This window comes from Anabrus simplex, chromosome 3 (assembly GCF_040414725.1).
Source record: "Anabrus simplex isolate iqAnaSimp1 chromosome 3, ASM4041472v1, whole genome shotgun sequence".
NCBI lineage: Eukaryota > Metazoa > Arthropoda > Insecta > Orthoptera > Tettigoniidae > Anabrus > Anabrus simplex.
Window position 1 is genome coordinate 168,863,458 of NC_090267.1, and position 261,464 is coordinate 169,124,921.

The 261,464-nt window shown below is 39.5% G+C and overlaps 1 protein-coding gene across 1 annotated transcript; it reads right to left on the bottom strand.

The window, feature by feature from the left end:
* Window positions 1-19,144: 19,144 nt before the first annotated feature.
* LOC136866715 (nose resistant to fluoxetine protein 6-like) lies at window positions 19,145-229,242 on the bottom strand. Its single transcript, XM_068226819.1, has 13 exons — window positions 228,996-229,242; window positions 183,193-183,431; window positions 181,545-181,750; window positions 178,530-178,603; window positions 157,860-158,053; window positions 154,116-154,276; window positions 106,137-106,305; window positions 84,042-84,235; window positions 57,665-57,797; window positions 53,357-53,546; window positions 31,874-32,016; window positions 26,448-26,553; window positions 19,145-21,271 (listed from the first exon to the last, which is right to left on the bottom strand). The coding sequence occupies exons 1-13, from the start codon at window positions 229,240-229,242 to the stop codon at window positions 21,171-21,173; spliced, it is 2,157 nt and encodes a 718-aa protein (XP_068082920.1). The 3' UTR covers window positions 19,145-21,170.
* Window positions 229,243-261,464: the final 32,222 nt, after the last annotated feature.

A 261,464-nucleotide genomic window follows, 5' to 3' on the forward strand; every position in this document is an offset into this window, starting at 1 on the left:
TTTATGTAAATTAACTGATTAATGTTTATAGCTAAGAACAATGTATTTTAAATCAGTGTGCGAAGTTTCATGATTCTAACTCAAATAGTGTTAGTTACATAACGTTTCCTTTGATATTGTTTTAAAACTCATATTCTTGAAAACTCTAATTTTTAATTTGTAAACAATTTTTAATAATAATAATGTTACTTGCTTTACGTCCCACTAACTACTTTTTAAGGTCTTCGGAGACGCCGAGGTGCCGGAATTTAGTCCCGCAGGAGTTCCTTTTACGTGCCAGTAAATTTACCGACACGGGGCTGTCGTATTTGAGCACCTTCAAATACCACCGAACTGAGCCAGGATCGAACCTGCCAAGTTGGGGTTAGAAGGCCAGCGCCTTAACCGTCTGAGCCACTCAGCCCGGCAAACAATTTTTTAGAGGAACAGAAAAACGAGCGGCGGGAGCGGATGGGGGGAGGGGGAGGTTAAAGATTTTTTTGCCCAGGGCGCTAACTGCTTGAAATCGGGACCTGGGTGCGACGTAAAGCAAATAGCGAAAACAGAAAAACATGGAAGATAACTAACTTAGCTCAGAAAGAAAGTGAATGGGAGCTATTGAAATGTGGCGTTACAGAAGAATGCTGGATGTGATATGGGTCAATCGAATCACGAATCAGTGAATCGAATTGGTGAGAGAAGATCGACTTGGCAAAACTTGACAAGAAAAAGTGATAGAATGATAGGACACAGCTTAAGACACCGGGGACTTGTTCAGTTGGTTTTTGAGGGAAGTTTAGGCGTTAAGAATGGTAGAGGTAGACCAAGGTACGAATATGACAGGCAAGTTAGAGCAGATATAGGATGTAGTAGTTACATAGAAAATAAAAGGTGATCACAGAATGGGGTGGCATGGAAGGTTGCGTCAAACCAATCCACTGGCTAACGACCCAAACAAAAACAACTTTTTTTATCAAGGTAATTTATCCTGAAACGATGTACTTACTCGAGATTATCAATATATATAATAAATTATAAATGATCAGCAGGCAAGAAACTAAATGAAAAATAATGTTATTGGCTTTACGTCCCATTAACTACTTTTACTGTTTTCGGAGACGCCAAGGTGCTGGAATTTAGCCCCGCAGGAGTCCTTTTATGTGCCAGTAAATCTACCGATATGAGGCTGACTTATTTGAGAACCATCAAATACCACCAGACTGAGCCAGAATCGAACCTGCCAAGCTGGAGTCAAACGGGCAGCGCCTCACCCATGTGAGCCACTCAGCCGGGCAGACAAGAAACTTAGGCCAAGATAAAGTTTATCACACCACGAAATTAAGCATGGGAAACAGTCGATTAAGGGCCTGTACTACGACTGTCAGGTAAACAGCCAGATACGTAGGCTGAACTTTTGCAAACTAGAAGTTAAATATTTTCTTGCGTACTACCAACGGATTTTCATCATCATCATCATCTGTTTACCCTCCAGGTTCGGCTTTTCCCTCGGACTCAGCGAGGGATCCCACTTCTACCGCCTCAAGGGCAGTGTCCTGGAGCTTCAGACTCTTGGTCGGGGATACAACTGGGGAGTATGACCAGTACCTCGCCCAGGCGGCCACACCTGCTATGGTGAACAGGGGCCTTGTAGGGGGATGGGAAGATTGGAAGGGATAGGCAAGGATGGGGGAAGGAAGCGGCCGTGGCCTTAAGTTAGGTACCATCCCGGCATTCGCCTGGAGGTGAAGTGGGAAACCACGGAAAACTACTTCGAGGATGTCTGAGGTGGGAATCGAACCCACCTCTACTCAGTTGACCTCCCGAGGCTGAGTGGACCCCGTTCCAGCCCTCATACCACTTTTCAAATTTCGTGGCAGAGCCGGGAATCGAACCCGGACCTCCGGGGGTGGCAGCTAATCACGCTAACCACTACACCACAGAGGGAGACCCCAACGGATTTTAACGATGGTATTGTAAATGCGGAAGATGTAGTAACATTTTTATTGGGTTGGTAATAAGGTTACTGAAAGTATAGTGAAATTTAGCGCGGTGGTATACGTGTTCCCTGGTGTTTTCGTTTGTTTAGCTCTATTCCTTTAGAAATTGTATTGCTAGAATCCAGTATCAGACTCTTATTAAGCTCTAATGTGGAAGTTCAGGACAAAAACAGAATTAGAACTTAAATACACACATACGAAGAAATGTTAAAATTAATTAACTGTATAACAAAACTGAAACTGTTATAGAAAATAAAAACACTGAAAATGTAGCCTGGACACAAAAGTTAAGATTCAGGTTATGTATCTTTTTTTCTCTAGTACTATTTACGAGGATGCGCGTTACGCCGAAAGTAAAGTTTATAATCGTGATTAATGCCACTGATCCAGCGTAGGATCATTAATTTTATTATTAATTCAATTTATTGTTTGCTCAGGGGCTGCTGGCCAAGGCGGTAAAGGCGTGCTCGGTTCGCCCGGAGGGAGGTGGGTTCGAATCACCGTCAGGAAATCGTAAAATTTAAGAAAGGAGATTTCCACTTCCGCAGGTGCATATGGCCCTGAAGTTCACTCAGCCTACACCAAAAATGAGTTCCAGGTTAATTCCTGGGGGCACAGGAGGCCGGGCGTAGAGCTAACCACTCTACCCCATCACGTGCTGAGATTAACAATGGTGGAAGCGTTTACCTTCCACTCTTCCAAGGTTTGCTCATTGAATAAGTAGTTAGTTTCTTTCTTTTCAATACAATGTGAGAATAGTAACTGGCAAGCATTTATCTCACTTTAGCGTAAATACTTTTGTAGCAAGTTGTTATGAAGTGAAAGAAATATAACCTCCTTAACATCCTCATTCAACGGACGAATCGCCGTGAACAACGTCGTATACCTTTACTCCATATGTGCGTCGCGGATAGATTTGGAATAGAACCCACGCTTTTGACACGCATGTTAATGATTAGGAAATGTGTACTATCACCTCTAGTACCCCACCGACTATCATTTAGAAGGTAAAAAAAAAATTCCCAGATTGCACATAAACGAAAGTCGTAGTACGCGATTTCAACCGAACTTCCAGATAAATGTCCAAACTGTGAAATAAATTTAATTCGCACTTTTATCTAGCTGTCGTAGTACAGGCTCTAAGAAGAACAAAAGTAGTATAGAAGCAACAGCGTTATTTACAAGGAGACGAGTTTCACACAATATTCGCTGCTCCCCAAGAGCAGCACACTCCGCATCGACATCTTTGCGATCTACCGGGAATACTGTAAACTATCAACAACCACTGGCTTACGGCAGGTCACAGCGGGTGAACTCAAACCTCAAAAGATTTTAGACAGCGGATCACCATTCGGGGCCGTTTTGCAGGCTATTATTTATCACAAAGGATGAACTCATGCTAAGTACTCTTTAATGCGCATTTATTTCTTCTAAAAATAATAATGACGCATTCATTTTCTAATACACGTAAAGACGAACTATAGCACTTCTCTGTCGTCACCATCCCGCTCCGTGATTAAATGGTTAGCATGCTGGCCTTTGGTCACAGGGGTTGCGGGTTCGTTTCCCGGCAGGGTTGGGAATTTTAACCTAAATTGTTTCATTCCGCTGGCACGGGGACTGGGTGTAGTGTCGTCCTCATCATCATTTGATCCTCATCACGATGCGCAGGTCGCCTACTGGAGTCAAATCGACAGATCTCCATTTGAGGAGCCGAACTTGACTTCGGACACTCCCGGCATTAAAATACATACGTCATTTCACTTCATTTTCATTTCATTTCATTTCATTACTATCGCCACTAAGGGGGGTTGGCCCCAACCCCCACCCCCTGCCTTTCCTTACCTACCCTACAGACATGTTTATTGAGGCCATTGATCTGAAATAAATTCGTTTCCAATTTGCTTTATATCGCGTGAACACAGACAGGTCTTACGGTGACGATGGGGCAGAAAGGGCTAGGAGTGTGAGGGAAGCAGCCATGGCATTAATTAAGGGTCAGCCCCAGCATTTGCCTGGTGTGAAAATATATGTGGTGCTATGCCCTTTCTCCATTCACCACCCCTGAATTGTATCTACAATTTGTGGGAAATAAATAAATAATAAAACGGTAATAATCATAATAATGACCACCCCTGTGGTGTAGTGGTTAGTGTGATTAGCTGCCAGACCAGAAGACCCGGGTTCGATTCCCGGCTCTGTCACAAAATTTGAAAAGTGGTAAGATTGCTGGAACAGGGTCCACTCAGCCTCTGGAGGTCAAATAAGTAGAAGGGGGTTCGATTCCCTCCTTAGCTCGTAGTATCCCACTTCTCCTCCACGCAAATGCCGGGATGGTACCTAACGTATGGCCACGGCGCTTCCTTCCCTCTTCCTCGCCTATCCCTCCCAATCTTCCCATCCCTCCCACAAGGTCCCTGTTTAGCTTAGCAGGTGAGGCTGCCTGGGCGAGGTACTTGTCCTCCTTCCTAGTTCTATTCCCCCTACCGAAAATCGCACGCTTCAGGACACTGCCCTTGGGGCTGTAGAGGTTGTATCCTTCGCTGGGTCCGATGGAAAAACCAACCCTGGAGGCTAGACGGATTAAGAAAGAAAGAAAAAAAGTAATAATAATAATCATAATAATAATAATAATAATAATAATAATAATACCGAGCTCGATAGCTGCAGTCACTTATGTGCGGCCAGTATCCAGTATTCGGGAGATAGTGGGTTCGAACCCCACCATCGGCAGCCCTGAAAATAGTTTTCCGTGGTTTCTCATTTTCACACCAGGCAAATTCTGGGGCTGTACCTTAATTAAGGCCACGGCCGCTTCCTTCCCAGTCCTAGCCCTTCCCTGTCCCATCGTCGCCATAAAACCTATCTGTGTCGGTGCGACGTAAAGCCAATAGCAAATAATAATAATAATAATAATAATAATAATAATAATAATAATAATAATAATAATAATAATAGAGAAGGTTCATCTTGTTGAGTTGAAAGTACGTGAGGACTTGTACAGTGACGCCACCAAGGAATTCTGATGAAAAGAACCTCGGGGTCGAGTTCACATACATGTAATTAGGGTGAGTAGGATTGGAATTTACTAAATAGTTTTGTGCTACTGCATGGTTATTAGTTGCATGCCTCCGTGGACAATCCAGGATACGCCACTGGCTACAATGAGGAATTTTAGGACCAGTTGTTCCAAATATCGGAACCCCTTTGGGAATTTCGAGCTGTCCTTGTGTAGCCTTCTTCCAGATAGTAGTGGCTTGAAAACTGATAAATCCAAACCTTTCCAAAAACCGCAAGTATCTATTGATGAAAATCACAAATAACTAGTAGAACGATAGAAAAAATGGTTATAAGTTAGTTATTGAACAACGAAACACTTTACCCTGGTTGTTTTATTATCCGAATACGCTCTCCATCAATTTTCGCTAATCAAATAGGAAAATGTGCATGCCTGTGAACATCTTGAGCGATCTGAAGCCAGTTTTCTTTGGCATGCACCTATCCTTAAATTACTCCAAATCTTGTTGGAAACGTCATGGATAATTAAGCGTAATGTTGATATACCAATCCTGTAGCAAAATTAAAATTAAGTATGAACATTTTGCATGTAAATGAAAATCTATGGCCGGTTTCCAGTCATTCGACCGGGTCAGGAACGGAATGAATGAAACTCCATCTAGCGGCGAGGTTAGGAACTGTGCCGTCTGCCGAAGCCTGTTGCACTCCTCTGGGGCGATGATTAATGACTGACAGATGAATTGAAATGATATTGGAGTGTGTTGCTGGAATGATAGCTGACAGGGAAATCCAGAGTACCTAGGGAAACCGCTGTCCCGTCTCCGCTTTGTCCAGCACAAATCTCACATAGAGTGACCGGGATTTGAACCATGAGACTCGGCGGTGAGAGGCCGGTGCCCTGCCGCTTGAACTACGGAATCTCTGCAAGATACCTGAAATAAAGTATTATAATATACTATCGACATTGCCTAATGTAAATAAGTAAAATGTTTAATTCATCTTCATGGGCATATCTACAAAGAAATTGGAAGAAGTTAAGGCTTGTTTCTGTCTGAGAAATCCAAACAAAAAACGAAGGGTAGAAGTCTGGTTCCAGAAGAGAGCTGAAATCAAAATGTATACGATTTTGACGTGGTATCGTTATTGAAAAGGGGCTGCCTGGCTGAGACGGTAAAGGCGTGCTCGGTTCGCCCGGAAGGACGTGGGTACGAATCCCCGTCAGGAAGTAGTAAAATTTAAGAAACGAGATTTCCACTTCCGGAGGTGCATATGGCCCTGAGGTTCACTCAGCCTACACCAAAAATGAGTACCAGGTTAATTCCTGGGGGCAAAGGCGGCCGGGCGTAGAGCTAACCACTCTACCCCATCACGTGCCGCGGTTAACAGTGGTGGAACCCTTTACCTTCCACTCCTCCAAAGGCCTTCATGGCCTGTACGGAGGTGTCTTTGTCTTTGTTATCGTAATTGAAAGAAACATGTACTAACATTTTGAGAAAGAAGCATATGAAAGTGAAGAGGATACGTCTAGAGATCTGCGATGAACTCTCTCCCGATTAAAAGAAGCAGACCAAATGGAGGGTAATTTTGCTGATAATTCATCATCATCATCATCATCATCATCATCATCATCTGTTTACCCTCCAGGGTGGGCTTTTCCCTCGGACACAGCGAGGGATCCCACCTCTACCGCCTCAAGGCCAGTGTCCTGGAGCTTCAGACTCTTGGTCGGGGATACAACTGGGGATAATGACCAGTACCTCGCCCAGGCGGCCTCACCTGCTATGCTGAACAGGGGCCTTGTGGAGGGATGGGAAGACTGGAAGGGATAGGCAAGGAAGAGGGAAGGGAGCGGCCGTGGCCTTATGTTAGGTACCATCCCGGCATTCGCCTGGAGGTGAAGTGGGAACCACGGAAAACCACTTCCAGGATGGCTGAGGTGGGAATCGAACCCACCTCTACACAGTTGACCTACCAAGGCTGAGTGGACCCCGTTCCAGCCCTCATACCACTTTTCAAATTTCGTAGCAGAGCCGGGAATCGAACCCGAGCCTCCGGGGGTGGCAGCTAATCACGCTAACCACTACACCACAGAGGCGGACTTGCTGATAATTACTAAATATGTTATTGTCACCCATGTATACTCTAGAAATCTCAACAAGCCAGTTTTACATGCATTTCATACAATTATGCTTGTGGTGATACGACCCTTGAACGGGAGAATGGTGATACAGTATATTAAGAGACTTGATAAGCCGTAAATCTGACCTAAGCCTAACTGGCTCCTGCCCGCAATTAGTGGAAGAAAAGAACAAATGTTTCGAAAGAGAACCGCTCAATATGTTGGTAGCTGTCGCAAGAGGAAATCCTTCAGGCCTGCATCGTGTTAACAGATCAATCCGTTCCAATACCTTGGATGTAATAAATTAAATAGTTGCAAAGTCCGTGGATAACCATTCGCGGATGCGGGTGAGGATGAAGGAAGTGCGGATACGTATAATATTTTGTATATCCGCGCAGGGCTGTAGTTATAACCGAGAGTCTTCAGAGAAGAACACTTAAGGAGCAAAGCATACAAGAAGAGCTTGGTGGTAAATGATATTAAGTGTCGTATGGCTTTTAGTGCCGGAAATGTCCGAGGATATGTTCGGCTCGCCAGGTGCAGGTGTTTCGATTTGACTCCCGTAGGCGACCTGCGCGTCGTGATGAGGATGAAATGATGATGAAGACGGCACATACACCCAGCCCCCGTGGCAGCGAAATTAACTAATGATGGTTAAAATTCCCGACCCCACCGAGAATCGAACCCGGGACTGCTGTGACCAAAGGCCAGCACGCTAGCCATTTAGCCATGGAGCCGGGTAGCTTGGTGGTGTCGAAGACAGACATTTTCTACTCTCCCTCTTATCCTTGGAGAAAAAGTCCAGAAAATATGAAAATGCATATGAGGGCAGCAATTATGAAAGTGGTTATGAATTGTATCTCCCATTCAATTACCCATTCCATGTACCCATCCCTATCAAACTGTGTATCATACTCAACCTGTACCTTCTGATGAATGTTATGCTGTGCTGGCCCTTCACACTCTAAGACACCCTTTCATCCAGTATCCTGCTTCTCACAATTTTTCTGATCCCCTGCTTAGATGCATTTCCTCCACGTCCTACAGCTTAATGTTTGAGAGAAAGATGAAAGTCCATTCCCAGGTTCTTATAAATCTAATGGTTTGGATAGATGATATTAATTTTACTTTATAGAACTACAGCAGTCTGTTAGCCCATTCGTTTCGCATTAACTTATTTAAATTACATTTTATTTTGTTCTAAAGGGCAAGTTAACTCTCGACGAAAATGACCTTTTGGCACGATGGTGTCAAAGACATACAAATTGTATTCAGAAAAATAAATACTGTCCTCCTCTGTGGTGTAGTGGTTAGCGTGATTAGCTACCACCCCCGGAGGCCCGGGTTCGATTCCCGGCTCTGCTACGAAATTTGAAAAGTGGTATGAGGGCTGGAACGGGGTCCACTCAGCCTCGGGAGGTCAACTGAGTAGAGGTTGGTTCGATTCCCACCTCAGCCATCCTGGAAATGGTTTTCCGTGGTTTCCCACTTCTTCTCCAGGCGAATGCCGGGATGGTACCTAACATAAGGCCACGGCCGCTTCCTTCCCTCTTCCTTGCTTATCCCTTCCAATCTCACCATCCCTCCACAAGGCCCCTGTCCATTCTCCCCAGTTGTATCCCTGACCAAGAGTCTGAAGCTCCAGGACACTGCCCTTGAGGCGGTAGAGGTGGGATCCCTCGCTGTGTCCGAGGGAAAAACCGACCCTGGAGGGTAAACAGATGATGATGAAAATAAATACATTATGCATAGAATCTAGATTGGTTTCCCTATCTTAATTGCACTGCTATCCTCTCCACTGTAAAAATATATCTTCTCATGTTAGTGTCTCTCTGATGAAATGAATACATCAAACTGATGCATAATTCATCAAAAGAAGACATGGACATACTGGAATAATTGAAGAATGCGTTCTTAGCTTATGAAACAGAGTGTAAAATTACCCTTTTCCTAATCTAGAACAAATTATAGGATGAACACAAGATCGTCAGTTGCTTTTTAGTTACAATCTGCTTTACGTCGCACCGACACATATAGGTCTTATGGGAAGGAAGCGACTGTGGCCTTTATTAAGGTACAGCCCCAGCGTTATCCTGGTATGAAAATGAGGAAACAACGGAAAACCATCTTCAGGGCTTCCGACAGTGGGGCTCGAACTCACCATCTCCCAAATGCAAGCTCACAACTGTGTGCCCTAACATCACTGCCAACTTGCTCGGTCACCTCTTTTAAATTATATTTACCGATAGGAGGAATAAATTCTTTGGCTCAAACATGACTACACTACACTAATAAATGCCGTCATGTCCGAGAGTTTTCTAGTCTACGTAGGTGGTGGCTGCTCACAAGAGTAAGTCTTTTCAAGTATTTCGGAATAGCTGAGCTGTTCTCACGAGCCGGCTCACGACAGCCACTGTAAATACATACTATGTAATGTAGGGGAAGGAGGGCAGTACTGGCAGTACTGTATGGCTCCGTTCGCTGCCTTAGCCTAGCGGTGATATCGATATATTCGATTCTGTCGAGTCTTGTCGTTGTGGTGATGTTGCGTTCGTTTCTACAGTGCTATACATTCAATCCCGAGTTTTCGTACTAATGTGAGGCTTCATTTATCTCGAAGTAAGTACGAAGCAGCTGATTTGTTTGGGACTGAAGTGGTATGGCCTTGAAGTACAACTAATTGGGTGCTAATTTCAGTTTAGAGAACTTCTATTTTCTGCTTCCATAACCTTCTACATCTTCATTCATTCATTCATCATCTGTTTACCCTCCAGGTTCGGTTTTTCCCTCGGACTCAGCGAGGGATCCCACCTCTACCGCCTCAAGGGCAGTGTCCTGGAGCTTCAGACTCTTGGTCGGGGGATACAACTGGGGAGAATGACCAGTACCTCGCCCAGGTGGCCTCACCTGCTATGCTGATAGGCATAGGCAATGGATAGGCAAGGAAGAGGGAAGGAAGCGGCCGTGGCCTTAAGTTAGGTACCATCCCGGCATTCGCCTGGAGGAGAAGTGGGAAACCACGGAAAACCACTTCGAGGATGGCTGAGGTGGGAATCGAACCCACCTCTACTCAGTTGACCTCCCGAGGCTGAGTGGACCCCGTTCCAGCCCTCGTACCACTTTTCAAATTTCGTGGCAGAGCCGGGAATCGAACCCGGACCTCCGGGGGTGGCAGCTAATCACGCTAACCACTACACCACAGAGGCGGACCTACCTTCTACATCTTAACTTCTCAGCGAAGTAATGGCATCAGCGAGGGTAATTGCATGCGGTCTGAGTCACAATACCCCATATACATATGGAACAATATAAATAATAATATAGGATGTTATTCTTTATAAGCATTGTCTGAGCATACCTACATCCATTACAGATGCCGAGGACTCACATTAGAACTAACGCCAAGGCTTCTAGGACAGATGAATAATTTCAGGCTGCTATAGTTGCAATATATTAAGGGAGGCGGGAAAGTGCGAGTTGTAGACCACCGATTTAATATTCACGATGCTGCATTACGTAAGAGGCTTAAAAAGGGTGTAGGTGGAGGACCACAGATGGGAAGAAAATCTGTCTTCAATAAATTGCAAGAAGAAGAAATTTGTCATTATTTATCATGAAAAAATTAAAATCCACAGCCTGTTTCCAGGCATTCGACCGGGTCAGGAATGTAATGAATGAAGCCCCCATCTGGCGGCAAGGATAGGAATTGTGCCGGCTGCCGAAGCCAGTCGCACTCCTCTGGGGCGATGATTAAATTATTTATTTAATGAGAGTCTATACAGAGTTTCGTCCCTTATTGGACCCTGTGTTATGTTCATATCTAAACAAGCTCTTCAGCTCTACTTACTGAACAAATACATAAACAAAAAGAAAAGCATTTGTACAAGCCGTATCAGCTAGTTATTTCCTTTATTTTGTTTTTAACAAAATTATTAGCTGAAATAAGCAGAAAATGTCGTTCGTCGCGGCTAAGAGATTTGAATAGCGCCACAGCTGTCACTTTGCATGTGCTGTGAGGAAGTGTAAAAGGGGTATATTTTTTTGCCAAGGTCATTGACACTGGAGGTATGATTCACCCGCTTGCCGCGCGCATCCGTCAGTCTGGCAGTCACCTTAGTTTTTGCTAGTTTCTTATTATGTAGTCAAATACTAAATGACTTTTAAATGTATAACCACGCCGTACTTCTAAAAAAAAATTGAAAATTTTCTCAGCGGAAAAGAGTGATTTCTTGCTGAAATCCCGAACAATCAAGTTCATGGGAAGGAGAATAACGAGAGTAAAGGCAGTAGGAAAGAAATCTAAGATGAATGAATGCCAGATAGGGAATACGAAACTGGAACAGGTGGATCGTTTCAAGTTCTTACGACCGAGCTCCATAGCTACAGTCGCTTAAGTGCGGTCAGTATCCAGTATTCGGGAGATAGTAGGTTCGAACCCCACTGTCGGCAGCCCTGAAAATGGTTTTCCGTGGTTTCCCATTTTCACACCAGGCAAATGCTGGGGCTGTACATTAATTAAGACCACGGCCGCTTCCTTCCCACTCCTAGCCCTTTCCTGTCCCATCGTCGCCGTAAGACCTATCTGTGTCGGTGCGACGTAAAACAACTAGCAAAAAAAAAGTTCTTACGATGTGTATTCTCCAGGACGGTAGTGTACTAAGTGAAATTGAATGAAGGTGCTGCAAACCAAATGCAGTGAGCTCACAGTGTCAATCAACGGTATTTCCTTCTCGGACGAAACTGTCTTTACATCGCTCTTCTTATCATTCCATCTTTGTTTTATAAGAGTGAACGTTGTTTAAATATAAGACATACAAGTTGCGAACAGGATTGTTGGTGCAAAGAGATGGAAACAATGACCGGAGGAAAACTATAAGTTAAGAATAAGTTCTGTGGATGAAGCTGTACTTATACAGAGGATTTGGTGGTGGGGTCATGGGAGGCGAATGGAGGAAGATAGGTTATCTGGGTAAATATTAGATTCGGGTATGAAGGATACGAGAAGTAGAGGGAGACAAAAGGGACGATGGTTACACTAGGTTTATAATGACAAAATTAGGAGAGTTTTGGCTCTAAACGGGGTTACATAGCTAATTGCAAATACGGGATCGTGGAGACTTTAGTTAAATCACAGAGGGTTGCAAACTGAAGTGCATGTGTTACGATATGCAGTATTTATATATCCCGGTTTATGCGTACAGCTTCATCCATCGAGTTCATTCCTAAATTAGCCTTTATCTCCTCATTTCGAGTACCCTCCTGCCATTGTTCCCACGTGTTTGTACCAGCAATCAATCTTGCTACTTTCATGTCTGTTACTTCTAATTTATGAATATGATATCCTGAGTCCACCCAGCTTTCGCTCCCGTAAAGCAAAGTTGGTCTGAAAACAGACCGATGTAAAGATAGTTTCGTCTGGGAGCTGACCTCCTTCTTACTGAATACTGTTGATCGCAACTGCGAGCTCACTGCATTAGCTTTACGACACCTTGATTCAATCTCACTTACCATATTACCATCCTGGGAGAACACACAACCTAAACACTTGAAATTATCTACCTGTTCTAGCTTTGTATCACCAATCTGACATTGAATTTCTTACCTACTGACATCAATTTAGTCTTCGAGAGGCTAATTTTCATACCATACTCATTGTACCTATTCTCAAGTTCCAAGATATTAGACTGCAGGCTTTCGGCAAAATCTGCCATTAAGACCAAGTCGTCAGCATAGGCCAGACTGCTTACTACATTTCCACCTAACTGAATCCCTCCCTGCCATTTTATACCTTTCAGCAGATGATCCAGGTAAACTACGAACAGCAAAGGTGAAAGATTACAGCCTTGTCTAACCCCTGTAAGTACCCTGAACCAAGAACTCATTCTACCATCGATTCTCACGGAAGCACAATTGTCAACATAAATGCCTTTCATTGATTTTAATAATCTACCTTTAATTCTATAGTCCCCCAGTATAGCGAACATATTTTCCCTTGGTACCCTGTCATATGCTTTCTCCAGATCTACAAAACATAAAAACAACTTCCTATTCCTCTCGTATCATTTTTCAATTACCTGGTGCATACGGAAAACCTGATCCTGACAGCCTCTCTGTGGTCTGAAACCACACTGGGTTTCATCCAACTTCCTCTCAACGACTGATCACACCCTCCCTTCCAAGACGCCAGTGAATATTTTGCCTGGTATACTAATCAATGAGATACCTCGATAGTTGTTGCAATCCTTCCTGTTCCCTTGCTTATAGATGGGTGCAATTACTGCTTTTGTCCAATCTGAAGGTACCTTACAACACTACATGCTAATTATACTACTCTATGAAGCCATTTCATCCCTGCCTTCCCACTATACTTCACCATTTCAGGTCTAATTTCATCTATTCCTGCTGCCTTATGACAATGGAGTTTATTTACCATCCTTTCCACTTCCTCAAGCATAATTTCACCAACATCATTTTCCTCCTCCCCATGAGCTTGGCTGTTCGCAACGCCACCAGGATGATTTCCTTTAACATTGAGAAGATGTTATATTCCCTCCACCTTTCCAGTGATTCTCTGGGATCTATTATGTGTTCATCTGAATTACCCAAGACACTGTTCATTTCTTTTTCCCTCCCTAACATTTATTACTGTCCAGAAAGCTTTCCCTGCTGCTTGACTTAGCCTTTTCAGGTTGTTACCAAAATCTTCCCTTGGCTTCTTTTTGAATTCAACAACTATTTGTTTCGCTCCGTTTCTTTCATCTACGTACAAATCCCTGTCTGCCTCTGCCCTTGTTTGGAGCCATTTCTGATAAGCCTTTTTTTACGTTTACAAGCTGCTCTCACTTCATCATTCCACCATGATGTTCGCCTTTTCCCATCTTTACACACAGTTGTTCCTAGGCATTCCCTTGCTGTTTCTACTATGCCACCCATTAACTTTCTATATCCTGAACCAGCTTACTGTCTACTGTTTGAAACTTCTCACTAATCATATCCATGTACTTCTGTTTAATTTCCTCGTCCTGGAGATTTTCTACGCTTACTCGTTTGCAGACAGATTTCACTTTCTCTACCCTAGGCCTAGAGATACTTAGTTCACTACAGATCAAATAGTGGTCTGTATCATCGAAAAATCCGCGGAAAACTCGTACATTCCTAACAGATTTCCTGAATTCGAAGTCTGTTAAGATATAGTCTATTATGGATCTGGTGCCCCTAGCCTCCCATGTGTAGCGGTGAATAGCCTTATGCTTGAAGAATGTATTCGTAACAGCTAAACCCATACTAGCACAGAAGTCCAGCAAACGCTTCCCATTCCCATTAGCTTCCATATCCTCCCCACATTTACCAATCACCCTTTCGTATCCTTCAGTTCTATTCCCAACTCTCGCATTGAAATCGCCCATTAGCACTATTCTATCCTTGCTGTTGACCCTGACCACGATGTCACTCAATGCTTCATAAAACTTGTCAACTTCATCCTCATCTGCACCCTCACATGGTGAATACACGGGCACAATTCTAGTCCTAATTCCTCCGACTGCCAAATCTACCCACATCATTCGCTCATTGACGTACCTAACAGAAACTATGTTGCGTGCAATGGTATTCCTGATAAAGAGCCCTGCCCCAGACTCTGCCCTGACCTTTCTAATACCCGTCAAGTACACTTTATAATCTCCTATCTCTTCCTCATTATCTCCCCTTACCCGAATATCACTTACTCCTTGCACATACAGATGCATCCTCTTTGCTGACTCTGCCAGTTCTACTTTCTTTCTTCCATAAGCCCCATTAATATTGATAGCTCCCCATCGAATTCCATTTAGTTCGCCGAGTTGTTTCCAAGGAGTCCCTCGTCTGTCAAATGGGAGTGGGACTCCGTTACTCCCATAGGTCCGAGGCTTGCGTAAAATTTTTATCTTTTCTTTTTTCTTCTCCTAATTAGGTAAATCACTGACGGTTTGAAATGAAATTGAAATAACGGTTACCTTGTTGAAGAATGGTTTTTTGAACTACTTGCCAGAGCTACTACCTCCTAAAATGGGTAAGTGGTATCGAAGAGGTGTCTCAAAAAGTTAGTGGGAAATAAAATTATTATTATGAAGAATATGATAATTACTTTGGATGTAAAACAAACATTTTTTAAAGCAAAACATTTTAGGCTAACACGTAAAGAAATTAAGTGAAAAATTAAAACCACAAAAAATCCTTTATTTATATAAAGTTGTAGGGAGTCCGCTGTCTGTAATTTCGTTTGTTTTGAATATTTGTATATATTTATTCGTTTTAGGTCAAATCTAGACCGAATCGGTGGTTTTTATTTTTCGTGTGTGTTGTTTGTTTCACCATCACGGCGAAAAGGCTGAATAGATCTCGACCAAACGTCATTTAGAGTATGCTTATCCCCGGAAAGATTTTGATATGCATATGGTATAAACATAATTGAATAGACGAGAGTTTTATAGGAAAACCAACATGGTTTCCCTCTATTTTCTCTTATACTATTGATTTTCTGTAAAATCCGTGGACTGTAAATGTCAAATGTCCCTTCATTATACACAACTTTTTTTAAATTTTCATAATTTAGCTTACTCTTCAAATGACCGAGAAAATTACTGTCTTCTGCGGGTACCATGTTCTCATTGAGTGACCAACGGACCTACAACGAATCTACAGGTTTCCATGGCAACGTCTCTGACTGCTTGCCAGCAGGGAACTATCGTATTGCAATTTTCGTCATCATTCCTGTAAAATCGTGGTTGTTCCTTGGGTAGAAAGCAAGAGAGACGTCAATCGGCCATTTTGCGGGATATTGGTGGAATATCGTTGGAGGTTATAACCGTCCTCGAATAGCTTAATTAATAACACCATAATTCACCTTCTTATCTGTTTACCTAAGAATTCCTGAGCCTAAATTTCTCCCCTGTTTCCACTTTCTTATATCCGAAACTCCTACCATCATAATTTATTGAGGGATATTTGGTTTTTCAATACATCCACTTGGTATTTACATAATCTTCTTATAAATAAATTTGTAGGGGGTCCGCTGTCTGTAATTACTTTTGTTTTGCCAAATTTTCAAATATTTATCCGTTTTAGGTCAACTCAAGTCCGAATCGGTGGTTTTTACTTTTCGTGTCTGTTTGTCTGTTTGCCTGTTTGTCTGTTTGTTTGTCTGTTTGTATGTTCCACCATCACGTCGAAACGGCTGGATAGATCTCAACCAAACTTCATATTTAGAGTATACTCATCCCGGGGAAGGTTTCGATATGCGTATCATTTTAAAATCTTTGAAAAGAAGGGGGTTTTATAGGAAAACCACAACGGTTTTCCTCCATTTTCTCTTATATACTATTGATTTTCTCTAAGCTCTGTGGACCGTATGTGAAAGGTCTCTTCATTATAAACAACTTTTGTTATGTTCATAATTTACCTTACTTGTCAAATGACCGAGAAATTTACTACTTTCTGTCGATACCATGCTGTGCATTGAGTGACCGACAGACCAACAACGAATATATGGGTGACCATGACAACGTCTCTGACTGCTTGCCAGCAGGGAAGTAACGTATTGCCATTTTCCTCATCATTCCTTTAAATTCGTAGTTGTTCCTTGGGTAGAAAGCAAGAGAGTCGTCAATCGGCCATTCTGCGCGATATTGGCGGAATATAATTGGAGGTTATAACCGTCCTCGAATAGCTTAAGTAATAACACAAATATTCACCTTCTTATCTGATTACCTAAGAATCCCTACGCCTAAATTTCTCTCCGATTACCGGTTTCTTATATCCATAACTCACACCGGCATAATTTATTGAGGAGCATTTGATTTTCCAATACATTCACTTGGTATTTACATATTTGTCGTCATCCGGATGTCCTCAGTTATAATCCATTTTCTATTAATTTCAACTTACTAAACTGTATTATTTTCTTCCTTAACTACCACGTATGTATGGGAGTGCTAATCTCGAATGCTGGACACTCTTTTCTTCGAGGAAATACTCTAAGCTATGCAAATGTATAACTTTAGGCTCAGGAAAGTTCCGAAATATGGATGCAATTATTTTAACGACGGTGCAGACCTTCGTTTCGGGGTAATATTTCGTTTGCTTTGCCAATTTTTCAGATATTTAGCCGTTTTAGGTCAACTCAAGTTCGAATCGATGGTTTTTATTTTTCGTGTCTGTTTGTTCCACCATCATGGCGGAACGGCTGAATAGATCTCGACCAAACGTCGTATCTTTACTATATTCATCCCGGGGAAGGTTTTGATATCCATATGATTTAAAAATATTTGAATAGACGGGGTTTTATAAGAAAACCACAACGGTTTTCCTCTATTTTCTCTTATACTATTGATTTTCAGTAAAAACCGTGGACTGTATGTGAAACCTCTCTTCATTAAAAACAGCTTTTGTTATGTTCATAATTTAGCTTACTCTTCAAATGAAGGAAAAATATTATTTTCTGCGGGTAAGATGCTTTGCATTGAGTGACCAACAGATCGACAACGAACCTACAGGTTTCCATGGCAACGTCTCTGACTACTTGCCAGCAGGGAAGTAAGGTATTGCCATTTTCGCCATCATTCCTGTAAACTCGTGATTGTTCCTTGGGTAGAAAGCAAGAGAAACGTCAATCAGCCATTCTGCGGGATATTGGAGGAATATCGTTGGAGGTTATAACCGTACTCGAATAGCTTAAGTAATAACACCTTAAGTCATCTTCTTATCTGTTTACCCAAGAATCTCTGCGCGTAAATTTCTTCTCTGTTACAGCTTTCTTATATCCGTAACTCATACCATCATAATTTATTGACGGACATTTGATTTTCCAATACATCCATTTGGTATTTACATATTTGTCCTATCCGACTGTCCTCTGTTATAATCCCATTTTCTTTTAATTTCAACTTTCTTAACGTACCACTTTCTTCCTTAATTTTTCTCCGCATGAATGCCAGTGCCAATCCCAATACCTGGACACTCTTTTCTTTGAGGAAAAATTCCACGCTGTTCAAATGTATAACTCATGGTCCCGGAAAATATCGAAATATGAATGCATTTTAATGACGGTGCGGACCTTCGTTTTGGGATAATTGGTGGCTAAACGGTAAGTCGATCACAAAACAATAGCACAATCGCCGTTCCATTGTTGATACGATTGTTGATACGTTAGATAGCGCTGCAATTCTCCATTAAAATCAAATCTTTCGAACTGGATTTTGACTTGCATTAATGAAATGAATGTAATGATAAATCTCCATCTCTATTGTAAATGGCAGGTGCCAAGTGAGCCTGCCGTTATAGCAGGAATTGCCGAACTCGATTGTGATTTTCAGTAGGAAATTTGGCCTGCCATTATCCTCAAAATTTCCCCAGTGCGTACCTTATTTATTTACTTATTTATTTATCAATGTCTTTCTGTACATGGCGGGGCTCAGGCTATGAAGCCTGCTATTATGCCAAACCATATAATTGTACACCTCTGTAAACAGAACATTATAACTACTTAAAATTAAAAATAAGTTTAATATAATTTAAAATTAACGTGAAATGTAATTTAAGTGAAAATGTAAAGTATCATAATTTGTTTTTAACATTTTAAAATGAATTTATAGTATTTTCTATTATTAAAACTATACCTCGAAAATTGTCAATGTTAGTAATCTTACATTTATATTTTATTCATTTGACTTAATCTAACATTTGAGGGTACTTCTTGGAGTAAATTATTCTGATTGTAGATAAACGTTCCAGCACATTCTTTTGAATACCTTTAAGTTGCTTACATCGGAAACAAGCAATTTAATATGATCTTACTCATTGTCTTTGGTAATTTACGGAGAAATCCGTATACAATGTAGAATACCGTAGAGAAGCACGGGTATATTTGCTAGTTGATAATATAATACATATACGTTCAAAATCTTTTGATGATTAAAACTGCGTTATCGTAATATGACCGTCTTTGTGTTATACTAAATATAAAATAAATAAACATCAGTGTTATAAAGTATTTTATTTATTTAAAAAAGTACAGAAGACATGAAAGGGTGTACGACAAGAAAATAGTCAATACAATACTAGGTATTTACTGATTGTACCCATTTTTTAACACTGTGATAAAAACTAAATCAATACATATATTTGCTGTTAAGTTTCGTATAGGCCTACATAGACGTAATAAAAATTGAACCAATTTTAACATATAATTTTCAGTCTTTTTCGAATAACTGCGCACTACTATTTACAATATTAGTTTATTTTATTACAGAATAACACATATCGTTCCTGAATAATAACAAAAGTAAAATAGTTATAGGTTATTACAATCATGATGATGTTCATGGTAACAATGCACTATTATCTTACAAGCAGGTAACCTGTTATGAAGGGCTGAGTGGATCAGACGATTGAGGGGCTGGCCTTCTGACCCTAACTTGTCAGGTTGTATCCTAACTCAGTCCGTTTGTATTTGAAGATGTTCAAGTACGTCAGCCTTGTGTCTGTAGATTTGTATGTATGTTCAGTGTTCAGCCCTAAGGCTGGTTGGATCCTCAACAGCTCTGCCATCAGCTGTCAAAGATGGCCTAGGCACCACTGAAGAGGCGTACTAAGGAAATGAGGAGTGAGGTAGTTTCCCGTTGCTTTCCTCACTGAGCCATCTTTGCTATTACATATCAGTCTGCCAAGCCCACTGAAATGCATACATCAACCGACCCTATGAGCAACATTTTCACACCATTCAGAGCAGAGACTGGCTGCATAAGGAATGGCATTACTAACATCGCTCATACCTCAGTCATTGTCATATTGTCAAAGCCAAGGATAAGACAGAGACATATCAATGAAAGTAACAAAATTGCTCTAGCCTATACCAGAAGACATAGTTAACTGTAAACACTAGGTCCTACCAGCAAAGGCATAAAAGAAACAATAGCATTATTATTCATCATAACTCCTCTCCTTGACACCTGCAATACACAGTGTAAACCTAAAACTATTCTTAGAAATTCTGAGCATGTTCATAACAACTTAATATTAAGCATTTGTTATTTATTCAGTATGAAGTACCGTATGAATATTTTTTAACTTATTATCATCAAAATAAATTATATTACATAGATCAAGGTAGAAGCTTTGGTAAATGACACCTCACCAGTAGTTGACACATCGTGCCTTATTTGCCTTAAATAAGCTCTCTTATAGGAAACAGATAAAGTTCTACCAGAGCCCTCTTTTACTAGAATCCACATTTTTTAAACATATTATCCATCAATTTGAGCTTGTATTCGGATGATGTGGAGAGAGCCATTTTGTGTGAAGGATTGCATCCTATCCTATTATTGATATTCTTAATTCTTCATAAATACATTTGTGGAGTTGTTATATTCATTTTGATTATTTATTAATTCTTTTAAATGTATGTCTTTAATGTTCTACCATTGCCACAGACGTTATAAGTGACAACGAGAAATATTTTGCCTCGACATTTTTCTTTAACTCTACCGACATGGTTTTTTCATTTTAGGGAATCTTAAAAGACATGTGACAGGGCCAGCATTCTATCCCGTAATTCTAAGAATAGAAGCCTCCGTGGCTCAGGGGGCAGTGCGCCGGCCCCTCACCGCTGAATAACGTCGTTCAAATCCCGGTCAGTCCATGTAAGATTTGTGTTGGACAAAGCGGAGGCAGGGCAGGCTTTCCTCCGTGTACTCGGTTTTCCCTGTCATATTTCATTCCAGCAACACTCTCCATTAACACTTCATCTATCAGTCATTTATAATTGCCCCAGAGAAGAAGAACACCAAATAAATTAACATTTCTCCTTATGGTCAATAAGGCTCTCCCCTATAGATATATGAAAAAAAACCGATTCAATAACAAAGCTGAGGATTTTTTGGAATACGTTGAATAAGGTTTACTTTCAGCTTTTAGCTCTTTGTTCGCAGCATAAAGAATTACAGTAAAATAAAAATTAACTGAACTGCTCTAATTTGATTGTGATGCGTGTTTTCTAAACTTTATGTGTTCCACCTTTCCTTAACTTAACCTCTTCGACGACGTCTTGCAGATGGTGACATCTCTGACAACATATTCGCAGGAACTTGCGATGAAAGAGTATGAACAGGCGCTTTATAAACTTCACCTGAAACACAATCAAAGCAATATGTTGATTAATTGTGGTGGCTATAGACACTTTTATCGAGGACAAATTCAACACAGTAAAGGCGTGGACTATAGACATAGGAAGGCTTAGGAAATTTAGGAGATAAATCTATCAATAATCCTCATCTACCAGTAGCTTTCTACGAACATCTGTCGTACAGTTTTGGATTTATTTGTATCTTCTTCTTCTTTATCGGTTTACCCTCCAGGATCGGTTTTTCCCTCGGACTCAGCGAGGGATCCCACCTCTACCGCCTTAAGGGCAGTGTCCTGGAGCTTCAGGCTCTGGGTCGGGAAATACAACTGGGGAAGTTGACCAGTACCTCGCCCAGGCAGCCTCATATGCTATGCTGAACATGGAACCTTGCGGGGGATAGACGAGGAAGAGGGAAGGAAACGGCCGTGGCCTTAAGTTAGGTACCACCCCGGCATTTGCCTGGAGGAGAAGTTTGAAACCACGGAAAACTACTTCCAAGATGGCTGAGGTGGAAATCGAACCCATCTCTACTCAGTTGACCACCCGAGGCTGAGTGGACCCCGTTCCAGCCCTCGTACCACTTTTCAAATTTCGTGGCAGAGCCAAGAATCGAACCCGGGCCTCCGGGAGTGCGGAATTATTTGATCACTTCATAAAATTAATATCCGTTCTGGCTCATTGCTTGAAACTGATACGCATGAAACAAATACCTCTTGCCATTGCTTGCCGGTGACTGCTTCAAGACTATGGAACCTGTGTAACTTATTCCAGAGTAGGCCTACATACAGTTGACATGAATGAATCTATGTTTGTGAATGACGCGTGAATGCAATCAATAACTATTATACATTACAAAGTCGGCTTCATGGCTAAATGGTTAGCGTGCTGGCCTTTGGTCACAGAGGTCCCGGGTTCGATTCCCGGCAGGATCGGGAATTTTAACCATCATTGGTTAATTTCTCTGGCACGGGGACTGGGTATATGTGTTGTCTTCAACATCATTTCATCCTCATCACGACGCGCAGGTCACCTACGGGAGTCAAATCGAAAGACCTGTACCTGGCGAGCCGAACATGTCTTCGGACACTTCAGGCACTAAAAGCCATACGCCATTTCATTTCAAACATTACAAAGACTTAGAATTAATGCTTGCATTTTTTTCATGCACTTTGTGTTTCTTCCATTTATCACTACGTTAGCTAAAATTTTGTCACGTATTCAATACAATAGACAGATATAAAATTTCAATTTATTTTTATGACTCATATTCTATTAAGACATTAATTTTCAATATTTGTTTACAATTTGTTTTACGTCGCACCAACACAGATAGCTCTTACGGCAACGGTGCGATAGAAAAGGCCTGTGAGTGGGAAGGAATCAGCTGTGGCCTTAATTAAGGTAGAGCCCCCGTATTTGCCTGAAGTAAAAGTGGGAAACCACGGAAAACCATCTTCAGGGCTGCTGATGTGGGGTTCGAGCCCACTATCGCCCTGATGCAAGCTCACAGCTGCGACTCCCACTCATCACTAGTTAATTTATACACTAAGCTATCTAATGCTCTATCTAATGTAGAGCAATATTATTTCATTATTCTCAAAATATTTTTAGAATTATGTAGTATTTACGGTACTTTATTTTTGTTAACAATATTTTCTTAATGTAGGCCTGTATATACCTTTACGTCTTTTAGTTCATTATTTACCTATTTAAATTTGCCCTATACCGTAACGAATGTTGAAAATAATAATAATAATAATAATAATAATAATCATCATCATCATCATCATCATCATACAGTCTCAGTCATCAGGTTTCGGCTTTCTGACATGGTGCCATCTAGGTGGCCTGGCTACCAGTTTCGGAATTGTGATTGTGCTGCTGTCTAGCAGTGAGAGAGAAATTCTGCTGAATGGTTCGTAGAACTGAGTTAATATAATTTTGACAGCTAATATATACTGCGTCACCGGAGATCTTTAACATATCAACAACAATGACATGGAGCGCCAATATTTTGACCTCAGCCGAGATCAAACCAGTGAACTTGAGGATCACGAATCCGACAGTCCGAAGCTTGTAGCTTCTACTTCTGCTCAGCCATTTTTACTGTAATATACTGGATGGAGTAATGCATAAGTTACAGGATTATCAGCGGCTGTACAAATAACTCGACTAAGTTGTGAGATGGGCAGCAAATAAGTTCCCTGGATTTTAAAGTTCAGTTACTTTTTGACTCAACTAGTATTTCTGACAGACTGTTTTCTATATTCTTTCCTTCTCAACCTCTCTTGATAAAAGTGTATTCTCGTCTAACGCACTACAGTATTGAATTTGTAAGTCCTAGGGGGTCTATCATGTTCCCGTCAACCTGAGTTAGGAATTTAAAGACAATTCACAAGATGGTTTGTCACAAAGTTACGCACTTTGTAACTTGGAAACATGTTCAATCACAAAAAGATTTTGAGAATGCATTTAGCCTCCAATTCACTGATAAGATTGTTCCTAATTATTCATCGACTGAAACTACAAATACCGACCAATCAGGACTTAATTATTAAATTATCAGGGACCGCACACTATCTAGCATCGGTGAAAGTGACACGACTATCGGAGTGAAATCAGCGTCTGGAATATCACATTCGTACACAAATCAGCCCATTGTATTCCATGGAAGGTAAACCTCTCTCCACTTCTTATTGTCTTACGTGAACCAAACAACACCGACAGTGCTTAATATGTTGTGCGAGACGGCAAATTGATCATTTTTCAAACGGCAAATCATGCCCGAAAATGCATGGATTGTGCGTGGTGGGGCATTGGTTTTTTCCCAATGCCTCGGATATGGGAAGGATGTGTGACATTGTGCGTTCCACATATTGTTAACAAACTTCCACCAACCTAACAAGAGCACCATCAGTCAGGCACGTCGAGAATATTTTCGTGTGTCCCAAATGACTTCCAAGCAGGTAGAAGGATGCTTCAGTGCACTATCAAACCTGAAAGAACATAATGATGTAAATCTGTTGTGGGTTCCGCATCACAGAAGAAACGAGGGAAATGAATAAACTGACGAACTTGCCCGTTAAGGATTAGCGTCATGCTTACCAGAACCAGTTCTTTGAATATATAAGTTTTCCATGAGAGAAGAGATCAGTAGCTGGTCCAAACGTTTACGGTGTGGATGATAGCCTATAGCGAGCCCTGCACGGATGCGGATATAACAAAATCAATGCTAATCTCACTTCATAGGAAATTGTCTGAGCAACAGCTCGCAATCCTCCCAAGCCTTCAAAGCTATAAATAAAGACAAAAATCTTTAAGCCTTAATAGTTTGCCTACTCCTTTTGGATTGCAGTCTAATGTCATTATTGACTATAAAGCCGATTTATCCGCGGATATCCGACAAGTTAGTGTCTTGGCGGGTACAAACTGTATGGTAGTGCGGATAATTTTGCTGACACTTTCAAAATAACGACGTTTATTGACATTCACTCAAGTATACTTTTATTTGTTCTCGGAGGTTAGGCGACCCTTGACAGTGGTATGGGAGAATGGTGATATATAAACAGCCTTGAGACCATAAAGACCATAAGCCTAAGTGGCTCCTGCCCGCAATTAGTAAAAGGAAGGAACAAAGGTAAATATGTCGGTAGCTGTAGCAAGAGAAAATCCCTCACGAACCTGTGACTGTAGGTGTTCTGGTACTAGGTGTCAGGCCTATTGTATTATGTTAACAGATCTATCCGTTTCAATAGCTTGGGTGTAATATACTGTAGTTAATATTTGCAGTATCCTCGGATGACCATTCGCGGATACGGATATTATTTTTTATATCCGCGCAGGACTCTACATATAGCCCCAGGAATAAGGGAATGGTCTGTCTGTCTGTCTGTCTGTCTGTCTGTCTGTCTGTCTGTCTGTCTGTCTGTCTGTCTGTCTGTCTGTCTTGTCATCAGCCTGAAGGCTGGTAGGATCCTCAAATGGCATCACCAAAGGCTAGGTGGTTGTAGAAGAAACAACAAAAACCGATAGCGGCGCCAAAATGAGGTAAGCTAAGCACAATGAAGAGTGAGGTAGTTTGCTATTATTTTCCTTATTGAACGAGCAAATGCTATTGCAGCACTTTTCATCTACTTATACTCTGAATATGATTACTCGGCACCACCCATACATCAGCAATGTTCATACCGTCACAGGTGCAAGTGACACTGAGGCTTCGGTTTATCCTCCTCCGCTACTTCACATGGTGAATACACTTAGACAATTTCTCGTCCTAATATCTACGACAGCAAGATCTATCCACATCATTCGTTTATTTACATTTCTAACATAAACCATGTAATGAACTATGGTGTTCTTGATGAACAGTCCTATACCACACTGCATCCTACACCTTTTAATACATATTAATAACATCTTATAACTTCCTATTTCCTCGTCATATCCCTTTAGTTGAAGATCATTCAGACGCATTCCCTTCGCTGATTCACCCAATTCTATCACAAACCCCGTCAATATCGATCCCATTACGTTCATTGACTTGTCTCCAAGGATTCTCTAGTCTTACAAACGGGAATGAGACTCCGTCCCTAAAGCAGGGTGCTTCTAGGGACCATCCTTATTATTAGTATTAGTATTAGTATTATTGTTTCGGTTTTCAGTTATTCTTGTAAGGGAAGTGATTAGGACTGGGAACGTAAAAGTCATGATCTTAATTAAGGTTCAGCTTCGGCATTTGTTCTTATAGCTAATTGGCACATACCGGATAGTTAATTCACTCGGTAGGAATAAATTGTACGGAGGCATATCTAAAGAAAATGATTTATATAAAATAGCTGTCAGCTTGTTTTTAGCAAGAAATATCTAGAGTGTGTCAGGTCGTGATCGTCATACGATAAGAGCCATTCTCGAGATCTAAGGAATCAAGCATAGTTATCATGTTCATGGACAATTGGACATTCATTATTACAACGAAAACCCATTATGGAATTCACTCTAGGAAACAAGTCTAACCTAATTGTTTCAGAAATTTGGGATCAATTCTGGAAGTTCTTCGACGAAGGCTAAAGAAATGTTCAATAGCTGTCCACGGTGTAGTTCCTTGGGAAAATTAGCTACATTCCCAATGTCCTTAGGCAATGGTTTTCTATATGTCAGGAACAACTTCAGCATAACCTACCATTCTCATTCCAAAGAATCTTCCGCAGGCGCTGAGCGGGCAGGTCTACAAGCAGGGTGAGCACTATCGCCGACACCACAATGCAGAAGATCTCTCCAAGACTGAACTGGAAAGGAATAAATGTGGTATTAAACATTCTAATAAACATACATAATATTCAATATGAATTATAAGTGCGTAATGAAATTCAAAAATCTATAGAGAAGCTCAGCTAGAGAGATAAGTTCATCTTTAGCAATCACTGCTACTGAGAAGCAATAGCAACAGACACAAAATAAGATGAACGCTCAAAATTTTAACCACCTAAAACTTTCATAAGTATACGTTGTCTGATAGGCAACCCAAATATCTGGAATGTGTAGGCTGAATAAGTCCTAAATATATATAAAACGGAAATGTCAAATGAGAAATCACTAGAGAACAATTGTCAGATAGGAAATACTAAATTAGAGTAGGTGAACTATCCTAACAACTTAATCTGCGTGTTCCCAATTTAGCGCGTTCGATCCACGCTTAGTGCGTTAGTATTTAAAGGTGCTGAAATACGACACCCTCGTCCCGGTATATTTACTAACACGTGAATATACAATCGAGTGCAAGGAATCTTGCCGATTAAAAACAGTGGTTTATAGCTGTATGGCATGTTACAACGCCTCTGAACCATCCAGGAGTATCATTTTACCTTGTTTTAGCAATTCCATTGTGCTGAATTGCAGCCTACCCTTATCTGTTTAACAAGCCTAACAAGATCAAGATAGCTATGCGATCAAGTTGCAATTTGATAGGCTGAAAACCTCAACCAATATTCAGAATTAATCATGTACGTTCATTTAATTATATGACAAGTGGTTGGGTAAAAAAATTTGTTGAAAATGAATGTATCAATCCCTTCTATGTGGTGAAAAATACTGTACTTGGTTTTCACGAAACCGCTTAAACATTAGGCTATAGAATTAAACATATCATTTGCAATAGTTCAAAAGCGGAAACAGACTCACTCACTGAATGATCATTGTATCACCGATATCGCTTAATATAGGAAGTTCAAATTTTGCGCCGCGGTTGCCGTTATGTGTTAAGTGTTCACTAAAGAAAATTTGAAAAACATCTACCGGCAAGGGGATGAAACTGTTAAACCACGAAAACCAAAATAATTATTCCTCCGAAACCATTCGGTGCACAAATTTGACATCACACACAATGGATATTCAGTTATGTCATAGACGTTAAGAAAGAGAAAGTAAGAATTAACATCACCCCCAGGAGATTTAATGGATTTTAAGCCCCAAAAACATAAACATCCATTGCTCCAAAACAATTCATCATTCGGAGGAAACCTCCAGCATGCGACTTACGTCGAGTTAGACTGCTTTGATGATGTCTCATTCCGTGCTAGCCTATGATGCAATTATTGCAATCTTCATTTACTCATACTAGGTAATTCGTTACCGGTACTGCAAATCACATAACTCTCTCTAAAAATACGACCTAAGCTTTTCATATCTGAACATGTACCTATCAAACGACCCTCCCATTTCATCTTCAACTTCATTAACACCTCATTTGAAAACTCTCCCATAACCGCTTTATTTCGCTGTCAGGTAATATCCACTACAGCACGCTCCATACAAATGTATTCAGAAACGTATTTTAATCCGTATATCGGTGAGCGAAATGGACTCATTTCCCTTCTTCTAAAAATACTTCCATACTTGGGGCAATTTATCGCAATTAGTGGTTACTTTGCTACCTAAGTAGCAATATCCATCTACTTCCTTAAGATTTATTTTTGTAATCTCATATTTCTCGCAACACGTGTTTTCAGTCTATTCCATTATTATTGTTTAACACGTATTTATTTATTTATTTTATTTATTTATTTATTTATTTATTTATCCATAACCCGTTAGAGGAGAGATCCTCACTTGGACTATGTGCAAGTAGGGCAGCATCCTGCTTCATGAATCGACCGAGCTCAGAACATTTTAAGCAAGCCTCGGACCTATGGAAGTAACGGAGTCCCACTCCCATTTGACAGGCGAGGGACTCCTTGGAAACAACTTGGCGAACGAAATGGAATTCGATGGGGAGCTATCAATATTAATGGGGCTTATGGAAGAAAGAAAGTAGAACTGGCTGAGTCAGCAAAGAGGATGAATCTGGATGTGCTAGGAGTAAGTGATATTCGGGTAAGGGGAGATAACGAGGAAGAGATAGGAGATTATAAAGTGTACTTGACGGGTGTTAGAAAGGGAAGGGCAGAGTCTGGGGTAGGGCTCTTTATCAGGAATACCATTGCACGCAACATAGTTTCCGTTAGGCACGTAAATGAGCGAATGATGTGGGTAGATTTGTCAGTTGGAGGAACTAGGACTAGAATTGTGTCCGTGTATTCACCATGTGAGGGTGCAGATGAGGATGAAGTTGACAAGTTTTATGAAGCATTGAGTGACATCGTAGTCAGGGTAAACAGCAAGGATAGAATAGTGTTAATGGGCGATTTCAATGCGAGAGTTGGGAATAGAACTGAAGGATACGAAAGGGTGATTGGTAAATGTGGGGAAGATATGGAAGCTAATGGGAATGGGAAGCGTTTGCTGGACTTCTGTGCTAGTATGGGTTTAGCTGTTACGAATACATTCTTCAAGCATAAGGCTATTCACCGCTACACATGGGAGGCTAGGGGTACCAGATCCATAATAGACTATATCTTAACAGACTTCGAATTCAGGAAATCTGTTAGGAATGTACGAGTTTTCCGGGGATTTTTCGATGATACAGACCACTATCTGATCTGTAGTGAACTAAGTATCTCCAGGCCTAAGGTAGAGAAAGTGAAATCTGTCTGCAAACGAATAAGGGTAGAAAATCTCCAGGACGAGGAAATTAGACGGAAGTACATGGATATGATTAGTGAGAAGTTTCGAACAGTAGACATTAAGCAGGTTCAGGATATAGAAAGTTAATGGGTGGCATAGTAGAAACAGCAAGGGAATGCCTAGGAACAACTGTGTGTAAAGATGGGAAAAGGCGAACATCATGGTGGAATGATGAAGTGAGAGCAGCTTGTAAACGTAAAAAGAAGGCTTATAAGAAATGGCTCCAAACAAGGGCCGAGTCAGATAGGGAGTTGTATGTAGATGAAAGAAACAGAGCGAAACAAATAATTGTTGAATCCCAAAAGAAGTCATGGGAAGATTTTGGTAACAACCTGGAAAGGCTAGGTCAAGCAGCAGGGAAACCTTTCTGGACAGTAATAAAGAATCTTAGGAAGGGAGGGAAAAAGGAAATGAACAGTGTTTTGAGTAATTCAGGTGAACTCATAATAGATCCCAGGAAATCACTGGAGAGGTGGAGGGAATATTTTGAACATCTTCTCAATGTAAAAGGAAATCATCCTGGTGGTGTTGTGAACAGCGAAGCTCCAGGGGAGGAGGAAAATGATGTTGGTGAAATTATGCTTGAGGAAGTGGAAAGGATGGTAAATAAACTCCATTGTCATAAGGCAGCAGGAATAGATGAAATTAGACCTGAAATGGTGAAGTATAGTGAGAAGGCAGGGATGAAATGGCTTCATAGAGTAGTATAATTAGCGTGGAGTGTTGGTAAGGTACCTTCAGATTGGACAAAAGCAGTAATTGCCCCTATCTATAAGCAAGGGAACAGGAAGGATTGCAACAACTATCGAGGTATCTCACTGATTAGTATACCAGGCAAAGTATTCGCTGGCATCTTGGAAGGGAGGGTGCGATCAGTCGTTGAGAGGAAGTTGGCTGAAAACCAGTGTGGTTTCAGACCACAGAGAGGCTGTCAGGATCAGATTTTCAGTATGCGCCAGGTAATTGAAAAATGCTACGAGAGGAATAGGCAGTTGTGTTTATGTTTCGTAGATCTAGAGAAAGCATATGACAGGGTACAGAGGGAAAAGATGTTCGCCATACTGGGGGACTATGGAATTAAAGGCAGATTATTAAAAGCAATCAAAGGCATTTATGTTGACAATTGGGCTTCAGTGAGAATTGACGGCAGAATGAGTTCTTGGTTCAGGGTACTTACAGGGGTTAGACAAGGCTGTAATCTTTCACCTTTGCTGTTTGTAGTTTACATGGATCATCTGCTGAAAGGTATAAAATGGCAGGGAGGGATTCAATTAGGTGGAAATGTAGTAAGTAGTCTGGCCTATGCTGACGACCTGGTCTTAATGGCAGATTGTGCCGAAAGCCTACAGTCTAATATCGTGGAACTTGAAAATAGGTGCAATGAGTATGGTATGAAAATTAGCCTCTCGAAGACTAAACTGATGTCAGTAAGTAAGAAATTCAACAGAATTGAATGTCAGATTGGTGATACAAAGCTAGAACAGGTCAATAATTTCAAGTATTTAGGTTGTGTGTTCTCCCAGGATGGTAATATAGTAAGTGAGATTGAATCAAGATGCCGTAAAGCTAATGCAGTGAGCTCGCAGCTGCGATCGACTGTATTCTGTAAGAAGGAAGTCAGCTCCCAGACGAAACTATCTTTACACAGGTCTGTTTTCAGACCAACTTTGCTTTACGGGAGCGAAAGCTGGGTGGACTCAGGATATCTTATTCATAAGTTAGAAGTAACAGACATGAAAGTAGCAAGAATGATTGCTGGTACAAACAGATGGGAACAATGGCAGGAGGGTACTCGGAATGAGGAGATAAAGGCTAATTTAGGAATGAACTCGATGGATGAAGCTGTACGCATAAACCGGCTTCGGTGGTGGGGTCATGTGAGGCGAATGGAGGAGGATAGGTTACCTAGGAGAATAATGGACTCTGCTATGGAGGGTAAGAGAAGTAGAGGTAGACCAAGACGACGATGGTTAGACTCGGTTTCTAACGATTTAAAGATAAGAGGTATAGAACTAAATGAGGCCACAACACTAGTTGCAAATCGAGGATTGTGGCGACGTTTAGTAAATTCACAGAGGCTTGCAGACTGAACGCTGAAAGGCATAACAGTCTATAATGATAATGTATGTATGTTATTTATTTATTTATTTATTTATTTATTTATTTATTTATTTATTTATTTATTTATTTATTTATTTATTTATTTATTTCAACTCACATTTCTTCTTCTAGACCATATCAGAGATGTTCAGCCACTTCTTCTGATCCTCTGCTACGAAACATTGGTAATATAATCGGACTGTATAGCAGTCAGTTTGCAGTCGGAGGATGGTTGACTGTGTTGAAGATGAATTTCTGAGCATACTCTTCTCCCACTGAGTAAATGCCAGGATTCTACAATGATCAAAGTCTCGTCCGATACCTTCTCATTTTAACCCTTTCCTCTCCCAGAGTTACCGAAATCTTATCTGTGTTAGTGCTACGTTTAACAATATGGAAAAGGAAATTACTCACTGAATATAAAAACACGTTTTTGTCTAAACTTACCAGCATGCTTGTAGTATAATATCCTGCGTGGCGAGTAACTCCCACGTTGTACAGGAAGACAGGGTACTGTGTGAGGTAAAGAGCATAGGCCAGTCGAGTGAAGATGACGAATCCTCGCCAGCACACTATGTCCCCCAGAAAACCTACAAAAAGGAATTACTTCAAATACACATACGTGCATAACCTGCTCTATTCAATCAACAAGGCTCTGTGAATAAACAGAACACCTCTATAAACATCTGCTTACTGCTAACAATGAGATCCCTTCTCCTTTTATGCCTCTTACTGTAGCTTGAAATAATCAAACATAATCAAAATAACCGAATAAGTAAAAGAATATTCTTATCACAGTCTCATATCTTCCATGGACGATTCCATTATTCTTCTAGCTGACGTATCACCTGTCATTCATTACAACTTCTTCGCAATACCACAGGCGTTTCATGTTTCCTGCCATTGTCCACAATTACTTCTTCTGGAAATCATTTTACTTGCTTATATACCAAGATTATGAATGTGATGTCGCGCGTCTACTCAGTTTTCATTACCATACAGCAAAGTTGGTCACAAAATGAAAGTGATGTAAGGAGAGTTTCGTATGAGAAATCCTATTATTTATATTCATTGTACTGAATTAGTTGCATATTTATTTTTATTGTTTATTCTCTGCTCTTTTAATCGCACGCACTATAGAATCGATATTGGTATCTCCTTCTAATAAGTTATCTCCATTCCTTTACAAGATTATTAAACTAATGACTTTGGTGAAGTTATTCTATCTTTCATACTTTGTACATGTGTAAGAATCGATAAGATGCAATACTGACATCAAATACTCTACCGATTCCCTCATCTCTCAATAGTTCTAATATGTTATAATTATTACCGACAGGCTTCACTACGCAGTAGTCTACTGGTCAAGATAGTGGATTCGAACCCTACTACATGTAACCCTAAATGTAGAATCTCCACGGTTTCCTATTTTGCACTCCTGACAAATGCCGAAGTTGTCCCTTAATTAAGGCTGCGGCTGCTATGCTCGTGTCCTTGCCGTTTTCCATCCCACCGATGCCGAAAAATCAAGCTCCTTTTCTAGTTATTCTAAGATTAGAATTGCCACACTTTCCGTTTTTATGGAGACAATTTCAGAAATTACTTCAAAAAAATAGATGGTCCGTAAAACATCAGAATCTTTTATATTTTTGGATTATTATTATTATTATTATTATTATTATTATTATTATTATTATTATTATTATTATTATTGTTGTTGTTGTTGTTTTCTGGCGGGTCCTAGTGTTTACAGTGCACTATGCCTTCTGGTATAGGCAAGAGCAAGTTTGTTACTTTCGTAGACCTGTTTCTGTCTTATCCCTGGCTTTGACGATATGAAACTGAATGAGGTATGAGCGATGCTAGTAATGCCATTCCTTATGCAGCCAGTCCCTACTATGAATGGTGTGAAAATGTTGCTCATAGGGTCGGTTGATGCAGTTTAGTGAAGTCGTTAATATGTTTATGTTCAGATTTAACAAGGTCTACTATGAGAAGTAGATTTTAACGGGTATTGAAACACCACAAGGAAGGAGACAGTGGCTGTGGAAAAGAAAGAATAGTCTACCTCCCAACGAACATAACAAAATTGGGTAATTGTGACAATTTTCTACTTTGAATGAATTTATCTCCGTAAGATCTAAAGCAAATGTCTTTATTTGTCATACAAGCCTATCGTTAATTTATCCATAATTTTCTGTGTTAATCGGTTAGAGAAGGCCTTCTCTGCTGAAGTTGACGAGATCGATCCCAACTCAGTAGAGTGGCATATGAAAATGCACAAATACCAGTTATTGTTACCTACAACCAACTAGAGAGGCTAATATTAGATTTATACAAAATGGTCCCCCCACAACTTTCCTCCCTAAACGAGGGCCTAATATTTTGTTATAGAATGGTGGCTGCGAGCAAGAAAGCCGATACGTGTAGTTGAACCTTACATTCGCTAGATAGTGCAGGCTGGTCCTTGCAGAAGTAAACAACTTACTTCCTCTCGTTGTTCCTCTTTCACAGCAGTCAGCTCTGTTGACGAGTGCGTGAACTAACTCTAGTTAGCATACCAAATGTGTTCTGATTTTCAACTGCAGATGGCACTGCATGCTAGAATTTCGATCTTGAAACAGGCAACCTATCCGAAGACAAAGTACAGTCCTTTCGTCAGAAACTGATTGACAGAAGAACATGGGTTTGCGTAGCGTTCTTGAAGCACTTCACCATATGAATCTTATTTTAATGAGTTCTTACCGTTAGAAATGTTTATAATAATAATTGTATTGGTTTTTAAGTCCAACTACCTGCTCTTACGGTTGAGAAGCCGAGGTGCCGGAATTTAGTTCAGCAGGAGTTGTTTTACGGGCTAGTAAATCTACCGCCATTCAAATACCGCCAGACTGAACCAGGATCGAACCTGCCAAGTTATGGTCAGAAAGCCAGTGCCTCAACAGTCTGAGCTACTCAGCCCGGCATACAAATTTTTGAATTGAGTTATTTCAGAACAGATTGATAGGCATCAATGCATTAGATGTCAAACTTCTTCTATGAATCCTTACGGCTTCTTACGCCGAGCGGAGTAACTTCGGCTAACAGTGGCCACGGAATGGCCTCTGCATTCGGGAGGCGGTGGACTGGTACCATCGTCAACTGTCCTGAGAAAGGTTTTTCCGTATTTTCCGTTCTCCTCCCTAGGGCGAGTGCCAGTACAGTTTCTTTTATATGCTACGACCATTCCACTAATACCCTTCTCCACACCTCAAATCACGGTAACAAATCTGCCCTGAAAGGGTCTGTCACCCTCAAGGAGGCCCGCCGTACCCCGTCAGGGTAAGGAATGAGAGTAGGAATACGGCATCTTATCCCATATTAATCCATCATAGGATTCTTGTTTGAAATCCCTGCTTCGTATGGAAATGTATATGAAGGAAAACCGCAAGTTTTCTGGAGAACATTGGTATTCACCTCATTCATGCAAAATATCCGCTGTTATAAATTGTAGTACTTCTACTGCACTATTAGAACCAGAAGAAGAAGAAAAGGGATTTCGCTATTTGTGATTTCAGCACTAACTGGAATAGAGTGGTTAGCACTATCGTGCCCGCCTTTGCCATCAGGAATTAACCTGGTAATCTTTATTGGGTCCGCCTCTGTGGTGTAGTGGTTAGCGTGATTAGCTGCCACCCCCGGAAGCCCGGGTTCGATTCCCGGCTCTGCCACGAAATTTGAAAAGTGGTACGAGGGCTGGAACGGGGTCCACTCAGCCTCGGGAGGTCATCTGAGTAGAGGTGGGTTCGATTCCCACCTCAGCCATCCTGGAAGTGGTTTTCCGTGGTTTCCCACTTCTCCTCCAGGCGAATGCCGGGATGGTACCTTACATAAGGCCACGGCCGCTTCCTTCCCTCTTCCTTGCCTATCCCTTCCAATCTTCCCATCCCTCCACAAGGCCCCTGTTCAGCATAGCAGGTGAGGCCGCCTGGGCGAGGTACTGGTCATTCTCCCCTGTTGTATCCCCGACCAAGTGTCTGAAGCTCCAGGACACTGCCCTTGAGGCGGTAGAGGTGGGATCCCTCGCTGTGTCCGCGGGAAAAGCCGACCCTGGAGGGTAAACAGATGATGATGATGATGATGAATCTTTATTGGACCAGGCTGATTACACCTCAGGATCATTTGGCCCTCTTAAAGGCAAAGTCCCATTTCTACATTTTTCGAATTCTTGGAGGGGAATTGAACCCAGTACCCACACCCATCCGTTTAAACCGAGGTCATCTATAAACGTTCCACCTAGGCAACATGTAATAATAATAATAATAATAATAATAATAATAATAATAATAATAATAATAATAATAATAATAATGGCAATTCTTAATCTTATTCTTCTTCGTATTATTATTATTATTATTATTATTATTATTATTATTATTATTATTATTATTATTATTATTATTATTATTATTATTATTATTATTATTATTATCCAGCTCCGTAGTTGAAAGGCCAGCGTCGCAATCTTCGGTTCAGGGAGTCCCACGTTTGATCCCCACCAAGGTAATGAAATTTAGCTAGGTCTGGTTAATTTCCCAGGTTCAGGGACCCTGTGGGTGGGGGTATATTTTAAAACAATTTGTGAAATTATCTCCATAAAAACGGATAGTGTGGCAATTCTAATCTTAGGCGATAATTTCACTGCACGTCAAACACCCCCCTCCCCCGAAGGTTCACCAGAATATCTAGAAAAAGGAGCTTCATTTTTCGGCATCGGTGGGATGGAAAACGGCAAGGACACTGGACATCGCAGTCACAGCCTTAATTAAGGGACAACTTCGGTATTAGAATAACACCTAAGGCTTCCCCTGCTGTTCGTGAGAGGTGACTAAAAGGGGCCCCATGGACTCTTTAACTTGGGAGCGTGAATTGGTAACCACGGGGCCCTTAGGTGAGTCTATCATTGCTTCCACTTACTTATGCCAGTCTTCTTACCTTCATCTATCCTGTCTGACCTCCCTTGGTTAACTCTTGTTCTTTTCCAACCCCGATGGTATCACGTATAGAGGCCTAGGGAGTTTTCATGTTCACGTCCTTCGTGGCCCTTTTCTTCCATTGCCCGTTACCTTTATTTTTCGAAGTATTGAATCCTTTGCCTTTTTTTCCTCTGATGCTGATTAGTGTTAATAAAGGATAGTTGCCCAAATGTACTTCCTCTTAAAACAGTAATCATCATCACCTCCATCAGGGACTGGACGTTCATGTTTCAGTACACGCCTCTTCATATACACACAACACAATACAATACACTACCAGCCACCACAGAAACAGGCAATGGTAAATGCATCCTTCTACATGGGCGTCAGGGAGAACATCAGAACGAAAAACCGGGCTTAGTCCAGATGTATGACACAGTTCGCACACGCGACGCAATCGAGGTGTGGAAAAAGTGATGGAGGTAGAAGAAGAAGAGTCTTAACAATGAATATACCATCCTGTTATCTGGTACTGAAGCACTCCCCAGATACAAAATGATTGTGAGAGGTATCCATCCCGCAAGATTAAACCACAAAATCAGTCGTGAACCTCTTAAGTAATAATCACTGCACCAGCAACAGTAAAATGATTTTAAGAATTTTACCTTCAATTCATGGCCTGTCCATTAGGTGTTAGTCTGTGCATCTCCTTACAACGTGTCCGTACAAAGAGACGATCATTATAAACTATTTTAAAAGCGATTGAACAGTTTCGGATTTTCATCTTCCAGTTGTATGTGCTTCTCAGCTAACGTATTTCCTTTACATGGCTCCTCTACATCCCTAGACTCCACAGAAGACCATTTTCCACTTCTCCATTCAGATAAAATGGGCATACGTGATATAAGCACTAACAACATACGTGTTTAGCAGTAGTTGTAGAATGATTTCTTTCCTATAGATTGAGAACCCTACTGTGATTGGTGAGCATTACAGAAACATGAAAGTTGTAAAATTGAAATAAAGTCCAGACAACACTTGTAATGGCAGAGGAAGGAGATCCATGTACCTAGTAACAGAAGTTTGACCTCAGTATACTTTTTTTACGTCGCACCGGCACAGATAGGTGTTACGGCAACGATGGACCAGGAAAGGGCTGGGAGTGGGAAAGATGCGACCGCGCAGGCCCAGCATTTGCCTGGTGTGAAAATGGGAAACCACAGGAAACCACCTTTAGGGCTGTCAATAGTGGCGTTCGAACCCACTATCTCCCGCATGCAAGCTGACAACTACGTGACCTAAATCACGCAGCCACTCATGACCTCAGTGTGGTGGTGGTGGTGATTATTGTTTTAAGAGGAAGTACGATTAGGTAACCATCCTATATTAACACTAATCAGAGGGAAAAAGTCCCGCTCCTTACGGGAATGGTCTGTGTAGTCGCCTTCGATTCAGAGAGCTCCGGGTTCGATTCCCGGCCAGGATGGAGATGTTAACCTTAAATGGTTATTTACCCTAGCTCGGGGTCAGGGCGTTTATACTGTCCCCAGCATTCCTGCGATTCACACACCACACAACACTGTCTTCCACTGAAGAACACGCAGTTCCCATACCGATCACCCACGTTGGAGGGTCTACCTTACAAGGACTGAACGAAGGGAGCCGAACCTGTCCTTAGACATTCCCGGGACTAAAATAAATAAACAGATAAATAGAGGGGAAAGTCGAAGGTATCCAACACTTCGAAAAATGAAGGTACCGTATCTGCCAAAGAAAGGCAAGGGCTACAAAGAGCGTGAAAATGAAAACTCCCTGGGCCTCGAGTGCTCTGATGACCAAGGGAGCTCGGACAGGAAAGATGAGTGTGGAGCTTGGCACAAGTGGAAGCAATGCCAGGACTCAGCTAAGGGCCTTGTGGTCGCCAACTACGTTCCCAAGTTTTGAACCCCTGGGACTTCTGCATGGTGTCAGTGGGGATGACGTGTTAGTGTCGCCATCTTGAAGTACTAAACTCTCTGTGTCACGCTTCTAGCAGTTAGTGTAGCTCTGGATTCTGGAGTGAAAGCATGTCGTGCTTGTATTTTTCTTAGTGAGCTCTACAAGTATGCCGGGGAAAAATCACACAGTGAACATTCAAGAAAGTTGTGGTGAAAAATGTGCTAAAACTTAACTTCCTTCGTAAAAGGTCGCGACATGTGAACTAGAAATTGTTTAAACGTAATCGAAAATGAATTCCAGAGTACAAAGTGGCTTTTCAGAATTACAAAAAGGCCAAAATAAATGTCGAGCGTCAAAGGGCTTGCCAGGATCGTCTCGGCAGCCGAGCGCCGCTTGAGGCGAGTTTCGCGCCGCCGCGCGCCGCAGACTCTGACGAGCACATCCACTGCCCCAGTGGTGGAAAATGATTTGGAACTCATGAATGTAGTAGTGTTCACCCTGCTCTGACCGTCTTTACCTTGAAAACCTTTGCGTTTGTTTAGAATTAAGAATTGAAATATCAGCAAAAAAAATTTGTCAAACCCATACTGACTAGACAAGTCTTCTATCACGTGGTACGTATTTTACGTGAAGACGTGCGGTAGTGACCGCGACACAACCCCGGAACAGGAACAATATAACATTGGGACAGTGATTCATAATGTAAGATCTCTCTGCTGTAAATCTATTTGCAACTCGGTGAGTTTATTAGTAGGAAGCTGGTGTGAGAGCAGCTAGTTTCTTTTAAAGCATGAACTCTATTCTTAACGCTCAAGTCAATAAACTGTGATCTTACACAGTGCTTAAGTGTCAGTATATTGTTCTTAGAAGCAGACAGCTTTGATTATATTTTCTCAGTGGACTAGAATATACGTTTACCCAGTAGCATACACTTACAGAAACGAAGGCCTGAAATCAAAATAAGTAGGCCTATGTTTATTTCCTTAAGTAGGGAAATAGAGATCAAAGAGCTCAAGGCCCAAGTTTCAATTCTAAGTTATAGACTGTTGCACTGAATTAATATCATGAACTGTATAAGCTGACAGTCGCCGTACGGATACATGCAGCGAACGATCTACTGACAAAATGACTGTATCGTCAGTGCGACTACTGTAGCGGTTCAAATCCCGTTACAAATATGTATCTATATTATTATTATTATCATTATTACTGTTGGATGATGTTATTCTGTATAGAGTAATAAATAAGTTAAAAGATTGTGAGCAACTGCAACGTGACCTCGATAATGTTGTGAGATGGACAGCAGGCAATGGTATGTTGATAAACGGGGTTAAAAGTCAGGTTGTGATTTTCACAAATAGGAAAAGTTCTCTCAGTTTTAATAACTGCGTTGACGGGGTGAAAGTTCCTTTTGGGGATCATTGTAAGTATCTAGGTGTTAATATAAGGAAATATCTTCGTTGGGGTAATCACATAAATGGGATTATAAATAAAGGGTACAGATCTCTGCACACGGTTATGAGGGTGTTTAGGGGTTGTAGTAAGGATGTAAAGGAGAGGGCATATATATCTCTGGTAAGACCCCAACTAGAGTATGGTTCCAGTGTATGGATCCTTCACCAGGATTACCTGATTCAAGAACTGGAAAAAAAATCCAAAGAAAAGCAGCTCGATTTGTTCTGGGTGATTTCCGACAAAAGAGTAGCGTTACAAAAATGTTGCAAAGTTTGGGCTGGGGAGAATTGGGAGAAAGAAGACGAGCTGCTCGACTAAGTGGTACGTTCCGAGCTGTCAGCGGACAGATGGCGTGGAATGACATTAGTAGACGAATTAGTCTGAGTGGCGTCTTTAAAAGTACGAAAGATCACAATATGAAGATAAAGTTGAAATTCAAGAGGACAAACTGGGGCAAATATTCATTTATAGGAAGGGGAGTTAGGGATTGGAATAACTTACCAAGGGAGATGTTCAATAAATTTCCAGTTTCTTTGCAATCATTTAAGAAATGGCTAGGAAAACAACAGATAGGGAATCTACCACCTGGACGACTGCCCTAAATGCAGATCAGTAGGCTATTGATTGATTGATATTATTATTTTTTTATTCAATTCTGTAATCTGATTTTGTTATGTATTAATTAATTATCGCTTGCTTTATTGTATTTAATTTATTATGTATATATTTTGTGTAGAGTGAGAGTTGCTGCCTAATATCAGATGTGGATATATTTTGTGAAATAACTTTAAAGCATTGCAACACATGGTGTAATACTGTTACAGTAACTGTCGAGTCATCGCTCTGTCATTTTATGCATTTCGATATGAGATAAATCAGGGAGTTCCTACCTTTCCTGAGGCTATTTCAACACAACCTGTAATAGTTTGGAGCTAGGTGGGAGTGACATCATGTACTCTTTTAACTTTGACGTGGGTGTTATACGATGTGACAGATAGTGTCTATATAAGCAGCAGTATCCTATAGCGGTTAGCAGTTGATTGGAGAGTTTTGCCATGGAGTGTTGTAGTCAGATGGAAGTGAACTCTCAGTGAGTCGGTCAGTGAGACGGATGGTGAACAGTGAGTTGGATACAGTACCTTGCCATCAGGAGTACTACTGAGACGTGGATATGTAGTCGTCAGTGTCCAAATGGATTATATGTTCGGAGTGTGTTTCGTGCATCTGTTCGGTCGAGTTCTTGTATCAGTTCGGTGACAGTTGAATATTGCGTCATCGTAATGCAGACTAACAGTTATCAGTGAATTACCTGCAAAGTTTATTGTGAAGTGTGAATATAATTTCAAGCCATGCTATATCTCGATGGTGAAACTAAAATGATACTTCACCAAATTAGGTTTGAGATACCTACAGCTGATACCAATTCAAAGGAATACGTCATAATAACACTCAAAGTGTTTAAGGTACTGTCAAGTGAAGTAGTTAGGGATAAATTTCTTGTACAACTTTTAAATGTCCGGTCAAGAAGATTTCAGATTTAATGCCTAGAGTTTCTTCCATTTGTAATGTAAGAATTTTGTATTATCATCTGAAATAACGCAGCAAACCTTACCATTCCAATTATAAATTTTTAGAATATATTTTGCTTAGTATCAAATACAATTAATTGTTTTATACCAATGGTAGATGAGATAACCTCTAATTTTGATGATGGATGATGCTTGTTGTTTAAAGGGGCCTAACATCTAAGGTCACCGGCCCCTCCTGAAATTTTAGTAGGGAAACCAAACTTCATTGTCGTTTTCCCAGAACCTATATGTTATGCTGTTAAAGTAAGTTTATGACCTCACACCTTAGAGATTTTCAAGATTCTCATTTTATCAGACTATCGTTACATTTATTTGTAGCTGGCACCCATCACCAATTGTATGTGTAAGTAATTACGTAAGTACTAAGTGCGAGAACATAGTCCGACGATTGCATATTTTATTTCATGAATATTTTAATTCTGTTTCATTTTAAAATTAGTTATAAACCACACTACACCAGTTATGGCAAGCTCAAATGCATCAGAATGCTAAGCGCGTAGAGGCAAAGTATAGTTGGATTCCCTTACAACTGTTTGTATTCTATAAAAGTAATTATAGGATAACGAGATAAAGGACAGAAGCAAGACGCATCCTTTTTGCTGACTCAGCCAGCTCTACTTTCCTTCTTACGTAAGTCATAATAATAACATAATTAGTAGCTCCCATTCGAATTCCATTTCATTCGCCAAGTTGTTTCTAAGGAGTCAAGTGGAAGTGGGACTCCGTTACTCTCATAGGTCCGAGGCTTGCCTAACATATTCTTAGCTCGGTAAATTCTGTGAAGCTGAATATTGCCTTACACATAGTGACAGAATCTCTCCTCTAATGGGTTACAGACCACCGTCTGAGCACAAGGAGGGCCGTGACACAGAATTTATCCAAGATGTCTACTGCTATTCCATAGCAGGACTCTCAGTATCCTCTCATATTGACGATCAGACCAAAGCAGCAGTAATTAACAGAATATCCTCAAAAACAAGACATGATGGCGAGCAGTTCTACTTTTCTCATGTGACCCCCAGTGACGTTAGGGAAGTCTTCAGTGAAATAAAGTCAGGGTCCACTGGCCATGATGGAATCAACCTGTCTCTTTTAAAAAGAATCATTGACATCATACTTCCAACGGTCACACATATCATTAATAACTCACTCATGACTGGAGTATTTCCTTCGAATTGGAAACATGCAATAATCCGACCTTTCCCTAAATACAACAACCCCAACAGTCCCGAAGATTACCGTCCTGTAAGTATCCTTCCTATATTAGGAAAATTGTTGGAGAAAATAGTACATAAACAAATGACTGAATATCTTATCCAGTACAACTTACTTGACAAATATCAATCGGGATTCAGACAAAACCACAGTACTGCCACTGCATTAGTTAAAGTGACAAATGACATGCAACTAGCGATAGATAAAGGACAAATGACTATACTTGTTCTCTTGGACTTAAGCAAAGCCTTCGATTGTGTAGATAGAGACATATTACTCGCTAAAATTAAGGCGCTGAAATTTTCTTACAGCACTTTAACCTGAGTACACTCCTATCTTGTGATCGCCAGCAGCGCGTTTCAGTGGGAAACGATACATCTTCGTGGCAAACCACTAAGATGGGCGTGGCTCAGGGAGGAGTATTGTCACCACTTTTGTTCTCACTGTACATGAACGACTTATCTGAGACGCTGACCAATTGTAAATATCACCTGTATGCAGATGATATACAGTTATATATTCACACAAAGCCTAATGACTTCAACAATTCAATCATCATCATCATCTGTTTACCCTCCAGGTTCGGTTTTCCCTCGGACTTAGCGAGGGATCCCACCTCTACCGCCTCAAGGGCAGTGTCCTGGAGCTTCAGACTATTGGTCGGGGGATACAACTGGGGAGTATGACCAGTACCTCGCCCAGGCGGCCTCACCTGCTATGCTGAACAGGGGCCTTGTGGAAGGATGGGAAGATTGGAAGGGATAGGCAAGGAAGAGGGAAGGAAGCGGCCGTGGCCTTAAGTTAGGTACCATCCCGGCATTCGCCTGGAGGAGAAGTGGGAAACCATGGAAAACCACTTCCAGGATGGCTGAGGTGGGAATCGAACCCACCTCTACTCAGTTGACCTCCCGAGGCTGAGTGGACCCCGTTCCAGCCCTCGTACCACTTTTCAAATTTCGTGGCAGAGCCGGGAATCGAACCCGGGCCTCCGGCGGTGGCAGCTAATCACGCTAACCACTACACCACAGAGGCGGACAACAATTCAATCACTAAGTTAAACCAAGACCTAGCAAATGTTAATGACTGGACTAGCAGACATGGCCTGAAAGTGAACCCATCAAAATCACAGGCCATTATAATTGGCACGTATAAATCTCATGCTAAAATACAAAACACGTCTATACCCAGTGTTATGCTCAGTGGAATACCAGTAACATTTAGCGATCATGTAAAGAATCTAGGAGTAGTATTCGATAAATATTTAAGTTGGTCGGAACACATCACAAAAATTTGTCAAAGAGTATTCTACTCATTACATTCTGCAAAAAGGATGAGGGACTTCCTTCCAAGAAACACAAGGAAATTATTAGTACAGAGTCTAATATTTCCAATATTTGACTACGGAGATGTAGTTTATAATAGTATGAGTAAAACACTTTCATGTCGACTACAGCGAGCCTACAATGCTTGTGCTCGATTCGTATTAAATATCCCAATCCAAACTCATATTAGCCCTTTCCTCTCTCAGCTGTCGTGGCTAAGATTGACTGAACGACGTAAATACCACGCTGTTTCCCTTCTCCACAGTATTCTGCAAACAAACAAACCAGACTATCTTAGAACAGACTTTAAATACCTCTCCCCTTCAGATAGAGCTCCCTCAAGGTCATCCACACGTTCCCTCTTGTCCATTCCCATTCACCACAGTAACTCGTACAACAACTCATTCATACCTGCTACCACACGTTCCTGGAACTCAATCCCAGCTGAAATTAGAGGCATAGGCAATCCGAAGTTATTTAAAAGGAAATGTTTAATGTGGTACACAAATATGTAAAAAGTAGATTTTACTAACGTAAGAATTTAATAATTAGCTCTTAATTATCAATAAGGATGCAATATTATAGAGGTTAAGTAAATTAATTTTAGTGATTTTTAGAAATATATGTAAAAATGATTTTATGTACATTATTCTGTAAATTGTATAAAGCTGTTGTATAATATGGTTTGGCATAATAGCAGGCTTCATAGCCTGAGCCCCGCTATATAAGAAAGGCAATAAACTAAACTAAACTAAGTCGTTGCCCACGGTTCACGAACTTGGACGTCACTACAGTATTATTATTATTATTATTATTATTATTATTATTATTATTATTATTATTAGTTGCTAGTTGCTTTACGTCGCACCGACACAGATAGGTCTTATGGCGACGATGGGACAGGAAATGGCTATGAGTGGGAAGGAAGCGGCCGTGGCCTTAAGTAAGGTACTGGTGGCCTGGTGTGAAAATGGGAAACCACGGAAAACCATTTTCAGGGCTGCCGATAGTGGGATTCGAACCTACTATCTCCCGAATACTGGATACTGGCCGCACTTAAGCGACTACAGCTATCGAGCTCGGTGAATTATTATTATTATTATTATTATTATTATTATTATTATTATTATTATTATTAGATTATTATTATTATTATTATTATTATTATTATTATTATTATTATTATTATTATTATTATTATTATTATTATTATACCTACTTTATGTTTTATTTCATAATGCCTTTGTCCGAAACCATGTCGAGAAATAAATCATCCCACAGAGAATAAAAACTTTTACGTAGAGTAGAAAAACCCGTCTGATTCATCCACATGTTATGACGCAGCCATTACTCACGTAGTGTCAACCTTCACACACAGCTACTACTACTAAATGTTTAAATGTTTTCATTCCTCCCTGAAAGGGGAGGCGGGCCTCCTAAACGGTGAAGCCGTCTCTAAGGCCAGGAGATTTGTATTGGAGAAGGAGGTGTGCGGAGAAGGTAATAATAATGTTATTTATTTTACGACCCACTAACTACTTTTACGGTTTTCGGTGACGCCGAGGAGCAGGAATTTAGTCCCGCAGGAGCTCTTTTACGTTCCAGTAAATCTATATACACAAGGCTGACGTATTTGAGAACCTTCAGATACCACCGGACTGAGCCAGGATTGAACTTGCCAAGATGGGGTCAGTAGGCCAGCGCTTCGAACGTCTGAGCCATTCAGCCCGGCGTGTAGAAGGTAAGAGGTTTGGCGGCCGTAGCATATACTAGGAAATATCCCGGCATTCGCCATGGTGCAGGAAAATGGAAAACCACGGAAAATCATTCTCAGGACAGCCGACGGTGGGGACCAGCCCCTCTCCGTCACCCGAGTACAGAGGCGTAGAGCCACGTTAAGCCGTGGCCACTCCTCTTCTGCTCGATTGGCCGGTCGGAGTGCAGCGGTGTCGGACCACGAACCAGCCGTGGCCACTTGCCAGCTGTTATTCGTGGCTTTCTAGACCAAGGCGCTATATCAACGCCAAATAACTCCTTAAATGCAATCACATAGACTGGGTGAACCTCGAATCAGACCCCAGATAAGGGTAACAATCCCTCACCTTGCCGGGAATCGAACTCATGGCCTTCAGGTAAGGCACAAGCACATTAACCCTACACCACGGGATGAAGTATCTGAAAAGATCTTCATCTATCTATTTATCTATCTATCTACCTATCTACCTACTGCATTTCTTTTCCTTCTCGTCAACACAATCGCAATAATATTTAACTTTGTGGCAGAAAACTCTCTCGGCATTATAAAAGTAGCGGTGGGCAGGTTTGACCCGAGCGATTAAAGACCGAAACTCGTCCTGTGGTTGCTCGTCCTAGTGAGAATACTGCCTTGAACTGCGACCAAACCACGTCTAACTGAACTGAGATTGACGATTTACTTGCATCGCTCTGAAACATTATAACTCTGCGATTATACTCGATAGTGAAGAAGTAATTGATTATTAATAGCCATTTAGTTGAAGGGGTATTGTTTTAATTATTTTGCAATCAAGTTTATGTATGTACGTCCAGTCTTTGGATAAATGATCAGCGCAGCAGTGTTCGATTCAGAGGATCCCAGGTGCAATTCCGGGTCGCGTTGGTGATTTCAGACCCATCTGGTCGATTCCTTTGGCACTCGGACTTGTCATTTGTGCTGGACTTAATATATATCTCTTCACACACACACACACACACACACACACACACACACTACACTATTAACCACCAACAATGGACTTGGCTCAGCCTGATGATATTTGAAGGAGCTCAAATATGCCAGTCTCGTGTTACTGGAACCTAAAAGAACCCCTGTGGGACAAAATTCAGGCACCTCGGTGTTCCGAAATCCGAAAATGTAGTTGTACGGTTGGTAGCTCCAGTACCATTTTAATGAAGAGCTGCCAGTTCCATCACCGCCGAAATAGTTTACTAGTGAAGAGGAAGTAGAGAGGAATTCAAGTGACGACAGTGATATATGTTTATAGGTAGCTCAAACAGAAGTCTCAAAGCTGTCTTTATGCACAATGGGAACAGTTTCCTTCCATACGAGTAGCTCATTCTGCACAACTAATAATAATAATAATAATCGTATGGCCTCAGCTACCGTGTGCAGACATTTCAATTTGACGCCATCTGGCTGTCTGCTCGTCAATTTCAACGTTCCATTTTACTCTAGGCCCACTAGATGGCAGACCCTAGTAAACTGAAACTCTCTTGGGCGTCTATGGATGAGATTTAATTAATTTTGTCGGGTAAACGCCAAAGGTGTCACCAGAGATATTTTACATGCCGACATCGCACGACATGGAGTGTCGAATGGACATTTCTCCGCCCTTCAAAAATCCGACTACCTCTGCCGGGTTTGAACCCGCTATCTTGGGGTCCGGAGGCGGACACTCTACCACTGATCCACAGCAGCTTCATCTGCACAACTTAAAGACACTTAAAGACACAAGCTGCTCTTGGAACAACTAAAATATGAATGTTTATGGTGATTTTAAAGTGCTGGAATTTCTTCTGGGGCTTCAAATTGGCTACACCAAATATTCTTACTTCACCTGCCTGTGGGATAGCAGAAGTGAGAATTATATGCAACTGATAGAGCATGTGATACAGAGTTACCATTTACTTGGATGTAGAATGTCTATCAATCACCTAAACTAACCTTACCCCATGGCACTACAGCCCCAAAGGAACTTGGCCTACCAAGCGACCGCTGCTAAGCCCGAAGGCCTGCAGATTAAGAGGTGTCATGTGGTCAGCACGACAAATCTCCTCGGCCGTTATTCTTGGCTTTCTTGACCGAGGTCCATATCTCACCGTCAGATAGCTCCTCAATCGTAATCACGAAGGCTGAGTGGATCTCGAACCAGCCCTCAAATCCAGAGGAAAATCCCTGATCTGGCCAGGAATTGAACCCGGGGCCTTCGCGTAAGAGGCAGACACGCTACCCCTTCACCATAAGGCAGGCAATCAATCACCACTGATATGCATGAAAGGCCGTAGCCCTGGTAACAGATTCCCTATCTGTTGATTACCTAGACTTTTCTTAAATAATTGCAAACCATTGGTAAATTGTTCAGATTACTAACTTTCTTTCTATAAACGAATATTTGCCCCAATTTGTTCCCTTGAATACCAAATGTATGTTCATTTTGTGATCTTTCCTGATTTTAAAAACACCACTCAAAACTTCGTCTACTAAAGTCATTCCACGCCATCTCTCAACGCACAACTCGGAAGATACCATTTAGTCGAGCAGCTCGCTTCCTTTCCCTCAAGGCTTCCAAGCCCAAACTTTGCGAACTTTTCGCAACGATACTCTTTTGTCGGAAATTACCCAGAACAAATCGAGATGCTTTTCTTTGGATTATTTCTCTAACTCTCGAATCAAATAATCCTGGTGAGGGTCCAATGCGCTGAAACCATGAATATTAGGTCTTACCAGAGACTTATATGCCCTTTCCTTTACATCATTACTACAACCCCTAAATGCCCTTGTAATCATGTGCGGAGACCTGTACCCTTTATTTACAATACTTTGTATGTGATTACCTCAATGAAGATCTTTCCTTATAGTGATCCCCATAAGGAACTTTCACCCCATCAACGCAGTAAATAAAACCGAGAAGACTTCTCCTATTAGTGAAACTCACAACCTGACTTTTAATCCCATTTATCATCATACCATTGCCCGCTGTCCATCTCACAACATCGTCGAGGTCTTCTTGCAGTCTTGCAACTTATTTATTACTGTAGACAATGTAACGTAATCCGCAAAAATCCTTATCTCTGATTCCAGTTCTTTACTGATATAATATACTAGCAAATGTACCCGTGCTTCGCTACGGTGTTCTACATTGTATACGGATATCGAAGTAAATAACTGTACATGAAGTTAATAAGAATTTTTAAATTGCATGTCTCTTGGCGTCAACCGATGAAAAGCATAGGGAGGTCCACAGACGTTGTTTCCAATGTAAAGTGTGAGTTGCGGAGTTGTGATGATAACGTCAGGTCCACTTGTCTACCGCAATTCACTATGCGTAACGTCAGTCACATTTTCATGGGTAAATTTGTTTACAATCGGGGGCACCCTTGCAAGAGGGCACCTATACCTAATGATAAATAGAATCAGGTAAAAGAGTTTTGAAAAAGTGCACGCTCCCTTGCCTTCTGCTAGTCAAATCGAGAAGGGAATTATTCATTACTATGGTACACAGGCATTGGAGGAGGGCCCTATTCCTACTGCCAGTTAAAGAGTATTGAACAGAACAGCAGACGCCCTCCTGTTGACAGTCACTATTGATTTGTAAAGTATTAATTACAATGTCTAGATTGCTACAAATCGGCTTAAATTAATAAATGTAGATCGACATACGGAAGTATATGAATGTTCATCTTCATTTACAGAATAACTGCTGCTAAACGGTGCATCATATCGAAAAACGGTTTGTACGAAAAGACGCCTCTGGCCTCATTTAGCGAACTAAATGGCTAACCCTATGATATTTCCTCGTATCTCATCTATTTAAAGGTAAGATAGTTTTAGAAACGTTGAATAGGTGAAATTTGTGTAAGGTTTTCACACAGTGAATTACTTTTCAGATATTTATGTGACAGGTTCAAACATAGAATTTAGCTGACATATGGCTACTGGGTGGGCCAATATTCGTGTAGAATTTGATTATCCCATCTTTCCTATAAGTGAATCAAACCATCAATTATACGTGTACAAAGTGCAACATTTAGGTAAATCCAGAAATGTAGCCAAAATTTCACGTATAAGGGATAGAGATACGACAAAAGGTCATAGGACCAAAGTTGTAGATCATTCCAAATTGAACTGAGATTGTGCCATCTGTTTGTGATACGACTTACCGTTTAGCTACAAAATACCTCGAAAGGAAAGTCTGCACCGTCATTAAAATTGCCTCCATATTTCGATATTTTTCGGGGGTAAAAAATAAAATGTTTAAACATCTCGTAAATTTTCCGTCGGTTACAGGCTAAAAGCTATAATTTTTCCAAATTTCAATTTTCTAACTCGTCTGGGAGATTGTGCTGCCATCTTGATATGAGGAGGGGGTTAAAAATTAGGACTTTCAGGAAACTCTTAAGCCCATGAATGGGTTATAGTTCTGGATAAATATCACCGACTGTGTTGTTATGCATATTTGAAACTCCCAGCATGTCCCCCCTCAGAGAAATTTGAGAAATTATGGTTTTTCTAGGGATCCTGAAGGCATCAGCTTGTCTGGTACCAAGTTTTAAGTTTCTAAGATGCATAGAATGGTCTCATTAATTCACGCCTGTTTTCATTTTTATGCCATATATATATACAGTACAGTATATATAGATCGCTACGTACTGACTTACATTTGTTAATATGGATTACATTTCACCCCCTTCCTAGTGGTTCTAGGGGCGTCTTACTCCCACAGTGTATTCTCCAGGTAGTAAGTCATACTTGTAAGTCATACTGGAACATACACACGTCCACTATCTCGGTCAATTTGGTCAATTTATTTTTTTATTTTTCATCCTTTCTCAGCCCCTATGCCAAAGGGGGCTGAACTCGGACTTTAAAAAATCCGGAATGTTACTATTCATCTCACCGACTCCGAAAACTATGGATTGGACACTATTTTCGTTTATTTTTAAATCTCAATTCCCCCTCGCCCCCCACCAAAAGGGCCGGTGAACTTGGACCTATTAAATACGGTATCCGGACTGTCACTATTCATTTCAGCGACCCCGACAACTATGGATTCGACACTATTTTCGATTATTTTTATATATCACTCTCCCATCATCCCCACCATGAAGGGGGCTGAACTTGGACTTTAAAAAATTCCGGAGTGTCACTCTTCATCTCAGCCACCCCGAAAGTATGGTTCGACACTAATTTCGATTATTTTTATATCTCAGCCCCCTCGCCCCCCTGCCCCTAAGGGTTTCCAGGGTGTATTACCCCCACGTGGTTTGTCTCCTGATACTAAAAATCCGGAATGTCACTATTCATATCAGCGACCCCGAAAACTATGCACCGAGCTCGATAGCTGCAGTCGCTTAAGTGCAGCCAGTATCCAGTATTCGGGAGATAGTGGGTTCGAACCCCACTGTCGGCAGCCCTGAAGATGGTTTTCCGTGGTTTCCCATTTTCACACCAGGCAAATGCTTGGGCTGTACCTGAATTAAGGCCACGGCCGCTTCCTTCCCAGTCCTAGCTCTTTCCTGTCCCATCGTCGCCATAAGACATATCTGTGTCGGTTCGACGTAAAGCCAATAGCAAAAAAAAAAAACTATGTATTCGACACTATTTTGCATTATTTCTTTATATCACTCTCCCATCGCCCCCCATCACGAAGAGGGCTGAAAATGGACATTAAAAAATTCCGGAGTATTGCTATTCATTTCAGCGAGCCCGAAAAGTATGGATTCGACACTACTTTCGATGATATTTATATCTCACCCACTCGCCCCCGCCGCCCCTAAGCGTACCTGGGGTGCCCTGTCCCCACGTGGTTTGTCTCCTGATACTAAAAATCCGACGTGTACAATTCACCTCGGCGACCCCGAAAACTATGTATTCGACACTATTTTCGATTATTTTTATATATCACTCTCAAATCGCCCCCCTCCACGAAGGGGGCTGAACTTGGGCTTTAAAAAATTTCGCAGTGTCACTATTCATTTCAGCGACCCCGAAAGTATGGATTCGACACTACTTTCGATGATTTTTATATCTCAGTCCCCTCGCCCCCCTTCCTCTAAGGGTTTCCAGGGTGTATTACCCCCACGTAGTTTGTCTCCTTATACTAAATATACGGAGTATCACTATTCATTTCAGCGACCCCGAAAACTATGGATTCGACACTATTTTCTATTATTTTATATATTACTCCCCCATCGCCCCACCCCCCACCCCGAATGGGGCTGAATTTGGACATTAAAAATTCCGGAGTGCCACTATTCATTTCAGCGAGCCCGAAAAGTATGGATTCGACACTATTTTCGTTAATTTGTATACCTGACCCCCTCGCCCCCGCCCCTAAGGTTTGCTGGGCTGTCTTACTCCCACGTGGTTTGTCTCCTGTTACTAAAAATCCAGAGTGTACAATTAGCCTCGGCGACCCCGGAAGCTACATATTCGACACTATTTTCGTTTAATTTTATATACCATTCCCCCCTCGCCCCTCACCCAGAAGGGGAATGAACTTGGACTTTAAAAAATATCCGGAGTGTCACTACTCATCTCAGCGACACCGAAAAGTATGGATTCCACACTATTTTCGATAATTTGTATATCTGACCCCCGTTGCCCCCCCCCCCGCCCCTAAGATTTCCTGGGCTGTCTTACACCCACGTGGTTTGTCTCCTGATGCTAAAAATTCGGATGGTACTCTTCAACTCGGCTACCCCGAAAACTACGTATTCGACACTATTTTCGTTTAATTTTATATATCACTCCCCCCTCGTCCCCCAGCCTAAAGGGGGCTGAACTTGGATTTTAAAAATATCCGTAGTGTCACTATTCATTTCAGCGACCTCGAAAAGTATGGATTCGACACTATTTCGTTTATTTTTATATCTGACCCCCGCCCCCCACCCCTATGGGTGTTCGGGGTGTCTTACCCCCACGCGGTTTGTCTCCTGATACTAAGTCATAAGTGAACCAAGTTTGGTTGAAATTGATCCCTTAGTTTAGGAGGAGATGTGTCATTTACACACACACATACATCCATTTTTATATAGAGTAAGATAAGATATTGTCAGTGAAAACGCACTGTTTGTTTTCCCACATTGATTTCTTTTGGCTAAATTGAGGAGCTGTAAGTGAGGAAAATGGTGAACGCTTTCACCAAGACATTCACTGCATGAAAAGAATGTATCAGGGTCGTTGGTAATGTGCTGTAATGGGAGACTACAGTATGTATGTGATATAGTACGGTACATGCACAGGGGTTTGTAAAACATAAAAGGAAAAAGCCATTCTAATGTACATATTTTTAATGACACCGTTGTTGTGTAAGTTTCAGTGTCAATTTTGCACTTATCCCTTCCAATTCATGAAGTTTGTTACACTTCCTCTGTAGAACTGTAGTTGTATTATGTAAACATGTATTGTTAGTAGCTTTTAATAAAACTGAAAAATTCATTATCACATTCAAAATATTGGTACTTAAGGAAACTTGCATAATCATAATCAACATCACTAAATTAATCAATAAACACACACAAAAATGAGATAAACAAAAACTTTGTCAATCTTTGTTAAATGGTGTTATTAACCTATACTGTATAACGTTGGCATCACAAAGGGCGTCGTGACACAAAACTGAGCCAAACCCAAATGTAATGCCGACCGTGAGTACTTTGGAAGAGAAGAAGAAGAATCACGTTTGATGTACACACCTGCCCTGCCGATGTTGGCTGTAAAAATTACCCAGCTGATGAAGATGCCCCAAAGTACCGGAGAGAAAGCATTATAGACTGCAGCATGCATTGGGCTGTACCGATATTCCATTAGGACCATCTTGTAGGGCCCAAACATTGCCACCATTCCGCAGAGTATAGCTGCACTCCAGCCAGTAAGCATCTGTAACTGAATACAAGACTTCATTTACCAAAAATTCTTTGTTAAATAATTAAAATATATACTGACTTATATTATTCCTAAAATTAATGATCGTTTCTCTCCTTCTGCATGAGGCCTCAGCTTCAACCATATCAGTTCGTTGTACTGCTTTATGTTTCTTGAAAATATATTTCGTGATATAAAATATGTTTACTAAAATGACACCATATTCTGTTCTATCTTTTATTGATTATTAACAATATTATTTCAGTTTATATTCTGCCGTTATTCTTGAATCTTCTTACCACGTCGTAGCTTCCTCCTTTTCTGAGACACTTTATTTTCATGTGTTTTGAGTATATCTTAATCCTGGCCCTAGCTCCATTTGGTACTCTGCCACACGCCTTCCTTAGATCTACTAAACATAAAAATTTATTGTAGGCCTGTCCAACGCGGCGCCCGCGGGCGCTATGGCACCCCTGGTATACTTCTTTAGCGCACTACAAACGCTGATTTAATTGTACCAAGATTATCCGTAGCTGAACGTTTTGGATTATGTTTAAACATACAAATAATTATTAGTTTTTCCTTGGCATTCCCGCCATTCTAACTGACCTCTTTCTCTTCTTAGTTTAAGCAGTATTCATTCTACAGACCATACCTCCGTCATTTCAGAAGATATTCTCAGGTGCTGTGTGATTTTGAAGTACACAGGGTATTGAAACAACTCTGTACATTATAATCCCTGCTTTTTGTTGTGTGCTAGGCGTTTTGGAAGAAGGCTGGGGGATGAAGTGAATATGTTGGCACTTGGCGTTTCCCAGTTAGAACACCTTTCAGGAAACGATCGCATTGTGAATGTTTCTTAAATTTCTCCTTCCCAAAATTCTTTCAAACCATCTGCTGTTCACGGCCGTGGAACAGTTTCACGGAATCCTCAGTTGAATTTAAATTGTATCATGACAAGAATCTGTGTGATATTTAACTATAAGTGTATTTCATTTCTTATTTTCTTTGACTTAGGTTTAAACTTTAGTTATATTCAATGAAGAACGGAATTTTCATAACCTCAATTTTTATTTATATTGACTGCGAAAAGTATACATCAGTTATTAATTCTCATTATTATTTTATACAGTGATTAGAATCATGACTAAATGGTTACAAACCTACAGTTTAATAGTGAATGTGAGGAGAAATCCTGTTTCTTAACGTGAGCGAACATGCGATGACAGATTTCGGGCTAAATACGTAAGTACGATGTGTTTAGAAATGTTAGTCTATATAGTCTATATAGTCTATATTAGCCTACAATTTTCTGTATTATTGTTATTATTATCGAACGGCGCCCATACCTCCATAACAAGGAGTCACGTATGCCCCAGTACATGAAAAGGTTCGACAGCCCTGATCTATTGTTCTATTGGAATTTTTCGACTATTTGTCGCAAAACGAAAATCTGGTCCTCACAGCCTCGCTATGGTCTGACACTTCACTTGGTTCCAGTCAATTTACTCTACACCACTGGTCGCATCCTCTAATCTACAGTGCTTGTGAACACTTTGTCTTGTAATGATAAAAGAAATACCTCGGAAGTTCTTGCAGTCGTTTCTATTCCTTTTAATACAGTTTGATGTATTTACTGCTTTCGTCCAATCGGTAGATCAGAAGGTACCTTACTCATATACAAGTTTGTGAATGGTTAAGTTCCTTGCACATATTGTGTCCCGCATTTGTCTAAGGAAATATAATTAGTTTACCATTTTGTTGTAGGCGTGTGGGTCGGGCAGCCCAAATCTAAGTCCATAAGTTTACGATACCTAGATGTTCTTCTCCTTTCAGAGCCTTCTCCTCACAGAAGGTTGAAACCCATCATGCCCCTCCTGTACCAACCGTATTAGGATTGTCGTACCATGAATATTGAACCACTGTCGGAGTGTATGCACCCAAGATTATTTGATAATCTTCTAATACAGTCCCTAATCTCACCAACTGCAGCACAGTGCTTACGGACATATCCCAAGACAGTAATAAGATGCTCGAACAGAGTTTAAACACCTGCAGGGGAATCTCGTCTTAAAGATCACACGAGCCCATGAACACCCTGGCAATCCCAAATCTCTTGAGATTTACACGATATTGTTTGATGAGAATCAGATTTGTGTACGTTGAGAACGTATTTACGAAGTTGTAAGTGCCGATTCACTTTCCGTTTCACCAAACTTTAATTATCTCTCCTCCTACAACCACGGTACACGATCTCGGTCCTCTTGAATTATACCTCTCAGTTTTTTTTCTATTTGCTTTACGTCGCACCGACACAGATAGGTCTTATGGCGACGATTGGATGCGAAAGGCCTAGGAGTGGGAAGGAAGCGGCCGTGGCCTTATTTAAGGTACAGCCCCAGCATTCGCCTGGTGTGAAAATGGGAAACCACGGAAAACCATTTTCAGGGCTGCCGACAGTGGGGTTCGAACCCACTATCTCCCGATTACTGGATAATGGCCACACTTACCGACTGCAGCTATCGAGCTCGGTTATCTCTCAGTTATTCCAGGGCTTACAACTTGTTCCTTCGTAGTCACTCCCGCTAAGCTGTGGAATACCCTCCCTGCCGCCGTTAGAGGTTTGCATTCTCGTAGGAAATTTAACATGGGTTGCCGAAATCAGTTGCTGATTGCATTCAGCTGGATTTGAACGATGAGTGAAGTGTGAATGAGGGCGTGAATGAGAATGTTTTCTTGAAGTTTAATAATGTTACTTGCTTTACGTCCCACTAACTACTTTTTAAGGTCTTCGGAGACGCCGAGGTGCCGGAATTTAGTCCCGCAGGAGTTCTTTTTACGTGCCAGTAAATCTACCGACACGGGGCTGTCGTATTTGAGCACCTTCAAATACCACCGGACTGAGCCAGGATCGAACCTGCCAAGTTGGGGTTAGAAGGCCAGCGCCTTAACCGTCTGAGCCACTCAGCCCGGCTTCTTGAAGTTTAGAAATGTATTTGCTAGTTATAGTATTTTACGACATTTTCTTCTTCTTTTCGTTATTATATAATAATGATAATAATAATAATAATAATAATAATAATAATAATAATAATAATAAATTATTACAATTATTATTATTTTAATGTCATGTTGTACATTCGATAATATTTCTATTATTCCTCCCATATTTACTATTAGTACTACAATGTTATTTAATATTAAGCGGATTGTTGGAATTTTTACTATTTCTCTTACATAATATAATTTTATTGTTGTGGTTAAGTGAAAGAGAGGATAGTGAGCTCTAACTTCGCCACGAATAAAGACGAATTACTTACTTACTTACTTACTTCTCCATCCATGTCCTCGCTGTTCATCCCTATTAGCGGGTGAACTGACCATGCGGTTAAGGGTGCGCAGCTGCACCCGGGAGATAATGGGTTCGAACCCCACTGTCGGCAGTCCTGATGATGGTTTTCCGTGGTTTCCCATTTTTACACCAGGCAAATGATGGGGCTGTACATTAAGTAAGGCCACGGCCGCTTCCTCCCCATTCCTAGGCCTTTCGTATTCCATCATCGCCACAAAAGCTATCTGTGTCGGTGCGACGTAAAGCAATTAGCAAAAAATTAATCATTTCATCTCATTAACTCTACTGATGATGTTGACGTCAGGAAGGGCGTCCGGTCACAAAAACCCGTCACAACAGATTCATCTCACCTCATACCCAACCCTGTAAAGAGACGGGACAAGGGCTGGACATAAAGAACAATTAATAATAACTCCTGCCTTCTATAGTCAGTTGTATCAGGCTGTATTTGACATTTCGGAACTTGTGACCGAAATACGTTGTGTCTCTTTAGACCATCGATTAAAACTGATAGAGTTCTCTTCTCCAGGTAGTGCTCCTCGTAATAATTCGATTAAATTTATTTAGATAAATTAGACAACCAGATTTTTTTGAAAAATGAACACCTGTGATATTTGTCAGAATATTTTACATGCCGACGTGAACGACATGGTGTGCTATGGATTCTACTTGTCCTTAAGAATCCACTGATATCAAACAGGCTCGCCATTATACAGGCATATTGATGCTATGAACTTCAGTCATTTGCATCTAATTTGAGAAATATTTGATTGGTTCCTTAACTCACCTTGGTGATTGAGATATGAGAGCGCTGGACACGTTTGAGATAGTAACCCATCGCCATCCCCATCAAGTAGACAGTTGCACGATGAGGCGCGAGAGTGTAGGTAAGGTTGAATGATCGGAACAACTGCGACAGTCTGAAAATAAACCATGAGACTAATGAAATAAGCCAACAGCTTTCTTAAAATGTAAGTAGCATGCTGCATTCGTCGTAACAAGAATGTATATGTTTGAGACACCTGGGAGTGGTGGATTTGCTCTAAAGATCAATTCGTGCAGAGAAAAATTTCATTCCAACACTATATGGCACGCAGTTAACTTCTTGAGTCTGTAAGTGCATATATGCTTACCTATTAATTTAATTTTACCATCCTAAGATGATTTTGCTGCTCCTAGTACTCTTATATTCCGATATATAAGGGCGATAACCTCCAAAGTTCAAATTTCTGGTGTTGTAATCCGTATCATACGGACACTGTGCATGATATTCCTTTTCCTTTCTTAATCCATTTATCGTCCAGGGTTGGTTTTTCCCTCGGACTCAGCGAGGGATCCCACCTCCACTGCCTCAAGGATCATGAGAATGGATCGGGATACAACTGGGAAGGGGGGCCATTACATTGCCCAGGTGGCCTCACCTACTATGCTGAACAGGGTCCTTGCGAGGGATGGAAAGTTCTGAAGGGATAGACAAGGAAGAAGGAAGGAAACGGCCGTGGCCTTAAGTTAGGTACCATCCCGGTATTTGCCTGGAGGAGAAGTGGGAAACCACGGAAAACTACTTCCAGGCTGGCTGAGGTGGGAATTGATTCTTCCTCTTTTTTTTTTTTGCTATGGGCTTTACGTCGCACCGACACAGATAGGTCTTATGGCGACGATGGGATAGGAAAGGCCTAGGAGTTGGAAGGAAGCGGCCGTGGCCTTAATTAAGGTACAGCCCCAGCATTTGCCTGGTGTGAAAATGGGAAACCACGGAAAACCATTTTCAGGGCTGCCGATAGTGGGATTCGAACCTACTATCTCCCGGATGCAAGCTCACAGCCGCGTGCCTCTACGCGCACGGCCAACTCGCCCGGTGATTCTTCCTCTACTCAGTTGACCTCCTGAGGTTGAGTGTACCCCGTTCCAGCCATCGTACCACTTTTCAGATTTCGTGATGATGATGATGATGATGATGATGATGATGATGCTTGTTGTTTTAAGGGGCCTAATATCGAAGGTCATCGGCTCTTCAAATTTCGTGGCAGAGCCGGGAATCGAACCCGTGCTTCGGGAGGGGGGGCAGCTAATAACACTAACCACTAAACCACAGACGCGGACTGTGCATGCTATAACTACTGAAAATGTGTTCAATAATTAGGATGCTACAAAATTGAACGAGCAACCATATAATGTTCTGTATGCATTAATTATTGAGGGACCGAGCTCGATAGCTGCAATCGCTTAAGTGCGGCCAGTGTCCAGTATTCGGAAGATAGTGGGTTCGAATCCCACCGTCGGCAGCCCTGAAGATGGTTTTCCGTGGTTTCCCATTTTCACACCAGGCAAATGCTGGGGCTGTACCTTAATTAAGGCCATGGCCGCTTCCTGTCCCATCGTCGCCATAAGACCTATCTGTGTCAGTGCGACGTAAAGCAACTTGCAAAAAAATAAAAAAAATATTGAGGGCATGGTTTCAGACAGGAAAAGGAATAACAATAAATTGTATTAAGGTAGGTAACTTTTCAGTGGACGAAAGCAGTAAGTGCATCTCTATAACGAAAGGAATAGGAAAGGCTGCAGTAGCTAAGAAAATATTTCTTTGATCAGTATAACAGGCAAGGTATTCAAGGGCATTTTCCGAAAAGAGATTGTGTTGAATGGTGTATAATAATAACTTGGATGAAAATCAGAGTGATTTCAGACCACAGAAGTGCTTTCAGGATCAGATTGTCAGTATGCGTCAAGTAATTGAATAGGCCTATACCATGAGGAAAATAAACAGTTATGATTATCTTACGTTCATCTAGAGAGGGTATGTGAACATACTGAGGGATTACGGGAGTGGGGTTAGTTATTTTAAGTCATCAAAGGCAATTATATTGAAAATCGCGTCACATTGAGAACTGATGGTAAAATGAGGTCTTGGTTCAAGATAATTACAAGGTTTAAATAAGGCTGTAATCCTTCACCCTTAACGTTCACAATTCAAATGCTTCATTATTACTATCTATATAAATAAAGTTGTAGGGGGTCCGCTGTCTGTAATTTCTTTTGTTTCGCAAATTCTTCTGATATTTATGCGTTTTAGGTCAACTCAAGACCGAATCGGTGGTTTTTACTTTTCGTGTCTGTCTGTCTGTCTGTCTGTCTGTCTGTCTGTCTGTCTGTCTGTCTGTCTGTCTGTCTGTCTGTCTGTCTGTCTGTCTGTTCCACCACCACGTCGAAACGGCTGGATAGATCTCAACCAAACTTCATATTTAGAGTATACTCATCCCGGGGAAGGTTTTGATATGCATATCATTTTAAAATCTTTGAACAGACGAAGGGTTTATAGGAAAACCAGAACGGTTTTCCTCCATTTTCGCTTATACTATTGATTTTCTGTAAACTCCGTGGACCGTACGTGAAACGCTTCTTCATTATAAACAACTTTCGTTATGTTCATAATTTACATTACCCTTAACTTGACGGAGAAATTTACTATTTTCTGCGGGTATCATGCTCTGCATTGAGTGACCGACAGATCGACAACGAACCTACAGGTTACCATGGCAACGTCTCTGACTGCTTGCCAGCAGGGAAGTAACATATTGCCATTTTCCTCATCATGCTTTTAAATTTGTGGTTGTTCCTTGGGTAGAAGGCAAGAGTGGCGTCAATCGGCCTATCTGGCGGATATTGGCGGAATATCATTGGAGGTTATAACCACCCTCGAATAGATTAAGTAATAACACCATTAGTCATCTTCTTATCTGTTTACTTAAGAATCACTGCGCCTAAATGTCTCCTCTTTTACCGCTTTATTATATCCATAACTCACACCAGCACAATTTATTGAAGGGCATTTGATTTTCCAATACATTCACTTGGCATTTACATATTTGTTGTTATCCGGCTGTCCTCAGTTATAATCCATTTTGAATTAATTTCATTTTTCTTAACTGTATTATTTTCTTCCTTAATTATTCCGTTTGTACGCGAGTACTAGAATCTACTGGATATATTTCCACTAAACTTCATATTTAGAATCCACCTGTCCTTGGGTTGGTTTTAGGGTAAATAATGTTTTTAAATCCCTGAACTGGTTGGGGGTTTATACGAAACCGAAACCGCGATTTTGCACTCCCACAATATATACACAACCAAACTTAATGGAAATCTACCTGCCTTAATGGAAATTAATTTCTAAACCGTTTTTCTCATGTGCATCATTTCGATACGAGTGTTATAAATCGTAACTACTGAATTATAAGAGGACTTCACCGTCGTGTTCACAATATCACGTTTTATTATTATCAACAATACACACACATCACAGAGTAAAGAAGGCAACTATACATATACAAATAATACATAGATATTTCGATGTTGACGTAACCAATGTCAATCCGCGACATCCTCCCCACCCTGGTCTATCTCCAAAGGGATGACCAGCTGCACTGGCCGAGTAATGAGCGTGTTGTCAGGCTGCCGCAGAACGACCGTCTTGCATGTCCGTCTCTTCCTGGGCGCATCTCTTCTATCCTCGCTTTCTTCCACATGTGGCGAGGTCTGACGTCTTCTTGGAGGAGTACGATGTCTCCGATATTGGGCAAATGTGTATTGGTCTTTTGATTTTTGACCTCATGGTGACTTCTCAGTTGAAGCAGATACTCCTTTTTCCAGCGCCGTGAAAAGTCCCCCAAGACCTTTTGTTGTAATCTGTATTCCTTTACGAGATTTTTCCTCGTGCTCGGTTCTGGCCCTTCTGGGATGGACGTTAGTTTTCTTCCAACTAAAAAATGGGATGGTGTCAGGAGATCTCCCGTGTCTGTGGCCTGGGTGATTGGCCTGCTATTGAGGGTGGCTTCAACACTTGTCAATACTGTATTGAGACTTTCTTCGTTCAGCTGGGAATGGCCGAGTACCTTTCTTAGACATCTTTTTACAGAGCCAACCATTCTCTCCCAAAAGCCTCCCCACCAAGCCGCCCTTGGTGCGATAAACTTCCAACGAATACCATTGTGAGCACAGTGGTGGTGCACCTTGGTGTCTGTCATAATCTTATTGAGTTCTATAAGTTCGTTATGAGCAGTGAGGAAGGTCTGAGCGTTGTCAGAATATATGGTGTGCGGCACACCTCGTCTGCTGACAAACCTCTGCATGGCCATCAAGAATCTATCCGTAGACATGTCCGTAGATAGCTCGAGATGGATAGCACGGGTGGTGGCACAAGTGAAAAGAATGATGTACGATTTGTTAACATTGCTGCCACATCTAACGTACAGGGGTCCAGCGAAGTCGATCCCAATCACAGAGAAGGGTTGTGTCAACTGTAGGCGGTCTACTGGTAATGGCGCCTCAATCACCACTGGTCTGCTGTTGAGCGCTAATTTGCACGGTAGACAAGAATGCAGAATCTTCTTAGTTATTTGTCGAGCTCGCAGAATCCAGAATTCTTCACGTAGTTCTGCCAGTACTATGCGTACTCCAAGATGGTGAAGTTTGATGTGGGTCTCTTGAATGATTAACTCGGTGAACCTGTGACGGCCGTCCAGAATTGTTGGGTGTTTCTCAGTTTGAGACAAATTTGAGAATTGTAGTCTGCCACCAAGTCGGATGATACCTTCATGTAGAAATGGGTTAAATCTAGCAATCTGTGAAGTGCCTGGTAATTGTTCACCATTTAGCAATGCAGCTAGTTCAATAGTGAACCGTTCCTCTTGAACCCTTTTGATCCAGTATGTGCGTGACGCATGTAGCTCTTCAGCCGTTAGTGCATTGGGGTGTTTTGTGTTCTTGCTCAACATACTGACGAAACGAAGTACCCAAGCTGTGACATGTAGCAATTTCCAGTATGAGCTATACCTCGAGATATCCAGTAGGGGTTCCGCTATAGTGATCGTGAGAACTTGTTGCGTCTTCCTGACTTCTGGCAACTGCGCGCAGGTGGGTGTTGGGTCACGTGGCCATGCGCCTCTGTCTTTGATGAGCCAGCGAGTACCATGCCACCATGTTGCTAAGGAGGCTAGCTGGTCTGTGTATACTCCTCGAGTGAGGTGATCTGCAGGGTTCTGATCTCCAGGACAGTGTCTCCATTGACTGGGGTTTACGTGATTATGTATTTCTGTCACGCGGTTGCAGACAAAGGTCTTCCACTTATTCGGATCGTTGCGAATCCATCCAAGTGCAACAGTAGAATCGCTCCACAGCTGAGTATTCTTGATGTCACAGCCAGTCTCTTGACAGAAGTAGTGAAGAAGGCGTGTACCAGCAAGTGCGGCTAGCAGCTCTAGTCTTGGTAGAGTTAACTTCTTCACGGGTGCTAGTCTGTTTTTGCTGCAGACAAGTTTTGTGACCGGAGTGTCGTTAAGCGTTGACTTCGTGTAGACGACAGCTCCGTATGCTCTCTCCGAAGCACCACAGAAGATGTGAAGCTCTGGTTCATGTCCTGGTCCCGTAATGCCCACCTTTCGAGGTAATGATACAACTCTCCGTCCATGTTCGGTGCGGTAAGAGTCGTGAAACTCTTGAAAAATAGTGTTATCTTTAATGGATAATTTTCGCTCTTGGTTATCCACAATTTCAATAGTTTCTAAGTCCCAGAACCGTCGCACGCTTTCATCAGTTATCTGATCCGTTGTGAGTGAGACATGATGGACCATTATTTGGTTGATCGTAGTGCCAGATCTACTTCCGCTGAGAATGTAACCGAAGATAGTAGGAAGAAGAACCAGTGATGTTGTTACTCTGATAGGTTCCTTCATTGTTACTATCTTCCAGTATGAATCCGCACCTATAAGTACCTCGATCGGAAGATCTTTGTCAAGGTCGTCACTCGGATCAGCCAGCTTCATCTTCTTTAGCGATGCTAGCGCTGTTATGTCTTGGGGTGCAGTTGGTTGAAAAGTGTAGGAGCTGTGACTTTCAAAGGCGATAATCGATACTTGAGCTCTGGTTGAGTAGCCCATAATGTCGAAACAAACCTTCCGTCTAATATCATACATAGTGGACGGCGATTCGAACGTGCTTATCTCAAGAGTCTTGCGATCAGTAACCTTAAGCTGCAGTGAATCAATCAGAGAATTGTGGATGAAGCTCGATTGACTCCCTGCATCCAGGATACAACGAGTTAGCTTGTTTCGGCCTGTCGGCCCCTTGATCCACACACGGGCCGTTTGCAGGTGTGTGAAATCGGACGTGATGACCCCTATCTTGCAAACGGAAGTGTGTTGACTGCTGCCCTCGGTACAAATGGATACATGGTGTGACCTTCGACATTTGTTGCAGGATGCCTTCCCCTTCTTAAAACAGTGTGTCTTGTTGTGCCCACGGCGTAGGCAAAGTAAGCACCGGTTTGTGGCTTTCAGTCTCTCGACTCTCACCTGGGGATCCTTCATCTGTTGACAATCCTGACCCCAGTGACCTCGGTTTTCGCAGTACACACAGAATGGGTCTGGTTGAGGTGTCTGCTTCCCCTTTTGTTCGTTTGGTTTTGTGTTTACGTGAAGAGTGGCTGCTGTGGGTAATGAAGAGGTCGTTAATGGGGCGTCACCCCGTATCTTTTGAGCGTTAAGAGCTCCTTCCACTTCTTCGTTAAGGAACGCCATTAGTCGGGTAGTGTCCCCTTCTTGTATGCCTAGTATTTTAGCGTGGACGAGCCAACGGCGACAGATGTCCTCTGGAAAGGCTCGTAATAGTTTGGGTGCTAAAATTCGACCATATGCGTAGACGTCTTCCCCTAGTGCTCTCAATGATTGTATCCGGCGATGGCATTCAATGTAGGTCGTGTTTAATACTTCAGGGGCCTCCGAAACTGCAACTTCGAGATTTTCCAAGTAATCGAGGTGAGACTGAATAATCCTGTTCTTATCACCATATCGTGCTATCAGAATTTGTTTTGTTCGTATGTGTCTGCCGTTATAGATATACCGTCTACAAGACGCCTTGGTTCTCCCTCTAAGTACCCACGGAGAAATACGTGTTTGTTTACGACGGACACCGACAAATGTTTGTCAATGGAGGACTCGAACTGCTCCCAGAATCCCGGCCATTCTTCCACGTTTCCTGAGAATGACTGCAGTTTAATGGTAGGAAGCTTTATCTCCGCTGTAGTCGTGGGTTGAACAAGGACACTCGGATACGTAGTGGTAGAGTCGGCCTCATTCCTCGCGCTTTTCTGTTTTATGAGGCCCGTGGCCTTTCTAATCGCCCGTTTGGAGTTGTCCAGATATTCTTCACAGGCTACCACGTCGTCTTCGTACTCCGCGTCATCGAGTAAATCTTGGATACTGTCATTTAACGCATTTAAGGACGCTAACGTTTCCTGTAGACGCTCGCGGATATGCTCTATTTCATCTAAGTCCGTGGATTGATTGAACGAATGAATCTGATTAATAAAACGCGTAGTGTTCGAACGTTGAGTTACTCGTCTACGTTTCAATTTCGTGAGCTGATTCGCTATACTGCCTTCCATAATGTCTCCTACTAGTAAATTAATTCTTCACTGATCTGAAAAGTATTACTCCTTGAAATATTCAGACAAAAAAATAAACATGTGAAATGATTGCGGCTCAACGTTACGTCATACACTATTGTCAATGAATGGTTGCCAGAGATGTCTTATTAAAAGTTAAAGATCATAGCTTAGTTACTCCCTTTTTACAACAGACGGCGCTAGTGTTCTACTCGAGTGTTGCGTGCATAGATCTCTTTGGAATAGAAGCCATTACGGATATTTTGACGTAGGTGGGGTTATATTTCTTGTTACGAGTAATATTGAAATTCCTTCAAACTTCTATGCATTAAATGTTCAGAAAAAATTACCAATCTACGGTCAACACTACGTATACTGTAATTGTGTTTCGTCTTATCTGTTGGTTTGAAGTTGTAGCTAGTTCTGCGTTGGTGATCCTTTCTTCTCCTCAGAGATGCGTAGATATGTCGAGATTTAAGTCGCTCAACATCCGTGTCCGTGATGTGAAAATCCTCTTCTCTCGTGTCGCGTTGAACTCGTAATAACCCGGAGGTTTCGGCCCCAAGATTTTGTGTGTTATAAATCGTAACTACTGAATTATAAGAGGACTTCACCGTCGTGTTCACAATATCACGTTTTATTATTATCAACAATACACACACATCACAGAGTAAAGAAGGCAACTATACATATACAAAGAATACATAGATATTTCGATGTTGACGTAACCAATGTCAATCCGCGACAACGAGGATTAATAAGGAAGATATCATTAACGGACCGTTTTTCGGTACAAGTCCCATCGGACTTAACTCAAGAGCGTGTGTGTGTAAAGCGTATTTCTTACAACTTGAAAACTACTGAAGATATTCGAACCAAACTTTGTATTTAGCATCCACCTGTACAAAGGTAGGTTTTAAAGGTCAATAACATTTCATGATCCCGAAATGGACTGGTGGTTTATACGGAATCGAAATGGTGATTTTACTCTTCCACAATATATACAGTACAAGACCAACCTGACTGGAAATCGACCAAACATGATGGAATTCCATCTCTAAAACTTTGTTTTCATGTGCATTCCTTCGTCAAGAGGATTAATAACTGAGATATCATGAATGATCAGGTTTGCAGGTTAAGTCCAGCGGACATAGCCCAAAAGGTGTTGTACGTGGAGCAGATTCCTTATCTATCCATATAAATAAAATTGTAACGACTGTGTGCCTCTACCTTAACTATTTTGGCGAAATTTTCGCACAGCTACCCGTTTAAGGGGTAATAATGACCATCTGCATATTTGTTTTGGTTCAGTTTCCTGAAAGTCCTAATTGTTACCCTCCTCGCCCCAAATCCAGATTGCGGCATAATCTGCCAGACGAAAAAGAAAATTGAAATTTGACAAAATTATACGTTTTAGCGTGTAACGGACGGAAAACTTCCAAGATCTTTAAATTTTTCCCTTTTTACCCCGAAGAATATCGAAATATGGAGGCAATTTTAATGGTGGTACAGACCTTCGGGAAGTCCTATCACATAACGGATTGCACAATCTCCGTTCAATTTGGAATGATCTACAACCTTGGTCTTATGAATTTTTGTCGTATCTGTATCCCTTTTACGTTTGATTTTTCTCTATTAATCGATGTTAAGTAAATTTGGACTTTTCAAATGCATAATTCATACTTTCAATCACTTATAGGAAATATAGAATCATCAACCTCTTCACGAAAATATGCGAGCCAAATGCTATGTATATAGCTGTCATATAATTATCCGAAAAGTAATGCAATGTGAGATAATCTTACAAAATCTTTACCCTGTTCAACGTTTCTAACTCAGTCTGACCCAAGAATAGATATCATAGGACCAGCCATTTAGGCCACTAAATCCGGCGTCTTATGGTACAATCCTTTGTCGATATGACGCACGTTTAGCAGCAGTTACTCTGTAAATGAAGGTCTGCAATATTGTAAACACGCATATACTTTCGTATGTCGATCTATATATATACACTTTGTAGCGACCGAGAAAGGGTGTGTCTGCTATTGTAATCAGTACTCCCACCACCGACTTTGACTGGCAGTAGGAATGGGGTCCTTCTCCAACTCCTGTGTAACTAGCATTAGTAAGGAAGGCCAACCATTGTAATGAATAGTTCACTTCTCGATTTGACTTGCAGAAGGCAAGGGAGCATGCAATTTTGTTTAAAACTCCCCTACCCGATTGTATTTGGCTGTAGGCCAGGGTGCCCGCGATTATAAACAAATGTACCCATCTAAAATATGACTGGCATCAGACATAGTGGCTTGCTATTTTGATGGAATCTCGCCAACTTGGTGTGAATGGCAGTAAGCTGGCTGGCAGTAGGAAAAGTGGCCTGACATTATAATGATAACTGCACAACTAAATTTAGACTGATAGTAGGGTAGTTGCCTGCTATTATAATAGAAACTGTTATCTGTCTGGAAGTAGGGAAGGGGGCTGCCATTGTAACGAAAACTCCCCAAATCGATTGTGACCGCGCAGTAGGCAATGGGTCCTGCAATTATAATGTAAACTTGCCAACTCGATTGTGAATGGCAGTAGGCAAGTGAGTCTGCCGTTACCATCACAAATACGTAAGAAACACTTTACACTGGAAACAACGTATGGGGACCTCCCCATGCTGTTTCTCGGATAACGCTAAGAGACGTGCAATTTTAAAAGAATCTCGTTTACTGCATGAAGAGTATTTACTTCGATATTCGAATACAATGTAGAATACCGTAGCGAAGCACGGTACATTTGCTAGTAACGTATAAAATGGCTGATTGGGACACAGCTGGCTGGAAATGTACTGGCGGACGACTTGGTCTTCATGGTACACTGTGAAGAATGCATGCAACCTTGGAGCTAGAAAATAGGTGCTGGGAGTATGATATGAAAATTAACATCTTGAAGACTAAATTGATGTCAATTCGGAAGAAACCCAGAGGAACCTCTTTTCACATAGCCAATAAACTGTAACCAGTGGGTCATTTTAACTGTTTAGATGTTTCTTCTGCCAGGAAGGTAGTATAATAAATGAAAACGAATTAAGGTGTAGCAAAGCCAATGCAGTGAGCTCGCAGTTGTGATCACGTTTTTAAAAGCGAGATAGACTGAGGGTTTCTTATTCATAAGTAGAAAGTAACAGACATGAGCGTATACAAACAGATAATGGTTCTGATGATAGTCATTTTTGTTTTCAAACATATTGACTTACAAAGAAGTCAGATGATATGGAGAAGAAGCAGTCACAAGGATGTATCACCAAGTTAGGCGTGACACATCTACAGTAAACACCAAATCAAAGGAATACGTCGTAATTACACTCAAAGTGTTGAAGGTACAGTCAAGTGAATCAGTGAGGGAAATATTTCGTATAAATTGTTAAATGTCCGGTCAAGAAGAATTCAAATTCATGCCTAGTTTCTTTCAGTTGAAATGTCATAATTTCATATTCTCATCTGTTTTATTGCAACAAGACTCACTATTTTTTAATATATTATTTAAAGAATATATTTGTTCTATCAAACGAATTCATAGTTTTATTTCAATGACAGTAAAATATCTTAACCTCAATATTAATGGGGAAACCGAACGCCAATCTCCTTTTCCCAGAACTTATATGGTATGTTGTCAAAAATATCAATCATCAATCAATACTGATCTGCATTTAGGGCAGTCGCCCAGGTGGCAGATTCCCTATCTGTTGCTTTCCTAGCCTTTTCCGAAATGATTTCAAAGAAATTGGAAATTTATTGAACATCTCCCTTGGTAAGTTATTCCAATCCCTAACTCCCCTTCCTATAAATGAATATTTGTCCCAGTTTGTCCTCTTGAATTCCAACTTTATCTTCATATTGTGATCTTTCCTACTTTTATAGACGCCATTCAAACCTATTCGTCTACTAATGTCATTCCACGCCATCTCTCCGCTGACAGCTCGGAACATACCACTTAGTCGAGCAGCTCTTCTTCTTTCTCTCAATTCTTCCCAACCCAAACATTGCAACATTTTTGTAACGCTACTCTTTTGTCGGAAATCACCCAGAACAAATCGAGCTGCTTTTCTTTGGATTTTTTCCAGTTCTTGAATCAGGTAATCCTGGTGAGGGTCCCATACACTGGAACCATACTCTAGTTGGGGTCTTACCAGAGACTTATATGCACTCTCCTTTACATCCTTACTACAACCCCTAAACACCCTCATAACCATGTGCAGAGATCGGTACCCTTTATTTACAATCCCATTTATGTGATTACCCCAGTGAAGATCTTTCCTTGTATTAACACCTAGATACTTACAATGATCCCCAAAAGGAACTTTCACCCCATCAACGCAGTAATTAAAACTGAGAGGACTTTTCCTATTTGTGAAACTCACAACCTGACTTTTAGCCCCGTTTATCAACATACCATCGCCTGCTGTCCATCTCACAACATTTTCGAGGTCACGTTGCAGTTGCTCACAATCTTGTAACTTATTTATCACTCTATAGAGAATAACATCATCCGCTAAAAGCCTTACCTCCGATTCCACTCCTTTACTCATATCATTTATATATATGAAAACATAAAGGTCCGATAACACTGCCCTGAGGAACTCCCCTCTCAACTATTACAGGGTCAGACAAAGCTTCACCTACTCTAACTCTCTGAGATCTATTTTCTAGAAATATAGCAACCCATTCAGTCACTCTTTTGTCTAGTCCAATTGTACTCATTTTTGCCAGTAGTCCCCCATGATCCACCCTATCAAATGCTTTAGACAGGTCAATCGCGATACAGTCCATTTGACCTCCAGAATCTTGCTGGAATCCTACAAGTTGAGCTTCAGTGGAATAACCTTTCCTAAAACCGAATTGCCTTCTATCGAACCAGTTATTAATTTCACAAACATGTCTAATATAATCAGAAAGAATGCCTTCCCAAAGCTTACATACAATGCATGTCAAACTTACTGGCCTGTAATTTTCAGCTTTATGTCTATCACCCTTTCCTTTATACACAGGGGCTACTATAGCAACTCTCCATTCATCTGGTATAGATCCTTCGGCCAAACAATAATCAAATAAGTACTTCAGATATGGTACTATATCCCAACCCATTGTCATTGGTATATCCCCAGAAATCTGATCAATTCCAGCCGCTTTTCTAGTTTTCAACTTTTGTATCTTATTGTAAATGTCATTGTTATCATATGTAAATTTTATTACTTCTTTGGCCTTAGTCTCTTCTTCTATCTCGACATTATCCTTGTAACCAACAATCTTTACATACTGCTGACTGAATACTTCTGCCTTTTGAAGATCCTCACATACACACTCCCCTTGTTCATTAATTATTCCTCGAATGTCCTTCTTGGAACCTGTTTCTGCCTTAAAATACCTATACATACCCTTCCATTTTTCACTAAAATTTGTATGACTGCCAATTATGCTTGCCATCATGTTGTCCTTAGCTGCCTTCTTTGCTAGATTCAATTTTCTGGTAAGTTCCTTCAATTTCTCCTTACTTCCATAGCCATTTCTAACTCTATTTCTTTCCAGTCTGCACCTCCTTCTTAGTCTCTTTATTTCTCTATTATAATAAGGTGGGTTTTTACCATTCCTTACCACCCTTAAAGGTACAAACTTGTTTTCGCATTCCTCAACAATTTCCTTAAACCCATCCCAGAGTCTGTTTACACCTTTATTTACCGTTTTCCACCGATCATAGTTACTTTTTAGAAACTGCCTCATTTCTGCTTTATCAGCCATATGGTACTGCCTAACAGTCTTACTTTTAAGACCTTCCTTTCTATCACATTTATTTTTAACTACCACAAAAACAGCTTCATGATCACTAATACCATCTATTACTTCAGTTTCCCTATAGAGCTCATCTGGTTTTATTAGCACCACATCCAGGATATTTTTCCGTCTGGTTGGTTCCATCGCTTTCTGAATCAGCTGTCCTTCCCATATTAACTTATTTGCCATTTGTTGGTCATGCTTCCTGTCGTTCGCATTTTCTTCCCAATTGACATCTGGCAAATTCAGATCTCCCGCTACAATCACATTTCTTTCCATGTCGTTTCCAACATAGCTGACTATCCTATCAAATAATTCCGAATCCGCATCAGTGCTACCCTTTCCCGATCTGTACACTCCAAATATATCAAGTTGCCTATTATCCTTAGAAATGAGCCTTACACCTAGAATTTCATGTGTCTCATCTTTAACTTTTTCGTAGCTTACAAATTCTTCTTTCACCAGAATGAAAACTCCCCCTCCCACCTTTCCTATCCTATCTCTACGATACACACTCCAGTGCCGTGAGAAAATTTCTGCATCCATTATATCATTTCTCAGCCATGATTCAACTCCTATTACAATATCTGGTAAATATATATCTATTAAATTACCTAATTCTGTTCCTTTCTTTACAATACTTCTACAGTTCAACACTAACAATTTTACGTCATCCCTACTTGATTTCCAGTTCCCTGTTCCCTTATCACCGCTCCCTAGGCCATCCCGTTTCCCTGAATGTACCTCCCTATTACCCTTCCAAACAAATTTCCTAACTTATACGTACCACTGCGGTTTAAATGAAGGCCATCCGAGCGCAGATCCCTATCTCCTAACCACCCATTAGGATCTAGAAATTTCACTTCCAGTTTCCCACATACCCACTCCATAGTCTCATTTAAATCCCCAATCACCCTCCAGTCAGTATCCCTCCTACACAGTATTCCACTAATAACAATCTCCGCTTTCTTAAATTTCACCCGTGCTGCATTTACCAGATCCCACACATCTCCAACTCTGTTGGTACTTATATCAGCTTGCCTTACGTTGTTGGTACCAACGTGAAACACTACCACCTTCTCCTTCCCCTCCTCCCACACCCTAGAGATAGTCAAGAGTCTCATTCTATTATTGCTGCACTGAGTGGTAGCTGGCGCCCTTCAAATAACTTATGTGTAAGTAAGCAGGAAACAAGTAAGTGTGAGTACAAGGTCCGACGAGTGTGTATTTTATTTAATAAATGTTAATTTTCAGATTTTTCATCTTAAATGCAGATATTCAGATTTTACGAGTTAAATACAGTTTTATATGTTTCAAAAGTTAGTCAGCGACTTAGGAAAGTCTCAAAGTGTCGACGCAAAGTGGGACACGAAAAAATTCAGAATTTGTTCTGAATGACAGCATATCATATGTTCATTTTGAGAAGAGTATGCATATTTAAGCCAACGGAAATTATTACCGGTAAATATTAGGAGTGTAAGTTTGTGATATATATTTGTATTTTGGGGATATGTCAAGAGATTTGAAGAGGGAAATTAATTTAAGATCGCGTACTATCACTAGTGAACCAAAGATGGACAAGGAAGACAATAACAAGTCATGTGACGACGAGGTCATTGCTTCTGCCAACATCCAAAGTGAAATTCAGAGTAGGGAGCTGGTGAATACGATGGAAGCTTCTGAGGTAATTCAGGAAAGTGCAGAAATTGAGAAGCACACTGGAACTCAAAAAGAAATCGCGGGGGGAATGAACCAAGATATTCTAAATTTGCTGATGGCCAAATTTACCGAGATCAGTAATGATAATAAGAAAGAGATGAAAGAATTTTTTAGTAGTAGTAGTAGTAGTGAAAATAATAAAGAGATAAAAGAATTAATTAGTACTAATAATGAAAATTGTAATAAACAGATTAACTCTCTAAGTAGTAAAATGGAACAAATAATTAGTAGTAACGAAAATAGTAAGAAAGAGATAAGTAATAAAATAGAAGAAATGATTGGTATTAGTAATGAAAATAATAAGAAACAGATGGAAGAATTAATTGGCAGTAATAAAGAAAATTTTAATGTGATCAATGAGAAAATAGATGGGTTAAGTGAATCACTAAATTCTAAAATAGATACTAAGATAATAGAGGTAACTAATCAGATATCTAATTTAGAAAATAAGGTAAATAAAGAGTGTGTTGACCTTAGAGGTGAAATGGAGTCGAATCGGAGCGATCTTCATACTCAAATTGAGCATGTCAAAGAAACATGTACAGAGAATATCAAAGAGTTAAGTAATAAGGTGTTTAGTAATCGGGAAGAAATCAGTGAGATGGTTGAAAAACGATTGGACAAGATCCATAATGCGGTGGTGCAAGATACGAGGGAATGTGTCAGTAAGGTAGAAACGTTTGAAAAAGAGCTTGGGCAGGTCAGAGAACTAAAGAACAAACAAGAAACTTTGTCGCAGAAGGTTACAGAGAAAGAGGAAAAATTACAGGAAGAATTGAGAATAATGAAAGAGAATGCGGAGAGAGTGGCAAAGAAAAAGTTTTGAATTGCCAGAAGGTACTACGGCAAGAAATGAGAGAAGGTCAGATTACCAGAGAAATAATAGTAACGAGTGGTTTATACAATAGGGACCAAGATTTGCCTAAGTTTACTGGAAAACAATTTAATCCTATGGAATTTGTAACATTAGTTGAGAAAAGGTTTGCAAATAAGTTGAGGGATAATATTATCGAATGGGAATACGTGTTAGAGATCTTGTCTAATTCCTTCATCGGTGAAAGTAAAACCTGGTTTCAAGTGTACCGCAATAATATGTGTAATTTTGAAGAATTTAAAAAGAAGTTCATTAATAAGTTTTGGGATGAGAATGTCCAGGGTCGTGAGAGAGAACGGATTATGTTTGGTAAATATAGACACCAGGAGGGAGTGTCTATGACAGAATACTTTCTGGCACACGTGCTCATCTGGAAAAATCTTAATAGTATTGGTTCAGAAGTTGATATCGTAAGGATTATGTTAAAACATTATTCTGATAGGATTAGGGAAGCTGCGTGCATGCAGGAAGTCAGTACTATCAAAGAAATGGAGGTATTGTTAGATAGTTTTGATTCTCTGAATAGTAGCATAGGTGGTAGTCGACCGCAAAGTAGAACAGTAGAGGGAGTGGGAAACAGGTCAGATAATTGTCAGAGGAGAGGTAACAATTATGATCAGACGAGGGCTAATAGGAATTTCAATAGTGATAGAGGTCAGCAGAGTTACCCGAGACAATCCGACAATGGGAGGCGTGGGGATTTTAGTCATAGAGATGAAAATAGGCCTATCACGAGTGTTATTCAGGATCCATCATTGAGCCGGCGCACTTTAAACTCTCAGCGGACTGCATAAACAGGTCACGTGAACAGTCCGAAGGTAAAAGTTGTCAAAAACAGATAGGTAGTGTAGATAATTGTGTAGTAAAAGTAGATTTAAGAGAACAACGTGATTGTGACCTAAGTAGTGATAAGTCAAATGTTTTAAGTGATGACATAGTCATAGATAATAAAGTAAGAAATAGTAGTATTAATCTAGATATAAGGAGTGATCTATTAAGTGATGTAAGTAGTTATGATACTGAGGATATAAGTAGTGAGGTAGTGACTCCGACGATAGAAATTATTATATGGAGAAGAAAAGTGAAGGGAATTATTAGACTCTGGTAGTGAAAGGTCATGTATTAGCTCCAAGCTTTACGAGGAAATTCTGAAAGAAAGTCAGAATATAACAGAGATTCCTGTGAGGCAAACCTTCATTATAACAGCGGTGGGTAGCAAGTCACAGAGAGTAAATAAAACGATAGCGGTACCAATTACGATTGAAAATGAATGTAACTTTCAACCATGCCTTGTTGTGCCAAATCTGGTGTATTCAGTTATTTTAGGAGCTGACTGGCGTACAAATCATGGGGCTAGATTAGACTTTGATTCGGGTAGTGTGTGTTTGTCCTGGGGGAAAACTAGCAAACAAGTATTTGTGAAGTATGGAGGGTCTGAGGTAAGTGTTGATAACGTGTGTTCTGGTAAAGGTATTAGGGAGGTGAGTGAAGGTGTTCCTAGTGAGAGGAGATGTTTTGACGTGTGTCACTTGTGCATAAGACAGGATCCAAGGGATAGTCTGTATGAGACAGTGGCGAGAAGTAATTTGAGTGAATTACAGGAGGAGCAGTTGTGTTCGATGTTAGGTGAGCATCGAGATGTATTTAGTGATAAGCCAGGAAGAACACATGTATATGAACACAAGTTTGTTGTACATGACCATTCATCATTTGTGGGACCTAAGTACCCCATTCCACTTAAATATGCTAGTGCTGTCGAAGAACAGATAAACGTTATGCTGGATTACGGAATAATTGAACCATCTTGTAGCCATAGTATTAATCCTTTAATTATCGTTGCCAAGAAGGATGGGTCAGTCAGGCTGTGTATTGACGCCAGGCTTATGAATCAGAGGATTGAGGCAGACCAACAGAGGCCTGAAACAGTGGAAGAACTCATTCAGCGTTTTGAAGGGAAAACATGGTTTTCTATCATGGATTTGTCTTCTTCATTTTGGCAAATTCCCCTCAGAAGAGAGGATAGACCTCTCACTGCTTTCGCATATAAGAACTGTTTGTATCAATTTGCAAGAGTCCCTTTTGGTACAAAAACGTCTTCGGCAGCGTTGATTCGTGCTATGTCTAGAGTTTTAGGTCGGGATACAGGGGATTTTGTTACAATGTACATTGATGACGTAGTAATAGCATCTCACACTTTTGAAGAACACATGGAACATTTGAACATAGTCTTACAGAAAGTTAGAGAGGGATGCTTCACATTAAAACTGGATAAGTCAACATTTTGCACACAACAGATTACATTTTTGGGGCACACTGTATCTGCACAGGGGGTAAAACCAGAACAAACGAGATTAGAGAAGATTAAAAACACGAGCACTCCACATAATGGTAAATAGTTAAAATCATTTTTAGGGGTTTGTAATTATTTTAGACGTTTTGTCATCCAATATGCAGCGTTGTTAGAGCCATTCAGAGGCTTATTGAGAGGTGGAGCTAAATGGAAGTGGACAGTTGAACATGATGAGGCATTTCTTAGGCTGAAGGAAGGTTTTAATGATGCCGTTATGTTAAAATACCCTATGCCTGATCGCGAGTTCGTACTCATGACCGATGCATCGGAAAAGGACATTTCCGGATGTTTGTGTCAGAGGGATGACGAAGGAAATTTGGGTATTGTTTCTTTGGCGAGTCGGGGACTCAACTTGACTGAAAAAAGTATACCATCACGGAAATTGAGTTCTTGGCTATTATCTATTCATTAAGCAAATTTAGGATGTATGTATTAGGGAATAAGTTTGAGATATGGACAGATCATCAGGCATTAGTATTTATTAAAACATGTAAGTTAACAAGTAATAGAATAACAAGGTCGATTTTAGCTATCAGTGAATATGACTTCACTATTCGACATATTAAAGGTAAAGATAATGTCTTAGCCGATTTCCTCAGTAGGAATTTATCAGGTAATACTGGGTCAAGGTATGTAGATATAAGAGAAGGAATACTGGTATGTGTGGGTAATGTGACGGACAACATGACAGAACGAGATCGGTTACGTCATCTCATGGTGGAACAGGAGATGGACGATGAGATGAATGCTATACTGACCTGGTTAAGAGATAAGGAGGCAGATGTTGTTGTGAAGAAAGGTAAACATGAGTACAAACTAAGTAGTGGTTTTCTGTCAAGGAAGTGTCATTCTGAGCAATATTAATAATTACTATTCGAGCGACGGGCGATTTGTACATGTTTTAGAGCTAAAATCATATTATCATAATATAACAATATTACTTTCAAATCCACCTTCAAACGCACTACTTTTTCAATGCAAGATCCATTTAATTTTTTTTATTGTAATCCATCTCTTACTTGATCATAAGCTGCACCTTGACCTTAATTAATTTAATACTAACAACCATCTTGAACCAATTCTTACTATTCATACGTTAAAGTTTGTGTACCAAAGTCATTACAGGAAGACATGATTTGGTATTATCACAAAGAACTCGGTCATTTTGGGGCAAACACGGTTCTTTATGCTATTCAAGGGAATTTTGTGTGGAAGAATATGGAAAGGAGTATTAGGAAATTACTTGCGACCTGTGATCTATGTCAACGTAGTAAGCATCCTAACAGGACGTTAGAGGGCCCACGGCAAGCCGTCATTGTAGACAAGCCCGGCCAACTTATATGCGTAGATCTGTTCGGGCAACTAGTAGAATCTCGGTATGGATACCGGTATGTGTTCGTTTTGATTGATGCCTTCAGCAAATATGTCAAAATGTATCCCCTGAGAAAAGCTACGGGAAGGGGTTGCCACTCAGAATATTATTAGATCACGGCAGTCAGTTCAGTTCAAAGGTATGGACTACCAAGTTGAAAGAACTGGGTGTTAAGGCCATATATTCGTCTATTCGATACCCACAAGGTAATATGGTCGAGCGGGTCATCAGAGAGATCGGGAGAATATTCAGAGCATACGTACATGATAAGCACAGTTCGTGGTTTTCACGACTGGGTGATGTAGAACGATAGTGTAACACTACTGTACACGAGTCTACGGGATGTACGCCGTATGAAATTCATTTTGGTAGGAAACCAACCGATCATATTGCAAGTATTCTAGGCTTAGACTTGAGAGAGGGAAGATCTAAGGATTATTATATCCAGCTGGCCAGGGAAAATTTAATCAAAGCAGGCAATAAACGTATTCGCCAGCAGAAAAGGGCAAAATTGGACGAATTCAATTTGGGTGACAAGGTGCTACTCAGAGTTCCATTCCCATCATCTGCAGAGGCGGGAAATATGTCTAAATTCTTTCTTTTGTATCAGGGGTATTTCACTATTCTGAACCGTATCGGGAAGTGTGCATATTCCTTAAAAGATCAGGAAGGGAAGATTGTCGGTACTTACAACATTAAGAATTTAAAGAAGTACTTCACGTGAGATTTGTTGAGATAAGAATAAGATGATTAATTTTTGTAAGAAACTGGCAAAATAAAACTAACATCTGCGATTTGCGTGTGAACCAAGTGTCGTATTGGTGTATTGGAAGAATAAGTGCTACATTGTCATGTGTTGTGTGGCAAAAGGCGGAGAACAAGACATTGAACAGTTATCTGCGATAACAATATGCGTGAAAAGTTCTCATATAAGTGAATTTTCACAAAATATTTTGATATGTTAAAAAAAGGAGAATAATGTTGTATATTGATTGAAAATTATTTGTGTGTGTTAAATTAAGGGCTATGCTCTTGTGTATTGTATGAGAATGGGACACTGGACAGTTATCTGCGATGACAATGTGCGAGAAAATTCTCATACCTTTGATAGTTTATAAAATGTATGGATGTTGAAAAAGAAAATTATTGTTGTATACTCATTTAAAGTGTTTATATGTGTCAGTGTTATATTTATATTATGTTGTTCATAAATCAATCGATTCTTTGTTCTTCGATTTATTTATGACGGAGGCGAATTGTAACGGTTCAAATCCCGTTACAAGGTGATATCTGTATTTTTATTATTGTATGATTTTATCTGTATTTTATTATTATTATTATTATTATTATTGTTATGTCAGTATTATTATTATTTTATCTGTGATATTATTACTATTATTGTAATTATCAGACTTATTCAATTCTATTTTGCAATGCCTGTTGCTTGCAAGATTGTACTTAGATGTATGCATATATACGTATATGTAGATTATCATTAAATACCTGTACAGTGAGAGTTTCGATGTATCAGATGTGGAAGTGACGTTGTTATATTGCTATACCACTGGGGATTCTGCCAAGTCATCGCCACTTCAAGGCTACGTCATCGTATTTATTTAGCAATGCGCTCAGACGGTCGGCCGCCCCGGGCTATTTCACAACTGTATGTAATATTTGCCGCGTTGTGGGAGTATGTCATTGTTATTTCTGGAGATTGCGTAGGTGTGTCAACCAGTGGTTATAAATACGAGGACCAGCGCCTTAGAGCGTCAGTCTACGGGAAGGAGAGGCCTCAGTCGGTCATAAGTCATTAGTTAAACGGAAGCTGAACAGTGAAGTAGTCTACTAGATGAAGAGGCCTCAGTCGGTCAGTCAACGAGTGTGAACGAGAGATGGAGAAGACTCAGTGAGCCATTAATCAATGGTCATTGGGAGAGTGAGGCCAAAGTTGGTCCGTCACTTAGTGGAAGACACGGACGCAAGGAGTCAGAGAGGGCAACCCTGGACCTGCCAAGAGGTAATACCATATTGACTTACAAAGAAGTCAGATGATATGGAGAAGAAGCAGTCACAAGGATGTATCACCAAGTTAGGCGTGACACATCTACAGTAAACACCAAATCAAAGGAATACGTCGTATTTACACTCAAAGTGTTGAAGGTACAGTCAAGTGAATCAGTGAGGGAAATATTTCGTATAAATTGTTAAATGTCCGGTCAAGAAGAATTCAAATTCATGCCTAGTTTCTTTCAGTTGCAATGTCATAATTTCATATTCTCATCTGTTTTATTGCAACAAGACTCACTATTTTTTTATATATTATTTAAAGAATATATTTTGTTCTATCAAACGAATTCATAGTTTTATTTCAATGACAGTAAAATATCTTAACCTCAATATTAATGGGGGAACCGAACGCCAATCTCCTTTTCCCAGAACTTATATGGTAAGTTGTCAAAAGTAAGCTTATTACCCCACACCCTAGAGATAGTCAAGAGTCTCATTCTATTATTGCTGCACTGAGTGGTAGCTGGCGCCCTTCAAATAACGTATGTGTAAGTAAGCAGGTAACAAGTAAGTGTGATCACAAGGTCCGACGAGTGTGTATTTTATTTAATAAATGTTAATTTTCAGATTTTTCATCTTAAATGCAGATATTCAGATTTTACGAGTTAAATGCAGTTTTATATGTTTCAAAAGTTAGTCAGCGACTTAGGAAAGTCTCACTAGTTAACCCTCCTCTCTGAACAACTAGAATGGAAATAAGAAAATGAACGAAAACTATTTATTCAACGAAGGAATTTGATAAAAAATGTTTTTAAAATAATTATTTTACTAAGCCGAAATGGACACAAACACATCAAAGTACGTTCTCTGAGTAACGACACACTTAAAATGTGGGCCTAGGCCTAAATGTGCTTGATTAAATCACCCTCATGAATAAACTGAATGACGAGATCAGACGAGATGCGCTGTAATGAATTCGAGTGTGTCATGTAGGAGAAGTTCCGACTTAGGCAAGAGAGAGTGTTGCATTCGGTGAGGATGTAGGCCACGGTGAATTCGGCACTACAAGGACACACTGAAAAGGGAGGGGACGGATTTCCCTCTGTAGGATGTAAAAATACGTAGATATTTCATGGACTGTTCAAAACTACTGCCTCTCTCCGTGAAGACCGGAAGGAGGACCGCCACACGGCAGTTGTCTTTTTAATTGCTCTCACCTTGTTGGAAATTAGGGTAGCTAACAACTCCGATTCTCAGGACGCCAAGATGGTTTGACGTAGCAGAGAACAAACAGATTTAGGAGTTAAAATGACCGCTTATTTTGCATGGTGATCGGCAAGTTCGTTCCCCGTAATGCCCATGTGACTTCGAAACCAGACAGCATCAGATATGAGGGTATAACATATAGTCGCTGGTACAAACAGATGGTGGTAGTAGTGATGGTGATGCTAGTAATTTTGGTCTTAAAATTGTTAGGTGCACAATCTGGCGAGAACGTCATGAATACGCTGCACCAGTGGGTGTTACGGGATACAGATATCTGTAGATTGAAAGTAACAAGTCGGTACAATGAGAAAGTGGCCTTGTTCGTGATTCAGTGCAAACTGCAAAGCTCTTAAGATGATGAAGAGGTCCGCAGTATACAAGCTACAGTTACTAGAAAATGATAGCCTGGTTGTATCATCATTGGGGATGAATGAGCATCCAACATTTTCTCGTATCTCAGAACCGTCCGCGAAGACATGTCGTGCGTTCGGATACTGGTGAACGCAGTCCTCGAAATGCCTCCGATGAACAGAGGCAGCCGTGTTTTCCTTAGGTTCACGGAGTAGATCTAGCCATACACCCCATCTCGGAATTCACCATGGGGATATCTTGCTAAGGGGTCAGCTGAAAACAACCGTCGACAGTCACATCCAACTCTCGACGCAAGCTATCAATTCGAATCAAACCAATCGTGTGGGACTCGGCCGATTTTCGTATCTCTGCTGGTGCTGGGTATATTAGAGTCATTGGAAGCTTAGATGTAAAGGCATTTCATGAATTTTGGCAGTCTACGTTAGGAGAATCTGCTGCAGGCTTTTTCGTAAAGATGGAACTCCCGATTCAGCGAGTAGGCTGTGAATCAGTGTGGCATTCAGTAAAGATCCTTGAACGTAATATTGATAGTATGCCCTCTCTATTCGAACTTTTAATATGCGGAGCGGCATAAAATTCTCAATAAACATCGTCAGGTTTCCCCGAAATCCCCATTGGTGCAGGATGGAGATAATCCCATAAAACCAAAACCAAAAACCTTGGCGTAACAGCCCCAAAGATCTATGGTCTACCAAGCCTGTAGATAATGGGGTGTCGTGCAGTCGACACGACGAATCCTCTAGGCCGTTTTTCTCTGCTTTGTGGACCGGTACCGCTATCTCACAGTCAGATATCTCCACAATTGTAATCACGTAGGCTGAGTGGACCTCGAACCAGCCCTCAGATACATATAAAAGCCGGGAATCGAACCTCGAGCCTCCGTGTAAGAGGCGAGTACGCTACCCGTACACCACGGGGCCGGCTGAGATAATCCCACACCGCCAGACAGTGTCGTAAGCCTTTTCCAGGCCTAAACTAGAAAACACGGCTATAAGTGCTCCTTCCGAAGAAAAGGCTTCATTTTCACAACAGGCAATTCTGGGGTTGTACCTTAATTAAGACCACGCCCGCTTCCTTCCCATTCAAAAGGCCTTTCCTATCCGCCGTCGCCATAAGACCTATCTGTGTCGGTGCGACGTAAAGCAAATAGCAACGAGTTAGGAGACCTCTCTCTCTGAGATGGTTCGAGGCAGATTGCATGCTGCATAAGCGTAACGATTTTGACACGAACCTAATGATCGCAACACATGTTAAACTTACAGCAAACACAGAGCAGCGTATGACAAGTAAATGATTAGAAAATGATTAGGAAAGGACAAGTATATATTGGTCCTTCCTTGGCCTGCCTGCTCGTCAGACATGTTTTCCTACTGAAAACATACAGAATGTGGTCGGTCGACAACTAGCCCATCGAAGGTCCTATATCAGCCAGTATCAAATGAACTCTGAACTAGCATACAGGCAGTCTGACAGTCATATCCACAGGAAGACATCCGAAGTCATTTTGATTCAGTGCCGCGATGTGTAACAGCTCATGAAGGTTTCACAAAATACTCATATTTTCATAATTTATTATTGTCAATATAATTTAAAATAAATTGATGTCTGTTCTTGCCACTTCTTCGCAGTGCTGGTATTTTTATAAATGTGAGTGTTTAAGTCTCATATTAATATTAGAACCGACTGCAAGGGTGAGATTTACACAATTAAATAAGGTCAAGGGTATTGTGTCTGTGAAATATAATGTGTTATACTTCACTCAAGTGCCACTAGTGACGTGCAAAGTGCGCGCTGACTATGTATAAATAGATCACATTAAACGGGCGCATCGTAAGGAGGCACGCTGCCAGGACAAAGTTGAGGCAGGCTAGAAATGAAGGTAGCATTGTATTATAGATATACTCCGCTTCTTGCAGGAACTAGCATTCACTGCGGTACGGTTAACAACCTGACGACAAGCTATATTTTTGTCACTTTCAAACCAACAGGAATAATCTCGTGCATGAAGTCCAATTCCTTGTCATCATCACTGGCTTCTCACCAAGACGGACACAGTTCGAATCACGTCCAGTGCATGTGAAATTTTAGAAACGAAAAATCACGTCGGTGGTTTGAATTCACTGAAGAGCCTCATAAAACTACAAGCTCGCTACTTTTGATTCTTGTGAGTTTCTACAACTCATGTAGTCAGCACCGTAGTGTACAGGTAACGTGCTTGTCTCTTACCCGGAGACCTCAGATCTATTGACAACGATAATATCGAGCAATATGGGGAAGAAAATCTAAATAAAATAAAAGAACGCTTGTTCCCTGTACTAAGTTGAAAGGATATAGATGAAGAGTTATTCTCTACATTATAACTTGACTGAAGACTAGTTAATTCCAGTACTTTAAAAGGTAAAGTTAATTTTCACGAAGTATTTCCAGAAATGATAGTATGTAACTACCCCGCTGAAATTCTAGAATGGTTATCAGATGGATTATAGAATATATGCAGTTTAGTTTCGTTAATTTCTTTAAAATTTTGATTTGTCAGGAACATGTCTTGTCCTGAAGATAAAATAGCTCGTTGTTCATGACCGAGAAGAAGATTTCTCGGTATTATTACAATCCATTCTACTTTATATTATTATTATTATCATTACTATTATTATTATTTTCTTCCAGTCTACTCTATTCTATTTTATTCTATCCTACACTATTCTAATTCGTACAGCCTATAATGTTCCATGATATTCTCTTCTATTTATTCTACTCAACTCCATTTTGTTCTATTTTATTCTATTCTAATCTATTTCATTTTATTCTACGTATTTGTGAAAATCATCTGCAATGATTAACTTCATGTACAGTTAAAAACTAAAATAAATTATCCTATGGAACGGTCCACCAAAGAGGATTAAGGAATGTCAGGAACAGAACATCATTCATATACGAATCTCACTCACGGTATTCCAGAGTAGATGACAGTAGTGAGCTCCCAGTGATAAGTCACCAAGAACCGTAGCAGAGTTGATGCCAGACCTAGCGCCGCTAACACTGCCATGAACGAACGAGAATTCCTCCAGAGCAAGGTGACGATGAACGGAGAGACGAGAAAGAGCTGCATATCGATGCCCACGTGATGAGTATGGGTCAAACACTGTGGAAAAATATCACTATCGTTATGTAACAGTTTCTCTCTCAATTTTAACAGTTCATACTATACCTAGGAAGATTTTAGGTCACTACAGTACCAGGAATCAAGGGATAGGAAAGAGGAGCAACTATCTAGGGCGTAGTAAGGCCCATCTTTTCAATGTTTACATAGATCAAGTGGTTAACAAAGTCCAAGAAGCCAATTCGAAACGAATGGCAGTTCAAGGAAAGGAAGTCAAAACTCTAAGATTTGCACTTGTTATTGTTAATTGAAATTGCTCAGTGGTTTGAACACAAGTCTTGCAGATAAATTAGAAGTTAAAAATACATTAATCCAAAACAAAACTAAAACCAACATTTCCAGGAAATATTACACTAGGAAATGAAATCTTTATGGAAGTAAATGAATATTGTTACTTAGGTCGTTGAATGTCAAACGCAGATGTAATAAGGCCATAATACGCAGTCTTAAGTCAAACAAGGACGGTATTTCTTAAGAAAACAAATGCGCTCACTTCAAACGTAGTTATGCTTACAAGAAATGTTTTTGAAGACTTTTGTTTTGACTGTGACACAGTAAGAGTGAATCTGAGTAATAACTAGCGTAGAAAATACAGAAGCGTTTGAAATGTGGTGTTACCAAAATTCAGAAGATAATAATAATGTCGTGTGGCCTGCTAAGAGGCCTAGTGCAGGTCTTAACGAGTTAACGCCGTAAAGGCGACTTGCACGTCTATGAGGATGGGGTCCTGCCTATGATGAATTCTAATTATGAAGACGCCACACACATACAGCCCCCGAGCTATCGGAATTGACGAATGAAGGTTAAAATCCCAGACCCGGCTAAGAATCGAACCCTGACCCTCTGGACCAAAGGCCAGCACGCTAACCATTTAGCCATGGAACCGGATATTCAGAAGGTGAGGTGAGAAAATCGGATCACAAATGAAGATATACCGAATGGAATTGGTGGGAGGAGAGATATTTGGAAATCTGGAAAGAAAGAGAAAGAGATTTATAGGACACATCTTGTGGCACCCAGGACTTGTTCTGTTAGGTTTTGAGGGAATTGTAAGGGATAAAAATACTAGAGGTAGACGAAGGCATGAGTTTTATAATCCTATTGAGCGTTTATTTTTTTGCTAGTGGCTTTATGTCGCACCGACACAGATAGGTCTTATGGCGACGATGGGATAGGAAAGGCTTAGGAGTTGGAAGGAAGCAGCTGTGGCCCTACTTAAGGTACAGCCCAAGCATTTGTCTGGCGTGAAAATGGGATACCACGGAAAACCATCTTCAGGGCTACCGACAGTGGGATTCGAACCCACTATCTCCCTGACGTAAGCTCACAGCCGCGGTCCTATTAGTGTACCTGCGGGATGAAGTTGTTACATGTAAATGAATACGATAGCACTGGATAAAGCGGCAAGGCAAGCTATAACAAACCAATCTATGGACCAATGACCCAAACAACATCAACAAGATATTGAAGTATACGCTGACCTCAAGATTTATAAATGTGATATGACATGAGGTGTAGTCTGCAAATCATCCTAAAATGTAAATATGCTACTTTAATCGACTATAGAACGTTTCTAAATTTTACTGATAGGATCAACACGTGTGGTTTCTCAACAAACATACAGTAAATACAAAAACGGTGACGGGATTTAAAAGAGAAAAACCCAGAGAAGTATTAACGGAGATTTGTAATTACACCCAGTCTATACCCAGCGACTATGAAATCTCAACAAATGTAAATTTGAAACAAAGTGAGGAAAAGTAAAACAGGGACAATTCGAAGAAATTTCAGAGATTTTTTATTTCTGATATTAAAAACACACGTGAAATCTCACGATACATAGACATTAAACGTAGTGAAGGAAATTAAAAGAGCAACAATCTGAAGTATTTTAAGAAACTACTTTCGGTGATTTGCTTTAACGTTCAATAGACTTTTATGTATGTATTTTTCTCTGTTACACAATATCAGTTGGTATTAACTGTACTTTGTCTTTTAGGTAACCTCTAAATTGAGGGAGTGCTACCTCGTAATATATATATATATATATATATATATATATATATATTAATTTTAAGAAGAGAAAGTTTCAATACACTAGTGTCAAAAAGTTAAGCATAAGTGACGAGTAAGCAGGGCAACAGGAAACAGACTGCAAATCGCACGACATATGTACCTACCAATCTTACGTGTTCGCTCTGTATAGGAAAGGAGTGTTCCATGCTTTGACTAGCGGCGTAACCGCGAGATAAACACAGCCAGTGCCTGCGCCCCATATTCCCTCAGTAGTGTTTGCCCTGTTATAGTGTGCGGAGTGTAGCCTCGTGGTGAACGTGACAACAAAATGGCACAACGACGCCATTTGGACCCCGTTTTGCAGGGTAGAATACTCGGCCGCCTGGAAGCAGGCCAGACTCAGACCGAAGTCGCCGTATCCTTGAATGTGCCACAAGGTGTCATTTCCAGGCTTTGGAGACGGTTTCGAGACACAGGAGACGTTAGTCGTAGGCCAGTACCAGGTCGACCAAGGGTAACCACCCCACTGCAGGACCGATATCTGGCGTTAACCGCCCGACGAAATCGGAGTGTACCTGCAAGACAATTGTCGGCGGAGCTTGCAGCCGTCTCAGGGGTTGCAACCTGTGTACCGGAGGCCCAGGAACAGCAGGGCTGTTTGCCCGTCGTCCAGCGGTGTGCGTCCCGCTCACTCCAGCACAGAGACCCAAGACCTTCGCACTGCCCTTTCGAAGGAATGGGATCGACTGCCACAAGAGCTCTTGGACCATCTGATAGAGAGCATGCCACGTCGCTGCGAAGCATGTGTGGCCGTTAGGAGTAACCGTACACCCTATTAACAGCATATCTTGTTGTGGAAGACATTGCCAAGTTTTGTTAGTTGTTGTCAGAGGTGTACCTTAGCTATCAGAACCTTTCTGACACTGTTTTTTGGACACGTTGTGTGATATATGGTGTGTGAATCAGCTTCTGTTTGTTCAGGAATCCGTCTGACATTCCTATCAGGCGGTATGGCCTCGTTTAGTGATTATGTTCAACTTTTCGAGACTAGTGTATTATAATTTGAGCTTTTTAGTAGGAATTTAGATAAAAATAATTGGTTCAGCATTTCAAGTGTCTTCACTTCATGATATGTCTAATTGGTGGGTCATCAATTTACGTTTGAAACTATGACTTTAAACATTCTCAGTCCCGCACTAAAATCCGTAGATGAACCTGGAATCGAACCTGAAACTTTCAGATTAGGCGCAGACACACTACTATCACACATATTAAGAAGTCTTAAAAAATTTGTATGTTCCAGAGGGACTTTACATTCAATACAATTTTTGCCGTAATCTATATATATAAAATAACTTGTCCTGACTGACTGACTGACTGACTGACTGATTCATCATCGCCGAGCCAAAACTACTGGACATAAAGAAGTGACATTTTGGGGATTATTCATATTAAGATGTAGGTGCTCGCTAAGAGAGGATTTTTGGATATTCCTTCGCTAAGGGGGTGAAAAGGGGGGTGAAATTTTAAAATGAGTGTATCTATATCTCAAAACTTTAAATGTTTACAGATGTAAAAATTGGTATTTAGAATCTTCTTTAAAAATAAGGAAACACGTATTTTTTGTTTTCAGAAAATCCCAATAGGAGGGGTGAAACAGGGTGAAAATGGGGGAAAATGGGTTGAATGCCTTTAATCAGGATACTGGTACTTATATCTCAGAAACTGAAGATATTACAGACCTGAAAATTGGTACTTTTGATCTCTTTTAAAAATAAAGAAACACGTATTTTTTTTTGTTTTTGGAAAATCCAATTAATGGGAGGGTGAAAAGGGGGTGAATTTTTAAAATGAGTGAATCTATATCTCCAAACTTTTAAAGTCTGCAGATGTAAAAATTGGTATTTAAAATCTTCATTAAAAATAAAGAAACACCTATTTTTTGTTTTCGGAAAATCGCAATAGGAATCGTGAAAAGGGGTGAAAAAGGGGTTGAATGCCTTTAATGAGGCTACTTATATCTCAGAACCTGATGATATTACAGACCTGAAAATTGGTGTTTGGGATCTCTTTTAAAAATAAAGAAACACGTGCTTTTTGTTTTTGGAAAATCCAATTAATGGCTGTTAAACAGGAGTGACAAATTGGGGTGAATTTTTTGAAAGACTATATCTACAGAATATCTTGGAAACGTAAAATGTTACAGACGTAAAAAGTGGGTGTTTGGAATCTCCTGTAAATGTAAGGAAACATAGGTGATTTGTTTTTGGAAACTCCACTTAAGGGGAACTCAAAAGGGGTGAAATTTTAAAATGAGAATTTTTACAGTATATCTAAAAAACTTAACATGTTACAGAAGTGAAAAATGGTATTTTTTTATCTCTATTAAACATAACGAATCGTGTATTTTTAGTTTTCGGCAATACCACTTGGGTGGTGGGGGGTGGGTAAAAGTGACTGAAAATGGTGTTGAATTATTTTAATTAGGCTACTGATATCTCAAAAATGAAGATATTGCAGACGTGAAATTTGATATTTGCAATCTGCTTTAAAAGTAAAGAAAGACGTATTCTCGGAAAATCCAATGAAGGGGGGGGGGGGTGAAAGAATTGAAAATTTAATTGACTTAATTGTATGAGAATGCATACATCTAATAAAAACTAAAGTTGTTACAGACGTGAAAATTCGAATTCGATCTCCTTTAAAAACAAAGAAAAACGCGTTTTGGTGGGGAAACCATCATGGAGGGTGGGAGTGTAAAGGAGTTGAATTCCTTTCATGAGGACACATAAATCAAAAACTGAAGAAGTTAGAGTCGTGAAGATCCTTTACTATTAAAGAAACAAGTATTTTTTTTTTCGGGAAAGTTCACTTGGGAGGGGGGGGGGAGTAGTGTGAAATGAAGTGAAAAAAGTAAATTACTTTTATGGGGATACTTATATCTCAAAACTGAAGGTAATAGACGTGAACATTGGTGTTTGGAATCTCCCTTAAACATAAAGAAACAAGCCTTCTTTTAATTTTTTTGCGGGGGGGGGGGTGGCGGTAAATAAACTTAACGGCGGTGGGGTGTAGAAGGAGGTGAGACCTATTGATTTTACTGTTCTTAATGTACTTATAAGTATCCTCCGTTGCTCAGGCGGCACCGCGCCGGCCTCTCACAGCTGGGTTCCGTGGTTCAAATCCCGGTCACTCCATGTGACATTCGTGCTGGAAAAAACGGAGGCGGGACAGATTTTTCTCCGGATACTTCGGTTTTCCCTGTCATCAGCCATTCCAGCAACACATAATAATAATAATAATGTTCCGGACCGTCGTCAAATGTGTGGACCGCGCTGGAAACGGCTCCTGGACGGGTAATGACCAAGAATGCTGTCCGGCCGCGGGTTCAATGCCGCCAAAGCACCCAATATGACACCACGCCGGACCTTCTGAAGGATTTTATACATATTAAATTGATTATAGGAATAGATGGCAAAGATTTACGGACCCAACTGACCGGGAGGAATACCTGAGACTAGCCCGGGAAGTACGAAATCTATTCCTGGAAAGGAAGATTGAAAAATGGGAGGAAACGTGCCGTAATCTAATAGAAAACGAGTCAGATCGGGAATTTTGGTGGATTCTCGCAGAAAACGATTCAGATCGCGAATTTCGGCGGATTATATATCTAAAACAATAAGCATTCAATTATAAATTTCAGTATAATACCGTAGCGAAGCACGGGTATCTTGCTAGTCTATCTATATATATAAAATAACTTGTCCTGACTGACTGACTGACTGACTGACTGATTCATCATCGCCGAGCCAAAACTACTGGACATAAAGGAATGAAATTTTGTGGATACATTCATATTAAGATGTGGGTGCCCGCTAAGAGAGGATTTTTGGATATTCCGTCGTTAAGGGGGTGAAAAGGGGGGTGAAATTTTAAAATGAGTGTACCTATATCTCAAAACTTTAAAAGTGTACAGATGTAAAAATTGCTATTTAGAATCTTCTTTAAAAATAAGGAAACACGTATTTTTTTGTTTTCAGAAAATCCCAACAGGAGGGGTGAAAAAGGGTGAAAATGGGGAAAAATGGGTTGAATGCCTTTAATCAGGATACCGCTACTTATATCTCAGAAACTGAAGACATTACAGACCTGAAAATTGGTACATTTGATCTCTTTAAAAAATAAAGAAACACGTATATTTTTGTTTTTGGAAAATCCAATTAATCGGAGGGTGAAAAGAGGGTGAATTTTTAAAACGAGTGAATCAATATCTCCAAACTTTTAAAGTGTGCAGATGTAAACATTGGTATTTAGAATCTTCATTAAAAATAAAGAAATACGTATTTTTTTGTTTTCGGAAAATCGCAATAGGGGGAGTGAAAAGGGGTGAAAAAGGGATTGAATGCCTTTAATGAGGCTACTTATATCTCAAAAACTGAAGATATTACAGTCCTGAAAATTGGTGTTTGGGATCTCCTTTAAAAATAGAGAAACACGTATTTTTTTGTTTCTGGAAAATCCAATTAAGAGGGGGTGAAAAGGGGCTGAATTTTTAAAATGAGTGTATCTATATCTCAAAACTTGTAAAGGTTATAGATGTGAAAATTAGTATTTAGAATCTCCTTTAAAAATAAAGAAACATGTATATTTTGTTTTCGGAAAATCATAATAGGAAGGGTGGAAAAGTCTGAAAAAGTTGTCCAACGCCTTTCATGAGTCTACTTATATTTCAGAACCTGAATATATTACAGATCTGAAAATTGGTGTTTGGTATCTCCTTTAAAATAAAGAAACACGTATTTTTTTGTTTTTGGAAAATCCAATTAATGGGGGTTGAAAAGGGGGGTGATTTTTTAAAATGAGTGTATCTTTATCTCAAAACTTTTAAAGTTTATAGATGTAAAAATTGGTATTTAGAATCTCTTTCAAAAATAAAGAAACACGTATTATTTTGTTTTCGGAAAATCCCAATAGGAAGGGTGTAAAAAGGTGAATAATGGGTTGAATGTCTTAAATGAGGCTACTTATATTTCAGAACCTGAAGATATTACAGACCTGAAAATTGGTATTTGGGATCTACTTTAAAAGTAAAGAAACACGTATTTTTTCTTTTTTGAAAATTCCAAATATTGGAGGATGAAAAGGGGGGGGGGGTGAATTTTTTAAAATGAATGTGTCTACATCTTAGAACTTTAAAATATACAGATGTAAAAATTGGTAGTTAGAATCTCCTCTAAAAATAAAGGAACACGTATTTTTTTGTTAGCTGTAAATCGAAAAGGGTGAAAAATGGGTTGAATGACTTTAATGAGGATACATATATCTCAGAAACGAAAGATATTACAGAACTGAAAATTTGTATATGGGATCTCCTTTATAAATAAAGAAACACGTATTTTTTTAGTTTTTGGAAAATCCAATTAATGGCGGTTAAACAGGAGTGACAAATTGGGGTGAATTTTTTGAAAGACTATATCTACAGAATATCTTGGAAACGTAAAATGTTACAGACGTAAAAAGTGGGTGTTTGGAATCTCCTGTAAATGTAAAGAAACATAGGTGATTTGTTTTTGGAAACTCCACTTAAGGGGAACTCAAAATGGGAGAAATTTTAAAATGAGAATTTTTACAGTATATCTAAAAAAACTTAGCATGTTACAGAAGAGAAAAATGGTATCTTTATCTCTATTAAACATAAAGAAACGTGTATTTTTAGTTTTCGGAAATGCCACTTGGGAGGAGGGGGGGTAAATGTGACTGAAAATGATGTTGAATTCTTTTAATTACGCTACTGATATCTCAAAAATGAAGGAATTACAGACGTGAAATTTGATATTTGCATTCTGCTTTAAAAGTAAACAAACACGTATTCTCGGAAAATCCAATGAGGGTGTGTGTGTGTATGTGTGTGTGTGTGTGAAATAATTGAAAATTTAATTGACTTAATTGTATGAGAATACATACATCTAATACAAACTAAAGCTGTTACAGACGTGAAAATTCGTATTTGGATCTCCTTTAAAAACAAAGAAAAACGCGTTTTTGGGAGGAAACCATCTTGGAGGGCGGGAGTGTAAAGGAGTTGAATTCCTTTCATGAGGACACATAAATAAAAACTGAAGAAGTTAGAGTCGTGATAATTGGTATTTAGAAGATCCTTTACTATTAAAGAAACACGTATTTTTTGCGGGAATATTCACTTGTGGGGGTGGGGGGGAGTAGTGTGAAATGAAGTGAAAAAATAAATTATTTTTATGGGATACTTATATCTCAAAACTGAAGGTAATAGACGTGAACATCGGTGTTTGGAATCTCCTTTAAACATAAAGAAACAAGCCTTCTTTTAATTTTTTTGGGAGGGGAGTGGGTGGCGGTAAATAAACTTAACGGTGGTGGGGTGTAGAAGGAGGTGAAACCTATTGATTTTACTGTTCTTAATGTACTTATAAGGATCCTCCGTTGCTCAGGCGGCAGCGCGCCGGCCTCTTACAGCTGGGTTCCGTGGTTCAAATCCCGGTCACTACATGTGTCATTCGTGGTGGACAAAACGGAGGCGGGACAGGTTTTTCTCCGGATACTCCGGTTTTCCCTGTCATCAGCTATTACAGCAACACATAATAATAATAATAATAATAATAATCATAATAATGTTCCGGACCGTCGTCAGATGTGCGGACTGCGCTGGAAACGGCTCCTGGACTGGTAATGACTAAGAATGCAGTCCGGCCGCGGGTTTAGTGCCACCAAGGCACCCAATATGACACCACGCCGGTTCTCCTGAAGGATTTTATCCATATTAAAAATGATTATAGGAAAATATAACAAAGATTTAGGGACCCAACTGACCGGGAGAAATACCTGAGCCTAGCCCGGGAAGTACGAAATCGATTGCTGGAAAGGAAGATTGAAAAATGGGAGGAAACATGCCGAAATTTAATAGAAAACGAGTCAGATCGGGAATTTTGGTGGATTCTCGCCTAAAACGAGTCAGATCGCGAATTTCGGCGGATTATATATCTAAAACAATAAGCATTCAATTATAAATTTCAGTATAATACCGTAACGAAGCACGGGTATCTTGCTAGTCTATATATATAAAACTAGCACGATACCCGTGCTTCGCTACGGTATTATACTGAAATTTATAATTGAATGCTTATTGTTTTAGATACATAATCCGCCGAAATTAGCGATCTGACTCCTTTTCTGCGAGAATCCACCAAAGTTCCCGAACTGACTGGTTTTCTATTATTTTACGGCACGTTTCCTCCCATTTTTTCAATCTTCCTTTCCAGCAATCGATTTCGTATTTCCCGGGCTAGGCTCAGGTATTCCTCCCGGTCAGTTGGGTCCGTAAATCTTTGCCATCTTTTCCTATAGTCATTTTTAATATCGATAAAATCCTTCAGGAGATCCGGCGTGGTGTCATATTGGGTGCCTTGGCGGCACTGAACCCGCGGCCGGACTGCATTCTTAGTCATTACCCGTCCAGGAGCCGTTTCCAGCGCGGTCCGCACATTTGACGATGGTCCGGAATATTATTATTATTATGTGTTGTTGGAATGACTGATGACAGGGAAAACCGGAGTATCAGGAGAAAAAACTGTCCCGCCTCCGTTTTGTCCAGCACGAATGTCACATGGAGTGACCGGGATTTGAACCACGGAACCCAGCTGTGAGAGGCCGGCGCGCTGCCGCCTGAGCAACAGAGGATCCTTATAAGTACATTAATAACAGTAAAATCAATTGGTCTCACCTCCTTCTACACCCCACCGCCGATAAGTTTATTTACGGCCACCCCCCCCCGCACCAAAAAAATTAAAAGAATGCTTGTTTCTTTATGTTTAAGGGAGATTCCAAACACCAATGTTCACGTCTATTACCTTCAGTTTCGAGATATAAGTATCCCCATAAAAAAATTTACTTTTTTCACTTCATTTCACAATAACCCCCCCCCCAAGTGAATTTTCCCGCAAAACATACTTGTTTCTTTAATAGTAAAGGATCTTCTAGATGCCAATTATCACGACTCTAACTTCTTCAGTTTTTGATTTATGTGTCCTCATGAAAGGAAATCAACTCCTTTACACTCCCGCCCTCCAAGATGGTTTCCCCACCAAAACGCGTTTTTCCTTGTTTTTAGGAGATCCAAAAACGAATTTTCACGTCTGTAACAACTTTAGCTTTTATTAGATGTATGTATTCTCATACAATTAAGTCAATTAATTTTTCAATTCTTTCACCTCCCCCCTCCCCCTTCATTGGATTTTCCGAGAATACGTGTTTCTTTACTTTTAAAGCAGATTGCAAATATCAAATTTCACGTTTGTAACATCTTCATTCTTGAGATATCAGTAGCCTAATTAAAAGAAACCAACACCATTTTCAGTCACTTTTACCCCCCCCCCCAGCCCAAGTGGTATTTCCGAAAACTAAAAATACACGTTTCTTTATGTTTAATAGAGATAAAAAATACCATTTTTCACTTCTGTAACATGTTAAGTTTTTTTAGATACACTGTAAAACTTCATTTTAAAATGTCACCCCTTTTGAGTTCCCCTTAAGTGGAGTTTCCAAAAACAAATCACCTATGCTTCTTTACATTTACAGGAGATTCCAAACACCCACTTTTTACGTCTGCAACATTTTACGTTTCTCAGATATTTTGTAGATATAGTCTTTCAAAAAATTCACCCCAAATTGTCACTCCTGTTTAACCGCCATTAATTGGATTTTCCAAAAACTAAAAAATGCGTGTTCCTTTACTTTTAAAGGAGATCCCATATACAAATTTTCAGTTCTGTAATATCTTTCGTTTCTGAGATATATGTATCCTCATTAAAGGCATTCAACCCATTTTTCACCCTTTTACACCCCTCCTATTAGGATTTACAGGAAACTAAAAAATACGTGTTCCTTTATTTTTAGAGGAGATTCTAACTACCACTTTTTACATTTGTAAATTTTAAAGTTTTAAGATGTAGACACACTCATTTTAAAAAATTCACCCCCCTTTTTCACCCCCCAATATTTGGATTTTCCAAAAACGAAAAAATACGTGTTTCTTTACTTTTAAAGTAGATCCAAAATACCAATTTTCAGGTCTGTAATATCTTCAGGTTCTGAAATATAAGTAGCCTCATTAAAGGCATTCAACCCATTATTAACCCTTTTACACCCTTCCTATTGGGATTTTCCGAAAACAAAAGAATACGTGTTTCTTTATCCTTAAAGGAAATTCTAAATACCAATTTTTATATCTATAAACTTTAAATGTTTTGAGATATAGATACACCCATTTTAAAAAATCACCCCCTTTTCACTCCCCCCATTAATTGGATTTTCCACAAACAAAAAAATACGTGTTTCTTTATTTTTAAAGGAGATCCCAAACACCAATTTTCAGGTCTGTAATATCTTTAGTTTCTGATATATAAGTAGCGTCATTAAAGGTATTCAACCCCCTTTTTCACCCCTTTTCACTCCTCCTATTGCGATTTTTCGAAAAAAAAACGTGTTTCTTTATTTTTAATGAAGATTCTAAATACCAATTTTTACATCTGCAAACTTTAAAAGTTTGGAGATAAATATTCACTCATTTTAAAAATTCACCCCCTTTTCACCCTCCCATTAACTGGATTTTCCAAAAACAAAAAAATACGTGTTCCTTTATTTTTAAAAGAGATCAAAAATACCAATTTTCAGGTCTGTAATATCTTCATTTTCTGAGATATAAGTACCGGTATCCTGATTAAAAGCATTCAACCCATTTTCCCCCATTTTCACCCTATTTCACCCCTCCTATTGGGATTTTCTGAAAACAAAAAAATACGTGTTTCCTTATTTTTAAAGAAGATTCTAAATACCAATTTTTACATCTGTAAACTTTTAAAGTTTTGAGATATAGATACACTCATTTTAAAATTTCACCCCCCTTTTCACCCCCTTAGCGACGGAATATCCAAAAATCCTCTCTTAGCGAGCACCTACATCTTAATATGAATATATCCCCAAAATTTCATTACTTTATGTCCAGTAGTTTTGGCTCGGCGATGATGAATCAGTCAGTCAGTCAGTCAGTCAGTCAGTCAGGACAAGTTATTTTATATATATAGATAGCTTGTCCTGACTGACTGACTGACTGACTGATTCATCATCGCCGAGCCAAAACTACTGGACATAATGAAATGAAAGTTTGGGGATGCATTCATATTAAGATGTAGGTGCTCGCTAAGAGAGGATTTTTGGATATTCCGTCGCTAAGGGGGTGAAAAGGGGGGTGAAAATTTAAAATGAGTGAATCTATTTCTCAAAACTTTAAAAGTTTACAAATGTAAAAATTGGTATTTAGAATCTTCTTTAAAAATAAGGAAATACGTATTTTTTTGTTTTCAGAAAATCCCAATAGGAGGGGTGAAAAGGGGTGAAAAAGCGGTTGAATGCCTTTAATCAGGATACCGGTACTTATATCTCAGAAACTGAAGGTATTACAGACCTGAAAATTGGTACTTTTGATCTCTTTTAAAAATAAAGAAACACGTATTTTTTTGTTTTTGGAAAATCCAATTGATGGGAGTGTGAAAAGGGGGGTGAATTTTTAAAATCATTGTATCTATATCTCAAAACTTTGAAAGTTTACAGATGTAAAAATTGGTATTTAGAATCTTCATTAAAAATAAAGAAACACGTATTTTTTTTGTTTTCGGAAAATCACAACAGGAAAGGTGGAAAGGGGTGAAAAATGGGTTGAATGCATTTAATGAGGATACTTATATCTCAGAAACTGAACATATTACAGACCTGAAAATTGGTATTTGGGATCTACTTTAAAAATAAAGAAACAGGTATTTTCTCGTTTTTGGAAAATCCAAATTGGGGGTGAAAAGGGGGGTGAATTTTTAAAATGAGTGTATCTACATCTTAAAACTTGAAAAGTTTACAGATGTAAAAAATGGTATTCGAAACCTCCTTTAAAAATAAAGAAACATGTATGTTTTGTTTTCGGAAAATCCCAATAGGAGGGGTGTAAAAGGGTGAATAATGGGTGAATGCCATTATTTTAATTTAGCTACTGATATCTCAAAAGTGAAGATGTTACAGACGTGAAATTTGATATTTGGATTCTGCTTTAAAGTAAAGAAACACGTATTCTCGAAAAATCCAATGAAGGGGGGGGGGGTGAAAGAATTGAAAAATTAATTGACTTAATTTTATGAGAATACTTACGTCTAATAAAAACTAAAGTTGTTACAGACGTGAAAATTGGTATTTGGATCTCCTTTAAAAACAAAGAAAACGCATTTTCTTTAGGGGGGTGGGGGTAGGAGTGTGAAAGGAAGTGAAGAAAGTGAATTATTTTTATGGGGATACTTATATCTCCAAAGTGAAGGTAACAGACGTGAACATTGGTATTTGGAATCCCCTTTAAACATAAAGAAACATGCCTTTCTGTTATTTTTTTGGGGGGGGGGGGTAAATAAACTTAACGGCGGTGGGGTGTAAAAGGAGGTGAGAATAGTTGATTTTACTGTTCATAATGTACTTATAAGGAGCCTCCGTTGCTCAGGTGGCAGCGCGCCTGCCTCTCACAGCTGGGTTATGTGGTTCAAATCCCGGTCACTCCATGAGACATTCGTGCTGGACAAAACGGAGGCGGGACAGGGATTTCTCCGGATACTCCGGTTTACCCTGTCATCATTCATTCCAGCAACACTGTCCAATATCATTTCATTATCCATTGCCCCAGAGGAGTGCGACAGGCTTCGGCAGCCGGCACAGTTCCTATTGCCGCCGCCAGGTGGGGGCTTTATTCATTCCATTCCTGACCCTGTCGAATGACTGGAAACAGGCTGTAGATTTCCGATGTACTTATTCTGATCATAAACCGATCATTTTTTATCTTTCCTGGGTTCGTTTTCAAGAGCCATCTTATTCTTCGGAGAACGTTCTTAGATTACAGTACATTCTCATGGCATATAAATAAAAATTTAAACAACGTTGAAACAAACGATAGGAATGAGATTGACCGTCCAATTGTTCACCTTTATAATAAGGTCTTAATGCACGGAATATGTCATTCGTATCACCAGAAATCCCGCACACTCGGCTACGCGCGACAATGGTGCTGGTCACAACAATGACAGTGGCAGCAGATGTAATTTACCGCCAAGTAGCGGTATTGCATCTTGCTGTGGGGTCCAGAACATCTATAATAATAATAATAATAATAATAATAATAATAATAATAATAATAATAATAATAATAATAATAATGATGTTAATGTTCTGGACCGTCGTCAAATGTGCAGACTGCGCTGGAAACGGGTCCTGGACGGGAAATGACTAAGAATGCAGTCCAGCCGCGGATTCAGTACCGCCGAGGCACCCAAGAGGACACCACGCCGGATCTCCTCAAGGATTTGATCCATATTAATTCTTATAGGAAAATATGGCAAAGATTTAGGGACCCAACTGACCGGGTGGAATACCTGGACCCCGCCCGGGAAGTACGAAATCGATTGCTGGAAAGAAAGATTGTAAAATGGGAGGGAACTTGCCGTAATCTATTAGAAAACGAGTCAGATCGCGAATTTTGGCGGATTCTTTCAGAGAACCTGTCAGATCGCGAATTTCGGCGGATTATATATAAAAAAATAAGCATTCAATTATAAATTTCAGTATAATACCGTAGCGAAGCACGGGTATCTTGCTAGTCAGTTTATATTTTGAAAGCTCATGTGTGCGTATTGTGTTCAATTATTATTATTATTATTATTATTATTATTATTATTATTATTATTATTATTATTATTATTATTATTATTATTATTATTATTATTATTATTTATCTATGATGAATGTATGTACACACATATATATAGTTTCAGGATATATGTGCGTAGTCACAAGTCCGTACAATACTACAACTCTAGGTCTAGTTTTTTGACCCAATCAACTGCTTCATCCGATGTGCTGTGAATGTCAATTAGCTTTCCTTTGAAAGCTCGGATTGGGCAGTCAGCAACAATGTGGTGGATTGACTGAGAAGGGGTACCAAAATCATTATTTGTAGAGCTAGTCCAACCCCATTTGCACCACTCTGCCATATACGTGTCCCCCGGGTGGTGATAAGATGAGACCGAACTGTCGGTAACGACCTCTCGGTCAAACAGCGAACAAGGAGATGTGTGGTTCTTTTCAGAACCCTCAAGTTCGTAGAATTGGACCATCGCAGCGCATTTGTTAATTGTCTTCAATGAATCATGGCAACTTAAAGCATATTTATAATCCAAATATCGTTGCCACTTTTAAAGTTTTAAGTTTAATTCAAATAAAATTATTACTAAGAATGAAAAAAATACAAATTTAAAATCAAAGAATCACTGTTTCTGCATCCCGATTCTGTCCTTACAACACCTTAATACCTAGAGCAGTGGTATTCAAACTTTTTGGATGACGTACCCCCAAAATCCAATTGTTTTACCTTCGTACCCCCGAAATACGAGTATAATGCGATTATACCAGAAATAACAAACTGTTCTTCCTGAATATCAAATAAAAGTAACTGTAATAATTATAATACTAATTATTAGTATTATCATCATGGGGTACACGGAGGATGCCTCCACGAAGATTGTAAAGACAATCGGGCGTACCCTGGGCTACGTTGAGGAAAGCTCAGCGGCTGATTCTTCCATCATCTGAACACTAACTTATTAGTAATTATGAACTTCAAACGACATTAGTCAATGCAACCTTTAGTAACAATATCAATTAATATAGAGGGAATTTCACCAGTGAAGGAAGCTTTATTATCTGACATTTGCACAAAATATAACTGTGATATCCTACTGGTTCAGAAAACACATAGAGGATCAAATGATCGCCGATCAAAGGTGAACGGAATGAAACTTGTCCTGGAAAGACCTAATGGACAATATGGGAGTGCAGTTTTCATTAAACAGGGCACCAACATTTTATTTGCAAACTTGACCTGTGTGGATGACACTGAAATACTGACAGTAGAAATTCAATCCTTCACTATAACATCTGTCTATAAGCCACCAAATAAGGAATATAAATTTACAGAAACTTGCAATTTCTATTCTCAACCAACAAAGCTAGTCATCGGTGACTATAATTGTCATACTGTAGTACGTGTTGGGGGTACAAAAAGACTGACACAAATGGTGAAAACTTAGGAGAATGGGCCGATTGTATGGTTCCTAAACTAATACATGACCCTTTAACAGTGATCGATGGAGGCGAGGTTACAACCCAGACAACATTTTTGTAACTGAACACATTGCTCACCAAACCAAGAAATACATTGCACCACCATTTCCAAGAACACAGCATCTAGCCCTTATATGTACCGCACAGGCAGTTGTTAAACCAGAGAAAGTTATTTTTAAAAGGCAGTTCAACTTCGAAAAAGATCAGTGGAATACCTTCTCTCAAAATCTGGACGATGAAGGGGCAAAAATCAAGTCTGATCCAGAAAATTACCCAGATTTTGTGAAATTAGAAAAAAGCATCTCACGTAAAGACATCCCTAGGGGTACATACCTGGACTTGATAAGGACTCAAAAGCCCTCCTTAATAAATATGAAAAGCTATTTGAAATTGATCCCTTCGCAGAGGATACAATACAAACAGGAGAGTAACTCCTCGAAGCTATATCGACATCAAGAACAGAAAAATGGCGTAAACTTCTCGAAAGTTTGGATATGAAACGCTCAAGTCAACAAGCCTGTAAATTTCTAAAAAATCTTAACGGTGATCCTTTAGTCTCGCCCTGGGTTGAGTAAATTTACTCCTGATCAAATAGTCCATCAACTATTGCTGAATGGCAAAACCACGAAAAGATACAGAGAAATAAAAATCCAACGATATGAAGAGGAGAATGACCACCACGGCACACCATTCACGGAAGAAGTGCGAACTGCTATCAAATGTATGAAAAATAACAAAGCTGCCGGCTTTGATGACATAAGATCAGAGCAAATAAAATATTTTGGACCAAAACTGTCAACTGGGTTTTGACACTGGTGAACACGTGTGTGACTAGAATGTTGATTCCAAAGATCTGGTGGAGAGCAAAAGTTCTGGCCTTGCTTAAACCAGGAAAAGAGCCAAATGACCCCAATATCTTCAGACCTGTATCTCCTCTCTGGCATCTTTTCAAAATTCTGGATAGGATGATATTGAATCGTATTTCTGATTTTGTCGATAGAAATACTCTAAAGGAACAATCAGGTACCAGACCGGGGAAGTCATGTTCTGGTCAGATACTTAATCTAATCCAGCATATCGAGGATGAATATGAGAGGAAACAAATAATAAGAGGAGTTGCTATTATTGATCTCACGGCTGCTTATGATACAGTGAATCATAAGAGTATGACAATGAAGCTGAATTCAACAACCCGAGACTATCGACTGACAGAGTTTATTCAATGCCTGCTCCATAACAGACATTTTATGTCACTATGAAGGACAAGAAAAGCCGACGGATATGTCAAAAGAATGGCCTCCCCCAAGGAAGTGCGTTGGCTCCAATATTATATAACATCAAATACAGTAGAGACAATACGCGACACTTCCGGATTTAGCCTTGTTAAAATGGGAGACAATTCGCAAGTGGCGCTCCTAGTGGCGTGACCTGAAAATTCGCGCTAAATTAAAATATCAATGGAAACGTATATACGGAAATGGATAAATAAATTACGTCTAGAAAGAAAGTGTTGCTAAAATATTAACTTTAAAGTTGCTGATGCAATTCTGGGTACATGAAGGAAGAATTATTTAACAGGATATTATTTAAAGACTGAAATTAGACATATAATCAAGATGTGAAATGGACTGCTGTGAAAGGGCTTGATCTTTCATTTATGCATTACTTTTTTGACTTTAGCATACCTGCCTAAACTTTTACGGCTAGATTTTTCTTTTTTTCTCATCACATTACCACACTTGTCAATAAAAATATCGGCACATTCCTTACACACATGATTCAATGAATTTACATTTAAGAGCTGGACAATTTTCCTTTTAACTTGAAGCCTACTAACAGAAAGAAAATTTATGAATTTAGCTGCAAAAACATTCAAAATTTCCCTATAAGCAATACTTGCCATTACATTAGGGTAAAGCAAATTTTTATCATCATCATCATCATCACATTTCTTAAATCACCCATATTTTCTTCAGTGCTTGACAACGCATTACGGCATTCCAAATGGGCTAACTTGGAACACAACCAGCCACACACATATGCATATGCATTTTCCTGAATTAAATCAAAGCCCACAGATCATACCTACATCAACACATCGGTATTGAAGGTTAACTTCTGCACTAAAAACAATAAAATAAGCTTATTATATTTTAAGCCAGTTAAAATATGGGTCGTGCAGGTCAGAAGTTTAGGAAGTATCTATAAAAGTATCTTTGTAACTGGAATTATATATATATATGCAAACACAGTATTTACTTGCATTTTCTTATCACGAGGGAAACGGAAAAACGTGAATCCTTCTGCACTTCATAGTTATTGCAGCCAAATGCAGCACATATCTTTCCACTCATATTGACTGGAGATATAAAGAAATGACACACGCTACTATTTAATTATGTCAACTCAATGCAAATGCACAAATAACCCAAAAAACTTCACAAACAAATACACGTGCTCTTACGACAGAATCAGTAGCTCTCAGGTTACTTCACTAGACAGAGCTCTAATCGCTGTCCCTCGATATCTCGCAGAGTGTCGCGTATTGTCTCTACTGTATTTGATAACATCTATAACAACGATCAGCCACATAACACCGGAAATAGTGCTTTCATCTACGCAGATGACATGACTGTTGCTGCTCAAGGAGTGACATTTGAAGTAGTAGAATTAAAACTGACATCTGCTCTTGAAGAACTAGCTGTCTACTCTGACAAGAATCACCTGAAACTCAATCCTGATAAAACTCAGGTATGTGCATTCCATCTTCGCAACAAAGAAGCAAGACAGGAGTTGAGCGTAACCTAGAAAGGACACGAATTAAACCATTGTGATCAACCCAAATATCTAGGGGTAAATTTGGACCGTGCCCTAACTTATAAACAGCACTGTATAGATACCAAACAGAAGGTATGCAGCAGGAATAATCTCATTCGCAAACTCACACACACAACATGGGGAGCACAGCCTAACGTCCTCCATACATCTGCCCTTTCCCTGTGTTTCTCTGCTGCAGTGTATGCTGCTCCAGTCTGGAGGAATTCCGCTCGTAAGAACCAAGTGGATGTTGCCATCCATGAGACAGTTTGCATTGTTAGAGGCTGCTTACGACCAACTCCTGTTAATAGATTCTTTCCACTTGTGGGAGTATCCTCTCTAGATGTTAGAAGGCAAGTTGTAGCAGAGATTGAGAAGAAGAAGCAAGAAACAGATCCAAGACACCCAACGTTTGGACTTCACGCCCACCCATCAAGATTGAAATCGAGGAAGAGCTTCCTACAAACAACAATATCAATACCATCATCAGCCGAATTTCGGCGATAGGAAGTCTGGAGAAGGAAAACGCCTGTAAGATTATAGGAAGTGAAAGAGAACCCGGCTGCAGGACATCATCTTCAATATGGACATTGGAAAACACTTAACAGATCGAAAATTGCAATACGTTACTTCGCTGCTGGCAAGCAGTCAGAGACATTGTCATGGTAACCTGTAGGTTCGTTGTCGGTTTGTCAGTCACTCAATGCAGAGCATGATACCCGCAGAAAACAGTAATATCATCCGTCATTTGAAGAGTAAACGAAATTACGTACATTACACAAGTTGCTTATAATAAAGGGACGTTTCACATATAGTCCACGGATATTACAGAAAATCAATAGTATAAGAGAAAATGGAAGAAAACTGTTTTGGTTTTCGTGTAATTCTGATATTTATAAATCAAATGCATGTCAAAACTTTCTCCAAGATAAGTATACTTTAAGTGTGAACTTTCGTTGAGATCTATCCAGCCATTTCGTCGTGATGGTGGAACAAACAGACAAATACAGATACGGTCTTGAGTTGACCTAAAACGGATAAATATAAGAAAATGTGGCAAAACAAACGAAATTACAGACAGCGGACCACCTACAACTTTATTTTATAGACGTTTATAAGTTCAGACCTTTATATCAAGAGTTACTGCCTTGAAATACATCGACTAGCGGATTTAACCATCAGACGCCTCTTCTAATGTTCTACTTGGTTGGTCCTAGGACCAATTGCGGTATTATCATTGAATAGGGTGGAATATTTAGTATAGTTTTCACATATAACTCTACTTTTTTGATACTCATGTGACAGCTGGAATCAAATTTTGGCTAATGTATGGTCCATGGTCGTGTCAATGCGCGTGCAAAATGTGATGATTCTATCATTCCTATAAGTGTGTCAAACGATAACATATACGCGTAAAAAGTACAAAGTTAACTTGAAATCGAGAAATACAGCTCTATTTAACGTATAATGGACAGAGATACGACAAACATTTATAGGACCAAAGTTGTAGGTCTCTCCAAATTGAAACGCGACTGTGCTATCTATTTTGTGATACGACTTACCGTTTAGCCACCAATTATCCCGAAACGAAGGCCTGCACCGTCATTAAAATTGCATCCATATTTCTATACTTTATGGAGCCAAAAGTTATACATTTGAACAGCTTAGAATTTTTTCTCAAAGAAAAGAGTGTCCAGGTTTGGGGATTAGAACTCGCATATGTACGGAGTAATTAAGGAAGAAAATGATACAGTTAAGGAAGGTGAAATTAATAGCAAATGGGATTATAACTGAGGACAGCCGGATAGGACAAATATGCAAATACCAAGTATTGGAAAATAAAATGCCCCTCAATAAATTGTGATGGTATGAGTTACGGATATAAGAAGGCGGCAACAGGAGAGAAATTTAGGAGCAGGAATTCTTAGGTAAAAGGATAAGAAGATGACGTATGGTGTTATTACTTAAGCCTAAAGAGGCAAGACAGAGGCAAGACATGTAAGCGGAAAACAGAAGTAGAATAGAAATACCTTAAAAATTATAACACCTTGCGGTGTGAAATAATGTGCTACACTCTGCGGTTCTGTTCAAATATTAACAGCGCCCCTTAGTACCATTCGAGAACGATTGTAACCTCCAACGGTATTCCGCCAATATCCCGCAGAAAGGCCGATTGACGTCTCTCTTGCTTTCTACCCAAGGAAGAACCACGAGTTGACGGGACGATGACGAAAATGGCAATACGTTACTTCCCTGCTGGCAAGCAGTCAGAGACATTGCCACTATAACCTTAGGTTCGTTGTCGGTCTGTCGGTCACTCAATGCAGAACATGAATCCGCACAAAATTGTAAATTATGTACATTACAAAAGTTGTTTATAATAACGGGACGTTTCACATATAGTCCAGGGATATTACATAAAATCAAAAGTATAAGAGAAAATGGAAGAAAACTATTCTGGCTTTCTTATAAACTCCCCGTCTATTCAGAGATTTTTAAATCGTACGCATATCAAGACCTTCTCCAGGATAAGTATACTTTAAATGTGAAGTTTGGTCAAGATCCATCCATTGCTAAACAGTCAAACAGACACGAAAAATGAAAACCATTGATATAGTCTTGAGTTGACTTACAACGGAAAAATATCTGAAAATTTGGCCAAAAAACCTTTATGTAGTGTAGGAGGGGGCCGTAAGCCCTATCTTAGCCACAAATGAAGGCATGAAATAAATAAATAAATAAATAAATAAATAAATAAATAAATAAATAAATAAATAAATAAATAAATAAATAAATAAATAAATAAATAACTTACCACGTTCTCAAATCCAAAGAGGTTGTGGATGAATAAGAAGTTCTTCCACATATGTCGCAGGCAGACATCGGAGTGGTGCTTCACCACCAAATTCCATTGAGGTCCCGATCCAAGGTGAACCATGATGAATGTATAGAACAATACCACGGCCAGCATATTGGGAACAATTCTGAAACATGTCACTCACTTCCTTATGCTGTAGTTCAATGGTCCACAGGAAAAAAAACCTCAATTTGTACAACTGCGAACGGATACCTACGTACATAAATATACGGGGTTATTCACCTAAGTTAATTTAATTTATTAATGAACAATTTAATTTATTAATGAACAACAGAGGCGTTTAGCCCCAATACATGTTCACAATAGAGTTCTACCTAAGCCACCCTACAACTATCAAATAAACAAATGAGTAGCTAAATAATAATAATAATAATAATAATAATAATAATAATAATAATAATACTATTAATAATCAGCTGGCCAACGGTTGATTCCCTCTATGAACCGTTTGCCAATATAAACATATAATATCACATGCGCGATCCCGGAGCCAGACAACTCCTTCTACCAAGTGTCCTTGTTGACCCTGCACATTCCACACCGCCATTGTGTTTCTAACTGACCCACTCTGCATTGCTGTGCTCAGGCAGACCTTGCCTCGCTAGCCATAACTGTGTTTATCTCACACCTCACCTGTTGTAACTTTGTCCTTTAGCAATGCATATCTCCTACACCCCTCCGTCTCCACAATTTCGCCACCAATAGATTTGTATATTACACAATACATCAATGACTCACCATTTGCCAACCCGTATTCACTCTTACAAACAAACTCACATACATTTTACACATACTTACTCCCATACTCTTCAGTTGTCCTTATTTCACTCAACACTTACATCACTATACAACTAATCAATCATCATTTCAGCACTTGCATACCAAACACAAAGGCCATAATATCACCTCCCAAATCCAAAAGTTTCAGCAATAGATAAAACCATCTCTACCAACCAGCATTAAAATCACCTCACCACCTCCAAAAATTCCCTACCACTCACAAATACTATTGCCTCCACACTATATACCATCTCGTCCTTCAAAATAGCACCTCATCTTACTCTCCTGTAATCATAATTAAATGATCAGATTTACCTACCAAGCTTTCTTCCACATTACGCCACCAAACCAAAATTTCACCTATAAATACCAAACACTCATATCTACCGCCTCTCTAACACCACCTTTCACATATTATAGCAATACACTCGTTACTTTACCAATTTTCTTTGTATCTTACATTCGACTTTTGTTCCTATATCATACCAGCACAGATTCACATGCAAATAACTTCAACTTACTCCATTATTTCCCTATACCTATTGTCCCTATTATATAGCACCTTCTAATTTAATCATAACACACACTCATACATACCAAGCCCTCAAAAACTTCCAACACCACATTTCAGCAATATAACACCAACTCCACCTCAAAAGCCACCTCTACTTCTTTACACTCTCCTTCTGCCCTCCACCATCTTATACCACCACTTCTCCAATACCTCATTTCATCCCCATAACACGTCATAACACATACCACTTCTCCATCACCACATTTCAGCCTTCACATATAATACCATCATAACTTCCAACTCCACAACACCACCTACATCTCTTACTTCTTCGACAATCATGCTCTTAATTACTTACTCGCTTTACTATTGTTATTTCTTCTTGCTATAAATAGCTGCCAACATGGCCCTAAAGTCTATATCTCTCTGTCCGCCCCTGCTCAGATCGAAATTCTGCCCGCGCCTCTGCCGGGTTACCTCTGTCCTTACTTGTTTACCCTGATCTTGCCTTACTCTACTGTTTTCACTTCCCAGTCTTTGCGTTTCCCTTACTTCACTGCTTTCCCTTCCTTGCCTGCCCTCTTCACTGCTTTCCCTCCCCTGCCTTTCTTCCTCACTTCTTATGGTCACCTTTTCACTTGTCCTCTCTTCCTGAACTTGGGCTTCTTCCCTGTTTATGATCACATTTTCACTTAGCGTCTCTCCCTGACCCTCTTCACACTGCACACTGATACTGATATCTCTCCTCACTTCCCCACCTTTCGTTGCACTACTCACTTTTTCGTCTTCTTTTATCCTCCTGTCTAAGTCAATCAGTCCATTTACAGTCCAGATTTTCTTCCAATTTCTGCCTGCTACCACTAGCTCTTGCCCTTTAATAGTCGCTCTCAAACCTTGATTTATTGCACGAATCTTGTGTTTTCTAAGTATTTTCTCGTTCCTAATCGTCTCCCATCCCATGTCTCTCTTGATCCATATTTTCTCTCTCTGCATATTACTCGCATTTCTTATAACAGCATCAGCCATCAACGTAGAAAACAGTTCTAGTTTGATAGGCCTTTTGCCCCTAATTTTTCCCACCCTCTGCACATCATCTATATCTACTTCACTAAAATTAAGTTTCAAATTCCCCTGTATTAAGTCCACAACTTTGTAAGTTGTCAGTTCTTTGTCTTCTCTCAACTCTTCAGGCACACCATAGATAAATAAGCACTTCTTTCTTCGATATAAAGTATTGGCTTCCACTTCTACTTTCAGCTTCAAGTTCTCCTTTTCTAATCGTCCTATTTTTTCCCTTAATGCTACGACTTTGTGATAGTACATATATCACACCCCAGAATTATATGTAGAAGTTAGAGATATTATTGTCAGTATTCTATTTTTATTATTATTATTATTATTATTATTATTATTATTATTTCATTTGTATACTTTGCCATTTATATTGGTAAGCTGGAAGATATCCACATATGCAGGTATGAGTAATTTGTTTTGCACGAGTGGGAAAACATTGCTGTGATAACTCTGGTAATTTGAATGAGTCATATGGCTACCCCAGTGTCTGTTGTGATGTACTTGTGTCAGGAAATTCCGTTAGTCATGTATATATCCCAGCCTGATGAGATGAGCTTGTTGTTGTACCAGGGAAATTTGATGATTCGTGTAAAACTCCCGAGTGTTTGTTTATCTCTTGGGAGAAAGGAGAAGTTCAGAGCAAGGTCTTGACTAGAGATCACTCATGATTGGCGGGCAAGCACCAATCCAGAAGTATCATCTGAGAGGAGGGGGATATTGATGTCTATAAAGGTTGATGATACGGCGGCAACCAAGACATTAGAAGAGATTGTAAGGAACAGTGTAAGGGTGATTGTAAAGGTGATGGTAAAGGAACGAGAAGGAAGATAACTACAACTACAACTGACACACTGTACGAGAAGGAAGTGGTGCTGATACACGGTACTGGAGTGACATGGCTGCAATGGACTGGACTTCAAACGTTCGTGGAGCGTAGTCGTGTTATGTTCGTGGAAAGTGGCTGATTGTGGAGAGTGCTTGCGCATTAAGTATTGTAGCACTTGTGGCGGCCTAGCATTATATGTTGGTGAAAGCTATCTCAGACTTTCCATAAATTTATGTTGAGGATCGACAGACGTGTGTATATATCTTTACAACAAGTGTTAAAATATGTGAACACAGTAGTACAAGGTACAGTATCTGTGTGATGTGATAACTGCCGATTATGAGAATTGGTAAATCGAATTGATATAGAGACAGTGAAGGGTGTTTATCTTCATACATGTACATTGTTCATCGGACCATCTACAAATGGTAGCTTAGTTCTCACTTTCGTTTTCCCACGGTTTTCATTATTGTTGTTGTTGTAAATATGGAGTCTTCCAGCAATATTTTATGTGTGTATTATATGTATAATGTTGTATGTTGATGAGGTGCTCATGCACGGAATTTGTTAAGAATATAGTTAGCTATTTTAGAATCAGTGTTATTGATGAACCTAGGTGCAGTTCCTACCTATTTAGTCGTTTTCAGGAGGTTAGGTAAGGCCTGCAGCATATGTACCAGTACGCAGCATTATGTACACGCCCTGGGATATAAAGTTTATCATGCTCTTATCTAAATTCGAGGGATCCATTCTGCTGAACTCTGGCGCCCATACTACGGACATCTCGGTTAATTATGCTTATTAATTTTATTAAGTTTTTGAGTAATTTTATTTATATATATTTATTTCTTATTTATGGTAGTCATAAAAGTTACAACTTCTCCGGTGTTATGTCTCACTTGTGCTGTTATATCTTCCGTTTTTTCTCTTAATCATACCTCCATTTTTCCAAATTCCCTGGTTTGCTCCTTAATCATATTTTTTATTTGCTCAAAAGGGCCGGCTTCTTCCACCACCTCTTTTACGGCTCTTTTGAATGCGTCCATATTTTCCCTTTCTTCATTTCTACTAGGGGTCGGGCCTGGGTTCAACTCGACCCCCCCAATACATAGCAAAATTATAATCACCGCCGCTGATAGCAGTAATTCACCTTTTCTTTCCAAATCCATATAACACCTTCCTAATTTCATTTCTTCTTTCTTCATTCTTCCCTACCATCTTCCTACCGTCGCCCTGTACTGCTCTACACTAATCATTGTCGGCACACTTCTCCACAACCTTCCAGCTCTCGGGTCTTTCACCCACACCTCCCACTCCCGGGACCCTCCACTCAATGCGACCTCACTCGTCCGTGGCTTAGGCAAGGCACCTAAGTTGTTACACGGAAATAACTTCTAAACCATTAAAGATACCGGTATTCTGTTTTCATATTAGTAAATGGTACCCAGGATCTTGTAAAATAACGTGCTACTTATTCTCATAAGTAAATAAATAAATAACTTGATACTAACTCCATATTATTAAATGGAACGGCAGGAATGCATACAGCTGGCCTAAAAGTTCAACTGCATACAAGTTCATATATCTAAGTATTTTCAAAATAGGACAGTTACTTTTTGAGATAACAATAAGAACAGAATGCGCTGTTTTGCATGCCGAGGAAAGTTCAAGGCCAGCGAGAAGTCTTGAAACACTATGGACGTCCAATAGACGGAGTTCCATTTCGATGTCATATTCGGAGATAGTAAGAGGAATATCACGGGCGATGCAGGTGTACATGATGGGAAGGCCGACTTTCTTCGTGGTGTCAGGCCGATATGCTTGTTGGCGCTGGCGAGGTGGTAGTTAGAGATGAAGCGGCACCCAGCCAGGCAAGAAAGTGAAGTGATCCTGTATTGTTACTCCTCGTAATGGTGATGGGTCTGTGATGATCCCTCTGTGGTGATCAAAAGGTTAGTCAGTCTTGAGTGATTCAGTGTTAAGACAATCGCGAGTGAGTTACGAGAGAGTAGGGAGTCCCACGCGTCGGCGAGTACTGTGGTGAATCAAGACTGTCTTGATTACGCGACATACGACGAGTTGAGTATTGGAACCAGGACTGGCAGATACCGAACGTGTACTTTACCTGGCCAGGACGCTCGTGCTCATACGAAGCTGCGTGCCTGTACGAATTCTCAATGCGACATCGTGGGACCAACGACGGATGCCTAGCGGGCCCCAACTTAGAACGTGTGAACCGGTCGATTGCGTGATACCAACAATCGACGAAAACACATGCACCGGACACTAGGCAAGCGGACGACAAGCTCAGGAAGAAACCTGGAGGCAGACGAGTTCGAGAAGCTCCATAGGCTAATCTTGGTGTTACTACTACTACAAAATGATTTAATTCCTCTCCTGAAGGAGGAGGCGGGCCTGCTAGACGGTGACGCCATCTCTCAGGCCACGAGATTTGTTACGGTGAAGGAGATGTGCGGAGAAGGTGAGAAGGTTGGCGGCCGAGGCCTATACTAAGAACTGTACCGGCATTTGCCTTAGTGTAGGAGAATGGAAAACCACAGAAAACCATTCTCAGTTCAGCCGACGGTGGGGACCAGCCCCTCTCTGCCTCCCGAACATAGGTGTAGAGCCACTGTTACCCTCCCTCTGCTCGGTTGACCGGTTGTAGTGCAGAGCTGTCGGAGCACGGACCAGCCGAGACCCACTCTCCATCCGCCGACTTCTCTCTTAGAGTTTAGGGATATCTTCTAAATAACGGGAGGTGACTACTACGGGTGTGTTCTGCCATACTAATAGCTGCGACGCAACCCCTATCCGTCAGCTACCCCGTCGGGCACCTCTTGCAAAGAATACAGAATCTGAATATCTATATACTTCGACCTCTTGAATTCCAGTTACCATCATATTATGATCTTTCTTATCTTTACTCTCAAGCTTATTCGTCTACTAACATCATTCCACGCCATCTCTCCACTGACAGCTCGAAATATAACCCTGAAGGAGAAGACTGCATGGGAATCATGAATCTGATAAAATAATAATAATAATAATAATAATAATAATAATCGTATGGCCTCAGCTACGGTGTGCAGACATTTCAATTGACGCTATCTGGCTGTCTGCTCGTCAATTTCGACGTTCCGTTTTACTCTAGGCCCACTAGATGGCAGACGGAGTAAACCGAAACTCTCTTGGGTGTCTACGGCTGAGATTTAATGAATTTTGTCGGGTAAACACAAAATGTGTCACCAGAGATCTTTTACATGCCGACATCGTACGGCATGGAGTGTAGAATGGACAGTGTAGAATGGACATTTTTCCACCCTTCAAAAATCCGACTACCTCTGCCGGGTTTGAACCCGCTATCTTGGGATCCGGAGGCCGACACTCTACCACTGATCCACAGAGGCAGCTGATAATACTTCTTGCTTAATTTCGTGTTATGTATTCATACTACGAGTTCGTAACAATTTTCGTTAATATCTGTATTAATTTAATAGAATTTATTGAGGTATGTGAAACTTTAACTACTGTAATCATACCCAGCATTATGATAGGTATTCTGGTATTACATATTATACAAAGGTCTGGCACCGGTATTAAGTAAACAGTGAAAGCTGTCGCTAGTAATAGAACGTGTAGCTACCCTGACCAAATACTGCAGGCTCAGATCAATCATAAATTGAAAAAATCAATCATTCAGTACACCGTTAATTTGCCTGAGGATGGTCGAATCTGAAACCTCCACTCACATAGTCACCAAAACCATAAATTCTGAATTTTTTGCTTAGACGACAGGAATCGGATAAAAACTGCGTGATATTTTCACTGTATTCTCGTCAAAGCGGCTGATGATCGAATCCTGGTCAATGAATGTAGAATATTTGCACTTACTAGTCACGTACTTATGGTTAGGATTTCATGTAATAAATATAGACCTAGTGGCTATGATCGTGTCATTAATGTTCTTGCTTTGTTTGCCTGAACTTTTGTCACCATCATATCAGTCGGTTCAAAATAGTAAACACTGGAGTAGTTTAGATAAAATATTTCTTCCTCTTCCTGATTTTCTCCCCAATTTGATTAGGGTCCGTGCTTGATGTGGATTTGACCCAGTCTTGCGGCCCGATGCCCTTCCTGACACAAACCCTAGCTGTGGGGATGTATTCACTATTGTGTTAATTGCTGGTGGATGGTAGCATTGTGTGTTGTATGTATGAGGATGCAGAGAAGTGTTTGAAGACGCACGTAGATACCCAGACCACGAGTCAGAGAAATTAACTAAAATCCTCGACCGGGTGGAGAATCGAACCCGGTGAAATCTAAATCGAAGGCCAATACGCTGACCATTCAGCCAGGGAGCCGGAAAACTTTCAACATATTTGACGTGGATTATTTGCATACTAAAGAGTATATTAAATTAATTATTTTAAGTTCCTTATCATTTACATTAAGTACTAAACTGAAATATAGTAGTAAAACTGATGTAAACCTCAGGCACTTCAACGTATTTCTTATTAAAAGATTAATGAAGACGACGCTTATACGATAACTACTCCTGTGTACGAAACAAGTTGATCGGATTTATGAGGATTGGGCTATATAAGTCATGGCATCTATTTCGTCTTTTCACAGTTTCATGATTGTAACATCAGATGGCATTCCACATTACATAATACATCAAATCGAAAAAAAGAACAGGATATAAACTTCTTTTTTAAAAATTCTGAACATTTTAAAACAGATAGATAGTATGTAAATAATATCTTCCTAACTGTTATAAAGCTCACAGAAAAGGTCACACACATTTTATAGGCAGCTTAGTGATATATAAATATCTGTAAATGATAGAAACATTCTACTCACCGCAGCTTCATCCCACGATACTCAATCCCAAACACACTCCTCCCACAACCTATACAACTAATTCAAGAGAAAAAAAAGAGCCCGAACCAAGAATACGAACACTCCAAAAAAAATTTAACCGACTACACTCTAAAACAGAAAGAGAATTAATTAATCACGCAAACAATAACTGGACTAAAAAACTCTGAAATATAACCACAAATAATAATAATAATAATAATAATAATAATAATAATAATAATAATAATAATAATAATAATAATAATAATAATAATAATAATAATAATAATAAAAATAACCTTTGGAAAACCACTAAAATATTTACTAAATCAGACCCCCATACTAACTAAACCTGACGGCTCAACGATCACATATAATGGAGAAAATTCTGAACTATTAGCAGACACATTAAAATAAAATATTAAACCTACTAATAATCTACTAAATACCCAACATGACAATAAATAACATAAGGCATTTGTGATCTGTATTTTGAACATGGCCATAATTCGCCCAGCAATCCCCTCATTTAAACCAATGGAAATTAAAAATGTAATTTAAAAAATATTAAATAATAAAGCTCCAGGTAAAGATGAGATCCAAGCACCTTTGCTAAAACATCTAAATCTAGAAATTAACTTCCTAACTCAGATATTTAATGCTATATTAAAACTAGAATACTTTCTCCAACAATGGAAAGGAGCTAAAATCATATGTTTCCCCAACCCCGGAAAATACCCTAAAAACCCAGCTAACTACAAACCAATCAGTTTATTAGGTATCATACTTAAAATTTATGAAAAAATACTCCACTCACGCATTAAAAACACAATAAATAACAATCTAATATACGAACAGTTCGGGTTCAGACATACACATCCTACCACACATCAATTACTCCGCGTCATCGAAAACATAACAAAGCTTTCAACATAAACAAGGAACATTAGCAATAATTTTAGACTACAAACAAGCCTTTGACCGAGTACACCACACCAGTCCTATCTACAAACTAATTAAATTGCAGCTACATCCATCTTGCAGTAAACTCAGACACAACTATCTACTAAACCGCACATTTTACATCACAATAAATGGTATAATTTCCACTCCAAGAAACATACATGCCGGCGTATCCCAAGGCAGTTTTTGGGACCAATCCTCTTTCTCCAGTATATCAATGATATCCCCCGCACTAATAACACCGTAACAGCAATATACGCAGATGACATAGCCATTATGGTGAGAAGAAGGAACGCAGACACAGCCACACAACGCATGCAAGAACACTTACACGGACTCAAACCCTGGCTCACCAAGTGGAAAATACAAGTTAATGTACAAAAAAGAAAAAGCAGTACATTTCACACGGCGGCGCAAACAACCACAACAACTTACACTACAATACAGAGTCGATAGTTACATATACTTAGGAATAACGTTAGACTCTAGACTCAACCTACAAGAACATAACCAATACCATACAACGCGTAAAATAACACACACTAATGCTTTACCCACTAATACACAAAAAGAGCACACTATCACAGAAAAACGTAAAACCCATACACATCACACTTATACGACCTGTCCTTACATACGCATACCCAGACATAGGCTCCATATCCATAACAAAAGTTACAGAAAACACAAAACTGGTTACTACACCTACCCGTTAAAGATTTAGAAAGCTACCTTGATAAATTTTCCCTGTTAAACTGCTGCAAAGAATTAACCTTGAATTACTGTCCTAATATTCTGAATCTTAGATACAAACTTGATACTCATTCCCAAGAGTATGGACGAGAAATTAATCCCTGTTTTGGAAACGTTTCTTTCGCATATGACTGACGGCTACAACATGAGAGGTTAAATCGGAGATGGAGCCGGCTGTCCGACGAAGACCGCCCAGCTGTTTCTACTATCCCGGGTCCCATACCTGCAACCTGATGGTGACGTAACGGAGGATGAAGTCGTTCTACGCAGTCCTAAGATGACAACATCGAAGCTATAGCCAGTCATCTAACGTCAGTGATCGCAAGATAAGTTCCAAAGAGTTACTTTATTTTCTTGAAATTAATATGCAGTAAATATAGTAGTTATATTTGTAGTGAACATCGGTGTGTTGTGTTTACGTAGTTCTTCGTGATAAAATCTCAGTCGTTGCCATCTTTGCAATGTGATTGTCCTTGTTGACTTAATATTGTGGGAATAGGTATTATACGTCTTCCAGAATTTACAATCAATGACATAATATAGGAATGTTTATAATATGAGCAAGGAGAGATTTAGAATGTGATTTTCAACCATTATGGGATCAGAACATCGTATATAAAGAGACGTAACCCTAATTTAATATTTGTAAAGAAGATAGTTGATTTCTGAATAACCAATATCTGTTTGCTGGTACGACGCGATGAAATGTGAGTACATATTAACTTGTTTGGCTTATATATGTGTTTCATTTGCAAGTTAATGTGTTTATGTGTATTATATATGTAATCTAACCCAAAAGAGTACCGTTGCAGTACATTTATGAGATGTTAAAATGATTTGCCGTCATGTTGGAAATGATAAATGTTTACGTAGGGAAGTTATGATTTGAGCGGCATGTTGATGTGGATTTACGAATAATTATTCGCTAATATACGTTTGCGGGAATGAATAATGATATAGTATGGTAATTAATATTGATAAATGGAGAGATAGATACGTTTATGGGTAATTGTGGCGGTAAATACGGCATATTATTGGCCGATGGTGATGTTTGACATATGCGGCAAAATATTAATATGGTAATGCGAGATATATTGGGTTAGTGGTACACGAATATAATAAAATATATCGCAGATTTCGTACATGGGTTACCGTAAACTGTCTTCATAGTAAATATCCATGAAGGAAATAAAAGAAGGGAAACTTGTTGTCTTCATTGATAATATATATCAACGTTGTACTGAATATTATTTGAAATTTGGTGTCGAGAATGAATTTAATTCATAGAACAATCCCATAATTTAAATCTCTACCGTAATTAAATAAAATAGGTTACCAAATGCATTCCTACGGAATTCTTGATGTCTGATTAAAGATTGGTAAACCATAAATCATGTTAAAAATTCCTATTTGAGCTACGATTATAATTATTCTTTACACGATACCTACATTTAATTTTAAGGTATTATTTGAATATTTTAACCAAATGACATGGTCAAGATGACCAATATTTCTTATTTAATGAACTATATATATTTGAAATAGCTATTTTAAGCTGAATTATATTTGGAACTTACTTGTGATTGCTAACGTTATAACATCGAAATAAGTGAATTATAGTGACCGAAGATTAATGTGATAATGATGAAAATAAGCATTTTTTATAAAAGAAAGAAACAAGAACTGATGGACTCAGATTATATATATATTTATTATGAAGTTTAATTAGGCTTAGGGACTTAGATTTATTTTAACTCAAAAATGTTATACTACGTTTTCAACAGTTAAGATATGTATTTTTGGATTATGTAATTAAGAGAATTTAACCTTTATTTCTGTGATACGCATAATGGATGCATGAAGAATTGAAACAAATCGAAGATAGATTCAAATTTAATTTTTCTTTTATAGAGAGGAGGAAGTGAGTTGATGTTGACAATTATTTTCAGATTTTCCTTTTATGATTCTAGAATCATGAAATAAATTATAGATTATCCAATTTAGATGTTATTATTTTAGGAGATAGGCTAATATCATTAGGATATAAATAATTTTGAACTAATTCATATAAAAAATATTTTATTTATTTTTTTCACTTTTATTCGAATGAATGGACTTGGGAAAACTTGATATTGATTCTAGAGGATGAATGGTATCGATAGTAACTTATTGAAAAGGAAATTGGTGTCTCAGTTGATCTCACGTAAAATAGTATGGTTCGTAGATGCAATTCAATAATCCCTGAGAGGTGTTGCGTGGCAATTCAAGGATTATCATAACAAATAACGTGATAGGAAAAATGAAGATTTCGACATCGCTAAAATTCTATGAGGCGATAACTGATTATACGATGAGGATTTAAACTGAACATAGCTACCGACACTTAGCATCTATTTTATTATATGCATTCATCCATTTAATGATCTGTAGAAGTGATGGATGGTTGAGGGGAGAAATAGCCGGAGCAATTGTTAGGTCGCCCAATATGGTGCAAGAAAGTAACCCCCATCAGGATGGTGCATATTAAAAATGACGCCCAACGGTGGTGCAAAACTGAGGATACCCAATCTGCCATAATTAAAAATGACGCCGTAATATGAAGCAAAACTGAGGATACTTAAAGCGGCGTACATTAAGTTGTCATAACATTTAGATTGAGGATACCTATGGGCAGCAACAAGATAATTGTAGGACACAGTAAATTGATGCCCAATAGTAAAGTAAGATTGAAGATGAATTAACCCAAACATTGAATTGGCATTCACTGTTGGGTCATGATTGAGGATACTCGATGTGGGAGTATTTTAGAAAATAATGAGGAAGGATGGCTGAAAAAGATAATAACCGGAGATGAGGCGAAGAATAGATGATTATTTGAGATCGTATATTTACAGAAGATACCAAGAAGGAAAGAAGAAGTTGAGAGGATAGATAAACAATTCAAGGCTATGGAAGAAAGGCGGAAGAAGAGATGGATAAAAAATTTTAAAATAGATTGTATTAATAATTTATAAAATTAATTGGTTAAGATAATTTATAATGTTGTTTTCAATCATTATATTGTATTATGTCAAGATAAGAGTAGATAATAGGGTAGTAAGGTAAAAAATGCTTATTTTCGATGTTTTAGATGACTGGGATGGTAGGATGGCTGATTAGCGGGGGAAGTCGGATAGTCGGTTTCCATATTGATTGAGCAATTGATATAATTTTTAGTGAATTTAAGTCATAAATTTAGAGAAATTGAAATTTTAAGAAGGTTGGATAGTAGTAAATGCAAATATGACGAGTCTGAACCAGCTTCGTTTACAATTTGAGGATTATCAGAAGGAGCAGGGAGAGAAACTGCAAGGACAGGATGAGGAGATAAATAGAATGATAGAGGATGCAGAAAAGACAAAAAAAGAACAGGAACAGAAATTTAAGGAGAAGGATGAGCAGATAAACCAGATAACCGAAAAGTTAGACAAGACAAAAGACGAACAGAAGGGAATAATGGAAATATTAAAAGAAATGATGGAGAAAATAGGAAACATGGAGAAAAACCAGAAAAACCAGATGGACAAAATAGGAAACATGGAGAAAAACCAGAAAAACCAGATGGAGAAAATAGGAAACATGGAGAAAAACCAGATGGAGGAAATGAGAAAAAGAGAGAAGAGTACCGACAAAAACAAGAAGAGTGTAATCAGAAACAAGAGGAATACCAAATAAAACAAGAAGAAAGGCATCGAAGCCAGATTGAGGAGATGAGAAGAATGGAGAAGAGGCAAGAGGAGATGATTAGAACAGGAATTGGCAAGATTGAAGAAGAAGTTTCCCAGATGAAAACCGGGATAAGCGAACTTCGAACTGAAATGATGGAAAAGATGGAGGATAAGAACAAAGAGATCCATAACGAAATGAATAAAATTAGAGGAGAATTAGCAGAAAATAGAAATTATATCCAGGAATTGAAAGAGGATGAAATTAAGAAGCTAAAGGGAAACATGGAGTCGATGAGGGTAGATTCCCAAGAAAAATGGAATCAATATGAAGAGAAGTTAAAGGACATAAATGAGAGCGTAATAACAGCAAATAAAACACTGGGAGATAATTTAATATTAGCACGTGACCATATTGGAGATGAGATGAAAATTATGAATGAAGAGATGAAGAAGAACAAGAATGAAACGGAGAAAAGAATAATTAGAACGGAGCAGGGAATCGATGAGATAAAGAAAGAAATTCAGAATATTAGAGGTGAAATTCAAACGACAAAACTAGAAATGTCAAAACAGTTGAATGAACATAGAATCGTAGATATAAATATAAATGACAGGGAAGGAACACCGACAATTTCGGGTGAAACCGATCAGAGCAGTAAGGACGTTATAGTTGGAAATATTGGAAATTGAAGCCCAGCCATTATAAATATTGTAAAAACATACGATGACAGGCCCAAAAATTTTAGCAATACTGCGGCAATGTCACCAAAGAGGTTCTTGCGAGAAATGGAGGAATATTTTAAAGAAAATAGAATACCTGACGAAAAGAAACTCAGGAGAGTAGAAAAACACTTAGATGCAAATCCGAATTTGTGGTATCAGGCATTTAAGTATACTTTCCACGATTACGATGAGTTCAAGGTCGCATTTCTCAAACGATTTTGGAATCCTGAAATTCAACAAAACCTTAGATTGGAGTTGTATTCGAAAAGATATTCGTCAGTAGGACCAACGAGATTTAGTGACTACTTTTCGTACCAGTTCCATAGGTCCCAGGATCTAGATTCCGCACCCAGCGAATTAGAGGCGATAAAGACAATTCAAAAGCAATTCCCTCCAGAAACTCAAAGATTATTAGCTGCTGCAAATGTGACTTCCGCAATCGAAATGGAAAGCATTTTAAGGCAGTTGGATATGACATCGAGTCACCCGACAGCAAGAATCCATAGGAACACAAACAATCAAGAAGAAGTGAACGTAATAAATTGGGAAAACACTCCGAAGAAATCGGTATCCGAGAAAAGAGAAAATGATAGAAGCTCAAGGAAAAGAGATATTCGTGATGATGAGGAGAGGACAAGTGATCGAAACCGATGCAGATGCAGGCAAAATGGGCATGATGGTGGAAGGCATAATGAAGAGAGACGATTTTTGCCATATCATCGACAGCCTAGCAGATTTAGAAATGATAGAGAAAGAGAAAGTTACAGACAGAGGCCAATGTATCATGGAGCACCGATGAACAGGTACAATAATAGGGAAAATAGGAACAGACAGTATATTCAGGAACTGAGAAAAGAAACTAGAGAAAAGAAAAGATGGGAAGAAGCGATCAGGGATCGAGACATCAATGGAGACATAGAGGGAGCCGAGAGTCTAGAGCTTCAGGAATATAAAAGAAAAGACAGAGAAGGGCAAAAACTGAATCCAGAAGCTCAATCATATCAAACGGGCTCCCAGAGTAAAAATACGCCAATTTCGATGTAGAGAATAAGAGAGATAATATTTTGGAAAAATTAGGTATAAAAATTAAAAGTTGGTATGTACTACAAATTGAGGCTTGGGATATCGATCCGGATGATTTACTAGATGAGTCACAAGAAATTAACAAAAAAATAAATCGTACTTTCCCATTATTACCGCACAAATAAATGGCCTGAAAACACTTTGTTTGATTGATTCAGGGGCGAGTATAATTGTTATATCAAAGGCGTTATTTGTTGAGGTAAATCAGGAAGGAAAATTGCCAATTATACCAGTTGCACATATGAAAATAAGAGGGATTATACCAGATAAATCTGTTGAATGTAAAATACAAACTTATTTAAATGTCAGGATTGGTAAATTTATATTTGAGCACCCATTCATAATTATGAACAGAATTAAGTACAATGTGATTCTTGGGGTGGATTTTATAATAACAACGGAAATGATAATAGACTTGAAAAATCAGGAAGTAAGATTCCCAATCGTTAAGGAAGATGGAAAGATAACCAAGGAAAGGAAAAAGTTAGAGGGAAAGGCAGAAGACACGGAGCATATGAAATTTGAGGCTATTGAGACTCAAAAGTTAATGGAAGGAGAAATACCGTTAAATGAGACTGAGGAAATGGAAGAAATTATACATAGCTTGGAGAAGATATTGATAAAAGATGAAGAAAAGGAAGAATCAGACATTTGGAGAGAGATTGCAGAAACGAAATTGGGTCCTAAAGAGAAACAGAAATTATATTCGATTATAGAAAAGTATTCAGGAATATTTAAGGGTAAACCGGGAAAGATTCCGAATTTTAAATATAAAATCATCGTAAATGACTGGACACCATACAAAGGAAGGTTATATGACATACCTGAAAAATATTTCCAGGAAGTGAGAAAGATCATCCAAGAGATGGTAGCTGAAGTTATAATCGTAAAGACTACTACACCTTATTTGAATCCATTAGTCATTGTAAAGAAAAGTAACGGAAAACTAAGAATTTGCCTCAATTGTAGAAAGCTAAATGAAAAATTAATACCAGAATATAACCAGGTTCCAAAAATTAAGGAGATAATAAAGAAATTTAAGGGCAAGAAGTATTTTTCAAGTTTAGACTTTACATCTTCATTTCATCACATACTTTTAGAAGAAAAATATAGACTTCTAACTGGATTTATGTTTGACAACCAAACATATGCTTATTGTAGGTTGCCCTTTGGATTAAAGAACAGTTGTGCCGTATTAATAAGGGCATTAGATAGGAACCTACTACCTGACGTGAAAGAGTATGTGACATGTTATGTTGATGACATGGTTTTTGCAACAGAAACATTTGACCAACATTGTAGTAAGCTGAAGCAATTATTAGATAATTTGGAAACTGCAGGATTCAAAATTAATCTGGCCAAATCAAAATTTTGTCAAAATGAGATATTATTTGTCGGACATGTGATTGACGGAAATGGGGTAAAACCTAATCCAGTTAAAATTCAAGCAATTTGCGAATTTCCTACGCCAACGCGAATAAAGCAAGTTAGACAATTTTTGGGGATGACCCAGTTCTTTGCAAATCACTGTAAAGGGTATACAGAAATCGCAGCGCCATTGCAGGATTTATTAAAATTAAACAACAAATGGAAATGGAATACTCAAACAGAAGAAGCTTTCGTGGCAATGAAAAGATTAATGGCAAATAGTATCAAGTTAGGATATCCGGATTATACTAGAGAATTTATCATACAAACGGATGCATCAAATGTCGGTATAGGTGCATATTTATACCAAGAGGCACCAGAAAATGATGAGGATCGAGTATACTTCGCATTTGCAAGTCGCAAGTCACGCAGCCATGAAGTAAATTATACAACAACTGAGCAGGAGTTACTAGCAATTATTTATGCCCTGCAACAGTGGAAAAAGATTGTATAAGGATTCCCAGTTACCATCCGTACGGACCATAAAGCTTTGGAATTCGGTCTTAAGGCAGCAATGCTAAGTGAAAGAGTCACACGAAGGATTTTATTCGCCCAACAGTTTAATATCAGAATTGAGCATTGTAGCGGGAAAGACAATATCCTCGCTGATGCATTAAGCAGAAATCCTGTGGCAAAAGAAGAAACTATAAATCAGATTGAATTAGTAAGACAGGATGAAGAATTTTTAGAAAAACTAAGGGATATATCGGCGTGGCAAAGAGCAGATGAGAAATTAATGCTAGAAATAGCAAGGATTGAACAAAGTAATTTCGATGGCAAGAGGAAAAGTAATAGAGATGATAAATATACAATGGAACATGGAATATTGAAGCAATATGTTGGCAAGGATTTGAAAAGGACCAAAATAGTAGTACCCAGATCTTTGCAGAAAGGGATAATTTGGCATTCCCATAGGATAATTGGACATGGGGGAATAGAAAAGGCGGTGAGGACGATAATGGAAAGATTTACATGGACAGGAATGAGACAAATAGTTAGAGATGTGATCAAGACCTGTGATACATGCCAAAGGACAAAATATAGCCCTTTCCTTACTAAGCAGGAACCAATTGCAATAATACCAACAGCTCCTCGTGAGATCTTTGCAACAGATCTATATGGAAGATTACCAACGGCTGTTAAAGGGAATAGGTACATAGTTGTTACGATGGACATCTTCTCAAAATTCACAGTCTTACAGCCTATACAGAGGGCAACAACAAAGCAAATATTGAGAGCTATAAACAAAAACGTTATACCTCAGATGGGAAAACCGAAAAAAATCTTGACTGATAGAGGAACACAGTTTACATCGGGTGAATTCCGGGACGCAATGCAAATTTCAGAAAATCAAACATATATATTGTTCAGTAAGACATCCGTCAGCCAATCCAGTGGAGCGCTGCATGCGAGAGATCTCTAAATATTGTAGGATATATTGCTCCCAAAGTCATTGGAAATGGATTGAAGTGATAAAAATAATCGAGGCATGTATGAACGACACTGTCCATGAATCAACGAGCCAGATACCGAGACTCGTACATTTGAACGAACGATCAGCTCGACCATGGGATGAAATTATAGGAAAAGACGAAGAACCAAAACCTAGTTGCGAGGAGATTAATCAAATAGTAAGTGCCAAGTTAGAAGAACAGGCAAACAAACGCCGAAGAAGAGTCCGAAATAAGAAGTTCCACCCACCATTCCGGGTTGATGACCTGGTAATGATAAAGAAAGTGCCAATCTCTAATGTTTCAGAAAGAATATTCGCCAAATTCGTTCATTTATATGATGGTCCATATTTAGTAAAGAAGGTTTTTGGGAACAACGCCTATATGATAGAGAGTCTAGATGGGACATATCAAAACGTATACAATGCATCAAACATGAAACCATATTATAAGGAAGATCAAGAATAGAGTACTAACTAAAATCCAAAACATATGATACAAATAAACGAAGTCAGGCCGATGAAAAGCTACATCAGTTTAGAACAACAAAAATTGAAATAAATATACTGCGAGCAGCATATTTATTTGTCTATGGCAGGAGGATAAATGTACCGTTTTCATCGTCCTGATATCGGAATAAAGGTTGTCATACGACATTATAAGTTTGCCATGCACGGTAATGAGATCGCGAAGAATACGTAATTGGGCCATACGTCAGAAAAGAATGCTAAAATAGGCCGTGATTTCGGAGTGTATACATTATACGAACGTATATATTCAAGAAGGCCATGCACGTGACGGCAAAGATATTTATTTGATGAATTAAATATGCCTAGATCACGGACTGAGACGGAAAATTATAAAGGATCCATGCGGCCGTGATAAAATAATAGAAGGTTTTCAAAATTGTTAAAAAAGAAGAAGTAGGTGAACAATAAAAAAAATCTGATACGCAAAACGACGTAAATTTATTAACGAGAAGAAAAATAAATCCTTGCATAAAAAAAGGGAGATATTGCAGTTATTACCGGCTGGAGAACCTGCAAAGCGAAGGAATATTTGGATATCACATATATTCGAACGAATATCGTGACGGAAAGTCAGAACAAGTTGGAAAATACCCGAACAGTAGTCGGAGTATAGACTGAAGGCCGTACGAGAAGTCAAGTCGAGTTTAACACAGTATAGGTTGATTAGCTGGACAAAAGAAATTTTTAGAAAGCTAACTTGATAAATTTTCCCTGTTAAACTGCTGCAAAGAATTAACCTTGAATTACTGTCCTAATATTCTGAATCTTAGATACAAACTTGATACTCATTCCCAAGAGTATGGACGAGAAATTAATCCCTGTTTTGGAAACGTTTCTTTCGCATATGACTGACGGCTACAACATGAGAGGCTAAATCGGAGATGGAGCCGGCTGTCCGACGAAGACCGCCCAGCTGTTTCTACTATCCCGGGTCCCAAAACTGCAACCTGATGGTGACGTAACGGAGGATGGAGTCGTTCTACGCAGTCCTAAGATGACAACATCGAAGCTATAGCCAGTCATCTAACGTCAGTGATCGCAAGATAAGTTCCAAAGAGTTACTTTATTTTCTTGAAATTAATATGCAGTAAATATAGTAGTTATATTTGTAGTGAACATTGGTGTGTTGTGTTTACGTAGTTCTTCGTGATAAAATCTCAGTCGTTGCCATCTTTGCAATGTGATTGTCCTTGTTGACTTAATATTGTGGGAATAGGTATTATACGTCTTCCAGAATTTACAATCAATGACATAATATAGGAATGTTTATAATATGAGCAAGGAGAGATTTAGAATGTGATTTTCAACCATTATGGGATCAGAACATCGTATATAAAGAGACGTAACCCTAATTTAATATTTGTAAAGAAGATAGTTGATTTCTGAATAACCAATATCTGTTTGCTGGTACGACGCGATGAAATGTGAGTACATATTAACTTGTTTGGCTTATATATGTGTTTCATTTGCAAGTTAATGTGTTTATGTGTATTATATATGTAATCTAACCCAAAAGAGTACCGTTGCAGTACATTTATGAGATGTTAAAATGATTTGCCGTCATGTTGGAAATGATAAATGTTTACGTAGGGAAGTTATGATTTGAGCGGCATGTTGATGTGGATTTACGAATAATTATTCGCTAATATACGTTTGCGGGAATGAATAATGATATAGTATGGTAATTAATATTGATAAATGGAGAGATAGATATGTTTATGGATAATTGTGGCGGTAAATACGGCATATTATTGGCCGATGGTGATGTTTGACATATGCGGCAAAATATTAATATGGTAATGCGAGATATATTGGGTTAGTGGTACACGAATATAATAAAATACATCGCAGATTTCGTACATGGGTTACCGTAAACTGTCTTCATAGTAAATATCCATGAAGGAAATAAAAGAAGGGAAACTTGTTGTCTTCATAGATAATATATATCAACGTTGTACTGAATATTATTTGAAATTTGGTGTCGAGAATGAATTTAATTCATAGAACAATCCCATAATTTAAATCTCTACCGTAATTAAATAAAATAGGTTACCAAATGCATTCCTACGGAATTCTTGATGTCTGATTAAAGATTGGTAAACCATAAATCATGTTAAAAATTCCTATTTGAGCTACGATTATAATTATTCTTTACACGATACCTACATTTAATTTTAAGGTATTATTTGAATATTTTAAACAAATGACATGGTCAAGATGACCAATATTTCTTATTTAATGAACTATATATATATTTGAAATAGCTATTTTAAGCTGAATTATATTTGGAACTTACTTGTGATTGCTAACGTTATAACATCGAAATAAGTGAATGATAGTGACCGAAGATTAATGTGATAATGATGAAAATAAGCATTTTTTTATAAAAGAAAGAAACAAGAACTGATGGACACAGATTATATATATATTTATTATGAAGTTGATTATTATTATGATTATGTAATTAAGAGAATTTAACCTTTATTTCTGTGATACGCATAATGGATGCATGAAGAAGAATTGAAACAAATCGAAGATAGATTCAAATTTAATTTTTCTTTTATAGAGAGGAGGAAGTTAGTTGATGTTGACAATTATTTTCAGATTTTCCTTTTATGATTCTAGAATCATGAAATAAATTATAGATTATCCAATTTAGATGTTATTATTTTAGGAGATAGGCTAATATCATTAGGATATAAATAATTTTGAACTAATTCATATAAAAATATTTTATTTATTTTCTTCACTTTTATTCGAATGAATGGACTTGGGAAAACTTGATATTGATTCTAGAGGATGAATGGTATCGATAGTAACTTATTGAAAAGGAAATGTGGTATCTCAGTTGATCTCACGTAAAATAGTATGGTTCGTAGATGCAATTCAATAATCCCTGAGAGGTGTTGCGTGGCAATTCAAGGATTATCATAACAAATAACGTGATAGGAAAAATGAAGATTTCGACATCGCTAAAATTCTATGAGGCGATAACTGATTATACGATGAGGATTTAAACTGAACATAGCTACCGACACTTAGCATCTATTTTATTATATGCATTCATCCATTTAATGATCTGTAGAAGTGATGGATGGTTGAGGGGAGAAATAGCCGGAGCAATTGTTAGGTCGCCCAATATGGTGCAAGAAAGTAACCCCCCTCAGGATGGTGCATAACACTAAAAAATATCTTTATAATACTACCCAACTACATGACAACCCACTAATTAACACCCGGGGCCAATACGACCCAGACTGAAAAGACAAATATCACCGACGACCCAAATACATATTAATAGTTAAAGACATTCTAACAAACCGTGAATAAACGCAGACTACATACGAACGGTACCAAACAAAAGAAACCACTAACTTTAACGCACACCATAAACAATAATAAATCCTCATGTAGACCACAACAACAACACAACGATAAGGCCCGTTTTTGCATATTCTGCGCCACCCTCCACATCTCCCCCTTCTTATGAGAAGCACTTCTTGATTGCCTGCAATTAACTATAGCTGCCAAAATTGCTGCTAAAACTTCAATTCAATCCATTCGCACATACTTATTTATAAGTAAGTTAGCGTTAACAATATACGGTGCAGCGTTGCAAAACTTGAAGCAACATTTAGCCAGGCTAAACCCTAAATGGGTAACCATACAGGGTAAACCACACCATATAATTAAATCACTGTGTCAGCCAACACAAGAATGACCGTCGACCTTGGTCACACACACACACACACACACACACACACACACACACACACACACACACACATATTGTACAAAGACACTAACACACAAATACACATAAAATCTAAATAACAAAAATAAATAATTTAAACGATAAAAATCAAAAACTTTAGCATACTCATTACAGAACGACAGAGGAGCACCAATGGACGCACCGGTATCGGTACCACACAAACCACCTAGCTCTCCGGAGATAGGTGGCACATACGAATATTATTATTATGAATATCCAATACAAATGAACCCTATTTTATAAAGTACGAGCAAATGTACCCGTGCTTCGCTACGATATTCTGCATTGTATACGAATATTGAAGTAAATACTGTACATGCAGTAAATAAGATTGTTTCAAAATAGCATGTCTCTGAGCGTTATCCGAGAAACAGCATGGAGAGGTCCCCATACGTTGTTTCCAATATAAAGTGCTTGTTACGGATTTGTGATGGTAACGGCAGGCTCACTTGCCTACTGTCATTCATAATCGAGTTGGGAAGTTTACATTATAATTGCAGGCCCCATTGCCTACTGCGCGGTCACAATCGATTTAGGGAGTTTCCGTTACAATGGCAGTCCCCTTTCCTAGTTCCAGACATATTACAAATTGAGTAGTTTTTATTATAATGGCAGGAAACTTCCCTACAACCAGTCAAAATTGAGTTGTGCAGTTATCATTATAATGACAGGCCCCTTTTCCAACTGCCAGCCAGCTTACTGCCAGTCACACCAAGTTGATGAGTTTCCATCAAAATAGCAGGCCAGTATGCCTAATGCCAGTCACATTTTAGATGGGTACATCTGTTTATAACTGCGGCAGCGCTCGCCTACATCCAAACACAATCGGGTAAGGGGAGTTTTGAACAAAACTGCATGCTCCCTAGCCTTCTGCAAGTCAAATCGAGAAGTGAATTATTCATTACAATGGTAGGCCTTTCTTATTAATGCCAGTTACACAGGAATTGGAGAAGGACCCCATTCCTACTGCCAGTCAAAGTCGGTGTGGGGAGTACTGATTACAATAGCAGACACACCCTTTCTCGATCGCTACAAAATCGAGATCAGTGAATATATATAGTTCGACATACGAAAGTATGTGCTTGTTTACAATATTGCAGACCTTCATTTACAGATTAACTGCTGCTAAACGGTACATCATATCGAGAAAGGATTGTACCATAAGACGCCGGATTTAGCAGCCTAAATTGCTGGTCTTATGATATCTCATCTATTCATGGGTCAGATTGAGTTAGAAACGTGGAATAGGGTAAAATTTTTGTAAGAATATCTCACATTGCATTGCTTTTCGGATAATTAAGTGACAGCTACATATCATTTGGCTCACATATGGCTACTGAGTGGACCAATTTTCGTGTAGAGTTTGATTATTCTATCTTTCCTATAAGTGATGGAAAGTATGAATTATATATGTGAAATGTCCAAATTTACTTAAAATCGAGAAACAGAGAAAAATCAAAAGTAAGAGGGATAGAAATACGACAAAAAGTCGTAAGAACAAGGTTGTAGATCACTCCATATTGACCGGGGATTGTGCCATCCGTTATGTGATAATACTTCCCGAAGGTCTGCACCATCATTAAAATTGCCTCCATATTTCGATATTCTTCGGGATAAAAAGGGAAAAATTTAAAGATCTTGGAAGTTTTCCGTCCGTTACAGGCTAAAAGTATAATTTTGCCAAATTTCAATATCCTTCTTCGACTGGCAGATTATGCCGCAATCTGGGTTTTCGGTGAGGAATGTAAAAATTAGGACTTTCAAGAAACTAAACCAAAAATATGCAGATTGTCATTATTACCCCTTAAACGTGTAGCTGTACGAAAATTTCGCCAAAATAGTCAATGTACAGGCACACAGTCGTTACGATTTTATTTACATAGATAGATAAGAAACCTGCTCCACGTAAAACATCTTTTGGGCTATATCCGCTGGACTTAACCTGAAAAACGGACCGTTTATGATATCCCCCTTATTAATCCTCCTGTCGAAAAAATTCACATGAAAAAAGTTTTAGAGATGGAATTCCATCATGTTTGGTCGATTTCCAGTCAGGTTGGTCTTGTACTGTATATACTGTGTAAGAATAAAATCACCATTTCGGTTCCCTATGAACGTCAGTCCATTCCGGGAGCATGAAACGTTATTGACGATTAACACCTACCGTTGGACAGGTGGATGTTAATGTAAAGTTTGACTCAAATATCTTCAGTAGTTTTCAAGTTGTAAAAAGTACGCTTTACACGCACCCGCTCTTGAGTTAAGTCCGGTGGGACTTGTACAGGAAAACGGCCCGTTAATGATATCTCCCGTATTAATCCTCGTATTGAAATGATGCACATGAGGAAAAAGGTTTAGGTATTAATTTCCATTAAGGCAGGTAAATTTACATTAAGTTTGGTTGTGTATATTTTGTGTGAATGCAAAATCACGGTTTCGGTTTCGTATAATCCCCCAGTCAATTGAGGGATTTAGAAACAATATTTGCCCTAAAATCTACCAAAGGACAGGTGGATTCTAAATATCAAGTTTGGTGGAAATATATCCAGTAGTTTCCAAGTTATAGACAAACAGACAAACAAACTGACAGACACCAAAACTGAATATATGCAGATGGTCATTATTACACCTTAAATGGATAACTGTACGGAAATTTCGCCAAAATTGTCAATGTAGAGACACACTCTAGAAGTGCAGACCTTTATTTCGATAGTTATTGCTTTGAAACTGTACGATGTATCTACAAACGGACTTCACCATCAGACGCCCCTTTCAGTGCTCTACATGGTTGGTCCTATGACATCTTCTCGTATCTCCTATATTTATGGGTTAGATTGAGTTAGAGTCATTGAATGGGGTGAAATTTTGTACAGTTTTCACATACTAATTAATATTTTTGATACTCATGTGACAGCTAGAATCATAAAATTTGGTTATGATATGGCCAATGGTCATGTCAATGTGCGTGCCGAATGTCATGATTCCACCTTTCCTATAAGTGTGCCAAATCATAACATATACGTGTAAAAGTACAAAATCAACTTGTAATCGAGAAATACAGCTGTATTTAACGTATTAGGGATAGAAATACGACGAAACGTCATAGGACAAAAGTTGTAGATCTCTCCAAAATGAAACGCCGTTTGCTTTCTGACTTGTGATACGACTTACTGATTAGCCACCAATTACCCCGAAACGAAGGTCTGCACCGTCGTTAAAATTGCCTCCATATTTCGGAATTTTCCTGGGCCAAACGTTATACATTTGGATAGCTTAGAATATTTCCTCAAAGAAAAGAGTGTGCAGCATTCGGGATTAGCACTCGCATACATACGTGGTAATTAAGGAAAAAAATACTGTTTAGTAATTTGAAAATAGAAAATGGATTATAACTGAGGGCATCCGGATGACGCCAAATATGTAAATACCAAGTGAATGTATTGGAAAATCAAATGCTCCTCAATAAATTATTCCGGTGTGAGTTATGGATATAAGAAAGCGGTAATCGGAGAGAAATTTAGGCGCAGGGATTCTTAGGTAATCAGATAAGAAGATGAATATTTGTGTTATTACTTAAGCTATTCGAGGACGGTTATAACCTCCAATGATATTCCGCCAATATCCCGCAGAATGGCCGATTGACGACTCTCTTGCATTCTACAAATGAACAACCACGAATTTAAAGGAATGATGAGGAAAATGGCAATACGTTACTTCCCTGCTGGCAAGTAGTCAGAGACGTTGCCATGGTAACCCATATATTCATTGTCGGTCTGTCGGTCACTCAATGCAGAGCATGGTATTGGCACAAAATAGTTAATTTCTCCGTCGTTTGAAGAGTAAGGTAAATTATGAACATAACGAAAGTTGTTTATAATGAAGAGACCTTTCACACACGATCCACAGAGTTTACAGAAAATCAATAGTATAAGAGAAAATGGAGGAAAACCGTTCTGGTTTTCCTATAAAACCCCCGTCTTTTAAAAGATTTTAAAATGATATGTATATCGAAATCTTCCCCGGGATGAGTATACTCTAAATATGAAGTTTGGTTGAGATCTATCCAGCCATTTCGACGTGATGGTGGAACAGACAAACAGACAAACAGACAGACACGAAAAGTAAAAACCACCGATTCGGTCTTGAGATGACCTAAAACGGATAAATATTTGAAAATTTGGCAAAACAAGAGGAATTACAGACAGCGGACCCCCTACAACTTTATTCATAAGATTTTAGGGTTATGGTTGAAACATACCTACATACATACATAACATAATGATGGTGATTTACAGAACCAGTTTACGAAAGGTGCGATGATTGAAAATGAGGAAATGTTTGTAACAGCATTTCTGTATGAAAATTTGATAGCCTATAGTGGTTGTGAAAGTTGAATATATTACAGCAGTACAAATGAGAGTCCAAATCAAACACATGACAATAAAACATCAAATGATCAATTGTTTGAGGAGACCCACAAAAGCAAGATTAGTCACCTCTCAAAATAATTTTTAAAAGTTCAAAATATGATTTGAAATTTCCATGGACTGTCATAAATGGTGTTAACTCAAAATTTGGCACCAGAATTTTGCACTGAATTCGGTTGTAAACTGTAGGAAAATATAGTTTTCTAGTAACGGATACATTTGAAGCAGATGTCCAAAGGAGGTACCACTAATTCAAAATATGTTCTCTGATTCGTCTTCTTGCATAACATGTAACGTGTTAAAATCGCTTACCTAAGTTTTCTTCTACGCTCAAACCCAACGCACCGTCTCGCTACACGAACTGTCTGCCTTCACGCCTGCCGCTTGACTGCTTGGACAGTTTCATCGCTCCACGCGAGGCCCTCTGACGTCATCGCTTCTAGCATGTTCCACGGCGACCACGGTTCCGTATATATACGAGCTCCGTGTGCTTGTTCGATGTTCAGGTGTGGATCAAATGTTGTAATAGGCAGTGGAAGCTCTGGAAGTGTGCACGGCTGGCCCGTTTTAAATTTCTCCGTTCTACGTACTGGGTGAGCAGACTTCATATTTCTCCACATATTAACATACATTCTATTTTGCCCGTTTTCTTCAGCTTGTTAATTGGAATCCGAACTTTAGTCCTTTTTAAGGGCATTACGAAATTGACACTGTGGTAAAATTCAAACTCCGAACTCGAGATAGAAAAGTGAATCGAGAATGTGGACTGGACTCGCGATGTGTAATGTGTGAACTTTGCCTTCCATTCATGTGATGTGGGAGCTTCGCTCCTGATCAGCACTTTGTCTCCTTATCCCTCCTGATTTTTCTTCTCTCTTCGCCTCATTGCCCACCTTTGCTTTTCCCTTCCTTTATTATTTTTATCCTTTTGTTTACCTTTGTTATTTATGATGGTGTATCGCGGTCTGCTAACCCTTTTATGATGTATCTACACTGGGTATGTTCGATGTTCATATGTTTCCCTATATTGTCTAAGCTGAACCACGAATCTGGGGGATTGTGGTAGTATCTTACAAAGTACCCCTTTTTTGTATTGTAAATCTCTTTTCAATCAATATTACTGCCAATTGTTTTTTTGAACTATCTTGTTCCGGTTCATAAAATTGGCCTCTTATGGGAGCTAGTATGTAAACAAGAACATTGATTTGCTCAGGTTTAACCTTTTCACTGGAATTTGTACGAGTCAAGATATTTATAATTCACGGGGCATTTACCCCTTTGGTTGTACCTCAAAGACAGTGGTAATTCTCGGGGCTTTTATCCCTTATTGTAACCAAAGATAATGTTGATTTTTACGGGTCATTTTTACCCTTTGTTGTAACTGTGTGTCCCTATCTAAACTAGATTATTGACCATTGAAATAGACCCCGTGAATTGTTTATCTCTCTTTTGTGGATCTATATCTTGTTGTTTTGCAAACTTTATTCAATATATGTGTCATCTAAAAAAAAGGAATTCTGTGTTTTGGGAGTTCTCTTTTCTGGTATTCCTTTCCTACGATTTAACATGCACTTACCACGATAACTCCTCTTGGGTATGGCCCACCATTAATGATTATTTTTTAATGTTCCGAAGCACGGCTTGTGTATATTACCTTCCTCTGCGCTCCGCTCTGCTGAGTTTATTGCCTTGTGAGTCAAAACTTGTCTACTGGAGTATTCTGCCTCTTACGCATCGATATTGAGTTGACACTTGCGAAAGCCGTTTCTATTAACGCTCGGCGATATAGTGGAATCGACCTTTCATTTTTTATCTCTTCAAAAAGGGGATTGGTAAGCTCAGGCCACTAGTGTGTAACTTCATGAAATTTTCCAAAATTGTACTTAACATATGGTAGCAGATTACCCTCTATTTTGATTATCTTCATTCTTCCTTTTTTCTTTCTTCTTCCTGGTCGTATTTATGGCTTGCTTCTCCGATAACTTCCCTTTAGGGGAAGACTCTTCATTATTATCTTCTCCGTTACCACCAAATTTATCATTGCCCAACCCTCCTGTACCGAATTTAATTTCCTTTTCTTCTGCTCCGTCTTCTCTCTCCCTATACCCGTCTTCATCCAACCACACATCTGATTTTCAATCTGATGATACCAAACCTTCCGTTTCACTACATCACATGCCCCCCTCCCCCTTATTCTCAACCACCAGTACCTACTACCCCCTCTGTTGATAGTGCACTTAATGTACAAATTATTAAGCAGTCGTTATTACAAGTTCCCCAACTATTAGCGACAGATCCCCAAAATCTTACCATTTGGCTGTTTTCGGTTCGCAAGTTCTTAAACATAAAAGTTGCCTCCTTTCCCCAATTAATTGGCCTCCTTTCCACCAAAACTACGGTTTTTTCCACCTTTTGGCTGGATAATATGTCAAACTTTACAAATTGGTAGAATTGAGACATGCGATACACAATTATTTCTTACCCATAGAAGTCCGTCACAAACTAAGTACCGAGTTCATCAGACGCCACCAGATACCCAACGAACCGGCGCACGACTATTTGGACTCTATTATCACTTATAGTGATGTTTTAAATATTTCATATAATACTTCCGAACTGATCTCTATTATTCAGTTTTATGCCGCCCCATCATTCCGCATGCTTTTTAATGTTCTTGCTCCCCCTGTTTGCCTCTTTCAACTCTACAATCTCGCTCAACAACGTACCATAAATTCTTTAGAGGATCGTTCCTACTATGTTTCCGTCTCTCCTCCACCTATTACTGCTCCTCCCTTACGTTCTTCTTTGCCTGCAGTACCCCCCTTAGTGTTCGTCCTCCCACAACCTGCTATCGCTGTCAATTACCGGGCCACGTTGCCCGTCAATGCACTAATTTGCCTTCGGGAAACGCCTTTCACCCGCGTCCTTAGGCAGTAGGCGTTCACATGGGGAAAATCTGCCTCATTCTTCGCAGCTTACCTCCGTATCAGCATCTTCCCAATCCATTCTTAATTCTGTTTCCCTTTTACCCCCGAGTTGTCATGTTTTGCTTACTGTTAATAAACTTCCCTCTGTCGCCCTCCTCGATTCTGGGGCGGCAGTGTCACTTATTAGTTCCCAATTTTATAAAGATTTACTTCACCATAATCCTCATTTGGAATATCTTCCATCTTCCCTTCGATGTCTTTCGGTTTCTAATCAACCCTTACAAATTTTGGGTAGTATCTTGTTACATATTAAACTACAGCACTTTTCTTGGCCTTTCACTTTTCAGATTGTTGAGGACTTGTCATTCCCGGTTATCTTAGGAGATTACTTTTTTCGCATACTGGTCTCCTTCTCGATTCCGCCCAGTCTAAGGTTTTGTTTCCTTTTCGGACAAGTTTGTTCCGTTGATTAGCATCTCTGATTTTCCTTTTCGTTCACATTCCCTACTTCCTACTATTAACTCCATGTATTCTGACCAGGTTCAAGCCTTACTTACCGAATTTTCTGATGTTATTACCTCGGATTTGGAAACAGTTAAGAATTTTTTTGCACATATCGATTTAGTGGATTCTACTCCGGTTCGCTCTTCGCTTTATTTTCTTATCTCTCCTCGTTTGAAAGTTTTAAATCAGTTGCTTCAGAAAATGCTTAAAGACAATACTATTATTCCATCATCATCCGATTATGCCTCCCCCGCCTTTGTGGTGGATAAGCCTGATGGTTCTGCGAGGTTCATTGTTGATTACAGGAAGCTCAATGAGAAAATCGTCTATGACGCCTATCCGATGCCTAAATTAAACTCGGCATTCCAATATTTTTCCGGTTCCTAATTTTTTTCAATTTTCGACCTCAGTTCTGCCTACAATCAGCTTCCATTAGATGACCTCAGTTCTCGGTATACGGCGTTCATTACTCCTAATGGGCTCTATCAATTTAAAAAAGTTCCCTTTGGCCTTAATCTAGGCTCCCAAATAATGCAGCGTTTTGTGGACTCCCTTTTTACTGACATTAAGTATAAATATCTTTCCTTTCGTTGATGATATCTTAGTTTTTTCTCCTGATTTTGAATCGCATTTGTCTCATGTACGCGAAGTCCTTACTCTTCTTCGCAATGTCTGTCTCACCGTTAATCCCTCTAAAGTTTTGATCGCCAAAACCTCGATTAAATTTCTTGGCCACATATTGAGTTCTGATGGTATTGCTGTTGACCCTGACCGTGTCTCCGCCATTAATAAGATACCCCTCCTACAAACTTGGAACATTTACGATCCTTTTTGGGAATGGTCGGCTTCTACGCCAAGTACATCCCTAATTTTTCATCCATTGCTCATCCATTGAATAAACTCAAAAGGAAAGGGGTGAAATTTCACTGGTCCACTCAGCAACAAATGACCTTTGATCTTCTCAAATCTAAATTATCCCACGCTCCCCTCTTACAAATTCCGGACTCTAATCTTACCTTTGAACTATCCACTGATGCCTCGGACATTGCCATTGGCGAAGTCCTTTAACAAACTGTTAATGACCGTACGCTTCCTGTTGCCTATTTTAGCCGCCTGTTATCCCCTGTTAAACAAAAGTATTCTACTTACGAAAAAGAAGCCCTGGCTCTTATTCTCTCAATAGAACACTTTTCTGAATACCTCGACCATCGTGAATTCATTGTCAGCACTGATAAGCAGGCTCTTTCTTGGCTACTACATAATGCCCCAAAAATTGGTCGTACTGGTCGTTGGTTACTCCGCCTGTCTAGTTTCAAATTCTCCTTAAAATTCGTTTCCGATTATAATAATTCTGTCGCCGATGCTCTTTCCCGTCTCTTTGATGACCACCACCTTCAACCCTCCGAACATGATTCCCTTCCCGTTAATTCTGTTATTTCCGTCTCTTATTTAACTAACTTTCCCCTCTCTTTTCAATCTTGCTTGCACCATCAACAGCTTGACCCGTACTGTCAACAAATTTCTCAAGAAATTACTTCTCCTAATTATTCTGGCCCATTTCGGGTCCACCACCAACTCCTTCTTTTTAAACCTACCCCTAAAGCTACTCCGCGCCTCGTTCTTCCTTCCACTCTCCGATCTATGGTATTTCAATATTTTCATGATTCGCCTATGGGCGGCCACTTTGGGAGAGCTAAGACCTACACTCGCCTTGCCTCCCAATTTTTTTGGCCGCAAATACGTAAAGACATTTTTTCGTGGGTTCGATCTTGCCCTTCTTGTCAGAGACATAAACCGTTAAATCACCTTCCTTACGGCTCCTATGCCGCTTCTCCTGCTACTTATTCGTCTGAAAAGTTTTACATTGACATTGTTGGGCCTATTGCCAAATCCTCTAAATCCAATTCATATATTTTCACTCTGTTAGATGGCTTTCCTAAATTTCTTATTGTTCGTCCTTTGAGAAATATCTCCTCACAAATTGTTATCAATCTTTTGTTTAATTACATCTTTCCTATCACTGGTCTCCCTAAAGTTCTCATTTCTGATAATGCTTCGATTTTCACCTCTAGACAGTTCTATAATTTTTGTTTTTCTCTCGGCATAAAAAAAGTTTGCACTTCCCCGTATCATCCTCGGGCAAATACCATTGAACGCTATCACCGTAACCTGAAAACGTTTCTATCTATTTTCCACTCTCAAAACCAGAAATCATGGGACACCGAACTTCCTTCTATCGTTCTGGCCCTCAACTCCACCATTAATTCCTCTACCGGTTGCGCTCCGGCTAAACTCTTTCTCGGCCGTGAGTTGAATACCCCTCTTGCTCTAACGTGGGATCTACCCTCGCTTTTGGACACCCCCTCTGATCGTCTTAATCATTCCCAATTGCATTCCGCTTATCAAAAGCTCCTTCAGGCCAGGGAAGTTCACAAGAAACTGTGTAATTCTCGTGTCTTACCTTCTAAATTTAAATTGTTTGATTTAGTTCTTCTTAAAAACCACCCCCTCAGCTCTGCACCTCAGAATATTTCTCCTAAACTCTCCCCTCGTTGGTTGGGTCCCTTCCGTATCCTTTCTTTTCCCTCGCCTAATACCGCTCAGCTCCAGTCTGTGGAATCCCCGACTGACCTCCGAAAGGCTCATTTTTCTCTTCTAAAGCAGTTTCATACTTAATCCCTTCCTCCTTCTTCCCCCACCTCCTTTTCTTTTTCTCCCTTACTCTTTCTCTTTTTCTCCCAGGGGGGGGGAGATGAGTATTGCTCAGGTCGGTTATTACTCTCTTTTTTTGGCTTGTTCTTTTGCCTCTTTAATTCGGTGTCCATCACCTTCTACCCTTCACATTTCTTGTTCTCCCTTTCTCCCCTTTTTTCTCTCCTTTTGTCTGCTCACCCAGCTCCATCTCCCACTGCCTAAAAATATATTTTTATGCCTGATCCTCCCCCTTTTTACATTTAATGTGGTCTTTTTTGTGTATTTGTTTTTATAATCTGTACGTTTCTATGCTTAACGTGTTATGCAGACCTTTTAATTAATTATATTCCTTTACCCTGTCGATCCGCATCGTTCCCTTGCCCTCCTCCCGTTCCCCCCGCCGTCCTTCCCCCTTTCTTTTTTCCTTCTTTTATCTTTTATCTGGTCACTCATGCTCTCCGTTTTCTTTTCTTTTCGCCCTGCTGCTTCTGCCTGCCCTATCCTCGAGTTGGCGCCGCGCTGTGACTTCGTCGGACCTGCAGCTCTCTGTCTTCCCTTTCATCATTCTTCGGATCTGCTTCTCCGCCTGCCCTCGCCTATGCTGTCATCGGATTCTCTACTCTTCATCTACGCCCACATCGCTTGGCATCTCCTGGACCGCCTTCGTCATCTCTACTCCTCATCACCGTTTCGTCATTAGCCACTCTAATCCTTCGGATTTCTTCGGGTGGGCGGAATATGTAACGTATTCAAATCGCTTACCTAATTTTTCTTCTACGCTCAAACCCAACGCACCGTCTCGCTACACGAACTGTCTGCCTTCACGCCTGCCGCTTGACTGCTTGGACAGTTTCATCGCTCCACGCGAGGCCCTCTGACGTCATCGCTTCTAGCATGTTCCACGGCGACCTCGGTTCCGTATATATACGAGCTCCGTGTGCTTGTTCGATGTTCAGGTGTAGATCAAATGTTGTAATAGGCAGTGGAAGCTCTGGAAGTGTGCACGGCTGGCCCGTTTTAAATTTCTCCGTTCTACGTACTGGGTGAGCAGACTTCATATTTCTCCACATATTAACATTCACTCTATTTTGCCCTTTTTTCTTCAGCTTGTTAATTGGAATCCGAACTTTAGTCCTTTTTAAGGGCATTACGAAATTGACACTGTGGTAAAATTCAAACTCCGAACTCGAGATAGAAAAGTGAATCGAGAATGTGGACTGGACTCGCGATGTGTAATGTGTGAACTTTGCCTTCCATTCATGTGATGTGGGAGCTTCGCTCCTGATCAGCACTTTGTCTCCTTATCCCTCCTGATTTTTCTTCTCTCTTCGCCTCATTGCCCACCTTTGCTTTTCCCTTCCTTTATTATTTTTATCCTTTTGTTTACCTTTGTTATTTATGATGGTGTATCGCGGTCTGCTAACCCTTTTATGATGTATCTACACTGGGTATGTTCGATGTTCATATGTTTCCCTATATTGTCTAAGCTGAACCACGAATCTGGGGGATTGTGGTAGTATCTTACAAAGTACCCCTTTTTTGTATTGTAAATCTCTTTTCAATCAATATTACTGCCAATTGTTTTTTTGAACTATCTTGTTCCGGTTCATAAAATTGGCCTCTTATGGGAGCTAGTATGTAAACAAGAACATTGATTTGCTCAGGTTTAACCTTTTCACTGGAATTTGTACGAGTCAAGATATTTATAATTCACGGGGCATTTACCCCTTTGGTTGTACCTCAAAGACAGTGGTAATTCTCGGGGCTTTTATCCCTTATTGTAACCAAAGATAATGTTGATTTTTACGGGTCATTTTTACCCTTTGTTGTAACTGTGTGTCCCTATCTAAACTAGATTATTGACCATTGAAATAGACCCCGTGAATTGTTTATCTCTCTTTTGTGGATCTATATCTTGTTGTTTTGCAAACTTTATTCAATATATGTGTCATCTAAAAAAAAGGAATTCTGTGTTTTGGGAGTTCTCTTTTCTGGTATTCCTTTCCTACGATTTAACATGCACTTACCACGATAACTCCTCTTGGGTATGGCCCACCATTAATGATTATTTTTTAATGTTCCGAAGCACGGCTTGTGTATATTACCTTCCTCTGCGCTCCGCTCTGCTGAGTTTATTGCCTTGTGAGTCAAAACTTGTCTACTGGAGCATTCTGCCTCTTACGCATCGATATTGAGTTGACACTTGCGAAAGCCGTTTCTATTAACACTCGGCGATATAGTGGAATCGACCTTTCATTTTTTATCTCTTCAAAAAGGGGATTGGTAAGCTCAGGCCACTAGTGTGTAACTTCATGAAATTTTCCAAAATTGTACTTAACATATGGTAGCAGATTACCCTCTATTTTGATTATCTTCATTCTTCCTTTTTCTTTCTTCTTCCTGGTCGTATTTATGGCTTGCTTCTCCGATAACTTCCCTTTAGGGGAAGACTCTTCATTATTATCTTCTCCACTACCACCAAATTTATCATTGCCCAACCCTCCTGTACCGAATTTAATTTCCTTTTCTTCTGCTCCGTCTTCTCCCTCCCTATACCCGTCTTCATCCAACCACACATCTGATTTTCAATCTGATGATACCAAACCTTCCGTTTCACTACATCACATGCCCCCCCTCCCCCTTATTCTCAACCACCAGTACCTACTACCCCCTCTGTTGATAGTGCACTTAATGTACAAATTATTAAGCAGTCGTTATTACAAGTTCCCCAACTATTAGCGACAGATCCCCAAAATCTTACCATTTGGCTGTTTTCGGTTCGCAAGTTCTTAAACATAAAAGTTGCCTCCTTTCCCCAATTAATTGGCCTCCTTTCCACCAAAACTACGGTTTTTTTTCCACCTTTTGGCTGGATAATATGTCAAACTTTACAAATTGGTAGAATTGAGACATGCGATACACAATTATTTCTTACCCATAGAAGTCCGTCACAAACTAAGTACCGAGTTCATCAGACGCCACCAGATACCCAACGAACCGGCGCACGACTATTTGGACTCTATTATCACTTATAGTGATGTTTTAAATATTTCATATAATACTTCCGAACTGATCTCTATTATTCAGTTTTATGCCGCCCCATCATTCCGCATGCTTTTTAATGTTCTTGCTCCCCCTGTTTCCCTCTTTCAACTCTACAATGTCGCTCAACAACGTACCATAAATTCTTTAGGGGATCGTTCCTACTATGTTTCCGTCTCTCCTCCACCTATTACTGCTCCTCCCTTACGTTCTTCTTTGCCTGCAGTACCCCCCTTAGTGTTCGTCCTCCCACAACCTGCTATCGCTGTAAATTACCGGGCCACATTGCCCGTCAATGCACTAATTTGCCTTCGGGAAACGCCTTTCACCCGCGTCCTTAGGCAGTAGGCGTTCACATGGGGAAAATCTGCCTCATTCTTCGCAGCTTACCTCCGTATCAGCATCTTCCCAATCCATTCTTAATTCTGTTTCTCTTTTACCCCCGAGTTGTCATGTTTTGCTTACTGTTAATAACCTTCCCTCTGTCGCCCTCCTCGATTCTGGGGCGGCAGTGTCACTTATTAGTTCCCAATTTTATAAAGATTTACTTCACCACAATCCTCATTTGGAATATCTCCCATCTTCCCTTCGATGTCTTTCGGTTTCTAATCAACCCTTACAAATGTTTCCCTATATTGTCTAAGCTGTTGTTTTGAAAACTTTATTCAATATATGTGTTATCTAAAAAAAAAAGGAATTCTGTGTTTTGGGAGTTCTCTTTTCTGGTATTCCTTTCCTACGATTTAACATGCACTTACCACGATAACTCCTCTTGGGTATGGCCCACCATTAATGTTTTTTTTAATGTTCCGAAACACGGCTTGTGTATATTACCTTCCTCTGCGCTTCGCTCTGCTGAGTTTATTGCCTTGTGGGTCATAACTTGTCTACTGGAGCATTCTGCCTCTTACGAATCGATATTGAGTTGACACTTGCGAAAGCCGTTTCTATTAACACTCGGCGATATAGTGGAATCGACCTTTCATTTTTTATATCTTCTAAAAGGGGATTGGTAAGCTCAGGCCACTAGTGTGTAACTTCATGACATTTTCCAAAATTGTACTTAACAAACATAAAGGAGTACTGTCGTACATGACTTCCAGATTTGTTTGAGCAGCAGCTTTTGCTAGTTGATCAGCTCTCTCATTTCCAGTGGATCCGGTGTGTCCACGAATTCAAGAACTGCAGATTTGACGGTTTTGTTGAGCTTTAGTTCTTATAGCAACTGCTAACGGGTTCATATTATATTTGATGCCTATACGAATAACTAGGGGTGTGTTGTTTACATTATTATTGAAAATTAAAATGTCGATTTTATTTTTGTTCCACAATGGAAAAATATCTGAATACATCAATGCTTTTACTTTCGGTGGTTGATATAGTGTATAGCGTTGTCAGATTGAGGGAAATTTCCCAAGGACGAGGGTAAAGTCTACAAAGTTTCGAAAATATGGGAAAAAGGTAAAAAAAATCATAAAACGTCTAAAAACCATGGGATATATCAACGTCACCCCGCCTTACTTATAAAAAAAGCTTATGAAGGTATTTTAAATAATGCATCATTTCTTTACATGTTCAGAAAAAATGTTCTGGCCTGTAAATATCATGGTCGTTCTTTAACTTATTTTGATGAATCCTGTTTTGGTTCAAACCCAAGAAGTTTACCGGACATGCACCGTAATTGTTGCGCGTGGGTATTATCTCCTGTTACATCATGACATGAATGCCCTTCGCATGTTCGGCGTGATTGTAGAGAGGTGGTTACTAGTATTTTTGATTGTGGTGTTTATTTTTCATAGAACCATTTCATAAAAGGGTGGATTTGTTTTCCTTAGTGTCACAATGAATGAAGGAAACGGTATTCCTAAAAATAAACGTAAGTTCTTGTGTGAGTTATCTTCAGAAATGTCGGAACCAAGGAGAAAAAAGAGGTTTTAAGGAGAATGGGTTAGTGATGAAAAGTTTAAGGGGTGTTCGAAGCAAGTGCCCGGAGCCGGAAATTATTATATGCTTAAATGTATAACAGGTAACGCCGAATTTCAGCACGATACATTGATATACGGCAGTCTAATAAAATATCTTCAATTTAAGGAAGCTGTAATTAAGTTATCCGCTTTCTTTTCTGAACACAACGTTGCGCTTAAAGTTGTTGATCATCTTGCTCCCCTAATTGAAGAATTTTTTATTGGTCTGTCGTATTTCAATATATCGTGCCTGTATGTAACCATCAGGATTATGAACTGTTAAGTGTTGTGGGAAAAATCCGGTAGACGAGTGAAATTTCGGCAATGTGACGGGAATTCCTTCTCGAGGTATCTGGCAACACTGCGTTTGAATAAAATTGCGTTGTTCAAATTACGAGGCCGTGAATGATATATTAATTACACGATCAGTAAAGAATTGCCATGGTGCGGTTGAACTCGAACAAGAAGCACGTAGTTGTTCAACAAGCCGGTAGCGATGCAGCGCATGTTCATCTGAAGTTCCCAGAGGTTGCAGTTCGTGCAGGCTTGAGTCAATTTAGATACGTGTTTCGAAATCTTAGCAAGTAACTGTATATTAATGCAATTATATGAAAACTTCCAAAAACGTAGTTCGTCTTCTACTTTGATGAGGAAACCGTCGTGACTTTTAACACGTTTTAAATATGGGGAAGTCGGTAACATTTAATAAATAAATTTCAGAACATGTCAGTAAAAAATTAAATTCTGTTAAGAGTTTTTACTGTATTCTGTATTGTATTATGTTCACAAATATAAGTAATTTGTTCATAATATTTCAGCAATAAGTTGTGTCAAAAGGAATGTACTATAGGTATTAAAAATATAATATAATGAAGACTGTTGAACAGCGAAAGCTGACATTGTGCAGACTTGACTCCATTTTTTCTGAAATATTACTTCAAAACTTATAAAATAAATACACATTTTTGTTATTCGATTTCACATGGAGTGTAACATATATCTGAGGCAAACCTGGTAGATATAGTACGTGTGCATATCAGTAGATGGCTCTGTGAATCGACTGACGAGTAGAAAGATTACTGCAAAACTGGGGATGGGAAGTTATGGAGCACCCACCATGCTCGCCTGACTTTTCTTGGTATGATATAGACGTAATACCAAAAGTAAAGGAACCATTACGTGGTAGACTGTCTTGGATACGAGAGGACATTGAAAATACTGTACGACAACAGGTGATCCAGTTCACACATGGCGAAGCAGATGGTTTTCCCCGCTACCCATATTGTGGGTAGCGAGTTCTGTACTACTCAGTGGGGGACTGCTTTCTTCGTCTTTAGAACGGATATGCGAGCTGTAATGCTACTGTAACACTAAAGCAGTAATTTTATTCCAGCAACAATAACAAACATGAGTAATAGACAATGTTGTTGATAAGTAATTATAGATGAACCGTACTCACATACTCCACCCTGTCCATATCCTTTCACTTGTATTTTCAAAGGTTCCATTCATAATCGTGTTATCACAAAACATCGTTTCCATGACTTATATTCTCATTTCTCGTACTTTGGTAATGAACACACACTATCACAGACAGATTTTCTGTGTTTTAACTAAAATAAACGAAGTATTCTATTTGATTGTAGCGGAAAGTAAAACCGATTCTGGAAATTCCTGAAATAGGAATGAATCCTCGCAGTCGTCACCATCTGCCTTACACATAGTCAGTGCTATTGGCTGCCAAGTATGTATGACATTTGCCTGGCTTCACTAATTTATAATTAAATCGGCTGAGCCCTGGGATGTATATGGAGCGACTGAAATGTCTTCCTGAATACAAAGAGAATTCTTACCGCATTATGATACTTTAAATAGAATGAAATACTTATGTGCGGACATTCACTTCAGACTAAGAAACATTTTCACAGAGACCGACACGTATGTAAAAATAGATCTGCAACTCATTTAAAGGATCCACTACTAATATGCATACTTGAATTTATCCACTCATACTTACTGTCGATGGTTCAAGCGAGGTGTTGCCGACTAGTTTGAAGTTGATAACGCAATTACTTTAGAATTTCACTACTTTTAGGTAAAACTAAAAGGGAAATGGAAGATTAATGTTCCTATCTATCAAACAATGCTCCATGCGCTTTCGAAATCTTCTTGAATCTCAAGTTACACACGCTACATTATTTTATGGATATTTAGTTTCGCAATTCCGTCTTCCATTATTCTTCTTTCTTTCATTATCTCTTTCTTACTTATTTTCTTGTTACCTACGCCTCCCCCACCATAGATGAGTTCGTTAAAAATTCATCCACGGTATCCCTTGCCCACCATAAGAGACGAATAAAAGGGAACCCTACCGGCTGTCAATTTGAGAGCATGGGTTAGAGACCATGGGGTCTCTAGCCAAGAGTGACTTTGCTTCCACTTAATTGTGTCAGGTTATTCACTTTCACATTTTGTGTTCGATCTCTTTTGGTCTACACTTATTCTCTTCCAACCCAGATGGTTTGCGGGGCCTTTAGAGCTCTCATTGCCATGGCTGTCATTGATCTTCCAATTCTTTTGTCGATACGTACATTCATTCTTCGAAGTGTTGGAGTTATTTCATTGTTCCTCTCATTGGAGGATGGTTGTATATTTGTACTTCCTCTAATATACTAAATACCAGAATCTTTCTGGTTAATTTTATTCTTTCTCTCCTTTCTATTTTCGTTCTGCCCGTATTTCATTTCCCCTCCAGTAATTTCTTTCTTTCATTCTTTCTTTCTTTCTTCTGTTCCTTCCTTTTTCATATTTTCGACGTCAAGAGCATCCTTTTCCAATGTCATTGTCTTGATTTTCTCTTCCATGTACATTGATATGTTGTACCTGTAGGAGGTGCAAACTTAGCTATAGTTAAATGCACAATAGAAATCGCACAGAATAATGTTGAGGAGTATTTCCATTTATAGCTTTCTTCCACAAGCCAAGATATTCTTTTCAAACCATTTCCACAATTTTGTCATTTAGATACTGTACATGTGCTGTTATTATTCGTATCCCCGCCTGGATCGACGAAAGAGCAGAGGCCTTGTTCTCGTCCTGTACCTTACTATAACGATTCTTTTCTTCTTTGGTATAATTTTCGTTGGCACCAATTTTCTTGTTGATGCATTTTAATATTTATATTCTCTTGCCTTCGTATGCAAATACTCACGGCAACAAACAGGCCATGGCATGCCAGATATGTACCGAACAAGTCGTCTGTCCATATCTGCCGTGGAAATATCTATCGAACAATCTCCGGTCAAATCCATACGGAAAAGTGCGACAGAATTGAGATACCGGAATCAACCATGTGGAAACACTACAAAGTGGATCTGAAAATGAGGTGTTGGCGTCCATTGAATGTCAGTGAATTATCAGATGATGATTGGGAGAGACGAGTTGATGCTTGTGGTCGGATGCTGTAACAATTCCAAAAAAAATGGCTCAAAAGGCATTTTCACTGACTAATGTGCGATTTATCGCAGCTCCCGTAGTCGCAATGTTTACTTTTGGGAAAAGGAAAATCCACATTTTTTTTCAAGAAAACAAGTGCAACCCACCTCACGTCATGATCTGGGCCGGAATGACACAAATGAATCTGTTTGACTCATATTTTATTTTATCGTTCTGTTAATCAGAACAGTTACCCCCAGATGATTAATGACTGGCTCATCCCGCAGCTGCAAAATGTGGGAATCTTAGACGTTGTTTGGTTTCAACACGATGGGGCGCCGGCTCACTTCGCAGTGGTTGTTCGACAATGTCTGAACGCAGTCTTTGGGAATCGCTGGATCGGTCGAGGATCGGACAATGATCCAGCTCCTCTTCCATGGCCATCAAAGAGCCCTGATATAACAACATCCGATAACGCACTCTGGGATTACATCAAGGAACAGGTGAGGAATCAGCAGTATGTTGGAAATGACGACCTAAAAAAATGCGGTGTGCGAAGCTTTCCAGAGCATGACCTCAAGGATGTTGCTTAATATGAACATCAGAACATGGCGGCGTATACAGCAATGCAGAGACCATGGGGGGACACATATGGATGTTTTTGAATCCTAAAATATAAGATTTTAGTAGAAATAAATAAATAATGATTACATGTACTTTTACATCATGTCAGTTTGAGTCTAATTAAATTTGTGTGCACTGTGCATTACAAATTTATGACCGAGCTCGATAGCTGCAGTCGCTTAAGGGGTCCATTCACAGTCGAGCCGGTTGGCGAGCCCGTCCGTGTATAAAACCCACACCCCGAACCCGACTGGCTCGACGGTGACCATACACTGGCGAACCCGTTGGCGGACCAGTCCGCCAGTCTGTATTGCAAATAGTATGTGCATTGCCTAGTTTTTGTTATAGAGATAGTGGGTTCGAATCCCACTGTCGGCAGCCCTGAAGATGGTTTTTCTTGGTTTCCCATTTCCACACGAGGCAAATGCTGTGACTGTACCTTAATTAAGGCCACTGCCTCTTCCTTCCAACTCCCAGGCCTTTCCTATCCCATCGTCGCCATAAGACCTAGCTGTGTCGGTGCGACGTAAAGCCACTAGCAAAAAAAAAAAAATGTTTTTGTTATGGCCCAACGAAAACATTCCAAAGTGGCTGTAGCTATTGCAGCATTTTGTGCATTGATGAAGAAAAGAAGAAGAAACGTGTGTGGATGAAGGAATGGTTGAGAGATAAACAACGATTTTCTTGTTGTTATTGTTATTATTATTAGTGTTTGAATGTCGCACTAACACATGGAAGGTATTGCGTGACGCAAGGATGGGAAAGCTCCAGGACTCGCCCGGTACATTTCAATAAATTCTTCCCGGAACTGCTTATTCTCCTCAAAAGTCATTGTTATTCGAGGTAGGCCTAATTAACTCACACAGAAACCAAATTAAGCTACAGACGAAACCACAGTGAGCCGGTCAGGTAGTGGACATACACACACTGACGGGTTGGCGAACCAGTCGGGTTCGCCGGCTTAGCTGTCGAACTGCCAACACGGACCCAACCTCGAGCCCAACCCTCAACAACCCTCAACAACCCCCTATAAACCTTCGAGCCGGTCAGTGCGACCAAGGTCACGAACCCGCTCGCCAACCCGCTCGACTGTGAATGGGCTCCTTAAGGGTGGCCAGTATCCAGTAATCGGGAGATAGTGGGTTCGAGCCCCACTGTCGGCAGCCCTGAAGATGGTTTCCGTGGTTTCCCATTTTCACACAAGGCAACCAGGCAAATGCCGGGGCTGTACTTTAATTAAGGCTACGGCCGCTTCCTTCCACTTCTTAGGCCTTTCCTATCCCATCGTCGCCATAAGCCCTATCTGTGTCGGTGCGACGTAAAGCAAATTTTAAAAAATAAATAAAGGTGTAATACAGCAATTGTTCGTGCTACTGACAGCTCGCAGTTCCATCTACAGTAATACTTTATTCCTTTCATCCTGTACCCTGAAGTAGTACGACGGACCACTTAGAGGGCAACGCCCTCTCTTTGGCCAGGAGATGTGGAATCTTAAGCGCAGTAAAGGACAAAGGAGAATGGATCGGTTGTGGCCTATAAATAGGAAATGGTCCGGAATTTGCCTGGAAGTGCGAATGGGAAAGCAAAGCAAAGCAAAGTCACCTCCGTACAGGCCATGAAGGCCCTTGGAGGAGTGGAAGGTAAAGGCTCCCACCATTGTTAATCTCGACACGTGATGGGGTAGAGTGGTTAGCTCTATGGCCGGCCGCCTTTGCCCCCAGGAATTAACCTGGTACTCATTTTTGGTGTAGGCTGAGTGAACCTCAGGGCCATATGCACCTCCGGAAGTGGAAATCTCGTTTCTTAATTTTTACAACTTCCTGACGGGGATTCGAACCCCACGTCCTTCCGGGCAAACCGAGCACGCCTTTACCGCCTTGGCCAGGCAGCCCCTGCGAATAGGAAACCACAGAAAACTATTCGCAGGAGAGCCCGTAGTGGGGATTTAAACACACCGCCTCCCGACTACAGAGCTTTTAAGCCGTAGCCATTCCGCTCAGTGTACGGTTCTTCCAAGACCAGTTGCTGTTACAATGCTGTTACGAATAATATTAAAAAATAACTAAACATAAATGAAAATCGCATGGCCTCAGCTACCGACAAGTCATGCCATCCGGATGGCAGTTTTGACACACTGATTGTGCTGCTACCTACATAGCAATGAAAGTTTAATTCTACTGGACGGTTCGTTTAGCTGAGTTAATTTAGTTTGTCCAATAATACTGAGCACGCCAATAGAGTTCTTTAACATTCCAAGAACAATGATAAGGAATGCCAAGAATTTTGACTGTCCATCAAAGATCACGGTATCACAGCCAAGATCTAATGCAGCAAAACTGGAATCATGAATAGGAAACTAGCAGTGATCCACGGAGGCAGAAACAAAAATAACTAAAAGCCAGTGGCGTATGTTGGGATCAAGACGTGGGCTACCACCAGTCTTGGGTTACCTCTTTTCGATAGTCGGTTTAGTGAACGTTAAGCCTTAAGCGTCTCGAGCTGCAGCCAGTAACCAAAGGAGTAGCCTGCTGTGTTGTCAAGGCTGTTTCATAAGCTGCTTTACCCACGACATGGTGAAGGTCTGTTTGGAGGTATCATACTTTAACCCAGATAACCCTGAATTATTTTTTGTTTGTAATGAGGAACTTTTCCATGAAAATCTATCATTAAGGTTGTAAATGAAGCGAAAGAAAAAGGTTTACCGAAATTCTTTGCTTAGTATGCCGGAAATTGAGCATCCTTCCAGAAGGACGTCAGGGATACCTACTCTCTGAGCATCCTTCCAAAAGGACGTCAAGGAAATACACTATTTACTATATCATCCACTACTGTTGAAATAAATTTTAACCGTTTCCAGAACATTCATTTATTTATTAATTTTTCATTACTGAAGTAATTTATTTCTCATCACATATCATTTTCTAAGCATTACACCTTTGTGTGGAATGGTACAATGCATGAAACGTGCAAAGCATAGTTACATTTGATACACATTGTAGTACACTTCTTTGAGCAATGTTTTCAATGAAGCTGCTTTTTTTTTTCTTTTTTTTTTTTCTTAGTGTGAGTGTCAATTGAAAGATCTGCCACGTAATGCTCCACTCCGTAAAAACGTGCATCCACTTTACGTTTCTTAGATGGCCTCACTTTACCTTTACCAGAAATCACTCTTTTATTGGATTTAAAAATAGATGTGTCCACACGTTTTCTAAAATTCAAATGATCTAGTTTTCCACCGTGTTTCCGATAGAATTTCCAGGCATTTTGTTTTGCTAAATCTATCATGTGTGCTATCAGGGGGAAATACCATTTCTTTCCACTGATCGACACCTTGTAGAGTGAAATATTCTCATCAGCCCGATCGATCCCACCCATTTCTTTGTTGTAACGTGAAAACAAATGCGGTTGTGTCACTGAGATAATTCATCTTTGCACACGTGAAAAGCGGAGAACCTTATTCTCAAAAGGGTTCAGTGGGTCAAAGTTAGTTGCTGCTATAACTCTGATTGCAACTGTGAACCTGGAAGGTGCTAAATTGTAGGGAAATATTCTGCTCCTGTGTCTTCATCATGAGATCTACAACAGGAGGGAAAGTTATTATGTTAAGTGACTCAGTGTCGGGAACTGCATTCCCTTCGAGAATCCCTAATAGTTCGTTCAGAGTAAGGGCTTTCCTGAAACAAAAGTAACTGTATTTCCCTGATGTCCTTCAGGAAGGATACGCAACTTTAGGTCATAATTATGTAGGCGAGCACTGATGTTTTTTTTTTTTTTTACTAGGGGCTTTACGTTGCGCCGACACAGATAGGTCTTATGGCGACGATGGGATAGGAAAGGCCTAGGAGTTGGAAGGAAGCGGCCGTGGCCTTAATTAAGGTACAGCCCCAGCATTTGCCTGGTGTGAAAATGGGAAACCACGGAAAACCATTTTCAGGGCTGCCGATAGTGGGATTCGAACCTACTATCTCCCGGATGCAAGCTCACAGCCGCGCGCCTCTACGCGCACGGCCAACTCGCCCGGTAGCACTGATGAAGCCCCCTAAAGGCTCATCTCAAAACGACATATCTAGTATAGTATCAAACTATGTTTTGAATGATCTGAAAATATCTAGGTAAATAATACTCACACTTCTACAATGACATCAGTCAGTTCTTCCATTGCAAAAACACTGCTTCACTTTGAACGTTATTTCACTTAAGAAACACTCTGCCTTGTAATGAAGCCGATTGTTAACTGATGAGAGGATACGGATCGTCCTGTAAACGAAGTAATTCGCGCCACAAACTAATTGTGTTTACCGCTAGATGGTGTTGAAATCATACTACCCATTCATACTTCTGGAAGGACGTCAGGGTTATCTGGGTTAACGTCAAATGAAGTGTAACACCCAAAGATGTGTGTTTAGAAATTCATTGGCTTGTTACTGAAGATATTCTCGAATGTCTGTTACTATGCAGGGCCGGTAGAAGTGCGTGTATTTTTAAGGAATGGTAGTAGAATTGCAAAATAAAGTACCAAATCCTGTACGTTATGTTTTACAGGGAGCCGAACAGAAGAAGCAATGAGAAAACGCTTAGAACATGGGCGAGAGTGAGATAGTAATCCATATTTCATTCAATTTTAACCGAGTTTAAATGCCTTAGAACTACTCATGTATGTTAACAGATCTGTGAATATACCCCGCACTAACATATCAGAATTCTACAATGCTGACATCCCCCCCCCCCGGATTAAGTCGGTTGAACTATTTTATTACCTCTTTCATCGTAGGTCTATGGGTGGCGTGTTTCTTCTATCATTCATGTTTCCTTTTGAAATTTTATCTAATTGCTATGAAGTTTTTTGTTTAGTAACTAGATTGGCAATTCTCAAAGGTGGTATTTGCAGTAAAAGGTAGGGAAAAGGAATAGCAAAGTAAAGTCATCAATCTACAGACCAAGAAAACCCATGGAAGAGAGGGAGGTAAAGGTAAAGATTTCCACTATCTGTAACCTCGGTACCCAGGATTTAACCTGGTATGGTGCTCATTTCTGGTGATGGGTGACTGAAGCTCAGAGCCATGTAGAAGTCTCATTTTTAAATGTTTTGTTCTCTAGATGGGGAATCCAGTCTACATCCTATCGAGTTAACGAATCACTCGGCTAGTCATCCCCCTGAAAACTGTAAAGCTCATGAAGATTGACTTGAAGTAATCTTTCCTGAATGATATATTTTTCAGACATACTAGGCATTTATAGGTTCATGGGCGTAAGATGGGGACAGATTTATATACATAAGAGTTAAATAAACTGAAGTAGGGGTGAATTTCTTGATCAATGATAGCTCTTCTTCACTGAATAAAACAAAATATCATAATTATCACCTTATGTTTATATTCTTCTACAAATAGCTCTTCCAATTTCTCGTTAATATTCAACGGATTACTACACTGATATGCATACAGAGCAGAAAATTCCAGTTCTTTGTTAGAACAAGTATGCTAGAATGGATTGAAACATTGAACATCTTGAGGAATCTAAACGCGATCTAAAAGATACAGTGTATTTGAGGGGCAGTGAATAAAAGGACAAATAACAAAAATGTTGGCTGTAAACCCTGGATGTATTCTTTCAATGATAATGAGACTACGTTAAAATTTATAGCAATTAATCTTGAATGAAACCCGTCTAGGACCCCTCGAGGGCAAAGAAATCTGAAGAAAGTATAATAGTATAAAAATGTTATATACTGTGAACAACGACTGATCACTACGCTCCACAGGAAATGAGACAGACAAACGTGCTTATTCCTTCTAGACCTACAAATGGTAATAGATAATACCTTACCTTATGATTCGTGAAATGATTTTATCCTTGATGTCAAGTTTCCCTTTCCGTTCCAGTTCTTTAATAAATATGTAAGACGTAAGCAGGCCACTGATGAGCAAGAACGTGTCTGTGTAGATTACTGACGTCCTTCCAATCACAGACCAAGGTAAGGCGAAGAACTAAACAACAAGGAATGAAAGGCATGAGGAAAATGCGATATGCCTTTTGTACAGCGCCTAAGATGTGTGTGTTTTAGTAAGTTCAAAGTGGTCAACTAGTGACAAACTCAGCAAAATTTTTAATTAATGAGAGTTAATTAATTATTGACGAGTCTTTTAGAAAGCCCAAACTAGCATAATCTATATTGTTTCTTTAAATATATAAAATGCATACTCTTTTGTAGAGAACCGTATTAGTTACATGTTCCTATTGTTGTTCTCAGTAGTACGGAGATATCCCATCATACTCTAGGAGTGGGTAAGTGTCATGCAAACATACATTCCTACAGTACGGTACAGCAAGGTTCATTTTCCTTTACACACGCGCATGTGAAAATGAAATCAACGAAAATTGTTCTGAAGGACTAAATGTCAACATGTGGCTGGGAGGCGTGACCAGTCTTAATCCTAGAATATTAACATACGTAAAATTAGTGTGTATGTGTCACATAACTGCGCTCTGTTCCTTGCCGCGTGTCCCCCAACAGACCACCTCCATGCAGTGCCACTGCCTTCGTGAAGCACAGGCCGTACCGTAGCAACCGCGGGAAAGCAATCAGCTGATCGTTAGGCGTAAATTTAGCACGTTAGTTAGTTGAGTTACATGTGAATTCTTCGCTGTTTTATTAAAATTGTTAATGTTGGCCGCATGTTTACTCAGATATATATCAGACCGAGTCATTATCGACTGCATTATTAAGTGAAAAGTCCTCAATTAGTTAAGAAAACTTCGTGTGAGTGTGTATTCATATGAGGCTATAGGTTAAGAACATCGTTGTGCAGTGTTTTAATTTTGTAGTTAATGTGTGTAATGTTGTATCCATGGTGTATAATTAATTGAGTTAGTGCATTCAGCGTTTTATTATCAACCACAATGTGTATATACACACTGAACTGAATTAATATTATCAGTGAGAAAAATCAACATGCTAAGAGTTGCTGTGTGCCTGGCTGCAAAGTTAATTATAAACGAGCAGAGTACACTCCAGTATTTGTGTTTCCTTCTGATAAAGAAAGAGTTAGGTTATAGAAGAAGGCTATTTCTAGGGAGAAATTAATAGTTAATCACCACAGAGTAGTGTGTATCAACCAATTTCCTGAAGACTAAATCCTGAAGGAAATAAGATTGTCTCGCCCAGATGGTGAGTTATCATTTCTTATTATGTCAAAAACATGGGTAACATTAGATATATTTTTATGTAATCAGACTTACGGCTTATTTGAATTCGGTGTATCTGAAAATTCAAGTCCAATTTATGCATTTTACCATTTTAGGTAGAAATGTATTGTGAAATAACATTTGCTCAGATTTTTCCTATCAAATTTTATAACATAGGCAATGGAACAAGGTCATTCCACGAAAATTGAATATAAAAATAATTATATAGGAATTATTTGCTGTTAAAAATCTACCTATTTTTAAACAGTAACTGAATTTCATGACAGTGACAGTAAATGTTTTGTTATTGTTGCAGGTTAGCTTACTCGTAATATTTCTTGTAGGTAGCCTACTGAACTGGTGGTACAGATATAATTTACATTTGTAGTAAATTGTATTGGTAATTGGTTGCTTGTTTTCTATTAGTGTGTATGATGTGAACGTTCGAGTTGACCAGAAAGTGGATAGAAATCGCAAGAATATGTCTCAAAGTGTTAGCCTGTACTCACGGAAACGAACGGACATACGCAAGCAATAGAACGTTACGGGGAAGGATATGCATTGTATGTCAGGACGAACAGATATTTATGAATAATTTTTGGTTTTATAAGGTGTTAACGGTTTCTTAAGTAATTTAAATGAGTGTATTATTCAAGCGGAACGGACGCGTATCGCCTCCAAGTTCCACACAAAGCGTGACGTCATCTGAGCTACAGTACGGCCTGTAATGCATGTGTGAGGAGCGAATCCTGAATCTGAGCACAAAGAATCTCCGATGACGATCCGAAGTATTCCGGTGGTTCTAAGGTAATCTCGACTGTGATCCAGATTCACAAGCTTCTGTTGAAATTTAAATTGACCAGCCATCGAAAGGGAAATCTCAAAAAGGAACTAGGATGAGATTAACTTCAAACAGCTCAGCTTCAGACTCTGAACCTCTAGAACAGTTTTTTTGTTGACTGTGATCTGGATACACTCTTTGGTAAGCATGGGCATATATGGAAACCAGCTGATTCAAACACAGGAAAATACCCAAATATGAACATAATAGGACCTGCGTCGAACGTAGAAGGTGATCCACGTAGGTGGTTTGAAATATTCTTTACTAAATGCATAATGCAAACTGTACTTCGTAATTCTTAAATAATAATTATATTAGTTCTGGAGACAATGTGGAGTTTGCTTATTGTTTTAGAGTAGTGTTAGTTCTGTAGGTTTAAGGGATAAAATGGATAAGAAGAGCACTGTCACACTCTCGCAGTTTTGGCACAGCAACTACGATATCGTGAACTCAGTGTTGTGTTGGTTTCTGCAATCAGGATTCCCGCAACATAGGTGTTTATCGTGGAACATTATTTCCGGTCATACGGAGAGGGGCGTGAGAATGGGCCGAGTTTAATAACAGTACGGGGAGTCATTTCATAATAACACAAGTTCCACCATCCGGGATCGGTCTTATGAAAACGAAAGGGGGCAACAGGGCACCTACGAACTATCGACTCAAACCAGAATCATGGACGACTTCTCTAACAGGTGTTACTGCCCCAAAATCGTAGTCTACGACAAACATAGCTGAAACTCAGTTTCTATCAGAATGAGATGAGCTAGCCTGATTACTGTATTGCAGCCGAGTGTTTTCCATGACGTATAAGGTTCCAGATTTCTTCTGTAACATATGGTTTTCAGATTAAAATCTTCACTTTCGTGGCTACATCAACCAACAAAAATTTCGATTAAATGGCCTGATGTTATATACAGTACAAACAATTACACAGTGCGTGGGTTACGATTTGGTGCGCCGAATCCGGTCAATAAATATTCGTTTCTTATTTCGTCAAGGTTGCTGCACCGAATTCTAAAATAGACCAGGTATTCTACAGAGAACTCATTATTACCTCATTCATGCGAGACTTGCGCTGTTTTTTGTCGCGCCAGAAATTTAACCCTCCAACGACAATAGATGCAGCAAGATGGAGTTGCAGTCCACACCGCGGAGGAATCACTTAACCTTCTGCAACGACACTTTGGAGATCGCCATATTTGCAGCATACGGTATGATCAGGGCAGAATATACGCATGAGCTGTGCGATTGTCGATAACGCTTTCCGTGTATCGCTTTTGACCAAGTAGAACCTCCTAAAAAGACGTGTTCTAAAGAGTTGTTGGGAGGAATTTTCAGTAGTATGTTGATGTTTTTATATGTGTTTAGTTAGAGGTTCGCAAAGTCATATCCTCCATTATATTTTTTTCTTCAGTCTCTGAGTGCTGCTCTGTGTGTCATCCTTTGAAAGTCGGATCAGTCTTGTGTCGTGTGATGGAATATGTGTACAGAAAGTTACTTCATTGGTAATATATATTCTTGGAGAATAACTAGGTTGTACTTACCTCTGTCGTTGAAGTCCTGTTGATGTATGGATTAAACATGGAAGCAACTTTTTTATGAAAGATGAGCAGGGCCACTGCATTCAATGCTCTTACACCATGTATAGATTTGATATCGTCTGAACTGGAGTTGGTGCTCAGTAAGGTGCGGATGTTCTTGCGAAGAGAAAAGGCGCTGAGCATTTTCAAAGGTTTCCCTGTAAATGTAACAAACAATAGAGATTCACTGACATTTTTTCTTTTATCATAATTCTTAGCTTCCTCTTTTTGATCAGTGGTAGAAATTCGAAAATCCTGGGATAACACATGGCAGAGGTAGTCTGATATCGAAGAACAGAAAGAAATCCATTCGATACCCTTTGTCGTACTTGTCTCTGGTGACACATTTGTTGTTTAGCCTATAAAACTAAAACTAAATACTCAGCCATAAATCGCCTATCAGAGATCTGGTTTATTCCGCCATCTGGTTGAGTACAACCGAGTCAAAATTATTATTATTATTATTATTATTATTATTATTATTATTATTATTATTATTATTATTATTATTATTTTCCGTAATTGTTACAAAGAAAAATTTGAACGTTGATTAATGTTCAGAGATTCTCAATTTATAAAAATTCCACACTGTATATATTTAGATTTTAAAACGTACAGATAAGTATTAATGTTGTTGTTGTTGTTGTTTAAGTCATCAGTCCACATACTGGTTTGATGCAGCTCTCCATAACACCCTATCCTGTGCTAACCTTTTCATTTCTACATAACTACTACAACCCTCATCTGCTCTAATCTGCTTGTTATATTCGTACTTTGGCCTATCAAACGAAAAAAAAAAACATTGAGATTTTCCTAACTGTTTTACTAAATTTACAAACATATATAAAACTACATTTAATATGGAAATCTGAAAATTAACATTCATTAAATAAAATACACACTCGTCGAACCTTGTACTCACACTTACTTGTTACCTTCTTACTTACACATACGTTATTTGAAGGGCGCCAGCTGTCACTCAGTACAGCAATAATAGAATGAGACTCTTGACCATCTCTAGGGTGTGGGGTAATAAGCTTACTTTTGACAACATACCATATAAGTTCTGGGAAAAGGAGATTGGCGTTCGGTTTCCCCATTAATTTTGAGGTTAAGAGATTTTACTGTCAAAGAAATGAAACTATGAATTCGTTTGATAGAACAATATATATTCTTTAAATAATATATCAAAAAATAGTGAGTCTTGTTGCGATAAAACAGATGAGAATATGAAATTATGACATTGCAACTGACAGAAACTAGGCATGAATTTGAATTCTTCTTGACCGGACATTTAACAATTTATACGAAATATTTCCCTCACTGATTCACTTGACTGTACCTTTAACACTTTGAGTGTAATTACGACGTAATCCATTGCTCTGGTGTTTACTGTAGATGTGTCACGCCTAACGTGGTGATACATCCTTGCGACTGCTTCTTCTCCATATCATCTGACTTCTTTGTAAGTCAATATGGTATGACCTCTTGGCAGGTCCAGGGTTGCCCTCTCTGACTCCTTGGTAAGCCTTGCGTCCGCGTCTTCCACTAAGTGACGGACCAACCATTTGGTCTCACTCTCTCAATGACCAATAATTAATGGCTCACTGAGTCTTCTCCATCTCTCGTTCACACTCGTTGGCTGACCACCTAAGGCCTCTTGATCTAGTAGACTACTTCACTGTACTGCATCCGTATAAGTAATGACTGACGCTACAATGTGCACCCACCTTATAGACTTTGGTTGACACAACTACGTAATCTCCAGAAATAACAATGACATACTCCCACCTACGCGACAGATATTACATACAGTGGTGAAATAGCCCCGCGGCGATTGAGTCGATGCGCGCATATCTAAATAAATACGATGACATAGCCAAGGCGCGGCGATGACTTGGCAGAATCGCCAGTGGTGTCGCAATATAACAACGTCACTTCCAATCTCTGATGTATACAACAATTCTCACTGTACAGGTATTGAGTGTTATACTACACATACGTATATATGTATACATCTAAGTGCAATCTTGCAAGCAACAGGCAATTGCAAAATTGAATAAAACGGATAATTACAATAATAGTACAATATCACAGATAAAATAATAATAATACTGACATAATAATAATGATAATAATAATAATAATAATAATAATAAAATACAGATAAAATCATACAATAATAAAAATACATATATCACCTTGTAACGGGATTTGAACCGTTACAATTCGCCTCCCTCATAAATAAATCGAAGAACAAAGAATCGATTGATTTATGAACAAAATTATATATATAACACTGACACAGATAAACACTTTAAATGAGTATACAACAACAATTTTCTTTTTCAGCATCCATACATTTTATAATACATCACATATATGAGAATTCTTCTCGCACATTGCCATCGTAGATAACTGTTCAGTGTCCCATTCTCATACAATACACAAGAGCATAGCCCTTAATTTAACACACACAAATAATTTCAATCAATATACAACATTCTTCTCCTTTTTTTTTTAACATATCAAAATATTTTGTGAAAATTCACTTATATGAGAACTTTTCTCGCATATTGTTATCGTAGATAACTGTCCAATGTCCTGTTCTCCGCCTTTTGCCATACAGAACATGACAATGTAGCACTTATTCTTCCAATACACCAATACGACACTTGGTTCACACGCATATCGTAGATGTTAGTTTTATTTTGCCAGTTTCTCACAAAATTTAATCATCTTACTCTTATTTCAACAAATCTCACGTGAAATACTTCTTTAAGTTATATAATACTATAAATACCGACAATATCCCCTTCCTGAATTTATAAGAATATGCACACTTCCCGATACGGTTCACAATAGTGAAATACCCCTGATACAAAATAATAACTTCAACATATTTCCCGCCTCTGCAGATGATGAAATGGAACTCTGAGTAGCACTCTGTCACTCAAACGACTCAATTTTGCCCTTATTAACTTACATCTCTCAATAAATCACATCCTTCTTGGCAACAATAATTAAAGAGTCAATACAATGGCTACAAGATGGTTCAATTATTCCGTAATCCAGCATAATGTTTATTTGTTCCTAGACGTCACTAGCATTTTTAAGTTGACTGGGGTACTTACCTCCCACAAATGATGAATGGTCATCTACTATAAATTTATGTTCATATACGTGTTCCTCACTTAACCACTAAATACATCTCGATGCTTACCTAACATCGAACACAATAAATTACTCCTCCTGTAATTCACTCAAATTACCTCACGTCACTGCCTCATACCGACTATCCCTCGGATACTGGTCGTACAGGCACGTAACACACCCAACAACATTTCCTCTCACTAGGAACAACTTCACTTACCTCTCATATATTTCAAAGAACACACGTCACCAACACACTTACCTCAGACCATCATAATTAACACGCACTTCTTTGCTAGTTTCCTCATAGAACAGACACACACTACCTAAATCAAAGTCTACTCTACTTCCATGATTTGCAACCAAGTCAGCTCCTAAAACAACTGAATACACAAGCTTTGGTACAAACAAGGCATAGTCTGAAACTTACAATTATCTTTACTTATGATCGGTACCGCTGTCATTTTATTTACTCACTTTGACTCACCCAACGGCTGTTATAATATCTAATAGTACCTTCATTATATCACAATTTCCATCATCGGAGTTACTACCTCACTACTTACGTCATATTCTCGGCATTACAAGTACTTACATCACTTAACAGAACACTTCTTACGTCTACCTTACTACTACTATTAATTACTTCATTATCTACGACTACGTCATTACTTAAATATCTCACTTAACATTACTTAGGTCACAATCACACTATACTCTTAAATCTACTTTCACTACATAACTACTTATACTATATACCTATTCATCTTCTACCTTCGGCCTGTCCACTTAACTTACCCGATTCCCTGTGAATCTGAAATACTCTGGCTCGATAACGACACCTTGATAACATTCATATTAAGACTATCATAGTCTCTCTGATAACTCAAACCCGTACGCCTCCCATCTTCCGATTTTCTCTGATTACTCTTCTGACATTTTCTCTCATAACTCAAATACATACGCCTCCCATCTTCCGATTCTCTCTGATTACTCTTCTGATCCTCTCTCTCACAACTCAAATCCATACGCCTCCCATCTTCCGATTCTCTCTGGTTACTCTTCTGACCTTCTCTCTCATAACTCAAATACATACGCCTCCCATCTTCCGATTCTCTCTGATTACTCTTCTGATCCTCTCTCTCACAACTCAGATCCATACGCCTCCCATCTTCCGATTCTCTCCCGTTACTCTTCTGACCACTATCACCATCAACACAACTATTAATCCTCTGCGGATCATGATCACCCCCTCTCCTCTGATACACGGCTAACATTTTTCCCTTTCTCTCTGCTATACTACTTTCCCCAGACATCATGCGTTCTCTCTCACGCGCGCGCCCTAGCACACATTCCTCCCAAAGCCTATCAATGAACTTGTCTTTAAATTCTCCTAAATTAGACATATTATTCCAGTATACACGAAACCATATTTTACTTTCACCGACCAAAACATTAGACAAAATCTCCAACACGTATTCCCATTCAATAACATTATTCCTCACCTTACTTGCAAATCTTTTCTCGACTACTTTTACAAATTCTGTAGTACTGAACTGTTTTCCAGAAAACTTGGTTAAATCACAATCCCTACTGAACAAACCACTCGCTATTACCACTTCTCCCGCCGTCTCACCTCTACCTTCCTGCCGTATTACTTCCTGGCAACTCAAAATTTCTTCTTCTTCTTCTTCTTCTTCCGCTACACTCTCAGAATTCTCTTCCACTATTCTCACGTCTTCCTGCAATTCTTCCTCTCTCTCTCTCACCTGCTGTGATAGCATTTCCTGTTCGTTCCGTAGTTCAGTGACCTCTACAAGTTTGCTTTCAATTTGTTCAATTCTACTAATCTGTTCCCTCGTATCTTCCCTAACTGCATTGTAAATTTTATCCAGTCTTTTCTCGACTACCTCATGAATTTCTTCCCGATTACTCGAAATCTTATTACTTAACTCTAAGATATTCTCTGTACAAGTTCCTTTGACATGTTCAATTTGAGTATGAAGATCGCTCCGATTCAACTCCATTTCACCTCTAAGGTCAACACACTCTTTATGTACCTTATTTTCTAACTTAGATATTTGACTAGTTACCTCTACTATCTTAGTATCTATTTTAGAATTTAGTGATTCACTTAACCCATCTATTTTCTCATTGGTCACTTTAAAATTTTCTTTATTACTGCCAATTAACTCTTCCATTTTATTACTTAGAGAGTTAATCTGTTTATTACAATTTTCATTATTAGTACTAATTAATTCTTTCATCTCTTTCTTATTATTTTCACTACTACTACTAAATAATTCTTTCATCTCTTTCATCTCTTCCTTACTATTTTCAATCAGTTTCTTACAATTTTCATTATTAGTATTAATTAATTCTTTTATCTCTTTATTATTTTCACTACTACTACTACTAAAAAATTCTTTCATCTCTTTCTTATTATTTTCACTATTAGTATCAATCTTTTCCTCCATACGTTTCTGATTTTCATTACTGATCTCGGTAAATTTGGCCATCAGCAAATTTAGAAAATCTTGGTTCATTCCCCCCACGATTTCCTTTTGGGTTTCAGTGTGCTTCTCAATTTCTGCACTTTCCTGAATTATCCCAGAACCTTCCATCGTATTCACCTGCTCCCTACTCTGAATTTCACCTTGGATGTCCGCCGAAGCAATGACCTCGTCGTCACATGACTTGTTATTGTCTTCCTTGTCCATCTTTGGTTCACTATTGATAGTACGTGATCTCAAATTAATTTCCCTCTTCAAATCCCTTGACATATCCCCAAAATACAAATATATATCACAAAATTATAGTCCTGAAATTTACCGGTAATAATTCCGTTGGCTGAAATGTGCATACTCTTCCCAAATGAACCTATGATATGCTGTCATTCAGAACAAATTCTGAATTTATTCGAGCCCCACGTTGGGCGCCACATTGAGATTTTCCTAACTGTTTTACTAAATTTACAAACATATATAAAACTACATTTAATATGGAAATCTGAAAATTAACATTCATTAAATAAAATACACACTCGTCGAACCTTGTACTCACACTTACTTGTTACCTTCTTACTTACACATACGTTATTTGAAGGGCGCCAGCTGTCACTCAGTACAGCAATAATAGAATGAGACTCTTGACCATCTCTAGGGTGTGGGGTAATAAGCTTACTTTTGACAACATACCATATAAGTTCTGGGAAAAGGAGATTGGCGTTCGGTTTCCCCATTAATTTTGAGGTTAAGAGATTTTACTGTCAAAGAAATGAAACTATGAATTCGTTTGATAGAACAATATATATTCTTTAAATAATATATCAAAAAATAGTGAGTCTTGTTGCGATAAAACAGATGAGAATATGAAATTATGACATTGCAACTGACAGAAACTAGGCATGAATTTGAATTCTTCTTGACCGGACATTTAACAATTTATACGAAATATTTCCCTCACTGATTCACTTGACTGTACCTTTAACACTTTGAGTGTAATTACGACGTAATCCATTGCTCTGGTGTTTACTGTAGATGTGTCACGCCTAACGTGGTGATACATCCTTGCGACTGCTTCTTCTCCATATCATCTGACTTCTTTGTAAGTCAATATGGTATGACCTCTTGGCAGGTCCAGGGTTGCCCTCTCTGACTCCTTGGTAAGCCTTGCGTCCGCGTCTTCCACTAAGTGACCGACCAACCATTTGGTCTCACTCTCTCAATGACCAATAATTAATGGCTCACTGAGTCTTCTCCATCTCTCGTTCACACTCGTTGGCTGACCACCTAAGGCCTCTTGATCTAGTAGACTACTTCACTGTACTGCATCCGTATAAGTAATGACTGACGCTACAATGTGCACCCACCTTATAGACTTTGGTTGACACAACTACGTAATCTCCAGAAATAACAATGACATACTCCCACCTACGCGACAGATATTACATACAGTGGTGAAATAGCCCCGCGGCGATTGAGTCGATGCGCGCATATCTAAATAAATACGATGACATAGCCAAGGCGCGGCGATGACTTGGCAGAATCGCCAGTGGTGTCGCAATATAACAACGTCACTTCCAATCTCTGATGTATACAACAATTCTCACTGTACAGGTATTGAGTGTTATACTACACATACGTATATATGTATACATCTAAGTGCAATCTTGCAAGCAACAGGCAATTGCAAAATTGAATAAAACGGATAATTACAATAATAGTACAATATCACAGATAAAATAATAATAATACTGACATAATAATAATAATAATAATAATAATAATAATAATAATAATAATAAAATACAGATAAAATCATACAATAATAAAAATACATATATCACCTTGTAACGGGATTTGAACCGTTACACTATCCAATGTAACTTAATACATTTCTGTTTCATCCCAATTATATTTATGCCTTATTATGCTAAATAACATATTCACAAACTCCATATCCTCGACTCCAAATGCGTTTCCATATTCAACACGTCGAAAATAAGTCTCTAATATTTTGATAACATTCATGGGATTAATTCTCCTCATGATGCCAATGTACACAGTTTACGCCGTAATCGTCAGCCGAACACTCCAAGAGACATACTCGTACTGTAGCTGTACTTGTCAGTGCAGATACATCATGTCACAGTCTAATGGCGTTAGCAAGCAATTGCTAAGCAATTGTGATGAATGATCTGTATTCTAAGCAGTTTTCGAGCGGTTCGAGGTCTTCTGCAAGTAATTCAAAACTACCACAACTTTGACTACGTGAATACTCCAACTCTGTAGATATGTTGTTATTATTAAAAGGTAATTCTACGCACTAATGCCAAGAAATTACCTCTCTGACAAATATTTGGTACAGGCTAAGTAAATAAATTACCCGTGTTCATAAAAGCTTGTTTCTATTGAAACAATTCAGATCTATGTCGAGCGGTAACCAAGGAAGGTACGAACGTATTATTTCAGCCACAGTTGTTTATAAAATACACTAATTGCGAATTTACCGAGCTCTATAGCTGTAGTCGCTTAAGTGCGATCAGTATCCAGTATTCGGGAGATAGTAGGTTCGAACCCCACTGTCGGCAGCCCTGAAAATGGTTTTCCGTGGTTTCCCATTTTCACACCAGGCAAATGCTGGGGCTGTACCTTAATTAAGGCCACGGCCGCTTTCTTCCCACTCCTAGCCCTTCCCTGTCCCATTGTCGCCATAAGACCTATCTGTGTCGGTGCGACGTAAAGCAACTAGCAAAAATTGCGGATTACGTCCTACAGTGGGTGTGTTCGCTCCCAAGCGAGTTACATATCTGAATGTCATCTATATAGCTCCCCATGTGTATTAGTAGCAGTGTGTCGCCATCTGGACTCCAAGATCCTGGGTTAAAACCCAGCAGATTTAGTCAAATGTTTGAAGGGTGGAAAATGTTCCATTAGACACTCCACGTCGTACGATGTCGACATGTCCTGTAACAGATTTAGTGTTCACCCCAAAAAATTAAAACTCAGGCATACATAAAAGCCGATTTTCTGAAGAACCATTAGAGTTACAAAGAAAATGCCTATATTTTTTATTTATAACTGAATATTAAGTACATATGCTGTGATTTATTTGGAGATAGATATTTAATTTTAGTGGATGAAACATTCGCAGGTCCAGTCAATGCAGTAACGACCGCCATTTAGAAAATGCTAAATTAATAATAAACAAGAATAGTCTTATATTTAAACTGAAATATGGGTCATATCAATACCAAATTTCAGATCAATTGGTCCAGTAGCTTAAGCGTGATTGAGCGAGAAATAGAGACAACTTCAGTTTTTCAAATCTTTAAGCGATTTTAAAAAATCAATAAATATGATATTTTCGAGTCAATACCCTCGAAACAAAACATAACATAATGTGCCCGCCGTTTAGTTTCCCTCCTCTTACTGTATATTTAAACTTCAATGTAACCATCGTCCCCTTGGTCTCCCCCTACTTCACTTACCCCCAACGCCAAAGGCAACCGATCCTCCTCCATTCGCCTCGTATGACCCCATCCCCGCCGAAGCTGATTGATACCCACAGCTACATCCATCGAGTTTATTCTTAACTTAGCTTTTATACCCTAATTTTGAGTACCCTCCTAACTTCCTCCAGTCTGCTTTTACCAGCAATAATTCTCGATTCTTTCATGTCTGTTACTTCTAACGTATGATTAAGATATTCAGATTTTACTCTCGTATAACAAAGACGGTCTGAAAGTAAACCGATCAAAATATACCTAGTTCGGTCCGATAGTCCGGCAGCAACTCCTTTGCTATATGGGGATATAAAAGAATAAGCCAAAACCAGTAACGTTTCTGTAAAGCTTTAAATTGACCTTGTTTTAAATTCAACAGGTATGCGAATAGTATCATTATTTTCCAAATTTATCCAAGTCTAATTTACTACGGAACGAATTTCAAATTCCTATTGTGTTTTGAAAAGACAAACTAAAATTATAATGGAAATCGTAAATTCCAATTTCATTTCCCCAGAAATTTGAGTAGCTTTGAAGCTTTTAGAGCTGTTGAAGTTGCCCTGTTAGAAATAAGAGCTCAATTAGGAAGGATAATTTACTCGACTGATCCCCCAGCTTAGGCGTGATTGAGCGAGACACCATCTCATTTTCAATTCTTCAAGGGAACTTCGAAAAATAATTTCGTAAATATTATATTTAGGAAACCTCTACACAGGCCGACGCACTTTCAGCGCTCTCGACTGAACACAGACTATCAATATGTCGGCTAAAGACTTCATATCAATAAACTATCCACATTGCTATACTCACATAGCCATGGTACTTATTTTGAAGTAAGCTATTTTTCTCAAATAATTTAATAAATATTACATGTTCAGTTTTATATTTTGAAACAAAACGTAATTAGTCATGTAGCAGAAATCTAGGAGAATATTTGTGAAAAATTTAATGAAATTCCAGCCAGTGGTTTAGATCTCGTGTGTTTTCGCAAGACAGACAGACATACAGACAGACAGAGAGGCCTGGCCCGCGGTGTAGGCGCAGCGAGCACGCCCTTTACCCGGAGGTCCCGGGTTCAATTCCCGGCCAGGTCAGTGCATTTTTCCTGGCCGGGTTCTGTGAGCTGGTTCGAGGTCCATTGAGCTTACGCGATTGCAATTGAGGAGCTATCTGAACGCTGAGAGTGCAGCCCTGGTCTAGAAAGCCAAGAAAAATGGCCGAAAGGATTCGTCGTGGCGATCACATGACACCTCGTAATCTGCATGCCTTCGAGCTGAGCAGCGGTCTCTTGGTAGGCCATGGCCCTTCGGGGCTGTAGTGCCATGGAATGTTGAGTTTTGGTTATAGACAAACAAGCCTCATTTCATTTACAGTATGTATGGATATACTAATGTACAGAGTAGCTCACCGGTCCTCTATAATTTAGTTTTATGGAATCCGTAGTTGGTCGGCAACCAAAAATTATTGGTCACAGTTCCCGTCCAGGACTTGTATAACGATATGTTTCGGTTTCACCTTGACAATACAAACAAAATCTTTAGTGCCAATGGTAATTAAATGACAAAAACCTTAACGAATTCATGAAACGAACACACCTGCGAATAACAATTATGTTAGGACAGTCGAAGTCTGATCATGGAGGTCGTGACATAATTGACGATAGTACAGGTAAAATTTATTGTCGTATAATACTCGCATAACAGGTGACCGCCTGTTGTTGGCCTGTGTGTCAATATAAAGGGAATTCCAAACGCCTTAGACAATCTCTTTATTTTGACCAGACGTTATCTCTAAAAGGAGATTTCTATCCAAGTGCTCAGTTCCACACATACGTCCTACAAGGCTCCGGACAGTACTGAATGTCGGTTTTATTCTCTCAGAAAGTCACTAGTGATACATGTGTTGAGACTGTGGTAGCTACTGCCATGTTTCTCTATGGATTAGCAATATATCAACGTACTTGTCACGAGACAGTATGTTCACTTCCACTAGATAAGTGAATGAACAAGCTTTGTAATGTACCCTTTCTTTCACAGATCCGGAGTTCAGGCAGCATACATGCTTAATAAAACGTAGTTTTATCGTTTCAATGGAGATGCTCTGCCACACATGGGTAAAATGAATATTTATTTATTTATTTATTTATTTATTTATTTATTTATTTATTTAATTATTTATTTATTTATTTAATTATTTATTTATTTATTTATTTATTTATTTATTTATTTATTTATTTATTTATTTATTTATTTATTTATTTATTTATTTATTTATTTATTTATTTATTTATTTATTTATTGCGCACTACAGTATTTCTAACCCCAATTACAGTGGCAAATGTTTACATGCGTTTTCTTAATGTTTGAAATCAATCTACCTAACATATTCGAATATTATATTTACATATCTAATCCTTACAAGAAACAAGCAGATAAAAACATAATTTCGTATCTAAACTAGTCTAATAGCATAATATCTGAACTATTCTAATTTTAAATTTTCAAATGAGAAAGGAACAATATTTCATATCTAATCTAATTTCATCTTTGCAAGAAAAAGTAAAATAAAAAAATAAAATCGTAATTTCATATCTAAACTATTATTTTCTTCCAGTTATAACACTTATAATTACATTTATGTGATAGGGCTTAATATATAATATTTGTAATACATTTCGTGGTTCAAATCAGCATAAAACATTATTTAGAGAGTTTTCACGGAGATGATGAATTGTTGTAAAAACAGGTCTAGAGGTAGACAGAAGTCTAAAAAATTATGTTTATGAACTGCACTGTTTTAGATATTGCATAGCCTGTAGAGTGGGGAATTTTTGTGAGCGATTGTTCTGACATTTTTATTATGAAAAGTTACATTTGTCCTCGCGTTAAGCAGGGTACGTGGAAGCTCAAGAGGCATAAAAAGTCAGGGTTGTCAATAATAGAATTTACAGTTTTGTACAGAAACTTCATATCATCTCCTCGTTTCCAAGCTATCTATTTCAAAATTTAGGAGAAGTTCGTTGTGTGCTGTATGTGGATAATTACCGTTTTTTAATGTAAGTTTTTTAAATATCACTTTTGGATTTTTTCGATCTATGCAATATATGTTTTGTTTGCTGGATTCCATATAACGCTTGCGTATTCTACTTTGGGCCTGACGAGAGAGATATGGAGGTGTATACAGGTTTTTGGGCGTTTAAAGGGTTTGACATTCCTCATCACAAATCCTAATGTCCTGTATAGCTCAGCAACTACCTTCTGTATATGTGGGGTGAAGGTGAGTTCTCGGTATAATTAATATCCCGAGGTCATTAACCTCATTTACTGGTTTCAGGTCATCGTAACCCAGATTATAGTTAAAGGAAATACACCTTTTATTTCGGGTGAACTACATTGATACACATTTCTCTACACTTAGATATAGTTGATTTTCAGTCGTCCATTGTAGTAAATTATTTAAGTCAGCTTCGAGAAGTTCGCCGTTGTTAATGGTGACAATGGATCTGAATAAGGAACATCCACGGCTCTATATTAGAGCCATGGACTATTCCTGAATTTACAGGGTATTCTCTGGATGAGCTTCTTTGATAAATTACATACTGCTTTCTATCTCTTAAGAAGGAGCTGAAAAGACATAGTAGTGGGAAAGATAATCCAAGCATATTTATATTTTTAGGAGTATGTCGCCGTCAATTTTGTCAGAGGCCTTTTCGAAGTCAGTAAATATTGCATCTATCTGGCCACCTCTATCAAGTTCTGCAGATATTGATTGCGTAAAAATATGAGATTTGTTACTGTAGATCGTCCTGAAATAAAACCATGTTGCTGTTCTGATATTAAAGGTATTGTATAGCCTGTGAGTCTATGACATTATATAAATTCGAAAACCTTGGCTATAGCTGAAAGAATTGATAATGGTCGGTAGTATTTTATTATCATTGGATTATCCGATTTAAACACAGGACATATTCGTTACAGTTTCCATACTGTGGGCAATACGGATGCTTTAAGAATTAAGTTATAAACGAAGAGGAGAGGATATTTCAATACATCTTTGCAACTTGTTATAACATACGGCGGTATCTGATCTGGTCCCGTGGAAGGCTTTGGCTTGAGCATTTTTAACACTAGTTCAACACCCTCTACAATAATGCTGTCAATGTGGATATTGCCAGTGGCTCCCGATCGAACTTTGGAATGTTGTATTGAGCTCTTTCTCGTGAATATACAGACTGAGAGTACGTTGCGAACCCTTCCGTAATATTCCTATCATTCTCTAATACTTTGGAGTCGTATTCATAGGTCTTGCAATTATTGATGGTTTTTCTTTTATCCTTCACCCACGTACAAAAAGTTTAGGTGTTATCAGCGATATCCTCCTCTACAGCTTTTACACAATAGTTATATGAGGATTTATGTAAGTAACAAACTACTACAGAATACGCTCACTTCGCAAGAAACAGGCCGCCACAATTACAACATTTGTAAGAGTCTGTAACGTGAAGATCAAGATGGATCTACAGTTTACTATTGCTGTCATCGACAACTTGAAAACTGAATATGGCATTTCATCCAGTCATATAACTGCATTAGTCACACGTAAGGACATAGAACAAGATAATAGCATACATCGGAAGGCACAAGAGATTTTGGAGGAACTGAAGAGATTTATAACAGAGAGAAGAATGGTATTTCTGTATCGGTCATGTCCACTGTAACAAGGAAATGCACTTTTTATTTTCCGTAATGTCTGTCTGTCTGTCTGTCTGTCTGTCTGTCTGTCTGTCTGTCTGTCTGTCTGTCTGTCTGTCTGTCTGTCTGTCTGTCTGTCTGTCTGTCTGTCTGTCTGTCTGTCTGTCTGTCTGTCTGTCTGTACACGAATCACGAGAAAACGACTGAAGAGAATGTCATGAAAATCGGTATGTAAAGTCGGGGAATGAGCCACTACAATCTAGGATATAGATCATTTTTTTCACGCTGAGAAAAATGGTAGTTTAGGGGAAGGCCTAAAATTCAATTCTCAAATATTTTTATTATTAGTAATCCTATTGATAAATACTACATAACTAAAGTTACATAGAATTAAATTTCCAATCATCTATGTTTTATAAATTTTTACCGTACCGGCTATGATAACACAGATATTCATGAATTTGTATTTTTGTTGCTAAGTCTATATCAACGCCAAGCCACCAGAAAATGGGTTAACAGAATTTAATGAAAATCAGTACATAGAGTCGGGGAATAAGAAGCTACAATCTAAGCTATAAACAATTTTATTCATCCTGGATAGAATTGTAGTTTAGGGGAAGGCGCCTAAAATGTAATTTTTAAATGCCTATGTTATTGTTTTTATAGAAAAGTACTGCAAAACAAAAGTTATAGAGCATACAATTTCCGTTCATTTATGTTTTATTCAGTTTTACCGTACCGGCTATGATAAGAGTAGTATTTTAGAGTCGGAAGAAAACTAAATGTGAAGGCCAACAATATCGAAAGCGCATAACATTGATCAACAAAAACATTACATTGACCATTGTTTGTTGTGATGTTCTTTGCCTCTTATGGTGCCCTCAACTCCGATAGATGGGATTACTGTTACTTACTGAGTATAAGAGCCTGACTGAATATTGGCGGGAAATAGCTGGGGAGTTAGAAAACTCTTTTCTTTACCATGCCATTCCTCTGGTTCATACATTGTCTGATACTGCTGGTACGTAACACACTGGTTCATCATAGTATTCCAGCTATTTGATCCCTACTCTGAAGCGATGTTTTGAATGAGCAGTGTGCACATTTGGCAGAAGCTCACTAGTAATAGTAGTATTACCTGGTCTAGAATTACAATTTAGGCCCATTCCAAATTATAGCACCACAATCCACGACATAATTAAAAATTCAAACCTGAAAAGAGCCATTTCTTAAGAAAAGCGTCTTCCTCTTCACTTTTATTACATTCTACATTCGTTTTATTCCAAATTAATAGTCAAGAGGGGGTTTTCTCCTCTGGCTTGTAGGAAAAATTTGCCTCCAAGTCACATAAATTTTTCCGCCGTCAATGTAGTGAAATGAGATTTTCCGACTCATCGGGTACTCCTAGGAAACAGATTAGTAAAAGGGCATAAATTTGCCCTGGGACTCTCCACTATTCACCCCCCCCCCCCCCCCGCCGAAAAAGACGAAGAGTGTTCACGGATCGCGGCTATCTGCGGCTTGGTCATTCCAGCTTTGGAATTTTGGACTGTTAGATCAGCAGCGTAGTACTGTTCCTTAAAAGTGAGAAAATGTGTGGTTTTTCATTTGATCGAGTATTTCATATTGCTTTTAATCGCGGCATTCCTACTGACGTCATTGTAATGACCTATGTTCATTTCACTTGGGAAAATCACTAAGACAGTCTTTCTGAGGATATGAAAAAACAGATGGAGACAGTGAGTGTCTGCCATTATAATGAAAACTCCCCAACCTGATTGGGACTTCTGGTAGCCAAGCGGGCCTACCATTGCAATGAAAATTCCCTAACTCAGTCTTCATATGAGAAAAGACGTTTGGTGACTTCCCCGACGCGTTTCTAGGGTAACGTTAAGAGCTATGCAATTTAATAAAATCTTGCTCACAAGGTGTACACTACCTAACCTAGAATACTGCATACAATGTAAAATTCCGTGGCGAAGCACGGGTAGGCCCTACATCAGCTAGTAGTGACTGAAGTCAATGCATACATACATACATACATACATACATACATACATACATACATACATACATACATACATACATACATTATACATTATCATTATCATTATAGACTGTTATGCCTTTCAGCGTTCAGTCTGCAATCCTCTGTGAATTTACTAAACGTCACCACAATCCTTTATTTGCAACTAGTGCTGTGGCCTCATTTACTTCTATACATCTTATCTTTAAATCGTTAGAAACTGAGTCTAACCATCGTCGTCTTGATCAACCTCTACTTCTCTTACTCTCCATAACAGAGTCCATTATTCTCCTAGGTAACCTATCCTCCTCCATTCGCCTCACATGACCCCACCACCGAACCAGTTTATGCGGACAGCTTCACCCATCGAGTTCATTCCTAAATTAGCCTTTATCTCCTCATTCCGAGTACCCTCCTGCCATTGTTCCCACCTGTTTCTACCAGAAATCATTCTCGATACTTTCATGTCTGTTACTTCTAACTTATAAATAACATATCCTGAGTCCACCCAGATTTCGCTACCGTAAAGCAAAGTTGGTCTGAAAACAGACCGATGTAAAGATAGTTTCGTCTGGGAGCTGACTTCCTTCTTACAGAATAATGTTGATCGCAACTGCGAGCTCACTGCATTAGCTTTACTACACCTTGATTCAATCTCACTTACTATATTACCACTCGGGGGGAACACACAACCTAAATACTCGAAATTATCGACCTGTTCTAGTTTTGTATCACCAATCTGACATTCAATTCTGTTGAATTTCTTACCTACTGGCATCAATTTAGTCTTCGAGAGGCTAATTTTTCATACCATACTCATTGCACCTATTTTCTAGTTCCCAGATATTAGACTGTAGGCTTTCGGCACAATCTGCCATTAGGACCAAATCATCAGCATAGGCAAGACTGCTTACTACATTTCCGCCTATCTGAATCCCTCCCTGCCATTTTATACCTTTCAGCAGATGATCCATGTAAACTACGAACAGCAAAGGTGAAAGATTACAGCTTTGTCTAACTCCTGTAAGTACCCTGAACAAAGAACTCATTCTACCATTAATTCTCACTGCAGACCAATTGTCAGCATAAATGCCTTTGATTGATTTTAATAATCTACCGCTAATTCCATAGTCCCCCAGTATGGCGAACATCTTTTCCCTGACCCTGACTTATGCTTTCTCTAGATCTACGAAACAGAAACACAACTGCCTATCCCTCTAGTAGCATTTTTCAATTACCTGGCGCATACTGAAAATCTGATCCTGACAGCCTCCCTGTGATCTAAAACCACACTGGTTTTCATCCAACTTCCTCTCAACGATTGATCGCACCCTCCCTTCCAAGACGCCAGTGAATACTTTGCCTGGTATACTAATCAATGAGATACCTCGATAATTGTTGCAATCCTTCCTGTTCCCTTGCTTATAGATAGGTGCAATTACTGCTTTTGTCCAGTCTGAAGGTACCTTATCAATACTCCATGCTAATTTTACTACTCTATGAAGCCATTTCATTCCTGCCTTCCCACTACACCATTTCAGGTCTAATTTCATCTATACTGGCTGCTTTATGACAATGGAGTTTATTTACCATCCTTTCCACTTCCTCAAGCGTAATTTCACCAACATCATTTTCCTCCTCCTCATGAGCTTGGCTGTTCGCAACACCACCAGGAAGATTTCCTTTTACGTTGAGATGATGTTCAAAATATTCCCTCCACCTGTCCAATGATTCCCTGGGATCTATTATGAGTTCACCTGAATTACTCAAAACACTGTTCATTTCCTTTTTCCCTCCCTTCCTAAGAATCTTTATTACTGTCCAGAAAGGTTTCCTTCCTGCTTGACCTATCCTTTCCAGGTTATTACCAAAATCTTCCCACGACTTCTTTTTGGATTCAACAACTATTTGTTTCGCTCTGTTTCATCTACGTACAAATACCTTTCTGCCTCGGCCCTTGTTAGGAGCCATTTCTGATAAGCCTTCTTTTTTCGTTAACAAACTGCTCTCACTACATCTTTGCACCAAGATGTTCGCCTTTACCTATCTTTACACACAGTTGTTCCTAGGCATTCCCTTGCTGTTTCTACTACAGCATCCCAGTATGCCACCCATTCTCTCTCTATATCCTGAACCTGCTTACTATATACTGTTCGAAACTTCTGACTAATCATATCCATCTACTTCTGTCTAATTTCCTCGTCCTGGAGATTTTCTACCCTTATTCGTTTGCAGACAAATTTTACTTTCTCTACCCTAGGCCTAGAGATACTTAGTTCACTACAGATCAGATAATGGTATGTATCATCATAAAATCCCCGGAAAACTCGTATATTCCTAACAGATTTCCTGAATTCGAAGTCGGTTAGATATAGTCTGTTATGGATCTGGTACCCCCAGCCTTCCATGTGTAGCGGTGAACAGCCTTATGCATGAATAATGTATTTGTAACTGCTAAACCCGTACTAGCACAGAAGTCCAGCAAACGCTTCCTATTCTCATTAGCTTCCATATCTTCCGCACATTTACCAATCGCCCTTTCATATCCTTCAGTTTTATTTCCAACTCACGCATTGAAATCTCCCATTAGCACTATTCTATCCTTGCTGTTGACCCTGACCACGATGTCACTCAATGCTTCGTAAAACTTATCAACTTCATCCTCATCTGCACCCTCGCATGGTGAATACATTGAGACAATTCTCGTCCTAATTCCTACAACTGCCAAATCTACCCACATCATTCGCTCATTTACGTGCCTAACAGAAACTATGTTGCGTGCAATGGTATTCCTGATAAAGAACCCTACCCCATACTCTGCCCCTCCCTTTCCTACACCCGTCAAGTACACTTTATAATCTCCTTTCTCTTCCTCGTTATCTCCCCTTACCCGAATATCACTTACTCCTAGCACATGCAGATGCATCCTCTTAGCTGACTCAGCCAATTCTACTTTCTTTCTTCCATTAGGCCCATTAATATTGATAGCTCCCCATCGAAGTCCATTTCGTTCGCCAAGTTGTTTCCAAGGAGTCCCTCGCCTGTCAAATGGGAGTGGGACTCCGTTACTCCCATAGGTCCGAAGCTTGCTTAAAAAAATGTTCTGAGCTCAGTAAATTCATGAAGCAGGATGCTACCCTACTTACACATAGTCCAAGTGAGGATCTCTCCTCTAACGGGTCATGACCACCGGTGGATTGTAGAGTCCTAGCCACCTGAGCACAAGGAGGGCCATGACTCGGAATATGTCCGATATGCCCACTCCCATTCCCATTCCAAGTCAATTTCATAATGAAATGCCTTCAGTGTCAACACTATCTCACGGAGGGGAGAAAACTACAACTCGTGTGTTGCAGTCTGTACATAGCTCTACACACAGCTATACAATTGTTGTGGCTTTATCGATGAACGGCAGATTATCAAATAAGCTCTACATATATTTTCAAGAGGTACAAGGTACCTTCGGCATAACTTTTTGAAAGAAACATGAAGCAATATGCCCGCAAATCATGCACGCGGAGACAAGAAAAAAAGGAAAAGTGACGAAAGAGCATATAAGACGTTTCCTAACTCCTGTCCTTAGTGAACATGTAAGTGAAAAGAGCTTACTTTTGTGTGACTCCTGTTCAGGTCATACATATTGTACACTTTTAGACGCAAGTTTTCCAAACAAGGACGTTATATTTAAGATATTGTCAACGAATGCAATATAATAATGCCAACCTCCTGATGGAAATTATTTCGGTGATAAAAGGATTATAAGAAGGATCACTGACTTTGTAAGACTACAAGGTGAAAATCCATAACTAAAATAAATGATCGGCATTTCATCGTTAGAATTCACTATGTAATATGCCATTGGACTTAAACTTTTCAATGATAAATTTGCATTGAATGTAAAAATGTGGCTTTTGTCAGTGTACATATTGTTACCTTCCACTTTGCTTTAACCTCTTCACTGAAATCCCACATCTAAACTTTGAAGGCTACTAGTATCACTATTACGTCAGAAGGACAATTTTTTTGCGTATCATAATTACTTTAAGCAGAGGGTTTGTGATACTGCCGATGGGAAATGTAACAATATATTGACGTCATTGACTTATGTATGTTCTTACTCGTATTATATTATTAATTACATTGCTGTTCCATTGCGTTAACCGAGTACCTCTCTTCGAATTTGAATAGATAATTAGTGAGATGTTTCTTGAGGTAGAATGCACCGTTTTGCTTGGGAATTAATCACATCACTGTTACTGTGACGAACGTTTTATATTCTAAGCTTGTTTTAATGCGGTTCAAAGCATTCGCTGTGAACGGTATTCCTTGTTTGTGTAGAAGAACGAAACAACCATTAGATTAATAATAATAATAATAATTGTTATTATTATTAATATTATTATTATATTCTTGTGGTAGAATGCACTATTTAGCATGGGAATGAATCACATCACTGTTACTGAGACGAACGTTTTATATTCTAAGCTTGTTTTAATGCAGTTCAATAATTAATAATAATATATTAATAATAATTAATAATTATTATTATCATCATTAATATATTAAGATTACTATTGCTATTATTATCACAATTATTATCATTTATAACGGAAGAGAATTGCCTAGAAAATACGCCTAGCATAACTTGTGTGATTCTTGTAATATTCATTATTAATTGCAGACTCTATTTTCATTACAGAATGTTTCAGCGCTCAGTCACATTATGTTATGCACAGATTTCAGAAATATTTTCTTACCTGAATTAGCACCATCATTTCTGTCGACCCACGTAGCTACTAGAGTTAAGGCGAATATCGAGACGAATATTGTGCTGCAAAGAAAGTAAGGCACTGTATTAGTAGTTATAAACGTCACATGAACGATGCATTTATTTTAGCCTTGGAAACAAGAGATATACAAATAAAATGCGCTGGTGATGTTCAAAAACCTCAGGATATTTTCTATTACGAGGTACACACTGAAGGTCAAAGGTACTCTTATATATCTAAAATTCGTCTGTTGATTCAAATGGCCTTTCGAATGTGGGGATGTGGATATTTTGTACGCTTTATAAATCTAATACAAGTGAGGTTCGCAAAGAATAGAAGTCGGACAGAACAGGCAAAAGAGATAAACCTGGTACATGCTACTATTATAGTTAATTCCTACCTCTCATTCGAATCGGTTTTTCTAAATTTTCATTTCTCGAATACATATTTCCCGAAAATTTTGCGATTTTATTTTGTTCGTAAAACTTGTGGCTAAATGAGTACCTTATCCAAAAGGAGAAATTGCCGAGTAGGCCACACATTCACATTACTAAAATATATGGGCTATATATATGAATGAATTAGAAAACGATAAACAGAATTAATAATCTAAGAAATTATGACATTAAAAATTTTGACTTCTGTTCTGAAACATTTAAGTGTATTGAAACTTATAATAGTCTAAGTTTGTTTCCTCACAGTCATCAGCAACATACTACAAGTTCCAGAAGGCTTGATTGACATTTTTTGCCATATTCAGTAACCTATTGTCCCTGAAGGACATGTGAACATATCTTGCGCAACATTTCATGCATAGTTTCAAGCAACTCTTTTCCCATGTAGATCCCTTCTAAGATTTGCTTATATCTCGGTACTAGCTTCATAAGATCTTTGAAAGGGAAGATAAAGGTTGTCATTATTATAAATTTCGACACTGCCGGTAAGTAGAATAATGTGGTTAGCCTACTCGACTGCCTTTGTACACACGAATTAACTTAGTGAACTCAAGGATCATGCACCCAATCAGAAGTAGAACTCTCATTTCTAAAACACTTCGCTTCCTGACGGGTAATGGACATTCTGGGTGAAATGAGCAAGCCTTTACCGCCTCGGGTTGGCTGCTCCCTCCACTTATAGGGTTAATAGTAATTATATAATCCTGTACAAATTAAATCTTTGAATTAATGAAATATGTGCTAACACATAAGCATGAAAGATACTAAACAAGACCTATGTTGAGGACATGAATTATACCCTATACAACATTAATACGTTAATAGTGGCAACCTCTGTATTTTGTTACAACCTATACCAAAGAGAGACCGGGCGAGTTGGCCGTGCGCGTAGAGGCGCGCGGCTGTGAAGCTTGCATACGGGAGATAGTAGGTTCGAATCCCACTATCGGCAGCCCTGAAAATGGTTTTCCGTGGTTTCCCATTTTCACACCAGGCAAATGCTGGGGCTGTACCTTAATTAAGGCCACGGCAGCTTCCTTACAACTCTTAGGCCTTTCCTATCCCATCGTCGCCATAAGACCTATCTGTGTCGGTGCGACGTAAAGCCCATAGCAAAAAAAAAAAAAATACCAAAGAGATACCTTCCTGGAAGTTGTACAGTTCATCGATGTAGTCACCAGCATTGTGCAGAACTCATTGCCAGATATGTGGAAGCCGCAGTATGCATGTCGTAGAGTGGTCTACCACCTGAAATATATCTGGAAGAGTTAATAAGTGGATGCTACGAAGCAGTTCCTTCGTCCTCTGAATCAAATCACATGGGCTTAAGTTACGGAAGTACAGCCCCATCGAGTGTACGATTTACTTCCTCTTACAGCAACAATCACAACCACCATCAGCCATTGGTTCCGTCACATGCGTCCGAGCATTATCCTACAAAATGATGGGAGGACTGGCTGAAAAGTCTGGACATTAAGTTTTGAATGCTGGCCTGTAAATTACATACTTATTTAAGAAATATGTATTTATAATGTATCCTTGTTTTGCCATACGAAATAATAATAATAATAATAATAATAATAATAATAATAATAATAATAATAATAATAATAATAATAATAATAATAATGGGAGGATTCTACAGAAAGAGTGCCGCTTCTTTCGCAACGCTGGTCGGAGATTGAACAGCAATACTACGCATGCATAGTCTGTCTTTTGTATATGGTATGTGTTATGATAACGCCATCACAGTCGTTAACCAGAATCAACATCATGTTTAGTTCTGGTGAACTGCTGATTATCGTGCAGTTCATAATGACGCTATTCCTTTGATTCGCGTGTAATTGTTATCTCCTACGATCGGGCCCCTGTTTCATCAAACGTAATGGTAGGAAAGCCTCCCCTTAGCGCTCACTACGATCAAAGTCAGTTTACGCAGGATATGAAGTGAGGCGATATTGTTGTTTCTCGAAGTAATTCACGAATCATAGCGTTGGCATCCATCGGTAACAGCGTGCCAACAACATGCATGTCCTCTTCTCTTATACCAGGACGGCCAGCCTCGGTATGTCGGCTGCACGTTGGCGTCCGTCACTGAAGGCTTTTGCCAACCGCGCCACTGTTCTGGAAGGCAACTCCGATTCCTCACGAGCTTTACGAAGACCTTGATGACACTGCCAACCTGTACTGCCACTGGCACATTTAAACTTTATCCAACTATTCTGTTCCTCTTTTAAAGACACCGTGGCTACTTACCTTTAGACCGCCAGTTCACAGGCGACGCTCTTCTTCGACGCAGGACGGCACATACATTAGTGAGTCTATGTAGCCTACTATGAGATACGCGTAGATTAGGTAACGACCTAACATGTGATACAAGCGAAAGGCACTGGGTGTGTTTCCAGGTCTATATAAAAACTGATTGCCACTATTAAAGTAGCAACCCTCGTAACATTTACCTACTCTGTACACTTTAAATTCTCCTGATTTAATGTAACATCGATATATTTTTTTGCATGTAGACAAAGAATTCTGATTGTAAACTTACATGGTTAATTTTGAAGCCCCAGAAAGCAAAGTTTGTTCCTGGACGTAGCACATGTTCGGGGGCACCTTCACAGCAATCTGCAGTCCTGACCCGTTGTACGGGGACAGGGAATTAATCATCTGTCGTTCTAGGTCGTCAGTAGAACAAGACTCGGGCATACATACTCCCCAACGAATCTCGTCCAGTTTGGCGATGCGATGCCCAGCCTGTTAAGCAAAGGTATCAAATTAACAAGCTATATGTGGGGTTACGTTAGTAGTCAGGTCAATAGGAATAATAGTCATTAAAGACGCTGAAGAATATATGAAAGAGGTGAGTTAGTAAATGTAAATGATGACTTATCCAGAAAAAGTATCAGAGGATCGAGAGAATCTAGTTGATATTATTTATTTATTTATTTATTTATTTATTTATTTATTTATTTATTTATTTATTATTCCCTAATCGGCCAACTAGGGACAACGATAAGCTTCAATATACATTCTGGCGTTTACTCAGTTTTCGCTTGATAACTATGATGATGATGATTATTATTATTATTATTAATATTATTATTATTATTATTATTATTATTATTATTATTATTATTATTATTATTATTATTTTCGTCCGGCTCCTAGGCTGAATAGTCAGCGTAGAGGCCGTCGGTTCAGAGGGTCGTGGGTTTGATTCCAGGCCGGGTCGGGGATTTAAATAGTACCTGATTAATTCTTCTGGCTCGGGGACTGGATATTTGTCCAATACTCTTCTCTTCATATTCAGACAACACACCACACTACCAACCACCGCAGAAACAGGCAAGAGTGATTACATCACTCCACATAGGATTGGCGTCAGGAAAGGCATCCGGCCACATCCACATGTGTAACACCACTGGTGTGGAAATAGTAGCATTATTATTATTATTATTATTATTATTATTATTATTATTATCATCGAGTGAGTTGGTCGTGCGGTTAGGGGCGCGTAGCTGTGAACTTGCATTCGGAAGACAGTAGGTTCGAACCCCACCGTCGGCAGCCCTGAAGAGGGGTTTTCCCTGGTTTCCAATTTTAATAATAATAACAATGATAATGGCTTTACGTCCCACTAACAATTTTTACGGTTTTCGGAGACTACGAGGAGCCGGAATTTAGTCCCACAGGATTCTTTTACGTGCCAGTACACGAGGCTGATGTACTTCAACACCTTCAAATACCACCGGACTGATCCAGGATCGAACCTACCTAGTTGGGGTAAGAAGACTAGCTCCTTAACCGTCCGAGCCACTTAGCCCGGTATTATAAATTTTCACACCAGGCAAATGCTGGGACTGTATCTTAATTAAGGCCACGGCCACTTCCTTCCAACTCCTAGCCTTTTCCTATCGTATCGACGCCATAAGACCTATCCGTGTAGGCGCGACGTAAAGCTAATTTTAAATATATATGTGCTACTAGCTAATTCCGTACTTTAATATTACTTTTCTGGAGTAGAACTGTTAACTATAAAATCTCCCTGGATAAAACCAAAATGTATTCGTTGTATCGTCGTCCGATACCGTGAAATCTTTGAGAAGGTACGTGAAATCACAACAAATGTATTTTCCATCACATAATATTTAACAGATCACTTAGAAATATTTAATCCAAAGATATCAGCAACTTACATCTGTAAAACTGCTAGTGATGGAGAAATGAGAGTTGATAAGTAAATTTATCTCCTGATGATGTTTCACTTGCACTTTCATACTGGTGAGACAGTACTTCCCCTTGATGGTAGATGTGCCCAGGTTGTAAGCACTGTCAATCAGTGTCTTCGATACCGAAAGGCACTGATCGAAATCCCCAAATTGGTTAACATTTCCACTAAGCAATCCGGAAGGTACTTTTGCCGATGAATCTAGAACTGTGAACAAAAGTTTAAAAAACATTAAAATAATGTAATGCAATCTCTTTAATAGTGATTCCCAGACTTTCCAGTCCACAGACTCATTGACAAGATTTTCACAGATTCCTTCTGAATTTTGTAAAAGAAATAGTAAATATGTTACAAACTTATATTTAAAATAATATATCAAAATTGTAATACGAATAATTTCAGACACCCTTTAATTTGAACAATGAGCCTGCATTTGAACAATAGATGGGAGGATATGGTTTTACAAAAATAATTAGTGGAGACACAATTACTCAATTCAAAGTTTCTCTTGAGAGTTTAGGATAGTCAGTCATGACATAATAACCAAAAGTCCACAACTTGTACTGTGAAAACTGTGATGTTAATGAACTTGCAAAGAATCTTCTTCTTGAACATAAAGGAGAGTTTGGTTGATATACCATCAGCAAATGGATTCGTTATCCACATGCCACTTTATACGTCACCGGGAAATACTCCCATAGCTGCAAGTACAATTGTTCCAAATGTTACTTAACAACGCTGAAGATAAACTTAGGAGCAATTTCTCCTGATATTTAGACGAAATATCCCGTAGAAGAGAATTTCTCTAAGATTTTAGAGTCTAATCCCTGAATTTACATCTTCTTTCTTTTTCTTATCACACGCTCTGTTTTATCTCGAATACAACAAAAAATTACGGCATATTCTATTTCTTCTTACAAGTGCCTGCAGACCCCACGGAACTTTTGGTCAAGACAAAACAAACATAGAACGATTTATATTAAGAGTTATTGAATGTCTCATCGTTGATTGAAGATATTTCACCTCCTCTTATGGTGATAATTTACTTTTAAATAAGAATCCAACAAGTTGAAATTACATCAAGATAATTTTTGTAGATTGATTAAGAATGACTTTGAATTAAACTGATAGTAACCTCAAGACAGTCTCTGACACACTATTGGATACTTGTATAATTAACATTAAATAGATTATGCACCTACAAACAAGAACGACTTGGTAACGGGAAAATTATCTCCTTATTATATTCTATGATCATCGATGATCAATACAAAAAGTCGTCGTCATTGTTTAAGTTGCTTCATGAAATGTACTAAGGACATATTTATTAGAAGCCACGTGCATTTGTAGTGAACATGAAGACAGATAACGTAATTCATTTTTCTGTCTGAATTGATGCAAAATATGATCGGCTGAAAATTCTAAATCCAAGATAACGATTACGACCGATCAGAAGGAGCATATTATTATAGAGATTTCTTGTGTAGTTAATTCATGGGAGTTCATCTGCACTTTACCAATAAAGGGATGCATTTCTATGTTTTTAAGACAAATTTAAATTATAACATTCACTATTAATTGCTCTAAACGCTCATTAACACTTCCTTAATATAACAGAATTACGCACATTTATTGGAATAGTGTTTATTAGACAAATGTGTTTTACTCAGTTAGAGAAGAAATACTCTTATTGCAAAATATCACAGCACGGTACGAAGTAGGCCTATTGACATTTACCTAAATTTTGCATCAAGAAGTGCAAATACATACAGAGTGGTTGGCTTGGAGTGAGCCGGAACAGTGCATGCATGCGCTGCCCGTAATGGCGTGTCACTAGCGGAGATTTTCGAACAGTAACATTTCGCTATTGATAGTATACAGTGTTCACTCTTTCTTTCATGTTTCTAAATGTATTTTGTTTTTAACTATGATAAAAATGTCGTATGGCTTTTAGTGGCAGGATATCCCAGGACGGGTTCGGCTCGCCAGGTCTTTCTATTTGACACCCGTAGGCAACCTGAGCGTCGTGATGAGGATGCAATGATGATGAAGACAACACATAAACCCATACCCCGTGCCGTAAGAATTAACGAATTAAGGTTAAAATCCCCGACCCGGCCGGATATCGGACCCGAGAACCTCTGAACCGAAGGCCAGTACGCTGACCGTTCAGCCAACGAGTCGGACTTTAACTATGATGATGTCCATGGAGGCTGTTCTGTATTATAAAAAATAGTTTGTTGTATGATTTAAATATAGCCTATTTCGTTACAAATATTGGTCCCACAGTGTTCAGTTTTTGTATACGTACCTTGCTATAGGCGAGGCTGAAAGAGATGCCGGTCACTATAGGTTTCCACTTTACATTCTTATTGTCCTGCACATTAAAATTTTTTTCACGTTCCATAGTATGAACTAGACATCACTTCCATTGACTATTCGTAGTTAGGATAAATCAAGTAATCATTTACTACGTATCTGCTTTTCAACGTCTCAGTTCAATGATTATGTATATTTAGAGATACTTGTATAAAAATTGCCCTAAATTATTAATTCTTATGATTTCTACCGTTCTTCATTACAAAATATTAACTTTGTAGCTCCTAAATTCCATCTTTTCACCGTTCACTTTTCCACTCCCATGTTTAAATGCAACGTTCTCTCTCAAAATCTCCTTAGATAATTTACAATACAGCATTCATGATCTACGCGGGTCATCCAACGCGAAAGGTCGGTAGATGCAGAGTAGGTTGTTGTCCCATAGGCTTTGTACTCCGACCGGCCAACCGAGCAGAGGAGAGGTGGTCATGGCTCTACCGTGGCTCTACGCCTCTGCATTCGGGAGTCGGGCCTGAGGCACAATGCTGCATTTCTCGCCTGGCCTCGCCCGTCGGGTGTCCTGAGAATGGTTTTCCGTGGTTTTTCCATTCTCCTGCACTAAGGCGAATGGCGGGACAGTGCGTAGTATAGGCCACGGCAGCCAACCCCCTCACCTTCTCCGCACATCTCCTTCACCGTAACAAATCTCACGGCCTGAGAGACGGCGTAACCGTCTAAGAGGCCCGCCTTCCCCTTCAGGGGAGGAATGAAAACGTTTCGTAGTAGTAGTAGTAGTAGTAGTAGTAGTAGTAGTAGCAACGCGAAATAGGAGGATTGATATTAGGTTCCCACTGGCGCCCAATAGGCCATTTTTGTTATGGGCTTGGCACGTAGCCTACAGTACTACTGTACATGTACTCACCACGACCTAATAAGCTGGAAATTTATTTCAAGTACAATGCTGTTGTGAAAGCTAAATATCCGCATCCCTATTCACTTTCTTCTTTGTTGTTATTTACCTGCTTTTCGTAGTTCTGGTCTCATAAAATATCTTCCCATTTTTACGTTTTTTTTTTTTGTTTTTTTTTTTTTTTTGCTATTTGCTTTACGTCGCACCGACAGATATGTCTTACGGCGACGATGGGACGGGAAAGGCCTAGGAATTGAAAGGAAGCGGCCATGGCCTTAATTAAGGTACAGCCCCGGCATTTGCCTGGTATGAAAATGGGAAACCACGGAAAACCGTCTTCAGGGCTGCCGACAGTGGGGCTCGAAACCACTATCTCCCGATTACTGGATACTGGCCGCACTTAAGCGACTGCAGCTATCGAGCTCGGTCCCATTTTTACTGGTCTGATGATTGTGTTAACTATCTAACTCAGTACCAAGAAAACTTGTGACTTCCATTCAAAATATGGTAACATACTTCTCCATACATAATGACCCCCTGTGGGTGGGGGCAGTAGAATAACACCCACGGTATCCCCTGCCTGTCGTAAGAGGCGACTAAAAGGGGCCCCAAGGGATCTGAGCTTTGGAGCGTGGGTTGGCGACCACGGGACCCTTAGCTGAGTCTTGGCATTGCTTCCACTTACTTGTGTCAGGGTCCTCACTTTCATCTATCCTATCCGACCTCCCTTGGTCAACTCTTGTTCTTTTCCGACCCCGACGCTATTAGGTTTACGAGGGCTAGGGAGTCTTTCATTTTCATGCCCTTCGCGGCCCTTGTCTTCCTTTGGCCGATACCTTCATTTTTCGAAGTGTCGGACCCCTTCCATTTTTCCCTCTGATTAGTGTTATATAGAGGATGGTTGCCTAGTTGTACTTCCTCTTAAAGCAATAATCACCACCACCACCACCATCCGTACATAATGACACACAGTGAGCCATCTGTGACGAGTGAGACGTATCACTTCATCAGTCGGGGGAACGGTGAAATTGAAATCAAATCCTTCGGCATTTTCTGAATGACTAATGCGGTTTACTCTGAGAAATGGAACAGGGCCGTTACGAAACCCTGTAGATTGGTACTTTTAACGCGCCATAAACTCAAAAGTGCTAGCTGTCATCTATACTATTTAGTTTCATGTCTGTTGCCAAGATATCCAGTTCAGATTCGGCTGTCGGTCACGTACTGAACTATACATCAATATTTTAGTACAGAGGTGTTTTCTGTCCAACAGAATAAATATTGCATAATGCCCCACAGAAGTCCAAACTCGTGATGGGCATGCGGCATCGTCTTAACTGAGGATGGTAGACCAGTTGTACTTGCTCTCCAAACACCAGCACAACCACCAACCACTCCACCACCACCTCATCTTAATTAGGTATTTCTTTCACTTGCTTCTGCCAGATACTTATTGAGGCCGCGTGTACCTGCCATTTTTTCAACATTTATCCTCTATATTCTCGACTATGTTTCTGCCATAAGGCCTAGGGAATAAAATACAAATTCCATTACATTTCTATCACAATAGACGTGATAGTTCAGTGATGTAGTCACTAGTTTCTCACCAAGGAAACAATAAGAATAAGAACAGGCTTAAATTTTGAACAATGTATGAGGGACTTCTGAATGAAAAGTCGTATAAAATTGAAATTTTACTTTAAACTATCACAATTAAATCAGCCTATCAAATGGAATTCACTTAAGAACACAATGTTCATGGGAACACGTCCTTATAATAATTTCGTGCGGCTGTTTCTAGCCGAGTGCAGCCCTTGTAAGGCAGACCCTCCGATGAGGGTGGGCGGCATCTGCCGTGTGTAGGTAACTGCGTGTTATTGTGGTGGAGGATAGTGTTATGTGTGGTGTGTGAGTTGCAGGGATGTTGGGGACAGCACAAACACCCAGCCCCCGGGCCATTGGAATTAACCAATGAAGGTTAAAATCCCCGACCCGGCCGGGAATCGAACCCGGGACCCTCTGAACCGAAGGCCAGTACGCTGACCATTCAGCCAACGAGTCGGACCACGTCCTAATGAAACAAAATAAACAAACCTATTTGAAAGTATTAAAAATATATTCAATTAATTCATGAGGTTTGAGGAATGTAGGGACGTTGTAATAACTCAATAGTAGTGACTGCTATGTACTTATAAGAAATAACCCATTTCACATTAGTTAAAATATAATTCCATTAATAATATACTTTCACATAATGCTATCATAGGGTCCGATGAACTGCGATGTTAGGCCCCTTAAAACAAGAAGCATCATCATCATCATCATCAATGCTATCATTACTTGGAACTCTTTAGATCCTCAGCTTTGTACCTCAGGCCTGGTTCCAGAAGACTCACTTTAAATCGGTAATATGAATTATCACACCCTCTGGACCAAAGGCCAGGACGCTAACCATTTAGCCATGGGGCCGGACAGGAGATCTGATTACAGCACATGACAAAAAGAAAATCATAAGAAGTTTGAAAATGTTAAAGACATTAAAAACATAAACAAGTAAATCAGTAAGTATAGAAATAAAATAAGTAAATAACGTAGTATAACGTATAAATAAAAATAAATTAAACGGCGAATGGCTTTTAGTACCGAGAGTGTCCGAGGACATGCTCGGCTCGCGAGGTGCAGGTCTTTTGATTTGACCTGCACGTCACGATGAGGATGAAATGATGATGAAGACGACACATACACCCAGCCCCCGTGCCTGCGAAATTAACCAAAGATGGTTAAAATTCCAGATCCTACCGGGAATCGAACCCGGGACCACTGTGACCAAAGGCCAGAACGCTAACCATTTAGCCATGGATCCGGACGACGTATAAATAAAAGAGGTCAGCAATTTCGCAAACGTGCAGTGAAGAAAGAAAGAAATCATTTATGATTTGATTGTAGTAACATCATTAATAAAAAGAGAGAGTATAAACCCATACATACTAATAAACTTTTGTTCCAAAAGTCGATCACTAATTGATAATCAAGATTATTACAATGTCAACTGTCATATAAAACTACACGTTTGCTTCCTTTTGCTTGTTTATAATTGATGATAGATGGTATAACTTTCATAGAGGCAAAGCACTACAAAATTAACATATAAGATATGTCACCGCTCTTTTGTAGGAATAATTTAACGACTCCACAATATTAAGATTTTTGTATAAATAAATAAAATAAAAAATAATAGCCTTGTGAATCCCCTAAGGGCTATGGACTTCTGCAATGCAGTTTAACCCATCAGGTGAGCAGAGCCTGAAGAGCATTATTATATTAGTTATTTCCTAGTTTGTTTCGTGAGAACGTATTACTGCATGTTGTACACTTGTGTAGTCTCACCTCCGAGTGGATGCAATTGTGTTTTTCTAGCTCAACAATTCGCGAAAACGTATTGTTACTTACCTTAGGTACACCTTCTTTGTGCATTTGAACTGAGCGCCTTTCAGAAGGCCATCTGTGTTATCAATCTGAAACCATGTATTGGAAGAAGTTTGTACCTTTTATCTTCAAATGTCGCTACTATCGACTTATGTGCCCCCTCTGGTGGGAGGTCGGACATTTAATTTTCAAGGGAAAACTCTATTTCTAACGTTTATTAAACTGAAGTGTTTGTAGATTGTTTTGTTTGTGATGAAGTCAGTGTTACTACTGCTTCCTTCTTGCTTAAATTATTAGCCAGTCAGAAATTTTTGTATTTTGGTAGCCAATTAAAATTGGGGATGTGTACAGGCATTCTGTCCAGAGAGTTCTGAAACTTTCCCCTCTGCTTTATAATCTGGACGTTTATGGGCCATTTTGTCTTTTCCATCGCTCCATTCTAGAGTGCATACGGTGTTAGTGGAGGCAGGGGAGGTCTTGCCCGTCGTCAGAAGGGCCCCCCAGCACAAGGTAATATGTGATAGCTCCAGAAAGTTAACTTAAGGAGAAGATTTTAAAATTATTTCTTAATGTTAATTTCTAAAGTTTAATATCACCATTTAAATGTAAATTTTCAGGCAAGTCTAAGGACTCTATTCAAATTCCTGCTGGAAAAGATGTAACACAAGGAATAAAGAGTGTTTACCGTCTATTGATTCCCAGTCAACTTTGTATGGGAGTGACTCGGATTTTCTAACACTGTAAATGTTTCAAAACCTTTTTGGAACTTAATATTTTCGCCATCTAGTCATCCTCTGTAGTATAGGCTTAGCCTCTGTGACTTTGGACCCTAAGTCCATATAGCATTTTAGGTGTTTTTCAAAGTGTATGCCAAAAGGAGTGCAAGTGTTTCGGCTCCTAGCATTTTGTTCATGGGCGATCGTCTTAAACCTATTCTTTCGTACATTTAGGCTGATGACACACGGAGCGGTTTTCGCCGAGTCGGCAGCTGCGTCGGCCGCCGACTGTGATTGATACACAGAGCGGTTTTTGCCGACTGTGACGAAACCACTGCCTGCTCAATCTGCACCTAAAATGACTGCTTATAAGCAGTCATCGGGTGCATATCGAGCTGGCAGTGGACAAAACACATTAGCGAGCGCGACATTAGGTGAGGAAGTTAGCTAACATTATATAAAAATAAATTATTGGTCTTATTCCAACAGTCTCCTTACTCTATATGTCCTTTTACGTGTATATTATTGAATTTCAAAGATACTTCATGATATCTAATACAGGAATACCTACCAATGATGCAATCGCCGCGTAAATTCAGCCACGGCCGACTGGATCTATCGCTAGAGCGACGCATCAAGTCGGCCGTGATTCAGCTGAATGTATTAAATCAATGACGCTAGAGCGCGCCCAAAGTCTTCAAACCGCTCGCCGCACCGCCAGCTAAACGACAGGCCGAGTCGGCAAATCTGCCGCCTGTCGGCGAGCACCGCTGTGTCTGTTTCATCCCATCTGATACAATAGAAACATGCACCGACTCGGCGGTCGACTCGGCTGCCGACTCGGCGAAAACCGCTCCGTGTGCCATCAGCCTTAGGCCATTTAGAATGGGTACTCGTTGCCCCTGTTTAAATTATAGTTATTCATAGACAAGTGTGGGTCAGACTGTCTAGCAGAAATGACAGTAAATACGGTTGTGTAAGTTAAATAGTGTAACATTCGGATGAGTGTGCCTTTGAGAGGCTGGACTGTTGTAAATTGTGGAGCTCAGTCTCCTAGAATGTAATTGAGTGGAGAAAAACCGTTCTCTTTTTGAAGCGATGTACCTTTAGAGCCACCATGCTCAGTCACCTGTAAACTATTGTATCATGAACCTTCTCCATTTTTGACTTTAAGTCATTGTTGAGCTCATCGTTCTTCCATTTAACTGTTATTTGTTGTTTTTCATTCAGATCATTTACAAAAAAATTAAGGCAGAAATAATGGAAAGAAGTAAAATTTAAAATTTTAGTGTTTTAAATTATGCGTTGATCTTTCCTCTGTCCACCCATTCACCCCGGCACCTTCTTACACCTCTAAAATCCACAATAACTCCGTAACAGTTACATTATTGACACTTGTACAGTTTCTCCCCAGGGAGGGTTGAGATTCCTTCTTGGTGAAAGCGTACCCCTGCACATTTCGTTCTTCCATAGCTTTTCCTCAGAATTTTGTAGACGTGTCTTTTAATTTCATGAGCTTATCTGTCGTGACCTACCTGTCCAGTGAGGCGATTTCGTAGGTTGGTCACCAGGCCGTTGGATGTTGAAGTATTACCTGTCCTGCCGAGCGGAATGTAGGGAGGTAATTTGTAGGTATGACTCGTCCCGCAACTCCCGAAATAAAAGATGATGTTATTTCCCTGTCCTTTATTACTGAGGACTACTAAACTACTATGTACAGTATATTTACAAGTCTGAATGTGATGATCTGTAGAGAGAGCGAGCTTGCTACAAGCGCCTACTTTTCTATTGCGCGTATCTCTAAATGTTGCCCTGCGGTACTTGGGCTATGCTTGAAAAGAATCTCGTTCTGACAAGTACGAACTACTGGTTGGGAGAAGGCCCGCGCCATCTTGGCCAGGGGTTATATCTCCGCTCCTGAACTCAAAGTTCGCTCCCCACCCACTACCAAGTGGTTGGGTCCTACGGGCATTACCAAACTGCTCACCTTGTCAGTAGCGCCCTCAAGTAACTATTCTCAATAATTGTCACAGTAAGTGCTGCTATTTAGGCACTACTGTCTTCTGTCTTACTTTGTCCTCATCTTTCCTTGTTTTCCTAAAGTACATCTGTACTGGCCCTGACTGGCCATGTACCCTGCTTTGTTCCTTTGTCGTAACGTCGGCGGGCCGCCTAGCTCGCATACCAACTTTGTTTGTTGTACACAGTAAATATCCTGTTGTGGTCGACAGGCTTTCGGAATCTTTCGTAAGCGAGCGCGTTTCACAAACTGCTCTCCAATACTTAACTGAAAGCTTCCTTCTGCTTTCCAATTATTAAATCTAACTATAATTATTATACTTATTATACAATCACTCAGATACTACAAGGTGTCTCATATCGATAACTATTATTCCAATACTAATTTATTTCCCTGGGCACCTTGAGTTCGAGTCTCGGCTGTGAACCCGGCTGCCGTCCATCTGGCAGTCCGTCGGTTCGAGTCCCTGGGAGGTCGGTACACGACATATCTTCCTTGGAATTTCTCTATTACATACTTTACATGTGCATTTCCTCCTTTCACTATGTGTTCCGTGATGACTTATCAGATCACTACTTCATGCGAACGTCTTGATGTCTCTTTGATAACAGTCTTGCCTACTTTCCCGAGTGATCAGAAGATCACCATCACTGTTCCCTCTTTGTGGAGGCGTACTATTGTATGATGTATATTTCGCCCCTGTCCTGAGAACATACTTCAGCATACTTTACCTGCGCAGCTTCCTTCCTCAGCGTACCCGTTGAAGATTTTTTATGTTCACCACTTCATAAAAACCTCTTGTTGTATTCTTGGCACTTTTATCGTTTTATCCTGGAGTGATCAGGAAGGTGACTTTCATGTTTCCCTCTTTGTGGAAGCACACTGTTGTATATTTCTATTACTAAATGTAAACCTAAAACCTGTTTTCCAGTCAGTGACCGGGTCAGGGATGGAAGGAATGAAGCCCCATATTGCGGCGAGGATAGGAATTGTGCCGGCTGCCAAGGCCAGTCGCATTTCTCTGGGGCCACGATTAATATGTGACAGATGGAATGAAATGATATTGGAGAGTGTTGCTAGAATGAAACATGACAGGGAAAACCGTAGTACCCGGAGAAAAACCTCTCCCACCTCCGCTTTGTCCAGCACAAACCTCACATGGAGTGACCGGGATTTGAACCACGGAACCCAGCGGTGAGAGGCCGACGCGCTGCCGTCTGAGCCACGGAGGCTTACAATTTCTATAATATGTATTTTAATAGACCGAGCTTATCACAGGGCTTGAACCAAATATGTATCCCGCAAGGTTAATGACCTCTACACAATATTTTTCCTAGGTCTTTCCACACTTGCCTTATCTTTGCTGATCTTGTCCATTGTTTTACTTCCCATCTCACAAACCAGTCTGCCCATCTAGTTCTTTGCCTTCCCACGTTCCGTCTTCCTTCTCTGGGATCCCACATCGTCATTTTGTGAGTCCACCAATTTTGGTCCAGTCTCGCTACGTGTCCTCCCCATTTCCATTTTAGCTGATCGGCTGTCGTCAAAGCGTTTTTCTTGCAGGTTCTCCTTCGTATATCTTCGTTCCGTATTCTGTCTCTCAATGATACCTCGAGTATTTTTCTTTCCATTTTACGCTGGCATATCTGTATCATTTGCCTTTGTTTTAGTGTTAGTGTCCAGGTTTGGCATCGATATAGCAGGACCGGTATAACACATTTTTCTAGGACTTCAGACTTAAGGGTGAGTTTCTGAGTCTTGTCAGCCAGTATTAACTTTTGAGACATAAACCTTTTCCACGCTTATACTATCCGCCGGTTTACCTCTTTCTCTGAACAGTTTGAGAAACGTTCTGGCCAAGGTACAGTCTATATATTCCTCTACGTATTCCAGTAAAAAATGGCGTATGGCTTTTAGTGTCGGGAGTGTCCGAGGACAAGTTCGGCTCGCCAGGTACAGGTATTTTGAATTGAGGTCCGTATGCGACCTGCGCGTCGTGATGAGGATGAAATGTTGATGCGGACGACACTTTCACCGAGCCCCTAAGTCAGCAAAAATAACGACACTGCCGGGAATCGAACCCGGGACCTCTGTGACCAAAGGCCAGCACACTAACCATTTAGCCATGGAGCCGGACACGCGTTCCAGTGGATTTCCATTTGCGCTGACTGGGGTTTCCGAAGCATTGGTCATTAACTTTTCCATTTACGCTGACTGGGGTTTCCGATGCATTGGTCATTATCTTTGTTTTCCTTGGGTTAATTGTCAGCGCCACTTCTTAACTAGGGTGTGTTCTGCCCGAAGGCAAGTCCGAACCTCCGCAGAGGTGTGCCTGAGCCGGAGTTTACGTGCGGTAGGGCGGCCAGTTCCTTTCCGCTCCTCCATTCCCTTACCCCACACCAACAGCACGTGGCAACCCAACAACTTCTCGACCAGGCCCAATGTTGCTTAACTTCAGAGATCTTACGGGATTCGGTGTTTCAACACGGATACTGCCGTTGGCACTTCTTAACTGGTGTTGTCTATTATCATTTGTTCTAGGTACGTTACCGACTCTACCAGCAATACGATGTCGTCTGCAAACCGTAAGCGCGTTAGTCTTACTCCGTCTATTTTTATTCCGTATTTGATTTCCGTCCGTCTCTGTGGTATTGAACCCTTGAACTTACCATTCCATCGTTGGTCGGCCACGGCTGCTACAGTAGAACAATTTAGAACTCTTAAATCTTGGGTCTTTGCGGGAGTAAATTCGGTCACGATCTTAACCAAACGATGGGGTTCAGAAGAAAGCCTAACTACTTGAAATGAGGAGCAAAAATGTGCTTACTAACTTTTATTAAACTGAAAGAGCACGATAACATCGTTAATTTAATATGCATTCTTGCCACAAAAATATAAAAAAATTTAATTATTGATTTTTGAAAAGTTCCAAACACAGTCACATTACATAACGTCACTTCGTTTCTTCCAATGTCGAAGAGTTGCTTCGGATAAGCTAATATGTTAGTGGACAGCGAAACTGAAAAACTGAAAAAGGGAAGACCTGAAAACCGGGCACCTATTATTCCAAACAAGAACTGAGAGTTAATCCACACGATCCGTGGAAAATCTGACTTTCAACAAGTAGAACGCCTGATTTTCTCTTAATTAAGGTTATCCACCAGTCAAATACCCTTCACGGATACGGAACATCCGCCGAATGGACCCTTAATCGAACCAAACTGACTATCAGTTGCTTTGGATAGGTTGCGAAATATTATAGGAAAGCATGGTGTTCACTACAAGTTAATGGCATCATTCACAATTGAAATAAAATTCCACCATGTATTTGTCATTCATGACACCCTTAAGTAATAAGGTAATCCCGATGCTAAACGTGAATCACCCCAAACAGCTGTTCGGAAGGAACCAACAACAACATGATCCGGGAGGATCTTACGTTAAGTCGTTCTAAAGGAACAAAACTGCGAAATGCAGGAAACACTTACTAATCATGCATTTAGAAGAAATGCCAAACACTGAAGTTAATCAAAAAGTGAAAAGTCACTTGAAAATATTATTATTGAACCGATTTTCAGGTTAGAAATGGGTTTATTATGCTTAATAAATTTACCAGTCCACGCTAAAATTTACTACAATTTTAAGGAATTCTTTCCCTTGAAAAACAATGCTACCAGTACAGATCTCTCTATTTACTGTCTGTCCCAACACACTACTGGTAAAGTGATTACTTACTTACTCTAACCATGAATAAGAATGAAAATACGACAAGATGAAAATAATATAAATTACTGGCTGACGAATCGAAACCGCATTCGCAACTCAAGTCTCATTCTAAAACACTGAGCGTCAATATGCACACTATCAACGAAAACGGACGTCAAGACGAGGAAACAATAAAGTCCGTAAAAATAAATTAACATCTCGAAGTCATACAGCTTAACACGCACGAAGAAACACAGTAAAAATATTTAATCTAGATCGGGTCGATGTCCCACACTTGGACAGCCCTCAACTCGTCTGATAGCAGTCCCGTTATCTCAATGAGAGCTTCGCATAGACCCTCTACAATAAATCAAATCGTACTGTAACGGCTACCTTTCTCCAGGCCACTTCACAAAAGAAACAAAAGGAAAAAAATCTATACTGAGACTTGAGTGTGTACAGCTACCATCCCAGACCTATCGTCGGGCTCACTTGAAATCTGTACACCCTAAACCTAATCATTATGTACATGATGCCTTCCAAATTCTATCGTCGGGCGTGACCTAGGACGTCTCATCATCAATGACTCCAAGAATAACATCTGACGTCCTAATCCTATCGTCGGGCGTCAAAGTGGGTCGTACTACGTCTCCCTTAACATATCAGGCGAAATGCAATTCTCAAACAACTCTGATATTTAACACTAGATTTCGTCAAACAAATACGCACGACGGAACCCACGTCTCTATTATCAAATGAATGCAAGTCGAAATACAGCAAGTGTCTACCTCTCGAAAAATACAGTAAGTGTCTACCTCCTTATAATATGTAAACTCAAAAATAAATAGACGTGACGAACGGTTCTCCACCTCGAACACAATCTCAGCCTGTGCACTGAAGTATTAGGGAAGCAAATGAAAAATTCCCAACACACGTGTACCCTTTTAGTGGACGCCTTCAAAATAATAATCATCACCATCGCATTCGAAATTCTCAGATCGCCTATCATCAATTCCAACCATCTTATCCATGACCTCTCCAATGAACAAATTAAATATAACCCAACCGTGTGTCCAAAGTACTCTTTGATCCTGGAGATCGTTCATTCTCTTATCATCCATGCGGGCTTTACGTAACATAGATCACTGGATGTGTACTACCCAGCCTTTAACATTTTACAAGAGTCGTTTTTACTTGGAATCTTTCTATAAATTTCACAATGCTTCACATCATAGTCATCTCAAATTCGGATTGATTGCGGAAAACAATACAGCCTGCCTCACACAGCCTGTTCCTAAATACTTCCTCTACAAAAATACAGCTTGTCTCAACACTCTTTCTCCTCGCTTTCCAGCGGTATTACTTCCGTCTATCTCGTCTCCACATACATATCAATTCATCGCTCTCAATTCCTTTTCCTTCAAGATCCTTTTTCATACATCGATCCCCTGGTGAAAACGACAACCATTATTAAACACATCTCTTACTTTACTATTATTAAGACTTTCGGACCTCAAGAATCCAAGAGCACACATCGACCTTTCGCAATTCAAGTATACACGATGTCTCAAAATTTCCTTCCCATTAACGACTGTGACTCTAACAAATTTTATTGACATTATCTAAATATGCTTACGATCCTTGTAAAAATAACTGGTTAAATGTAATTTAACAGAGAGGAATTTCCTTATCCCGTGGTAAACATTATTATTATTATTATTATTATTATTATTATTATTATTATTATTATTGACCAACATTTCTGAATGCAACTGACACCTGAAATTACGATATTCGCCACGACAAATTTACACTTATAACGTTCACAAATCCGCACTTTGAATGATATCTCATCTCAACACAAAATTTTAAGCGTCGCATTTTACCGTTCTTGACATGAAATTTACACACTGAAATTTTCACACGCTGACCAAAATTTACAACGCCTTTCGCCTGATAATTACGAATATCACCCGACAATCATCTGGAAATTTTGTTTAGGACAGACAGTAACTAACTAACTAACTACAACATAATATAAAATAGACAGACCTGCACATTGGTGACATTCTCAGCATTCTGATTACATCATCACCAGCAACCTCGTACTTAGCCACTCATTTTCACAGATAACATTTTCATTTTCAAAAACTCACTCATCCAAACACCACCCTTCACACACACGAGATTAAAATTACCATATAAATAATGCACTTTCTCTGTAACTTGCACCACGAACTTCCCTCGTTCTGCAGTCGACTATAACTGTCTGATGCGTTTCCCAGAGTGGTTTCTCTCCCCGTTGTTTCAATAAGAACAGGTGTTCGGCCGATAAGGGAGTAGAACTATTTTGAATCGCTTCCCCCAGACCTTCTTCACTTACAAGAGTACACGAAATGATAAAAATAAATTCTGCTGTGTATTTTTCAACCAGCCTACACCTTCCCAGTTCGTCTGCAAACGTTCTGAACTTCTCCAATCACTTTTCTTCTTAACTAAGTATATGGACCTTAGCCACGAACATGTATTGAATTATTGTCGGTCAATCTGGCGCGAAATTCTAATGACGACGGGCCCAAGCTCCCGCGGCTTCGAGTTCCAGATCGACACTGAAAAATCTACGGTGGGGGGTTTCTTTTATAATTTCCGGAAGGACGCTATCCCCTCTATGAGGCTTGGTTGTGAAATCTGCCAAATTTGCTTCTAATAGACCAATTTTGATAAGACTTGTCCCAGAACTCCGGACAGACTTGCACTTATGTTAGGTGTTAATTTTATAATTTTTCTACACTCACAACAGGAGAAATAAATTGTTTATGCCCGGGCGTTTCGGGCGTTTTCTTCTGCCCATGACCTTGGCACGTGTAGCTAGTTCGCTGGTCTCACGCTACCATGTACTTGGGCTTAACTGCACTTAAAATTTTCCCTGGTGTCTCTACCTTCACAGAGGGTGTATGAATAATTTTGCTTCTTTATTTCTTCATTTACTATATTATCAAAATCCCTCGTTGTGCAGAATTCCATTAATTTAAAGAATTGTCGGGCACTCGAGCTCCACCGAGGTGTCCCGGCAATCCACGAGCTCGCCGGGAAGGAAGAACCTCCCCACGCAACATCGGGCTCTTGGGAGCGCAAAAATGGCTGCCCTCAAACATACAGTAGTTCCTGAATGCCAAATAAATATTTGAGAGAAAAAAATTTTCTCACCGTAGAATTATGGGTTCATAATCCACCTACAACGACGAAATGTTTACCCAGAAAGGGGAAATATTTAAACAGATATATTCCTTCAAAATTCTGAATTGTACATGGGAATTTTGATACAAATGAACCATGATTCTACGTAAAATTTCCCAGCCGATCTCACTCTTGACGTAGGGCTTTGTTACTTTCACGTATTTCCCTGTTTTCTTCTTCCAACAATAGGATTGCGTTACAGATGTCATCAACAAAGTCTTCTCTTAAGAATGAACATTGTAAACATTCAGCGTCTTCCTCTTCTTTACTCCCACTGCTTGCCTCTCCTTGGAGTGGTGCCTCGACCTGTCTTCCTCTCGACGTGACGATCATATTTACGGGTTGTACTTCTTCTTCTTCTCCTTCGGTGTCCATTTCCCCAGCTGGTAAGGCTGCGTCATCCTGTGGTGGAATTCTTTCTTCGGCTCTATGATAAACCTTTAAGTTTCTTGTTGGATTGCGGTCATCATGGAATTGGGAGTTACTCGAAGTCCGTTTCCAATTTGTTATTGATGTTACGGGTGTCATTTGGTTGTCTCTCCTTCAGAATCTGGGATGAAAGACTCTGAACCTTTTCCTACTGGGAATTTGAAGTTGTTTTTCTTCTATCAAGAGTAGACATTGACTCCTGCTCAAAATCTGGCGCAAACGGGTTCAGACCGGAGTTTCGTTGGTCTTGCCTATGTGCCTTCTGGAATTCCAAACTTTCAGCCCCGAAACAATCGGTGTTGACGTCCTGGCGCTGTATAGCCCCCTGCCATTTTTTCCTTTCGTGGTCCTTCCTTAACCCGTCGGTGCACTGAACACGTTCACGGTACCGTTCATCCTCATCACGGCGGAAGTTCTGGGTTCGATTATTTCCCCAGTCCCTGCGGTTATTAAGTCCATTCCTGAAATTCCTCTGGTTTTCTCTGTCCCCATCGTATCGCCTCCAGTAAGGGTTCCTCCTTTGTGGATAATTCCAATTACCCCTACGTCTTTTCCAATCCTCATTTCGTGGATGCGAGGGTTCCCAGTTATTGCGAAACTCACGCCTCCGCTCAGTCGGCTGTGGTTTCCCCTGCTCAGGTGCCTCTGGACTTCCCTCTGGAACCTGGCTAACAGTGTTTACATGTTGCTCGTGCGATCGCCCCCCTCTGGGTGCTATTTGATTATGGGTATGATCCAATTGCCTAAGGATCATTTCTGCCTGCATGGGGGTCTCTACCTTTGATGCAATGAGCATCCTTTGTACTTCGGGAGGTAACTGCTTCTGGATGGCCTGTACCAACTCTTGCTCCGAGGGCGGCGCCTCAAGTTCTCTGAACTTTACCATTTGTGCAATAAAGTATTCACTGAACTTTGTAGGGCCTATTGCAGTATACCGACGTGAGCATAGCTCTAATCTAAGACTCTGCTGAATTTCCGTACTCCAAAATTTATTGAGAAACGCCCTCTGGAATTCATCAAAGGTATCAAAGTGGTATCGGAAGCCTTTAAACCATAAAAGTGGTGCCCCCTCTAAATATCTTTCAGCTACCCTCAACTGACGTTCCTCAGGAATCTTGGCGTCCCGGATGTACTCCCTGAGATCCTTAAGAAACCCCTTCGGCGTGGTATGTGGACCTCCATTAAATTTCTTAGGCTGGTCCTCATGTAACTTGATCATGTTAATAACGTTGGTGACCCCTGAGCTTTGAGATCGACTGGTATCTACATTTGAGCTCTGACCGTTGCTATTCACATGACTGATATTTGGCAATTGACCACTGAGGTCAGAGTTAACAGCTGTCGAGGTTTGACTTAATACTTTGTCCACCTTGGACTGCATATCTACCACGCTGCTAATCCATCTGCTCACTTCGCTCTTAATGAACCCAACTTTCTTGTCTGTCTCTTCCTGGGCTGACGTGATTTCCCTTAAATCCTGTTCTATACTAATTTGCCTGTCATTGAATTCCCTGGTATGTTCAGTTTTCATTTCAACTAGCTCCTCTTGAATTTCTTTAATTAAAATTTCGGAGTCCTCATTAGCCGCTTGGAGTTTACTAATTGCTTCCTCATTAACTTGCAACAGTTTCTTCTCCATGGTTTCGGTTTTTGACAATACCTGACTCTCCAATTCCACACTAATTTTATCTACCTTGTTGTTCAGTGACTGAATGTCCGCAGATAATATTTGACGTTGTTCCTCTATTATGGTTAGCGTTTTCCCCTTTTCCTTATCACTGGAGATCCGCATCTCTACGACCTGTTGTGTAATGTCGTCCTTAAATTCAACCTGACTGTCAATCAGCTGTTTATGCGCCGCCTGGCTCTCCAGTAAATGCTTGTCAAGTTCCTTTCTCATCTCATCCTGACTATCACATAACCTATTGTACATGTCGTGGCTTTCGTCAAAACGCTTGTCCATATCGGTTTTTAAACTGTCATGGATTTTGGAAAACTGTTTGTCGAAATCGTTCTTTAAACTGACCTGCACTTCCGCAAATTGTTTGTCAATTTCATCCCTAATTTCCACTCGGCTATCATCAAAACGCTGGTTGAGTTTACCTATCTCACCCCTAACTTCCTCTTTAAGTTCGGTGCAAATAGTGTATGTCTCCTGAACTACGTTCTTCAATCCAGCCTTCAACTCATCACTAGACTCTTTACACCTAGCCTGGGTATCCTCAATACTACTCTTTAACTCGTCACTAGTGTCTTTCAAACTAGACTGTAACTCCTCCATTTTACTATTTAAATTCTCATTCTGGACTTTCGTGTCCTCCATCTTACATTCAAAACTCTCTAACATTTGCCCTTTCGTATCCTCCATCTTACTACTCAAATTCTCATTCTGGACTTTCATGTCCTCTATCATCTGCATTAACTTCTCCAAGGTCGCCTGACCTTCCATCTCACAACACCACAAAGAATACAATAATGAGTACGCTGGCTGTTGATGCAACCAGAATACTCCAAACTACTAAGGAAAGAATTCACTATCTACTGCGTTTTCACATACAAACGCTATTATACTTTAATACCGAAACTGACAACATTCCAACAGTTGTCTTATAAAATTTTGTTTACATGGCTGGTATCACAAAATTGTTTAATAAAAAAGTAAATTCTGAAGTTAATAAGTTACTCTGAATAAAGATCCCAAATAGTTTCGCTTCCGTAAATTAAGTAAATAACGAACATGTTAACGCATAAACTTTGAATGTAATTCAGCGTTACCACTTCCAAAATTTATATTGGCAACATGACATAAGCTTCAATACAGCTTTAAATACTGATTTCCTAAAATGCATTGTGACTGTTATTATTATTATTATTTACCAAGTAGTTACGCTCCTCATTAAACGTGTTAATATCTAGCACTCTCATTGGGCATAATTCGTTTAACTGTGGCTCAGCCATAATTTTCACCCGCTTGTATTATTTATAATGTGGCTTAAGCCTCAACATTATTTTATATTTTTCTAACATTTATTTTCAATGGATAATTTCATTATCGTTATCGTGGCATCGTATCGTTATCGTGACTTTGGGCTCCTCATCGTTATCGTGACATTAAGCCCCACAGTTGGTGCGTCACTTCTACTGAACCCTTGAACTTACCATTCCATCGTTGGTCGGCCACGGCTGCTACAGTAGAACAATTTAGAACTCTTAAATCTTGGGTCCTTGCGGGAGTAAATTCGGTCACGATCTTAACCAAACGATGGGGTTCAGAAGAAAGCCTAACTACTTGAAATGAGGAGCAAAAATGTGCTTACTAACTTTTATTAAACTGAAAGAGCACGATAACATCGTTAATTTAATATGCATTCTTGCCACAAAAATATAAAAAAATTTAATTATTGATTTTTGAAAAGTTCCAAACACAGTCACATTACATAACGTCACTTCGTTTCTTCCAATGTCGAAGAGTTGCTTCGGATAAGCTAATATGTTAGTGGACAGCGAAACTGAAAAACTGAAAAAGGGAAGACCTGAAAACCGGGCACCTATTATTCCAAACAAGAACTGAGAGTTAATCCACACGATCCGTGGAAAATCTGACTTTCAACAAGTAGAACGCCTGATTTTCTCTTAATTAAGGTTATCCACCAGTCAAATACCCTTCACGGATACGGAACATCCGCCGAATGGACCCTTAATCGAACCAAACTGACTATCAGTTGCTTTGGATAGGTTGCGAAATATTATAGGAAAGCATGGTGTTCACTACAAGTTAATGGCATCATTCACAATTGAAATAAAATTCCACCATGTATTTGTCATTCATGACACCCTTAAGTAATAAGGTAATCCCGATGCTAAACGTGAATCACCCCAAACAGCTGTTCGGAAGGAACCAACAACAACATGATCCGGGAGGATCTTACGTTAAGTCGTTCTAAAGGAACAAAACTGCGAAATGCAGGAAACACTTACTAATCATGCATTTAGAAGAAATGCCAAACACTGAAGTTAATCAAAAAGTGAAAAGTCACTTGAAAATATTATTATTGAACCGATTTTCAGGTTAGAAATGGGTTTATTATGCTTAATAAATTTACCAGTCCACGCTAAAATTTACTACAATTTTAAGGAATTCTTTCCCTTGAAAAACAATGCTACCAGTACAGATCTCTCTATTTACTGTCTGTCCCAACACACTACTGGTAAAGTGATTACTTACTTACTCTAACCATGAATAAGAATGATAATACGACAAGATGAAAATAATATAAATTACTGGCTGACGAATCGAAACCGCATTCGCAACTCAAGTCTCATTCTAAAACACTGAGCGTCAATATGCACACTATCAACGAAAACGGACGTCAAGACGAGGAAACAATAAAGTCCGTAAAAATAAATTAACATCTCGAAGTCATACAGCTTAACACGCACGAAGAAACACAGTAAAAATATTTAATCTAGATCGGGTCGATGTCCCACACTTGGACAGCCCTCAACTCGTCTGATAGCAGTCCCGTTATCTCAATGAGAGCTTCGCATAGACCCTCTACAATAAATCAAATCGTACTGTAACGGCTACCTTTCTCCAGGCCACTTCACAAAAGAAACAAAAGAAAAAAATCTATACTGAGACTTGAGTGTGTACAGCTACCATCCCAGACCTATCGTCGGGCTCACTTGAAATCTGTACACCCTAAACCTAATCATTATGTACATGATGCCTTCCAAATTCTATCGTCGGGCGTGACCTAGGACGTCTCATCATCAATGACTCCAAGAATAACATCTGACGTCCTAATCCTATCGTCGGGCGTCAAAGTGGGTCGTACTACGTCTCCCTTAACATATCAGGCGAAATGCAATTCTCAAACAACTCTGATATTTAACACTAGATTTCGTCAAACAAATACGCACGACGGAACCCACGTCTCTATTATCAAATGAATGCAAGTCGAAATACAGCAAGTGTCTACCTCTCGAAAAATACAGTAAGTGTCTACCTCCTTATAATATGTAAACTCAAAAATAAATAGACGTGACGAACGGTTCTCCACCTCGAACACAATCTCAGCCTGTGCACTGAAGTATTAGGGAAGCAAATGAAAAATTCCCAACACACGTGTACCCTTTTAGTGGACGCCTTCAAAATAATAATCATCACCATCGCATTCGAAATTCTCAGATCGCCTGTCATCAATTCCAACCATCTTATCCATGACCTCTCCAATGAACAAATTAAATATAACCCAACCGTGTGTCCAAAGTACTCTTTGATCCTGGAGATCGTTCATTCTCTTATCATCCATGCGGGCTTTACGTAACATAGATCACTGGATGTGTACTACCCAGCCTTTAACATTTTACAAGAGTCGTTTTTACTTGGAATCTTTCTATAAATTTCACAATGCTTCACATCATAGTCATCTCAAATTCGGATTGATTGCGGAAAACAATACAGCCTGCCTCACACAGCCTGTTCCTAAATACTTCCTCTACAAAAATACAGCTTGTCTCAACACTCTTTCTCCTCGCTTTCCAGCGGTATTACTTCCGTCTATCTCGTCTCCACATACATATCAATTCATCGCTCTCAATTCCTTTTCCTTCAAGATCCTTTTTCATACATCGATCCCCTGGTGAAAACGACAACCATTATTAAACACATCTCTTACTTTACTATTATTAAGACTTTCGGACCTCAAGAATCCAAGAGCACACATCGACCTTTCGCAATTCAAGTATACACGATGTCTCAAAATTTCCTTCCCATTAACGACTGTGACTCTAACAAATTTTATTGACATTATCTAAATATGCTTACGATCCTTGTAAAAATAACTGGTTAAATGTAATTTAACAGAGAGGAATTTCCTTATCCCGTGGTAAACATTATTATTATTATTATTATTATTATTATTATTATTATTATTATTATTGACCAACATTTCTGAATGCAACTGACACCTGAAATTACGATATTCGCCACGACAAATTTACACTTATAACGTTCACAAATCCGCACTTTGAATGATATCTCATCTCAACACAAAATTTTAAGCGTCGCATTTTACCGTTCTTGACATGAAATTTACACACTGAAATTTTCACACGCTGACCAAAATTTACAACGCCTTTCGCCTGATAATTACGAATATCACCCGACAATCATCTGGAAATTTTGTTTAGGACAGACAGTAACTAACTAACTAACTACAACATAATATAAAATAGACAGACCTGCACATTGGTGACATTCTCAGCATTCTGATTACATCATCACCAGCAACCTCGTACTTAGCCACTCATTTTCACAGATAACATTTTCATTTTCAAAAACTCACTCATCCAAACACCACCCTTCACACACACGAGATTAAAATTACCATATAAATAATGCACTTTCTCTGTAACTTGCACCACGAACTTCCCTCGTTCTGCAGTCGACTATAACTGTCTGATGCGTTTCCCAGAGTGGTTTCTCTCCCCGTTGTTTCAATAAGAACAGGTGTTCGGCCGATAAGGGAGTAGAACTATTTTGAATCGCTTCCCCCAGACCTTCTTCACTTACAAGAGTACACGAAATGATAAAAATAAATTCTGCTGTGTATTTTTCAACCAGCCTACACCTTCCCAGTTCGTCTGCAAACGTTCTGAACTTCTCCAATCACTTTTCTTCTTAACTAAGTATATGGACCTTAGCCACGAACATGTATTGAATTATTGTCGGTCAATCTGGCGCGAAATTCTAATGACGACGGGCCCAAGCTCCCGCGGCTTCGAGTTCCAGATCGACACTGAAAAATCTACGGTGGGGGGTTTCTTTTATAATTTCCGGAAGGACGCTATCCCCTCTATGAGGCTTGGTTGTGAAATCTGCCAAATTTGCTTCTAATAGACCAATTTTGATAAGACTTGTCCCAGAACTCCGGACAGACTTGCACTTATGTTAGGTGTTAATTTTATAATTTTTCTACACTCACAACAGGAGAAATAAATTGTTTATGCCCGGGCGTTTCGGGCGTTTTCTTCTGCCCATGACCTTGGCACGTGTAGCTAGTTCGCTGGTCTCACGCTACCATGTACTTGGGCTTAACTGCACTTAAAATTTTCCCTGGTGTCTCTACCTTCACAGAGGGTGTATGAATAATTTTGCTTCTTTATTTCTTCATTTACTATATTATCAAAATCCCTCGTTGTGCAGAATTCCATTAATTTAAAGAATTGTCGGGCACTCGAGCTCCACCGAGGTGTCCCGGCAATCCACGAGCTCGCCGGGAAGGAAGAACCTCCCCACGCAACATCGGGCTCTTGGGAGCGCAAAAATGGCTGCCCTCAAACATACAGTAGTTCCTGAATGCCAAATAAATATTTGAGAGAAAAAAATTTTCTCACCGTAGAATTATGGGTTCATAATCCACCTACAACGACGAAATGTTTACCCAGAAAGGGGAAATATTTAAACAGATATATTCCTTCAAAATTCTGAATTGTACATGGGAATTTTGATACAAATGAACCATGATTCTACGTAAAATTTCCCAGCCGATCTCACTCTTGACGTAGGGCTTTGTTACTTTCACGTATTTCCCTGTTTTCTTCTTCCAACAATAGGATTGCGTTACAGATGTCATCAACAAAGTCTTCTCTTAAGAATGAACATTGTAAACATTCAGCGTCTTCCTCTTCTTTACTCCCACTGCTTGCCTCTCCTTGGAGTGGTGCCTCGACCTGTCTTCCTCTCGACGTGACGATCATATTTACGGGTTGTACTTCTTCTTCTTCTCCTTCGGTGTCCATTTCCCCAGCTGGTAAGGCTGCGTCATCCTGTGGTGGAATTCTTTCTTCGGCTCTATGATAAACCTTTAAGTTTCTTGTTGGATTGCGGTCATCATGGAATTGGGAGTTACTCGAAGTCCGTTTCCAATTTGTTATTGATGTTACGGGTGTCATTTGGTTGTCTCTCCTTCAGAATCTGGGATGAAAGACTCTGAACCTTTTCCTACTGGGAATTTGAAGTTGTTTTTCTTCTATCAAGAGTAGACATTGACTCCTGCTCAAAATCTGGCGCAAACGGGTTCAGACCGGAGTTTCGTTGGTCTTGCCTATGTGCCTTCTGGAATTCCAAACTTTCAGCCCCGAAACAATCGGTGTTGACGTCCTGGCGCTGTATAGCCCCCTGCCATTTTTTCCTTTCGTGGTCCTTCCTTAACCCGTCGGTGCACTGAACACGTTCACGGTACCGTTCATCCTCATCACGGCGGAAGTTCTGGGTTCGATTATTTCCCCAGTCCCTGCGGTTATTAAGTCCATTCCTGAAATTCCTCTGGTTTTCTCTGTCCCCATCGTATCGCCTCCAGTAAGGGTTCCTCCTTTGTGGATAATTCCAATTACCCCTACGTCTTTTCCAATCCTCATTTCGTGGATGCGAGGGTTCCCAGTTATTGCGAAACTCACGCCTCCGCTCAGTCGGCTGTGGTTTCCCCTGCTCAGGTGCCTCTGGACTTCCCTCTGGAACCTGGCTAACAGTGTTTACATGTTGCTCGTGCGATCGCCCCCCTCTGGGTGCTATTTGATTATGGGTATGATCCAATTGCCTAAGGATCATTTCTGCCTGCATGGGGGTCTCTACCTTTGATGCAATGAGCATCCTTTGTACTTCGGGAGGTAACTGCTTCTGGATGGCCTGTACCAACTCTTGCTCCGAGGGCGGCGCCTCAAGTTCTCTGAACTTTACCATTTGTGCAATAAAGTATTCACTGAACTTTGTAGGGCCTATTGCAGTATACCGACGTGAGCATAGCTCTAATCTAAGACTCTGCTGAATTTCCGTACTCCAAAATTTATTGAGAAACGCCCTCTGGAATTCATCAAAGGTATCAAAGTGGTATCGGAAGCCTTTAAACCATAAAAGTGGTGCCCCCTCTAAATATCTTTCAGCTACCCTCAACTGACGTTCCTCAGGAATCTTGGCGTCCCGGATGTACTCCCTGAGATCCTTAAGAAACCCCTTCGGCGTGGTATGTGGACCTCCATTAAATTTCTTAGGCTGGTCCTCATGTAACTTGATCATGTTAATAACGTTGGTGACCCCTGAGCTTTGAGATCGACTGGTATCTACATTTGAGCTCTGACCGTTGCTATTCACATGACTGATATTTGGCAATTGACCACTGAGGTCAGAGTTAACAGCTGTCGAGGTTTGACTTAATACTTTGTCCACCTTGGACTGCATATCTACCACGCTGCTAATCCATCTGCTCACTTCGCTCTTAATGAACCCAACTTTCTTGTCTGTCTCTTCCTGGGCTGACGTGATTTCCCTTAAATCCTGTTCTATACTAATTTGCCTGTCATTGAATTCCCTGGTATGTTCAGTTTTCATTTCAACTAGCTCCTCTTGAATTTCTTTAATTAAAATTTCGGAGTCCTCATTAGCCGCTTGGAGTTTACTAATTGCTTCCTCATTAACTTGCAACAGTTTCTTCTCCATGGTTTCGGTTTTTGACAATACCTGACTCTCCAATTCCACACTAATTTTATCTACCTTGTTGTTCAGTGACTGAATGTCCGCAGATAATATTTGACGTTGTTCCTCTATTATGGTTAGCGTTTTCCCCTTTTCCTTATCACTGGAGATCCGCATCTCTACGACCTGTTGTGTAATGTCGTCCTTAAATTCAACCTGACTGTCAATCAGCTGTTTATGCGCCGCCTGGCTCTCCAGTAAATGCTTGTCAAGTTCCTTTCTCATCTCATCCTGACTATCACATAACCTATTGTACATGTCGTGGCTTTCGTCAAAACGCTTGTCCATATCGGTTTTTAAACTGTCATGGATTTTGGAAAACTGTTTGTCGAAATCGTTCTTTAAACTGACCTGCACTTCCGCAAATTGTTTGTCAATTTCATCCCTAATTTCCACTCGGCTATCATCAAAACGCTGGTTGAGTTTACCTATCTCACCCCTAACTTCCTCTTTAAGTTCGGTGCAAATAGTGTATGTCTCCTGAACTACGTTCTTCAATCCAGCCTTCAACTCATCACTAGACTCTTTACACCTAGCCTGGGTATCCTCAATACTACTCTTTAACTCGTCACTAGTGTCTTTCAAACTAGACTGTAACTCCTCCATTTTACTATTTAAATTCTCATTCTGGACTTTCGTGTCCTCCATCTTACATTCAAAACTCTCTAACATTTGCCCTTTCGTATCCTCCATCTTACTACTCAAATTCTCATTCTGGACTTTCATGTCCTCTATCATCTGCATTAACTTCTCCAAGGTCGCCTGACCTTCCATCTCACAACACCACAAAGAATACAATAATGAGTACGCTGGCTGTTGATGCAACCAGAATACTCCAAACTACTAAGGAAAGAATTCACTATCTACTGCGTTTTCACATACAAACGCTATTATACTTTAATACCGAAACTGACAACATTCCAACAGTTGTCTTATAAAATTTTGTTTACATGGCTGGTATCACAAAATTGTTTAATAAAAAAGTAAATTCTGAAGTTAATAAGTTACTCTGAATAAAGATCCCAAATAGTTTCGCTTCCGTAAATTAAGTAAATAACGAACATGTTAACGCATAAACTTTGAATGTAATTCAGCGTTACCACTTCCAAAATTTATATTGGCAACATGACATAAGCTTCAATACAGCTTTAAATACTGATTTCCTAAAATGCATTGTGACTGTTATTATTATTATTATTTACCAAGTAGTTACGCTCCTCATTAAACGTGTTAATATCTAGCACTCTCATTGGGCATAATTCGTTTAACTGTGGCTCAGCCATAATTTTCACCCGCTTGTATTATTTATAATGTGGCTTAAGCCTCAACATTATTTTATATTTTTCTAACATTTATTTTCAATGGATAATTTCATTATCGTTATCGTGGCATCGTATCGTTATCGTGACTTTGGGCTCCTCATCGTTATCGTGACATTAAGCCCCACAGTTGGTGCGTCACTTCTACTGAACCCTTGAACTTACCATTCCATCGTTGGTCGGCCACGGCTGCTACAGTAGAACAATTTAGAACTCTTAAATCTTGGGTCCTTGCGGGAGTAAATTCGGTCACGATCTTAACCAAACGATGGGGTTCAGAAGAAAGCCTAACTACTTGAAATGAGGAGCAAAAATGTGCTTACTAACTTTTATTAAACTGAAAGAGCACGATAACATCGTTAATTTAATATGCATTCTTGCCACAAAAATATAAAAAAATTTAATTATTGATTTTTGAAAAGTTCCAAACACAGTCACATTACATAACGTCACTTCGTTTCTTCCAATGTCGAAGAGTTGCTTCGGATAAGCTAATATGTTAGTGGACAGCGAAACTGAAAAACTGAAAAAGGGAAGACCTGAAAACCGGGCACCTATTATTCCAAACAAGAACTGAGAGTTAATCCACACGATCCGTGGAAAATCTGACTTTCAACAAGTAGAACGCCTGATTTTCTCTTAATTAAGGTTATCCACCAGTCAAATACCCTTCACGGATACGGAACATCCGCCGAATGGACCCTTAATCGAACCAAACTGACTATCAGTTGCTTTGGATAGGTTGCGAAATATTATAGGAAAGCATGGTGTTCACTACAAGTTAATGGCATCATTCACAATTGAAATAAAATTCCACCATGTATTTGTCATTCATGACACCCTTAAGTAATAAGGTAATCCCGATGCTAAACGTGAATCACCCCAAACAGCTGTTCGGAAGGAACCAACAACAACATGATCCGGGAGGATCTTACGTTAAGTCGTTCTAAAGGAACAAAACTGCGAAATGCAGGAAACACTTACTAATCATGCATTTAGAAGAAATGCCAAACACTGAAGTTAATCAAAAAGTGAAAAGTCACTTGAAAATATTATTATTGAACCGATTTTCAGGTTAGAAATGGGTTTATTATGCTTAATAAATTTACCAGTCCACGCTAAAATTTACTACAATTTTAAGGAATTCTTTCCCTTGAAAAACAATGCTACCAGTACAGATCTCTCTATTTACTGTCTGTCCCAACACACTACTGGTAAAGTGATTACTTACTTACTCTAACCATGAATAAGAATGATAATACGACAAGATGAAAATAATATAAATTACTGGCTGACGAATCGAAACCGCATTCGCAACTCAAGTCTCATTCTAAAACACTGAGCGTCAATATGCACACTATCAACGAAAACGGACGTCAAGACGAGGAAACAATAAAGTCCGTAAAAATAAATTAACATCTCGAAGTCATACAGCTTAACACGCACGAAGAAACACAGTAAAAATATTTAATCTAGATCGGGTCGATGTCCCACACTTGGACAGCCCTCAACTCGTCTGATAGCAGTCCCGTTATCTCAATGAGAGCTTCGCATAGACCCTCTACAATAAATCAAATCGTACTGTAACGGCTACCTTTCTCCAGGCCACTTCACAAAAGAAACAAAAGAAAAAAATCTATACTGAGACTTGAGTGTGTACAGCTACCATCCCAGACCTATCGTCGGGCTCACTTGAAATCTGTACACCCTAAACCTAATCATTATGTACATGATGCCTTCCAAATTCTATCGTCGGGCGTGACCTAGGACGTCTCATCATCAATGACTCCAAGAATAACATCTGACGTCCTAATCCTATCGTCGGGCGTCAAAGTGGGTCGTACTACGTCTCCCTTAACATATCAGGCGAAATGCAATTCTCAAACAACTCTGATATTTAACACTAGATTTCGTCAAACAAATACGCACGACGGAACCCACGTCTCTATTATCAAATGAATGCAAGTCGAAATACAGCAAGTGTCTACCTCTCGAAAAATACAGTAAGTGTCTACCTCCTTATAATATGTAAACTCAAAAATAAATAGACGTGACGAACGGTTCTCCACCTCGAACACAATCTCAGCCTGTGCACTGAAGTATTAGGGAAGCAAATGAAAAATTCCCAACACACGTGTACCCTTTTAGTGGACGCCTTCAAAATAATAATCATCACCATCGCATTCGAAATTCTCAGATCGCCTGTCATCAATTCCAACCATCTTATCCATGACCTCTCCAATGAACAAATTAAATATAACCCAACCGTGTGTCCAAAGTACTCTTTGATCCTGGAGATCGTTCATTCTCTTATCATCCATGCGGGCTTTACGTAACATAGATCACTGGATGTGTACTACCCAGCCTTTAACATTTTACAAGAGTCGTTTTTACTTGGAATCTTTCTATAAATTTCACAATGCTTCACATCATAGTCATCTCAAATTCGGATTGATTGCGGAAAACAATACAGCCTGCCTCACACAGCCTGTTCCTAAATACTTCCTCTACAAAAATACAGCTTGTCTCAACACTCTTTCTCCTCGCTTTCCAGCGGTATTACTTCCGTCTATCTCGTCTCCACATACATATCAATTCATCGCTCTCAATTCCTTTTCCTTCAAGATCCTTTTTCATACATCGATCCCCTGGTGAAAACGACAACCATTATTAAACACATCTCTTACTTTACTATTATTAAGACTTTCGGACCTCAAGAATCCAAGAGCACACATCGACCTTTCGCAATTCAAGTATACACGATGTCTCAAAATTTCCTTCCCATTAACGACTGTGACTCTAACAAATTTTATTGACATTATCTAAATATGCTTACGATCCTTGTAAAAATAACTGGTTAAATGTAATTTAACAGAGAGGAATTTCCTTATCCCGCGGTAAACATTATTATTATTATTATTATTATTATTATTATTATTATTATTATTATTATTATTGACCAACATTTCTGAATGCAACTGACACCTGAAATTACGATATTCGCCACGACAAATTTACACTTATAACGTTCACAAATCCGCACTTTGAATGATATCTCATCTCAACACAAAATTTTAAGCGTCGCATTTTACCGTTCTTGACATGAAATTTACACACTGAAATTTTCACACGCTGACCAAAATTTACAACGCCTTTCGCCTGATAATTACGAATATCACCCGACAATCATCTGGAAATTTTGTTTAGGACAGACAGTAACTAACTAACTAACTAACTACAACATAATATAAAATAGACAGACCTGCACATTGGTGACATTCTCAGCATTCTGATTACATCATCACCAGCAACCTCGTACTTAGCCACTCATTTTCACAGATAACATTTTCATTTTCAAAAACTCACTCATCCAAACACCACCCTTCACACACACGAGATTAAAATTACCATATAAATAATGCACTTTCTCTGTAACTTGCACCACGAACTTCCCTCGTTCTGCAGTCGACTATAACTGTCTGATGCGTTTCCCAGAGTGGTTTCTCTCCCCGTTGTTTCAATAAGAACAGGTGTTCGGCCGATAAGGGAGTAGAACTATTTTGAATCGCTTCCCCCAGACCTTCTTCACTTACAAGAGTACACGAAATGATAAAAATAAATTCTGCTGTGTATTTTTCAACCAGCCTACACCTTCCCAGTTTCTTCTGCAAACGTTCTGAACTTCTCCAATCACTTTTCTTCTTAACTAAGTATATGGACCTTAGCCACGAACATGTATTGAATTATTGTCGGTCAATCTGGCGCGAAATTCTAATGACGACGGGCCCAAGCTCCCGCGGCTTCGAGTTCCAGATCGACACTGAAAAATCTACGGTGGGGGGGTTTCTTTTATAATTTCCGGAAGGACGCTATCCCCTCTATGAGGCTTGGTTGTGAAATCTGCCAAATTTGCTTCTAATAGACCAATTTTGATAAGACTTGTCCCAGAACTCCGGACAGACTTGCACTTATGTTAGGTGTTAATTTTATAATTTTTCTACACTCACAACAGGAGAAATAAATTGTTTCTGCCCGGGCGTTTCGCGCGTTTTCTTCTGCCCATGACCTTGGCACGTGTAGCTAGTTCGCTGGTCTCACGCTACCATGTACTTGGGCTTAACTGCACTTAAAATTTTCCCTGGTGTCTCTACCTTCACAGAGGGTGTATGAATAATTTTGCTTCTTTATTTCTTCATTTACTATATTATCAAAATCCCTCGTTGTGCAGAATTCCATTAATTTAAAGAATTGTCGGGCACTCGAGCTCCACCGAGGTGTCCCGGCAATCCACGAGCTCGCCGGGAAGGAAGAACCTCCCCACGCAACATCGGGCTCTCGGGAGCGCAAAAATGGCTGCCCTCAAACATACAGTAGTTCCTGAATGCCAAATAAATATTTGAGAGAAAAATATTTTCTCACCGTAGAATTATGGGTTCAGTATAGTGGTTAGTGTGATTACCTGCCACCCCCGGAGGCCCGGGTTTGATTCCCGGCTCTGCCACGAAATTTGAAAAGTGGTACGAGGGCTGGAGCGGGGTCCACTCAGCCTTGGGAGGTCAACTGAGTAGAGGTGGGTTCGATTCCCTCCTCAGCCATCCTGGAAGTGGTTTTCCGTGGTTTCCCACTTCTCCTCCAGGCAAATGCGGGGTTGGTACCTAACTTAAGGCCACGGCAGCTTCCTTCCCTCTTCCTTGTCTACTCCTTCCAATCTTCCCACCCCCACCAAGGCTCCTGTACAGCATAGCAGGTGAGGCCGCCTGGGCGAGGTACTGGTCATCCTCCCGAGTTGTATCCCCGACCCAAAGTCTCACGCTCCAGGACACTGTCCTTGAGGCGGTAGAGGTGGGATCCTTCGCTGAGTCCGAGGGAAAAACCAACCCTGGAGGGTAAGCAGATTAAGAAAGAAAGAAAGAAATCTGTTTTCCCAATCTAATTTCTGAACTGATTCTCCAGTAAGCACGTGAATAATTTTGGTGAGAGGGGATCACCTTGCTTTACTCCTCTTTCTATCTTGATGTTATTTCCTTCTCTTTTTGTTTTTATTACCTCACTACCGTCGTAAAGTTTATCCAGGAGTCTGATGCATTTGTTCTGGACACCTTGTTTCCTCAATGCTTCTAAAACGTATTACTGTTCCACAGAGTCGAATGCTTTATTGTAGTCCACAAATGCTATATATACATCCAGATTGAATTGTGTTTTTCGATCAGTTGATTCAGTGCTTGTAGGTGGTCTGATGTACTGTAATTTGTTCCAAATCCTGCATGTGTCACTGGTTGTTATTCGTGTAGTGTCTTCGTCATTCTCCTGGTAAGGATCCCCATGAAAAGTTTGTGAAGATTTGCAATTAGGTTGATCGGTCTGTAGTTATTCATATCGTCTTTGGATCCTTTTTTGTGCAGGAGCATGATGATGTTTTGTTTTCGCTGCATTGCTACGTCTTCTGATTCGAGTAGCGTAGTGATTAATGGGGTTATGTCTTCTTCAGCCCATTTTCGGAATTTATTGTAGATTCTATCTTCTCCTGGTGATTTTGTATTCTTTCCTTCCCTTACGGCCGCTCTTACTTCACTGGGTAGAATGAGTGGTATTTCTTCCTCAATATCCTCTTTTTGCATCTTGTGTTCGTGATACCGTGTGCCATTTTGGAAGTTACTTGTATATAATTTCATGTAGAACTCTGCCGCTTGTGTCATTATCTGTTCTCTCGTGACTTGTCTTTTACCATTGTGGTCTTTCATTCCCGGTATCCAATGCATGTCCGGAGTTAGCTCCTTCCAAATTTTCTTTATTGATTTTGTGTTTTCCACGATTTCTTTGTCTTGTGGTTTCAAACGTTCTCGTCCTACGATCAGTCTTTCAGTACCATCCTTTAGTTTTATTCTATTTATTCTACTATTTCCCGGTGTTTAAGATTGCTTCACTGCGAGGGATATGCAGTTTACGAACTCTGTATAATATTGTTTTGCCTTTAGATATGCTTATTCGTTGAGTTCTCCGAGGTTGTGTTGTAGTGCCTTTGTGTGTTCTGCTCGATCTGTACTTTCGGAATTAGGGGTCTTGTTGTTGAAATAGTGCCTCTTTTCCTTCTTTATTCTCACATGCAGTCAAACCATTCTGTGGTCTGTATAAAATTTTAGACCATTGATTACTTGGATATCTTTTACCACTTCTAGGCTATCGGCTAGGATGTAGTCTATTTCATTTTTTGTTTTTCCTTTCACATCGATCAACGTCCGCTTACTATCCGAGTTTTTCTTGTAAAAGGTGATTACAATTTTTAATCTTTGTCCTGTTGCCAACTAAGATATGAGTCTGTCTCCCCTTTAATTTCTTGTTGCGTATCCATACAGTCCCATGGGCTCTTCTCTTTCATATTCCTTTTTCTCCACTTTGCTGCTGAAGTCACCAGTTACGAATGTTTGCAGTCAGTTAGTGTGTGTGCTCTAGGAGTATGTAGAAGTATTCAATCTCTTCTTCTGTTCTTGCCTTTGTGAGCGCGTGTACCTGGATTATTGTGATTATGCTGTTTTCTTATTTTTAGGGTTAATACCTTTTTCTCTCTGAGATTCCTCTTAATTCCTGTATATTCTGTTTTAAATAGCTTTTAATTATAAATCTTGCGCCTTTTTGTCCTCTTGTTTCCCATATGTAGCTAAAAATGTCGCCATTTTATTTTTACGTTATATTTTCGCCGTATTGTCTGACTTCGATGAGGCATAGTATGTCGTATTTTATGTTATTGAGTGCGTTTTGGAGTTCCAGTTCCTTGTTCTGCGTTCTGATATTTAATATAGCTAGCATTAATTCGTCCTGGTTGCGTGTTGATGGTTTGTGCTCTGAGGTTCGGCATTTTCCTTTTCCAGATTTTTTTTTAGGTTCACGTCATTCCAGCGTACCCATTGCCCATTCAGTAATTTTTTCTGGTAAGCCACTCTCATATAACTGGTACCCTTATCACTTTCTTACTTAGCTTTCTGTCTAAGTGATGCTTGGATTGCTCTCTCGTTCCTCGTGAGGCCGTCATCTATGTAGATATCTTGTCCCCTTAGTCTGCGTTTGTTTTTGACAATTTTTAATTTGTCACAGAAGTGTTCAAAACTGACTTTCACCAGTCCTCTATTGCTTTTTTCCCTTGCCGACGTAGGTTGTATCACTTGCTGTCACTCCTGCTTCTACTCTGTCGAATATTTTTTTTGGTTTTGTCCTTCAATTCGTCTTTTTGTTTTCCTCATAGGATAGTTCTTTGCTTTTGATCACTATATTGTTTCTCTTTTCTCCTTTTGCCCTCTGTTCTTCCCGTTCTCCTAGGATATTTATTCTTCCGGTTAGTATGTTTATCTTTTCTTGTGTTTTGTTGTTTGCATGGATGATTTTCTGTTCTAAGGCATCGTTTGCTTTTTCACAGTATCCATGTCTTTTCCCGATTTCGCCCTTTATGCGTAACATTTCTGTTCTTGTTTCTTGTTGGAAGTACCGGCGAGGTGGTCGTGTGGGTAGGGGCGCGTGGCTGTGAGCTTGCATCCGGGAGATAGTAGGTTCGAACCCGACTGTCGGCAGCCCTGAAAATGGTTTTCCGTGGTTTCCCATTTTCACACCAGGCAAATTCTGGGGCTGCACTTTAATTAAGGCCACGGCCGATTCCTTCCCACTCCTAGGCCTTTCCTATCCCTTCGTCGCCATAAGACCTATCTCGGTCGGTGCGACGTAAAACAAACAGCTTGTTGGAAGTCATCACTTTGTTTTCTCAGATTTTTAATTCTAATAGTATTTAATTAAACAGACCTTTTTGTATAATGTAGGTTAAATATTGAAAGACATGATTCAAGTTCTAATTGTGAACACAGAGAATCGTCATAAAGTTCAATGCATTACTTCCTACTTACATACAACTTCTTAGAAATAATAGTTTTGTTTCCCGGACGAATTTCCAGATTAGTGCACTGGGGCGAAACCCTAACAACCAAGAAAGAGTTGGCTGGAAAATGTTTAATGTCCAATAACTATATTGGGTATTAATTTACGTTAGTTACATAATTTCTTACAAAGTTTGAGTAAAAAAGTGGATTTTAAACCTTACAAACCTGGCGGGACCGAAAATCATTTCAGGAATCAAAGGGGGAAAATGCTTATATTGGATGGATTACTTTGATGTAAATTACGTTTCCGGCTAAAGAGAGCTAAGGAGGAGGTGCGCAGTGTCCCCGCCCGCGTCACCAGATACATTTATTCTGTAACCAGCATGAGGCTGCGATACATAAACAATAATCTTAATGAGGGCTTCCATAACAACTACTCCCGAGAGATTGTTGGAAGAGAAACCCGCTTTTCTATTCCTCCCAACAAGAACTCCAGAAAGAACATGGAGACATGGCAACCATGGTTAGCTAATTCCAAATAGGAATGACCGTGGGAAGACAGTTGAAAAGCCACCTTTCGAAATACCGTCCTTCAGTATCCCGCGTATGGGGATAATTGTCGTTCTTGGAATATATGCTAATGTTGGGATCCATTTGTTACATATCACTTGAAAGAATATAAATATTATTCATTTGTGAATTATTATTTCATTTATGATATAATGCTTTTCGGAAATAGTGAATTCAGAAAAAAATGTTCCGTTGTAATTTCTACAGTAAGTCCTTATCCGGATGTTCGGAAGAGGGCACATTCGGGCGTTTTACTCTCTGGAAATGATAACATTTGAGAAGTCGTATTCCAAAGTATTGAACCCATGACCTTTGTGCCCTAAGAACATTATGCATAATATGACAATTAAACTTAAAGTTGGATTCTTGATAGCATGGAGTTGACACGTGACGAGGGGGTGATTACCTTCGGTCCCACGCTCTGGGGTACGTGACGTCAACCACACGTGTCGACGGCGGAAGAATCTCAAGTAATTTTTATGAACTATTTCAAAGCGCGTGTACACGGCGTGACCACGCCAAGTCAAAAAAATATAGTGCCTATCAAAGGGGGTCAATCATCTCACAAATCGAACCCGTAAAAATTTTAAATGTCCATAAACACTACCGCCAGAAATGTAGCAAGCATGTAGTCACTTTCAAAACTCTTGAAATTGCAGTTTAGGTAAGTCAGAAAATTTAGAGAAATTTTCTTGGCGGCAAAGGGAGAGATCCGAAGAGAGGGGGTAACTGCTATAAATATGAAGGGACGCCATGACGAAGCTTCCTTCTCCGGCATTTGTGATACAAAGCGGACGAAATTGTTGAGTTGCTCCGCGAAATCAAATCAACGAAAGTAGACTGAGTTCGACTGCGGATTTTAGCCAGTGTGGCTAAGTCCTAACTCCATGGGGAGATAGTTTTCTTGAGAGAAATAAGTGTATCAGATAGGACGGTCAAAGTACTGAAATATTCTAATGTGATTAAGTAATTCGTGTGCGGGAATAACTATAATCCATCGTGTGCGCTCCGCAAACAAGTGAAGGGTATTTTCTTTTTTTTTTATGCTTTATTCCAGGAAACCTGAAGAAACACAATGATATGTACAGCCATGAATGTAAAAATGGCTAAATAAAATGCCAGGGTCGCAGGTGAGCCCTATGACGAACAATGGTGTGACTACATAAGGTAATGTGACTTTCCATCTTACTACCTCTTATATCTCATCTCGTGATTTCTAAAAGTGTATTTGCATGGGGATATACGACGCAGTGGTCGCCCTACTAAGTTTTGTAAATGTGAGAGTACGACTAAAAGAGTCATTTGTTTTATTTTCCACTTGGATAAATTTTTGAAGTCTTGCGAGTGCCATATAATGTTGTAAAAAGTTATTGAATAGGGTTCGGAAGTGATATCACGTCCAATGTAGATCGTCATCCGTGTGAGTGTACTGCCTATATTTTGTGATGTCAAAGTAAGATGTTCATTCGACGTAAATTCTTCTGACTGCAATTTGACGTTAATAATAATAATCCATGGTTACTCATTTTCAATCGAGTGGAAGCGCGCTGTCGGATAAGAACCTAGGGTGATGAATTTGGTCACGGAGAGAAACGTTTTTCTATGCCCATTTTAAACTGTGTCTGACTGACAATAAAAAGATCTAGTAGAATGTTTCAGTCGTTTCTCGTAAAAATCAAGTTATTAAATACGATATCATTTATGCGAAGTTATTCATGATTAATGCATTGTGCGATATTATACGTCGGGATTTCTAGTGAGGATTTTATTCCAGTTCTTTGTCGATGATAATTGTGGAGCTGGGAAACAGAGGTTAGTTTGTGAATCAGGTTGGACCTGTCATTGAAGCCGGGATACGGAAGCCCGAGGAATGTTTTATATGAGTTGAGATGAGATGTGCGAATCAGGTTAGAGTCCTGTCATTGAAGCCGGGATATGATAACCCGAGGAATATTTTATAATGTTGAGAATGGAAAGAAATTCATAGAAATCCATAGCGGTATAATTGGCGACGCGTATAATTAGTGTGGGCATCTTGAAGCATATCTGTGCATTTTGTTGGTTAGAATATCGTATTTGTTTAATCATGTCGGCAGAGTTTAAAGGGAGCATTTTGAGAAGTCAGTCAGGTAGAACGAACCGGGTGGTTTATGTAACTGCCGAGCGAGCATGGGGTGAGAGACCTAAGCGGACAGCGGGGATAATAACGGGAATAGGAGTGGAGTTGAGATTGTACTGTATTCTCGGCCAGGGGATATGTTAAAATGCTGGATTTAGTTGAAAATTCATAGCCGGTAATGATCTAAATTTGTGAAATACTGTAATTGGGGACGTAATGAACATTTGAAACCATGAACTTTGAGTATAAGGAGCAGAGTAACCCAATTTCAGGATTGTCCAAAATATAGAGCGATGGTCGTGATGATCGATTTGTCTGCGAGGGGTGTGCAAAATTCAGTGATGACGAGATATGACATCGTAATTATATGGCGAGTTGTTTGGTTTGTACGTAGATTATTAGGATATCCAAGTGTTAAACGGTTAGGATTAGATTAGATTTTTAAGCATGATATCACGAGATGAGATATATAGCTGGACATGAATGATGTAACAAATTCTTTTCCAGCCAGATAAACATCGCAATATTGAATTTTACATCACAGCTGCGTAGAAATTTGTGAGGAAACCAGAGTCCGCGGAGATAAAATTTGTTGTCTGTTAATATTTCGTTAAATCATTTAAATTTATTAAATTATTAAATTCAGTGAACCCGCATTTTGAAATAACTTTAATCAAGCGAATAACTTGGAGATGCATTCTGGAAATTTTAGTTTGTTGTCTGGGGAATATTAAAAATAAAGTAAAGATTAAAGGGACATATCCGAAGGAAATGGATTTTACTGCCACAAAGTTTGTGAGCATTGCTATTGTTGTAATTATTGAACTTTGATTGATTGAGCAGTGAATGTGCTGGGGATAGTAAAGTGGAAACTTTGGTCATCAACCGATGTAACTTAATTGTGTTTAGCCTTCAGCCTAGAAACTTGGATGGTCAGGGGGTCATCAACCTCAGTGACTTAGATTAGGGCCATATGCCATTGTAGCATCCTTTCCTTGCGGTCATCATCCACAATGACTTTAAAGTAACTTAGAAGATTAGATGTCGGTCCATGACATAGACGCAGGTCACATCGATTCAATTAAGGGTCCATGCCGTAGAACCACTGTGTGGCACACACCGATTGGACGGCCTTAATTATAACCAGAGTCCAGAGTTCGTGTTACGAGGGCTGGACCATAACGAATCACTATGATGGTACATGTGGTCTCACATGGAAGCCGAATTTAAGGATTTCCAGACTTTCCTTTCTTAAATGATTAATAATTGAGATAATGGTTTCTAGTAAGATTGCCCATCAGGCAGTTACGTTAAAGTCTCACACCAGTGTTCTGACATTTATGTAAAAATGATTGTGGTGTCCAGTGGACACAATTGACTATGACATCGTTGACAAAGTAAATTACTTCATTTCCCTGAATAAATAGGAATATTTTAAATAGACCTTTCATTCCAGTAGATAGATTAGAATTAATGAACCCTACCTTTACCTCAGCAAGTGACGAAGAACCCGAAACGACCCAAGAGACAGATCTCATGAGCTTTGCTGATAGGTAAGGAAGGTAGGTATCCCTCAATAAGGACCTGAAGGGTTCATTAAAATGTCGCACCAACGATGGGGCATTAGTCACGATAACGATGAGGGAACCTAAGTCACGATAACGATAAGGATATTTTGGAAAGATCGTGCACTAGAGGAAATGAGAAATAATGTTGAGGCTATGCCACATTATGGATGATAGAATCGTGCGCCAGAGTTGATAGTGAACTCGAAGAAATAGATAAACGCCCGATGAGTAAGGCTAGGAGATACCACTATGAGAATAATTTATCTACTGAATGAAAGGTATAATTTAAGTGTGTTAGTGTAATTTCCCAAATTTTTGAATACTGGTTTGAGTGTTTTGGCTGATCACTTTGATCGAGTGAACATTGAATTTCACATTTTATTAAATAAAATTTTAGAGAATGTTGCATTAACAGTGTGATGTGTTAGATAGGAGGATGTTGTGATGTTTATCGTTGTAGTCCTATTATACGCCGTTGAAGTCTCGGGCTCACCGATGACCTATCGTTTTCTGTTAAATACAGTATGTTTATGCAGGAGGGAGAATTGGCCCAAGGGCAGGTGGCCCAAATGATCAAGGACTTTATGGAGAGAATGGAGGCCGATAGGAAGGACTTAAGTGAGAATATTAAATGTATGAGTATGAAGTTGGATAGTACAGAGGCAGAATTGAAAGGTATGAAGGAAGTCGTAGGAACAATGGACAATAAATTAGATAGTGCAGATGTAGAATTAAAAGGTATGAAGGAAGTTGTTCAAAATGTTGACATTAAAGTGCAGGACACTCAGGATAGTTGTAAGGAAGCTAGCGTTGATATTAGGAAGGACATTGGTGATTTAAATGTGAAGGTGGAGCAGAACACTAAAGCACAGGTTGACTTTAAACATGAAATAAATCAGCAGTTCATAGAAACTCGCGAGCTACATCGTGTTCTCAGTGAAAATCAGGACATAATTAGAGGGGACCTCGATAGGCACGTCAACGAAAGTAGGGAACTACATCAGCAGTTGATGTCAGATCAAGCTGAGCTTAAGGCCGATCTGAAGACAGAGGTAGAGAAGTTCAACATCATGCGTGAAGACGATAAGTCAAAGGTCTTCACAGCAATGAATGAACATAAGGAAATATTGTGTAAAGAGATAGCCGTCGTAAATGACAAAGTAGACCAGGTAGCCGAAGACGTCAAGGCAACTGTAGACCAGCGTATTGAGGCCATTGACTTTAAATTAATCCAGATGAATAAAGAGGATATGAGAAAATTAGGTACAACTCAGGAAGAAACGGCTAGGAGTATTGAGGAGGTACAAGCAGACTTGAAGGAACTAAGTGAAAATATAAGGGTGGACGCGAAAGAATTGAAGGAGAAGTTAGAAATAGTAAATGTTAAACCGGACACTACACTGGGACAGCTAGATGACATGCAGTCTCTCAAATCAGCGTCAGAAGTAACTACGCATGTGGAAAACCAAGTGAATGTTGTAAACCATATCCAAGAGAGTGGACCGGATAGGGATGTTTCGCTGGCAGACATACAAGAGAATAATGAGCAACGGTTTGAAACCATACTAAACCAGGATAGTAAGAACGTGGAACAGCCTAGCTACCTGTACGGAAAGTGGAATAGACGCCGTGATCCATGTAGAAGGAACCAGGGTCGATGTCGAGAAAATTCTTACCAAAGACGCAGACGCCGTTGTGGAAATGAAGCCGATAGAAGGTGGAATAATTACAAATCCAGACATTCTGTTCTATGGCATGGGTCTGAAGAGGAAAAAGCAAAACCTAAACGATTTGGTGCCAATAAGAAGAAGAGGCCTAAGATAAGTAGAATTGATGAACGTTCAGACGAGGATGCCAGTGATGAGGATTATAGTCCGTCAAGAAAGGCTAAAGCAAATGCGAAGAAGATGTGTGAACCAGCTGCTAAAATGAAGAACATGGGGATGATGATGAAGAAGAAGGGTAAGCCAGCTGCTAAAATGAAGATGAGGATGATGATGAAGAAGAAGGGTCAGCCAGCTGCTGAAATGAAGAAGATGAGGAGAATGATGAAGAAGAAGAACGGTAAACCACCTGCAAAAATGAAGAAAGTCAGTGACAACGATAGTAATGAGGACAGGGATTTGAACCCAGAAACTTCGCATTTTGATGTGAATGCAAGTTCCTCGAGAAGTTGGAAGGACAAACCACCTAACCTCCAATAAGTCAACTACAATTCACTGGAGATCTACCCCGCAACCCCGAACTCTCCAAGCAACCAAGAACTACCAGGAAGCTGAAGGAATCAACCAGTATCCGTACACCAGAAGATGACCAACTACATAAGAGAGGAGAAAGGAATTTATGTTCAAAGGTCATGTTTCATCAGACGTCAAAATTAGAAATTTCGCCATCTGGAGTATTTAAAGGAAATTCCTTGTCACTGTGCGAAAGGAATTCGTGTCTTGGGGGAAATATGAACCCATGACCTTTGTGCCCTAAGAACATTATGCATAATATGACAATTAAACTTAAAGTTGGATTCTTGATAGCATGGAGTTGACACGTGACGAGGGGGTGATTACCTTCGGTCCCACGCTCTGGGGTACGTGACGTCAACCACACGTGTCGACGGCGGAAGAATCTCAAGTAATTTTTATGAACTATTTCAAAGCGCGTGTACACGGCGTGACCACGCCAAGTCAAAAAAATATAGTGCCTATAAAAGGGGGTCAATCATCTCACAAATCGAACCCGTAAAAATTTTAAATGTCCATAAACACTACCGCCAGAAATGTAGCAAGCATGTAGTCACTTTCAAAACTCTTGAAATTGCAGTTTAGGTAAGTCAGAAAATTTAGAGAAATTTTCTTGGCGGCAAAGGGAGAGATCCGAAGAGAGGGGGTAACTGCTATAAATATGAAGGGACGCCATGACGAAGCTTCCTTCTCCGGCATTTGTGATACAAAGCGGACGAAATTGTTGAGTTGCTCCGCGAAATCAAATCAACGAAAGTAGACTGAGTTCGACTGCGGATTTTAGCCAGTGTGGCTAAGTTCTAACTCCATGGGGAGATAGTTTTCTTGAGAGAAATAAGTGTATCAGATAGGACGGTCAAAGTACTGAAATATTCTAATGTGATTAAGTAATTCGTGTGCGGGAATAACTATAATCCATCGTGTGCGCTCCGCAAACAAGTGAAGGGTATTTTCTTTTTTTTTATGCTTTATTCCAGGAAACCTGAAGAAACACAATGATATGTACAGCCATGAATGTAAAAATGGCTAAATAAAATGCCAGGGTCGCAGGTGAGCCCTATGACGAACAATGGTGTGACTACATAAGGTAATGTGACTTTCCATCTTACTACCTCTTATATCTCATCTCGTGATTTCTAAAAGTGTATTTGCATGGGGATATACGACGCAGTGGTCGCCCTACTAAGTTTTGTAAATGTGAGAGTACGACTAAAAGAGTCATTTGTTTTATTTTCCACTTGGATAAATTTTTGAAGTCTTGCGAGTGCCATATAATGTTGTAAAAAGTTATTGAATAGGGTTCGGAAGTGATATCACGTCCAATGTAGATCGTCATCCGTGTGAGTGTACTGCCTATATTTTGTGATGTCAAAGTAAGATGTTCATTCGACGTAAATTCTTCTGACTGCAATTTGACGTTAATAATAATAATCCATGGTTACTCATTTTCAATCGAGTGGAAGCGCGCTGTCGGATAAGAACCTAGGGTGATGAATTTGGTCACGGAGAGAAACGTTTTTCTATGCCCATTTTAAACTGTGTCTGACTGACAATAAAAAGATCTAGTAGAATGTTTCAGTCGTTTCTCGTAAAAATCAAGTTATTAAATACGATATCATTTATGCGAAGTTATTCATGATTAATGCATTGTGCGATATTATACGTCGGGATTTCTAGTGAGGATTTTATTCCAGTTCTTTGTCGATGATAATTGTGGAGCTGGGAAACAGAGGTTAGTTTGTGAATCAGGTTGGACCTGTCATTGAAGCCGGGATACGGAAGCCCGAGGAATGTTTTATATGAGTTGAGATGAGATGTGCGAATCAGGTTAGAGTCCTGTCATTGAAGCCGGGATATGATAACCCGAGGAATATTTTATAATGTTGAGAATGGAAAGAAATTCATAGAAATCCATAGCGGTATAATTGGCGACGCGTATAATTAGTGTGGGCATCTTGAAGCATATCTGTGCATTTTGTTGGTTAGAATATCGTATTTGTTTAATCATGTCGGCAGAGTTTAAAGGGAGCATTTTGAGAAGTCAGTCAGGTAGAACGAACCGGGTGGTTTATGTAACTGCCGAGCGAGCATGGGGTGAGAGACCTAAGCGGACAGCGGGGATAATAACGGGAATAGGAGTGGAGTTGAGATTGTACTGTATTCTCGGCCAGGGGATATGTTAAAATGCTGGATTTAGTTGAAAATTCATAGCCGGTAATGATCTAAATTTGTGAAATACTGTAATTGGGGACGTAATGAACATTTGAAACCATGAACTTTGAGTATAAGGAGCAGAGTAACCCAATTTCAGGATTGTCCAAAATATAGAGCGATGGTCGTGATGATCGATTTGTCTGCGAGGGGTGTGCAAAATTCAGTGATGACGAGATATGACATCGTAATTATATGGCGAGTTGTTTGGTTTGTACGTAGATTATTAGGATATCCAAGTGTTAAACGGTTAGGATTAGATTAGATTTTTAAGCATGATATCACGAGATGAGATATATAGCTGGACATGAATGATGTAACAAATTCTTTTCCAGCCAGATAAACATCGCAATATTGAATTTTACATCACAGCTGCGTAGAAATTTGTGAGGAAACCAGAGTCCGCGGAGATAAAATTTGTTGTCTGTTAATATTTCGTTAAATCATTTAAATTTATTAAATTATTAAATTCAGTGAACCCGCATTTTGAAATAACTTTAATCAAGCGAATAACTTGGAGATGCATTCTGGAAATTTTAGTTTGTTGTCTGGGGAATATTAAAAATAAAGTAAAGATTAAAGGGACATATCCGAAGGAAATGGATTTTACTGCCACAAAGTTTGTGAGCATTGCTATTGTTGTAATTATTGAACTTTGATTGATTGAGCAGTGAATGTGCTGGGGATAGTAAAGTGGAAACTTTGGTCATCAACCGATGTAACTTAATTGTGTTTAGCCTTCAGCCTAGAAACTTGGATGGTCAGGGGGTCATCAACCTCAGTGACTTAGATTAGGGCCATATGCCATTGTAGCATCCTTTCCTTGCGGTCATCATCCACAATGACTTTAAAGTAACTTAGAAGATTAGATGTCGGTCCATGACATAGACGCAGGTCACATCGATTCAATTAAGGGTCCATGCCGTAGAACCACTGTGTGGCACACACCGATTGGACGGCCTTAATTATAACCAGAGTCCAGAGTTCGTGTTACGAGGGCTGGACCATAACGAATCACTATGATGGTACATGTGGTCTCACATGGAAGCCGAATTTAAGGATTTCCAGACTTTCCTTTCTTAAATGATTAATAATTGAGATAATGGTTTCTAGTAAGATTGCCCATCAGGCAGTTACGTTAAAGTCTCACACCAGTGTTCTGACATTTATGTAAAAATGATTGTGGTGTCCAGTGGACACAATTGACTATGACATCGTTGACAAAGTAAATTACTTCATTTCCCTGAATAAATAGGAATATTTTAAATAGACCTTTCATTCCAGTAGATAGATTAGAATTAATGAACCCTACCTTTACCTCAGCAAGTGACGAAGAACCCGAAACGACCCAAGAGACAGATCTCATGAGCTTTGCTGATAGGTAAGGAAGGTAGGTATCCCTCAATAAGGACCTGAAGGGTTCAGTATGCCCGGGAAAAAACCGTTTCTTTCCAACAAATCTATAACTGATAATGTGAAAAGGTTTTCAAGGGCTTTATTTGAATCGATGGCAATGAGGAAAGCAGCTCTCATGAACTCCTTCCCTCGAATTTTTGTACCCAATAGGCAAAATTATATTGTATCGACTTACTTTTAAGAGCCCACGTATGTAATTCCTTCGCTTGTCGTAGAATAATGTTGCTGTGACTGCGACAGAGTTCATTTTTAACTGTTCGTGATATCGGTAGAAAGTGATGGACATCTTGGACTAAATCAGAGATGAACCTGGTACCTTGAAGCTCGTCGTGGTGACACTGCAAATCATTTTTGCCCACATTGCCATGGATCAGGGAAGTATCTGAAACACATACAGTATAGAAAGTCTGGTTTGTGCTCATTATGTTAAAAGAAAACAATATGTTAGGATTATAAAATAAGACACCAACTAACAGTAAATGAATGCTACGACAGTTCTTATAGAATCTCCTTACTAGTGTAATTCTGTTGACGAATAGTTGCTGCTATATTCACTATTTAGCATGGGTTATTATAAATTATCATAATAACTTGGACTTTTCAACCAGTCAACACTGGTAACTAGTTACAGTACATTTAGGTCTGGAGTTTCTGGAGATAACTCCTCACATACTAGTTGGGAAAACTCGTTTACCCGAATATAGCAGTTGGATAGCGCAACGGAACAGAATAAAACGGAAGTACAGATCAAGTTGCTTGTCATCACAGTTAACTAACCAATACATTTAAAAATTCAATGGTTTTATCTCCCCTCGTGTCCAGTCTGTGACGTTCCACTACAACCATTTGGCAACAGAATGGTAGACTGAACCGAAAATTCACGTGAGTATATGTTCGATACTGGTCACTTGCTTAGGTATATCTTATTGTGATATACACTATCTGATCAAGAGTATCCAAACAGCCCTCCGTAAAGGTTAACAGGAGGCGTGATGTCACCACGACCACCAATACTGCCACAAAAGGAGGCGGAGGCACCGAAACTGTTCAAAACTGCGAGATACCTGCAGGATGGGTGGAGCTAGAAAGCTAAGTGTCTTCGAAGGTAAAGTGGTTGCTGGATACCAAATCATTAAGCCACTTTCGCCTTCCTCCAACTGCCCACATTGACTATTGGAGACGTGATTTTAAAGTAGAAACGGGAAGACACATTGGCAATACAACTAGACCACGTGTGTTGTCTGGCAGGGAGAGCGTCCATCATTGAAGAAGGTAGTACGGCTAAACTACGTGACGTTGTGTGACACCATCACCCATGAATTCAGAAATGCTACTAATGGTGCAGCTAGTACCACGACTGTGCGCCCGAAGACATGAGGACTGGGATTCGCACCCACACATAAACCGCAAATTTCGCCGGAGAACACTATACTCCAAGTTCGAAGGTATAAAAAGCACCGTCACTAGTCCGCGGAGAACTGGAGACTCGTGATCTTTAGTGATCAATCACTTTGTGCCATTTGGCAGTCAGATGGGAGTGTTCGGGTGTGGCGAATGCCGGGAGAACTATATCTGTATGGCCTCCACAGTGAAATTTGGTGGAAGTGAGATGCCATTTTGAGGGGTGTTTCTTATGAAAGAGTCTTTGTCCCTTGTAATACGATCCCCCCCCACTGCACTTAACGCCCTTCAAAGGGCTTTGGCCTGCCCAGCGACAGCTGCTGAGCCCGAAGGCCTGCAGATTACGAGAGGCCGCATCCTCTCGGCCGTTATTCTGGGCTATCGAGACCGAGGCCGCCATCTCACTGTCAGATAGCTCCTCAATTCAAATCACGTAGGCTGAGTGGACCTCGAACCAGCCCTCAGGTCGAGAGAAAAATCCCTGACCTGGTCGGGAATCGAACTCGGGGCGTCCGGGCGAGAGGCAGGCACGCTACCCCTACACCACGGGGCCGGCCTTGTAATACGATAGAGCACATTAAAGACGAAAGAATATAAGGACATTTTGCCCAGGTATTTGTTAGCGGTATAATGCGTTTTCCGAGGTGACTACCGTGTGTTTCAGCATGATAAGTGAAGTGCACTCTTCATAAGTTGTTTGTCGACAATAAGGTTCAGAGATGGTCTGATCAGGCAAGATCTCCGATCTTAATCCAATCAAACAGATGTGTGATGAACTGCAACAGCAACTTCGCTTAATATTCCCAACTCCTGCAAAACTAACTACGCTGGCTGCGGCATTGCAGGAAGAATGGCTCTCCATTCCCCCGGAGACGTTCGGACAAAGGCTTATTTCCCAGGTTCTGAAGGTGATTTCATGTAAATACTATACAACCCTACATCACACTTCACACTCATTTTAACATAACTGAGAAACCTTGCAATAAATGTCTTGCTATTTCAGGGACTTGTCATTTATATGTCACATATTTCTTCCCTTATGTCTCTTTGTCTTACAGTTCAGATTTTTGCAAATTACATAGACAATCATATTATTAATATTGTATTATTTTTATCTAACGACTTATTATGTTGTTTTAATTTATATCACCCTCTTCAAATTGATTTAGTAAGAGTTTATAGATTTATCTGCATTTAGTATTGTGGCCCAGATGGCAAATTCTCTCTCATTAATGTACCTAGTCCTTTCTTAAATTATTCTGAACACTTCGAAACATAGCAGATATTTCTCTTGATAAATGATACTATCCCCTAATTCCTCTTCCTTTAAATTAATATTTTTCCCAATGTCTCCTCTTGAAATCCAGCACTACCTTCATTTTATAATCTTTCCTATCTTTAAAAGCTCAATTCATGCTTATTAGTCCACTAACGTAATCACACGCCATTTCTCCACTGACAGCTCGGAACATCCCGCTTAGGCGAGCAGCTTGTCACCTTATTCCGAAGTCTTCCCAACTCAATGTTTGCAATATTTTCGTTACACTACATAGCCAGATTATTATTATTATTATTATTATTATTATTATTATTATTATTATTATTATTATTATTATTATTATTATTATTATTATTATAGCCTTAGTACTGTGCTCTAACAGAAATTAAAATTGCCCTTAACTGTTGAAATATCGAAAGTACCTTACCAGAGAAAACGTCTGAAGCAGTCCCTCAATAACTTTTGTCGGAACAATGACGAAATCTTGAACTACAAATATAAAATTATACTAATAATCTGATTTACTCGACCGTACGCCAACAACGGAATATTTTAATTGGAGGAGCAACAATAATTACTAACAATGAAAGACCGGTATCTATCTTCTCAGCGAAATACGTTATATTTTCTTGAAGTCATGTTGTTTTCTCTAACTAACTGGACAATGCTACCGGTATTGTACTGATTATTTAAAGATTTTTTTTTCCATCTCTGTAGGCTCAATGTAAGTGTTATAGTGCCTACGAAGAATCATATATAGTTCATAACCTATAGGAATGTAAATGTAGAAAGTGCGTAAAGTACATGCTTAATGATGATGATGATGCTTGTTGTTTAAAGGGGCCTGACATCTAGGTCATCGGCCCCAACGAAGGAACAAATCCGTATAATGAACTGTCTTCATAATTATGTATCTTACCAACGGATCTATAGATATTACAACCAAAAAAAATGGAATATTATTTCCTATTTCACCCAACCCAGATGCGAACAACGTTAACCTAACATACGCAACCTAGAACACCTGAACACCTACGTAACTACTCAATGTAATATTTAAATAAATACCACTACTCTAATTGATATCCACAAACACTAAACACCAAGTATCAAAAGTGCCGTTCAAGAGAAAACATCTGAAGCAGTCACTCAATAACTTTTGTCGGAACAACAACGAAAACTTGAACTACAAATATAAAATTCTAACTAGCAATAATAATCAATAACTAACTAATAATCAATACTACATTATCACTTCAATCGTTACAGTATATCAATCTTAATTAGGTAACGCTGAAGGGGATGGTTTCTGAACAAACCAGAAAGAAAGAAATGAAATAACAACGCTCGGATAGATAAGCTGGAATTTTCGGCAGTGCATCTTAGGAGGAAGACATAATCTGAAATTCCAGATAGGGGCTGCCTGGCCGAGGCGGTAAAGGCGTGCTCGGTTCGCCCGGAAGGACGTGGCTTCGAATCCCGGCCCTTAGGTTCACTCAGCCTAACCAAAACTGAGTACCAGGTTAATTCCTGGGGGCAAAGGCGGACGGGTGTAGAGCTAACCACTCTACCCCATCACGTGCCAAGGTTAGGAATAGTGGAAGCCTTTACCCTCCACCACTCCAAGGGCCTTCATGGCCTGTACGGAGATGACTTTGCTTTGCTTTGCTTTCTATTTCATATACCTCCCTTACTCATGCTTCCATATCGATATCCTTATCCATATCCATATCGACACTGTTTAAGTGGGATAAGAGGAGATTTCTCCTTAATTCAGAATGCAAGTATTAACACTATGAATACATAAATGCCACACTCTGCATTTTCACCTACAGCACTTCTACTAGTCTTCATATTTTTTATAACAAATATTATGATTATACTGGTCGTATATGGTAAGGATGCTGATTATTTCATGAGGGTAACAAATTGGAAGTTAACAACTAAGTTCCCACCAGGATGTATAACAGTTTAGTGGCTATTCTTATTTTCAGTGGAGATGATTGGTAGAATTTAAAGTCCACTAAAAAGAGAAAACCGAAGGTTTATAATTACGAGAATTCAATAAAAGTTAGTTTATAATTTTATCCGAATATTGTTACAAACTAACGAATAGTATTTAATAATCCTTAGAACGGAGAACTCGATAATTCTAAGCAATGAAAGGTAAGGGAACACGACCAAAATAGTTCAGACAGTACAAGACACATCAGATTGAAAATTAAATTTTAAAAGAAGTTCGTGGATTTTGTACTTTTGTTGAAAAGAAGTCCAGAGAGTGGAGGTAAAATGGCCATTAAGTGGAGATTTGACCAACAAATGAAAGTATGTACTGTATGTTATAAAGAAAAATATATTATTCGAAGCCGAGCGATTAAGTCTGATGAAAATATATTGCACGGGTAGTACTTGGAGTAAAGGATACATTGTTGTAAAATTTTTACGGAACTAGTTATTAGTGTACGAAAGGATTTAGAAAACCGGAAAAGAGTTTACTACTTCCGGAACCGTTCTAGAGCTGTTAAATTTAAAATCTAACTAGAAAGGATCTCATAAAACACTGAGATCTGAATCCTACTACAATTACAGGACAGTGAAAATCACCATCACTTCTTGTCAAATCGTGCAATTGACTTGGTGTTTGAAATTCAAGAATCGTACGTTCTTGGGTATATAACACCTGATAGAATATCTTAATTTTGTATGGTGGAGGAATTTAGCTAGTTAGATGTTATTTAAGGCAAGGAATATTGATTTCAGCTTAAAGAAACGAATGAATAACTCGGAATGCAAGCTCACAGCTGCGCAACTCTAACCGCACGGCCAACTCAGCCGGTAATTATATGTTTGTAAGGTATCTAAAAGCGTTTAAGAAATTTAATATGATGTGGTTCTTTTGAGTTCGAGTAACTTTTCGAATATTAATTCGAGATAACTTATTCCCGTACAATGGCGGCTATAACCTTTATCATTATATTTAAATTACAACTGCATTGCTACGATATGTATTAAATTAATTGTGATTTACCTTTACATTAGCTCGCCTGGTGATCATGATCGTTCAGGCGTGAAGTCTATATGGTCTAACACAATGGCTAGCCGGTTCGAGTCCCGTTTGCCGAAAAAATTCACCACCAGAATATTCACCGATAGGTAGAGGAGGTGGGGTGGCATACAATTTCTTATCACTAGATTGCATGCAAGCAAGCCTGGATTGAATTCCGAACCTGTCCACAGTGTTCGTATGGAGTGAGGGTATATGACGCTGGTGATGGTGATTCGTCCGTCGGATGGCGACGTAAAGCCTTGAGCAGACCCCTTAGTGGTATTCGACAAGAGTAGGCTATGTGTCGGCACCGATTTTCACCCTCCCCCTTTCTACTATCATATATCACGTCATTCACTTCATCTCATTAACTCCTCTGATTAGGTTGAGGTCAGGAAGGGCGTCCGGTCGTAAAAACTCGCAACGAGACTCATCTCACTTTATATCTGACCCCACAGAGAAACAGGACAAGGTTTGGGCATATATACATACGTTCATACATACATACAAACATGCATTTAATTTTACGTTCTGACGCAGCGCTAGTATGTTTATGAAGTTAAATTATTATCTGAAGGCAATTTCTTCACTGAATACGGACTAATAGTTTCTATAAAAATTAATGCATGTGCTGTAGATAATTAATAATAAGTAATGTTGTGTGAATTGATAGTAAATGCCTCGTGAAATGGTAATTTTAGATCTTTGATACCTCAAATTGTATTATGAATTTGGTTAGTAATAATATTAATAATAATAAGAAGAAGAGAGCGTTTTCGGGGAATAGCGAAAATAAATTAGTCAGTTTAACTTTCCAAATGGAATCAGATTATGTCGCAAAATAACGGCCTCGCATTCGCTGATCATATAGTGTTTTTCAGAGAACTTACAAATTGCAACTAAGCAGATTGAAAGAATAGGATTACAAATATATTTTTAAAGGACGCAGTATATAAATGTAAATGTCACAGATCCATCCTGGACAATGAAGACCATATATGGTGACGTCAAAAGGGCTAAGAAATTCGAGTACCTCGGTGAGATTCTGACTCCAATCATCATTGAAAAGGCAGCAATTAAAGAAGGGGCGAGAAAGATAGAGACGGTATTCAGATTATGCCAGAAAACTTACAAATCGAAATCACTCACCCATCAGGCCAAATTCAGGCGTTACAATAGTCATACATGAATGCTTATATGCAGCTGAAACACTAGCCAGCAAGGGACTCTCAGACGGGGAAAAGAAAGAAAGCTCCTCAGAAAGATTCTTGGATTCAGGAAACCAACAGATGGATTTACTTCCCACATAAGACCAAACCAAGAACCGTACAAAATATTCGAAAATATCACAACTACAATGAAAAGAGGATTGGATTTCTATGGACATATATTAAAACAATGGAACCAGAAAGGTTCGCCAACAAGATTCTCACTTTCTAGGAGAACAGAAGAACGCAAGTCCCATGGGTGAAAGAAGTCCATCGGAATCTAGGGCAAAAGACGTTCTAAACAAAGAAGTTTTGAGAAGAAAGGTTGCGGAGGTTAAGGATTTGACCGACAAGAAAACGAGAAAAACAGAGTATTCTTGGCGGAAGGATGAGCATGGGTAAGACAACGGATGGAGGAGTACTGGCGAAGAAAAGGAAAGGTACAGAGAACTTGAGATAATGATGGAAGCTCGGTAATCGCAACCCACAGGTGGTTGAAATGAAACTAATAATAATAATAATAATAATAATAATAATAATAATAATAATAACAAACATTACCATTATTGACTGTTATGCCTTTCAGTGTTCAGTCTGCAAGCCTCTGTGAATTTATTAAACATCGCCACAATCCTCTATTTGCAACTCGTGATCTGGCCTCATTTAGTTCTATACCTCTTATCCTTAAATCGTTAGAAACTGAGTCTAACCATCGTCGTGTTTGTCCCCCTCTACTTCTCGTACCCTCCATAACAGAGTCCATTATTCTCCTAGGTAACCTATCCTCCTCCATTCGCCTCACATGACCCTACCATCGAAGTCATTTTGTGCGTACAACTTCATCCATCGCGTTCATTCCTAATTTAGCCTTCATCTCCTCATTCAATAATAATAATAATAATAATAATAATAATAATAATAATAATAATAATAATAATAATAATAATCATCATCATCATCATCACAATATATTGGTAAGTATGATGACGTAGCAATTACTTATTGTGAAGAAGGTGGCTCAGAAACACTTGATGATGCATTCAGCAATAATTGTGGCGATTCTATGTCTGTATACTGCGAAAGAGTTTAAAATGAAGTTCTAGATATTTGAACACGAATTCTCCTTCCGTAAGGTCTTCAGTGGACAAAAATCTCTTATATCACAAAATTACTTAAGTGAAAATACATATGAAGCTGATAATGTACGTAATGTGTATCTATCGGGAAAATAGATTTGAAATGCATATTACCAATAACAATAAGTACTGCAGATGCATTGTAATTGGGGCCCATAATAAGCCTTGTTGTGTGCGAAAAATAAGTAAAATAAATAAATAAATAAATAAATAAATAAATAAATAAATAAATAAATAAATAAATAAATAAATAAATAAATAAGACAGTGGGCGATGAAAGTAACTAGAGCATCTACCGTAGTTATTTCGACTGTTAGTTTTTACGTTTACAACTTTGTAACTGGGGAAACGTAACTAAGTTATTTTTCATTCATTATTTCTCAATGACCTCAGTGATCTGTACGGCTTTGACTTACGTAACAAATATCTCGCGCGAAATGCACGAATATCAAACGAAATACTCACACTTAACTATAAGAGACTAGCCTTGATTTCCTCACACAATTTATATCACGTTTTTTATATGGACTTCAATGACCCGACTAAATGAGAAACTGATCAAACATCTAATGAAATACTCACTGCCAACTGTGAGCTGACTAGCTCCGAAGCTCTCCATGCAGTTTACAGCACGTTGATTATATGGGATCCATAGGTTCAAGTAAATGAGGAAGAGGACAAACCAAGTCCAGCTCGCCATGTCTGCTACTGTGAATTGCTCATGAATGCTGACTATTTAATACCTGGGCGTGTGAATAATGCATATTCATTGATCTATTAACCCACACTTGTCAGTTGTGAAACGAAACAGAGTTAGGAATGCTTGCGGGAGTAAGGAGAGATTGAAGGAGCTTACTGGGAAATTTAATTAAGCGAGAAAAAAAAACCAGCTAAGAATAATATGATGGCAAACGCAATTGGCAGTCATATGAATTTCATGGAGCAGTGGAAGGATATGTATAGAAAAAGTTTCCAGGAAGGACATTCCTGGGATCATTAATGAACAAGAGGAATGTATATTTGAGGACTTACAGCAGGCAGAATTATTCAGTCAGCAGTATGTAAAGGTAGGTGGATATAAAGATAATGTCCGGATAGAGGAGGTGATTAATACTGGCATGTTACTGAAATTTACCCGTGATAATAAAGACATTTACAAAAAGATACAAATTTGATAGCTAGGAAAGCAGCTGGGATTGATAAGATTTTCTCGGAATATATTAAAGGCTATGGATTGGGATATATTGCCATATCTGAAATACTTATTTGATTACTTTTTTCATGAAAGAGGTGCAGTATATCAAATGCGTGGGGAGTTGCAATAGTAGTCCCAGTACATAAGGGAAAGGGTGACAACATATAGCGGTAAATTACAGGCCAGTCAGCTTGATATGTGTTGTTTGTAAGCTATGAAAACGCATTCTTTCTGACGATATTAAACACCTTAGGGAAATTTTTAACGGGTGTGGTGTAGTTAGCGTTTAGGAAAAGTTATTTTAAGTCTAACTTGTAGTATTTCAGCATGATATAGCAGACATTTTAGATTCAGGAGGTCGAATGGACTGTATCGTTATTGATCTGTCCATGGCTTTTGATAGGGGAGACCATGGCAGATTACTGAAGAAAATGAGGACCATTGGAGTAGACAAAAGAATGGCTGAATGGATGGATAAATTACTAGAAAACAGAACTCGAGAATTAAAGTAGACGAGGTGTTATCTGATCCTGTAATGATTAAGACGGGGGTTCCACAGGGCAGTATTTTTGGAAATTCATGTTTTCTTATATCTAAACACGATATTTTTAAAAATCTCGAATCACAGATGTCTCTTTTCGGATGATGTTATACTGTCTAGCGTTGTAAATGAGTTGCAGGACTGTGAGCGACTGCAGGGGGACCTAGACACAATGTTGTGAGGCTGACAGCGGATAATGGGATGATGATAAATGGGATACTTATGTTATTAGTGGCCCTATCGATAAATATTCCATAACTAAAGTTATACAGTATTAAATTTCGGATCACTTATGTCTTATACATTTTTACCGTACCACCTATTATAATAGAGATATTCACGAATTTGGATTTTTGTTGCTAAGTCCACATCAGGGCCGAGTCACAAGAGAATGGATAAACAGATTTCCATGAAAATCGGTATGTAAAGTGGGGAATTAATGAACCTCAGTCTACGCTATAATTTTATAAGATGCGCTAATATCACAGAGTCGGAAGAAAACTAAATGTGAAGGCCTACAATATGGAAAGCTCATAAAATTTATCAACAATAACATTACATTGACCATTGTTTGTTCTGATGTGCTTCGTTGCTTCTCCTGCCACTCATCTCCGATAGACGGGATTACTGCTGCGTACCGAGTATAACAGCCTGCCTTAATACTGGCGACAAGTAGCTGGAGAGTTAGACCTCTCTCTTCTTAGCATGCCATTCCTTTCCTCTGGTTTATAAATTTTCTGATAGGCCTACTACTGGTACGTAACACACTGGTTAATCAAAGCATTCCACCTATTCAGTCCTTACTCTGAGGTACTGATGAGAATGAGCAGTGCGCACATTTAACGGAATAATGGCAGAGGAGTGTTCGCTGCTGTCTGCGGCCTGGTGAATCCAGCTCTGCAACTTTCCACTGTTAGATCGGCAGCGTAGTACTGTTCGTTGAGAGTGAGAAAATGTGCGGTTTTCATTTGATCGAGTATTTTATATGACAACATTGCTTTTAATCATTCATTCCTACAGATGACATGATCTATGATCTATGCTGACTTCAGTTGGGAAAACCATAAAGACAGTCTTTCTGGAAATTCCGTAGCGAGGCACGGGTACATCAGCTAGTGTAAGTATATAAATATACTAGAGCCACCGCTTTGAGGCTGTCAATGTTTACTTAATCATATAGGCGAGTGGTCTTTTTTTGCTTAACAAATTTCATGACATTGCCATTTGTTAGAATGTTTTCAAATTCACGTAATGTAAAGATTTTGAGGCAATGAAGTATTGTTTTTATACCAGTAAATAATGTTTAACTGGGATTGCTTGAACGCGTTATCTAAAGACAACAGTTGTAGGAGTAACGATGTGACTTCTGTGTGTTTTCTTATTGAGAGACCCAGTTAGATACTTGACGATGGGTTTGAGTATCCTAGATGTAAATATTTAGTATTTATGGAAACTTGTGTCCTGTATAATTTCAGTAAATTATGGTATATTATAAGACGATGATTTGTATGTGTAAATATTTGACAGTCCTCACTTCAACGTTCTTAATGAATGTGGATCACCTAATAAAGGTTTTTATTGTATTTATTTCTTCATGCATTCTGATTGTGATGAGTTGTGCGTAGCTAAAAGACGGGATCTCATTTCGACACCAGATGGTAATCTATATATATAAAATAAGAGTTTTGTCTGTACATTGCTCAGAATTTGAAAATAATGGTATATCTGTATCGGTCATGTCCATAGTAACAAGAAAATGCATTTTTTACTTTTCCGTAATTTCTGTCTGTCTGTCTGTATGTATGTACACGCATCACGAGAAAACGGTTGAAGAGAATTTAATGAAAATCGGTATGTGAAGTCGGGGTTTGAGCCTCTACAATCTAGGCTATAAATCATTTTGCTCACGCTGAGTGAAATGGTAGTTTAGGGGAAGGCCTAAAATTGAATTCTCAACTATTTATGTTATTATTGGTCTAATGAAAAACGGTATGTGAAGTCGGGGGATGAGCCTCTACAATCTAGGCTATAAATCATTTTACTCACGCTGAGTAAAATGGTAGTTTAGGGGAAGGCCTAAAATTGAATTCTCAACTATTTATGTTATTAGTGGTCGTATTTTAAAGAAAATGGGTATGCAAAGTTGGGGAATAAGTTGCTATAATCTAGGCTATCAATAATTGTATTCACGCTGAGAAAAATGGTAGTTTAGGGGAAGGCCTAAAATTTAATTCTCAAATATTGTTGTTATTAGTAGTCCTATCTTGATGAAAATCGGTATGCAAAGTCAAGAAATAAGTCGCTATAGAGTAGGCTGTAAATTATTTTATTCACGCTGAGTAAAATGGTAGTTTAGGGAAAGGCCTAAAATGTAATTATCAAATATTTCTTATTAGAGGTGTAATCGATGAATGCTACATAACTAAGGTTATATAGTATTAAATTTCATATTATTCATGTCTTATGCATTGTTACCGTACTGGCTATGATCACAAAGATATTCATGAATTTGGATTTTTGTTAATAAGTCCATATCAGCGCCGAGTAACGAGAAAATGGGTAAACAGTATTTAATGAAAATCGGTATGTAAAGTCGGAGAATAAGAAACTACAGTTCATGGTATAAAATATTTTACAAATCACAGAGTCGAAAGAAAACTAAATGTGAAGGCCTACAATATAGAAAGCTCATAACATTGATCAACAATAACATTACATTGACCATTGTTTGTCGTGATGTGCTTTGTGTCTTCTGTTGCCCCTCATCTCCGGATGATAGGATTACTGCTGCGTACAGAGTATTTTTTTTATTTGATTTACGTTGCACCGACATAGATAGGTTTTATGGCGACGATGGGATAGGAAAGGGCTAGGAGTGCCTTAGGCCTTAATTAAGGTACAGGTCCAGCATTTGACTGGTGTGAAAGTGGGAAACCACGGAATACCATCTTCAGCGCTGCCGACAATGGGCTTCGAATCCACTATCTCTCGGATGCAAGCTCACAGCTGCGCACCGCTAACCACATGGTCAACTCGCCCAGTCGTACAGAGTGTAACAGCCTGTCTGAATATTGATGGGAAGTAGCTGGGGAGTTAGATAACTTTCTTCTTTAGCATGCCATTCCCCTGGTTTATAAATTTTCTGATGCTACTGGTACGTAACACACTGGATCATCATAGCATTTGGGCTATTCAACCCCTACTCCGAGGCACTGATTGGAATGAACAGTGTGCATATTTAGCGGAATAATGGCAGATGAGTGTTCATGGCAATCTGCGGCCTGGTCATCCCAGCTCTGGAACTTTGGACTATTAGATTAGCACCGCAATCTAACCGCAGCACTGTTCGTTAAAAGTGATAAAACGTGCGGCTTTCCATTTGATCGAGTATTTTATATGATAGCATTGACTCTGATGGCAGTGGAATGCCTCCTCCAAGATATTCACGAAACAACCAGAGAAAAGCAAGGCAAAATGTTCGTAATATTTATTGACTACTCCAAGGCTTTTGATACAGTAGATAGACAGAAACTAGTTAGAAAACTAGAGGAAATCATCGGTCGTACCTGGCTCACTAGACTAGTTACCAACATACTTGCGGAGAACTATATTCAAATAAGCGACAATCTCTGCACATCAAGATGGATTCGGCAGACAAACGGGGTATTACAGGGGGACCCACTAAGCCCTCTGCTGTTTAACATCTTCACACAGGATGCAATAAAAGAAATTAAGAAGCAAACACGAAAGGTTAACGCGTACATATATGCGGACGACATGGCTATTGCGTCTGAGAGTAAAGAGGAACTACAAGTTGCCATGGACTTAATCTTGGAATGGGCAGAAGATAATAAAATGGACCTTAATGCAAACAAAACAGAATTGGTTGTTTTAGGAGGGGAGGAAAATTATCTAAAGGCGATTATATCCTATGTAAAGGACAAAAATTACGAATTAGTAACCACTACAAATATCTGGGAATCACAATACAGGTAACAGGAACAACATTCACAATACACCTAAAGGAGAGAATCATCGCAGCTATACGAAGCATTAGTGATATTAAACATCTTCCACAGCTATCTTTGGAGACAGCCATGGCTATGTTTAATACGAAAGTTGTTCCAACAGCCATATATGGTCTAGCGCTAATATGGGAACACCTCTCAAAAAGACAACTGCAAGAGCTGGAAAGTTTGAAGGCTAGATTCTTGAAGAGAGTTCTATGAGTTTCTAAATATACATTATCAAGGCTAGTATACGTTCTGGCAAAGGAGACGTACTTCATTGAAGACATAAGACTTAGATTGTTACTCTCAGCGACAAGGAGTTACAGGGAGTTGCTACAAGAACTGCAAGCAAAGATGGCTATGATATGGGACGAGTTTTACTCAACTGATGCGATGTTAAACAGGGACTGGACGCGCGGTGGATATGACCTGAGGCATACAGTGACCAGGTTTGCCGTACACGGGTTCCACCATAAGGTGTGCAGAACCATGGAATTTCACAAGTCAGGACCGGGTTGCGTATGTGTCTTCTGTGACCAACGATGCGGCACATACCATGCTATCGAATGTGTCCATAGAAAAGGAAGCTTGACACAATTGTGTAAATAACTGATCATGTTTTGCAAGCATTGACTGCATATTATCACTATTAGTGATATACATCTAAGTGTATTTACGTGTATATATCATGACCATTTGGTTGCAATACTATTATTATTGCTTTTAATCGCTACATTCATACTTACGTTTTTGTAATGACCTATGTTGATCTCAGGTTAGGAAAACCACAAAGTCATTCTTTCTGAGAATCCCGTAGCGAAGCACGGGTACATCAGCTAGTAAATTATAAATTATTGTGAATTTTAACATGTTTTCACATTCATAAATTCAATGGCAATAATTTAAATGTAAAATTTCCACGATGGGAATGTCGATGGGCAATAATTTAAAGAGTGTAATATTTCCTCTATGGGGATGTCGAGGTAATGTTCAGACATGACGTAAATCCTCGGTGGCGTATTCAGGATCATCAAAAGATGGTTACGGATTTATAAAAGAGCGTGAGGTCTACCCTTATGGACTTTTTTCTGCCTAGGCATTTCCCGACGTGGCAGATATTGTATGTTGTTGCCAAGGTGTGTCTTATGACATCAAGTATAGGCCTGTGTAGTCATTATCATCCACGTCCATAATTATTATAATTATGTGTATGCCCAATCGTTATCATAAAAGGTTCCCTGCTGCAATGAAGTGAATTTGTTCTTTTCTATGAGATATTTGCGTATAGTCTAGTGTGTTATTTCTTCAGAAGAGATAAATGAAGCAAATTTTAAATTTTGTTTTGTGTATTTTAATCACAAAGTAGTAGAGTTTGCGGTTCTTAGCCGTTTCAGTTTTAGAATACTTGTGAAATAATAAGTGCTTTACCTGTTCTCAAATATCATGTAAGTTTTTAAATATCCTGATGACTTGCGTTCACATTTTAATATTTGTTGTCGAGATTCTGGTATTTGTTTTGATATGATTATGACAGCTATCAGCTGATCTGTTGTCTGTTTATTCACAGTATGAAGTGTACGTATTTAACTACATGTTGCAGAAATAAGTTTTGTTTAAGAATTTAAGAGTGGTTTTTTAGATGTGTTTTAAATTTAAATGTAAAGTAGGTGGTTCATTCCCATCAGCGTTTTATCTGAGATTTGATCATTTGATTCAAGTTTTCTTAATGTGTTAAATTATTGATCCCATTCAATTATCCGCTAGGTGCGTGAACGAGCATGAGTTGGATCCCACCATGATATTGCACGGTAATTGGATGGAATAGTCCGCCTCTCTGGTGTAGTGGTTAGCGTGATTAGCTGCCACCCCCGGTGGCCCGGTTTCGATTCCCGGCTCTGCCACGAAATTTGAAAAGTGGTACGAGGGCTGGAACGGGGTCCACTCAGCCTCGGGAGGTCAACTGAGTAGAGGTGGGTTCGATTCCCACCTCAGCCATCCTGGAAGTGGTTTTCCGTGGTTTCCCACTTCTCCTCCAGGCGAATGCCGGGATGGTACCTAACTTAAGGCCACGGCCGCTTCCTTCCCTCTTCCTTGCCTATCCCTTCCAATCTTCCCATCCCTCCACAAGGCCCCTGTTCATCATAGCAGGTGAGGCCGCCTGGGCGAGGTACTGGTCATACTCCCCAGTTGTATCCCCCGACCAAGAGTCTGAAGCTCCAGGACACTGCCCTTGAGGCGGTAGAGGTGGGATCCCTCGCTAAGTCCGAGGGAAAAACCGAACCTGGAGGGTAAACAGATGATGATGATGATGACATGATCAAATGTTCTATTTTACAGTGTGGAGCGATTTTAAACCGTTAAAATCTTATACATAACATTTCTCATGTAGAGTACGAGTTTTTCTTTCTCGGTCCTTTTCGCGACAGCACCCAGCATTCCTGCATACATTGGCTGTAAGGAAACCTAGCCCGCACATATGTGCGTATCAACATTCAAAACCTCATGGTATTACGTACGATGTTGTAAGTTCACAATTTACGTTGGCTACACAACTTACTCACTTCATAGATTATATTCTGATATTCAGTAAAGCTTCTAGATTAATATGAATGCAATAAATAAATACTTACTTTAGGCATTACTGCTTCCCGCCATGTTGCTAATGAACTGTATTTTTAAACTCTTCTTCCTGCCTCTTGGTGGTCAAGTACTAAATAAAAACAGCTGAAGTACATGCTACGTGTCCCGCACAAGCACTGCAGTCCGGTCTAGGGCCAAGAAAACGTCAAATAAGCTACGACATAAATAAAATACGAACCCGCACAATTGTGCGTACACGGTCTGAACAAAATTCGGGATCTACTTATGACAATAAAACAAGTAAACAAGTTTGCCCGAGTTTATTTGTAGCTATTGTTTTCCACCATGCCGTAATCACTCATTAGTTACATGCTCCCCATTTTTGCTACTTTCATTTTTTGCTGACTTTTAAAAATTCTGAACTGAGCATGGCTAAGTTCTGAGTCAGACCGGAGCATTAGTAATTTTAGTGACATACGAAGAGAGCATTTCGATATTTTATTTGTCCTGATATAATATAGAAAAATACAGGATTTTAGAAGAAGCCTCCATGGCTCAGGCGGCAGCGCGCCGGCCTCTCACCGCTGGGTTCCGTGGTTCAAATCCCTGTCACTCCATGTGAGATTTGTGCTGGACAAAGCGGGGGTGGAACAGGTTTTTCTCCGGGTACTCCGGTTTTCCCTCTCATCGTTCATTCCAGCAACACTATCCAATATTATTTCATTTCGTCTGTCAGTCATTAATCATTGCCCCAGAGGAGTGCGACAAGCTTCGGCAACTGGCACAATTCCTATCGCCGCCGCTAGATGGGGGCTTCATTCATTCCATTCCTGACCTGGTCAAATGACTGGAAACAATCTATGGATTTTCTTTCATTTTCACAGGATTCTAGAAGATTCAACCTTGAAATTCAAGGGAATACAGGCTCCATTTTTCCTGTTATTAACACTGACACTGGAACAAGGCTGTTATGGCAATTTATTTCCCGGTCGCAAACAAATACAATTCTATTTCTGAAACAGCTTACGTCCCAGTTATTACTTCTGTTTACCAGAATACATGGCCAGGTTCCAAGTATGTTGACGTGGCCGCATTATTCTCGAAAATGCACGTGATAAATCTATTCTTACCATATTTATGAGATTACTAACTTGATAATAATAATAAGAAGAAGAATAATAAGAATTTTATAGCCTTAACTACCGTGTGCAGGCATTTCAATCGAACACCGTCCGGGAAGCCTGAATTCAGTTTCATTCTACCAGATGACAGTAATACAAATACACTGACTGACAGGGCAAATGCAACACCAAGAAGGAGTGGTCAGAACTTTATGCCAATTGCAGGGTAGACTGACGTCACTGAGGTATGCTCATGATGTGAAATGCGCCGCTGTGCTGCGCACGTAGCGAACGATAAATGGGACACGGCGTTGGCGAATGGCCCACTTCGTACCGTGATTTCTCAGCCGACAGTCATTGTAGAACGTGTTGTCGTGTGCCACAGGACACGTGTATAGCTAAGAATGCCAGGCCGCCGTCAACGGAGGCATTTCCAGCAGACAGACGACTTTACGAGGGGTATGGTGATCGGGCTGAGAAGGGCAGGTTGGTCGCTTCGTCAAATCGCAGCCGATACCCATAGGGATGTGTCCACGGTGCAGCGCCTGTGGCGAAGATGGTTGGCGCAGGGACATGTGGCACGTGCGAGGGGTCCAGGCGCAGCCCGAGTGACGTCAGCATGCGAGGATCGGCGCATCCGCCGCCAAGCGGTGGCAGCCCCGCACGCCACGTCAACCGCCATTCTTCAGCATGTGCAAGACACCCTGGCTGTTCCAATATCGACCAGAACAATTTCCCGTCGATTGGTTGAAGGAGGCCTGCACTCCCGGCGTCCGCTCAGAAGACTACCATTGACTCCACAGCATAGACGTGCACGCCTGGCATGGTGCCGGGCTAGAGCGACTTGGATGAGGGAATGGCGGAACGTCGTGTTCTCCGATGAGTCACGCTTCTGTTCTGTCAGTGATAGTCACCGCAGACGAGTGTGGCGTCGGCGTGGAGAAAGGTCAAATCCGGCAGTAACTGTGGAGCGCCCTACCGCTAGACAACGCGGCATCATGGTTTGGGGCGCTATTGCGTATGATTCCACGTCACCACTAGTGCGTATTCAAGGCACGTTAAATGCCCACCGCTACGTGCAGCATGTGCTGCGGCCGGTGGCACTCCCTTACCTTCAGGGGCTGCCCAATGCTCTGTTTCAGCAGGATAATGCCCGCCCACACACTGCTCGCATCTCCCAACAGGCTCTACGAGGTGTACAGATGCTTCCGTGGCCAGCGTACTCTCCGGATCTCTCACCAATCGAACACGTGTGGGATCTCATTGGACGCCGTTTGCAAACTCTGCCCCAGCCTCGTACGGACGACCAACTGTGGCAAATGGTTGACAGAGAATGGAGAACCATCCCTCAGGACACCATCCGCACTCTTATTGACTCTGTACCTCGACGTGTTTCTGCGTGCATCGCCGCTCGCGGTGGTCCTACATCCTACTGAGTCGATGCCGTGCGCATTGTGTAACCTGCATATCGGTTTGAAATAAACATCAATTATTCATCCGTGCCGTCTCTGTTTTTTCCCCAACTTTCATCCCTTTCGAACCACTCCTCCTTGGTGTTGCATTGTCACTGTCAGTCAGTGTATATCTTCGACTTCTACCGAGCGAGTTGATCGTGGCACGAAGTGTGAGCAAATTCTGGGGCTGTAGAGGCCTACCTTAATTAAGCCCACGATCGCTTCCTTCTCTCCAAGCATTTTCATATCCCATCGTCGCCATAAGACCTATCTGTGTCTGTACGACGTAAAGCAGATTGTAATTGGTTTGCACACAGTATACTACCAACTCTGTCATTGATCGCAACCTCGCTTCCAAAATGCCGGTAAGCACCTTGCTTGGTATACTGATCAATAAAATGCCGCAATAGATTTAGCAATACTTCACGATCCTTTACTTATAGATAAGTGCAATTACCGCTTTCGTCTACTAACATTCCATGCTAATTTTATTGCTCTGTGAAGAAATTTAATCCCTGCCTTCCCACAATATTTCACCATTTCAGGTCTAATTTCATTGTTTCCTTCTGCTTAATGACAGTAGAATTTATTTACCATCCTATCCACTTTCTCTAGCGTAATTTCACTAACATCATTGTCATCCATGCCATAATCTCGGCTGTTCACGACGTCAAACGGGAGGATTTTCTTTTATGCTGAGATGATTTTTCAATATATTCCTTCCACCTGTCCAGTGATTCTCTGGGATCAATTAATGAGCTCACGTGATTTAATCAAGGCGATATTCATTTCCACTTCCTCTCCCTTTCTAAAATTCTTTATTATATTCCAGGAAGATTTCTTTGTCGCTTGACCAAACCCTTCCATGTTATTACTGAAATCTTCCAATGGCTCCTTGAGTCCGTTGAGCTGTTTTCTTCAGGAGAAGCAAAAAACTCGTTTAGAATATTAATTCATATATATTCAGGCACCTTATTCTTTATGTCGCTTAACAGAGGCTTATAATTCATTACCATACAATTTTTACAGTCTAAATGTATTACATGATTTGAAAAATGTATTTAAAATTTGGACTTGACCATGTTTGAAACTAACTATGGGACTTGGCCAATTTTGAAAATTACCTAAGAGGACATGGCCAATTTTGAAACTTACCGAAGAGGACTTGGCCATCTTTGAAACTTAGATTAGAAAATTTGGCCTACTATGCATTATTTCAGCTTCGCCGTCTTTTAGGTATGCTTATGCGACAGTACCTTAGAATAAAAGCATCTTGTTTAGCTTTAACGGGGTGTGCATAGTATGCACTATGAAAGTCTCTTTTATCTTTCATTTTCAGTAGCCTACAATTTTTTGTTCCTCTGTGATTAAAGGTTGGGTACTGTGGTAAAGACGTCGCGAAATACGCAAGGAAAAATGAAATCTAGATTAGACCTATTTTCCAACTGTGTTCATCTTGACTTTATTTGGAACAATTACGATTAAAAATGATATAAGATTTAGTGAAAAATCTTTAAAGATTATTATTTTAAACATTATGTTTGTGTAAAATTACACAACATTGTAACCAATGTAGAGGCTAATTAACATTTAAATAGTGTATATGTTGCAAATATGTGGATTCATATAGTTACTTTAATGTACATTTTTCATTCTTCCATCGAAACACATCACCGAGCCTTGATTGAATCACCACTATAATAACACGTTGTTGATTGTATTATATTCATCTCAGCTGTTTTTCCCTCGTGCGCTTCCAGGTGGAAGGATCACATTGCCCCTTTCTAGAATGGCGTTTATTTATTTCCTCCATTTTATTGCACAACAAATATGAATACTATAAAAACGACCAATGAATTATATATTTATTATTTTAAAATGTTTATAAAAATACACGCAAACAAAACCACCACATGTGACTCGAACAAACTTCAGTCAACCATTTTACCGAAGTCACCGCGTGACTGGATAGCGCAGGGTTATTGGCTCGTGCGGGTTAACAGGGACTTGGCCGACTTTGACATGAAACCTCAATTTTTGCTGTAATTTTAAATGTGATCTGGCCGGATTTGAAACCCATTTTCGTTCTCGTCGTATTCATCTTGTAAAGAGGAATACATGGATGTCAAAACATCAGAACGTGCAAAAGATGGACTTAGTCGTGTTTGAAACTATACGCCTCAATTGTTTTACTATGTTTCTTTCATACCCGTACAATTTTCTGCCTGCATCAGTCCTCGTTTGGAACAATTTCTGATACGTATTATTTGTACGTTTACAAGCTGCCCACACCTCATCAATCCATCTGGGTGTTTGCTTTTCCTCGATCTTTACCCAGTGTCGTTCGTAAGTATTCCTTTACTGTTTCTAAAACAGCATCGCTGAATGCCACCAATTATCCGTTTGCATGCTGAACTTCCTTACTATCTTGCGTACAATCAAACAGGGTGCAGCGTTTCATTATCTCAGTGTCCCTTTCGGTCAAGCGATTATTTTCGGTACCAAAGCAATTATGAAAAATTAAACTCACATACCACTTCACTGCTGCGGAAATTTGTCGTACTGAATAAAGTGATCTCTTCCACTCCTACTTATCCGTTTCAACACTGCTGAACTGGCTATGATACCAAATAATTGTTTTAAAGACGCCGATAAAATAATCATAAGTACATTGAAAGAATGTTTACTGCTATCTACTGTCATTCCCTCCAACGCCTTATACACTGGTTAAAAGTACAAAGGTCTTGGACTTTTCAAAACTTCGTAGCGCGAAGACAACCAACGTTACTGCAGTCAGAACTGTTCCGAGCAGATCTTTGGACGCTAACCTCTGCCGGCGATGCCGCAGAGAGAAAGAAACACTGGCTCACGTCGTTCGATTGGGTTTTAATAAGCATGAAAAGGTCCACGGCATATCAAACAATGGCATTTCCAGGCGAAAAAACATGATTGCCTACAAGAAAACGCAAGGCTACATCATCTTGGCCAGCCTAAAGAAGTAAACACCGAGAAAGGGAACATATACTCGTACAACCCAGAGATGCCTCATTACAAACGGGAATACCATCTTAATGAGATCGAGGTAATAGGCCTAATACTTTGAGTTCGTGATATCGTGCCAGCCTTCTTCATCAAATTCTGGATGCGCTTCAGTTTACCACAGGACAGGATTTCGTACCTCGTCATATCGTTTGTTTGTTTTCTTCCTAGTGGCTTTACGTCGCACCGACACAAATAGGTCTTCCTTGCTAGTTGCTGTACGTCGCACCAACACAGAGAGGTCTTATGGCGACGATGGGACGGGAAAGGGCTAGGAATGGGAAGCAAGCGTCCGTGGCCTTAATTAAGGTACATCCCCAGCATTTGCCTGGTGTGAAAATGGGAAACAATGGAGAACCATATACAGGACTGCCGACAGTGGGATTCGAACCCACTACCTCCCGGATGCAAGCTCACAGCTGAGCGCCCCTAACCGCACAGCCAACACGCCCGATCGCCATATCTTCAACACGCGGTTCAGTCGAAATACTGAAATCTCACATCTACAACCTGTGAACGTAATTTAGAATGTCTACTGATAACGCAAGTTTTCTGCTTTGTAGCTTCATAAATTGGGATTTACAATGTTATTCAGCAAACATTGGTCTAAACCTTGCTAATTTTTCTGAGTAAATTCGAGGTCCCGCTATTGTATAGGAGACAGTGAGCAATATTATTCCTGAGGTGTTTGAATTATTTTTGGGTCATTAAATTATTTTAGTTGTTCCGCTTTATATTGAAGCATGCAGAATTAGGTGGTCTCGTACCACATTCCCTTATGACTTTAATTTAATATCTTAATTGGAAAAATGTTATTTTCGAGACAGTATTATAATACAGTCATTGTTTGCTATACGATGTTCCCTTTGAGGTTATTTCTTGTCATTTTCCTATTTGGGTACCGGTAATGATGAAAAATATTGTCATGAGTATTGTTATTTGGATTCGATATGTCCCTTTAATCTGTTTTACCATCCATGGCATCCTTTATAATTCTCGCAGTACGCTAGTCTACTAAGTACTCACTACGCTTTCGGTCCTATTGGTACTGTTGGGCCTACGGAAAATTATTCACGGTAAAAAATGTGGTTCTATTATCCTCTTATTTTCTTCTCAAATTTGTGCCATTTATTTCAAATTGTCCCTCTCGGACACCCTCTAATATTCTCAAATATTCAGTGTGTTACACAGCTGAGAGATACTTAGTTCACTAAAGATCAGCTAGTGGTCTGTATCATCGAAAAATTCCCGGAATATTCACACATTCCTAACAGTTTTCCTGGATTCGAAGTTGGTTATTATATAGCCTATTATGGATCTAGTGCCCCTACCCTCCCATTTGCGGTCATAAACAGCCTTATACTTGAAGAATATATTTATATCTGCTAATCCCACACTAGCACGCAAGTCCTATAAAAGTTTCTCATTCCCATAAGCTTCCATATTTACTCCATATTTACCCATCATCTCCTACTCATTAAATTACCATTATCATATCCTTGCTTTTGTCCGAGACATCGATATCACTCAATGCTTCATAAAACTTGTCAACTTCGTCCACATCCACACCCTGCACATAGAGAGTAGACTAAGACAATTCTCATCTTAATTCCTCCAACTGTTTAATTTACCCATACCGTTCACTCATTCACGTGTCTAACTGAAATTAAGTTGTGTGCAATATGAACAGTAACTTATAGCCCACACTCTGCCCTTCCCCTTTTTGACACCGGTCAAGGACACTGCATAATCTCCTGTCTCTTCCTCCCGTATATCATTAACTCCTAATATATTCAGACGAATTCTCTTTACTGACTAAGCCATTTCTTTCTTTCTTTCTGTCTTTCTTTCTTTCTTTCTTTCTTTCTTTCTTTCTTTCTTTTATTACCCCCATTAATATTGATAGGTCCCTATCGAGTCCATTTCGTTCGCCAAGTTGTGTCCAAGGAGTCCCTCCTCTGTCAAATGGAAGTGGTACTCCATTACTTCCGTACGTCTGAATCTTCTTTAAAATATTCTGAGTTCGATAAATTATGTGAAACCAATGCTACATTACTTATACACAGAGTTCCAATGAGAATCTTCCCTTTAACTAGTTAGGGACTACAGTGGATTGGATAGTACTCGGCACCTGAGTATCAGTAGTGTCATGACTCAGAATATGTCCGAGATGCCTACTCCTATTCCACAGTTACTGTACTCCGATTCTTAGGACCACTTACTAGGCCACTCAGCCGTTGCCCTTGGTTCACAAACTAGAACGTGACTACAGTAACCCGCACCACAGACCATCCACTCTTAAAACTAGAATAATGTGCCTTCGTCGACTGGTACTTCCAGCGCTTCATATGTTTCTATTGTAGAACTTTTCTCTTAAAATGCAGTGCGATGTGTACGTGTAGCAAGTTGCTCGAGTTTCACTAACACTTTTAATCATTTACGTCTGTATACTGACAGAATACGATTAAGAAACGATCGCGATCTGTTGGTAAAGAGCTTGCTAGTAATTGAATATTGTTCCCATAAGGAACTCTACGCAATTGTCTGCTAATGTGAGTCATGTTCTCCATTCTTGTAACTAACCTTGCACACTCTTACTTCATTCACAAGCTCATAAAATAGTATGATCTAAAATAGACTTGCTCCAGTTTCATTCCGTTGTATGAGCTCATTATTTTAATGAATAATAAATAGGGTGTTATATCTCCACTCACTTGAATACTACTTTCGTTTCTACCACAAAAGGACTGTTCTTCAGTGTTCACAGCACGGTGACGAGATACTGCAACAAGAAGTATAAACGGGAAGCGAAGGAAAGATTTTCATCGTCGGATGCAGAATGGGTCTCGGCCCACAAGTGGCCACGGCTGGTCCGTGGTCCAATAGCTGGGGACTTTGATCGGCCAATCGAGCAGAGGAGGGGTGGTCACAGCTCTACCTCGGCTCTACGCCTCTGTATAGAGCTGGGCCTCACGGTTGGTCCCCACCGTCGCCTGTCCTGCCAATGTTTTTCCGTGGTTTTCCATTCTCCTGCACTAAGGCGAATGCCGGGACAGTTCCTAGTATAGGCCTCGGCTGCCAACACCCTGACGTTCACCGTGCATCTTCTTCACCCTAACAAATCTCTTGGCCTGACAGACGGAGACGCAAACGTCGCTCCACCCTCCTAAACAGGACCTGATCGTAAATATGATCTAGCGGCGAACTTGATCGCCAATTTTTCTCGCTCCTTTTAAGCGATACCAAGCGTAAAAAGCATACGACGAATCGTACAATGTTACTCACTACAGCACGATAAAACTTACAAACACTCTGATTTTTAGATGCTATAAAAAAGGAAGTAATGTGTTCCAATAACAAAAATTACTAAATTTTAATAACCTACTAACCTATTGCCAACGGCTGTAGCCGTGTTGAAACACCGGATCCCGTGAGATCTCCGAAGTTAAGAAACATTGGGCGTGGTCAAGATTTGGATGGGTTGCCACGCGCTGTTGGTGGGGGTAAGGGAATGGAGGAGCGGAAAGGAACTGGCCACCTTACCGTACGTAAACTCTGGCTCAGGCACACCTCTGCGGAGGTTCGGACCTGCCTTCGGGCAGAAACACCCTTACCTACTAACCTATTACGCTATTACATGTACCTTACAACACACAGTGTTACATTAACACGTTGCAGCGTGAAGTCACTGTGACAGGCTCTCGTACTATTCACTTGAAGGAATTGCCTTCAACAACTGTAGGTTTCCACGCAGTATGTCATAAAACTCTACGCAGTTATAATCCAAGTTGCACCTAGTGATTACCATGTGTTTTACATTATCAAGCTTTAGCCTGGATTTTTAATTTGTCCAAAGATTGTTCATTAATGAAAATACCCGTTCTGTAGGCGAATTTGTAGCAGGCAAGCTTAACACAAATTCTACAATATCACCTATATTCCTGAAGGCAATATTCCTGTCTTCAAAATTAGTGAATATTTCCACCCACCTCAAATGAGTTGGTGTACGAGCTGAATTCCATTATTTCCCCTTAGTAACTGTGACATATTCCCTAACATTAACAATCTCATCAAAAAGCATTGTACTTAAGTACAAAATCTAATGACTTTTGTACATCACTCCATTCGAACACAGAATTAAGATCTGCCCAAATTAACACACTGAGTTCAGAAAAATGAAAAGTCCACCGGTCCAAGTATTCCAAGCAAGTGGAGCAAAATGTTTCTACATTTTTCTTGAAATGTGAAACATTAACTAAGCTACCATTTTCAAGGCTTTTTTAGTTTAGATTGAACAACTGAGGGTACAAACGCACAGTCTAGCCTATTTGAGAGATTTTCCCAGAGATCCTCAACTACTTTACAAGCATCCAAAATAACAACATCTTGCTCCTCTAATAACTGAATAACACTGTGAAAAATTGCTGCTTATGTATGCACAAAATTCAACCACACCTCAGACAAGGAATCATCAAGGAACTGTTTGATTATAGTTGGACACCTGCTTTGTGATTCAAAATATGATTTCAGGGCTGCATACAACTTCAGAACTCGCTCAATGGAAGGTAACAAGGAAAGCCACCTAGTTCTACTGAAACCAAGAACTTTGGAATACTCAGTTTCGACGAAATCACAAAACTCAATCAAGGAGTTCTCACGTACAGTGTAAATGTGAAAACATGAGTAGATTTTCTGCACTACACTTTGAACACAAACTGGAAGACAGTCCATAGCAGTTTGTATTGCATTGTTAACAATGTGAGCACTACAGTGAACACCAAAAATAGATTTCTCAAGAGACTTCTGCACGATGGATAAAATATTTTTAGATCTTTTCCGAGATGAGCCACCGAAGTTAGTATTAGTGTTGTCTACACAAATTCCAGCCACTTTACTTTCAAGATGAAAATCATTTAGCGTTTTCAGGACAAATGACGAAATAATGTCAGTAGTTTCCCCTACCTGTTCTTCAAAATCTAACAATTTTACCCGTACTCCCTTGTTGTAAAAGAAAAAAGCGAACAAGGAGGGTAAAATGTTTGGTAGATTTATGATTTGAAGAGTCTGTGTACACCGAGACATAGTTCACATTTTCCAAGTCCTTTTCCACTTCAGATAGAGCCATTGGACCAATCACATTACTTACAATAGCTTCATACTGTGTCTTAGCACACGAATATTTTGGTTCGAAATACTTCTGAAGCAGTTTATTGTGCAGTCTGCCGAGCGAAATGTTTGGTATGTTTAACAGTATGGAATCCAAAACTGCCTTCAGAAGCTGCCAATTTCTGTTCAGCTGACCCCAGTTCAGCTCCTCCAAAGAAAGTAGTGAGAAATGAGCTGGATGCAGCAGAAATGTCAGCGAGTTTGTGCTTCTTAGTATCCAAATGACGTACAATCTCGCTTTTCCCGCCATTTGCTATTGAAAACAAAGCTGAACATTTGATGCAGCGAACGCCGCTTTTCGATTTATCTGGTACTATAAACGGGTGGAGAAACTGAAATTCGGCATTAGTACACATTTACTATTAATTTTCGGCATGATTACCACGCCTAGCTTAAACCACACTACCTGATCATCGGATAATCACCCGTATCGTTGCCTACGTTATACTCAAAGCCGTGAAAGAGCTGTTGTCACAACACCAGTACACAACCACACTGCTCCAAACTGCTCTTCCCGGCGTGAAAGTAACGACCGCAACGACAACCGGAACGGGAGTGTTTATATTTGAAGCTGTAGCCATCTTAAATTAAATATTCGTTATTTCTAGTTCCCTTTCATTCGTTTAAAATATTAATAATTACATATACCATATTCTGCAAAAGAAATGAAACCATTTAAAATACAATAATATTTAACAGTATTTTTGCAGGATATTTTATTAAAAAAAACAGGATATTTATACAATGACCAGGACTGCTAGGCTACACCAAGTGTCAGGCCACTACACATTCAACATGCATGCTATTGCTTGAATGTAGCACGAATGGCCTCTTATTTGATCCTCAAAGTTTAAAATGTGAATAAATATACTTATTCGAACCCACCTACCAACGCAACATGCGTCAACATGTTTGTGGCTAGTCCACTACACCACGGTGACAGCTTCTTCCAGTTTATCAGAAAGCTTACTTCGTAAAAAACTACGTCCCTCTTCACAAACTCACACACGTTTTCTACCAGTATGCCATCGAAAGCTTATAAGTGGTACGTACATTTTACATAATCGTATGACAGTTTGATGTATTGTGTAAATACGTGTCGCATATATGATTTTGCAATAATCGTGCAGTGATGACGCATTAAGTGCTTTAAAGGCGACTGTAGCTTGGTATACAGCAAAGGAAAATCGACCATCACCCCACTGATGTTCATTGGGATGCCTACACGCAGAAACGCCAGGCTCGGCTGACTCACCCGGTATAAAATCAGTCAAATCAATCAGTCACGACTGATCTGCATTTAAGGCAGTCGTCCAGGTGGCAGATTCCCTGTCTGTAGTTTTCCTAGTATTTTCTTAAATGATTGCAAAGGAATTGGAAATTTATTGAACATCACCCTTAGTAAGTTATTCCAATGCCTAACTTCCCTTCCTATAAATGAATATTTGTCCCAATTTGTTCTCTTGAATTCCAGCTTTATCTCCATATTGTGATCTTTCCTATTTTTAAAGACACCACTCAAACTTATTCGTCTACTGATGTCATTCCACGCCATCCCTCCTCTGACAGCTCGGAACAAACCACTTAGACGAGCAGCTCGTTTCCTTTTTCCCAAGTCCCCCCAGCCCAAACTTTGCAACTTTTGTAACGCTACTCTTTTGTCGGAAACCACCCAGAACAAATCGAGCTGCGTTTCTTTGGATTCTTTCCATTTCTTGAATCAAGTAATCCTGGTGCGGGTCCCATACACTGCAACCATACTCTATCTGGGGTCTTACCAGAGACTTATATGCCCTCTCCTTCACATCCTTACTACAACACTTAAATACCCTTATAACCATGTGCAGATATTTGTACCCTTTATTTACAATCATATTTATGTGATTACCCCAATGAGGATATTTCCTTATATTAACACGTAGGTACTTACAATGATCCCCAAACGAAACTTTCACCCCATAAACGCAGTAATTAAAACTGAGGGTACTTTTCCTATTTGTGAAACTCACAACCTTACTTTACCCCGTTTATCAACGTACCATCACCTACTGTCCATCTCACAACATTATCGATGCCATTTTGCAGTTGCTCACAATCTTGTAACTTATTAATTACTCTGTACAGAATAACATCCTCTAGAAAAAGCCTTATATCTGATTCCACTTCTTTACATATATCATTTATATATAAGAAAACATAAAAGTCCAATAATACTGCCTTGAGGTTCTCTCTTAATTGTTACAGGGACAGATAAAGCTTCGTATACTCTAATTCTTTGAGTTCTAGGTTCTAGAAACATAGCCACCCATTTAGTCACTCTTTTTTCAAGTCCAATTGCACTCCTTTTTGCCAGTAGTCTCCCATGATCTACCCTATCAAATGACTTAGATAGGTCAATCGCGATACAGCCCATTTGACCTCCTGAATCCAGGATATCTGCTATATCTCGCTCGAATGATACAAGTTGAGCTTCAGTGGAATAACTTTTCCTAAACCCAAACTGTCTTCTATCAAACCAGTTATTAATTTCGCTAACATGTCTAATATAATAAGAAAGAATGGTTTCCCAAAGCTTACATGCAATGCATGTCAAACTGACTGGCCTGTAATTTTCAACATTATGTCTATCACCCTTTCCTTTACACACAGGGGTTACTATAGCAACTCTCCATTCATTTGGTATAGCTCCTTCATGCAAACAATAATTAAATAAGTACTTCAGATATGGTACTATATCCCAACTCCTTGTCTTTGGTATATCCCACAAAACCTTATCAATTCTAGCTGCTTTTCTAGTTTTCAACTTTTGTAACTTACTGTAAATGTCATTGTTATTATATGTAAATTTAAATACTTCTTTAGTATTAGTCACCTCCTCTTTCTGGACATTATCCTTGTAACCAACAATCTTTACCAACTGATGACTGAATACTTCTGCCTTTTGAAGATCCTCGCACACACACTGCCCTGTTCATTAATTATTCCTGGAATGTCCTTCTTGGAACATGTTTCTGCCTTAAAATACCTATACATACTCCTCCATTTTTCAATACAATTTTTATGGTTGCTAATTATGCTTGCCATCATGTTACGCTGACTTCTTTGTTAGATTCAACTTACTAATAAGTTCCTTCAATTTCTCCTTACTTCCACAGCCATTTCTAACTATTTCTTATCAACCAGCACCTCCTTCTTACTCTCTTTACATCTCTGTCATAATATAGTGGATCTTTATCTTTCCTTGACACCTTTAAAGGTACAAACCTATTTTCACATTCCTCAACAATTGCTTTAAACCCATTCCAGAGTCTGTTTACATTTTTATGTATCGTTTTCCACCGATCATAATTACTTTTTAAACCTCCCTCATGCAGGTTTTATCAGCCATATATTACTTCCTAATGGTCGTAATTTTTATACCTTCCTTTCTTTCACATTTATTTTAACTACCACGAAAACAGCTTCGTGATCCATAATACCAACCATTACTTCGGTTTCTCTATAGAACTCATCTGGTTTTACCAGAACCACATCCAGTATATTCTTCCCTATAGTTGGTTCCATCACTTTTTGAATCTGATGCCCTTCCCATATTAACTTACTTGCTGTCGTTCGTATTACCTTCCCAAGTGGCATTTGGTAAATTGAGACCACCCGCTACAATCACGTTACTTTCCATATCGTTTCCTACATAGCTGATTATCTTATCAAATAATTCTGAAACAGCGTCAGAGCTACCCTTTCCCGTTCTGTACACTCCAAAGTCATCAAGTTGCCTATAATTTTTAGAGATGAGCCTTACACCTAGAATTTCATGTTTGTCATCTTTAACTTTTTCGTTGCTTACAAAATTCTTCTTTCACCAGAACGAATACTCCCCCTTAAGTAAAGTTGTAGTTGGTCCCCTGTCTGTAATTTTCTTTGTTTTGCCAATTTTTTAGATTTTTTTCGTTTTAAATCAACTCAAGACCGTATCAGTGGTTTTTATCTTTCGTGTCTATTTTGTCTGTTTGTTCCACCATCACGGCGAATTGGCAGGATAGATCTCAACCAAACTTCAATTGTAGAGTATACTAATTCCGGGAAAGGTTTTGATATGCATATGATTCCCTCCATTTTCTCTTACACTATTGGTTTTCTGTAAAAACCGTGGACTTTACGTGAAACGGCCCTTCATTATAAACAAGTTTTGTTATGTACATATTTTAGCTTAATGTTCAAATGACGGAGGAAATTACTATTTACTGTGGGTCTCATGCTCTGCATTGAGTGGCCGACAACGAACCTACAGATTGCCATGGCAACGTCTCTAACTGCTTGCCAGCAGGGAAATAGCGCATTCCTGTAAACTCGTGGTTGTTTCTTGGGTAGAAAGCAAAAGAGACGTTCATCGGACATTCCGCAGAATATTGGCGGAATACCGTTGGAGGTTACAATGTCCTCGAATACCACTAAGGGGCGTTGTTAATATTAGAACAGTACCGCCGTGTGTAGACCATTAGGTCTTTTCTGGCATTTGCTATAATATTTATTATTTTTGCTTTCTGTCCGCCTCTGTAGTGTAGTGGTTAGCGTGATTAGCTGCCACCCCCGGAGGCCCGGGTTCGATTCCCGGCTCTGCCACGAAATTTGAAAAGTGGTACGAGGGCTGGAACGGGGTCCACTCAGCCTCGGGAGGTCAACTGAGTAGAGGTGGGTTCGATTCCCACCTCAGCCATCCTGGAAGTGGTTTTCCGTGGTTTCCCACTTCTCCTCCAGGCGAATGCCGGGATGGTACCTAACTTAAGGCCACGGCCGCTTCCTTCCCTCTTCCTTGCCTATCCCTTCCAATCATCCCATCCCCCCGCAAGGCCCCTGTTCAGCATAGCAGGTGAGGCCGCCTGGGCGAGGTACTGGTCATACTCCCCAGTTGTATCCCCCGACCAAGAGTCTGAAGCTCCAGGACACTGCCCTTGAGGCGGTAGAGGTGGGATCCCTCGCTAAGTCCGCGGGAAAAACCGAACCTGGAGGATAAACAGATGATGATGATGATGATTTTTGCTTTCTACTTCTGCTTTCCGCTTTAATTTCTTGCCTCTGCCTTGCATCTTTAGGCTTAAGTAATAACACCATAAGTCATTTTCTTATCTGTTTACCTAAGAATCCCTGCGCATAAATTTCTCCTCTCTTACTGTCTTCTTATATCCGTTACTCACACTATCACAATTTATTGAGTGGATTTTTTTTCAATAGATCCACTTTGTATTTACATATTTGTCCTATCCGGCTGTCCTCAGTTATAATCCTGTTTTATGTTAATTTCAACTTTCTTAACTCAATAAATTTCTTCGTTAATTACTCCGCATATATGCAAGTGCTACTGTCCGGCCCCATGGCTAAATGGTTAGCATGCTGGTCTCTGTTCACAGGGGTCCCGGGTTCGATTCTCGGCAAGGTCGGGAATTTTAACCATAATTGGTTAATTTCGC

Coding starts and splice junctions, on each gene's coding strand:
- LOC136866715 (XM_068226819.1), bottom strand. CDS start 229,242: ATGAGCACAAACCAGACTTTCTATACTGTATGTGTTTCAGATACTTCC. Junction 154,277..157,859: donor ACAGGACTTCAACGACAGAG/GTAAGTACAACC, acceptor CTTGTTGTTTAG/TTCTTCGCCTTACCTTGGTC. Junction 57,798..84,041: donor GTCATCTACTCTGGAATACC/GTGAGTGAGATT, acceptor GTTTATTTTCAG/ACTGTCGCAGTTGTTCCGAT.